At 38.4% G+C, this 288,358-nt stretch overlaps 2 protein-coding genes, 3 long non-coding RNA genes and 2 pseudogenes across 5 annotated transcripts; 2 read left to right on the plus strand and 5 right to left on the minus strand.

The window, feature by feature from the left end:
- Positions 1-33,052: 33,052 nt before the first annotated feature.
- LOC125960477 (uncharacterized) lies at positions 33,053-42,802 on the minus strand. The gene is made up of 4 exons (XR_007470155.1): positions 42,747-42,802; positions 42,224-42,279; positions 37,585-37,627; positions 33,053-33,130 (listed from the first exon to the last, which is right to left on the minus strand). It is a non-coding gene; the product is annotated as an uncharacterized LOC125960477 (long non-coding RNA).
- A 39,333-nt stretch (positions 42,803-82,135) lies between these two features.
- LOC125960448 (uncharacterized) lies at positions 82,136-212,313 on the plus strand. Its single transcript, XM_049694429.1, has 8 exons — positions 82,136-82,199; positions 82,959-83,114; positions 85,792-85,938; positions 86,036-86,350; positions 92,889-92,979; positions 160,147-160,282; positions 161,929-162,028; positions 207,808-212,313. Exons 1-8 carry the CDS (start codon positions 82,136-82,138, stop codon positions 207,969-207,971), a joined length of 1,173 nt encoding a protein of 390 aa, XP_049550386.1. The 3' UTR covers positions 207,972-212,313.
- LOC125960365 (uncharacterized) lies at positions 95,225-159,903 on the plus strand. Its single transcript, XR_007469933.1, has 4 exons — positions 95,225-95,280; positions 95,748-95,803; positions 100,402-100,444; positions 159,692-159,903. It is a non-coding gene; the product is annotated as an uncharacterized LOC125960365 (long non-coding RNA).
- A 15,538-nt stretch (positions 212,314-227,851) lies between the features above and the next one.
- LOC125960449 (casein kinase II subunit beta-like) lies at positions 227,852-235,616 on the minus strand (annotated as a pseudogene).
- Positions 235,617-238,204: 2,588 nt separating this feature from the next.
- LOC125960450 (T-box transcription factor T-like) lies at positions 238,205-240,549 on the minus strand (annotated as a pseudogene).
- Positions 240,550-253,033: 12,484 nt separating this feature from the next.
- LOC125960363 (60S ribosomal protein L22-like) lies at positions 253,034-253,494 on the minus strand. The gene has a single exon (XM_049693834.1). It carries the CDS (start codon positions 253,475-253,477, stop codon positions 253,091-253,093), a length of 387 nt encoding a protein of 128 aa, XP_049549791.1. The 5' UTR covers positions 253,478-253,494; the 3' UTR covers positions 253,034-253,090.
- An 18,282-nt stretch (positions 253,495-271,776) lies between these two features.
- On the minus strand, positions 271,777-277,011 carry LOC125960368 (uncharacterized). Its single transcript, XR_007469936.1, has 3 exons — positions 276,821-277,011; positions 275,698-275,759; positions 271,777-272,977 (listed from the first exon to the last, which is right to left on the minus strand). It is a non-coding gene; the product is annotated as an uncharacterized LOC125960368 (long non-coding RNA).
- Positions 277,012-288,358: the final 11,347 nt, after the last annotated feature.

Raw genomic sequence — 288,358 nt, forward strand, 5'->3', positions numbered from 1 at the left:
GAATAGGAACATACATATCAATAACTACCTTAATGTAAATGAATTAAATGCTCCAACCAAAGGACATAGACTGGCTGAATGGACACAAAAACAAGACCCCTGTATATGCTGTCTACAAAGGAACCACTTCAGACACATACTAGGGACACATACAGACTGAAAGTGAGGGGATGGAAAAAGATATTCCATGCAAATGGATATCAAAAGAAAGCTGGAATAGCAATTCTCATATCAGACAAAATAGACTTTAAAATAAAGACTATTACAAGAGACAAAGAAGGACACTACATAATCATCAAGGGATCGATCCAAGAAGAAGATATAACAATTGTAAATATTTACACACCTAAAATAGGAGCACCTCAATACATAAGGCAAATGCTAACAGCCATAGAAGGGGAAATCAACAGTAACACAATCATAGGAGGGGACTTTAACACCCCACTTTCACCAAAGGACAGATCATCCAAAATGAAAATAAATAAGGAAACACAAGCTTTAAATGACACATTAAACAAGATGGACTTAATTGATATTTATAGAACATTCCATCCATAAAGAACAGAATACGCTTTCTTCTCAAGTGCTCATGGAACATTCTCCAGGATAGATCATATATTGACTTGTCACAAGTCAAGCCCTGGTAAATGTAAGAAAATTAAAATCGTATCAAGTACCTATTCTGACCATAATGCTACAAGACTAGATATCAATTACAGGAAAAAAACTGTAAAACATACAAAAACATGGAGGCTAAACAATATGTTACTAAATTACCAAGAGATCACTGAAGAAATCAAAAAATACCTAGAAACGAATGACAATGAAAACACGATGACGCAAAACCTACAAGATGCTGCAAAAGCAGTTGTAAGAAGGCAGTTTATAGCAACACAAGCCTACCTCAAGAAGGAAGAAACAACTCAAACAATCTAACCTTACACTTAAAGCAAATAGGGAAAGAAGAACAAAAAAAACCCCAAAGTTAGCAGAAGGAAAGAAATCATAAAAATCAGATCAGAAATAAATGAAAAACAAATGAAGGAAACGAGAGCAGAAATCAATAAAACTAAAAGCTGGTTCTTTGAGAAGATAAACAAAATTGATAAACCATTAGCCAGACTCATTAAGAAAAAAAGGAAGAAGACTCAAATCAATAGAATTAGAAATGAAAAAGGAGAAGTAACAATGGACACTGCAGAAATACAATGGATCATGAGAGATCACTACAAGCAACTCTATGCCAATAAAATGGACAACCTGGAAGAAACACACAAATTCTTAGAAATGCACAACCTTCTGAGACTGAACCAGGAAGAAATAGAAAATATAAAGACACCAATCAGAAGCACTGAAATAGAGACTGTGATTAAAAATCTTCCAACAAACAAAAGCCCAGGACCAGATGGTTTCACAGGCGAGTTCTAGCAAACATTTAGAGAAGAGCTAACACCTAACCTTCTCAAACTCGTCCAAAATATAGCAGAGGGAGAAACATTCCCAAACTCATTCTACGAGGCCACCATCATCCTGATACCAAAACCAGACAAAGATGTCACAAAGAAAGAAAACTACAGACCAATATCACTGATGAACATAGATGCAAAAATCCTCAACAAAATACTAGCAAACAGAATCCAACAGCACATTAAAAGGATCCTACACCATGATCAAGTGGGGTTTATCCCAGGAATGAAAGCATTCTTCAATATATGCAAATCAATCAATGTGATAAACCATATTAACAAATAGAAGGAGAAAAACCATATGATCATCTCAATAGATGCAGGAAAAGCTTTCCACAAAATTCAACACCCATTTACGATAAAAACCCTCCAGAAAGTAGGCATAGAGGGAACTTGCCTCAACATAATAAAGGCCATGTATGACAAACCCACAGCCAACACCGTTTTCAATGGTGAAAAACTGAAACCATTTCCTCTAAGATGAGGAACAAGACAAGGTTGTTCACTCTCACCACTATTATTCAACATAGTTTTGGAAGTTCTAGCCACAGAAATCAGAGAAGAAAAAGAAATAAAAGGAATCCGAATTGGAAAGGAAGAAGTAAAGCTGTCACTGTTTGCAGATGACATGATACTATACATAGAGAATCCTAAAGATGCTACCAGAACACTACTAGAACTAATAAATGAATTTGGTTATATAGCAGGATACAAAATAAATGAACAGAAATCTCTTGCATTCCTATACACTAATAATGAAAAATCTGAAACACAAATTAAGGAAACACTCCCATTTACCACTGCAACAAAAAGAATAAAATACCTAGGAATAAACCTACCTAAGGAGACAAAAGACCTTTATGCAGAAAACGGTAAGACACTGAGGAAAGAAATTAAACATGATACAAACAGATGGAGAGATATATCATGTTCTTGGATTGGAAGAATCAACATTGTGAAAATGACAATACTACCCACAGCAATCTACAGATTCAATGCAATACCTATCCAACTACCAACAGCATTTTTCACAGAATTAGAACAAAAAATTTCACAATTTGTATGGAAACACAAAAGACCCTGAATACCAAAAGCAATCTTGAGAAAGAAAAACAGAGCTAGAGGAATTATGCTCCCAGGCTCAGACTATATTACAAAGGTACAGTAACCAAGACAGTATGGTACTGGCACAAAGACAGAAATATACATCAATGGAACAGGATAGAAAGCCCAGAGAGAAACCCACGCACATATGGTCACCTTATTTTTCATAAAGGAGGCAAGAATATACAATGGAGAAAAGACAGCCTCTTCAATAATGGTGCTGGGAAAACTGGACAGCTACATTTAAAAGAATGAAGTTAGAACACTCCCTAACACCATACACAAAAATAAACTCAAAATGGATTAAAGACCTAAATGTAAGACCAGACGCTATAAAACTCTTAGAGGAAAACATAGGCAGAATACTCTATGACATAAATCACAGCAAGATCCTTTTTGACCCACCTCCTAGAGAAATGGAAATAAACACAAAACTAAACAAATGGGACCTAATGAAACTTCAAAGCTTTTGCACAGCAAAGGAAACCATAAACAAGATGAAAAGACAATCCTGAGAATGGGAGAAAATATTTGCAAATGAAGAAACTGACAAAGGATTAATCTCAAAATATACAAGCAGCTCATGCAGCTCAACATCAAAAAAACAAACAAGCCAATCCCAAAATGGGCAGAAGCCCTAAACAGACATTTCTCCAAAGAAAATATACAGATTGACAACAAACCCATGAAAGGATGTTCAACATCACTAATCATTAGAGAAATGCAAATCAAAAGTGCAATGAGGTATCACCTCACACCGGTCAGAATGGCCATCATCAAAAAAATCTACAAACAATAAATGCTGGAGAGGGTGTGGAGAAAAGGGAACACCCTTGTACTGTTGGTGGGAATGTAAATTGATACAGTCACTATGGAGAACCGTATGTCGGGTCCTTAAAAAATTAAAAATAGAACTACCATACGACCCAGCAATCCCACTGCTGGGCATATACCCTGAGAAAATCATCATTCAAAAAGAGACATGTAAAAAAATAAATAAAAAAAAAAATAAAAAAAAAAATAAAAAAAAAAAAAGAGACATGTACCAGAATGTTCTTTGAAGCTCTATTTACAATAGCCAGGACATGGAAGCATCCTAAGTGTCCAGTGACAGATGAATGGATAATGAAGATGTGGCACATATATACAATGGAATATTACTCAGCTGTAAAGAGAAACGAAATTGAGTTATTCATAGTGAGGTGGACTGACCTAGAGTCTGTCATACAAAGTGAAGTAAGTCAGAAAGAGGAAAACAAATCCCATATGCTAACACATATATATGGAATCTAAAAAAAAAAGAAAGAAAGAAAGAAAGAATGGTTCTGAAGAACCTAGGGGCAGGACAGGAATAAATACGCAGACATAGAGAATGGACTTGAGGACATAGGAAGGGGGAAGGGTAAGCTGGGACAAAGAGAGAGTGGCATGGACATATATACACTACCAAATGTAAAATAGACAGCTAGTGGGAAGTAGCCACATAGCACAGAGAGGTCAGCTCCGTGCTTGGTGACCACCTAGAGGGGTGGGACAGGGAGGGTGGGAGGGAGATGCAAGAGGGAGGAGATGTGGGGATATATGTATATGTATAGCTGATTCACTTTGTTATAAAGCAGAAAGTAACACACCATTGTAAAGCAATTATACTCCAATAAAGATATTTTAAAATAATAATAATAAATAAATAAATAAAATGTGAATGACTGTTTTACATGTGATTCATCACAAAATCATAAAAGTGCAATTCTCCATTGTATATGTTTAAAAATATATTCATGATGCTGACTAAGGTCCTCATATGACTGTGGCTTTGGACTTGAAACATGTAGAAATTTTTTCTTGAATTTCTATCAAACACAACTACCCAGCTGCCATTAACAAGTGATGTGCAAAGTCAGAGAGGGTCAACGCTTGTAGGATTTGCGAAAATTTTCTCCATTCTGTGAAGTGTCAAAGTCATTTATTGAACACCCACTAAGTGTAAAACAGGGCAGGACACTAAAATACTGAAAAAATGGACAACATATACTTTAAGTCTTCAAAGAGGTGATACTGACATTAAAGTATGTGAGAAAATAACCAACAAAATGAAGAGTGCTATACTATCATTTTAGATAACAAATATGTGAGTTAAAATACATTTCTATGTGATCAAATATAAACTGTTATTAAGGATTGACAACTATATTTGTATTGAGGAGAACTGTATTGAAGCAGCCTATGAACTTATTAATGGTTTACTGATTGATTGACTTATAGATCTTGGAAAGCAAAAATTTTCTTAAGGTCAAGTTGTAAAGGTAGGAAAGTAAAGACCATGTAGGATTGTGAAGAAGTTGAAAGACTTCCTAGGCAGATGAAATAGGGATATATTGGAATATAAGGAAAAGAACTTGCACTCCAGATAAGTGAATGCAGTTGGGTGAATGGATATTTGCTGTATGAAAGAAGTGGGGAGAACTATTGGAAGTGGATTTTGGTGGATTAGAGTATGAGTATCTTGAATGCCAAGCTAGGGGATTGAGAGTCCATCTGGCAGGCTGTTTTTGAAGGATGGCATGCCCAGGAAGCCAGGGCTGAGTAGTTCATTGCTAGTCATAGTCAGGGACTCAATCATTCAGCCTGGTTGTCTAATTTTTCTACTGCAGGAAATTCATATGAAGAAAGGTTGGGTGGAAGACTGTGACGGGCTGAAGACCACTTATCCTTACCCTTACTACTAAAATCACTAAAATGCTAAACCTTCAATGGAACAGCCTTCTGGCTTGACTAGGAACACTACTTCACAAATAAAGGATGAAACCAAAAGGTTTATCAAACTCAGACCTAGAAGTGGGGAGAATGGTGGGAAGGCTGCAAATAGTCAATCATTTAATACTGAATGGAGAATGAAGGACTCTACAACTAACCTTTGGAGAAAAGTAAGAACAGAAGAGATAAGATTTGGAACACTCATTATTATTCCTGTTTTCATATAACAGGGTTTCTTGTCATCCAACTATTCGTTACCTACATCCTAATTTTAAGGTGTCTATAGATTCCAGCCCTTCTAAGTCAGCAAACTGCTCATCCTGTTTCAGAAAATTACTCACTGATGGATTCATAACATAAACATAATACCTACCGTATAATAGAAATAAAATTCAAATCAACTTTAAAGTGAAATTCTGAATTTTAAAGATATAATATCATGAAGCCACTGTAAATAATACCAGAGATCTGCTGGGTTAAACATACAAAGCCACTGATAAATGAGGATGTGTAGTTAACAATTTAAAACAGAGATACAATAGAAGTAAAAGAAAAAACAATTGAGTATCAAATAATTAAGAGAAGGCCTTGGAAAACTGTTGAATTTTTACCAGAATTAGCCTGTTTGAGCTGCTAACATTGAACATGCAGTGAAGGACAGTTTACTGTCCCATAAACCAGTTTGGCTGAAATAATCACTCGAAACAGAATGTAATTCTTTTTTTAAATTGTAGCACTTGTGCTTAATTAAAATTTAACCTAAATTTTACTGGCTATAAGAGAAAATATACTGGATTCGTTTATATAATAACATATTTTGACATAAATTTCAAATGAAAATTATTTTCAAATGTATTTTCAATTACTCTTCAGTCACTATTTACAGATGATTTTAAGTATATCGATTTTTTTTTTCATGTACAAATCATCCTTGAAAAATAAGGATTCTTTTACTTGAGTAGGACTTATCTTAATCCAGAGATCAGATCTAGGTCCAACAGACAAAATTTTAAAGCTTAAAATTTTCTAATAGTAAAAGGCACTTAAAAAGTTAAAACCTCCTAACAGACCAGCATTCCGACTATAGAATCAGCGGATTTATGGGTAGTGAGCATTTTGTTATCAAAATACTCATCCACAGCTGAGTGAGCCTATAGCATGGATACATGGTAGATTTCTGTACCAGAAATTGGATGAGCTTGTGTGTGGATCTCCTTCCAAACGCTAAGATTTCAAGGGCTTAACTGAGACCAGAACAGCATTTTCCAAAGTTGCTAGAAACAAAGAGTCCTTTAAAATGTTCCACTGACAAAGGGTTGTAGAGCCAAATAAAGTTTAAAAACACTTCAGACCAAACTCTACTTAACAGTGAAATTCACAGAGCACATTATAGCTCATTCCACATCTCAAAAGTCCTCCAGTCACGAAACATGTTTAAATTTACTGAACCCAGGATTTCTCAACTTTATTTTACTACAAAATCCTTTTTCTTACTTTTTTTTCTTTTTTGTTGACTTCACATTCACTAATGTCCCATGGGAGCATAGGTGATATTCAAAATATTTAACAAACTTCAAGTGAAGGCACTAAACAAATCAGAAGACTGTCTGACTAATTAGACTGACCATAAAACTAGTGTTCTTTGGATCACTATTTAGAGGAAAAATCTGGTTTAAAACTGAGATCTTAATTGATAATCTAATGCCATCAATCTGCAAAGTTGCCTTAATTAGTAGGGTTTTTTTTTTTTTCTTTTTTTGGGTTACAGTTGCTGGACTTAAAATGTAGCTGATATAATGTAAATCATTTCAAAAAGGTCAAATGTATGATGTCACATGTTCTCTAGCATCAAATCCATTTCACTAAGTCTAAAATAATCTCTTTCAAGAGACGCAATATTTTTTTAACCCTGGAAGGTTCGGTTCTAACCTTAAAATAACTTAAAGACACTTTTCAAAACTAAACTAAAAATTGAAAAAAATAAATAATAAGTAGAAAAAGGCAAGAGCTGAAGTAAGAGACATTTTCACTGGCCATTAAAAAAATTCTCTTCTTAAATCTGATTTTTAAAAATTAATAAAAAAGACTGGCAATTAACTTATTTTCCCTGGTGACTACTGCCTGTTTGGGGTAATACAAACATTTACCTAGATAACTGTGATTTAGAAGTAATAAGAATTATATTTTTGGTCTCTGTCCCAGTTTCTGCCACAGTTTCTAAAACCCTTGGGATTTCCTAAGTGATGAGATGATAATGGTGTCTTTTGTTACGTTAACAAGGTGATCTTTGGAAAGCACCTAAGGATGGGAGCCGGCAGCCTGTGGAGCCAACCTTGTGATCAGAGGTTGGAACTTTCAGTCCCACCCCCTTGACCTCAGGGCAGGGAAGAGCCACTCAAGATTGAGCTCAATCGCCCATGGTCAATGAGTCATTCAGTCACGCCTGTGTACTGAAGCCTCCATAAACCCCCAACGACAGGGTTCAGGGAGCTTCCCAGTTGGCGAGCACATGGAGATTTGGGGAGAGTGGGCTTCCATGCTTTCTCCCCATACCTCGTCCTATACATGTTTTCTCTCTGGCTGTTGCTGAGTTTTATCATTTTATAATACACCGGTTAATCTAGTTAATAGAATATTTCTGTGAGTTCTATGAGTCACTTGAGCAAATTAATTAACGCTAAGAAGGGGTCGTTGGAACCTCTGATCTGTGGTACAAGGGTCAGAAGCACAGGTGACAACATATACTTGGTGACTGGCACCTGAAGTGTGTGTGTGCATTCCTGCTGGACTGAGCCCTTAACATGTGAGATCTGATGCTATCTACAGGTAGATAGTGCCAGAATTGAGTTGAATTATAGGACACCCAGCCGTTTGAGCACTGCTACGCTCTCTCATTGGAAATGGGGTGCTCAGGACCACTTAATGCTTTCCAGGCTCTGGCGTCTGTGAATTCATGACAACAGTAACCTCTGAAACATACACGTGTCCCTTTGCCACAAAAAACTTCTGATAGACACAAAAGAAATTAATAAAAGTTGCTAAGAAAGGGGGTAAGGGACCTAACGTTGGTTGGATGAGGGGGAAAAATATTCCAGAAGGAATTACTACTACTATTTATCTTTTGATAGTATGTGATTTTTAAATATGTGATCTCATTAGATTTTCCAAATACAAATAAACAAGATAATTATCATTTTTTTTAAAAAAAGCTGAAGAAAATGTAGTTTTATATACTTCAGAAAAAAGAAAATTGAGGGAGGATTTGATTATAGTGTTCAGTAGGCCAAGAAATGTGAATAAAGAAAGAATTACTATAAAGGGGCCAGAAAAATGATTTAGGAGACAAGACTTTAGGAGACACTTTCTGATAAGCATAGCAGTAACTCTTCCCATTTCCTTTGTTTTTGGCCACGAATGGTTAAAGGCTCCTGTGAGAGGGCTACAAGGGGACTAGTGTCCACATCAAGTGGATAGCTTAGATCCTGATACCAACTACTGGAAATTATCCAGGGCCCAGGAAAGAAGTACTGGTAAGCTGCAGTTGCCAGCACGGTGCTTGGTAGATGTAAATATTTGTGGGTCTGCTAAATTAACGGTAAGACTATAATTCATAATATCTTGCACACAAACTAGATTGGTAAGTTTTCAGTGGATGACTTTATTACCATTCAGAACTCAGTTAGATGGAACAGTACTCCTCAATGATTGAGAAATCAATCTTCCTCAATCTTCATGTATCACCATCTGCAAACATTGCTCTCTGTTACAGATTACCTGCCTTTAGCTATGGATGAGACAGTGAGATGCATTTCATTCTCCTCTTCCTGGACACACAGAACAATGACCTTTTCTAACCTCCCTTGGAGCCAGGCAGAGGTCAAGTTTTTGCATTCTTGTTGAAAGGGTATGGGTCTACCACTTTCAGGCCTGGCCAGGAGATACTATGCATGATTGCCCATGTTCCCTTCTGCTGTAGTTTAGGTAGTCATGCATTTAAGACAACACCTCAAGGTGGAGGGGGCATGGGTTCCTGATTCACTACTTGAAAGCAATCTGCTAAGAATGAACCACCTAATTCACACTGGTCTCTGACAAGAGAAATAAACATTTATTAAGTTAAGACACTTGGCTTTCAGGAGTGTTTGTTAGACTACCTAGCATCAATTACCTTGAGTAATTCATTGCTAAACGGGTACACTGGTAATAACCACGGACTAGTGATGAGTCTACTTAATTCCAATCCTCTCCATTTCTCATTGCTGATTTACTCTATACTCACCAGAAATTATTTTTCATAGGACTTCTTGATGACCATGTCAGTCTAGAATTACCCATAGTACCTCTATGTCTATCTCTTCCTCCAATTCAACTTCCCAGTAGGGGACCTGGCATTACCCCTCTGTGTAGATACAACCATGGAGGATCAGGTCCTAATGAGATCGTATCTAGAAGGGCCCTGTTCTGCAAGGTTTATGGTTTATTTTGCTATACCTTGGTTTCATATGTTGGTTTAAAATAAAAAGTGACATGATTTTTGAAGGCTGAAGCTGAGTGGCTGAACCAAATTTCTATAATCAAGTTAACATATATTTTCCCCGAGTCTGTACTAGGTCATTTCTTAAAAATTATTTTTTCTATCCTATGAATCTATATGTTTACATAAGCATTAGCTATTATTCCCAACATCTATGTTACGGATGGAAAATAGGATGCTTCTCGTGTCCCAACTCAAATCAAACAGTAAAGCATTGTTTACATTATACAAGGTTTACATTGCACAGGACTGTTTATATTCTACAAGCATCCTGAGGTCATGTCTAGACCCAATGGGAAAAAATGTCATAATAGATTAGTAAGGACCGTAATGAAGATGGAAGGGGAAAGTGGTGGCATATGTGCTAGGCATTTATTTCCCCAACTGAGGTCATTTCCTTGTCATGTACAGTAAAAAATCACAATGTTACTGTAGTTGCTCATGTGCTGCAATCCACTGCCCACCCATCCACCCATCTAACATTTCTGAGGACTTAATCTGTGCCAAGGACTCTACTCTCTGCCTGAAAGGCAAGTGAAAAATACAACCCAGGTCTTTCCTGAAGGAGCACATAAAGGAAGACTGATCTCTGAATAGTGAGTGACACAAGATAATGGCTGAATGGGTGGTTTCTTTTATCGTGCACTTGCAGGATAGAAAGCTGAGAGAAAAATAGCTCCAAAGAGTTGGACAGTTGTATTATCATTTATTTTCGAGTGACCACCAATTAAAGGGCATGTTTAGCAGCTAGAAATGAGGACCTCATTAGATGACTACAAGAGCCAGACACTTTCAAAACGTTCCCCTAAACTCTCAGTTCCATTTTCTTTTCATGAAGACACAGCTTGGGAAGTCGGAGGTCACGCTCTTGTATGTCCACAACAGGGATGATTTAAGGCACCGGTAAGCTCCTGCTGAGCTGCCACCTAAGGTCATATGACTGTGAATCATGGCCAGATATAATGACTTGAGCAACATTCTTTCCTGTAAATATGTACAAGACGGATGATGAATAGTATTGAAGTATAATATATGGTGCCGATCATGAATTTAAATTCCCTCAGAAATGGAGGAGAAACAATTAGCAAAGGGCATTCTTGACTTCGTTGAGCAGCAATGCCTCTCTGACTCCTGAGACACTCATTTTCAGCAGTCAGGCCACAAGATGTGTCTTCAATTTCTGCAAAATCTAGTTCTAGCTAGATTTTGGGAACTAATGGGAACATGATCTTAATGGATGTCTCATGTTTCTCATGCAGTGTGGCTGTGGAAGTTTAGGGGATGGAGTCAATAAAAAAGACAGGTCCTTTTTTACAGCATTCTTTATATCTGTTCAACCTTGTCACTACCATAGTGTCCTACTAAAAGGACGTTTCAGGGATTGTGTGAGGCCTGGTACAGTGTGTTTTTATAGTGAGAGTGGGTCAGCGGATGGAGAATCACATGAGAGAAAACAAGAGGATGAGGTGCTATTCCTGGCTCCGCCTTCACCTCAGAGAATGACCTTGGCAGAAGCACTTAACCTCACTTTGAATCTTTGAACCTCAGTTTTCTCATCTGTGAAATGAGGAAAGAACATCTGCCCCTTTGCTCCCTCTCAGGATTGTTGGAGGATTAAACAGATCAGGGCTATAACCTGAACTACGGTGAACCCATGAGGAAAAAAATTAGACATCACTTAACTATATAATATTCTTTTTAATCATTACTAATTTCCAAAGGTGAAGAAAACCTTGTTAAAAAAAATATGTAAGCTGATTGTTTTTCTGGAAACAAAATAAAGGCTCAACTAGCAACCCTGCATTAAAAAAGAGAACCTGAAATTCACATTCCAAATCTACTTCGAGACAGAAAGACCCCCAAATTCCTTCCAGTTTCCTAAGATTTTTCCACTATAATTTTTTTTCACTATTGTCTTCTTCATAAAATGTTCGTTATATTTTGGGGTTTTGCTATTGCATAGTTTAGCATATATAAGGAAATCGTCTTTCCAATTCACAAATAAAAAAGGGAGTACAGGAGAGAAGAAGGAAGAGAGGGAAGGAGGAAGGAATAAACAGAGAACAAACCCACGTGGCTAAAAGAAACTGACCTGAGAAGACAAAACAATTCATAATTTAAAATACTATATAATACAAATGAAGTTAAAGATGTGTTTGCCCAGAAGAGGACTGACTTGAAGTAAACTGATATGATTTTCTGGATAACACCCTGTATTTCCCTGCTTTAGTGAAACAGCCAGTCATAGAAGAGCTCTATCTACAGGGAAATTATGAAAGAAACAATCTTCATTTCTCCGTGATTCTTTAAAACCAAATTGGACTTTATTCCTTCTTATTTCTCTCTCAAACTCCACTCCTCGACATAGAAAATAGCATTCTGGAATGACTTAGAATTAGAGATCAGTCAATATTTCATGATTTTAAGGTTCTTCATTAGGAACAATGTGAATTCGGGCCCAATAATCCTAATCCTAGCTTTTTCTTTAGTTCTATAGTTCTATTAGGCCATGTTGTTAGAGCACTGTTTACACTTATTGCCAATAGTCTCTGGATTGGAGGTCAAACTGTTACTTACCTTCTTCAGCATACCCTTCAATGATTAAATGCCCCCAAGGACTTTTAAGAATCATTTTCATCTTGTAAATATTTTTTAATTGACATCTTAACTTTATAGTTGCTTCCCCTGTGAGGGAAAGAGACTAGGGCGATGGAGGGTTTTTGCTTCTTACTTTGTATTTTTTCAAGGACTTATTACTTTTTAAATTAAAATCAAGGAACCAGCACAAGAATGCTAGAAAGGTATAAGTGAGATGTAATGCTTGGTGTGCATAAGGGTTCAATAGTCCACTGTGAGAGTGCAGCCTTTTGAACAACCTCAGCGATAAGTGGGAACCACTTGTCCAAGACTATTTTATTTAAGATGCAATACTCATTTCTATCCCCTTCAATACATTTTAAGTACTCCAAGCTAGAATAATGGGGCTAGAGGTGCAAGAAGAATATTATACCAAACAGGGGCAATATAAAAAAACATTACAATCAAATTTTCCTTATTAAAAATATGTCAAAAACCTAAATACAATATTATTCCACAGAGTTTTAAGGTATATTAAAAACACTGTGATAGGATGTTTCAAAAATTATGGTACAATCCCCTTCTGACACCCTCATTCCTGAGTCACCACTTCAGCAGGACTGGGCTTTGGCATACTCAACCCACATGATGAGACAATAGCAAAAGAGCTTGATGGCTCAGTTGCCAAGGACTAGCCCACTAGGTTCTGAAGTCAAGTAGACCAGGTGCTCCCACTGTCCATGCCAACCACCAAACCTGTGAGCGAGGCTGTCTCAGACAAGCTCTCACTCAGCTGATCCATCAGTTGACTAAAACTGCATGAAGGAGCCCAGATAAAACCAAAAGTAAAACACTACCCAGATGAATCCAGTCCCAAATTGCCAAGTAATTGCTATTTTAAGCCACTAAGTTTTTTGTTGTTGTTGTTTTGTTTTTTATATCTTTATTGGAGTATAATTTCTTTACAATGGTGTGTTAGTTTCTGCTTTATAACAAAGTGAATCAGTTATACATATACATATGTTCCCACATCTCTTCCCTCTTGTGTCTCCCTCCCTCCCACCCTCCCTATCCCACCCCTCTAGGTGGTCACAAAGCACCAAGCTGATCTCCCTAAGCCACTAAGTTTTGAGATGGTTTGTAATACAGCAAAAGCTAATCTATACTATAATACGATTTGGTCAAGTGGGTTTATCCTTGAGAATGCAAGGTTGGTTCAGTATCAGCCAGTCAAATCATGTGATTCACTGTATTAGTTAAATAAAAGGAGAAAATCATATCATCATTCTTTTTAGATAGAAGAGATAAAAAGCATCCCATGAGGTTCAAAATCTATTGGGTAGGGTAAATTTTATAAAACTAGATCCAAATAATAACTATCTTTCCTTGATAAAGGCTATATACCAAAAATACATGGCACATGTATACACTAACAAAAATTATTATACTACTAATTTTTTTAAAAAATTAGCATTTCCTTTAAGGAGAGAATTGAGATAAAGATTTCTAACATTCCTGGTCTATTGGAACTGACCTTTTTGGAGCTGTGTATTGAGAGAAATAGAAAGAGAGAGAAGGTTTAGAAGAATATAGATAAAAATGTCATATTTATAGATTGTTTTGATTATGTATTTCATTGGAAACACAGGAAAATCAATAAGCTATTAAATCTAAGAAAAGAGCTCAACATAGGGGCTAGAAAAAAATTAATACACCAAAATCAATTGTGTTCCTCCATAGCATCAATATCTAGATACAATACAAGATGAATTTACCATAGTAACAAAACCTATAGAGAGTATGGGGTTTCACCTAATAAATTATGCAGAAAATCTTCATAATGAAAACTTTATTAGAGGACACATGAGTAAAAGAAATTTATATCACAGGTATGGATGAGATGACTTACTATAATAATATAAATGTCCTTATATTAATCTATAAAATTAAATGCAACTGTAATAAAAGGCCAAGCTCTTTTTTTTTTTTTGAGGGACAGCATAAAAAAGTGATTCTAAAATGTATCTGGGGGACTTCCCTGGTGGCGCAGTGGTTGAGAATCCGCCTGCCAATGGAGGGAACACGGGTTCAATCCCTGGTCCAGGAAGATCCCACATGCCACGGAGCAACTAAGCTGGTGCGCCACAACTGCTGAGCCTGCACTCTAGAGCCCACGAGCCACAACTACTGAAGCCCACGAGCCTGGAGCCTGTGCTCCACAACAAAGGAAGCCACTGCAATGAGAAGCCTGTGCACCACAACAAAGAGTAGCCTCCTGCCCCACCCCTCGCTGCAACTAGACAAAGCTCACACGCAGCAATGAAGACCCAATGCAGCCCAAAAAAAAAAAAAAAAAAAAAAAGGAAAAAAAAAAAGAGCACATTGCTCTATCTCCTATAAAAAAATTAAAATAAAATAAAGTAAAATAAAATGTACCTGGAAGAATAAAGTTCTCCATACAGCTAAGGTACTTTTGAAAAATAAGCTCAAAATGGAGAATGTGCCCTATACATTAAGATATATTGGGAAGTCATGATAGATAAGAACTGTGTGATGCCCTTGGAAGAAACAGCAAACAAGAAAACAAATCAAACAGGTGGCCTAGAAATAGAGCTGTATACAGATAGAAAGTTGGCACATGAAAGAGATGGAATCATAGTCCAATGGAGGAAGTTGAATTACAGCTTTTGGGGAAACAGTCTCATTTTCAAAAGAGATATGAGACTGGATCTTAACCTAGTGATATCACTTATGTTGTACCCAGTCCTATATAGCTCACCTAATCTTCACAAAAAAATCCACAAGGCATAAACTATTATCCTCATTTTACAGGTGGAAAAACTGAGGTATGAGAGATAAAATGACTAGCCTAAGAAGTACATGGTGGAGCTGGAACTTAAACCCCACAGAAATCATTCTATTAACCATTATGTTATATAATTCCACCTAATGTACAAAACTAAAATACAATAGTTTTAATATTTAAATGTGAAAAATAAAATCTAGAGAGAGTAAAAGAAATTGCTAGGGAATATATTTGTGATTTCAGGGTAAGAGATGAAATAGATCTTTGAAAAATAAAGACGCATACATTGTATGAAGCAAAGGTGATGAATTTAATTATATTAAAATTATAAATTTATTAATATAAAAAATCTGATTTAAAAAAATGGGCAGAAGAGCTGAATAGACATTTTTCCAAAGAAAACATACAGATGGCCAACAGGCATATGAAAAGATGCTCAACTTCACTAGCCATCAGGGAAATGCAAATCAAAACAACAATGAGAGATCACCTCACACATGTCAGAATGGCTATCATAAAAAAGAACAAAACTAACAAGCCTTGGCGAGGATGTGGAGAAAAGGGAACCCTGGTACACTGTTGGTGGGGATGTTAACTGATGTAGCCACTAGAGGGGTGGGGTAGGGAGGGTGCAAGGGAGACACAAGAGGAAGAAGATATGGGGACATATGTATATGTATAGCTGACTCACTTTGTTATAAAGCAGAAACTAACACACCATTGTAAAGCAACTATACTCCAATAAAGATGTTAATAAAAACAAAAACAGGGGCTTCCACGGTGGCGCAGTGGTTGAGAGTCCGCCTGCCGATGCAGGGGACACGGGTTCGTGCCCCGCTCCGGGAGAATCCCACATACCGCGGAGCGGCTGGGCCCGTGAGCCATGGCCGCTGGGCCTGCGCGCCCGGAGCCTGTGCTCCGCAGTGGGAGGGGCCACAACAGTGAGAGGCCCGCGTACCACAAAAAAAAAACACAAAAAACAAAAAACAGAACAACCATATAATCCAGTAATTCCACTCCTGGGTACATATCTGAAAAATACAAAAACACTGATTTGAAAAGATGCATGCACCCACATCCAGTGTTTATAACAGCATTGTTTACAATAGCCAAGATATGGAAGCAACCTAAGTGTCCATCAACAGATGAATGAACAAAGATACGTGCCATGTATACACAATGGAACACTGCTCAGCCATAAAAAATGATTAAATTGTGCCATTTGCAACAACATAGATGGACCTGGAGGGTATTATGCTTAGTGAAATAAGTCAGACAAAGACAAATACTGTAATGATATCACTTATAAGTAGAATCTAAAAAATAAGACAAATGAATGAATACAACAAAACAGAAACAGATTCACAGATATAGAAAACAATCTAGTGGTTACCAGTGGGAAGAGGGAAGCAAGAGGGGCAAGATACAGACTGGGAATTAGGAAGTGCAGACAACTATGTATAAAATAAACGAGATACAAGGATATATTGTAGGGCATGGGGAATATAGCCAATATTTTATAATAACTTTCAATGGAGCATAATCTATAAAAATATTGAATCACCATGTTGTACACCTGAAATTAACATAATATTGTAAATCAATTATACTTTAATAAAAAATTAGAATTTTATGTACAATAAAGGATACCAAAGTCAGACTGAAAAACAGTTGATGGGTAGAGGACATATACATTATCTAAAACCCAATAAAGGACTCAACATCTGAATACAAAAACTTCTACATCTCTAAAGACACAGAATACTCAATAGAAAAATGAGCGAAGGTCATGATAGGCAATTCATAGAATGGAAAACATGAATAGCAAGAAAGTATATGAAGACCTAACTTTTCTAGAATCAGAGCAATGCAGAATTAAAACACCTTACTTCCTATGAATCCACACATGCCAAATTTCCAGAAGTTAAAATGCAAATTATGCTGTGGAGCAACTACGCCTGCGAACCACAACTACTGAGCCTGCGCTCTAGAGCCTGGGAGCCACAACTACTGAGCCCGCGTGCCTAGAGCCTGTGCTCCGCAACAAGAGAAGCCACTGCAATGAGAAGCCTGCGCACCGCAACGAAGAGTAGACCCCTCTCGCTGCAACTAGAGAGAGCCTGAGTGTAGCAACGAAGACCCAATGCAGCCAAAAATAAATTAATTAATTAATTTTTTAAAATGCAGGTTAACAGCGTGTGGTGACAAAGGATATGGCAAGAGAGAAATTCCAAGTATTGCTGGTGAGGGGAAAATGGTACAGCTATTCTGGGGAGGAATCTGTGAAATAAGGCATATATATGACTTCTACCTCAGCCATTCCACGGCTGCACTGTTACTCTGCACTGTTACTCAAGGGGACATGTGGAAAGAGTGTATTAATGCTTTATAGTGGACATAAAGTGTTGAAAATAGCCTAAGTATGTATCACCAGGGTAATGGATAAGCAAAACATGGTATTAACATATGGTGGAATATTAGACAGTGGCCAGAAGCAATCATTTCTATGGAGCAACACAGACAAATTTTAAAACAATAATTTTGTGTAGAAAAAATAAAAGAATAGGATGTGATTTTTAGTCGATACTACTTTTGCAAAAATTAGAAAATACAAAACAATTCGGTATTTCAAATATATACACATGTTTAAAATAACTATGAAAGGTGAGTTGGGAAATTACATATTAAATGGCCCAAATGGTGCTATATAGGGGAAAATAAAGGAAATAAATCTGGCAGAGGAACGTCGGGGCCAAAACCAATCTTAAAAGTATTAGAAAATAGAGTGACCGTACACACTGATGATAGAGTAACGTGAACTGAGGCATATGGTCCCTTTTGAGTAAATGCCTTAAATACAAACTAAAAAAATAATGTCATGAGATTTACAAGCACTATAAAAATATTTAGCATTATTGCAGTAGATAGTAGAAATACATAACCTTTCAACTTAAATAAAAAAGACTGATGAAATATCATCTTTGTTCCCATGTCATCCATGCTAAGGAAGAAATAATAAATCAGCTTTTAAGATAGAATTTTTTACAATGAGATAAAAAAACAAACAAAAAGAAACCCTAACTGTTTATCCCATGAAGGGAGAAAAAAACAATTTGAAAAGTCAGAGTAGAACTCTCTGAGGATACTATTTAACATCAATTTTTTTAAAACAGAATTTTAAGAAGCTGGTTTTGAATTGTTTATAGAGTTTCTAATTAGCATGCTGAGGAAATACAGGGTCCATCTTAATCCAGAAGCAAGTAAAAAGTTCTGACTCTTAAAATTCTAGGCTCTAGAGTAGGTGCGTGCTGGTGTGCTGGTGTGTATGTGTGTGTGTGTGTGCACATTTGCTGTGTGTTTTCAATAAACTCAAGAGTACATAAGGGTGTATGTTATTACATTGTAACACTTCTTGAGCAAGTCTAACTGAAGGTCAGTAGCAAACAAGTAGATGCCGCTTGGGTGGCCCCCCAAACTCTCAGGTAATGCGCAGATCTGGCTTGGCAATCATGTTCTGCTTTTAGATATAATGCATTTTTATGTTCTTGTTAGCATTGAAAGACTAACTTGAATATTTTGCAACTGATGAAATGGACAACAGAGCAGTAACCTAGAGTTTATAAGTATTTGGGGCAGTAAAACTTTAGTTATAGATTTAACTTGGATTTTAGTCCTAATTTAACTTGGACTTTCTACAACGCATTTTTTTTCTATAAACTGGAGGTATATACCACCATAATCCTAAAAAACCTGTGACTTTGGGCTTCAGGGGTCTAAGCCTTCTCTCTAAGTGACTGAAAGGTACAACTGGATATTAGACCTGTCCAAAAATTGTCCTTTTCTGTCCTCATATACAAGGGTTCAGCTTGATTTTTGGATAGCTGTCATTAAAAAAAAAAAAAAAATGTGCAAAGAGCTAATGCCTTTTGCTACAAGACAAAACAATTTCTCCTGGACATGCAGTAATAGGAGGCAATGCCATGTGCTGGAAGCATGCACATATTTTATGATAGATATTAATCTGGAGGTTAACAGCTAGGTGCTCTGGTTGAAGTAGTTTATTTCAAACATACATATAATGTTAACCCACTTTGTAACAAAGCCTTCAACATTTCATATGCAAATTCGTTTTTCTTTCTAGTTTAAGCCCAAGGAAATCCCTATAAGTCTTGTCTCCAAAGAGAAAATATAAAGAATTCGTAAGATTAAAGAGTTCTTATCAATTGTATAAAAAAACTAGAAATGTACTAACTAGACAAAAATGTAGACGTCTAAGAGAACGTCCAACAAATAGAAAAGTAGAGGACTGCACTGAGATTGCAATCCTGAGAAAAATACATTATTTCTAAATGAAAAAGTAAAAGGAGATAGTATAAGTTAAAGCCAGAAGAAAAATTTTAAACCTACAAAAATACGAGTCAATACAAAGTTAAAAACCCATTAATTTTACTATATACCCAAAAGATTCACAAAAGATCTCATGAATATCACAAATTAAAATAAAACAAAAGCCAGAAATATTGTTTTCCCCAAACTGTACTACCACCTGCTTATTGCTTCAGTGGTAAGAAGAAAAATTATCTTCAAATAGTTAAATTGTATACCTACTTATATTTTAACTCTTAGGTGGATCTTGTTATATAATATATATGATCTCTAAAGAAAACTTGTTGATTGTTTATTTTGGCATCTGTTAGGAAATTCCTATTTAATTAGATAAATCTCCTTAGATAACTCTTAAATAAAAATAGATGCAAATATAGTATGTTTCATATCATTCATTTTAGACCTCCAGGAGTTGGAAAAGCTCAACCTGGAGAAGAAACTAGTTTTATTGAGGGAAGAAACTACTTTCCAGTTTAGAAGAGGAGGGATTATCCCATTTCTGTAGAGGAAGCAATCAGGAAGATACAAAAAGAATGATCCTTGCCTAGCGCTAAGGCCAGAACTACTGTGAATATTGTACCAGATCTTGTAAAAACAGCCACTGTGCTGGCACTCACAGGCCCGGGTCATGGTGTGTTCAACAATAAAACTTTGTTCCAAAGGATGGAACTCCTTTGGGCCAAAAAGCTTTCACCTGCATTATTCCATTAACCTCACTGTTTTGTTATGGGAAATGCGTTTATTTTTTGAAATGACATTGAAATATATCCTTAAAAGAACACTTTAGGTCTCAACAAGATTCTCTTCTCTTTCAGCCAACACATTACCTTTTAGAAATCAACAGTCTACTTCTTTCTTTAAATCATCACATTTCAAAGCTGTAGCAGCTAATAAATGTTAATATAATTTTTCCAAAACTGCAATCTCCCTAAATTTCTATGCTGTCTTCTTTATCCTGTCTTTTCAAGGTAAAGGTATCTTTCCAGTTTTCTTAGCATTATCAGGATTATGGATTTTGTTCATTGTTAAAGTTCGTTATTTATGGACATAAGTTAATGTAAATGCAAAAATATCTTGTATTATTCACAAGCTGGCTGACTTAAATCACTCGCTCTTAAAGCAACTTTACTGCTCTCCAATCTGTTCAAATGCACGGAAATATTAATTCAGGATGATGTGGCTTTTCTGCGATGCTTTCTTTTCTGGCTGCAGTCTACATGACAGCGTTATATTTTATCCTTGCTGCTGTTGTTGTTCAATCTATAAAATCTCTCTTGAAGACCCCCAAAACAGCTTGTAATTTACTTTTACTTTTGGTGATTCACTGTTTGCAAATTGCCATCTCTGACCATATCCCTCTTCCAGGGGAATTTATGCAGACTCTGCTTTTTTTTTTTCTTCTACATACTGATTTATGCTAACCTGAGCAATTTACCACTTCTACATCCATGTGGTAGCTCAAATAAAATGAGTTCCTGTGTTAATCCCACAGTAAACCTCGGTAATTCTCACATCACAGGAGTTGTAAACGTTTGTTAACAGAAAAAGAATGTTTTTCCCAAAATAGCTACATAACTCTTAAGACTACTCAAATTCCTAAATAATCCTTTTTACAAGACCCCCGCCAACTTTATTTTGATACATTAAACATGTGAAGCCTATTTTAAAAGGTATGTAACAGTGACTTCATCAAAACAGCTTCCTAGTTGTTCTCATAATGTCTTTTTTCTAAAGTTTTCAAACTGTTTTTAAGCCAACTTGAATAGTGATGAATGTGAGCCGCTACCAAAACGCTTAAGAAGCATTCTGCCAGACAAGATGGGCAAAAATGTTCTAGATCTGCTCAATCTGACATTAGAGGTCATGCAACTTGAAAAAATGAAATAACTATTTCCAACACTCATTGAGCCCTTCATTTTAAAAATAACTTCAGGGCTATTTCCACACTCTACATTTAGTAATACAATTTTTTTAAAAAGGATGTTAGGCTCGGTGAAATCAGAAACTGATCTGCCACTTAAAGCTGGTGAGTCTATTCTTAATGGGCCTCTGGTAGCTTTGGGATACTGACGATAGCAGTTTGATTTAAGAACTTCACTAAAAAGAATGACATCCGAAAAGGACTGCTGGGGAAGACAGGGGAGAGAAGACCGGAGTCTCCTGAGAAGAAAAAGAGAAACGATTTAAATAAAGTCGCTAAGGAGGAAGGAGGTGGTGAGACGCGTAGACAGAAGGGCGAGAAAGAAGATTTAACGAAGAAGTGAAATGGAGCGCAGAGGAAGGCAGAAGCTAATGAGGAAACAGATGGGAAAAGGTAGTGTTTTCAAACGGGCATGCACCAGGAAGGGACGAGTTACCGCCTGGAGTAGCCCCAGTGCTTTCAGGTGAAAGAGATGCTCGCAGAGAACAGGGACAAGCAGTTTACTTCCAGGCTTTGGGGCAAACTAAAATTCCCTGCCCCGAGCCTCTCCCAGCCTCGGCCGAGCGCGGAGGCGGCGGCTGGGGAAGGGGCCTAGCCAGGAGCCAGGCCCGGCGTCCCGCTCCTCTGGGCTCCGCGGCCGAGGGAAAGAGGCGAGGATTAAGCGGGGAGAGGTCCCGGCCGCAGCTCGGCGGCACCCCGAAAACGGTCCGGGGCCTCGGCGGTGCCCGCGAGCCGTTCCCCCTGCGGCGGGGCGCCCAGCGGCCTTACCTGGGGCGAGCGAGGGAGGCGAGGTCTAGGGCGTCCGCTCGCGCCCGCCGCAGAACCCCTCTGCTGCACTCAGCCCAGGCTTCCAAAGGAGGCGCGACCCTGGCTCAGCCGCCGCTTCCCCCTCGGGGTCTTGGCCACCGCCTCCGCCGCCTCCGGGGCTGTTTACACCGTTGGGCCCCGCACGCCGCCGCCGCTGCCGCCTTCTCTCCACCCTAGCGCCGTTGCCGATTCGGTCGCCGCCACCTCCTCTGCCGCAGCCTCGTCTCTCTGGAGCATCTTCCAGCCACCGAACCCTGAGAAACAGAGACTCCAGCCGCGCCGGCAGGAAACTCCCCCGCAACTGCTAGGGGGACGAAGCGGTCAGAACACCGGCGGCTTTTCCGCCATTGAGCAGCAGCCGCTCCGCTCCTTCTGCCTATGCAGACTCTTAACCCATAATTGCTTTACTCTTTACCTCTATTTCTGGGTTCTTAAATTAACTGTTACATCAGTGTTCTTCATTACTCAAATTATTTTTTCTTAGGAACTTTTCCTGGAAGTAAGTTCATGCTATTTTTGACAAGCAAACATTTGACTTCTGAAAGAATTCTTACAGAAATGGGTTTATATCCCAAATGCACCACCAAAAATCTTTGTGACCTTGCATAAACGTCCCTTACCATTTCAGGTGCTATCTTTGCTTGACTCCAAAGTGAACTGATTAAAACTATGAGCATCTAGCTGTTATGTACTTTTGTCTCAGTTTGGTCAATGAAACTCTCAAAAATCCATCAGATTTTCATTATTTTTATCATTAGCCTGTTTGTATAAAATAAGTTACCATTTATGGAGCCAGTGTTCTCCTTTATTCCGGCATCCAATCATTGTAAATATTTCTCATGGACACATTCTTAGAAGGCCTATGAATAACCTGGCCTCTTACTGATTCTCCCTTTTGGAGTCTTCCTAGCCAGACTTCCCCAATAACTTTCAGAGAGACTTTTCCCCCTTTCCGGGTCTTCTTTTTGACTTCTATACACCATAGAACTTTGAAAAGTCATCACACCAATACTAATATTACCACATACCCTCCAAAAAGCTCCAAGCTGTTTATGCCTATTCATTAAGTTAATACTTTATCAAAACTTGTCCAATTGAGTAGTTTTAGCACAGATATTTTACACATTTTAGCACAGACATGCTCTGTTTAAGGCTGACAGATCCATTAGGAATTAACTTTCTGGTACATTTTCCCTCTGACATTTTCCTCACAACTGCGTTTCCTCATAACTGAGCCATCAGTTATCTCTTGCCTATAGAAAGGCAGATAAAAGAAAGCTAAGTGAGAAAAGATATGTAAATAGACTAGCACAATATTGGACACATAATAAGTATTCAATAAATGATAGCAAGTATTCTTACCCTTATCCTCACATTAGTTGATATGTATTAAAAACTGATTACTGGACTCAACTCTTACTTCCATTTCTCATTAGATCCTCACAGAAACCTTGGAGGAAGCGAGGTTTTATCCCCATTTTACAGGTTGGGAGACTGCAGCCTAGAGGGCTTAAGTACCTTAACTGAAGTCATATAGTCAAGAAATAAGCCTGTATTTGTCACAATCACTTGCCCATGCTTTGACGTGACACCACCACCCATCATTTACCCAGCTTCACCAAGGTACTACTAAATTTTTTACTCTTATTCTCCTCTCTTTGCTTCATACTACCATTGCCACCAACCCAGTCAAATTCACTTTTAATTTTCCAATGTTAGTGAAGGGAGTAGAAGGTGAAATTGAGGTTAAAGGAGGAAACTTTAATGTTATTCAAGGATGACTTCATCTTAACTTCCAGCCTTCGTCTACCCATTCTCTGCTCCAGTCACACGCAGAGTATTTGCTATCTCTTCCGTAAGTCTTGACTTTTCTTGTCTTTATGCCACTTTTCTTTTCTCCATTTGCAATGAATCTCCCTTTCCCTTGGTTCTTCACCATTTCTTACTCCATACTCTCCATTAAAATTCAAATCTACCTTTAAAGCCCAACTCATATACCAGTTCTGTCCTGCAGTCTCCTGGATCTGCCAAGTCAGAACTAACCACTTGCTCCTCCGTGCTCCTGCGATGGCAATGATGTTAGAAGGGCGAGTGATTTTACAGCTCGCTCACCACCTGCGGGAAATATGTCCTATTTGCCCTTCCACATCCTTTCTCCACCCAACTCTATATGGATGGCTTGCATGGCCTATCTTAGTAAGTGTCCTTGCTCTGGCTTCTGTTTGGCTCACCAATGAAGAGTACCAATAGAACATTGTAGGGAACGAAGGAGGGGAGTGAAGTTAGGGTATTAATTCTTGCCAAATTGTTGGGAGTTGGCTGCATCCCCCAGCTAACATATAGTGCTTCTCTGTGGGGCGTCACAGCATCTTTGGGGAGGACTCTCTCTCCAGCAAGCCTTCCTTTCTCTTTCATCTCCTATAAAGCAGCCACACTTTTACTGAACCCAGGGCACTACACTATCTCTTGACTCTCTACATTGGGCTCAATTTATCCTTATTGATGTACCCCTGATTTCCTGCTGAGACCCTGTCTGATGAACTTCGTAATATGCTCTTCTAAGCTGTTAATTTTACAAACCACATTATTACACTTATTAGAAGAATGTCTTCAGGATGTGTCAGTAAGCTCTGATTGGTGATAATGGTAAACAGCTAGAATTTATGGAACATAAAGCATGCTTTGGTTACTCTCTTGAGTACACCGTGTGCATTATTCTAATTAATTTAAATCACTATTAGCTAAGCAAGGCACACAGATGCTAAGAGGTTCCCAGAAGTAACTTGCTCATGGTCACTCCAGTGTCTCAGTAGTGTTTAGGACTCAGATCTGTCCAAAGCCTAAACCTTAAGTTCTAGGTCTAAGCAGTGGGTCTCAAACTTGAGTATGCATCAGCATCACCAAGAGACCTTGCTGAAACAGGTAGTGGGCCCCACCCCCAGAGTGTCCGAGTCTGTAGGTCTGGAGCAGGGCCCAAGACTTTCACTTCTAAAAATTCCTACGTGCAGCTGATGTGCTGGTCTGGGTTACCAGACTTTGAGAACCACTAGTCCAGGCATTTTAGGTCCAGAATTTCAGGTGTTAGAATAATTTTCTGGTGATAAATGTCGAAAAAAAAAGCACTGCATTTTCCTGTTTGTAAGGAGGTAATAAATTCAATCTTAAAGAGTCAATAATGGGGCTAAGTATTTAAGAAAGAAGAGTTATTCTCCAGGAAGATGGGAGGAGATGGACATTCTAAGGACAGGAATGCCCTTTCAGGAAACTTGCAAAGGGAACAGAAAAATAACATAGTAAGATTCTGCTATCCAGTGTTCACAGAACATGAGTGGGATACTCTTGACTGTAAAATGGGAAGCCAACTTTTGCTCACCATATACATACCTTACTCAGTACAAATGTTTATTAAGAATCTCCAAAAGCTAGACACTAGGCATCAGGGCTACACTGATAGAGCAGATAAAGTGCCTGGCCTCAGGGAGCTTGTGCTTCAGATGATGTACATCAGCTAGATAGACTGAATGATGGATACTATATTGGGTTCACACTTCGTCTCAAGAAAAAAATATATCCATAGACGTGATCCAGGAGTCAAATGGCAAAAGACCTAGCCTCAAAGTGAGTGTTAATTTCATTAAACGGTAGGTAAAAATTATTTTATATGCCGAGATAGGCTCTGCTTAAAAGACACACTATTCCTCCAAACGTATTATACAAGGCAGCTTATGAACCTGTGACTTTTTCTAGGAGAAATGTTGCCTTCTTTCCCAAGAAGGGAGCGGTAGGGGTCGGGGTGGAAATAGTTTCATCATCAGAGGCACAGTCTCACTACTAGTGCTCAGCTCCAATTCGCAACCTTCTGAATGGTTTCCAGACTAAGTCATTTAGCAAAGTGATGAAGAAAAAATGGCCCATTAATCTTATGATGCGTGTTATAACTTAACTCTGGGTTTAGCATAGGAAAAATATTATTTGCATTGATTAGAAATATGCTTTATGGCTGCATATATTATTCACTCTGAACATTCTAAAATTATTAGCTGGGTTGACATGATGAACTGCACAGGAGTACTTCTAGATGACATCTCAATGTCATCTGTTACTCACATCATATAGGTCTAGGAATCAATATGTATTTTACTCAATATGAGATCTTATTCCAAACACCAAAATATGCCTGTTTTTATTCGATGGTCATCATCATGAAACTACCAGCTAAACATCATTTAGAAAATTCAAAGCAAGTAAATTACTGTATTAACTGTCCAACTATGATTATGACTTTCCTCCACTTAGAGCTGAACCTAATATAATGATCTGGTCAGTCTGACTAGGAGGATTTATTCATTAATTTACTCAAATGTTCTGAGGTATATTTTGAAGGACTTAAATTATGGTCTGCTTTGTAGGATCCAACAGTAAGGGTGCAGGTTTATCTCTGTGACCTTGCCCAAGTGACTTAGCATCTCTGAGCCTCACTTTCCTAATCTGTAAAATGGAAACAATAATAGAACCCAAGTTGTAAAGCTGAAGGAAAAAAAAGTAATATGGTAATGTATTTTGGCACAAAAGAGCAGTTACGCTGATGGTCATTATTTGTGAATACTGTTGCTAAGATTATTGAAAACCTGTTGTGTGTTAGGTGCTGTTCAAGGACTAGAATTTTAAGACTGTTCTTCACCTTTATCCCAGTTTTACCTGCAAAGTTCTGCCATGCACTGGAAAAACATACTGGTATTTCTAGGGAAGGGGACCACTCAGGTGACATTTTTGTTTCACCAGGTATATAAAGTATACAAAGGTTATAGTGTATCTTTTAAGTCCTTTGGACGTCTAGTTACCTTTCACTAGAGTGACTCTAGTAGATCCTGATAGATACCTGAGACAAGGTCAGGTCAGTGATGTTGGTACCTTTTCTGGCTTAAGAGCATAGGGCAGAAACACAGGAAGAGAGGTCTTCCTTTTCCACTCCTGTTACTAAGAACCCTCTCGAATAATGACAATCTGAAACAGATCACTACATTGTTGCATGTTGTAGAATCAAAGCAGTGTACAAAGCAAAGAGCACTGGCCTCCATTATACTTGCATTTCACTCGAGATTCACTTTTCTAGACCGTGGAGAAAGCAGATGTTCCAACACTTTCCAGGTACTGGAATATTACAAGCTGGCAATCTCCACCACTGCATGTTTGATCACACTATTCCCTGCAAATGGAATGCTGTTCCATCAAGGTCAGATTGACCAGTGCAAATACCCGATTTTATCGTACGGTCAGAACCAAATTAACTTACTGAAATTCTGCCCAGCTCAGGGTCTACCTTCTCTGTGAAACCTCCTGTGAGATCCCAAGTTACAAACAACTCTATCTTCTTCAGAAGACATTGTATACTATATAAATAGTAATTTACATATAAATATATGTATATGTGTGTGTATTTCTTTGTTACATTAAGTTATAACTCCTGTGGTTTCTCTTCTTAACTAAACTGGACCCCCTTATCATCACAGTGGCCATGTACATCATTGTATCCTCCAAAAAATCCAGATAATAATATCATGGATTCAGTATATAGTTGTTTAATAGAAAACAATTAACTAACCACTGCAGAATACTAGTGTCTCTCAAGGTGTGTTCAGTGGATCATAAATCCTATGAGACAGTCCATGAAGGAAAAGATTTCAAATAAATTTGGGATCTGTTGTCCACTACATCTCCTTATCAGAGACTCATAATTCACAAGACTCGTAAAAAGCTCTGTAGCAAAGAAACTGTTGACTTAGTTTGACCCAGTATTTCTCTTACAAGAGTATCAGTTCTGGAGGTCAAGGACATTCTCCACCTCTAATACAACATCTCTACTGCCTAGTAGAGTGCCTGGCACTTAGTAGACACCTAATAAATATTTGAATAAGTTTCAACATACATTCCCCTTTTAAGCTATAGAAGAAAAACACAGTATATAGTAGATTTTGATTTACTTGGGGAGAATAATAATATGAATAGATAAATTTACACAAATCATTTTGAAGTATATATATTTGATAATACTTTTTTCCACAAATCTACACAATTGCACATTTAGTGGTGATAGTACACGAACTACATTTGCTTCTGAAAACTTGCTAAGAAGGATGGCTACTAAAAACTACAACTTGAACCCAAAACAATTGATTTAGTTCATTGGTCCCCACTCCTTAGCAGTTTTAATATAGAAGAAAATAGACGCATATATTTCTTTTCTGCCATAATATGACATCGTATAAGGAATGTGATTTTATTAGCTAGAAATAAGATTTGCTCTTGTTATTTTAGTACATTTGATCACGTAAGAATAATTCTAGATTTTTTCCCCTCCTGTGACTCTCATAGCATCCCCATCTAAAATAGGCTTTGGAGATTTAGATCAAATGTCATATCAATTGTCCTAGACTGCTTACTATGTGCTTTCACTATAGATTTTAATGTCAATAGAGAAAGGAGAAGGAAAAGTCAGAGGGAAATGAAACAGGTGTATGCAACACCCCTCTCTACTACCGACATTTCTCAGAATTCTGGGGGAAGTTGCATCTATAAGTGGAAAGTTTTTCACCATGGAACTCACGGTGGTTGAACTTCTCATGAAGAATTTTTTTTTCACTACTGAAGAAAAATATGTTTGATTTTACCATAACTGAGGTTTGCCCTCAAGACTACTGTTTACCTAATGGAAGGGACTCCTATGCATGGAGGAAAAAGTGCACCATTTGAAGGAAAAGCTAAAGGAGTGGTATTCAGGTAGCTCCTCATTCCACCAATGAAAACATACACATAGATTTTCCACTTTACACCTCATTTTCCACCTTATTTTCATGATTTTGAAATGAATATGTAGGGTCTGATGAGTTTGTCAATAGTCTATAATTATTAGTGTTATTAAAATAGAATACAAATGATAAGCCATATGTAAAAATGCTGTGTGAATAAACTGCTATACCCCAAATAATACAAATGAGTGAATGGCAGTAAATGCTAAGAGGGATTAACAACATAAAGGATATTAAAAAAATGATGACCGTATTTCATATTTATGTGTCTTTTTCTCTCTCACTCTTTTTTTTTTTTTTGCGGTCCGCGGGCCTCTCACTGTTGTGGCCTCTCCCGTTGCGGAGCACAGGCTCCGGACGCGCAAGCTCAGTGGCCATGGCTCACGGGCCCAGCCGCTCCGCGGCATGTGGGATCTTCCCGGACCGGGGCACGAACCCGCGTCCCCTGCATCGGCAGGCAGAACACTCAACCACTGCGCCACCAGGGAAGCCCTTCTCTCTCACTCTTACTCAACTCCTAAATAACTAAGAGAATATGCTCACAAATGGTAAGCATGTTTTGGATGTTCGATGTGTGTTTGTGGGAAAGAACAAAAAAAAAACTGCCTCAATTAGGTCAAATATCATACAAGAGATGAATGAGATTAGAGATGGGATTGGGATTTGTGTTAGTTACTCAATAGCTAACCAATCACAGATATGACAGTGTAGTGCAATATGCAAATATACTTTAAACAACTTCTCTTAAGTTATCTACTGTCTGTAAAGACAATCACACTCAACTGCTCTGCACTTAACCCCAGAGCTTCTGAGTTAGAATCTGTTAGAAACAGGTACACGTTTCATTGCTTTGGCAACATTTACATGGCTCTGCATCAGGCAATACAACTGCTAAGATCACACGCTGGGAATTCAGGAAAGGCTAGTGTCCAGTTCTGGTCGTTCTACCACCCAACTGTGATCTAGGGTAAATTCCTGATGAAAAAAAAAAGAAAAAGAAAAACCCTGAAGATGCTGAAACAGTATTTCCTACTTCACAGGGTCGTCATGGGGATAAAAGGTCATTAGGATAAAGTGCCTCTCACCCAGGAAACACTGATAAATGCTACTGATGCTACCATCATCATCATCATGACTGATCAAGAACATATTGCCACATGGAAATTCAACATTCCCTGGGCCATTCACAACTTTCCTTTAAAGGACTCATATTCTATGTGGGGTCTTAACACCTTCAAGTAACAGAAAATACAAGTCTTTACGCCTTTTTTTCTGTAGTTAATTTTGGCATCTTTCACCTCTGTCCACTTAAGTGTTGGTTTAGCATATTCTTGTCACACAAAGAAGCTACTTCCCAAAGAGAGGAACAATGTGTCAAGTGACAAAGACATTGAGTGAAGTCTTTCACATCCTAGATTGTCCACGGTACAGCTCAGCTGGTCTCTGGGTTGGAAGGCCTGGGTCTACTTTGCTCGTCTGTTACAGGGGAAGGGACATGGTCCTTAGCATGTGGTCTGTGAAACAGAGGCAGCTGCGGGTAGAATTATAACACAAGCAGAACTGGCTTCAATTCTTGCTTCTTAGGTCTTTTTCTTCTTGTTCAGCTGTTCAAGGAACTTGCCTGCCCTCTGTCCCTGCCAGGACGATGTTACATCTGCCTGGATAAGTAGGTCACCATTGTATATCAGGAAAGGTCTTATTTGTAATCATCAGGAACCAGATACGGCTAATTTGAGCAGAAAAGGAAACTTTTGGAAGTTTATGGTTAGGTCTCAGTAACTAGAAGCAGACTAAACAACCGAAAGCCAAGGCTATGCTATTGCAATTATAGGATCAGGCCAAAGTGATGTTATAAGTCCTAGCTGGCCTTGCTACCAAGCAGGAACAGGAAACAGGAGGTTGACCCAGCACTGCTGGCCTTGCTTCTTTACATCATTTATTTGTAATTCAAAATCCAAGAGAGGGGTGCAGTTGGCCAACCTGAGGTCGCCCGACTGTTTTCCATCTGTAAGGGAGACTGAGCATGTGAGTAAACAGTGTATCTGACATGTTCAGCTTGTATAACGAGAGGAAGGCTCTGTTTCACACCAAGACCCACAAAGTGGAAAATTCCCCAAAGAGAAAGGAATTTCAGATCAGATGCTTGGAAAGTTAAAAACAACAACAACAAACAAATGCAGATGTGGAATTAAAGACATGGAGTCATTAAGAACCTATATGTGGAGTGATTCAGACCTGAGTTCACATCTGGAGCAAGCTACTCAATCTTGCTGAGCTTCAATTTTCTTTAAAGGAAACAACGTGGAAGATGATATCCACATGTAACCTGTGGTACACATGAAGGAGGGTAGTACAGTATATGATGCCTGGCACATCCTATGCATTTTCTAAAACTACTAGTAGTACTATTATTATTGTTACTTATTATACAATTTATTGTAGAAATTAACAGGGAGAGTATTAATAAATGTTAATACAGTGCTAAGTGTCACATTTATGATCTCAACTAATTATTTGTTGATTCAACAAACATTCCACATATCAGAAAATAACCTGTGTGTGTATATATATATATATATATATATATATTTTTTTAACACAAGAAAAGAAACCCTGAGGCTTAGAAAGTGTAAACAATGTACCAAAAGTCACTCATTTAAGAGGTAATGGAATATTATTCAGCCTTAAAAAAAATGAAGGAGATCCTTTCATTTGTGACAATATAGATGAAACAGGAGTGCATTATGCTGATGAAATAAGCCAGACAGGATAAATACGAATGATATCATTTATATAGGGAATCTAAAAAGAAGAAAAGCCACACTCATAGAAACAGAGTAGAAAACTGGTTGCCAGGGGCTGGGGTGTGGGTGGGGAAAAGGGGGGAAGACTGGGAAAAGGGTACAAACTTTCAGCCGCAGGATGAATAAGGTCTGAGGATCTACTGTATAACATAGTTACTACAGTCAATAATACTGTATTGTATAACTAACATTTTCTGACAGAATAGAACTTAAATGTTCTCACCAAAAAAAGAAAAAAAGGAAAAAGGTGTCATGAGCTGTTAGATGTATTAATTAACGTGATGGGAAGGATCCTTTTACAACAGATATGTATATCAAATCATCATGATATACTCTTTGACTATCTTACAATTTTGTCAATTATACCTCAATAAAACAGAAAAAAAAGAGGTAATAAAGATGAGACTCCAATCCAGGATTATCCAGCTCAAAAAACTACACTCTTAACCATTACAATATAGTATCCATCCATATGTTGTAACTGTAAAATGCTTAACACAAAGGAAACGTTAAATAAATGGTATTTATTCTAACTCTAATGCTTACTAGATATTAGTTATGTGGTATGCTTTACATCTAACTACAAGGGTATACCGTGCAAATTCTTGCTACAGAACATAAAAGCCCCTGTGGTACCCTGTAGGATAAACACAGTACCTGTAAATCTCTCATCTCTCAACCCAGAGTCTCCTCAAGTTGGAGGTCTTTACCCCCTTTATAATGTGGGAATAATGCCTTTCCCACATTTGCACTGGGCATGAAAATCCATACTTCCAGGTGTATACTGAACCTCCACTTAGCTCCTCGTCACCTTGGAATCACCAGACCAAAGATCATTTATTCCATTAATATAAATGATGTAGGGATAGAAGTACAGAATATACAGAGAGTGTTGGAGGAATCCAAACAACAAGTCCTCCACTCTCAAAACAAATTTTAGAGTTCCAAAAGTAAAGAGCAATGTTTGGAAATAAAACTAAAAATGAAACTAACATCTACAATTAGCCAAGTATTTATTATGGGCCAGGCTACTTACTAGGCACTTGATAAACATTACAGCTCATCTTCCTGCAGTCCTTCAAAGTACATAATATTGTTTCTATTTCATAGAGAAGAAAATTGTATCTAAGCAGGTTAGTGATTAGCCCAAGACCACAGGGCTAGGCTGTAAGAAAAGAAGGCCAAGTTTCAGTGGTCAAAATGGTGATGGATGTTATAACTAGAAGATTACGGCTAATCAAATAAAAATATTCAAAACGGTCCTAATGTATTATTAGGATTTCTTTAGAATAACTTGGGTGCCTTAGTGAATACAGTAGTGGTAGGCACTGCAGTCTCTTTAATTTGCTAATCATACAAATCTACTTTAACATTCTTGGTGACAAGGAGCTAACTACCGATAAGACAGCTTCTTCAGTTTTGGGGCTACTCCAGGGTGAAATGCCGGAACGTCTTACTGCCTGCAATGTTACCTAGTTCTACCAGGGGGAATAAAGCAGAACAAGTAGCCACTGTTCTTGACAAATGGATACAGTTTCAGTTTTTCAAAATATGAGTGTCAGATTCATTCATTGTATCAGATAGATCTGTCAAATGGCTTTGCCCATTTACTAATGGATGGCACACTGCAGACACACGTTGGGTCAAAGGACTCAATGTCACCTCATTGATACTGTCATCAATATAATTTGTATTGGCATTTTGTCTCACCCTGACTTTAAGGACTATGTGAGGAGATCCAAGTCTCCAGACCATGGACTGATCACCTCTGCTTGACACAGTATTCTCTGCTCATTTCCAGAGGGGACCAAGGATGAGCTCTTGTACTTCTGAGTCTATTCACCCTACCTGGCAACACATACTACCTGGGCTGATTGGATCAAGCAGGAGCCCCAGAGTTTAAATTTCCAGCTGCATTGGAGGAAACAGAGGCTATGCCCCAATCCCATAACCCCTCACTTCTTACTGCTAGCCTATCCTAGGCTGTTCTTGCTGATAGGAGTACTTCATGCTAAAAATTAATTTTGCTTACCTGATGGCAGTCACACAACCTCAAATGCCATTTTTATAAATAAGGCAACCACCAATGGAGTGTGATTTAGGGTTTTTTCTTCTGTAGACCCTGCCTACCCTATAAAATCTCCCATTACTGCATCATGGAGACTATAATCCCTTTCCGAGGGAATAGATTCTTTCCAACCATAAGATGAAATAAGAACTTACATTTCTGTACTGCCCAAAAGGAAATAAATTGATTACAAAATGCAGGAGAATGACTGATTTTCCACATTTGTTGTGTTCATTAAAGGGTTTTTGAATAGACTTGACAGTATTAAAGAAGTTCAACACACACAAAATAAAAATTAATAAATGAAGAGAAAAAAATTGCATTTACAACAAACAAAATAAACACATTGATATATAAAAGGTTGTTATACATCGATGAAAAATGGATGTCATAAAGTCACAAACTGAAAAGTATTAACAGCCAATAAAGATATGAAAATATGTTCAACCTTGCTATTATTAATCAAAGAAATACAAATAAAATAATTCAGGTGCCATATTTTACTGACTAGAATGACAAAGTTTTAAAAAACTTGATAATACTGGTATTGATATTGATAATACTGGTACTGATGAGTGTGTGTAAGAAACCACACTGGATGTTAAATTCTTGGTAGAAATAAAAAGCATGGTAACCTTTCTGGAAGACAATATGTCAGTATGTACCAGAACTGACAACCAGCCATTCAAGTTCTAGAAGTCCATTCTAAGGAAATAAACAAATGCTCAAAGACATATGAACAAGGATGCTTGTCTCATTGTTTAGCAAAGCAAAACAGGAATAATCTAAATGTTGAACAGTAGGGACTGGTTAAATAAATAATAGAATGCTGTTCAACCATTAAAAATGATGCTGCAGATTTTTATTAGGTGATGAGTAATCATACTTATATTACTAAATAAAAATGTTATAGAACTGTTTTCTAGTTTGATATAATAATTAAAGGTATTTTATACTTGCATTGTATTTATATGCACCCCATCACAAAAAAGTTTCCAAAGATACCCTCAAAAATGTTACAGAGATGATTTATCAGAAATGGGATTTTGAGTTATTTTTCCTTTTTTCTTTAAATCCTTTCAATTTTGGAGTTTCTGCAATGAGCCTGTATTATTTTTACAATTAAAAATATTTAAATTTACAACAAAAGGATCTAAATTCCTCCACTTTTCCATTTATTTTCCACCCTGGCTCAGGGTATTTGTGTAAAAAAAAAAAAAAAATCAGCTTATTTTCTCTTTTGTATCAATCTAAATTTACTTTTCATAAGTTAACTATTTTAGTCTGAAAAAGCTTCACACAGGAAAATTGTTAAGGTCTGAGTATTCTATTACCTTTAAAAGCACTGGAAACTTTGAAATTCTTTCTTTCAGAATTTTCATATAATACTGAAAGGCGAGGGGGAGATAGCAAAATGAAGGGAAATAGATAGTAGTAGTCAACTTCAATTAAGAAAAAGCAACAAGAGGCAGTTTGTACTCTTTTGGTACGGCAGAAGCCCCATGTGTCAACTCATGCTAAAAAATGTATATATACACACACATATATATGTTTGTGTGTATTATATGTATATGTGACACACACACATAATTAATCCACAGTCTTAGGCTAATCACTCATTGTGGCAGAAACAACGAGCTGTTGACTACACTTTAATTAGCTCCTCCAGCCTGTAGAGGCATCACTAGGACCAAGATAGGAACAACATTCTCCATCTCCGCTTGCATCTGGGTATGGTTCTATCCCAAAGAACGTGACCAGAGGTGACCTGAAGAGTTTATGTCTGAAGGAGAACGAGTTGATAATTGTAGCTTGCAGCTTCCTCTCTCCTTTCCTTTTTAGGACAAACGTAGAGCCACTTGATGAAGGTGGTGGGTCCCTGAATAACTGAGCAGAAAACTGACCTTCAGACCACCAAAGTCCATACTACACTCCTGAGTGAGTGAGAAATGAACTGTCCCATGTGTTGCTCCACTGAGGTTTAAGGTTTATTATTTAGTGTTTAACTAACGCATTTTTTCTTTAAACCTCAGTTGCCTTCTCTGTAAAATAAAGTCTTTGAAAAGGATCCACTGGAAGTTTTTTCCATTGCTTATGTTTTTATCTTAGTTTTTAATTCTCAGAAACATTGCGCGCATTTTACCTTTTAAGTTAGTAAGTCTACTTTTTTTCCCACAAAGACGGGTTCTTCAAGTTATGGAGAAGTCATAGCAGACTGTTGCTTCAGTTTAAGATACGCATTCACATATGAGATGAGAAGGGTGAGGACCCAGAGAAACGCCTTTGACAGAGGGGAGTGAGAGCATACTGAAGAATGTTTAGTAATAAAGAATTCAGATGGGAGAAACGGATGGGTTACATCTAACAGATTTGCTCAAAGGAATTCTGGAAAGGCAAATATGTGAAAATGTATAGCAAAGACATGAAATGCCTTTTGGTCCCTAAATGGATTTCATTTCAAAGACGTGCATATTGCAAATACATGTACCATAACACTTCTCTGTCCACTTCTAGAATTTTCTAAAGCCTGACAGAACATCTGCAGAGAGAGGATGTCATTCCAAGATAATCGACTGCGAGTTACTAAATTAAGATAAAAATGTCCTTAACCTTGAACAGTTTTTAAAGAGATTTTAGAAGAAAGGAGCCCTCCAGGGGGTTGTATAACTATATAATTGTACCCTTTCTAAAAGGCTATTTACAGATACATAATGTTTCCCCTCCATTCTTTAAAGTAAAATATAGGATAAAAAAATAGTTCGGGGGTAATATTTGTTTGGAACAGCAGGCACTGCTAATCAGTACCACTCTCTCCTTATTCCTTACTATCAGAGCCCTGGTTTAGGAGACCCCATTATCCTTAAGGCTAAGGTGGCCAGTTTAAAATCCGAGCTGATGAGATCTAAGTGCAAGTCTGCTGACCATCTGTGGTAAAAAATTTGCTCTCTGAGTTAGACACTGCCTTTTTTTTCTTACTTAATTTCTTTTTTTTTTCCTTTTCTTTCTTCCTGCTCAAATTGTTGGAACACTATTGGAGATTCTGGGGTCACTTTGAAGCTATGTGGACGTGCTAGAGATGTGGAAGCTGGAAGAGCGAAGCAACCCAGTCCCCTGGTGATGCCCTTCAGCAGCTGGACTAACGCTAGAGGGACTATCTCCAAACTTCCTGCTACCCGTGGAAAGTAAGGTAAATCACTCATTCACTTTCTGTTACCTACTAACTGATCCAGAACTCTAACCTCAGGGTTCTAGAACCCTTCTCAGTATCCCATAGCCATACTCATGTTCCGGACTCCTGATCATCAGACTTGCTTATAGCAGATGTATGGGGAGGGCGGGCTCTTCTGGAAGCCCTCGTACTTCCTCCCCTACCCCCACCACACACAAATAATGATCTTTATGTCCACTCCTCCTTCTATCTACACTCAGAGGCCAGGGCCCCCAGGAAGGCTTCACTGACAACCCTTTACTCCTCTCTACATGCAGAAAGGGTAGAGGTGTGGGCTCTGGAATCAGACTTCCTAGACCTGAATTCTTAATCTGTTACTTACCAGTTTAGGACGTGGGCAAAGTAGTTACCTTCTCTGGACACCCCTGTAAAAGAGGAACACTAAGTAGCACCTATGTACCTTACTGAAAGGATTAAATGAGCAAATGCAGGTAAAGTTCTTGTAATTTTTTCTTGGGTCAATCAATTCTAGCTGCTATTGTTACCTTTGACTAATTTAGGGCAGAGTCCCTTTGCCCTCCTTTGGTTCTCTGGGCCCGTCTCATTCACAACACACACAACCGCATACTGCAGAGTTTTGAAAGGTGGTTCTCAAAATGTGGTCCCTGGGCCAGCAATATCAGCCACACCTGGGAACTGGTTAGAACTCTGGCACTGGAGCCCAGCAATCTGTGTTTTAACAATATTCTCAGGCAAATCTGATGCACACTAAAGGTTGACGACAACTGAGAACATCTGTCTCAGACTCTCCTGGAGGCATTCACCAAAAATAGTGTTACAGGACCTTACACCTGACCAGCTGGAGAAGGGGTCTAGTAATTGCCCTGGTTATCATGCTTGTCATGATTTTTCAGCACATAAATGTTTGAGAATCACTGCCATTTTGAATGTGTGTTTCACTTGTCTGTTTTTCCAGTGGACTTTACTTCCTTACAAGGAAGGTTTGTGAAGATTTGTTGCTGTTGTTTGCATTATTAGTTTTATTATGCTAATTCTAAAATCTCTGGTGCATAGTGCAATCTCAGGCAGGAAGTAGTGGCTCATTAAAACAGGTATCCCAAAAGTCTTAGTAGAACTTCAAGATTAATTCCTTCAGGAAGAGGTAAAATTGTCATTAGATGCAGATGATATGATACTATATATAGAAAACCCTAAAGACTCTACATGAAAACTACTACAACTGATAAACGAATTCAGCAAGGTAGCAGAATACAAGATTAACATACAGAAATTGGTTGCATTTCTTTATACCAACAATGAAATATCGGAAAGGGAATGTAAAAAAACAATGCCTTTTAAAATCACAACCCCAAAAATAAAATACTTAGGAATAAACCTCACCAAGAAGGCAAAAGACTTATACGCTGAGAACTGTAAGACATTAATAAAGGAAAGTGAAGATGATTCAAAGAAATGGAAAGACATCTCATGTTCTTGGGTTGGAGGAATTAATATTGTTAAAATGCTCATACTACCCAAAGCAATCTACAGATTTAATGCGATCCCTATCAAATTATCCATGACATTTTTCACGCAATTAGAACAAATAATCCTAAAATTCATACAGAACCATAAAAGACCCAGAATTGCCAAAGCAATCCTGAAGAAAAAGAACAACGTTGGAGGCATAGCCACCCCAGACTCAGACAGTACTCCAAAGTCACATAATCAAAACAGCATGGTATTGGCACAAAAACAGACATATGGATCAATGGAACAGAATACAGAGCCCAGAAATAAACCCACACACCTCAGTTAATCTTTGACAATTAATCTTTGACAAAGGAGGCAAGAATATATAATGGGAAAGAGACAGGCTCTTCCGCAAGTGGTGTTGGTAAAGTTGGACAGCCTTATATAAACCAGTGAAGTTAGAACACATCCTTTCACCATACACAAAAATAAACTCAAAATGTCTTAAAGACTTAAACATAAGACATGACACCATAAAACTTCTAGAAGAGAACACAGGCAAAATATTCTCTGACATAAATCATACCAATGTTTTCTTAGGTCAGTCTCTCAAGACAATAGAAATAAAAATGAAAATAAACAAAGGGGACCGAATCAAACTTACAAGCTTTTGCACAGCAAAAGAAACCATAAACAAAATGAAAAGACAACCTACAGAATGGGAGAAAATATTTGCAAATGATGCGACCAGCAAGGGCTTAATTTCCAAAATATACAAACAGCTCATACAACTTGATGACAATAAAAGCAAACAACCCAATCAAAAAAATAGGCAGAAGACTTAAAGAGACATTTCTCCAAAGAAGAAATACAGATGGCCAATAGGCACATGAAAAGATGCTCAACACTGCCAATTATTAAAGAAATGCAGATCAAAACTACCATGAGGTACCACCTCACACCAGTCAGAATGGCCATCATTAAAAAGTCTACAAATAACATATGCTGGAGAGGGTGTGGAGAAAAGGGAACCCTCCTACAACACTGTTGGTGGGAATGTAAGTTGGTGCAGCCACTGTGGAAAACAGTATGGAGGTTCCTCAGAAAACTAAAAATAGACCTACCATATGATCCAGCAATCCCACTCCTGGGCGTATATCCAGACCAAACTATAATTCAAAAAGACACATTCACCCTGATCTTCACAGCAGCAATATTCACAATAGCCAAGACATGGAAACAACCTAAATGTCCATCAACAGATGAATGGATAAAGACGAGGTGGTACCTATATACAATGAAATACTACTCAGCCATAAAAAAAGAATGAAATAATGCCATTTGCAGCAGCAACATGGATGCAACTAGAGATTATCATACTAAGCAAAGTAAGTCAGAAAGAGAAAGACAAATACCATGATACCACTTATATGTGGAATCTAAAATATGACACAAATGAACCTATCTATGAAACAGAAACAGAATCAGAGACATAGAGAATAGACTGGTGGCTGCCAAGGGGGAAGCAGGTGGGAGAGGGATGAACTGGGAGTTTGGGATTAGCAGATGCAAACTGGTATATATAGATTGGCTAAACAACAAGGTCCTACTATATAGCACAGGGAACTACATTCAATATCCTGTGATAAACCATAATGGAAAAGAATACGAAAAAGAATGTATATACATATGTATAACAGAGTCACTTTGCTGTACAGCAGTAATTAACACAACGCTGTAAACCAAGTATACTTCAATAAAAAATAAGTTAATTAAATTTTTAAAAAGATTACTTCCTTCAGAAGAACAAGTACTACACATTCACAAAAAAAGCACCCTTTGAAAGTTTAAATTTTTGAATTTCTTTGCCACTTCCTTAGTTTTGATCATCTTGGACAATATATTTTTAATATTGACTTTTAAAAAGAATTGTGTTTCAGTGTTTGCTATCCTTAGAGAGACAGAAACAGATAAGTACAACTAAATACTTATTTTTCAAAAGTCTCAAAAGTATAAGGGAAATGAAAGTAATTATATCTTCAAATGATTTTGGAGTATGTTTCTAATTCCATACTTCTGATGCGATTAAAGATTAAAACTGTATTGAGACATTTGAGACATGCCGCATTGGTATTAAATGAATTTAATTTTGTGTAAAGTGGTAGAAATATTTTCTTCAGCAAACATACCTGCAGATATAAAATCACAACCATAAATCTACAAAAAAGCAAGCTATTGAATGAAATCTGATTGGTTATTTCCCTGCAGTATGGATCTGCTAATAATTTAATTTACTACTTGCTAACAGAAGCCAAAATTTAAATATACATATATATATATATATATGTGTGTATATATATATCTCAATTTTAAATCATTCATACATATGAACAAGTATACATACACATATATAACAATGGTTCATATATATATATATATATATATATATATATAAAAACAATTTAAATTAAAGAAAGTACATCTGGTGGCCTATTTTTTCCCCCCGATTTCTAAAGAACACCATATTCTATTCTAGGCAGTGGAATGTCAATCCACCTTAAGGGTTGTTCAATGAGCATATCTGAGAAACCACTGGTTTAGCCAATGATGTACTTATTGAGGGAGGCCCTAGTGCCACTGTCAAGAGCTTATCCACAGGAGAGGTAAGAAGGTACTTGTTTGGTTTGTGAAAAGAAGGAGTAGTGAGGAATGGCAGGTAGCTGCAGGCTGATGACACGTGATGTCCATATATATGTAGAACCAACACACCCATAATTGCACCCATTTTCCATAGCCAAATCCAAAGCCTTTATATCATTAATCCCAGGCAAAAATGGTAAGATTCATGTGTGTTACTATCCCACGGCTTCAAGATGCCTATAAACTCATATGAGTATGTCTTAGTTTTATCAGTGGAGGACAAACCAGGCTTCTATCACCAAGCCCCATTCCATAACAGGCAAACCAGTCCAAGACTTCTCTGAGTGCTGCAGGAGAGTCTATGGAAGGGGCGCTCACTCCACTGTGATGCCTAAAATGCCTTTGCACAGAGCAAACATTCAATACATGCTGAGTGAATGAATGAGTGAACTGGTGTCATAAAACAGGCTTATTTCAGGGAAATTCCATTCAACAGGCTGGCATTCCTTCCTACCCATCTTAACTGTTAAGCTTGCCATCAGACAAAAATTTAATTATAAAACGTTAGAGCTGAGGAAATTTTAGAAACTATCTACTCTCCAGAGGTATACAACTTTAATTTAGTGGTAAAAATCACTAGGAGTGACTTAGGAGTCTATCAGACCTGAGTCCAAATTCCACATCTACCATATTTTGGTAAGCAAATAACTACTTCTGAGGCTCTGTTCCATGTATGCATTATGGGATATCATAATAATACATACATTAATTGTATGACTATCAGGGGATGAAATGACACAATCCATTTGCCATGGTCGGCTAAGTAATTTGCACCAAGTAAGCACTCAAGACATTAGCCAATATTAATAGCGGAGAGATGAAAACAAAACTCTGGGACTGATGCCTACCCTAGTGGCCCCAGTGGTCATAATGACTTTCTTCCATTCAGCCTGCTCTCTTCTCACTACGACTAAGGAAGAGAAGATGAACACATTAGGAATAACAATTTGAAAATGGTTTTATACTCCCTGAATGAATGGAATTATAATAAAATGATTCATGAGTTCTGCAGAAATATGATGAGACTTTAGATCTTTATGTTAGTTCTCTACAAAACCAATTTATGGCCCTAAGATGTACCTTCCCACCCAGCCCCATCCTTACCAGGATCAAATATCATTGTAAATGGAAAAGTCAACAACGCATAATCAACAAGCTAAGTTACAAGCCAGTGAAGTCTCGGAGGTTTGATAGAGAAAATTCAGATTTATCATTATATGTAAAAATAAGATGATATGAAGAACTCAATCTAAAAAATATTACCTGGAGATCTATAATCTCTACAATAGTGCTATAAAAAGTAAAGAGCTAGAAATCTATTTAGATGGTTTTCCTTATAAGAAAGCACTTTCTGTATAACTTTTAATGTACTATTGATGAGAACAATTCAACAAAATTCAAATAAATACCTGCAGATGTCCTACAAGAAGAAACGAACAGAGTTAGATGTGACAGGGGATAACTGGACTTCAGGATGAGTAAGACCCTATACTTGACCTCAATAAATTAACGTGAAATACAGTGGATGAGTCATGTACAGAATGTCAGAATTCTAAAAGGCCAAGCTAAGTACCAAAAGGAACATGTGGGGGGCTTCCCTGGTGGCGCAGTGGTTGAGAATCTGCCTGCTAATGCAGGGGACACGGGTTCGAGCCCTGGTCTGGGAGGATCCCACATGCCACGGAGCAACTAGGCCCGTGAGCCACAACTACTTAGCCTGCGCGTCTGGAGCCTGTGCTCCGCAACAAGAGGCCGCAATAGTGAGAGGCCCACGCACCGCAATGAAGAGTGGCCCCCGCTTGCCACAACTAGAGAAAGCCCTGGCACAGAAACGAAGACCCAACACAGCAAAAATAAATTAATTAATTAATAAACTGCTACCCCCAACATCTTAAAAAAAAATTAAAAAAAAAAAAAAAGGAACATGTGGGGACTCTTAAGAAGGAAATAAAATATTGGCTAGTTGATTATGAAAAGGCAGAAGGGAGTAGGTTCCCTTTGGCTGCTCTTTGCAGAGATCACTTCCTTTCCCCCCTAGTCCTGAGGCTAGGGTGGCATGGGCAATAGAGGAATGTGGGGACTGAGAATCATTTCTACTCTCACCAGAGTGGCTGGAAGCAGATTTTCTTACCAGGATGTAGTAGTATGCTAATATTTAAGGGTTCTTGAGGTCAGAGAGAAGGGTTTGAATACTCCGGCTCCATCTCTTGCTGTGGGTCAAGTTTCTTACCTTTCCAACACCTCGGCGTCTTTATCTGAAAATTGGGGATGATGATAATGTCTCCCACCTGAGTGTGAGAACTATATGCTATAGTGCATACGCAGGGCTAAATTTGGTGCCTGGCAAACAGAAAGTGCTCAGTACGGCAGGCCAGTGTAGTGACAATAAGGCAAAGATGATGGGGGTAGTGCCGGTGTTGCTTCTGCCCCCAGAACAGGCTCTGACTGGGAGAGAGTTAAAGCACCTTTGGGTTCATGGGGGTTTATATATAAGCAACGGTTGATCAATGTGAGCTGGTTGTCCAAATGATTATGTGCAATCTAAGAAAAAAATGGGCCTCGGATCTGCTCAGCTACTTAATAATATTAGCAGCGGTAGTAGTCAAAGAAGCTAAATTTTATTAAGTGTTTATATGCCAAACAACGTGCTGAACGTTTTAAAAGGATTTACTCACTTATTACAACGAGGCTATACGCTAGGTCCTGATAATGTTATTCGTCTCTTTCAGATGTTGACTGAGCCTCAAACGGGTTACAAAAGCACCTAAGATCCCGTTGTCAGTACATGATGGAAATGAGTTCAAATCCAGCCTGTCTGACTTGTTCTTAATCACTAAGGTATGAAATTAAGCATGTTGCCCTTTGCCTGATTCTCCTTCTGAGGGCTGAATATTTCACTTAGCTCTCTGAGTGCAGAAGAGAGAAAATTCTCTCTCCTTGACCCAACTTGGCATCAATATCCAACTCCCCTTCTCAAAATGGGTTGCTTCAACGAGCAGCAACGAATGCCGGGTCGTGGACCAGTCACCTTGATGACTAAGAGTCAGACACTAGGGAAAGAAAATGCTCTGTGACAAACCTACCCTTGTACAGAAACAGACAGAAATGGGGGGACAGGGCAGAAGATAACGGAATAAGGCATAGGAAAAATAGCACCTGGCATCGTGATAGTAATAATAATAATAGTAGTAGTAGTAGTAATAGTAATAATAATAGACTTTACTATGCTCTAGGCATTGTATTAAGTGCTTGGTGTAAGTGACTTCATTTTAACATTGAAAACAAGTCTATGGGGATGAAATATTATTAACATCATTTTATAGGCAGGAGTACTGAGGTTCAGGTAATCAGGTAAATTGCCCAAGCTCATATGGTTAGCAAGTGGAAAGCAGAGATTTGAACCAGCACCTACACTCCTAACCATTATGCTATAACCATTATGCTGAAGACATAAGAATTCCAATGGTCTTTCCCCATAACCCACTCCTGCACTCCAGACTTAAATAGTCCAAGACCAAGAGAGAGCAAGCTTGGAGTTGCCACTCTTCAGTGAGTGTCAATCATTTCAAAACAGTGTATTTGATAACAAGATGCAGGTCCTGTGATAATCTTCTCAACCAGGTATCAAGAAACAGGAAGCAACGATTCAAGTAACAGTATGTTCCTACTTACGAGGAAGGTGGGACAGCATAGTTGACACTGGGCTTAACTGTTCTGGAAAACATGGTCCCAGTAGGCATACACGCTGGTACATTTTCCCCACCTACCAAATACAAAAGAAGTATTTCATTTCCATGTTGCTCTTCAAAGTTCCACCTCATTCGTGCCTGTCATTAATCCTCTGGCCTCTTCCTGTCTCCATTTCTGTACAGAAAGGTGCTGAGTCTCTGCTCTTGGATACGAAAAGGGTGTGTTAGGAGAGGGAGCCATGGTACCTCAATGTCTTTTTTTTTTTCATCTTAATTCTATTATGCCAACTCCACTGAACTTAATTAGAGTGAATACAGAATTACACAATTACCCTCTGTTCTATTCTTCAGATGTTATATTTTGATAACATTTACGACATGCTGCTCTCCCCTTGAACACCAGATGAACACTAGAAATGGATGTGTGTTGACATAAACTCTGTTACAATTACAATTAAAGTATAGCTTACATAATGATAGTGTTAACATAAAATTATAGATGTGTAGAGACAACGTGGTCATGCATTTTTTAGTATAAGTACATGCTTAGACCAATATCTGTTAGCGGAATGAAGATGGAAGAGAATTTTGGTTAAGCCACAAAGGCTGTTTAAGGACTTGCAGATAGCTAAGGGGAACTCAAAGACCAGTAAGATAATATTTCCCCTGCCATGTTTTCGATTGCAAAGTGAAGGGAAGATGTGAAAGTAAGTACCCCTATGGAAATTACAAGTACATTTTTTTCCTTGAATACCTGGGTAAATGCTTAAATTCTAATGTATATCAGTGATGCAAATTTTCAACTGAGTTTGATAAATCATAAAATAATAATTATACATATATGTATATAAAACTGCATGGAACTAGACAGTTCAGAATTACTTCTAATTAAAGAGGTACCCTATGACAACTAACTTAAACCTTACAAAATATGGTTCCAAGTACCCTATCAGAGTGAAAAGTAGGAGACTGAAAGGTTTATTGTAAATGTTTGTAGTCATGGTGTCTTAACTAAAACTACTGTGTCACAAATACTATTAAAATAATTGTGACATTTTATTCACTTTTACTGCAAACAACAAAACAAACTATAGGTATTTTTTCATTTCAGGTAATTATTTTAGCTAACAGTTATTAAATGTTTTGAGAAGACAGAGTGCTAATTGCATTACTTCATTTTATCTTTAAAATAGCGCTTCCATGTAATTATTCTTAATATCTCCATTGTATTAAAGTGTATCTCTAGTTTAGACCTTTCTTCAGAACTGCAGACTTGTGTATCCAACTGTGTACTCAGCATCTCTACTTGGACGTCACGAAAACATCTCAAATCTTATACCTCCAAAACTGGTCTTTAATCCCCCAAACATGCTCTACCCCAAACTTTTTCCATCTTAGGTGACAGTAACCACACCTTTCCAGTTCCCCAGGCCCTAAACCTCGAATTCACCCTTGACCCCCTCTTCCTTTCCATTCTTGCATTCAATCTACCACGAAATGCTGTCACAACCTTCCCAATGTGCCACTTCTGAGAATTACCAGCCGCTAGCAGCCTGGTGCAGGCCACCAACATAGACCCCGAGGATCCTGTAGTCGCCTCCCGAGATTCTCCCTGACTCCACTCTCTCCCCACATCCTCAAGGCCACAGATAGAGTTGTGCTTTTCAAACAAGAGACAGTTCATGCCACACCTCGGCTAAAATCCTGCCCCTGGATGGCCTCCCAGGACTTACCCAATCCATCCCATCACATATCCGACCTCCAGCCCTCCTGCCGTCTCTTCCTCCCCACTGACTAAGTCAGCCAGGGTGGCCTCCTTGATATTCCTCCAAGCTGCCCGGCATATTTCTGCCTTAGAGTTTTGGCAGAAAACTCTGGCAGAGATGGAGGATTCTGGTTATTCTTGCTCCCAGGGAGTGGTCTCCCCATCATACATTCTGACAACTCCCTCACTTCAAGTCTTTGCTCAAATGTCAACTTATAAAATCCACCCTGACTACCCTATTTAAAATCAGAACCTACCTGTACACTCCTCCAGCACTCCCAACCCAAGCCTCTTCAGTGAGCTTCACATCCTTCTCCTTATCCCGTAGCGTCCATCAACTTGTGACAAAGCATAGAATTTATTTATAACATACATTTCCACACGAGAGTATAAGGAGGGAGAAAGCGTGCAAGAAGGAGCAAGCAGGCAAAGGCTCTTGTCTGATTTATTCATTGATACGTCCAAGCATAGAGAACAGGAAGATCCTTGATAAACCGTCCTGAAAAAGATACAGATGAGGAAACTAGTAGTAAAGCTCAGAAAGTTTAAGTAACTTCCTCAAGGTTCTAGAGCTAGAAGAGGGTCACAGTAGAATTCACACTTGGGGATGTCTAACTTCAAATCTCTTAGCCTCTCTGCTATCTTTTTTTTCTTCTTTGCGGTACGCGGGCCTCTCACTGTTGCAGCCTCTCCCGTTGCGGAGCACAGGCTCCGGATGCGCAGGCTCAGCAGCCATGGCTCACAGGCCCAGCCGCTCCGCAGCATGTGGGATCTTCCCGGATCGGGTCACGAACTCTCAACCACTGCGCCACCAGGGAAGCCCCTCTCTGCTATCTTAAGTCCATGCAATTCAGGATTTGTTTTAATCAGGGCCATGGAAATTCTCACTCCACTGAATAGGATCACCAAAGTGTTCTCTGTCTAGATTTATATATATATTTTCCATTTAAACAAAGGAAACAGAAGAGGGCAATTCATCATGGGTTATTGCGGTAGTTTTACAGCAATTTTAGCAATAATGACATTTAAGTAATAGTGATATTTAATGATAGCATAATAATAATAAATAATAGCTCTTAAATGTATTGAAGACGAATCGCATGCTAAACTCGGTGCTAAAATATTTCCATGTATATTTTGTGCAAAATCCTTATGAATATTCTATCAGATGAGCTTTATGTGTAACTCCACCAGGCATACTTCTCTTATTCCGCTTTCAAAGATAAGGAAATTGATGAGAAGTGTGGTAACCATTTAATCAAGATGAGACTGGTAATAAGTTGTGAGTATGAATTTAAATTCAGGTCTAACTCCAGAATTTGATTCTCAATCCATACATGAAAATTCTGATAATTCCTTTGATAAGGGTATGGTCTATGTTCTCTCCTGGAAAACATCCCCCATTATGTCTGCCTGTGCTCATACCTTCAGAACACAGTCAAGTTTGAAACATGATAAAAATGTTTAAATAGTGTGCTTTAATAAATGGAAATATCTTCATCTAAACAATAACACAAAAAGGCAGGCTGAGCCCTTTGAAGTGGCTTCGTTGCTATCTTCCATCCAGAACAAGAGAAGGAATCAACAGCTGCAGAGTAAAGAAAGCATGAAACCCAGAGATGGAGGATTCTGTAAATGACCAATTACAAGGCTATGAAGCCACACTTTCATAGCAAGAGGCAAAATATTCCATTAAACTGAAAATTCTTCTACCCCTCACGCCAAGGCCCACACAAACATTAATGTTGCATTTATTAGGATGTATTTCCTGTGCTCTATCAACTTGACTTTCAGCAACTGTATTAATACAGTCCTTTCGCTTTGCACATATATCTGAATGATGGATTCCATTACTGGAGTTTTGTAGAAAGAGTGGAGTGAATGAAGTAAAGTTTGGGAAGAGCCATCATAATCCATAATGATGGGCACTGAATCAGGACAAGAAGAAACCTCTCTTCTCATTTATTTGAATGAAAATTCTACTATATATTTATTGCCTCTGTACAGGGCCATCTGTTGAATAGTGGAAAACAAGCATCTTTCATTTGGAGGTAGGATTTGTGTGCTCAAGTTTCTATGGGCCTGCAGAATTAATCTTGTTTGAGAAATGAAATAAAATGTAATTTCTTACTGTAAGTAGATGTGGTTAAGCAACTGGCAACTTTGATGTCTTTAAATCACTGCAGTTTCAGGGTAGGCAAATCTATAATTATTTCAAGCACTTCTTTATTGGTGCAACAATTGAGCAGTGTACATAGTGGTCAACAACCTGGGCATTGTCAGACGACTCCAAGTTTGAATCTAGACTTTGCCACTCACCAGCTATGTGACTTTCAGCGATGAGAATCACTTTCTTCAGCTTTACAGTGTGGATTATTATATGCCCTTTGCAGAACTACTGTAAGAACTAAATGTATATGGGCACAGTGGCTCATAGTAAGGGCTCAAATTAGTACTGTGGTCACTACTAGTAGCACTTAAAAGAAATTAGAACTTCTATTCTCATAAAGTGGGATATGTGTCCCTTTTCATTGTAATTTCATATCATTTTACTTTTGACCTTATAATTTAATAGCTCGATCCAAGAAACATTTAGCAGTAAATATAATTGAAAGAAGATTACCTGTCAAACATGAAATACTGTAGCATCAAGTGTGCTGGCACAATACTCTTCTCAGATAATTAACCTGTAAAAATATGTTATTGTCTTCTTTTTAATTAAGCACATTGAACATATATATTTACTGTGCCAATTGGCGAAAGGTCCATTAATTAATCAGTCTAACTATATGCTGCATAAACGTCTTCTAAACATAATCGTATATGTATTTTATTTGTTGGGAAAATGTGTTTGAGATTGTTCTTTTCTGCCTATTTAAAGTAAAAGAGGGTGAGAAGTAGAGTTAGGCTTAATGTACTTTGTACTCCATTATGCCATGAAAATGCTTCTGTGCCCTGGAGACAACAACAAAAGATTTGCTTTAATGACAAGAATCAAGTATGTTCTAAAGCTTCCAGGTAGGAGGCATATAGGTTGCAGTTTGTATCAGAAGTCTTTGCTCTCTCTCTCAACTGCGTCTAGATGGGAAAGATGTGGTCACAAATGCTTCAAGGTGACATAGTAAATGTTGGAAAAGAGGGGGGTAGGAGGCAGAGTTTTGAATATCTCAAACCTGAGCTAGAAGGATTTTATTTAAAGAAAATAGCGGATATTATTTTTCACTTAAGGAATGCCACTCAGCAAACCTGACATTAATGTAGGAAATTAGCTCTTTTAGCTACGATGCTTTCAAATGCACATGGCTGAAAACAAATTCAAAATAGTCAAAGGAAATTTAAAAACAAAAACCAAACAACGACAACAACCTCAACAAACAAGTACTAGAAATTCAGGGATGCAGCCATATTCAGATACAGTTGGATCTGGAAGTTCCAGAGTATCAGCAGGGTTCCAGCTCTCTCTCCATCGCCCAGCCCTGCTTACCTCTGCAAGACTTTATTTTACAGAAAGTCTCTTCTTGTGCTGGATAGTAACTGGGAGTCCCAGAGTCATATCTCCCCAGCTTAGAAATTCCAGAGAGAAAAGACAATTCTTCCATGTTTCTCTGAGAGAAAAGTCCTGGGGAGGAGTCTGATAGACTTAGCCGAGGTCAGATGCCTACCCATGAGCCAATCACCTGCTTTACTGGAGTTCAGTCCCTGGGCGACTCATCCCCGGGGCCCGTGAGGAGGCAGGATGGCATTATCTGGCAGTTCTCCAAGAAAAGCCTGCTGTCTTTGTAAGATGAAAGGGGAGAGGACATGGATAATGAAACCTGTATCTGCTTCTGTAAAATCCACAGAATCTTACTCCCTGCCCTGTGTCGATGACCATGCAGTAAGCTGACCCAGGAGGTCATTTTTCCCACAACAGTCTTTATATATATGACTAAGGAACACACTGGTAAAAGAATATGGGAGAAAGTCTGAGTATGACAAGTCAGCTAGACTGATATTAACTAAAAAAGCTGTGTGAAAATATCCTTAAAAAGTTGCCCCCAACTCACTCAAAGTCCAAAGTTGGAGCTGGAAATACAATGTCATGGAGTTTGGATAAGAACAGGTTTTCTCCAAGCTGAACTATGACACAGAGATTAGAGGCTTCTAGAAACTATACTTTTTCAAAGAAAAAACATCACATGAGAAAAATGAGGCCTAGAAAAATTAAATGACTTAAAGTAACATAGCTAATTAATGGCAGGACTGAGACTAGAGTATACTTTGTGTAGTTGGCTATGGTCTTTTTTGTTTGCTTTTGTTATCACTTCAAAACGAGACAAACTTAAAGAAAGGAAACACAACCAAGGCTCAGTGGTTGGAAAAGAGATGGATGTGAACGCCCACTTGTTTCTTACGTATAAAGTTACCCCTCGCAGTGTTTTGGAGGAGAAAACGCTGGCTCTTCCCAACGTTGGTTACATACACAAAGATTCCAAACACAAGACAAGTGCTTTGCAAACAAAGTAACTAGAACCAGCTCAGGCTTCCCCGCGCCGGGTCCTACGTTCCACGGTGAGAACCACCAACTGTATCCCCCCCGGGTAACAAAGTGATTCAGAAAAGCTAGCGTCTTCAGAGAAGGGAGAAAACTTAGCCGGGAAGAGAGTCAGGAGAAAACTTGCTCAGCTTCTTGCTGGGGTCTGAAACGATCCCAACAGAGTCCTTAAACCCCTCAGGTTTCCCCAATCAAGCACCCTCGCCTCCAACCTGGGCCACCCCAGATCTGACTATCAGAGGAAAGAAGTCTGCGGACGCACGGAGAGCTTACCACCCCACGAGAAGGACCCACGCGCGGTCGCACCCACTCACCCGCCGCTCCCCGGGAGACTGGAGACCAGCGCGGGGTCCAGGTCCTGGGCGTGGCAGACTCGTCCCTCTCCGGGCCCAGCTCCAGCTCACCTCGGCGCCGCCCGCCTGGGCGCCGCCATCTTGACCGAAAAGGGGGCCTCGCGCCGGAGGCCCCTGAGCGGGCGCCCTGAGCGGAGCCGGAGCGCCGGGGAACCCCAGGTCGGCGCCCTACGTCCCCCGCGCGCTCGCGCCCCGTCACCGAGCGACGAGAGTCCCGCACGCAGCGCCCTACCCAGGCTTCCGCGGAACCGACGTCCCGCGCAGCCCGCACCACGGCTCAGGCGGCGCCGAGGGCGGCCCGGGCGGAAGAGCGGGCGCGGGGCACGCGCTCGGTAACCTGGCAACGCGGAGCAACCCGGCGTCTCCGGCGAACCCCAGCCCTCCACCACGAGGAAGCACGGACCCCCGCACCCGCCGCCCAGCCCGCGCCGCCCCTCGGTCGTTCCGACCGCCGCTGCCCGCTGGCTATGGTCTTTTAAATCCATGATACAACGTCTGTATGTAACAAATCTGTTAAACCCTAAATGTTTATGATATTCAAGTAATCCATTATCTGAATTATTCTTCAAGATAAAACATCCAAAGACTTCTTAATTGTATGGGTATACATACATAAAATACACGTGGAGGTAACTTCAAATATAGTATGTGCCTGTCTCTAATTCCTTCCCTCTCCGCTCTTGTAAAAAAATGCCCCTTTAAAAATTGCCCACTCACCATCTGTTAGGTAAATTTGCTGAAACACAGTAAATGTGGAGACATAAATTGTTATAGAGACTATTCCAAATGGCACCGACACCTGTATTTATGAAATTTTTAAAAGGGTAAGTTAGAGTTGATTTAAAAAAAAAAAAATCCCACTATAGTAACACCACATCATCCTAGGTGCCCAGTTCTATCCAATTACATAAGATGGAGAAAGAGAGAGAGAGAGAGAGAGAAACAGAGAGAGAGAGGAGAAAGAGAAAGAAGAAAGGAAGAAAACCAAGTACTTATGTATAAAATGTTGCTCCCAAAGTTTGAGATTATACTCAAGCATCAATGAACAGAAGGAAAACACTTACAAATTTACAAATGTATTTCATTTATGGTATGAGGGACACAGGTTTTAGATTTGCAACACGCTCCCACAAGGGTCAAATTGACCACTTTTTTCTATCTAGTTGCTCTTGAGAGAACAAAACAATTGAAACAGATGCCATTCAATTCCAAGTCTATAGCTTAGACCATGTCACTGCACATGAAATATTGTTCATTCAGAGTCAGCACATAGCAAGAGTAATTTATACTCTCAGAGTGTTTGCTCTCAAGTCAATAGCAGAGAAGCCTTGACTAAAAACGTTCCCATTAATTTCCATTGTAATATATCTTACTTATAGCCCATGAAACAGTGGTCAGGGGAGATTTATTCTTTGGACACCATATTATATAATCTCTCCACTTTAAGCCATCCCCCACTCGGCGATTATTTTTTAAATATGTTACTCGTAGTCAATATTAATTTACATTTAATCTTTCTTAGCATTAGGAGAGTATTATTTTGTACAGGCTCAGAAACAAATCTCCCGAAATTCCTCCCTGATGCTCCCTTCAGGCTGAAAATGCATTGCAGGGTGGCTGCAGTGACTTACTTCTAGTTGGCAGAGCCCTGGCCACACACTAATTTCATTAGCCTCAAACTCCTGGATTTGAAAGATCCACTGAATATGATTCCTGTTCTCTGACATGTCACTTACTAACCAATTCAGTGTGCATACAGAGGAGAGAAAGGACTTGCTCAGCTCTGGCCCACCGGCAGGCAGATGAGAATTCCCAGTCAGAGACACTGTTTACATCTGAGCGGTCATTCTTGCCCGGGTCCTCATTTTCAGGAAGGAACTTCAATCCAGGCTTTGCTGGCAGCTGCAGCATTTGTTACATCCATTACTAGCTCCTTGTTCCTTCTTGCCCCCCAGTGCTTAGCATCCCCCATTTCAGTCACTAAGTCTTCCTTCCCCCAGCCTAGAAGCTTACCTCACCATAAATTTTTATCTCAAATGATAGGTTTGGCACATTCCCCACAGCAACCCACAGGGACTGGGGAAAAGAAAACTCAGATCTCTGGAGAGCTAAGAATTCAACCATTTAGAGGAGTTTCTTTTATACAGGACAGTCTTCATTGAGCTGAACCCTGCAATCCCAGAGAAGATTCACCTACCCGTTCTTTTCTTCTTTCCCTAAAGTGACTGTGTCTTTGAACAATGGGTCTGTGTTCCACTATTCTCTCTATTCATTTTTCAGGTTTACAGAGGCTGGGAAACTGGGGACTGGACTTATATGCCAGGAGCTTCTAAGATCACACGCAAAAATAAGGCTACGGGAAGAGATTGTTGGAATCTATCTCTGTATATTTGAACATGGGCAGTGGTTAACCAGGATGCTCACACCAAGCTTATATCCAGCTTGCAGCACAAGCTACAAGTTGGTGCATCCCTCCTACTACCAGCCTCTTCTCAATAAATGCAGGTGAAAACTGGGGGCTCTTTTCCCTCAGCTGTTCAATCCAACATGAATAGCTGCAATTTGCAAATTAGAGGAAAATGACAGTGTTTTCTCTGAATGGTTTTGGTCCCAACCCACACTGCTAATGTTGGCATTCAGTTCCTTTCCTTCCCAGCCCAGGGAACGGGGGAACTAAGCATAAGGCAAGCGTTCTCTTTTCTTGCAAGTGCCTCAGATCCACACACCAGAGAAGGAATCAGCTCCCCCTGGAATCTTTTTCAGCAAACACAATCCTTCAGCCTAGTCGGCAAGCTCTCTCTTGACTTTAAGATTTCACTCTTTTTTCGACAGGCAGGCCCATCTGCAGTACTGCCCAAGCTCCAAGTGAAGGCACCAAAATAATTTTAAAAATGTCAAACAGCAAATGTGCCTTCAACCCCCAGAGCTCCAGTAAAACTACTGTGAGTTGCCCCTGTGGTTCTCAGGTGACCTCTGGCCTCATCCTCCCTGCAGCGCTGCCTCCTCAGGTTCTCTAGTTTAAGCTCAGAGGTAAAGGAAGTGCTTCTGGGTTTTGCTTACAACAACCCAGGCTCTTCCTGAAAGCATTACCTCAAAGTGAAGGCTGCCCAGAAGCACTTTTGGCCTTGCAAACATCTAGAGGTCTCCATGGTGGCATACTCAAGAGGTGCTAGAGATGCTCAGAGGCTCAGAGGGGCCATACCAGGCTGCAGCTTTAGACAGGCACCCCTCCTTCTGGCACAAACACAAGCTTCATACTCCTGGGTGCTGATGTAGTGACAGCTTGAATCACAAGGAGTCCCCTCCAGAAACCCAACGTGCTTCAGGAAAGGCACTTGAGAGGGAGCCAACTTTTTAGCTACGGGGAGCATAAGGGTCAGCCAGAACATCTGGAGAAGGGACTAACTGAGCTTGGGTCCTACCAGGCAGGGAGAGAGCTATGCATTAGGAAAGGATCACTTCAAGACAGAGATGAACAAAAAACTTGGATATAGGGGTAGAGAAGGAAAAGAGAGGCAGAAATTGAAAGGGAGAACATAAAAACAGAGAGACAAAAAAAAAAAAAAAACAGCAGGGAGAAAGAGACACAAGGAGACATACAGGAAGAAAGACAGAGAAACAAGAGAATCCATAGTCACGCAGACCCTGAAACTCAATTTCTTCATCCAGAAGCCATCCATCTATACCCAGGGCGGCACAGGAGCCGTGGGGCCGAGGCTGCGGGAGCAGGCGGTGAGAGAGCACTGCAGCACCGCCCACGGCTCAGCTGGCCCGATCTGCCGTCCTCGCATCTTCCGCCGTTGCCCGCCTGCACCCGGAGCTAGAGGACCGCCCGGCCTTGCTCAGCGCACCCTACTGCCTCCCTCCAGGCGCCTTCTTGTCTGGCTCTGAGAATCGTCCTCAAAACCCAGGACTGGGGTTGGGGGCTGCGTTAGGGAGGTCGTGGGAAAGGATGGGCACAGGGTGGGTGCAGAGAAAGCGATTGTGCTTCGCAGTTAGCATGAGCTCACCTCTGGGCTGTGAGCTGGCAGGAGTAGAAAGCTGATCGCCCGGCTCCTGCCAGTGGCCAGATCGCAAAGGCAGTTTAGACGGTGCAAACAACTGCCCAGAGCAAGTCACCTGGGGGCACGTCTGCGGGTGGCTTCTCCCCGCTTGAGGACAGTCCCCACGCCTTCCGCCCCATGCCCTCGCAGAGACAGGTTACAGGTCGGGAAATCCAACCCGAGCGAAATGGGCAATTCACGTCCAAATGTAGGTGAAGACCTAGCCTTCGGTTTAAGAACTGCCTCCCTAAGCTCTTCTCGAAATTTTCCAAGGCAGCTGCAGCTTGTCGGGCGGCTTGGGGCAGGGAAGCTGGGGAGTTGAGAAATGCCTAGTTTCTAGGCGTCTTCTCATCTTTCCTATTCCTTGCGCCTAGGTGGCTCTCACAGGAGCCCGGCACTTTTACAAGCCTGTTTTGGAACCATATTTCACTCGAATGCAAACCCATTTAAATCATCGCCTTGTTTTTCGGAGACTGTTTCTTCCAAATGGGGCCATAAATCCAGAATGTCAAGCCGGATGGAGTGGAGCGCGGACAGGGGAGAGATGGAAGGGAAATGAATCAAGCAGGGAAAGTACCTCCTCGGGTGAGGTGGGAGGGATTCGGCCGGATCTCCAGGGTGGAAATGAGCGAAGGCTGACCAGACCCCGCACCCCTGGAGTCCAAGCCAGCCTTCAGAATAAAGAGCGCGGGGAGCTACGGCACGCTCTGCCCCGGAGGGAGCGCCCCCCTACCTGGAAAAGCCTCAGGATGTTGGCTACCATGATGGAGACCGAACTCCCCGAAGCCCCAATCACTCCAACTACTTTCTCGGGCTTGACGAAAACCGGAGGCTCGCCGTTGGTGCAGCGCACTTCGGAGGTGTCCTTCTGGATGAGCGCCTGGACGAAAGTGAGCGACTGTTCGAGCGCATAAGTGTCCCTGGAACGAGTGTCCAGGATCCGCGCTCCCAGCGTCACGTTGGGCAGCAGGTTGGGATCGCTGTTGATCTGGTCCAGGGCGTAGGGCATCGCTTCCAGCCTGTGGATCCCGTTCTCCCTCTTGATGTCGCCGCAGGGCACTCCGCTGGGACCCTTCGCGTGCACCGGGAACAGCCCCCCGAGGGTGACGTCCCCCTCGATCCGAATGGAGTGCGGGGCGTACATCTCCTGGCCGCGCGCCGCCGCCGCCAGCGCGCACAGAAGCACCTCCAGCACGCAGCAGGGAAACTTCATCAAAGTCAGGGCGCGGAGCAGCTTCCCCAGCTGGACCGTGCTGCTCCCGCGGCTGCGGCGGTGGCGGCGGCACTGGAGGGGACGGTGGCGGGCCCGCGGGAGTCCTGGCCCCTTGGGGTGAGCTCCTCCGGTGAAGCCCAGGGTCTCCTGCGGGCGAGGAGGGTAGGGGCGCCCGGGGAAGGGCAGCCGGCGAGGGTGGGGGGTCCCGCGGCGCCTGCCAGCTTGGGGCGCCGTGCGCTCTCGGGTTCCCCGGCCAGCGCGCCGCGCTCGAGCTCGCGCTCGGTGGCTTGCAGCTCGAGCTCTCCAACAGCCCAGCACTGGGGAGAGAGCGAGGATGGCTATCGCTTTAAATGCGCGTTCGGCTCCCTCTCCTCCTCCGCCCACTCCCTCCCACCCTCGCTCGCTCTCAGGCTCTCCCCACCCTTCCCAGCGCCCACCCTCCCCACGGTTTTGCAACATCACGCAGGGAGGGGCTGCGTGCTGAGGTAAGGGGGGAGGGAATGGGTGGGCGGCTGTGGGGCGGGGGGAGTACCTCCGATTGGGAGTTTCGAGGTCCCCAGGGAATCTGGGGATTGCAGGTCGCAGGCGAAGGCTGAGCTCCTGCTTCGGTCTCACTGTAGAAGCCGCTCGCTCGCCCGCCTGCACCCACACGCACATTCTAGGCACAGGGTGGCATCAGCTCCGGACAGGGCGGTTCTAGCTGGGGCTGACTGCTTCCAACCCTGAGGTCCGGAGCCGGGGCTGTCAGCGCCGGGAGAATGCGAGGTAGTCGAAGGTGATGCCGCCAAGCATGAAGGGTAGTAGGGAGCCCCCAGTCTCTACTGCTAATTCGTCTGTGCCAGTTTTTCCTAAGAAAAACACACATACACACAGGAGCCTGATTTATGACCTAAAGAACCTTTACGCAGAGACTTCTCCGGGGCCAGGCACTGGGCTAGCCTGTAGGGAAAGACGCCAACAAGAAATGCTGGGAATGGAAATGCATCTTTGGTCTTCAGGGGTTACTGTGGCCGGAGCCGGATGAAGTAACCCTGGTCTCCAGTAAATCTGTGGCGGATTCGCTCCTTTTCTTCCTTTCATCGCAAGAGATGGAACAACTGAGAAGTCTGCAGAGCGCACTTTCTTCTCTGGCGCTGACAGGTGTAAGGCTCCCTCCTACCCATTTCCAGAGATGCTTTTGGGCTGATGTCAGGTTTCCTCGGGCAGGAAATAGCAAGAAAGAGGTGACAGTAGGAGGAGCAGACAGAAATCTCCCCATCGATCCAGTGATCCAGTGATCCATTCTTTTTTTTTTTTTTTTTTTTTTCTGGCTGAAGATTTGGGGGGTTTGGGGAGTGGAATCAGGATGCCAGAGCAGGTAGTAGTGCAGTTAGGAAGCTGTTTTTCAAAGGTGTCCCATCCTGCAGGTCCAGCCCAAACTTGGCCCAGCAACAAGTGGCCCTAGTTCCTACACAAGGAAGGGCAATGTATCTGCCCTTGGTGCCCACGTGTACTGCTTATGGTGGTCTCTACTCTTGCTGAGCCTTTCCGTTGGAGGGCAGCGAAACTGTCTTATACAGAATTGAGGGTGCAGAGAAAACCAAAACAAGACTATACTTTCTGTTGTAATGTTAGTGTACTAAAGAAAAATGTCCTTGCACATAAACAAAACAACACACACACACACACACCTAAAAAGTCAGAAGTTGGGAAGTTGGTTGTCTCTTCCACCAACCACCTGTATGACCTTGGCACTTCTGTTCCTGTGCCTGAGTTTTACTTTGCCCATCTGTAAAATGATGAAATTGAATTGAATGTTTTACAGGTTAACTTTTAACTTTCAAATCCTCTGTTGAAATAGGCCATGCACCTTTGGCCATGGTGTTGTTTTTAGACCAATATCCTTTGTTGCTTTATGTGTAGGGCACCCGTTTTTTGATACCCAAACAACACTTCAAACATTTCCTGGTACAGAGGATATTTTTTTTCTTGTTGACCACCCATTTATCGTCCTTCTAGGGAGAGTCCAGTCCATCATTTTCTTTTCAGACATGCCCCTCCTCCAGGTTTCAATACTTAAGGTTTGAGGAGGAAAAAAAACCTTCTGGCTACAGTGTTCAAGGAAGGGAATAGAGGCTAACAAGAGCTATGCAGGGCTAATCCCTGGAGTTCTGCTGGAGTAACGAGGGTGATGACATAGGGTTACCACTGTCCAATAGACAATCCGTGCCGGAGTTAAAAGAAAAAGGAGCCTCCTTCCTCTAAATGCTTTATGTATATCTTTTGGACAATGTTACACTATTTGATTTGGTAAAAACATACCATTTTACTGCCATCTTCAAGAAAAGTGATGTAAAAGCTATGCGAAGCTACCCCTGTATACAATGTGATCATCCATCACTCATAGATGTGATGCCCCGCTATATAAGTGCACACCTTGTGCAACCTTATGCTGTGATGCGCCCGCCCCTTCCAGCCAGCCCTGGAGCTGCGAGCGTATAAGCCCGCAGCTGTGCCAGAAGCTCCCACATAAACAGGGAAATATTTGAATCCCATAATGAGAGATACCAGAGAGGAGAAAAGGCAGAGAGAAGAAGGGGTGGGGAAGAGAGAAAGGGACCTAGTTAAAACATGTGAACTCCTGGATCCACAAGTGCCTGAAAGATTGCCTCTTTTTTTTCAATTATATAGTATTTTATTTCTGTTGTTTGAAGTCAAAATATCCTCTTGTAACTCACCTATTCTGCTATTCAATACATTGGATCAAAAAGGCTGGAACAAGTGAAATAGATATCCTGTTAAGGCAGCATTAGCTAGTTTGGAAAGGGGGAAAGAAGCAAAGCAATAGAAAGGCATCCTTGGGAACACAAATACTGTGATCCTAGTATGTAGGCATCAGTACCTGAGGCTATATTTGATAGAGACTGTATCCTTATTTAGTTTTTAATTTAAGGCTATTTAGTAGGCACTTGGTGCCACAAAATATATTTGAAGAGCTGTGTTACAAGTGAGAACACTTGATTTTTCACCTGCCCATGTGAGGATCTATGTTCTCCTCTTCCATTTCCAGGTCACAGCTTGCAACTGCTCAACAAATAGTTCTTGGCTGACTGTTGAATGTCGCCTTGTTCTGTGTTCTCTCTTTGCTCTCCTCATTCTCCCCAAACATCTGGCAGCAATCATTATCTTCTTTTTGTTGCAGTCATCTGTGTGCATGTTTTATTTCCCTTGCTAAGCTGGAAGGTCCTTGAGGGTAAGGGGCTAGGTATTATAAGGGGCTAGGTATTATTTATCTTTTTACCTCGGACAATGTTCAGAATGGTGTTTTGTACCTAAGAAGCACTCATGTGTTGAATGAATCAGAATTGGTCAGCCATTCCCCACTGTCTTTATCTCACAATAACAGAAACATAAAGTGGGCAGAGCAGAAACGACGGCAAATAAATTGTCCTCTCAGTCACAGAATGCAGTTTCTAGAACTTAAAGAATAATTAGTAGATTTTGAAATAATTTTGTTTTACAAAAATGTCATAAGATTGAAATACTCTAACCTTAAAGCTCTCGATCAACTCTAAAGGAGGGCTTTAATTGGCTCTTCCTGAGTCAAGTGTTTATTCCTGGGCCGATAACTGGGGCCATTGTCATAATAGAAAGTGTGATTTGTTACCAGAGAAAGAGGAAAGTGACGCTGGGCTTGCAAGATATTTATATCTTCAGCCAGAGTGCATAGGATCTGGAACTTAATTGGTGATGCAGTGTTTGTTTGAGATTATATGAATGAAAAATCTTTGTGTAAGGGTGATTAATCTAAAACTTGGCCAGTCATTGTCCTAGTGTCATATTAAATTGCAGGAGAATCTAGTTTTAGGCACAAAGATCATAAATATAAAATGTGTTCCCAGGCTTGGTTCTGTGTAGTCAGTAATCTATACTCACCCAGTCATTAATAAAAATGAAAGTTAAGGACTCAGTCCTAACTTATATGCTTAGCATTGTATTTTGCTAACAATCTCAGTTTTATTTTCTTTGTTCTCCCCTGCCCGTCATCTTCTGCAGAAAATAATGTCTCCACTTTCAATTCCCTGTCTATTTAAATCCGATTTGTAATTTATGAAGTTGTCCTCCTTAAGGGCTGCTGCTTCTGCCACAGTAATATACTCTGGCCATTATTATACTCTTCCATCTTTCATGTAGGTCTCCATCCATAGGTTTTGTTTTCATAGCTTTTTTTTTTTTGGCGGTACGCGGGCCTCTCACTGTTGTGGCCTCTCCCGACGCGGAGCACAGGCTCCGGACGCGCAGGCTCAGTGGCCATGGCTCACGGGCCCAGCCGCTCCGCGGCATGTGGCATCTTCCCGGACTGGGGCACGAACCCGTATCCCCTGCATCGGCAGGGGGACTTTCAACCACTGCGCCACCAGGGAAGCACTATACTTATGATTTTATATTTGCTTATTCACTTTTGTCTCCCCCCTCAGCTCAAGAGAGACTATATTCATCTGTGTTAATCACTGCTGTATTTCCTGAACATGCCTATAAATCATACTGAAGAATGGTGCCTGAAATTTGGTAAGGGATCAATCAATTTTCTTCGCTGGATGAAGAAATGTGTTCATAAATTAATGAACAGATCTTCGGGGCTTCTGACTTGAGGACTAATGGGAAGAGGATGGCAAATGTTTGGGACAGGGTACTGCAAGAAGTAGTATTTGGAGTACTCTGATAGCTATCCTAACAGATAAGATTGTGTTCATTTAAGTAGTTTTAATGAGAGAGCTGGGAACTAGGGACACACAGCATTAAGGTTTTTATAATGCATTCTGTAGAGTTCTTTTTAAGTCTGTACAAATATCATTGAAAATATATGCATACATATACACCTCTGTTACTTTACTTAGTGCTTTACAAGAGCCCCTCAAGGAAGGGGTAGTAGCAACTCTCAGTATCCTTCCTTTATGATGAGCTTAATTTATTCAAAGTTACATCATAATTTATTTGTAACTGTGAAACTAGACTTAGTTATTGAATAGACCCTCCCTAGAAACGTATGACATTAATAAAACCAACAAAAATTTGTTCAGTTTCCAATGACAGACACACTACAGACTCAATTATGGGCCATCCAGTTTAATGAAGGGAAGAAGTGATTTAACAAATATAGAGCAAACAGAATATGAAGTTTTATCCTCCATTAATATTAGTAACGGATAGTGTGGGCTCCAACGCCTTCAAGATAGCTTGAGACCATCATCTCTATGTCATGGGCAGGGGGATGTTCAGCCAGGATGTCTTTCACTGTCACTGAGAAAAATTTCCATAATATATAATGATACCTACTGAAACTGATATGGGGCATTCGGGTAATAAGGAATCCGTTAGCATATTTTTCCGGAAGCCTTGACTACAAAATGAAGACAGTAGATTTGGACACTTTCAGCCATGAAGAAGTTGTTTGGATATTCATCTTTATGCCTAATGAAATAAGCTTATTTCATCTCTGCAGCTTCCCAGATACCATTTTCCCACCTCTGTTTTATGTTTGGAAAGACTTTTAGAAATTGAAAGTCAAGTTAAAAAGTGAGTGACAACTTAAATGATATATGGAATATTTTGCTGACTTACAAGAGCATGCAGAATTAAATATGACCCAGTTCAAATGTTTATTTTAACGTGTATGTTGAGGTGGAGTTTTCAAGGTGCCAGAAAATGAGAATTCACCTTCCAGTGTGTGTTACCAGCTCTGTTCATTGCACAGAATCATCTTCATAAAACATACTGTTTTCTATGTACCTGGTATATATCTCAATTAGTTTGAAGAATTTCTCAGATACCTCTTAATATGTAATGCTCCAATTCCAATCTTGCCATGTCCTGTACCAGTGACACAGCACACAGGAGTTTTATTTCTCTTTATTTCTCTGGGTTGTTCAGAACCCAATGAAAGAACAATGGAATGGGATCAAAGAGATCAGGGTTCTTGTCCCAGATTTACCATAAAATAATTGTGTCCTCTTGGGAAAATTATAGTCATTCTAGGTCCCTTTTCTTTACTTTGACAGAGCTGCACTAGATGACCCCAAGTAATATAGCACTCTTTCAGTAGTAGCTTAGATGTTATTGGTATTCTGAAACAAATGAAGACAATGACACATGGAGCTGTGCAACATCTCTGTAACTCTGTTGTCTTAGAGTTGCCTCCATTTTACAGATGATAAGATGACTGTGCATAGAAGTAGATGTTTGGAACCAGCGGTTCCAAAGTAAGTGGAGGTAAACCGCAAATTTCCTTCCTTCCTGAAGCTCACTTAGCCAAAACATAGGCTTCTGAATATTAAGCTGTAAAGCATATTATCAGTACATTTTAAAAGAAGCTATTCTTCTAGGATTTCCAATTAATAGCAGGAGGTTTTGAAATTCTTAAAAGATCATCTAATTTTGTGAGATTTACAGCTCTATTTTCCTGTCAAGCAAGTTGTATTAGTGCCAGACAGTCATCTGAGCTTCTGGATGCTTCTCTGAACCTCTTGAAGTTTTCTTCTTGCTATCTGAAATGCATGCCAGATAAGCCTTTTTCTAGAGCGTATGTACAGACTTGTGTATTTTCATATAGGAAAGCGATGCAGTGAGTCAAGTCGTGGGTTAAGCCCTCATTCTCAGAGTGGTATTGAGCTCCTGGTGAAATATAATATCATTTCCTCAGAATCGAAAAGCAGTTATCTCAGGTGTATAATCCCATTAACTATTTATACATTTACGTATGATACATGTATTTATTGTACCTACGAGGTGTGTTCTCTTTGGGAAGTACAAAGCTCTTAGAGACATAGGTTGTTCATTTTTTTGTTTTCCCACAAATACTGTGACCCTTTGAGCAGGAAGGTCTATATTTTACTAACATCTAGAACCAGCAGTTAACACGGTGTCTAAGATGTAGTCAATAATTATGAAATAGATAAATGAACACATTTTTATGTAAGGGCCAGGACATGGACAAATAGAAATTTTTCATTTTCAGTCACAAAGCAACAACAGACATAAAAATGATACCGACAACAAGTGCTATGGTCATTCAAAGAAGGCATAGAATAGATAGAAGGATCTCCTCTATGGCACAGGGAACTATACTCAATATTTTGTAATAACATCTGTATGGGGCACCTGCTCCACACCAGGCCCTATGACAGGTGCTTACATACTTTCCCTCTCCCCCATCCTATGGGGAAAGTACCTCTGCTATAGATTTAACATTTGCCTCCCCCAAAATTCATACGTTGAAATCCTAACCCCCAAAGTGATGGTATCAGGAGGTGTGGCATTTGGGAGGTGATAAGGTCATGAGTGTAGAGCCCTCATGAACAAAATTAGTGCCCTCATAAAGGAGACCCCGCAGAGGTCCCTCGACCTTTCTGCCATGGGAGGTTACAGAGAAAACACGCCAACTGTGACCCAGGAAGAGGATACTCACCGGACTGTGAATTTGCTCGCACCCTGATCTTAGACTGCCAACCTCCAGAACTATGAGAAATAAATTTCTGTTGTTCATAAGCTACCCAGGCTCTGGTATTTTGTTATAGCAGCCCAGATGGATTACGATAACCTCTATCCTTAGGTTTCAGACCCAGAACCTCAACTTTGTAGAGGTTATGAGGACCCTAAAGCCACTCAACCAGGCAGAGGCAGATTTGAAATTTAAATCTCCATTTCCACATGTAAGTCTATCAGACCCTGTCTCCAGACATGATGTCATGAACAAGAGCTAATGCAACAAAGAGTTTACATGCAGCAAAACAATTAGCAAACAAAGTAAGAATATAGTAGACCGACTGTTTTTGTCACCCAATAGCCATTCACCACTCTTCCAGTTGAACAGAAGCCATGCCCCGTGGGCACATTCAGCCCTGCTGTTTTCACTTCCCAGATTTGAGGGGTAGGAAATTATTATCCCTCCTGGCCATCAGCACCCTGACCTCTACCACCCACCGGGCCAGCTTCAAGAACAGCTGGATCCACCTGTTCAAATGAAACAGGTCTGCTCTCTGTGGTGTTGGCTTCTAGTTCAAGCAGCTCTCCCCACATGATAGCAAAGCTGGCTCCCAGCAGTTGCAAGCATGAATCCTACCAGCCTAGCAGTCCCAACAGATACCTTTTAAGTATTTTTTCCCCAAAGCTCCAGTTAAAAGTCCTAGGCTGATTCCAATTTGAACTGCTCTGGACAAACATTTTCTTTAGAACCAAGAAGGCTGCCAGACAAAATACAGGATGCCCGCCTCGTTAAAGCTGAACTTCAGATAAACAGTAATTTTTTTAGTAGAAGTATGTTGCATGCAATGTTGAAGACACCCTAAAAAGTCGTGGTTTTCATCTGCGGTTCAGCTTTAACTGGGCGCCCCGTGTGGGCTTTGCCGGCTGTGGTGGGCGCCGAGCGGGGTCGGCGGGGACGGTGGGGGACTGTGGCCCGAGCCGGGTTGCACACCCAGCCCACAGCGTGCAGGGAGAGAGGGGCAGCCTCGTCTCCGCTGCAGGAGCTGAGACGGGGAGAAGGGGAGCGCCGCAAAAGGAAACCAGCTGTCCCTCCCAGGAGAGAGGAGATGGCTGTTCAGCAGCCAGAAACAGCAGAGGAGCCCGAGCACAGAAGCGGCGGCCTCTGAGGACGCGGCGCACATATTTCTGGTGGGCGAGGGGCACGCGGGCCGGTCCGTGGGAAAGAGGGGAGCCCGCGCCGGCCCCTCCGCCTCCCGAGCCTGTGCGTTTCCCTAAAAGAGCAGCAGCTGTGCAAACTGACGGTTCACAGTTGTGATAAATCGCCTTAGGAAAGCACTTCGATTAAAGTCACATGTAACTAGAACGCAAGAAGTCATCCCTGAACAAATCAATTGCGAGAGGGGCAGCTCTGGGCGCGCACCCACCCCGCTGCTGTTTTGCTTTCCCCGCAGGACGAGGGCCGCTCACCGGGTCGCGGGGACAGCGCGCTGTCTCAGCTGGGGAAGAGGCACTTCCTCAGGACACCTGCAAAACCCAAAGTGTGAAAGGAGGCCTTTATTCCATTCCTTTGGGGGATTTCTTAATGACGTAAAGCCCAACTTGGTTTCAGATCTGCCTGTCGTTTCCGTGACAGAACCTTCCTGGGGGGTCCACCAGCAGCGGGGTGGCCAGGCGCCACAGGGCTGTGCTCCCCTTCCCAAGCCAGTTCATCTCCATCTGTAGCATTTTCAGAGAAACTCTCGGATAGGTTTTCTCCAACAGGTTCTTTTTCCTTCAGTTTATAAAGTCATTCTCCTGCACAAAATGAACGGCCTGAAGACATCACTGAGTCTCTTTTTCTCCCAGGGTCAGGGCCAGCACGGCCCCCAGACCACAGGAGCGCAGGGCCTCACAAGGGGCTTCAGGCCTTCCCCTCCCCTTCCGCCCCTCCCCCCCCCGCCCTACCCCTCCCCTCCTCCCCTGCAGAAATCACATCCCTTCCTCCAGACTCCCCACTTCAGCTTGACTTCCAGCAGATCTTTACCCTGCCAGTTAGTAATTCAGGACTAATTAGGTGATTGCTTTCATTTATGGTAGCAGTTGGGGTGGGGGGGATGAAATGGCTTTGCCCCTATTCTTGTTGGAAAAATAAATTACACCCACTGTCACTTGAGATCTTATTTTCCCCCCAATCAAGCAAATTAGCAGCGTGGTTCATTTTCCCAGCATTCACTCCTGAACAGACGGCAGTGCCCTGGAACGTGGCTTAGAGCTGTGTGGTCAGTGCAATTGTTTGGGGCTGTTTGTGCCGACAATGACAGGAGACGCCTGTCTCCCGAAAGAAGAGTGGCCCTTGTCTTGCTTAGGCCAACGAGCTGCCCGGAGCGCTGCCCGCCTGGCTTCTGAGGAAGATGTACACCGTCATCTAGTGGAGATGGGGGCTCACTGCAGTGTGCTCGTTCTCCCGCCTTTCCTTCTGGCCGGTAAGAACAAGCAATAATGCTTCTTGTAAGTTCCTAAAAATAGGGGAGATCTTATATCACCAGGAGTGAAATGTTTGCCTCAATGTCTGTAATGAAAGTGCAACCCCGTGCTTGCACAACGTCTGTCTTGTCAGTAGCCCTCTTTCATCTCGATGTTTAGGTCCAAGACAGGATCGTCATTGTCTGAGCAATGGGTATCTCTCCGAAGCTGGGTAGTTCTCCCCTGTCCCAAGTAGTGTGGGAGGAGACAGTCAGCACCTTCACAGACGCCTTCATCTCTGCAGCCTCGCCATCACTCCTCATCTCGCCCACAGCAAGCCCGATTCCAAAGTGCACAGGGTAGAGGCGTTCGAAAGCTGGCTTGTTCAACCAGGGGCATTGCCACTTCCCAGAGGGAGCCAGAAACACACCCACATCCTAAGACTCTTTTCAGTCTTGGCGTTGAGGGGGTTCCCACTCTGTCCCCTGACTACACACAAGTCAGTGTCTTTTTCCTTTCCGCTCATTATACCTACATGAAGAGCACGTTGATCTCCCCAGTTTTAACACAGGAACAATGATTTTCCTGGGTTTTGTGTATGCGGGGGGTGGGGGTGGGGGGAGAGAATGGGAGAGAGAGCAAGTACATCCCAATATGGAAGGGCTTGGGGCCGTGGTTCTCAACCAGGGGCAATTTTGCACCCAGGAGACATTTGAAAGTGTCTTGGGACACTTTGGATGGTCACAGCTTAGGGGAGGCTAAAAGTCCTTCCATTACAGGACAGGCCCACAGCAAAGAAGCATCCAACCCCACCCAGCAGTCGTGCTGAGGCTGAGAAAGCCTGGTTTAGGCTCGCAGATATCGCCCTCCAGCAAGCCGGTTAGAACACTGATTGTCCTCAAATGGCCCACACTGCAGAGGCTGTGGATAGATAATGCATCCTCTCCCAAGTCAGTACTGACCGCCGTTTTTCTTCTTTGAGGCTCTTCCATTTTAAACATAATTTAGCTGTCTCTTTTTTTTCTCTCTGCTCTGCTGAGAAGAGAAAGGATTGGAAAGGGGGAGGGGAAGGTGACAGAAAAGGAGGATTAGAGGCCTGACCTGTTTCTCCTGGAGAAGCTGGGCACATTCCTCTCTCACACATGCTTTGTGACCGAGCAGGGTACAATTAAAAGCACAATAATTTGCTTGTTATTCAAGTCAGGCATTAGTCCGGGTAATGGCGTGCTTGGTGTAGAGATGGATTTCCTTTTCGGAGCTAAGCACAGGACTAGCTGAATTCTCCATGGGGAAATCTTGATTTGTTCAGGTCTTTCATGTTTTCTACAGAGAAGGGATTATGTCTTCCTAAAGAGGGGCGTTGCTTAAAAAGCTACAAAGTATAAGAAAAGGATTTAGGGCAGAGGGGCCTGTGGTTACGTAGCTGAGGGGTACAGGGAATTTCAGAGCCAAGGATTATTTAAAGCCATAAAGTTAAAGAAATAATTGCTTTAGGGACTTCCCTGGTGGTGCAGTGGTTAAGAATCCACCTGCCAGTGCAGGGAACACGGGTTCGAGCCCTGGTCCGGGAAGATCCCACATGCCGTGGAGCAACTAAGCCCGTGTGCCACAACTACGGAGCCTGCGTGCCACAACTACTGAAGCCCACGCGCCTAAAGCCCGTGCTCTGCAACAAGAGAAGTCACCCAGTGAGAAGCCCGTGAACCGCAACGAAGAGTAACCCCTGCTCACCACAACTAGAGAAAGCCCACGCGCAGCAACAAAGACCTAATGTAGCCAAAAATAAAAATAAATTTAAAAAAATTTATTAAAAAACATTGCTTTAGCACTACTGCATCAGTGCTGGCGAGTACACTGTAAAGGCAATTAAGCATGAGCTAATATTCATTTTACTTTGGCTAATTACTGCATGGATCCAGGAGAGGGAGGGGAAAGAAAACATGCCCCTTCCCTGGCAATCAGGGAGGACGTTGGTTTTGGTTTCTTTGCCTTATAGGCACGCTTATTAGTTGGGGTGCCCAGAATCCAGCCATCACAAGGGCCTTGTTAGTTAAAACACAGGAAAATTGTTCTCTCAAGGCAGAACAGTGAATGCTCTGCTGTCCCAGTGACCAAGCAGAAGCCACTATTAGTTTTAACTCCATCGATTATTGTTAGCCAGAGAGGACATGACATACACAGTCCTGACTTCACCCATGTGCCTGCTGAGCCTGGGTCAGGGGCTCTCAACCCAGAGCAACTCTGCCCCCCTCCCCCAGCTCCCCGCCCCCCGGACAATTGACAAGTTCAGGAGCCATTTCTGCTGTCACAGCTGGGGAAGGACTGCTGGCGTCCGCTGGGCAGAGCCCAGGGATACTGTAGGAGTATCCCACAATGCCCAGGACAGCCCACAGCAAAGAATTATCGGACACAAAATGTCACCAGTGGCAAAAGTAAGAGGTCCTGGTGTAGACAGAGGCAATTTCCTCTCCTTGAGTAGGTGAAGGTCTTCAGAATCTTCGCTTCCTCAAATACATAATGGACAAGTCATCAGATGACCATATTTCATGCTAACTAACACGCTTTTCTTCCCCCTTTGCTACACTGGGTATTCATTCTCCCACTTCAGGAAATCGAGTGACGCTAAGAAAAACTTGCCCTGGAAGAATGGTCCGCGGGGGCGAATCGAGACCCAAGTCGGTGCCCGCCCTCTCCTTCCCCGATTCACACACACGCACCCAAGAGAGAAGACAGCGAGCTTCTCTGCAATCCCCTGGTTCGGAGTTTTGAGAAGTTTTATTCCCTTCTCTGAGATTACCCATTCTTCCCTGCATGAAGCATGTTCAGCGAAGTCATTTGTCCTGCAGCTTTACAGGAGTTAAGAGCCCGCAGCAGTGAGATATCCATTTCCTCCCTGGAGAATGAGGAGTCCCCCTGAGGGAGGTTAATGCTCAGGACAGGAGCATCCCTGGAGCTGGTGACAGCCAAGGGGCTGTGACTCAGGACTGTCCCAGGCAGGCCATCAACTCTCAAGGATGCACTTAGCCTCCGTTTACAGGAGGTGAGGAGGGCAGAGTGCTGCAGACGGGGAGCGGGGCGCCACTCCCAGACTAGACCCTAGCTGGCACCCTGCAAGAGACAGAAAACCTCTCCCCTCAGGTCCCACCAGCCCTGCTCTCCCCTTCTGTGCACCCCTTTCAAATGCGTTTTTCTGCTTTGCCCCCTCCCATTCAATCCGTTCTAGGTACAGTGGTCACGGTGATCCTGGTAAGTCCCAAGTCAGATCGTGTTGCTCGGAGCTCAAAACCCTTCAGAGGCTCCCATCTGGATTCGAACAAAAGCAGTCTTCTCCCTCTCTCCCCCTCCCCATCCCCCCACCCCGTCTCTCTCTCTCTCTCTCTCTCTCTCTCTCTCTCTCTCTCTCTCTCTCTCTCTCACACACACACACACACACACACACACACACACACCCCGTCCCTCCCCTTCCCTCAAGCTCTTCCAGACACACTGGCACGCTGTCCCTGGCTGTTCCTAGCAGCTCCCTCCCCATAGCCTCCTGCACTTACTATTCTCTCTGCCTAGAATGTTCTTTCTCTCCATATCTACAGGGGCTGCTCTCTCCAGTCCGTCCACATGTCCCCTTCTAATTAGGGTAGCCCTCTTTCCCTTTGATGCTTTATTGTTCCCGTAACCTGCATCATCTGGTAACATGCTAAAAACTTCCATGCTTTCATTTGCGGGTCCTTCCCTACCCCACCTCTCACTCCCAGATTGCAAGGCTCTCTGTATAATGTTTTCACAGCTGTCTATCTCGAGGACCAAGTACAGTGACTGGCTCCAGCAAGCACTCAGATATTCGTTGAAGAAATTAGGAAATGGACCAGGCTACTTAGCTTCAGAAGCTCTTTCATGGAAGTTCCCATCCCCTCCGTACCAGTTCTCAGCTAGTTGACTGAAGACTAGCACCCTGACAATGAGGCAGCGCTAAACTGTGAATGACAAAAATATTTACTGTGTCTCCGAGGGTCACTTGTGTTTGGTGTTTTATTTTTTTAATAGTTTTTTAAAATAATTTTTAAATTAATTAATTAATTTATTTTTGGCTGCGTTGGGTCTTCGTTGCTGTGCGTGGGCTTTCTCTAGTTGCGGCGAGCAGGGGCTACTCCTCGTTGCGGTGTGTGGGCTTCTCACTGTGGTGGCTTCTCTTGCTGCGGAGCACGGGCTCTAGGTGCATGCACTTCAGTAGTTGTGGCACACGGGCTTCAGTAGCTGTGGCTCGCAGGCTCTAGAGTGCAGGCTCAGTAGTTGTGGCGCACGGGCTTAGTTGTTCCGCGGCATGTGGGATCTTCCCGGACCAGGGCTCGAACCCGTGTCTCCTGCATGGGCAGGCGGATTCTTAACCACTGCACCACCAGGGAAGTCCATGTTTGGTTTTTAATTGTAGTGAAATGCACATAAAATTGTATCATCGTATCACTTATGAGTGTAGAGTTTAGAAACGTTCAGGAGATTCACGTTGTGCGGCAGCCAATCTCCAGAACTCTTTTCTTCTGGAAAAACTGGAACTCTCTGCCCTCCAGCAACTGCTACCCCCAGCCCCTGGCACCCACCATTCGAATTTCTGTCTGTATGAACTTGACCACTCTAGGTGCCTCATACAAGTGGAATCGAGAGCATTTGTCTTTCTATGACTGGTAGGTTAGCATCATGTCCTCAAGATTCATCCATGTTGTAGCCTGTGTCAGAACTTCCTCTTTAAGGCTGAATAATATTCTGTTGTGTATACACCCCGTTTTGCTTATCTATTCATCTGTCAGTGGGCAGTTGGGTTGCTTCCACAGTTTAGTTATTGTGAACAATGCTGCTATGAATATAGGTACACAAAGTATCTTGGAAAACCTGCTTTCAGTTGTGTTGGGTATATACCCAGAAGTGGAACTGGACCATATGGTAATCCTACTTTTAATTTTGAGGAACCACCATGATATTTTGCACAATGGCTGTACCATTTTACATTCTCACCAGTAGTGCACAGGGTTCCAATTTCCTACATCCTCATCAACCCTTGTTATTTTTTGTTTTCATAGTAGCCACCCTAATGTGTGTAAGGTGGTGTCTCACTGTAGTCTTGACTTGCATTTTCCTAATGATCAGTGATGCTGAGCATCTTTTGATGTGTTTATGGGCCATTTATGCATCTTCTTAGCAGAAATGTCTAATCAAGTCCTTTGCCCATTCTTTAGCCAGGTTGTTTGCTTTGTGGTTGAGTTTTAGGAGTTCTCTGTACACTCTAGATATTAATCCCTTATCAGATATATGATTTCCAAACATCTCCTCTCATTCTGTGATTGCCCTTTTCCTCTGTTGATAGGGTCTTGATGCACAGAGTTTTAAAAATTTTCATGAAGTCCAATTTCTCTATTTTCCTTTTGTTGCCTGTGCCTTCAGTGTCATATTCAAGAAATCATTGCCAAAATCTAATGCCATTAAACTTTGGGGCACTTGTGCTTTTTAAAAGGACCTTTTAATGACAAGTTCCCCAGTTTGGGGAGTTCAGAGCCCTGAGACCTAACTATAAGTGTTCCCAATGCAGAAAGTACATAAGAACCAGAGTGCTTAATCAACATTTCTGTTGGCAAGCGAGGTCCCAAGGAGCGTGTGGAAGCACAGCAGAAGTAACATGGAGGACTTCTAGGAATGTTCTCTGCCACCTTAGTTTCCTCCCTCTTTCTCCATATATCCCTCCCATTTTTCCTTCCTTCCTTTCAGATAACATGTCTGGGGCAGGATATGGTGAAGAAAATGCTTTTACCTCACTCCCCTATAACAACACTGACTACCCCATGAGCCTTGGAGAAGCAATTTGCCTAATTTGGAGAGAAAAACTCCATTCAAGCCCTGCTGGGATGCAAGTTCAAATCTGCGTGACCACAAAACCCACGTTCATGGACCCACTTGCCTCTATTGCTTTTTTAAGCTATAGGAATGCTGGGTGAGGAATGTTGTCTGTTATTAACTAGAAAAACATGATCCCCCTTTGAGCCTTCATGTCATTACCTATAAGATGAAAATGGACAAACACAGCACATTTCCAGTGTTACTTTTGAAGTTTTCAGTGCTATCTTACATGAAAATAACATGAAGAAACAGAAGCAAACCTGCCTGATTCCCCCTTATGCCTTGACTACTTGGCCTGCAGAGAGACCTCCAAGACCCTCCTTGGATGATCCAGGGTTCAGCCCAGCACTGAGCTAGACGACCACGGGCTCCTCTTCCAGCCCAGTGAGTCTTTGCATGACTGTTTTGGATTTTTTTTTCTAGACTCCCATTTCTTAAAAGTTTGAGAGCCAGTCACAGATCTCCATTTCACCCAAGGGCTGGCATGTCACGAGGTCACCAATATTTGTTTTATGTACTGCTAAGAGATTAAGGGGCAGTATAATTTCAGAGAAAAGTTAGGTTCCCTGGAAGTCAGGAACCCCAGCATCCTGCCCTTAAACACTCGAATGACCTTGAGCAATGAAAGGTCTCCAGACCTTCATTTCTCATCTTCAAATGAGAAGACAAATTGGACAACATCACTGTTTCCTAAAGTGTGGTGTGTACACCGCTGTGGAAAGTAAGCAATAGGTAGAAAAAAGTTAGGTGCTTTTATCTTATGTATATATCTATAAATACTTAAATAGCCTCTCAGCTCTACAGTATCTTAGCTATTATTGCTACAGCAAGGCTGAAGTCGGTGACACACACACACGCAAGACCCAATGCTAGTACATGTGGTGAAGGTATCGCACCTTCAGGAATTGTCCTTTCCACCCAAACTGTCCAGAAAGATTGACACCGATGAAATGGATCGCTATTGTGGATCCTCATATACCAAATTCCCATGAGCTTTGCTGAGAAGACCTCAGCAGTGCATCAAAGCATCCCTTTGATGCAATGTGAATAAGGTTTAAAAAAGTTATTAATGGGGGAGGCAAATGTTAAATCTATAGCAGAGGTACTTTCCCCATAGGATGGGGGAGAGGGAAAGTATGTAAGCACCTGTCATAGGGCCTGGTGTGGAGCAGGTGCCCCATACAGATGTTATTACAAAATATTGAGTATAGTTCCCTGTGCCATAGAGGAGATCCTTCTATCTATTCTATGCCTTCTTTGAATGACCGTAGCACTTGTTGTCGGTATCATTTTTATGTCTGTTGTTGCTTTGTGACTGAAAATGAAAAATTTCTATTTGTCCATGTCCTGGCCCTTACATAAAAATGTGTTCATTTATCTATTTCATAATTATTGACTACATCTTAGACACCGTGTTAACTGCTGGTTCTAGATGTTAGTAAAATATAGACCTTCCTGCTCAAAGGGTCACAGTATTTGTGGGAAAACAAAAAAATGAACAACCTATGTCTCTAAGAGCTTTGTACTTCCCAAAGAGAACACACCTCGTAGGTACAATAAATACATGTATCATACGTAAATGTATAAATAGTTAATGGGATTATACACCTGAGATAACTGCTTTTCGATTCTGAGGAAATGATATTATATTTCACCAGGAGCTCAATACCACTCTGAGAATGAGGGCTTAACCCACGACTTGACTCACTGCATCGCTTTCCTATATGAAAATACACAAGTCTGTACATACGCTCTAGAAAAAGGCTTATCTGGCATGCATTTCAGATAGCAAGAAGAAAACTTCAAGAGGTTCAGAGAAGCATCCAGAAGCTCAGATGACTGTCTGGCACTAATACAACTTGCTTGACAGGAAAATAGAGCTGTAAATCTCACAAAATTAGATGATCTTTTAAGAATTTCAAAACCTCCTGCTATTAATTGGAAATCCTAGAAGAATAGCTTCTTTTAAAATGTACTGATAATATGCTTTACAGCTTAATATTCAGAAGCCTATGTTTTGGCTAAGTGAGCTTCAGGAAGGAAGGAAATTTGCGGTTTACCTCCACTTACTTTGGAACCGCTGGTTCCAAACATCTACTTCTATGCACAGTCATCTTATCATCTGTAAAATGGAGGCAACTCTAAGACAACAGAGTTACAGAGATGTTGCACAGCTCCATGTGTCATTGTCTTCATTTGTTTCAGAATACCAATAACATCTAAGCTACTACTGAAAGAGTGCTATATTACTTGGGGTCATCTAGTGCAGCTCTGTCAAAGTAAAGAAAAGGGACCTAGAATGACTATAATTTTCCCAAGAGGACACAATTATTTTATGGTAAATCTGGGACAAGAACCCTGATCTCTTTGATCCCATTCCATTGTTCTTTCATTGGGTTCTGAACAACCCAGAGAAATAAAGAGAAATAAAACTCCTGTGTGCTGTGTCACTGGTACAGGACATGGCAAGATTGGAATTGGAGCATTACATATTAAGAGGTATCTGAGAAATTCTTCAAACTAATTGAGATATATACCAGGTACATAGAAAACAGTATGTTTTATGAAGATGATTCTGTGCAATGAACAGAGCTGGTAACACACACTGGAAGGTGAATTCTCATTTTCTGGCACCTTGAAAACTCCACCTCAACATACACGTTAAAATAAACATTTGAACTGGGTCATATTTAATTCTGCATGCTCTTGTAAGTCAGCAAAATATTCCATATATCATTTAAGTTGTCACTCACTTTTTAACTTGACTTTCAATTTCTAAAAGTCTTTCCAAACATAAAACAGAGGTGGGAAAATGGTATCTGGGAAGCTGCAGAGATGAAATAAGCTTATTTCATTAGGCATAAAGATGAATATCCAAACAACTTCTTCATGGCTGAAAGTGTCCAAATCTACTGTCTTCATTTTGTAGTCAAGGCTTCCGGAAAAATATGCTAACGGATTCCTTATTACCCGAATGCCCCATATCAGTTTCAGTAGGTATCATTATATATTATGGAAATTTTTCTCAGTGACAGTGAAAGACATCCTGGCTGAACATCCCCCTGCCCATGACATAGAGATGATGGTCTCAAGCTATCTTGAAGGCGTTGGAGCCCACACTATCCGTTACTAATATTAATGGAGGATAAAACTTCATATTCTGTTTGCTCTATATTTGTTAAATCACTTCTTCCCTTCATTAAACTGGATGGCCCATAATTGAGTCTGTAGTGTGTCTGTCATTGGAAACTGAACAAATTTTTGTTGGTTTTATTAATGTCATACGTTTCTAGGGAGGGTCTATTCAATAACTAAGTCTAGTTTCACAGTTACAAATAAATTATGATGTAACTTTGAATAAATTAAGCTCATCATAAAAGAAGGATACTGAGAGTTGCTACTACCCCTTCCTTGAGGGGCTCTTGTAAAGCACTAAGTAAAGTAACAGAGGTGTATATGTATGCATATATTTTCAATGATATTTGTACAGACTTAAAAAGAACTCTACAGAATGCATTATAAAAACCTTAATGCTGTGTGTCCCTAGTTCCCAGCTCTCTCATTAAAACTACTTAAATGAACACAATCTTATCTGTTAGGATAGCTATCAGAGTACTCCAAATACTACTTCTTGCAGTACCCTGTCCCAAACATTTGCCATCCTCTTCCCATTAGTCCTCAAGTCAGAAGCCCCGAAGATCTGTTCATTAATTTATGAACACATTTCTTCATCCAGCGAAGAAAATTGATTGATCCCTTACCAAATTTCAGGCACCATTCTTCAGTATGATTTATAGGCATGTTCAGGAAATACAGCAGTGATTAACACAGATGAATATAGTCTCTCTTGAGCTGAGGGGGGAGACAAAAGTGAATAAGCAAATATAAAATCATAAGTATAGTGCTTCCCTGGTGGCGCAGTGGTTGAAAGTCCCCCTGCCGATGCAGGGGATACGGGTTCGTGCCCCAGTCCGGGAAGATGCCACATGCCGCGGAGCGGCTGGGCCCGTGAGCCATGGCCACTGAGCCTGCGCGTCCGGAGCCTGTGCTCCGCGTCGGGAGAGGCCACAACAGTGAGAGGCCCGCGTACCGCCAAAAAAAAAAAAGCTATGAAAACAAAACCTATGGATGGAGACCTACATGAAAGATGGAAGAGTATAATAATGGCCAGAGTATATTACTGTGGCAGAAGCAGCAGCCCTTAAGGAGGACAACTTCATAAATTACAAATCGGATTTAAATAGACAGGGAATTGAAAGTGGAGACATTATTTTCTGCAGAAGATGACGGGCAGGGGAGAACAAAGAAAATAAAACTGAGATTGTTAGCAAAATACAATGCTAAGCATATAAGTTAGGACTGAGTCCTTAACTTTCATTTTTATTAATGACTGGGTGAGTATAGATTACTGACTACACAGAACCAAGCCTGGGAACACATTTTATATTTATGATCTTTGTGCCTAAAACTAGATTCTCCTGCAATTTAATATGACACTAGGACAATGACTGGCCAAGTTTTAGATTAATCACCCTTACACAAAGATTTTTCATTCATATAATCTCAAACAAACACTGCATCACCAATTAAGTTCCAGATCCTATGCACTCTGGCTGAAGATATAAATATCTTGCAAGCCCAGCGTCACTTTCCTCTTTCTCTGGTAACAAATCACACTTTCTATTATGACAATGGCCCCAGTTATCGGCCCAGGAATAAACACTTGACTCAGGAAGAGCCAATTAAAGCCCTCCTTTAGAGTTGATCGAGAGCTTTAAGGTTAGAGTATTTCAATCTTATGACATTTTTGTAAAACAAAATTATTTCAAAATCTACTAATTATTCTTTAAGTTCTAGAAACTGCATTCTGTGACTGAGAGGACAATTTATTTGCCGTCGTTTCTGCTCTGCCCACTTTATGTTTCTGTTATTGTGAGATAAAGACAGTGGGGAATGGCTGACCAATTCTGATTCATTCAACACATGAGTGCTTCTTAGGTACAAAACACCATTCTGAACATTGTCCGAGGTAAAAAGATAAATAATACCTAGCCCCTTATAGTACCTAGCCCCTTACCCTCAAGGACCTTCCAGCTTAGCAAGGGAAATAAAACATGCACACAGATGACTGCAACAAAAAGAAGATAATGATTGCTGCCAGATGTTTGGGGAGAATGAGGAGAGCAAAGAGAGAACACAGAACAAGGCGACATTCAACAGTCAGCCAAGAACTATTTGTTGAGCAGTTGCAAGCTGTGACCTGGAAATGGAAGAGGAGAACATAGATCCTCACATGGGCAGGTGAAAAATCAAGTGTTCTCACTTGTAACACAGCTCTTCAAATATATGTTTTGGCACCAAGTGCCTACTAAGTAGCCTTAAATTAAAAACTAAATAAGGATACAGTCTCTATCAAATATAGCCTCAGGTACTGATGCCTACATACTAGGATCACAGTATTTGTGTTCCCAAGGATGCCTTTCTATTGCTTTGCTTCTTTCCCCCTTTCCAAACTAGCTAATGCTGCCTTAACAGGATATCTATTTCACTTGTTCCAGCCTTTTTGATCCAATGTATTGAATAGCAGAATAGGTGAGTTACAAGAGGATATTTTGACTTCAAACAACAGAAATAAAATACTATATAATTGAAAAAAAAGAGGCAATCTTTCAGGCACACGTGGATCCAGGAGTTCCCATGTTTTAACCAGGTCCCTTTCTCTCTTCCCCACCCCTTCTTCTCTCTGTCTTTTCTCCTCTCTGGTATCTCTCATTATGGGATTCAAATATTTCCCTGTTTATGTGGGAGCTTCTGGCACAGCTGCGGGCTTATACGCTCGCAGCTCCAGGGCTGGCTGGAAGGGGCGGGCGCATCACAGCATAAGGTTGCACAAGGTGTGCACTTATATAGCGGGGCATCACATCTATGAGTGATGGATGATCACATTGTATACAGGGGTAGCTTCGCATAGCTTTTACATCACTTTTCTTGAAGATGGCAGTAAAATGGTATGTTTTTACCAAATCAAATAGTGTAACATTGTCCAAAAGATATACATAAAGCATTTAGAGGAAGGAGGCTCCTTTTTCTTTTAACTCCGGCACGGATTGTCTATTGGACAGTGGTAACCCTATGTCATCACCCTCGTTACTCCAGCAGAACTCCAGGGATTAGCCCTGCATAGCTCTTGTTAGCCTCTATTCCCTTCCTTGAACACTGTAGCCAGAAGGTTTTTTTTCCTCCTCAAACCTTAAGTATTGAAACCTGGAGGAGGGGCATGTCTGAAAAGAAAATGATGGACTGGACTCTGCCTAGAAGGACGATAAATGGGTGGTCAACAAGAAAAAAAATATCCTCTGTACCAGGAAATGTTTGAAGTGTTGTTTGGGTATCAAAAAACGGGTGCCCTACACATAAAGCAACAAAGGATATTGGTCTAAAAACAACACCATGGCCAAAGGTGCATGGCCTATTTCAACAGAGGATTTGAAAGTTAAAAGTTAACCTGTAAAACATTCAATTCAATTTCATCATTTTACAGATGGGCAAAGTAAAACTCAGGCACAGGAACAGAAGTGCCAAGGTCATACAGGTGGTTGGTGGAAGAGACAACCAACTTCCCAACTTCTGACTTTTTAGGTGTGTGTGTGTGTGTGTTGTTTTGTTTATGTGCAAGGACATTTTTCTTTAGTACACTAACATTACAACAGAAAGTATAGTCTTGTTTTGGTTTTCTCTGCACCCTCAATTCTGTATAAGACAGTTTCGCTGCCCTCCAACGGAAAGGCTCAGCAAGAGTAGAGACCACCATAAGCAGTACACGTGGGCACCAAGGGCAGATACATTGCCCTTCCTTGTGTAGGAACTAGGGCCACTTGTTGCTGGGCCAAGTTTGGGCTGGACCTGCAGGATGGGACACCTTTGAAAAACAGCTTCCTAACTGCACTACTACCTGCTCTGGCATCCTGATTCCACTCCCCAAACCCCCCAAATCTTCAGCCAGAAAAAAAAAAAAAAAAAAAAAAAGAATGGATCACTGGATCACTGGATCGATGGGGAGATTTCTGTCTGCTCCTCCTACTGTCACCTCTTTCTTGCTATTTCCTGCCCGAGGAAACCTGACATCAGCCCAAAAGCATCTCTGGAAATGGGTAGGAGGGAGCCTTACACCTGTCAGCGCCAGAGAAGAAAGTGCGCTCTGCAGACTTCTCAGTTGTTCCATCTCTTGCGATGAAAGGAAGAAAAGGAGCGAATCCGCCACAGATTTACTGGAGACCAGGGTTACTTCATCCGGCTCCGGCCACAGTAACCCCTGAAGACCAAAGATGCATTTCCATTCCCAGCATTTCTTGTTGGCGTCTTTCCCTACAGGCTAGCCCAGTGCCTGGCCCCGGAGAAGTCTCTGCGTAAAGGTTCTTTAGGTCATAAATCAGGCTCCTGTGTGTATGTGTGTTTTTCTTAGGAAAAACTGGCACAGACGAATTAGCAGTAGAGACTGGGGGCTCCCTACTACCCTTCATGCTTGGCGGCATCACCTTCGACTACCTCGCATTCTCCCGGCGCTGACAGCCCCGGCTCCGGACCTCAGGGTTGGAAGCAGTCAGCCCCAGCTAGAACCGCCCTGTCCGGAGCTGATGCCACCCTGTGCCTAGAATGTGCGTGTGGGTGCAGGCGGGCGAGCGAGCGGCTTCTACAGTGAGACCGAAGCAGGAGCTCAGCCTTCGCCTGCGACCTGCAATCCCCAGATTCCCTGGGGACCTCGAAACTCCCAATCGGAGGTACTCCCCCCGCCCCACAGCCGCCCACCCATTCCCTCCCCCCTTACCTCAGCACGCAGCCCCTCCCTGCGTGATGTTGCAAAACCGTGGGGAGGGTGGGCGCTGGGAAGGGTGGGGAGAGCCTGAGAGCGAGCGAGGGTGGGAGGGAGTGGGCGGAGGAGGAGAGGGAGCCGAACGCGCATTTAAAGCGATAGCCATCCTCGCTCTCTCCCCAGTGCTGGGCTGTTGGAGAGCTCGAGCTGCAAGCCACCGAGCGCGAGCTCGAGCGCGGCGCGCTGGCCGGGGAACCCGAGAGCGCACGGCGCCCCAAGCTGGCAGGCGCCGCGGGACCCCCCACCCTCGCCGGCTGCCCTTCCCCGGGCGCCCCTACCCTCCTCGCCCGCAGGAGACCCTGGGCTTCACCGGAGGAGCTCACCCCAAGGGGCCAGGACTCCCGCGGGCCCGCCACCGTCCCCTCCAGTGCCGCCGCCACCGCCGCAGCCGCGGGAGCAGCACGGTCCAGCTGGGGAAGCTGCTCCGCGCCCTGACTTTGATGAAGTTTCCCTGCTGCGTGCTGGAGGTGCTTCTGTGCGCGCTGGCGGCGGCGGCGCGCGGCCAGGAGATGTACGCCCCGCACTCCATTCGGATCGAGGGGGACGTCACCCTCGGGGGGCTGTTCCCGGTGCACGCGAAGGGTCCCAGCGGAGTGCCCTGCGGCGACATCAAGAGGGAGAACGGGATCCACAGGCTGGAAGCGATGCCCTACGCCCTGGACCAGATCAACAGCGATCCCAACCTGCTGCCCAACGTGACGCTGGGAGCGCGGATCCTGGACACTCGTTCCAGGGACACTTATGCGCTCGAACAGTCGCTCACTTTCGTCCAGGCGCTCATCCAGAAGGACACCTCCGAAGTGCGCTGCACCAACGGCGAGCCTCCGGTTTTCGTCAAGCCCGAGAAAGTAGTTGGAGTGATTGGGGCTTCGGGGAGTTCGGTCTCCATCATGGTAGCCAACATCCTGAGGCTTTTCCAGGTAGGGGGGCGCTCCCTCCGGGGCAGAGCGTGCCGTAGCTCCCCGCGCTCTTTATTCTGAAGGCTGGCTTGGACTCCAGGGGTGCGGGGTCTGGTCAGCCTTCGCTCATTTCCACCCTGGAGATCCGGCCGAATCCCTCCCACCTCACCCGAGGAGGTACTTTCCCTGCTTGATTCATTTCCCTTCCATCTCTCCCCTGTCCGCGCTCCACTCCATCCGGCTTGACATTCTGGATTTATGGCCCCATTTGGAAGAAACAGTCTCCGAAAAACAAGGCGATGATTTAAATGGGTTTGCATTCGAGTGAAATATGGTTCCAAAACAGGCTTGTAAAAGTGCCGGGCTCCTGTGAGAGCCACCTAGGCGCAAGGAATAGGAAAGATGAGAAGACGCCTAGAAACTAGGCATTTCTCAACTCCCCAGCTTCCCTGCCCCAAGCCGCCCGACAAGCTGCAGCTGCCTTGGAAAATTTCGAGAAGAGCTTAGGGAGGCAGTTCTTAAACCGAAGGCTAGGTCTTCACCTACATTTGGACGTGAATTGCCCATTTCGCTCGGGTTGGATTTCCCGACCTGTAACCTGTCTCTGCGAGGGCATGGGGCGGAAGGCGTGGGGACTGTCCTCAAGCGGGGAGAAGCCACCCGCAGACGTGCCCCCAGGTGATTTGCTCTGGGCAGTTGTTTGCACCGTCTAAACTGCCTTTGCGATCTGGCCACTGGCAGGAGCCGGGCGATCAGCTTTCTACTCCTGCCAGCTCACAGCCCAGAGGTGAGCTCATGCTAACTGCGAAGCACAATCGCTTTCTCTGCACCCACCCTGTGCCCATCCTTTCCCACGACCTCCCTAACGCAGCCCCCAACCCCAGTCCTGGGTTTTGAGGACGATTCTCAGAGCCAGACAAGAAGGCGCCTGGAGGGAGGCAGTAGGGTGCGCTGAGCAAGGCCGGGCGGTCCTCTAGCTCCGGGTGCAGGCGGGCAACGGCGGAAGATGCGAGGACGGCAGATCGGGCCAGCTGAGCCGTGGGCGGTGCTGCAGTGCTCTCTCACCGCCTGCTCCCGCAGCCTCGGCCCCACGGCTCCTGTGCCGCCCTGGGTATAGATGGATGGCTTCTGGATGAAGAAATTGAGTTTCAGGGTCTGCGTGACTATGGATTCTCTTGTTTCTCTGTCTTTCTTCCTGTATGTCTCCTTGTGTCTCTTTCTCCCTGCTTTTTTTTTTTTTTTTGTCTCTCTGTTTTTATGTTCTCCCTTTCAATTTCTGCCTCTCTTTTCCTTCTCTACCCCTATATCCAAGTTTTTTGTTCATCTCTGTCTTGAAGTGATCCTTTCCTAATGCATAGCTCTCTCCCTGCCTGGTAGGACCCAAGCTCAGTTAGTCCCTTCTCCAGATGTTCTGGCTGACCCTTATGCTCCCCGTAGCTAAAAAGTTGGCTCCCTCTCAAGTGCCTTTCCTGAAGCACGTTGGGTTTCTGGAGGGGACTCCTTGTGATTCAAGCTGTCACTACATCAGCACCCAGGAGTATGAAGCTTGTGTTTGTGCCAGAAGGAGGGGTGCCTGTCTAAAGCTGCAGCCTGGTATGGCCCCTCTGAGCCTCTGAGCATCTCTAGCACCTCTTGAGTATGCCACCATGGAGACCTCTAGATGTTTGCAAGGCCAAAAGTGCTTCTGGGCAGCCTTCACTTTGAGGTAATGCTTTCAGGAAGAGCCTGGGTTGTTGTAAGCAAAACCCAGAAGCACTTCCTTTACCTCTGAGCTTAAACTAGAGAACCTGAGGAGGCAGCGCTGCAGGGAGGATGAGGCCAGAGGTCACCTGAGAACCACAGGGGCAACTCACAGTAGTTTTACTGGAGCTCTGGGGGTTGAAGGCACATTTGCTGTTTGACATTTTTAAAATTATTTTGGTGCCTTCACTTGGAGCTTGGGCAGTACTGCAGATGGGCCTGCCTGTCGAAAAAAGAGTGAAATCTTAAAGTCAAGAGAGAGCTTGCCGACTAGGCTGAAGGATTGTGTTTGCTGAAAAAGATTCCAGGGGGAGCTGATTCCTTCTCTGGTGTGTGGATCTGAGGCACTTGCAAGAAAAGAGAACGCTTGCCTTATGCTTAGTTCCCCCGTTCCCTGGGCTGGGAAGGAAAGGAACTGAATGCCAACATTAGCAGTGTGGGTTGGGACCAAAACCATTCAGAGAAAACACTGTCATTTTCCTCTAATTTGCAAATTGCAGCTATTCATGTTGGATTGAACAGCTGAGGGAAAAGAGCCCCCAGTTTTCACCTGCATTTATTGAGAAGAGGCTGGTAGTAGGAGGGATGCACCAATTTGTAGCTTGTGCTGCAAGCTGGATATAAGCTTGGTGTGAGCATCCTGGTTAACCACTGCCCATGTTCAAATATACAGAGATAGATTCCAACAATCTCTTCCCGTAGCCTTATTTTTGCGTGTGATCTTAGAAGCTCCTGGCATATAAGTCCAGTCCCCAGTTTCCCAGCCTCTGTAAACCTGAAAAATGAATAGAGAGAATAGTGGAACACAGACCCATTGTTCAAAGACACAGTCACTTTAGGGAAAGAAGAAAAGAACGGGTAGGTGAATCTTCTCTGGGATTGCAGGGTTCAGCTCAATGAAGACTGTCCTGTATAAAAGAAACTCCTCTAAATGGTTGAATTCTTAGCTCTCCAGAGATCTGAGTTTTCTTTTCCCCAGTCCCTGTGGGTTGCTGTGGGGAATGTGCCAAACCTATCATTTGAGATAAAAATTTATGGTGAGGTAAGCTTCTAGGCTGGGGGAAGGAAGACTTAGTGACTGAAATGGGGGATGCTAAGCACTGGGGGGCAAGAAGGAACAAGGAGCTAGTAATGGATGTAACAAATGCTGCAGCTGCCAGCAAAGCCTGGATTGAAGTTCCTTCCTGAAAATGAGGACCCGGGCAAGAATGACCGCTCAGATGTAAACAGTGTCTCTGACTGGGAATTCTCATCTGCCTGCCGGTGGGCCAGAGCTGAGCAAGTCCTTTCTCTCCTCTGTATGCACACTGAATTGGTTAGTAAGTGACATGTCAGAGAACAGGAATCATATTCAGTGGATCTTTCAAATCCAGGAGTTTGAGGCTAATGAAATTAGTGTGTGGCCAGGGCTCTGCCAACTAGAAGTAAGTCACTGCAGCCACCCTGCAATGCATTTTCAGCCTGAAGGGAGCATCAGGGAGGAATTTCGGGAGATTTGTTTCTGAGCCTGTACAAAATAATACTCTCCTAATGCTAAGAAAGATTAAATGTAAATTAATATTGACTACGAGTAACATATTTAAAAAATAATCGCCGAGTGGGGGATGGCTTAAAGTGGAGAGATTATATAATATGGTGTCCAAAGAATAAATCTCCCCTGACCACTGTTTCATGGGCTATAAGTAAGATATATTACAATGGAAATTAATGGGAACGTTTTTAGTCAAGGCTTCTCTGCTATTGACTTGAGAGCAAACACTCTGAGAGTATAAATTACTCTTGCTATGTGCTGACTCTGAATGAACAATATTTCATGTGCAGTGACATGGTCTAAGCTATAGACTTGGAATTGAATGGCATCTGTTTCAATTGTTTTGTTCTCTCAAGAGCAACTAGATAGAAAAAAGTGGTCAATTTGACCCTTGTGGGAGCGTGTTGCAAATCTAAAACCTGTGTCCCTCATACCATAAATGAAATACATTTGTAAATTTGTAAGTGTTTTCCTTCTGTTCATTGATGCTTGAGTATAATCTCAAACTTTGGGAGCAACATTTTATACATAAGTACTTGGTTTTCTTCCTTTCTTCTTTCTCTTTCTCCTCTCTCTCTCTGTTTCTCTCTCTCTCTCTCTTTCTCCATCTTATGTAATTGGATAGAACTGGGCACCTAGGATGATGTGGTGTTACTATAGTGGGATTTTTTTTTTTTAAATCAACTCTAACTTACCCTTTTAAAAATTTCATAAATACAGGTGTCGGTGCCATTTGGAATAGTCTCTATAACAATTTATGTCTCCACATTTACTGTGTTTCAGCAAATTTACCTAACAGATGGTGAGTGGGCAATTTTTAAAGGGGCATTTTTTTACAAGAGCGGAGAGGGAAGGAATTAGAGACAGGCACATACTATATTTGAAGTTACCTCCACGTGTATTTTATGTATGTATACCCATACAATTAAGAAGTCTTTGGATGTTTTATCTTGAAGAATAATTCAGATAATGGATTACTTGAATATCATAAACATTTAGGGTTTAACAGATTTGTTACATACAGACGTTGTATCATGGATTTAAAAGACCATAGCCAGCGGGCAGCGGCGGGCGGAACGACCGAGGGGCGGCGCGGGCTGGGCGGCGGGTGCGGGGGTCCGTGCTTCCTCGTGGTGGAGGGCTGGGGTTCGCCGGAGACGCCGGGTTGCTCCGCGTTGCCAGGTTACCGAGCGCGTGCCCCGCGCCCGCTCTTCCGCCCGGGCCGCCCTCGGCGCCGCCTGAGCCGTGGTGCGGGCTGCGCGGGACGTCGGTTCCGCGGAAGCCTGGGTAGGGCGCTGCGTGCGGGACTCTCGTCGCTCGGTGACGGGGCGCGAGCGCGCGGGGGACGTAGGGCGCCGACCTGGGGTTCCCCGGCGCTCCGGCTCCGCTCAGGGCGCCCGCTCAGGGGCCTCCGGCGCGAGGCCCCCTTTTCGGTCAAGATGGCGGCGCCCAGGCGGGCGGCGCCGAGGTGAGCTGGAGCTGGGCCCGGAGAGGGACGAGTCTGCCACGCCCAGGACCTGGACCCCGCGCTGGTCTCCAGTCTCCCGGGGAGCGGCGGGTGAGTGGGTGCGACCGCGCGTGGGTCCTTCTCGTGGGGTGGTAAGCTCTCCGTGCGTCCGCAGACTTCTTTCCTCTGATAGTCAGATCTGGGGTGGCCCAGGTTGGAGGCGAGGGTGCTTGATTGGGGAAACCTGAGGGGTTTAAGGACTCTGTTGGGATCGTTTCAGACCCCAGCAAGAAGCTGAGCAAGTTTTCTCCTGACTCTCTTCCCGGCTAAGTTTTCTCCCTTCTCTGAAGACGCTAGCTTTTCTGAATCACTTTGTTACCCGGGGGGGATACAGTTGGTGGTTCTCACCGTGGAACGTAGGACCCGGCGCGGGGAAGCCTGAGCTGGTTCTAGTTACTTTGTTTGCAAAGCACTTGTCTTGTGTTTGGAATCTTTGTGTATGTAACCAACGTTGGGAAGAGCCAGCGTTTTCTCCTCCAAAACACTGCGAGGGGTAACTTTATACGTAAGAAACAAGTGGGCGTTCACATCCATCTCTTTTCCAACCACTGAGCCTTGGTTGTGTTTCCTTTCTTTAAGTTTGTCTCGTTTTGAAGTGATAACAAAAGCAAACAAAAAAGACCATAGCCAACTACACAAAGTATACTCTAGTCTCAGTCCTGCCATTAATTAGCTATGTTACTTTAAGTCATTTAATTTTTCTAGGCCTCATTTTTCTCATGTGATGTTTTTTCTTTGAAAAAGTATAGTTTCTAGAAGCCTCTAATCTCTGTGTCATAGTTCAGCTTGGAGAAAACCTGTTCTTATCCAAACTCCATGACATTGTATTTCCAGCTCCAACTTTGGACTTTGAGTGAGTTGGGGGCAACTTTTTAAGGATATTTTCACACAGCTTTTTTAGTTAATATCAGTCTAGCTGACTTGTCATACTCAGACTTTCTCCCATATTCTTTTACCAGTGTGTTCCTTAGTCATATATATAAAGACTGTTGTGGGAAAAATGACCTCCTGGGTCAGCTTACTGCATGGTCATCGACACAGGGCAGGGAGTAAGATTCTGTGGATTTTACAGAAGCAGATACAGGTTTCATTATCCATGTCCTCTCCCCTTTCATCTTACAAAGACAGCAGGCTTTTCTTGGAGAACTGCCAGATAATGCCATCCTGCCTCCTCACGGGCCCCGGGGATGAGTCGCCCAGGGACTGAACTCCAGTAAAGCAGGTGATTGGCTCATGGGTAGGCATCTGACCTCGGCTAAGTCTATCAGACTCCTCCCCAGGACTTTTCTCTCAGAGAAACATGGAAGAATTGTCTTTTCTCTCTGGAATTTCTAAGCTGGGGAGATATGACTCTGGGACTCCCAGTTACTATCCAGCACAAGAAGAGACTTTCTGTAAAATAAAGTCTTGCAGAGGTAAGCAGGGCTGGGCGATGGAGAGAGAGCTGGAACCCTGCTGATACTCTGGAACTTCCAGATCCAACTGTATCTGAATATGGCTGCATCCCTGAATTTCTAGTACTTGTTTGTTGAGGTTGTTGTCGTTGTTTGGTTTTTGTTTTTAAATTTCCTTTGACTATTTTGAATTTGTTTTCAGCCATGTGCATTTGAAAGCATCGTAGCTAAAAGAGCTAATTTCCTACATTAATGTCAGGTTTGCTGAGTGGCATTCCTTAAGTGAAAAATAATATCCGCTATTTTCTTTAAATAAAATCCTTCTAGCTCAGGTTTGAGATATTCAAAACTCTGCCTCCTACCCCCCTCTTTTCCAACATTTACTATGTCACCTTGAAGCATTTGTGACCACATCTTTCCCATCTAGACGCAGTTGAGAGAGAGAGCAAAGACTTCTGATACAAACTGCAACCTATATGCCTCCTACCTGGAAGCTTTAGAACATACTTGATTCTTGTCATTAAAGCAAATCTTTTGTTGTTGTCTCCAGGGCACAGAAGCATTTTCATGGCATAATGGAGTACAAAGTACATTAAGCCTAACTCTACTTCTCACCCTCTTTTACTTTAAATAGGCAGAAAAGAACAATCTCAAACACATTTTCCCAACAAATAAAATACATATACGATTATGTTTAGAAGACGTTTATGCGGCATATAGTTAGACTGATTAATTAATGGACCTTTCGCCAATTGGCACAGTAAATATATATGTTCAATGTGCTTAATTAAAAAGAAGACAATAACATATTTTTACAGGTTAATTATCTGAGAAGAGTATTGTGCCAGCACACTTGATGCTACAGTATTTCATGTTTGACAGGTAATCTTCTTTCAATTATATTTACTGCTAAATGTTTCTTGGATCGAGCTATTAAATTATAAGGTCAAAAGTAAAATGATATGAAATTACAATGAAAAGGGACACATATCCCACTTTATGAGAATAGAAGTTCTAATTTCTTTTAAGTGCTACTAGTAGTGACCACAGTACTAATTTGAGCCCTTACTATGAGCCACTGTGCCCATATACATTTAGTTCTTACAGTAGTTCTGCAAAGGGCATATAATAATCCACACTGTAAAGCTGAAGAAAGTGATTCTCATCGCTGAAAGTCACATAGCTGGTGAGTGGCAAAGTCTAGATTCAAACTTGGAGTCGTCTGACAATGCCCAGGTTGTTGACCACTATGTACACTGCTCAATTGTTGCACCAATAAAGAAGTGCTTGAAATAATTATAGATTTGCCTACCCTGAAACTGCAGTGATTTAAAGACATCAAAGTTGCCAGTTGCTTAACCACATCTACTTACAGTAAGAAATTACATTTTATTTCATTTCTCAAACAAGATTAATTCTGCAGGCCCATAGAAACTTGAGCACACAAATCCTACCTCCAAATGAAAGATGCTTGTTTTCCACTATTCAACAGATGGCCCTGTACAGAGGCAATAAATATATAGTAGAATTTTCATTCAAATAAATGAGAAGAGAGGTTTCTTCTTGTCCTGATTCAGTGCCCATCATTATGGATTATGATGGCTCTTCCCAAACTTTACTTCATTCACTCCACTCTTTCTACAAAACTCCAGTAATGGAATCCATCATTCAGATATATGTGCAAAGCGAAAGGACTGTATTAATACAGTTGCTGAAAGTCAAGTTGATAGAGCACAGGAAATACATCCTAATAAATGCAACATTAATGTTTGTGTGGGCCTTGGCGTGAGGGGTAGAAGAATTTTCAGTTTAATGGAATATTTTGCCTCTTGCTATGAAAGTGTGGCTTCATAGCCTTGTAATTGGTCATTTACAGAATCCTCCATCTCTGGGTTTCATGCTTTCTTTACTCTGCAGCTGTTGATTCCTTCTCTTGTTCTGGATGGAAGATAGCAACGAAGCCACTTCAAAGGGCTCAGCCTGCCTTTTTGTGTTATTGTTTAGATGAAGATATTTCCATTTATTAAAGCACACTATTTAAACATTTTTATCATGTTTCAAACTTGACTGTGTTCTGAAGGTATGAGCACAGGCAGACATAATGGGGGATGTTTTCCAGGAGAGAACATAGACCATACCCTTATCAAAGGAATTATCAGAATTTTCATGTATGGATTGAGAATCAAATTCTGGAGTTAGACCTGAATTTAAATTCATACTCACAACTTATTACCAGTCTCATCTTGATTAAATGGTTACCACACTTCTCATCAATTTCCTTATCTTTGAAAGCGGAATAAGAGAAGTATGCCTGGTGGAGTTACACATAAAGCTCATCTGATAGAATATTCATAAGGATTTTGCACAAAATATACATGGAAATATTTTAACACCGAGTTTAGCATGCGATTCGTCTTCAATACATTTAAGAGCTATTATTTATTATTATTATGCTATCATTAAATATCACTATTACTTAAATGTCATTATTGCTAAAATTGCTGTAAAACTACCGCAATAACCCATGATGAATTGCCCTCTTCTGTTTCCTTTGTTTAAATGGAAAATATATATATAAATCTAGACAGAGAACACTTTGGTGATCCTATTCAGTGGAGTGAGAATTTCCATGGCCCTGATTAAAACAAATCCTGAATTGCATGGACTTAAGATAGCAGAGAGGGGCTTCCCTGGTGGCGCAGTGGTTGAGAGTTCGTGACCCGATCCGGGAAGATCCCACATGCTGCGGAGCGGCTGGGCCTGTGAGCCATGGCTGCTGAGCCTGCGCATCCGGAGCCTGTGCTCCGCAACGGGAGAGGCTGCAACAGTGAGAGGCCCGCGTACCGCAAAGAAGAAAAAAAAGATAGCAGAGAGGCTAAGAGATTTGAAGTTAGACATCCCCAAGTGTGAATTCTACTGTGACCCTCTTCTAGCTCTAGAACCTTGAGGAAGTTACTTAAACTTTCTGAGCTTTACTACTAGTTTCCTCATCTGTATCTTTTTCAGGACGGTTTATCAAGGATCTTCCTGTTCTCTATGCTTGGACGTATCAATGAATAAATCAGACAAGAGCCTTTGCCTGCTTGCTCCTTCTTGCACGCTTTCTCCCTCCTTATACTCTCGTGTGGAAATGTATGTTATAAATAAATTCTATGCTTTGTCACAAGTTGATGGACGCTACGGGATAAGGAGAAGGATGTGAAGCTCACTGAAGAGGCTTGGGTTGGGAGTGCTGGAGGAGTGTACAGGTAGGTTCTGATTTTAAATAGGGTAGTCAGGGTGGATTTTATAAGTTGACATTTGAGCAAAGACTTGAAGTGAGGGAGTTGTCAGAATGTATGATGGGGAGACCACTCCCTGGGAGCAAGAATAACCAGAATCCTCCATCTCTGCCAGAGTTTTCTGCCAAAACTCTAAGGCAGAAATATGCCGGGCAGCTTGGAGGAATATCAAGGAGGCCACCCTGGCTGACTTAGTCAGTGGGGAGGAAGAGACGGCAGGAGGGCTGGAGGTCGGATATGTGATGGGATGGATTGGGTAAGTCCTGGGAGGCCATCCAGGGGCAGGATTTTAGCCGAGGTGTGGCATGAACTGTCTCTTGTTTGAAAAGCACAACTCTATCTGTGGCCTTGAGGATGTGGGGAGAGAGTGGAGTCAGGGAGAATCTCGGGAGGCGACTACAGGATCCTCGGGGTCTATGTTGGTGGCCTGCACCAGGCTGCTAGCGGCTGGTAATTCTCAGAAGTGGCACATTGGGAAGGTTGTGACAGCATTTCGTGGTAGATTGAATGCAAGAATGGAAAGGAAGAGGGGGTCAAGGGTGAATTCGAGGTTTAGGGCCTGGGGAACTGGAAAGGTGTGGTTACTGTCACCTAAGATGGAAAAAGTTTGGGGTAGAGCATGTTTGGGGGATTAAAGACCAGTTTTGGAGGTATAAGATTTGAGATGTTTTCGTGACGTCCAAGTAGAGATGCTGAGTACACAGTTGGATACACAAGTCTGCAGTTCTGAAGAAAGGTCTAAACTAGAGATACACTTTAATACAATGGAGATATTAAGAATAATTACATGGAAGCGCTATTTTAAAGATAAAATGAAGTAATGCAATTAGCACTCTGTCTTCTCAAAACATTTAATAACTGTTAGCTAAAATAATTACCTGAAATGAAAAAATACCTATAGTTTGTTTTGTTGTTTGCAGTAAAAGTGAATAAAATGTCACAATTATTTTAGTAGTATTTGTGACACAGTAGTTTTAGTTAAGACACCATGACTACAAACATTTACAATAAACCTTTCAGTCTCCTACTTTTCACTCTGATAGGGTACTTGGAACCATATTTTGTAAGGTTTAAGTTAGTTGTCATAGGGTACCTCTTTAATTAGAAGTAATTCTGAACTGTCTAGTTCCATGCAGTTTTATATACATATATGTATAATTATTATTTTATGATTTATCAAACTCAGTTGAAAATTTGCATCACTGATATACATTAGAATTTAAGCATTTACCCAGGTATTCAAGGAAAAAAATGTACTTGTAATTTCCATAGGGGTACTTACTTTCACATCTTCCCTTCACTTTGCAATCGAAAACATGGCAGGGGAAATATTATCTTACTGGTCTTTGAGTTCCCCTTAGCTATCTGCAAGTCCTTAAACAGCCTTTGTGGCTTAACCAAAATTCTCTTCCATCTTCATTCCGCTAACAGATATTGGTCTAAGCATGTACTTATACTAAAAAATGCATGACCACGTTGTCTCTACACATCTATAATTTTATGTTAACACTATCATTATGTAAGCTATACTTTAATTGTAATTGTAACAGAGTTTATGTCAACACACATCCATTTCTAGTGTTCATCTGGTGTTCAAGGGGAGAGCAGCATGTCGTAAATGTTATCAAAATATAACATCTGAAGAATAGAACAGAGGGTAATTGTGTAATTCTGTATTCACTCTAATTAAGTTCAGTGGAGTTGGCATAATAGAATTAAGATAAAAAAAAAAAGACATTGAGGTACCATGGCTCCCTCTCCTAACACACCCTTTTCGTATCCAAGAGCAGAGACTCAGCACCTTTCTGTACAGAAATGGAGACAGGAAGAGGCCAGAGGAAGAATGACAGGCACGAATGAGGTGGAACTTTGAAGAGCAACATGGAAATGAAATACTTCTTTTGTATTTGGTAGGTGGGGAAAATGTACCAGCGTGTATGCCTACTGGGACCATGTTTTCCAGAACAGTTAAGCCCAGTGTCAACTATGCTGTCCCACCTTCCTCGTAAGTAGGAACATACTGTTACTTGAATCTTTGCTTCCTGTTTCTTGATACCTGGTTGAGAAGATTATCACAGGACCTGCATCTTGTTAGCAAATACACTGTTTTGAAATGATTGACACTCACTGAAGAGTGGCAACTCCAAGCTTGCTCTCTCTTGATCTTGGACTATTTAAGTCTGGAGTGCAGGAGTGGGTTATGGGGAAAGACCATTGGAATTCTTATGTCTTCAGCATAATGGTTATAGCATAATGGTTAGGAGTGTAGGTGCTGGTTCAAATCTCTGCTTTCCACTTGCTAACCATATGAGCTTGGGCAATTTACCTGATTACCTGAACCTCAGTACTCCTGCCTATAAAATGATGTTAATAATATTTCATCCCCATAGACTTGTTTTCAATGTTAAAATGAAGTCACTTACACCAAGCACTTAATACAATGCCTAGAGCATAGTAAAGTCTATTATTATTACTATTACTACTACTACTACTATTATTATTATTACTATCACGATGCCAGGTGCTATTTTTCCTATGCCTTATTCCGTTATCTTCTGCCCTGTCCCCCCATTTCTGTCTGTTTCTGTACAAGGGTAGGTTTGTCACAGAGCATTTTCTTTCCCTAGTGTCTGACTCTTAGTCATCAAGGTGACTGGTCCACGACCCGGCATTCGTTGCTGCTCGTTGAAGCAACCCATTTTGAGAAGGGGAGTTGGATATTGATGCCAAGTTGGGTCAAGGAGAGAGAATTTTCTCTCTTCTGCACTCAGAGAGCTAAGTGAAATATTCAGCCCTCAGAAGGAGAATCAGGCAAAGGGCAACATGCTTAATTTCATACCTTAGTGATTAAGAACAAGTCAGACAGGCTGGATTTGAACTCATTTCCATCATGTACTGACAACGGGATCTTAGGTGCTTTTGTAACCCGTTTGAGGCTCAGTCAACATCTGAAAGAGACGAATAACATTATCAGGACCTAGCGTATAGCCTCGTTGTAATAAGTGAGTAAATCCTTTTAAAACGTTCAGCACGTTGTTTGGCATATAAACACTTAATAAAATTTAGCTTCTTTGACTACTACCGCTGCTAATATTATTAAGTAGCTGAGCAGATCCGAGGCCCATTTTTTTCTTAGATTGCACATAATCATTTGGACAACCAGCTCACATTGATCAACCGTTGCTTATATATAAACCCCCATGAACCCAAAGGTGCTTTAACTCTCTCCCAGTCAGAGCCTGTTCTGGGGGCAGAAGCAACACCGGCACTACCCCCATCATCTTTGCCTTATTGTCACTACACTGGCCTGCCGTACTGAGCACTTTCTGTTTGCCAGGCACCAAATTTAGCCCTGCGTATGCACTATAGCATATAGTTCTCACACTCAGGTGGGAGACATTATCATCATCCCCAATTTTCAGATAAAGACGCCGAGGTGTTGGAAAGGTAAGAAACTTGACCCACAGCAAGAGATGGAGCCGGAGTATTCAAACCCTTCTCTCTGACCTCAAGAACCCTTAAATATTAGCATACTACTACATCCTGGTAAGAAAATCTGCTTCCAGCCACTCTGGTGAGAGTAGAAATGATTCTCAGTCCCCACATTCCTCTATTGCCCATGCCACCCTAGCCTCAGGACTAGGGGGGAAAGGAAGTGATCTCTGCAAAGAGCAGCCAAAGGGAACCTACTCCCTTCTGCCTTTTCATAATCAACTAGCCAATATTTTATTTCCTTCTTAAGAGTCCCCACATGTTCCTTTTTTTTTTTTTTTAATTTTTTTTTAAGATGTTGGGGGTAGCAGTTTATTAATTAATTAATTTATTTTTGCTGTGTTGGGTCTTCGTTTCTGTGCCAGGGCTTTCTCTAGTTGTGGCAAGCGGGGGCCACTCTTCATTGCGGTGCGTGGGCCTCTCACTATTGCGGCCTCTTGTTGCGGAGCACAGGCTCCAGACGCGCAGGCTAAGTAGTTGTGGCTCACGGGCCTAGTTGCTCCGTGGCATGTGGGATCCTCCCAGACCAGGGCTCGAACCCATGTCCCCTGCATTAGCAGGCAGATTCTCAACCACTGCGCCACCAGGGAAGCCCCCCACATGTTCCTTTTGGTACTTAGCTTGGCCTTTTAGAATTCTGACATTCTGTACATGACTCATCCACTGTATTTCACGTTAATTTATTGAGGTCAAGTATAGGGTCTTACTCATCCTGAAGTCCAGTTATCCCCTGTCACATCTAACTCTGTTCGTTTCTTCTTGTAGGACATCTGCAGGTATTTATTTGAATTTTGTTGAATTGTTCTCATCAATAGTACATTAAAAGTTATACAGAAAGTGCTTTCTTATAAGGAAAACCATCTAAATAGATTTCTAGCTCTTTACTTTTTATAGCACTATTGTAGAGATTATAGATCTCCAGGTAATATTTTTTAGATTGAGTTCTTCATATCATCTTATTTTTACATATAATGATAAATCTGAATTTTCTCTATCAAACCTCCGAGACTTCACTGGCTTGTAACTTAGCTTGTTGATTATGCGTTGTTGACTTTTCCATTTACAATGATATTTGATCCTGGTAAGGATGGGGCTGGGTGGGAAGGTACATCTTAGGGCCATAAATTGGTTTTGTAGAGAACTAACATAAAGATCTAAAGTCTCATCATATTTCTGCAGAACTCATGAATCATTTTATTATAATTCCATTCATTCAGGGAGTATAAAACCATTTTCAAATTGTTATTCCTAATGTGTTCATCTTCTCTTCCTTAGTCGTAGTGAGAAGAGAGCAGGCTGAATGGAAGAAAGTCATTATGACCACTGGGGCCACTAGGGTAGGCATCAGTCCCAGAGTTTTGTTTTCATCTCTCCGCTATTAATATTGGCTAATGTCTTGAGTGCTTACTTGGTGCAAATTACTTAGCCGACCATGGCAAATGGATTGTGTCATTTCATCCCCTGATAGTCATACAATTAATGTATGTATTATTATGATATCCCATAATGCATACATGGAACAGAGCCTCAGAAGTAGTTATTTGCTTACCAAAATATGGTAGATGTGGAATTTGGACTCAGGTCTGATAGACTCCTAAGTCACTCCTAGTGATTTTTACCACTAAATTAAAGTTGTATACCTCTGGAGAGTAGATAGTTTCTAAAATTTCCTCAGCTCTAACGTTTTATAATTAAATTTTTGTCTGATGGCAAGCTTAACAGTTAAGATGGGTAGGAAGGAATGCCAGCCTGTTGAATGGAATTTCCCTGAAATAAGCCTGTTTTATGACACCAGTTCACTCATTCATTCACTCAGCATGTATTGAATGTTTGCTCTGTGCAAAGGCATTTTAGGCATCACAGTGGAGTGAGCGCCCCTTCCATAGACTCTCCTGCAGCACTCAGAGAAGTCTTGGACTGGTTTGCCTGTTATGGAATGGGGCTTGGTGATAGAAGCCTGGTTTGTCCTCCACTGATAAAACTAAGACATACTCATATGAGTTTATAGGCATCTTGAAGCCGTGGGATAGTAACACACATGAATCTTACCATTTTTGCCTGGGATTAATGATATAAAGGCTTTGGATTTGGCTATGGAAAATGGGTGCAATTATGGGTGTGTTGGTTCTACATATATATGGACATCACGTGTCATCAGCCTGCAGCTACCTGCCATTCCTCACTACTCCTTCTTTTCACAAACCAAACAAGTACCTTCTTACCTCTCCTGTGGATAAGCTCTTGACAGTGGCACTAGGGCCTCCCTCAATAAGTACATCATTGGCTAAACCAGTGGTTTCTCAGATATGCTCATTGAACAACCCTTAAGGTGGATTGACATTCCACTGCCTAGAATAGAATATGGTGTTCTTTAGAAATCGGGGGGAAAAAATAGGCCACCAGATGTACTTTCTTTAATTTAAATTGTTTTTATATATATATATATATATATATATATATATATGAACCATTGTTATATATGTGTATGTATACTTGTTCATATGTATGAATGATTTAAAATTGAGATATATATATACACACATATATATATATATATATGTATATTTAAATTTTGGCTTCTGTTAGCAAGTAGTAAATTAAATTATTAGCAGATCCATACTGCAGGGAAATAACCAATCAGATTTCATTCAATAGCTTGCTTTTTTGTAGATTTATGGTTGTGATTTTATATCTGCAGGTATGTTTGCTGAAGAAAATATTTCTACCACTTTACACAAAATTAAATTCATTTAATACCAATGCGGCATGTCTCAAATGTCTCAATACAGTTTTAATCTTTAATCGCATCAGAAGTATGGAATTAGAAACATACTCCAAAATCATTTGAAGATATAATTACTTTCATTTCCCTTATACTTTTGAGACTTTTGAAAAATAAGTATTTAGTTGTACTTATCTGTTTCTGTCTCTCTAAGGATAGCAAACACTGAAACACAATTCTTTTTAAAAGTCAATATTAAAAATATATTGTCCAAGATGATCAAAACTAAGGAAGTGGCAAAGAAATTCAAAAATTTAAACTTTCAAAGGGTGCTTTTTTTGTGAATGTGTAGTACTTGTTCTTCTGAAGGAAGTAATCTTTTTAAAAATTTAATTAACTTATTTTTTATTGAAGTATACTTGGTTTACAGCGTTGTGTTAATTACTGCTGTACAGCAAAGTGACTCTGTTATACATATGTATATACATTCTTTTTCGTATTCTTTTCCATTATGGTTTATCACAGGATATTGAATGTAGTTCCCTGTGCTATATAGTAGGACCTTGTTGTTTAGCCAATCTATATATACCAGTTTGCATCTGCTAATCCCAAACTCCCAGTTCATCCCTCTCCCACCTGCTTCCCCCTTGGCAGCCACCAGTCTATTCTCTATGTCTCTGATTCTGTTTCTGTTTCATAGATAGGTTCATTTGTGTCATATTTTAGATTCCACATATAAGTGGTATCATGGTATTTGTCTTTCTCTTTCTGACTTACTTTGCTTAGTATGATAATCTCTAGTTGCATCCATGTTGCTGCTGCAAATGGCATTATTTCATTCTTTTTTTATGGCTGAGTAGTATTTCATTGTATATAGGTACCACCTCGTCTTTATCCATTCATCTGTTGATGGACATTTAGGTTGTTTCCATGTCTTGGCTATTGTGAATATTGCTGCTGTGAAGATCAGGGTGAATGTGTCTTTTTGAATTATAGTTTGGTCTGGATATACGCCCAGGAGTGGGATTGCTGGATCATATGGTAGGTCTATTTTTAGTTTTCTGAGGAACCTCCATACTGTTTTCCACAGTGGCTGCACCAACTTACATTCCCACCAACAGTGTTGTAGGAGGGTTCCCTTTTCTCCACACCCTCTCCAGCATATGTTATTTGTAGACTTTTTAATGATGGCCATTCTGACTGGTGTGAGGTGGTACCTCATGGTAGTTTTGATCTGCATTTCTTTAATAATTGGCAGTGTTGAGCATCTTTTCATGTGCCTATTGGCCATCTGTATTTCTTCTTTGGAGAAATGTCTCTTTAAGTCTTCTGCCTATTTTTTTGATTGGGTTGTTTGCTTTTATTGTCATCAAGTTGTATGAGCTGTTTGTATATTTTGGAAATTAAGCCCTTGCTGGTCGCATCATTTGCAAATATTTTCTCCCATTCTGTAGGTTGTCTTTTCATTTTGTTTATGGTTTCTTTTGCTGTGCAAAAGCTTGTAAGTTTGATTCGGTCCCCTTTGTTTATTTTCATTTTTATTTCTATTGTCTTGAGAGACTGACCTAAGAAAACATTGGTATGATTTATGTCAGAGAATATTTTGCCTGTGTTCTCTTCTAGAAGTTTTATGGTGTCATGTCTTATGTTTAAGTCTTTAAGACATTTTGAGTTTATTTTTGTGTATGGTGAAAGGATGTGTTCTAACTTCACTGGTTTATATAAGGCTGTCCAACTTTACCAACACCACTTGCGGAAGAGCCTGTCTCTTTCCCATTATATATTCTTGCCTCCTTTGTCAAAGATTAATTGTCAAAGATTAACTGAGGTGTGTGGGTTTATTTCTGGGCTCTGTATTCTGTTCCATTGATCCATATGTCTGTTTTTGTGCCAATACCATGCTGTTTTGATTATGTGACTTTGGAGTACTGTCTGAGTCTGGGGTGGCTATGCCTCCAACGTTGTTCTTTTTCTTCAGGATTGCTTTGGCAATTCTGGGTCTTTTATGGTTCTGTATGAATTTTAGGATTATTTGTTCTAATTGCGTGAAAAATGTCATGGATAATTTGATAGGGATCGCATTAAATCTGTAGATTGCTTTGGGTAGTATGAGCATTTTAACAATATTAATTCCTCCAACCCAAGAACATGAGATGTCTTTCCATTTCTTTGAATCATCTTCACTTTCCTTTATTAATGTCTTACAGTTCTCAGCGTATAAGTCTTTTGCCTTCTTGGTGAGGTTTATTCCTAAGTATTTTATTTTTGGGGTTGTGATTTTAAAAGGCATTGTTTTTTTACATTCCCTTTCCGATATTTCATTGTTGGTATAAAGAAATGCAACCAATTTCTGTATGTTAATCTTGTATTCTGCTACCTTGCTGAATTCGTTTATCAGTTGTAGTAGTTTTCATGTAGAGTCTTTAGGGTTTTCTATATATAGTATCATATCATCTGCATCTAATGACAATTTTACCTCTTCCTGAAGGAATTAATCTTGAAGTTCTACTAAGACTTTTGGGATACCTGTTTTAATGAGCCACTACTTCCTGCCTGAGATTGCACTATGCACCAGAGATTTTAGAATTAGCATAATAAAACTAATAATGCAAACAACAGCAACAAATCTTCACAAACCTTCCTTGTAAGGAAGTAAAGTCCACTGGAAAAACAGACAAGTGAAACACACATTCAAAATGGCAGTGATTCTCAAACATTTATGTGCTGAAAAATCATGACAAGCATGATAACCAGGGCAATTACTAGACCCCTTCTCCAGCTGGTCAGGTGTAAGGTCCTGTAACACTATTTTTGGTGAATGCCTCCAGGAGAGTCTGAGACAGATGTTCTCAGTTGTCGTCAACCTTTAGTGTGCATCAGATTTGCCTGAGAATATTGTTAAAACACAGATTGCTGGGCTCCAGTGCCAGAGTTCTAACCAGTTCCCAGGTGTGGCTGATATTGCTGGCCCAGGGACCACATTTTGAGAACCACCTTTCAAAACTCTGCAGTATGCGGTTGTGTGTGTTGTGAATGAGACGGGCCCAGAGAACCAAAGGAGGGCAAAGGGACTCTGCCCTAAATTAGTCAAAGGTAACAATAGCAGCTAGAATTGATTGACCCAAGAAAAAATTACAAGAACTTTACCTGCATTTGCTCATTTAATCCTTTCAGTAAGGTACATAGGTGCTACTTAGTGTTCCTCTTTTACAGGGGTGTCCAGAGAAGGTAACTACTTTGCCCACGTCCTAAACTGGTAAGTAACAGATTAAGAATTCAGGTCTAGGAAGTCTGATTCCAGAGCCCACACCTCTACCCTTTCTGCATGTAGAGAGGAGTAAAGGGTTGTCAGTGAAGCCTTCCTGGGGGCCCTGGCCTCTGAGTGTAGATAGAAGGAGGAGTGGACATAAAGATCATTATTTGTGTGTGGTGGGGGTAGGGGAGGAAGTACGAGGGCTTCCAGAAGAGCCCGCCCTCCCCATACATCTGCTATAAGCAAGTCTGATGATCAGGAGTCCGGAACATGAGTATGGCTATGGGATACTGAGAAGGGTTCTAGAACCCTGAGGTTAGAGTTCTGGATCAGTTAGTAGGTAACAGAAAGTGAATGAGTGATTTACCTTACTTTCCACGGGTAGCAGGAAGTTTGGAGATAGTCCCTCTAGCGTTAGTCCAGCTGCTGAAGGGCATCACCAGGGGACTGGGTTGCTTCGCTCTTCCAGCTTCCACATCTCTAGCACGTCCACATAGCTTCAAAGTGACCCCAGAATCTCCAATAGTGTTCCAACAATTTGAGCAGGAAGAAAGAAAAGGAAAAAAAAAAGAAATTAAGTAAGAAAAAAAAGGCAGTGTCTAACTCAGAGAGCAAATTTTTTACCACAGATGGTCAGCAGACTTGCACTTAGATCTCATCAGCTCGGATTTTAAACTGGCCACCTTAGCCTTAAGGATAATGGGGTCTCCTAAACCAGGGCTCTGATAGTAAGGAATAAGGAGAGAGTGGTACTGATTAGCAGTGCCTGCTGTTCCAAACAAATATTACCCCCGAACTATTTTTTTATCCTATATTTTACTTTAAAGAATGGAGGGGAAACATTATGTATCTGTAAATAGCCTTTTAGAAAGGGTACAATTATATAGTTATACAACCCCCTGGAGGGCTCCTTTCTTCTAAAATCTCTTTAAAAACTGTTCAAGGTTAAGGACATTTTTATCTTAATTTAGTAACTCGCAGTCGATTATCTTGGAATGACATCCTCTCTCTGCAGATGTTCTGTCAGGCTTTAGAAAATTCTAGAAGTGGACAGAGAAGTGTTATGGTACATGTATTTGCAATATGCACGTCTTTGAAATGAAATCCATTTAGGGACCAAAAGGCATTTCATGTCTTTGCTATACATTTTCACATATTTGCCTTTCCAGAATTCCTTTGAGCAAATCTGTTAGATGTAACCCATCCGTTTCTCCCATCTGAATTCTTTATTACTAAACATTCTTCAGTATGCTCTCACTCCCCTCTGTCAAAGGCGTTTCTCTGGGTCCTCACCCTTCTCATCTCATATGTGAATGCGTATCTTAAACTGAAGCAACAGTCTGCTATGACTTCTCCATAACTTGAAGAACCCGTCTTTGTGGGAAAAAAAGTAGACTTACTAACTTAAAAGGTAAAATGCGCGCAATGTTTCTGAGAATTAAAAACTAAGATAAAAACATAAGCAATGGAAAAAACTTCCAGTGGATCCTTTTCAAAGACTTTATTTTACAGAGAAGGCAACTGAGGTTTAAAGAAAAAATGCGTTAGTTAAACACTAAATAATAAACCTTAAACCTCAGTGGAGCAACACATGGGACAGTTCATTTCTCACTCACTCAGGAGTGTAGTATGGACTTTGGTGGTCTGAAGGTCAGTTTTCTGCTCAGTTATTCAGGGACCCACCACCTTCATCAAGTGGCTCTACGTTTGTCCTAAAAAGGAAAGGAGAGAGGAAGCTGCAAGCTACAATTATCAACTCGTTCTCCTTCAGACATAAACTCTTCAGGTCACCTCTGGTCACGTTCTTTGGGATAGAACCATACCCAGATGCAAGCGGAGATGGAGAATGTTGTTCCTATCTTGGTCCTAGTGATGCCTCTACAGGCTGGAGGAGCTAATTAAAGTGTAGTCAACAGCTCGTTGTTTCTGCCACAATGAGTGATTAGCCTAAGACTGTGGATTAATTATGTGTGTGTGTCACATATACATATAATACACACAAACATATATATGTGTGTGTATATATACATTTTTTAGCATGAGTTGACACATGGGGCTTCTGCCGTACCAAAAGAGTACAAACTGCCTCTTGTTGCTTTTTCTTAATTGAAGTTGACTACTACTATCTATTTCCCTTCATTTTGCTATCTCCCCCTCGCCTTTCAGTATTATATGAAAATTCTGAAAGAAAGAATTTCAAAGTTTCCAGTGCTTTTAAAGGTAATAGAATACTCAGACCTTAACAATTTTCCTGTGTGAAGCTTTTTCAGACTAAAATAGTTAACTTATGAAAAGTAAATTTAGATTGATACAAAAGAGAAAATAAGCTGATTTTTTTTTTTTTTTACACAAATACCCTGAGCCAGGGTGGAAAATAAATGGAAAAGTGGAGGAATTTAGATCCTTTTGTTGTAAATTTAAATATTTTTAATTGTAAAAATAATACAGGCTCATTGCAGAAACTCCAAAATTGAAAGGATTTAAAGAAAAAAGGAAAAATAACTCAAAATCCCATTTCTGATAAATCATCTCTGTAACATTTTTGAGGGTATCTTTGGAAACTTTTTTGTGATGGGGTGCATATAAATACAATGCAAGTATAAAATACCTTTAATTATTATATCAAACTAGAAAACAGTTCTATAACATTTTTATTTAGTAATATAAGTATGATTACTCATCACCTAATAAAAATCTGCAGCATCATTTTTAATGGTTGAACAGCATTCTATTATTTATTTAACCAGTCCCTACTGTTCAACATTTAGATTATTCCTGTTTTGCTTTGCTAAACAATGAGACAAGCATCCTTGTTCATATGTCTTTGAGCATTTGTTTATTTCCTTAGAATGGACTTCTAGAACTTGAATGGCTGGTTGTCAGTTCTGGTACATACTGACATATTGTCTTCCAGAAAGGTTACCGTGCTTTTTATTTCTACCAAGAATTTAACATCCAGTGTGGTTTCTTACACACACTCATCAGTACCAGTATTATCAATATCAATACCAGTATTATCAAGTTTTTTAAAACTTTGTCATTCTAGTCAGTAAAATATGGCACCTGAATTATTTTATTTGTATTTCTTTGATTAATAATAGCAAGGTTGAACATATTTTCATATCTTTATTGGCTGTTAATACTTTTCAGTTTGTGACTTTATGACATCCATTTTTCATCGATGTATAACAACCTTTTATATATCAATGTGTTTATTTTGTTTGTTGTAAATGCAATTTTTTTCTCTTCATTTATTAATTTTTATTTTGTGTGTGTTGAACTTCTTTAATACTGTCAAGTCTATTCAAAAACCCTTTAATGAACACAACAAATGTGGAAAATCAGTCATTCTCCTGCATTTTGTAATCAATTTATTTCCTTTTGGGCAGTACAGAAATGTAAGTTCTTATTTCATCTTATGGTTGGAAAGAATCTATTCCCTCGGAAAGGGATTATAGTCTCCATGATGCAGTAATGGGAGATTTTATAGGGTAGGCAGGGTCTACAGAAGAAAAAACCCTAAATCACACTCCATTGGTGGTTGCCTTATTTATAAAAATGGCATTTGAGGTTGTGTGACTGCCATCAGGTAAGCAAAATTAATTTTTAGCATGAAGTACTCCTATCAGCAAGAACAGCCTAGGATAGGCTAGCAGTAAGAAGTGAGGGGTTATGGGATTGGGGCATAGCCTCTGTTTCCTCCAATGCAGCTGGAAATTTAAACTCTGGGGCTCCTGCTTGATCCAATCAGCCCAGGTAGTATGTGTTGCCAGGTAGGGTGAATAGACTCAGAAGTACAAGAGCTCATCCTTGGTCCCCTCTGGAAATGAGCAGAGAATACTGTGTCAAGCAGAGGTGATCAGTCCATGGTCTGGAGACTTGGATCTCCTCACATAGTCCTTAAAGTCAGGGTGAGACAAAATGCCAATACAAATTATATTGATGACAGTATCAATGAGGTGACATTGAGTCCTTTGACCCAACGTGTGTCTGCAGTGTGCCATCCATTAGTAAATGGGCAAAGCCATTTGACAGATCTATCTGATACAATGAATGAATCTGACACTCATATTTTGAAAAACTGAAACTGTATCCATTTGTCAAGAACAGTGGCTACTTGTTCTGCTTTATTCCCCCTGGTAGAACTAGGTAACATTGCAGGCAGTAAGACGTTCCGGCATTTCACCCTGGAGTAGCCCCAAAACTGAAGAAGCTGTCTTATCGGTAGTTAGCTCCTTGTCACCAAGAATGTTAAAGTAGATTTGTATGATTAGCAAATTAAAGAGACTGCAGTGCCTACCACTACTGTATTCACTAAGGCACCCAAGTTATTCTAAAGAAATCCTAATAATACATTAGGACCGTTTTGAATATTTTTATTTGATTAGCCGTAATCTTCTAGTTATAACATCCATCACCATTTTGACCACTGAAACTTGGCCTTCTTTTCTTACAGCCTAACCCTGTGGTCTTGGGCTAATCACTAACCTGCTTAGATACAATTTTCTTCTCTATGAAATAGAAACAATATTATGTACTTTGAAGGACTGCAGGAAGATGAGCTGTAATGTTTATCAAGTGCCTAGTAAGTAGCCTGGCCCATAATAAATACTTGGCTAATTGTAGATGTTAGTTTCATTTTTAGTTTTATTTCCAAACATTGCTCTTTACTTTTGGAACTCTAAAATTTGTTTTGAGAGTGGAGGACTTGTTGTTTGGATTCCTCCAACACTCTCTGTATATTCTGTACTTCTATCCCTACATCATTTATATTAATGGAATAAATGATCTTTGGTCTGGTGATTCCAAGGTGACGAGGAGCTAAGTGGAGGTTCAGTATACACCTGGAAGTATGGATTTTCATGCCCAGTGCAAATGTGGGAAAGGCATTATTCCCACATTATAAAGGGGGTAAAGACCTCCAACTTGAGGAGACTCTGGGTTGAGAGATGAGAGATTTACAGGTACTGTGTTTATCCTACAGGGTACCACAGGGGCTTTTATGTTCTGTAGCAAGAATTTGCACGGTATACCCTTGTAGTTAGATGTAAAGCATACCACATAACTAATATCTAGTAAGCATTAGAGTTAGAATAAATACCATTTATTTAACGTTTCCTTTGTGTTAAGCATTTTACAGTTACAACATATGGATGGATACTATATTGTAATGGTTAAGAGTGTAGTTTTTTGAGCTGGATAATCCTGGATTGGAGTCTCATCTTTATTACCTCTTTTTTTTCTGTTTTATTGAGGTATAATTGACAAAATTGTAAGATAGTCAAAGAGTATATCATGATGATTTGATATACATATCTGTTGTAAAAGGATCCTTCCCATCACGTTAATTAATACATCTAACAGCTCATGACACCTTTTTCCTTTTTTTCTTTTTTTGGTGAGAACATTTAAGTTCTATTCTGTCAGAAAATGTTAGTTATACAATACAGTATTATTGACTGTAGTAACTATGTTATACAGTAGATCCTCAGACCTTATTCATCCTGCGGCTGAAAGTTTGTACCCTTTTCCCAGTCTTCCCCCCTTTTCCCCACCCACACCCCAGCCCCTGACAACCAGTTTTCTACTCTGTTTCTATGAGTGTGGCTTTTCTTCTTTTTAGATTCCCTATATAAATGATATCATTCGTATTTATCCTGTCTGGCTTATTTCATCAGCATAATGCACTCCTGTTTCATCTATATTGTCACAAATGAAAGGATCTCCTTCATTTTTTTTAAGGCTGAATAATATTCCATTACCTCTTAAATGAGTGACTTTTGGTACATTGTTTACACTTTCTAAGCCTCAGGGTTTCTTTTCTTGTGTAAAAAAAAAAAAAATATATATATATATATATACACACACAGGTTATTTTCTGATATGTGGAATGTTTGTTGAATCAACAAATAATTAGTTGAGATCATAAATGTGACACTTAGCACTGTATTAACATTTATTAATACTCTCCCTGTTAATTTCTACAATAAATTGTATAATAAGTAACAATAATAATAGTACTACTAGTAGTTTTAGAAAATGCATAGGATGTGCCAGGCATCATATACTGTACTACCCTCCTTCATGTGTACCACAGGTTACATGTGGATATCATCTTCCACGTTGTTTCCTTTAAAGAAAATTGAAGCTCAGCAAGATTGAGTAGCTTGCTCCAGATGTGAACTCAGGTCTGAATCACTCCACATATAGGTTCTTAATGACTCCATGTCTTTAATTCCACATCTGCATTTGTTTGTTGTTGTTGTTTTTAACTTTCCAAGCATCTGATCTGAAATTCCTTTCTCTTTGGGGAATTTTCCACTTTGTGGGTCTTGGTGTGAAACAGAGCCTTCCTCTCGTTATACAAGCTGAACATGTCAGATACACTGTTTACTCACATGCTCAGTCTCCCTTACAGATGGAAAACAGTCGGGCGACCTCAGGTTGGCCAACTGCACCCCTCTCTTGGATTTTGAATTACAAATAAATGATGTAAAGAAGCAAGGCCAGCAGTGCTGGGTCAACCTCCTGTTTCCTGTTCCTGCTTGGTAGCAAGGCCAGCTAGGACTTATAACATCACTTTGGCCTGATCCTATAATTGCAATAGCATAGCCTTGGCTTTCGGTTGTTTAGTCTGCTTCTAGTTACTGAGACCTAACCATAAACTTCCAAAAGTTTCCTTTTCTGCTCAAATTAGCCGTATCTGGTTCCTGATGATTACAAATAAGACCTTTCCTGATATACAATGGTGACCTACTTATCCAGGCAGATGTAACATCGTCCTGGCAGGGACAGAGGGCAGGCAAGTTCCTTGAACAGCTGAACAAGAAGAAAAAGACCTAAGAAGCAAGAATTGAAGCCAGTTCTGCTTGTGTTATAATTCTACCCGCAGCTGCCTCTGTTTCACAGACCACATGCTAAGGACCATGTCCCTTCCCCTGTAACAGACGAGCAAAGTAGACCCAGGCCTTCCAACCCAGAGACCAGCTGAGCTGTACCGTGGACAATCTAGGATGTGAAAGACTTCACTCAATGTCTTTGTCACTTGACACATTGTTCCTCTCTTTGGGAAGTAGCTTCTTTGTGTGACAAGAATATGCTAAACCAACACTTAAGTGGACAGAGGTGAAAGATGCCAAAATTAACTACAGAAAAAAAGGCGTAAAGACTTGTATTTTCTGTTACTTGAAGGTGTTAAGACCCCACATAGAATATGAGTCCTTTAAAGGAAAGTTGTGAATGGCCCAGGGAATGTTGAATTTCCATGTGGCAATATGTTCTTGATCAGTCATGATGATGATGATGGTAGCATCAGTAGCATTTATCAGTGTTTCCTGGGTGAGAGGCACTTTATCCTAATGACCTTTTATCCCCATGACGACCCTGTGAAGTAGGAAATACTGTTTCAGCATCTTCAGGGTTTTTCTTTTTCTTTTTTTTTTCATCAGGAATTTACCCTAGATCACAGTTGGGTGGTAGAACGACCAGAACTGGACACTAGCCTTTCCTGAATTCCCAGCGTGTGATCTTAGCAGTTGTATTGCCTGATGCAGAGCCATGTAAATGTTGCCAAAGCAATGAAACGTGTACCTGTTTCTAACAGATTCTAACTCAGAAGCTCTGGGGTTAAGTGCAGAGCAGTTGAGTGTGATTGTCTTTACAGACAGTAGATAACTTAAGAGAAGTTGTTTAAAGTATATTTGCATATTGCACTACACTGTCATATCTGTGATTGGTTAGCTATTGAGTAACTAACACAAATCCCAATCCCATCTCTAATCTCATTCATCTCTTGTATGATATTTGACCTAATTGAGGCAGTTTTTTTTTTGTTCTTTCCCACAAACACACATCGAACATCCAAAACATGCTTACCATTTGTGAGCATATTCTCTTAGTTATTTAGGAGTTGAGTAAGAGTGAGAGAGAAGGGCTTCCCTGGTGGCGCAGTGGTTGAGTGTTCTGCCTGCCGATGCAGGGGACGCGGGTTCGTGCCCCGGTCCGGGAAGATCCCACATGCCGCGGAGCGGCTGGGCCCGTGAGCCATGGCCACTGAGCTTGCGCGTCCGGAGCCTGTGCTCCGCAACGGGAGAGGCCACAACAGTGAGAGGCCCGCGGACCGCAAAAAAAAAAAAAAGAGTGAGAGAGAAAAAGACACATAAATATGAAATACGGTCATCATTTTTTTAATATCCTTTATGTTGTTAATCCCTCTTAGCATTTACTGCCATTCACTCATTTGTATTATTTGGGGTATAGCAGTTTATTCACACAGCATTTTTACATATGGCTTATCATTTGTATTCTATTTTAATAACACTAATAATTATAGACTATTGACAAACTCATCAGACCCTACATATTCATTTCAAAATCATGAAAATAAGGTGGAAAATGAGGTGTAAAGTGGAAAATCTATGTGTATGTTTTCATTGGTGGAATGAGGAGCTACCTGAATACCACTCCTTTAGCTTTTCCTTCAAATGGTGCACTTTTTCCTCCATGCATAGGAGTCCCTTCCATTAGGTAAACAGTAGTCTTGAGGGCAAACCTCAGTTATGGTAAAATCAAACATATTTTTCTTCAGTAGTGAAAAAAAAATTCTTCATGAGAAGTTCAACCACCGTGAGTTCCATGGTGAAAAACTTTCCACTTATAGATGCAACTTCCCCCAGAATTCTGAGAAATGTCGGTAGTAGAGAGGGGTGTTGCATACACCTGTTTCATTTCCCTCTGACTTTTCCTTCTCCTTTCTCTATTGACATTAAAATCTATAGTGAAAGCACATAGTAAGCAGTCTAGGACAATTGATATGACATTTGATCTAAATCTCCAAAGCCTATTTTAGATGGGGATGCTATGAGAGTCACAGGAGGGGAAAAAATCTAGAATTATTCTTACGTGATCAAATGTACTAAAATAACAAAAGCAAATCTTATTTCTAGCTAATAAAATCACATTCCTTATACGATGTCATATTATGGCAGAAAAGAAATATATGCGTCTATTTTCTTCTATATTAAAACTGCTAAGGAGTGGGGACCAATGAACTAAATCAATTGTTTTGGGTTCAAGTTGTAGTTTTTAGTAGCCATCCTTCTTAGCAAGTTTTCAGAAGCAAATGTAGTTCGTGTACTATCACCACTAAATGTGCAATTGTGTAGATTTGTGGAAAAAAGTATTATCAAATATATATACTTCAAAATGATTTGTGTAAATTTATCTATTCATATTATTATTCTCCCCAAGTAAATCAAAATCTACTATATACTGTGTTTTTCTTCTATAGCTTAAAAGGGGAATGTATGTTGAAACTTATTCAAATATTTATTAGGTGTCTACTAAGTGCCAGGCACTCTACTAGGCAGTAGAGATGTTGTATTAGAGGTGGAAAATGTCCTTGACCTCCAGAACTGATACTCTTGTAAGAGAAATACTGGGTCAAACTAAGTCAACAGTTTCTTTGCTACAGAGCTTTTTACGAGTCTTGTGAATTATGAGTCTCTGATAAGGAGATGTAGTGGACAACAGATCCCAAATTTATTTGAAATCTTTTCCTTCATGGACTGTCTCATAGGATTTATGATCCACTGAACACACCTTGAGAGACACTAGTATTCTGCAGTGGTTAGTTAATTGTTTTCTATTAAACAACTATATACTGAATCCATGATATTATTATCTGGATTTTTTGGAGGATACAATGATGTACATGGCCACTGTGATGATAAGGGGGTCCAGTTTAGTTAAGAAGAGAAACCACAGGAGTTATAACTTAATGTAACAAAGAAATACACACACATATACATATATTTATATGTAAATTACTATTTATATAGTATACAATGTCTTCTGAAGAAGATAGAGTTGTTTGTAACTTGGGATCTCACAGGAGGTTTCACAGAGAAGGTAGACCCTGAGCTGGGCAGAATTTCAGTAAGTTAATTTGGTTCTGACCGTACGATAAAATCGGGTATTTGCACTGGTCAATCTGACCTTGATGGAACAGCATTCCATTTGCAGGGAATAGTGTGATCAAACATGCAGTGGTGGAGATTGCCAGCTTGTAATATTCCAGTACCTGGAAAGTGTTGGAACATCTGCTTTCTCCACGGTCTAGAAAAGTGAATCTCGAGTGAAATGCAAGTATAATGGAGGCCAGTGCTCTTTGCTTTGTACACTGCTTTGATTCTACAACATGCAACAATGTAGTGATCTGTTTCAGATTGTCATTATTCGAGAGGGTTCTTAGTAACAGGAGTGGAAAAGGAAGACCTCTCTTCCTGTGTTTCTGCCCTATGCTCTTAAGCCAGAAAAGGTACCAACATCACTGACCTGACCTTGTCTCAGGTATCTATCAGGATCTACTAGAGTCACTCTAGTGAAAGGTAACTAGACGTCCAAAGGACTTAAAAGATACACTATAACCTTTGTATACTTTATATACCTGGTGAAACAAAAATGTCACCTGAGTGGTCCCCTTCCCTAGAAATACCAGTATGTTTTTCCAGTGCATGGCAGAACTTTGCAGGTAAAACTGGGATAAAGGTGAAGAACAGTCTTAAAATTCTAGTCCTTGAACAGCACCTAACACACAACAGGTTTTCAATAATCTTAGCAACAGTATTCACAAATAATGACCATCAGCGTAACTGCTCTTTTGTGCCAAAATACATTACCATATTACTTTTTTTTCCTTCAGCTTTACAACTTGGGTTCTATTATTGTTTCCATTTTACAGATTAGGAAAGTGAGGCTCAGAGATGCTAAGTCACTTGGGCAAGGTCACAGAGATAAACCTGCACCCTTACTGTTGGATCCTACAAAGCAGACCATAATTTAAGTCCTTCAAAATATACCTCAGAACATTTGAGTAAATTAATGAATAAATCCTCCTAGTCAGACTGACCAGATCATTATATTAGGTTCAGCTCTAAGTGGAGGAAAGTCATAATCATAGTTGGACAGTTAATACAGTAATTTACTTGCTTTGAATTTTCTAAATGATGTTTAGCTGGTAGTTTCATGATGATGACCATCGAATAAAAACAGGCATATTTTGGTGTTTGGAATAAGATCTCATATTGAGTAAAATACATATTGATTCCTAGACCTATATGATGTGAGTAACAGATGACATTGAGATGTCATCTAGAAGTACTCCTGTGCAGTTCATCATGTCAACCCAGCTAATAATTTTAGAATGTTCAGAGTGAATAATATATGCAGCCATAAAGCATATTTCTAATCAATGCAAATAATATTTTTCCTATGCTAAACCCAGAGTTAAGTTATAACACGCATCATAAGATTAATGGGCCATTTTTTCTTCATCACTTTGCTAAATGACTTAGTCTGGAAACCATTCAGAAGGTTGCGAATTGGAGCTGAGCACTAGTAGTGAGACTGTGCCTCTGATGATGAAACTATTTCCACCCCGACCCCTACCGCTCCCTTCTTGGGAAAGAAGGCAACATTTCTCCTAGAAAAAGTCACAGGTTCATAAGCTGCCTTGTATAATACGTTTGGAGGAATAGTGTGTCTTTTAAGCAGAGCCTATCTCGGCATATAAAATAATTTTTACCTACCGTTTAATGAAATTAACACTCACTTTGAGGCTAGGTCTTTTGCCATTTGACTCCTGGATCACGTCTATGGATATATTTTTTTCTTGAGACGAAGTGTGAACCCAATATAGTATCCATCATTCAGTCTATCTAGCTGATGTACATCATCTGAAGCACAAGCTCCCTGAGGCCAGGCACTTTATCTGCTCTATCAGTGTAGCCCTGATGCCTAGTGTCTAGCTTTTGGAGATTCTTAATAAACATTTGTACTGAGTAAGGTATGTATATGGTGAGCAAAAGTTGGCTTCCCATTTTACAGTCAAGAGTATCCCACTCATGTTCTGTGAACACTGGATAGCAGAATCTTACTATGTTATTTTTCTGTTCCCTTTGCAAGTTTCCTGAAAGGGCATTCCTGTCCTTAGAATGTCCATCTCCTCCCATCTTCCTGGAGAATAACTCTTCTTTCTTAAATACTTAGCCCCATTATTGACTCTTTAAGATTGAATTTATTACCTCCTTACAAACAGGAAAATGCAGTGCTTTTTTTTTCGACATTTATCACCAGAAGATTATTCTAACACCTGAAATTCTGGACCTAAAATGCCTGGACTAGTGGTTCTCAAAGTCTGGTAACCCAGACCAGCACATCAGCTGCACGTAGGAATTTTTAGAAGTGAAAGTCTTGGGCCCTGCTCCAGACCTACAGACTCGGACACTCTGGGGGTGGGGCCCACTACCTGTTTCAGCAAGGTCTCTTGGTGATGCTGATGCATACTCAAGTTTGAGACCCACTGCTTAGACCTAGAACTTAAGGTTTAGGCTTTGGACAGATCTGAGTCCTAAACACTACTGAGACACTGGAGTGACCATGAGCAAGTTACTTCTGGGAACCTCTTAGCATCTGTGTGCCTTGCTTAGCTAATAGTGATTTAAATTAATTAGAATAATGCACACGGTGTACTCAAGAGAGTAACCAAAGCATGCTTTATGTTCCATAAATTCTAGCTGTTTACCATTATCACCAATCAGAGCTTACTGACACATCCTGAAGACATTCTTCTAATAAGTGTAATAATGTGGTTTGTAAAATTAACAGCTTAGAAGAGCATATTACGAAGTTCATCAGACAGGGTCTCAGCAGGAAATCAGGGGTACATCAATAAGGATAAATTGAGCCCAATGTAGAGAGTCAAGAGATAGTGTAGTGCCCTGGGTTCAGTAAAAGTGTGGCTACTTTATAGGAGATGAAAGAGAAAGGAAGGCTTGCTGGAGAGAGAGTCCTCCCCAAAGATGCTGTGACGCCCCACAGAGAAGCACTATATGTTAGCTGGGGGATGCAGCCAACTCCCAACAATTTGGCAAGAATTAATACCCTAACTTCACTCCCCTCCTTCGTTCCCTACAATGTTCTATTGGTACTCTTCATTGGTGAGCCAAACAGAAGCCAGAGCAAGGACACTTACTAAGATAGGCCATGCAAGCCATCCATATAGAGTTGGGTGGAGAAAGGATGTGGAAGGGCAAATAGGACATATTTCCCGCAGGTGGTGAGCGAGCTGTAAAATCACTCGCCCTTCTAACATCATTGCCATCGCAGGAGCACGGAGGAGCAAGTGGTTAGTTCTGACTTGGCAGATCCAGGAGACTGCAGGACAGAACTGGTATATGAGTTGGGCTTTAAAGGTAGATTTGAATTTTAATGGAGAGTATGGAGTAAGAAATGGTGAAGAACCAAGGGAAAGGGAGATTCATTGCAAATGGAGAAAAGAAAAGTGGCATAAAGACAAGAAAAGTCAAGACTTACGGAAGAGATAGCAAATACTCTGCGTGTGACTGGAGCAGAGAATGGGTAGACGAAGGCTGGAAGTTAAGATGAAGTCATCCTTGAATAACATTAAAGTTTCCTCCTTTAACCTCAATTTCACCTTCTACTCCCTTCACTAACATTGGAAAATTAAAAGTGAATTTGACTGGGTTGGTGGCAATGGTAGTATGAAGCAAAGAGAGGAGAATAAGAGTAAAAAATTTAGTAGTACCTTGGTGAAGCTGGGTAAATGATGGGTGGTGGTGTCACGTCAAAGCATGGGCAAGTGATTGTGACAAATACAGGCTTATTTCTTGACTATATGACTTCAGTTAAGGTACTTAAGCCCTCTAGGCTGCAGTCTCCCAACCTGTAAAATGGGGATAAAACCTCGCTTCCTCCAAGGTTTCTGTGAGGATCTAATGAGAAATGGAAGTAAGAGTTGAGTCCAGTAATCAGTTTTTAATACATATCAACTAATGTGAGGATAAGGGTAAGAATACTTGCTATCATTTATTGAATACTTATTATGTGTCCAATATTGTGCTAGTCTATTTACATATCTTTTCTCACTTAGCTTTCTTTTATCTGCCTTTCTATAGGCAAGAGATAACTGATGGCTCAGTTATGAGGAAACGCAGTTGTGAGGAAAATGTCAGAGGGAAAATGTACCAGAAAGTTAATTCCTAATGGATCTGTCAGCCTTAAACAGAGCATGTCTGTGCTAAAATGTGTAAAATATCTGTGCTAAAACTACTCAATTGGACAAGTTTTGATAAAGTATTAACTTAATGAATAGGCATAAACAGCTTGGAGCTTTTTGGAGGGTATGTGGTAATATTAGTATTGGTGTGATGACTTTTCAAAGTTCTATGGTGTATAGAAGTCAAAAAGAAGACCCGGAAAGGGGGAAAAGTCTCTCTGAAAGTTATTGGGGAAGTCTGGCTAGGAAGACTCCAAAAGGGAGAATCAGTAAGAGGCCAGGTTATTCATAGGCCTTCTAAGAATGTGTCCATGAGAAATATTTACAATGATTGGATGCCGGAATAAAGGAGAACACTGGCTCCATAAATGGTAACTTATTTTATACAAACAGGCTAATGATAAAAATAATGAAAATCTGATGGATTTTTGAGAGTTTCATTGACCAAACTGAGACAAAAGTACATAACAGCTAGATGCTCATAGTTTTAATCAGTTCACTTTGGAGTCAAGCAAAGATAGCACCTGAAATGGTAAGGGACGTTTATGCAAGGTCACAAAGATTTTTGGTGGTGCATTTGGGATATAAACCCATTTCTGTAAGAATTCTTTCAGAAGTCAAATGTTTGCTTGTCAAAAATAGCATGAACTTACTTCCAGGAAAAGTTCCTAAGAAAAAATAATTTGAGTAATGAAGAACACTGATGTAACAGTTAATTTAAGAACCCAGAAATAGAGGTAAAGAGTAAAGCAATTATGGGTTAAGAGTCTGCATAGGCAGAAGGAGCGGAGCGGCTGCTGCTCAATGGCGGAAAAGCCGCCGGTGTTCTGACCGCTTCGTCCCCCTAGCAGTTGCGGGGGAGTTTCCTGCCGGCGCGGCTGGAGTCTCTGTTTCTCAGGGTTCGGTGGCTGGAAGATGCTCCAGAGAGACGAGGCTGCGGCAGAGGAGGTGGCGGCGACCGAATCGGCAACGGCGCTAGGGTGGAGAGAAGGCGGCAGCGGCGGCGGCGTGCGGGGCCCAACGGTGTAAACAGCCCCGGAGGCGGCGGAGGCGGTGGCCAAGACCCCGAGGGGGAAGCGGCGGCTGAGCCAGGGTCGCGCCTCCTTTGGAAGCCTGGGCTGAGTGCAGCAGAGGGGTTCTGCGGCGGGCGCGAGCGGACGCCCTAGACCTCGCCTCCCTCGCTCGCCCCAGGTAAGGCCGCTGGGCGCCCCGCCGCAGGGGGAACGGCTCGCGGGCACCGCCGAGGCCCCGGACCGTTTTCGGGGTGCCGCCGAGCTGCGGCCGGGACCTCTCCCCGCTTAATCCTCGCCTCTTTCCCTCGGCCGCGGAGCCCAGAGGAGCGGGACGCCGGGCCTGGCTCCTGGCTAGGCCCCTTCCCCAGCCGCCGCCTCCGCGCTCGGCCGAGGCTGGGAGAGGCTCGGGGCAGGGAATTTTAGTTTGCCCCAAAGCCTGGAAGTAAACTGCTTGTCCCTGTTCTCTGCGAGCATCTCTTTCACCTGAAAGCACTGGGGCTACTCCAGGCGGTAACTCGTCCCTTCCTGGTGCATGCCCGTTTGAAAACACTACCTTTTCCCATCTGTTTACTGATTAGCTTCTGCCTTCCTCTGCGCTCCATTTCACTTCTTCGTTAAATCTTCTTTCTCGCCCTTCTGTCTACGCGTCTCACCACCTCCTTCCTCCTTAGCGACTTTATTTAAATCGTTTCTCTTTTTCTTCTCAGGAGACTCCGGTCTTCTCTCCCCTGTCTTCCCCAGCAGTCCTTTTCGGATGTCATTCTTTTTAGTGAAGTTCTTAAATCAAACTGCTATCGTCAGTATCCCAAAGCTACCAGAGGCCCATTAAGAATAGACTCACCAGCTTTAAGTGGCAGATCAGTTTCTGATTTCACCGAGCCTAACATCCTTTTTAAAAAAATTGTATTACTAAATGTAGAGTGTGGAAATAGCCCTGAAGTTATTTTTAAAATGAAGGGCTCAATGAGTGTTGGAAATAGTTATTTCATTTTTTCAAGTTGCATGACCTCTAATGTCAGATTGAGCAGATCTAGAACATTTTTGCCCATCTTGTCTGGCAGAATGCTTCTTAAGCGTTTTGGTAGCGGCTCACATTCATCACTATTCAAGTTGGCTTAAAAACAGTTTGAAAACTTTAGAAAAAAGACATTATGAGAACAACTAGGAAGCTGTTTTGATGAAGTCACTGTTACATACCTTTTAAAATAGGCTTCACATGTTTAATGTATCAAAATAAAGTTGGCGGGGGTCTTGTAAAAAGGATTATTTAGGAATTTGAGTAGTCTTAAGAGTTATGTAGCTATTTTGGGAAAAACATTCTTTTTCTGTTAACAAACGTTTACAACTCCTGTGATGTGAGAATTACCGAGGTTTACTGTGGGATTAACACAGGAACTCATTTTATTTGAGCTACCACATGGATGTAGAAGTGGTAAATTGCTCAGGTTAGCATAAATCAGTATGTAGAAGAAAAAAAAAAAGCAGAGTCTGCATAAATTCCCCTGGAAGAGGGATATGGTCAGAGATGGCAATTTGCAAACAGTGAATCACCAAAAGTAAAAGTAAATTACAAGCTGTTTTGGGGGTCTTCAAGAGAGATTTTATAGATTGAACAACAACAGCAGCAAGGATAAAATATAACGCTGTCATGTAGACTGCAGCCAGAAAAGAAAGCATCGCAGAAAAGCCACATCATCCTGAATTAATATTTCCGTGCATTTGAACAGATTGGAGAGCAGTAAAGTTGCTTTAAGAGCGAGTGATTTAAGTCAGCCAGCTTGTGAATAATACAAGATATTTTTGCATTTACATTAACTTATGTCCATAAATAACGAACTTTAACAATGAACAAAATCCATAATCCTGATAATGCTAAGAAAACTGGAAAGATACCTTTACCTTGAAAAGACAGGATAAAGAAGACAGCATAGAAATTTAGGGAGATTGCAGTTTTGGAAAAATTATATTAACATTTATTAGCTGCTACAGCTTTGAAATGTGATGATTTAAAGAAAGAAGTAGACTGTTGATTTCTAAAAGGTAATGTGTTGGCTGAAAGAGAAGAGAATCTTGTTGAGACCTAAAGTGTTCTTTTAAGGATATATTTCAATGTCATTTCAAAAAATAAACGCATTTCCCATAACAAAACAGTGAGGTTAATGGAATAATGCAGGTGAAAGCTTTTTGGCCCAAAGGAGTTCCATCCTTTGGAACAAAGTTTTATTGTTGAACACACCATGACCCGGGCCTGTGAGTGCCAGCACAGTGGCTGTTTTTACAAGATCTGGTACAATATTCACAGTAGTTCTGGCCTTAGCGCTAGGCAAGGATCATTCTTTTTGTATCTTCCTGATTGCTTCCTCTACAGAAATGGGATAATCCCTCCTCTTCTAAACTGGAAAGTAGTTTCTTCCCTCAATAAAACTAGTTTCTTCTCCAGGTTGAGCTTTTCCAACTCCTGGAGGTCTAAAATGAATGATATGAAACATACTATATTTGCATCTATTTTTATTTAAGAGTTATCTAAGGAGATTTATCTAATTAAATAGGAATTTCCTAACAGATGCCAAAATAAACAATCAACAAGTTTTCTTTAGAGATCATATATATTATATAACAAGATCCACCTAAGAGTTAAAATATAAGTAGGTATACAATTTAACTATTTGAAGATAATTTTTCTTCTTACCACTGAAGCAATAAGCAGGTGGTAGTACAGTTTGGGGAAAACAATATTTCTGGCTTTTGTTTTATTTTAATTTGTGATATTCATGAGATCTTTTGTGAATCTTTTGGGTATATAGTAAAATTAATGGGTTTTTAACTTTGTATTGACTCGTATTTTTGTAGGTTTAAAATTTTTCTTCTGGCTTTAACTTATACTATCTCCTTTTACTTTTTCATTTAGAAATAATGTATTTTTCTCAGGATTGCAATCTCAGTGCAGTCCTCTACTTTTCTATTTGTTGGACGTTCTCTTAGACGTCTACATTTTTGTCTAGTTAGTACATTTCTAGTTTTTTTATACAATTGATAAGAACTCTTTAATCTTACGAATTCTTTATATTTTCTCTTTGGAGACAAGACTTATAGGGATTTCCTTGGGCTTAAACTAGAAAGAAAAACGAATTTGCATATGAAATGTTGAAGGCTTTGTTACAAAGTGGGTTAACATTATATGTATGTTTGAAATAAACTACTTCAACCAGAGCACCTAGCTGTTAACCTCCAGATTAATATCTATCATAAAATATGTGCATGCTTCCAGCACATGGCATTGCCTCCTATTACTGCATGTCCAGGAGAAATTGTTTTGTCTTGTAGCAAAAGGCATTAGCTCTTTGCACATTTTTTTTTTTTTTTTAATGACAGCTATCCAAAAATCAAGCTGAACCCTTGTATATGAGGACAGAAAAGGACAATTTTTGGACAGGTCTAATATCCAGTTGTACCTTTCAGTCACTTAGAGAGAAGGCTTAGACCCCTGAAGCCCAAAGTCACAGGTTTTTTAGGATTATGGTGGTATATACCTCCAGTTTATAGAAAAAAAATGCGTTGTAGAAAGTCCAAGTTAAATTAGGACTAAAATCCAAGTTAAATCTATAACTAAAGTTTTACTGCCCCAAATACTTATAAACTCTAGGTTACTGCTCTGTTGTCCATTTCATCAGTTGCAAAATATTCAAGTTAGTCTTTCAATGCTAACAAGAACATAAAAATGCATTATATCTAAAAGCAGAACATGATTGCCAAGCCAGATCTGCGCATTACCTGAGAGTTTGGGGGGCCACCCAAGCGGCATCTACTTGTTTGCTACTGACCTTCAGTTAGACTTGCTCAAGAAGTGTTACAATGTAATAACATACACCCTTATGTACTCTTGAGTTTATTGAAAACACACAGCAAATGTGCACACACACACACACATACACACCAGCACACCAGCACGCACCTACTCTAGAGCCTAGAATTTTAAGAGTCAGAACTTTTTACTTGCTTCTGGATTAAGATGGACCCTGTATTTCCTCAGCATGCTAATTAGAAACTCTATAAACAATTCAAAACCAGCTTCTTAAAATTCTGTTTTAAAAAAATTGATGTTAAATAGTATCCTCAGAGAGTTCTACTCTGACTTTTCAAATTGTTTTTTTCTCCCTTCATGGGATAAACAGTTAGGGTTTCTTTTTGTTTGTTTTTTTATCTCATTGTAAAAAATTCTATCTTAAAAGCTGATTTATTATTTCTTCCTTAGCATGGATGACATGGGAACAAAGATGATATTTCATCAGTCTTTTTTATTTAAGTTGAAAGGTTATGTATTTCTACTATCTACTGCAATAATGCTAAATATTTTTATAGTGCTTGTAAATCTCATGACATTATTTTTTTAGTTTGTATTTAAGGCATTTACTCAAAAGGGACCATATGCCTCAGTTCACGTTACTCTATCATCAGTGTGTACGGTCACTCTATTTTCTAATACTTTTAAGATTGGTTTTGGCCCCGACGTTCCTCTGCCAGATTTATTTCCTTTATTTTCCCCTATATAGCACCATTTGGGCCATTTAATATGTAATTTCCCAACTCACCTTTCATAGTTATTTTAAACATGTGTATATATTTGAAATACCGAATTGTTTTGTATTTTCTAATTTTTGCAAAAGTAGTATCGACTAAAAATCACATCCTATTCTTTTATTTTTTCTACACAAAATTATTGTTTTAAAATTTGTCTGTGTTGCTCCATAGAAATGATTGCTTCTGGCCACTGTCTAATATTCCACCATATGTTAATACCATGTTTTGCTTATCCATTACCCTGGTGATACATACTTAGGCTATTTTCAACACTTTATGTCCACTATAAAGCATTAATACACTCTTTCCACATGTCCCCTTGAGTAACAGTGCAGAGTAACAGTGCAGCCGTGGAATGGCTGAGGTAGAAGTCATATATATGCCTTATTTCACAGATTCCTCCCCAGAATAGCTGTACCATTTTCCCCTCACCAGCAATACTTGGAATTTCTCTCTTGCCATATCCTTTGTCACCACACGCTGTTAACCTGCATTTTAAAAAATTAATTAATTAATTTATTTTTGGCTGCATTGGGTCTTCGTTGCTACACTCAGGCTCTCTCTAGTTGCAGCGAGAGGGGTCTACTCTTCGTTGCGGTGCGCAGGCTTCTCATTGCAGTGGCTTCTCTTGTTGCGGAGCACAGGCTCTAGGCACGCGGGCTCAGTAGTTGTGGCTCCCAGGCTCTAGAGCGCAGGCTCAGTAGTTGTGGTTCGCAGGCGTAGTTGCTCCACAGCATAATTTGCATTTTAACTTCTGGAAATTTGGCATGTGTGGATTCATAGGAAGTAAGGTGTTTTAATTCTGCATTGCTCTGATTCTAGAAAAGTTAGGTCTTCATATACTTTCTTGCTATTCATGTTTTCCATTCTATGAATTGCCTATCATGACCTTCGCTCATTTTTCTATTGAGTATTCTGTGTCTTTAGAGATGTAGAAGTTTTTGTATTCAGATGTTGAGTCCTTTATTGGGTTTTAGATAATGTATATGTCCTCTACCCATCAACTGTTTTTCAGTCTGACTTTGGTATCCTTTATTGTACATAAAATTCTAATTTTTTATTAAAGTATAATTGATTTACAATATTATGTTAATTTCAGGTGTACAACATGGTGATTCAATATTTTTATAGATTATGCTCCATTGAAAGTTATTATAAAATATTGGCTATATTCCCCATGCCCTACAATATATCCTTGTATCTCGTTTATTTTATACATAGTTGTCTGCACTTCCTAATTCCCAGTCTGTATCTTGCCCCTCTTGCTTCCCTCTTCCCACTGGTAACCACTAGATTGTTTTCTATATCTGTGAATCTGTTTCTGTTTTGTTGTATTCATTCATTTGTCTTATTTTTTAGATTCTACTTATAAGTGATATCATTACAGTATTTGTCTTTGTCTGACTTATTTCACTAAGCATAATACCCTCCAGGTCCATCTATGTTGTTGCAAATGGCACAATTTAATCATTTTTTATGGCTGAGCAGTGTTCCATTGTGTATACATGGCACGTATCTTTGTTCATTCATCTGTTGATGGACACTTAGGTTGCTTCCATATCTTGGCTATTGTAAACAATGCTGTTATAAACACTGGATGTGGGTGCATGCATCTTTTCAAATCAGTGTTTTTGTATTTTTCAGATATGTACCCAGGAGTGGAATTACTGGATTATATGGTTGTTCTGTTTTTTGTTTTTTGTGTTTTTTTTTTGTGGTACGCGGGCCTCTCACTGTTGTGGCCCCTCCCACTGCGGAGCACAGGCTCCGGGCGCGCAGGCCCAGCGGCCATGGCTCACGGGCCCAGCCGCTCCGCGGTATGTGGGATTCTCCCGGAGCGGGGCACGAACCCGTGTCCCCTGCATCGGCAGGCGGACTCTCAACCACTGCGCCACCGTGGAAGCCCCTGTTTTTGTTTTTATTAACATCTTTATTGGAGTATAGTTGCTTTACAATGGTGTGTTAGTTTCTGCTTTATAACAAAGTGAGTCAGCTATACATATACATATGTCCCCATATCTTCTTCCTCTTGTGTCTCCCTTGCACCCTCCCTACCCCACCCCTCTAGTGGCTACATCAGTTAACATCCCCACCAACAGTGTACCAGGGTTCCCTTTTCTCCACATCCTCGCCAAGGCTTGTTAGTTTTGTTCTTTTTTATGATAGCCATTCTGACATGTGTGAGGTGATCTCTCATTGTTGTTTTGATTTGCATTTCCCTGATGGCTAGTGAAGTTGAGCATCTTTTCATATGCCTGTTGGCCATCTGTATGTTTTCTTTGGAAAAATGTCTATTCAGCTCTTCTGCCCATTTTTTTAAATCAGATTTTTTATATTAATAAATTTATAATTTTAATATAATTAAATTCATCACCTTTGCTTCATACAATGTATGCGTCTTTATTTTTCAAAGATCTATTTCATCTCTTACCCTGAAATCACAAATATATTCCCTAGCAATTTCTTTTACTCTCTCTAGATTTTATTTTTCACATTTAAATATTAAAACTATTGTATTTTAGTTTTGTACATTAGGTGGAATTATATAACATAATGGTTAATAGAATGATTTCTGTGGGGTTTAAGTTCCAGCTCCACCATGTACTTCTTAGGCTAGTCATTTTATCTCTCATACCTCAGTTTTTCCACCTGTAAAATGAGGATAATAGTTTATGCCTTGTGGATTTTTTTGTGAAGATTAGGTGAGCTATATAGGACTGGGTACAACATAAGTGATATCACTAGGTTAAGATCCAGTCTCATATCTCTTTTGAAAATGAGACTGTTTCCCCAAAAGCTGTAATTCAACTTCCTCCATTGGACTATGATTCCATCTCTTTCATGTGCCAACTTTCTATCTGTATACAGCTCTATTTCTAGGCCACCTGTTTGATTTGTTTTCTTGTTTGCTGTTTCTTCCAAGGGCATCACACAGTTCTTATCTATCATGACTTACCAATATATCTTAATGTATAGGGCACATTCTCCATTTTGAGCTTATTTTTCAAAAGTACCTTAGCTGTATGGAGAACTTTATTCTTCCAGGTACATTTTATTTTACTTTATTTTATTTTAATTTTTTTATAGGAGATAGAGCAATGTGCTCTTTTTTTTTTTCCTTTTTTTTTTTTTTTTTTTTTTTGGGCTGCATTGGGTCTTCATTGCTGCGTGTGAGCTTTGTCTAGTTGCAGCGAGGGGTGGGGCAGGAGGCTACTCTTTGTTGTGGTGCACAGGCTTCTCATTGCAGTGGCTTCCTTTGTTGTGGAGCACAGGCTCCAGGCTCGTGGGCTTCAGTAGTTGTGGCTCGTGGGCTCTAGAGTGCAGGCTCAGCAGTTGTGGCGCACCAGCTTAGTTGCTCCGTGGCATGTGGGATCTTCCTGGACCAGGGATTGAACCCGTGTTCCCTCCATTGGCAGGCGGATTCTCAACCACTGCGCCACCAGGGAAGTCCCCCAGATACATTTTAGAATCACTTTTTTATGCTGTCCCTCAAAAAAAAAAAAAGAGCTTGGCCTTTTATTACAGTTGCATTTAATTTTATAGATTAATATAAGGACATTTATATTATTATAGTAAGTCATCTCATCCATACCTGTGATATAAATTTCTTTTACTCATGTGTCCTCTAATAAAGTTTTCATTATGAAGATTTTCTGCATAATTTATTAGGTGAAACCCCATACTCTCTATAGGTTTTGTTACTATGGTAAATTCATCTTGTATTGTATCTAGATATTGATGCTATGGAGGAACACAATTGATTTTGGTGTATTAATTTTTTTCTAGCCCCTATGTTGAGCTCTTTTCTTAGATTTAATAGCTTATTGATTTTCCTGTGTTTCCAATGAAATACATAATCAAAACAATCTATAAATATGACATTTTTATCTATATTCTTCTAAACCTTCTCTCTCTTTCTATTTCTCTCAATACACAGCTCCAAAAAGGTCAGTTCCAATAGACCAGGAATGTTAGAAATCTTTATCTCAATTCTCTCCTTAAAGGAAATGCTAATTTTTTAAAAAAATTAGTAGTATAATAATTTTTGTTAGTGTATACATGTGCCATGTATTTTTGGTATATAGCCTTTATCAAGGAAAGATAGTTATTATTTGGATCTAGTTTTATAAAATTTACCCTACCCAATAGATTTTGAACCTCATGGGATGCTTTTTATCTCTTCTATCTAAAAAGAATGATGATATGATTTTCTCCTTTTATTTAACTAATACAGTGAATCACATGATTTGACTGGCTGATACTGAACCAACCTTGCATTCTCAAGGATAAACCCACTTGACCAAATCGTATTATAGTATAGATTAGCTTTTGCTGTATTACAAACCATCTCAAAACTTAGTGGCTTAGGGAGATCAGCTTGGTGCTTTGTGACCACCTAGAGGGGTGGGATAGGGAGGGTGGGAGGGAGGGAGACACAAGAGGGAAGAGATGTGGGAACATATGTATATGTATAACTGATTCACTTTGTTATAAAGCAGAAACTAACACACCATTGTAAAGAAATTATACTCCAATAAAGATATAAAAAACAAAACAACAACAACAAAAAACTTAGTGGCTTAAAATAGCAATTACTTGGCAATTTGGGACTGGATTCATCTGGGTAGTGTTTTACTTTTGGTTTTATCTGGGCTCCTTCATGCAGTTTTAGTCAACTGATGGATCAGCTGAGTGAGAGCTTGTCTGAGACAGCCTCGCTCACAGGTTTGGTGGTTGGCATGGACAGTGGGAGCACCTGGTCTACTTGTCTTCAGAACCTAGTGGGCTAGTCCTTGGCAACTGAGCCATCAAGCTCTTTTGCTATTGTCTCATCATGTGGGTTGAGTATGCCAAAGCCCAGTCCTGCTGAAGTGGTGACTCAGGAATGAGGGTGTCAGAAGGGGATTGTACCATAATTTTTGAAACATCCTATCACAGTGTTTTTAATATACCTTAAAACTCTGTGGAATAATATTGTATTTAGGTTTTTGACATATTTTTAATAAGGAAAATTTGATTGTAATGTTTTTTTATATTGCCCCTGTTTGGTATAATATTCTTCTTGCACCTCTAGCCCCATTATTCTAGCTTGGAGTACTTAAAATGTATTGAAGGGGATAGAAATGAGTATTGCATCTTAAATAAAATAGTCTTGGACAAGTGGTTCCCACTTATCGCTGAGGTTGTTCAAAAGGCTGCACTCTCACAGTGGACTATTGAACCCTTATGCACACCAAGCATTACATCTCACTTATACCTTTCTAGCATTCTTGTGCTGGTTCCTTGATTTTAATTTAAAAAGTAATAAGTCCTTGAAAAAATACAAAGTAAGAAGCAAAAACCCTCCATCGCCCTAGTCTCTTTCCCTCACAGGGGAAGCAACTATAAAGTTAAGATGTCAATTAAAAAATATTTACAAGATGAAAATGATTCTTAAAAGTCCTTGGGGGCATTTAATCATTGAAGGGTATGCTGAAGAAGGTAAGTAACAGTTTGACCTCCAATCCAGAGACTATTGGCAATAAGTGTAAACAGTGCTCTAACAACATGGCCTAATAGAACTATAGAACTAAAGAAAAAGCTAGGATTAGGATTATTGGGCCCGAATTCACATTGTTCCTAATGAAGAACCTTAAAATCATGAAATATTGACTGATCTCTAATTCTAAGTCATTCCAGAATGCTATTTTCTATGTCGAGGAGTGGAGTTTGAGAGAGAAATAAGAAGGAATAAAGTCCAATTTGGTTTTAAAGAATCACGGAGAAATGAAGATTGTTTCTTTCATAATTTCCCTGTAGATAGAGCTCTTCTATGACTGGCTGTTTCACTAAAGCAGGGAAATACAGGGTGTTATCCAGAAAATCATATCAGTTTACTTCAAGTCAGTCCTCTTCTGGGCAAACACATCTTTAACTTCATTTGTATTATATAGTATTTTAAATTATGAATTGTTTTGTCTTCTCAGGTCAGTTTCTTTTAGCCACGTGGGTTTGTTCTCTGTTTATTCCTTCCTCCTTCCCTCTCTTCCTTCTTCTCTCCTGTACTCCCTTTTTTATTTGTGAATTGGAAAGACGATTTCCTTATATATGCTAAACTATGCAATAGCAAAACCCCAAAATATAACGAACATTTTATGAAGAAGACAATAGTGAAAAAAAATTATAGTGGAAAAATCTTAGGAAACTGGAAGGAATTTGGGGGTCTTTCTGTCTCAAAGTAGATTTGGAATGTGAATTTCAGGTTCTCTTTTTTAATGCAGGGTTGCTAGTTGAGCCTTTATTTTGTTTCCAGAAAAACAATCAGCTTACATATTTTTTTTAACAAGGTTTTCTTCACCTTTGGAAATTAGTAATGATTAAAAAGAATATTATATAGTTAAGTGATGTCTAATTTTTTTCCTCATGGGTTCACCGTAGTTCAGGTTATAGCCCTGATCTGTTTAATCCTCCAACAATCCTGAGAGGGAGCAAAGGGGCAGATGTTCTTTCCTCATTTCACAGATGAGAAAACTGAGGTTCAAAGATTCAAAGTGAGGTTAAGTGCTTCTGCCAAGGTCATTCTCTGAGGTGAAGGCGGAGCCAGGAATAGCACCTCATCCTCTTGTTTTCTCTCATGTGATTCTCCATCCGCTGACCCACTCTCACTATAAAAACACACTGTACCAGGCCTCACACAATCCCTGAAACGTCCTTTTAGTAGGACACTATGGTAGTGACAAGGTTGAACAGATATAAAGAATGCTGTAAAAAAGGACCTGTCTTTTTTATTGACTCCATCCCCTAAACTTCCACAGCCACACTGCATGAGAAACATGAGACATCCATTAAGATCATGTTCCCATTAGTTCCCAAAATCTAGCTAGAACTAGATTTTGCAGAAATTGAAGACACATCTTGTGGCCTGACTGCTGAAAATGAGTGTCTCAGGAGTCAGAGAGGCATTGCTGCTCAACGAAGTCAAGAATGCCCTTTGCTAATTGTTTCTCCTCCATTTCTGAGGGAATTTAAATTCATGATCGGCACCATATATTATACTTCAATACTATTCATCATCCGTCTTGTACATATTTACAGGAAAGAATGTTGCTCAAGTCATTATATCTGGCCATGATTCACAGTCATATGACCTTAGGTGGCAGCTCAGCAGGAGCTTACCGGTGCCTTAAATCATCCCTGTTGTGGACATACAAGAGCGTGACCTCCGACTTCCCAAGCTGTGTCTTCATGAAAAGAAAATGGAACTGAGAGTTTAGGGGAACGTTTTGAAAGTGTCTGGCTCTTGTAGTCATCTAATGAGGTCCTCATTTCTAGCTGCTAAACATGCCCTTTAATTGGTGGTCACTCGAAAATAAATGATAATACAACTGTCCAACTCTTTGGAGCTATTTTTCTCTCAGCTTTCTATCCTGCAAGTGCACGATAAAAGAAACCACCCATTCAGCCATTATCTTGTGTCACTCACTATTCAGAGATCAGTCTTCCTTTATGTGCTCCTTCAGGAAAGACCTGGGTTGTATTTTTCACTTGCCTTTCAGGCAGAGAGTAGAGTCCTTGGCACAGATTAAGTCCTCAGAAATGTTAGATGGGTGGATGGGTGGGCAGTGGATTGCAGCACATGAGCAACTACAGTAACATTGTGATTTTTTACTGTACATGACAAGGAAATGACCTCAGTTGGGGAAATAAATGCCTAGCACATATGCCACCACTTTCCCCTTCCATCTTCATTACGGTCCTTACTAATCTATTATGACATTTTTTCCCATTGGGTCTAGACATGACCTCAGGATGCTTGTAGAATATAAACAGTCCTGTGCAATGTAAACCTTGTATAATGTAAACAATGCTTTACTGTTTGATTTGAGTTGGGACACGAGAAGCATCCTATTTTCCATCCGTAACATAGATGTTGGGAATAATAGCTAATGCTTATGTAAACATATAGATTCATAGGATAGAAAAAATAATTTTTAAGAAATGACCTAGTACAGACTCGGGGAAAATATATGTTAACTTGATTATAGAAATTTGGTTCAGCCACTCAGCTTCAGCCTTCAAAAATCATGTCACTTTTTATTTTAAACCAACATATGAAACCAAGGTATAGCAAAATAAACCATAAACCTTGCAGAACAGGGCCCTTCTAGATACGATCTCATTAGGACCTGATCCTCCATGGTTGTATCTACACAGAGGGGTAATGCCAGGTCCCCTACTGGGAAGTTGAATTGGAGGAAGAGATAGACATAGAGGTACTATGGGTAATTCTAGACTGACATGGTCATCAAGAAGTCCTATGAAAAATAATTTCTGGTGAGTATAGAGTAAATCAGCAATGAGAAATGGAGAGGATTGGAATTAAGTAGACTCATCACTAGTCCGTGGTTATTACCAGTGTACCCGTTTAGCAATGAATTACTCAAGGTAATTGATGCTAGGTAGTCTAACAAACACTCCTGAAAGCCAAGTGTCTTAACTTAATAAATGTTTATTTCTCTTGTCAGAGACCAGTGTGAATTAGGTGGTTCATTCTTAGCAGATTGCTTTCAAGTAGTGAATCAGGAACCCATGCCCCCTCCACCTTGAGGTGTTGTCTTAAATGCATGACTACCTAAACTACAGCAGAAGGGAACATGGGCAATCATGCATAGTATCTCCTGGCCAGGCCTGAAAGTGGTAGACCCATACCCTTTCAACAAGAATGCAAAAACTTGACCTCTGCCTGGCTCCAAGGGAGGTTAGAAAAGGTCATTGTTCTGTGTGTCCAGGAAGAGGAGAATGAAATGCATCTCACTGTCTCATCCATAGCTAAAGGCAGGTAATCTGTAACAGAGAGCAATGTTTGCAGATGGTGATACATGAAGATTGAGGAAGATTGATTTCTCAATCATTGAGGAGTACTGTTCCATCTAACTGAGTTCTGAATGGTAATAAAGTCATCCACTGAAAACTTACCAATCTAGTTTGTGTGCAAGATATTATGAATTATAGTCTTACCGTTAATTTAGCAGACCCACAAATATTTACATCTACCAAGCACCGTGCTGGCAACTGCAGCTTACCAGTACTTCTTTCCTGGGCCCTGGATAATTTCCAGTAGTTGGTATCAGGATCTAAGCTATCCACTTGATGTGGACACTAGTCCCCTTGTAGCCCTCTCACAGGAGCCTTTAACCATTCGTGGCCAAAAACAAAGGAAATGGGAAGAGTTACTGCTATGCTTATCAGAAAGTGTCTCCTAAAGTCTTGTCTCCTAAATCATTTTTCTGGCCCCTTTATAGTAATTCTTTCTTTATTCACATTTCTTGGCCTACTGAACACTATAATCAAATCCTCCCTCAATTTTCTTTTTTCTGAAGTATATAAAACTACATTTTCTTAAGCTTTTTTTAAAAAAAATGATAATTATCTTGTTTATTTGTATTTGGAAAATCTAATGAGATCACATATTTAAAAATCACATACTATCAAAAGATAAATAGTAGTAGTAATTCCTTCTGGAATATTTTTCCCCCTCATCCAACCAACGTTAGGTCCCTTACCCCCTTTCTTAGCAACTTTTATTAATTTCTTTTGTGTCTATCAGAAGTTTTTTGTGGCAAAGGGACACGTGTATGTTTCAGAGGTTACTGTTGTCATGAATTCACAGACGCCAGAGCCTGGAAAGCATTAAGTGGTCCTGAGCACCCCATTTCCAATGAGAGAGCGTAGCAGTGCTCAAACGGCTGGGTGTCCTATAATTCAACTCAATTCTGGCACTATCTACCTGTAGATAGCATCAGATCTCACATGTTAAGGGCTCAGTCCAGCAGGAATGCACACACACACTTCAGGTGCCAGTCACCAAGTATATGTTGTCACCTGTGCTTCTGACCCTTGTACCACAGATCAGAGGTTCCAACGACCCCTTCTTAGCGTTAATTAATTTGCTCAAGTGACTCATAGAACTCACAGAAATATTCTATTAACTAGATTAACCGGTGTATTATAAAATGATAAAACTCAGCAACAGCCAGAGAGAAAACATGTATAGGACGAGGTATGGGGAGAAAGCATGGAAGCCCACTCTCCCCAAATCTCCATGTGCTCGCCAACTGGGAAGCTCCCTGAACCCTGTCGTTGGGGGTTTATGGAGGCTTCAGTACACAGGCGTGACTGAATGACTCATTGACCATGGGCGATTGAGCTCAATCTTGAGTGGCTCTTCCCTGCCCTGAGGTCAAGGGGGTGGGACTGAAAGTTCCAACCTCTAATCACAAGGTTGGCTCCACAGGCTGCCGGCTCCCATCCTTAGGTGCTTTCCAAAGATCACCTTGTTAACGTAACAAAAGACACCATTATCATCTCATCACTTAGGAAATCCCAAGGGTTTTAGAAACTGTGGCAGAAACTGGGACAGAGACCAAAAATATAATTCTTATTACTTCTAAATCACAGTTATCTAGGTAAATGTTTGTATTACCCCAAACAGGCAGTAGTCACCAGGGAAAATAAGTTAATTGCCAGTCTTTTTTATTAATTTTTAAAAATCAGATTTAAGAAGAGAATTTTTTTAATGGCCAGTGAAAATGTCTCTTACTTCAGCTCTTGCCTTTTTCTACTTATTATTTATTTTTTTCAATTTTTAGTTTAGTTTTGAAAAGTGTCTTTAAGTTATTTTAAGGTTAGAACCGAACCTTCCAGGGTTAAAAAAATATTGCGTCTCTTGAAAGAGATTATTTTAGACTTAGTGAAATGGATTTGATGCTAGAGAACATGTGACATCATACATTTGACCTTTTTGAAATGATTTACATTATATCAGCTACATTTTAAGTCCAGCAACTGTAACCCAAAAAAAGAAAAAAAAAAAAACCCTACTAATTAAGGCAACTTTGCAGATTGATGGCATTAGATTATCAATTAAGATCTCAGTTTTAAACCAGATTTTTCCTCTAAATAGTGATCCAAAGAACACTAGTTTTATGGTCAGTCTAATTAGTCAGACAGTCTTCTGATTTGTTTAGTGCCTTCACTTGAAGTTTGTTAAATATTTTGAATATCACCTATGCTCCCATGGGACATTAGTGAATGTGAAGTCAACAAAAAAGAAAAAAAAGTAAGAAAAAGGATTTTGTAGTAAAATAAAGTTGAGAAATCCTGGGTTCAGTAAATTTAAACATGTTTCGTGACTGGAGGACTTTTGAGATGTGGAATGAGCTATAATGTGCTCTGTGAATTTCACTGTTAAGTAGAGTTTGGTCTGAAGTGTTTTTAAACTTTATTTGGCTCTACAACCCTTTGTCAGTGGAACATTTTAAAGGACTCTTTGTTTCTAGCAACTTTGGAAAATGCTGTTCTGGTCTCAGTTAAGCCCTTGAAATCTTAGCGTTTGGAAGGAGATCCACACACAAGCTCATCCAATTTCTGGTACAGAAATCTACCATGTATCCATGCTATAGGCTCACTCAGCTGTGGATGAGTATTTTGATAACAAAATGCTCACTACCCATAAATCCGCTGATTCTATAGTCGGAATGCTGGTCTGTTAGGAGGTTTTAACTTTTTAAGTGCCTTTTACTATTAGAAAATTTTAAGCTTTAAAATTTTGTCTGTTGGACCTAGATCTGATCTCTGGATTAAGATAAGTCCTACTCAAGTAAAAGAATCCTTATTTTTCAAGGATGATTTGTACATGAAAAAAAAAATCGATATACTTAAAATCATCTGTAAATAGTGACTGAAGAGTAATTGAAAATACATTTGAAAATAATTTTCATTTGAAATTTATGTCAAAATATGTTATTATATAAACGAATCCAGTATATTTTCTCTTATAGCCAGTAAAATTTAGGTTAAATTTTAATTAAGCACAAGTGCTACAATTTAAAAAAAGAATTACATTCTGTTTCGAGTGATTATTTCAGCCAAACTGGTTTATGGGACAGTAAACTGTCCTTCACTGCATGTTCAATGTTAGCAGCTCAAACAGGCTAATTCTGGTAAAAATTCAACAGTTTTCCAAGGCCTTCTCTTAATTATTTGATACTCAATTGTTTTTTCTTTTACTTCTATTGTATCTCTGTTTTAAATTGTTAACTACACATCCTCATTTATCAGTGGCTTTGTATGTTTAACCCAGCAGATCTCTGGTATTATTTACAGTGGCTTCATGATATTATATCTTTAAAATTCAGAATTTCACTTTAAAGTTGATTTGAATTTTATTTCTATTATACGGTAGGTATTATGTTTATGTTATGAATCCATCAGTGAGTAATTTTCTGAAACAGGATGAGCAGTTTGCTGACTTAGAAGGGCTGGAATCTATAGACACCTTAAAATTAGGATGTAGGTAACGAATAGTTGGATGACAAGAAACCCTGTTATATGAAAACAGGAATAATAATGAGTGTTCCAAATCTTATCTCTTCTGTTCTTACTTTTCTCCAAAGGTTAGTTGTAGAGTCCTTCATTCTCCATTCAGTATTAAATGATTGACTATTTGCAGCCTTCCCACCATTCTCCCCACTTCTAGGTCTGAGTTTGATAAACCTTTTGGTTTCATCCTTTATTTGTGAAGTAGTGTTCCTAGTCAAGCCAGAAGGCTGTTCCATTGAAGGTTTAGCATTTTAGTGATTTTAGTAGTAAGGGTAAGGATAAGTGGTCTTCAGCCCGTCACAGTCTTCCACCCAACCTTTCTTCATATGAATTTCCTGCAGTAGAAAAATTAGACAACCAGGCTGAATGATTGAGTCCCTGACTATGACTAGCAATGAACTACTCAGCCCTGGCTTCCTGGGCATGCCATCCTTCAAAAACAGCCTGCCAGATGGACTCTCAATCCCCTAGCTTGGCATTCAAGATACTCATACTCTAATCCACCAAAATCCACTTCCAGTAGTTCTCCCCACTTCTTTCATACAGCAAATATCCATTCACCCAACTGCATTCACTTATCTGGAGTGCAAGTTCTTTTCCTTATATTCCAATATATCCCTATTTCATCTGCCTAGGAAGTCTTTCAACTTCTTCACAATCCTACATGGTCTTTACTTTCCTACCTTTACAACTTGACCTTAAGAAAATTTTTGCTTTCCAAGATCTATAAGTCAATCAGTAAACCATTAATAAGTTCATAGGCTGCTTCAATACAGTTCTCCTCAATACAAATATAGTTGTCAATCCTTAATAACAGTTTATATTTGATCACATAGAAATGTATTTTAACTCACATATTTGTTATCTAAAATGATAGTATAGCACTCTTCATTTTGTTGGTTATTTTCTCACATACTTTAATGTCAGTATCACCTCTTTGAAGACTTAAAGTATATGTTGTCCATTTTTTCAGTATTTTAGTGTCCTGCCCTGTTTTACACTTAGTGGGTGTTCAATAAATGACTTTGACACTTCACAGAATGGAGAAAATTTTCGCAAATCCTACAAGCGTTGACCCTCTCTGACTTTGCACATCACTTGTTAATGGCAGCTGGGTAGTTGTGTTTGATAGAAATTCAAGAAAAAATTTCTACATGTTTCAAGTCCAAAGCCACAGTCATATGAGGACCTTAGTCAGCATCATGAATATATTTTTAAACATATACAATGGAGAATTGCACTTTTATGATTTTGTGATGAATCACATGTAAAACAGTCATTCACATTTTATTTATTTATTTATTTATTATTATTTTAAAATATCTTTATTGGAGTATAATTGCTTTACAATGGTGTGTTACTTTCTGCTTTATAACAAAGTGAATCAGCTATACATATACATATATCACCACATCTCCTCCCTCTTGCATCTCCCTCCCACCCTCCCTGTCCCACCCCTCTAGGCGGTCACCAAGCACGGAGCTGATCTCTCTGTGCTATGTGGCTACTTCCCACTAGCTGTCTATTTTACATTTGGTAGTGTATATATGTCCATGCCACTCTCTCTTTGTCCCAGCTTACCCTTCCCCCTTCCTATGTCCTCAAGTCCATTCTCTATGTCTGCGTATTTATTCCTGTCCTGCCCCTAGGTTCTTCAGAACCATTCTTTCTTTCTTTCTTTCTTTTTTTTTTAGATTCCATATATATGTGTTAGCATATGGGATTTGTTTTCCTCTTTCTGACTTACTTCACTTTGTATGACAGACTCTAGGTCAGTCCACCTCACTATGAATAACTCAATTTCGTTTCTCTTTACAGCTGAGTAATATTCCATTGTATATATGTGCCACATCTTCATTATCCATTCATCTGTCACTGGACACTTAGGATGCTTCCATGTCCTGGCTATTGTAAATAGAGCTTCAAAGAACATTCTGGTACATGTCTCTTTTTTTTTTTTATTTTTTTTTTTATTTTTTTTTTTATTTATTTTTTTACATGTCTCTTTTTGAATGATGATTTTCTCAGGGTATATGCCCAGCAGTGGGATTGCTGGGTCGTATGGTAGTTCTATTTTTAATTTTTTAAGGACCCGACATACGGTTCTCCATAGTGACTGTATCAATTTACATTCCCACCAACAGTACAAGGGTGTTCCCTTTTCTCCACACCCTCTCCAGCATTTATTGTTTGTAGATTTTTTTGATGATGGCCATTCTGACCGGTGTGAGGTGATACCTCATTGCACTTTTGATTTGCATTTCTCTAATGATTAGTGATGTTGAACATCCTTTCATGGGTTTGTTGTCAATCTGTATATTTTCTTTGGAGAAATGTCTGTTTAGGGCTTCTGCCCATTTTGGGATTGGCTTGTTTGTTTTTTTGATGTTGAGCTGCATGAGCTGCTTGTATATTTTGAGATTAATCCTTTGTCAGTTTCTTCATTTGCAAATATTTTCTCCCATTCTCAGGATTGTCTTTTCATCTTGTTTATGGTTTCCTTTGCTGTGCAAAAGCTTTGAAGTTTCATTAGGTCCCATTTGTTTAGTTTTGTGTTTATTTCCATTTCTCTAGGAGGTGGGTCAAAAAGGATCTTGCTGTGATTTATGTCATAGAGTATTCTGCCTATGTTTTCCTCTAAGAGTTTTATAGCGTCTGGTCTTACATTTAGGTCTTTAATCCATTTTGAGTTTATTTTTGTGTATGGTGTTAGGGAGTGTTCTAACTTCATTCTTTTAAATGTAGCTGTCCAGTTTTCCCAGCACCATTATTGAAGAGGCTGTCTTTTCTCCATTGTATATTCTTGCCTCCTTTATGAAAAATAAGGTGACCATATGTGCGTGGGTTTCTCTCTGGGCTTTCTATCCTGTTCCATTGATGTATATTTCTGTCTTTGTGCCAGTACCATACTGTCTTGGTTACTGTACCTTTGTAATATAGTCTGAGCCTGGGAGCATAATTCCTCTAGCTCTGTTTTTCTTTCTCAAGATTGCTTTTGGTATTCAGGGTCTTTTGTGTTTCCATACAAATTGTGAAATTTTTTGTTCTAATTCTGTGAAAAATGCTGTTGGTAGTTGGATAGGTATTGCATTGAATCTGTAGATTGCTGTGGGTAGTATTGTCATTTTCACAATGTTGATTCTTCCAATCCAAGAACATGGTATATCTCTCCATCTGTTTGTATCATGTTTAATTTCTTTCCTCAGTGTCTTACCGTTTTCTGCATAAAGGTCTTTTGTCTCCTTAGGTAGGTTTATTCCTAGGTATTTTATTCTTTTTGTTGCAGTGGTAAATGGGAGTGTTTCCTTAATTTGTGTTTCAGATTTTTCATTATTAGTGTATAGGAATGCAAGAGATTTCTGTTCATTTATTTTGTATCCTGCTATATAACCAAATTCATTTATTAGTTCTAGTAGTGTTCTGGTAGCATCTTTAGGATTCTCTATGTATAGTATCATGTCATCTGCAAACAGTGACAGCTTTACTTCTTCCTTTCCAATTCGGATTCCTTTTATTTCTTTTTCTTCTCTGATTTCTGTGGCTAGAACTTCCAAAACTATGTTGAATAATAGTGGTGAGAGTGAACAACCTTGTCTTGTTCCTCATCTTAGAGGAAATGGTTTCAGTTTTTCACCATTGAAAACGGTGTTGGCTGTGGGTTTGTCATACATGGCCTTTATTATGTTGAGGCAAGTTCCCTCTATGCCTACTTTCTGGAGGGTTTTTATCGTAAATGGGTGTTGAATTTTGTGGAAAGCTTTTCCTGCATCTATTGAGATGATCATATGGTTTTTCTCCTTCTATTTGTTAATATGGTTTATCACATTGATTGATTTGCATATATTGAAGAATGCTTTCATTCCTGGGATAAACCCCACTTGATCATGGTGTAGGATCCTTTTAATGTGCTGTTGGATTCTGTTTGCTAGTATTTTGTTGAGGATTTTTGCATCTATGTTCATCAGTGATATTGGTCTGTAGTTTTCTTTCTTTGTGACATCTTTGTCTGGTTTTGGTATCAGGATGATGGTGGCCTCGTAGAATGAGTTTGGGAATGTTTCTCCCTCTGCTATATTTTGGACGAGTTTGAGAAGGTTAGGTGTTAGCTCTTCTCTAAATGTTTGCTAGAACTCGCCTGTGAAACCATCTGGTCCTGGGCTTTTGTTTGTTGGAAGATTTTTAATCACAGTCTCTATTTCAGTGCTTCTGATTGGTGTCTTTATATTTTCTATTTCTTCCTGGTTCAGTCTCAGAAGGTTGTGCATTTCTAAGAATTTGTGTGTTTCTTCCAGGTTGTCCATTTTATTGGCATAGAGTTGCTTGTAGTGATCTCTCATGATCCATTGTATTTCTGCAGTGTCCATTGTTACTTCTCCTTTTTCATTTCTAATTCTATTGATTTGAGTCTTCTTCCTTTTTTTCTTAATGAGTCTGGCTAATGGTTTATCAATTTTGTTTATCTTCTCAAAGAACCAGCTTTTAGTTTTATTGATTTCTGCTCTCGTTTCCTTCATTTGTTTTTCATTTATTTCTGATCTGATTTTTATGATTTCTTTCCTTCTGCTAACTTTGGGGTTTTTTTTGTTCTTCTTTCCCTATTTGCTTTAAGTGTAAGGTTAGATTGTTTGAGTTGTTTCTTCCTTCTTGAGGTAGGCTTGTGTTGCTATAAACTGCCTTCTTACAACTGCTTTTGCAGCATCTTGTAGGTTTTGCGTCATCGTGTTTTCATTGTCATTCGTTTCTAGGTATTTTTTGATTTCTTCAGTGATCTCTTGGTAATTTAGTAACATATTGTTTAGCCTCCATGTTTTTGTATGTTTTACAGTTTTTTTCCTGTAATTGATATCTAGTCTTGTAGCATTATGGTCAGAATAGGTACTTGATACGATTTTAATTTTCTTACATTTACCAGGGCTTGACTTGTGACAAGTCAATATATGATCTATCCTGGAGAATGTTCCATGAGCACTTGAGAAGAAAGCGTATTCTGTTCTTTATGGATGGAATGTTCTATAAATATCAATTAAGTCCATCTTGTTTAATGTGTCATTTAAAGCTTGTGTTTCCTTATTTATTTTCATTTTGGATGATCTGTCCTTTGGTGAAAGTGGGGTGTTAAAGTCCCCTCCTATGATTGTGTTACTGTTGATTTCCCCTTCTATGGCTGTTAGCATTTGCCTTATGTATTGAGGTGCTCCTATTTTAGGTGTGTAAATATTTACAATTGTTATATCTTCTTCTTGGATCGATCCCTTGATGATTATGTAGTGTCCTTCTTTGTCTCTTGTAATAGTCTTTATTTTAAAGTCTATTTTGTCTGATATGAGAATTGCTATTCCAGCTTTCTTTTGATATCCATTTGCATGGAATATCTTTTTCCATCCCCTCACTTTCAGTCTGTATGTGTCCCTAGTATGTGTCTGAAGTGGTTCCTTTGTAGACAGCATATACAGGGGTCTTGTTTTTGTGTCCATTCAGCCAGTCTATGTCCTTTGGTTGGAGCATTTAATTCATTTACATTAAGGTAGTTATTGATATGTATGTTCCTATTCCCATTTTCTTAATTCTTTTGGGTTTGTTATTGGAGGTTTTTTCCTTCTCTTGTGTTTCCTATCTAGAGAATTTCCTTTAGCATTTGTAGTAAAGCTGGTTTTGTGGTGCTGAATTCTCTTAGCCTTGGCTTGTCTGTAAAGGTTTTAATTTCTCCGTCAAATCTGAATGAGATCCTTGCTGGGTAGAATTATCTTGGTTGTAGGTTTTTCCCTTTCATCACCTTGAATATGTCTTGCCACTCCCATCTGGCTTGCAGAGTTTCTGCTGAAAGGTCAGTTGTGAACCTTATGGGGATTCCCTTGTATGTTATTTGTTGTTTTCCCTTGCTGCTTTTAATATTTTTCTTTGTATTTAATTTTTGATAGTTTGATTAATATGTGTCTTGGCATGTTTCTCCTTGGATATTTCCTGTATGGCACTGTCTGCGCTTCCTGGACTTGATTGCCTATTTCCTTTCCCATATAAGGGAAGTTTCCAACTGTATTCTCCTCAAATATTTTCTCAGTCCCTTTCTTTTTCTCTTCTTCTTCTGCGAGCCCTATAATTCGAATGTTGGTGTGTTTAATGTTGTCCCAGAGGTCTCTGAGACTGTCCTCAATTCTTTTTATTCTTTTTTCTTTATTCTGCTCTGCAGTAGTTATTTCTACTATTTTATCTTCCAGGTCACTTTTCTGTTCTTCTGCCTCAGTTATTCTGCTGTTGATTCCTTACAGAGAATTTTTAATTTCATTTATCGTGTTCTTCATCATTGTTTGTTTGCTCCTTAGTTCTTTTAGGTCCTTGTTAAACGTTTATTGTATTTTCTCCATTCTATTTCCAAGCTTTTGGCTCATGTTTACTATGATTACTCTGAGTTCTTTTTCAGGTGGACTGCCTATTTCCTCCTCATTTGTTTGGTCTGGTGGGTTTTTTCCTTGTTCCTTCATCTGCTGTGTATTTCTCTGTATTCTCATTTTGCTTAACTTACTGTGTTTGGGGTCTCCTCTTTGCAGGCTGCAGGTTCGTAGTTCCTGCTGTTTCTGGTGTCTGCCCCCAATGGCTAAGGTAGTTTCAGTGGGTTGTGTAGGCTTCCTGGTGGATGGGAGTGGTGCCTGTGTTCTGGTGGATGAGGCTGCATCTTGTCTTTCAGGTGGGCAGGACCGCATCCTGTGGTGTGTTTTGGGGTGTCTGTGACCTTATTATGATTTTAGGCAGCCTGTGTGCTAATGGGTGGGGTTATGTTCCTCTCTTGCTAGTTGTTTGGCATAGGGTTTCCAGCACTGTAGCTTGCTGGTCGTTGAGTGGAGCTGGGTGTTAGCGTTTAGATGGAGATCTCTGGGAGAGCTTTCACCTTTTGATATTACGTGGTGCCGGGGGGGTCTTTCGTGGACCAATGTCCTGAACTTGGCTCTCCTGCCTCAGAGGCACAGGCCTGACACCCTTCAGAGCACCAAGACCCTGTCAGCCACACGGCTCAGAACAAAAGGGAGAAAAAAAGAAAGAAAGAAAGTAAAAAATAAGTAAAATAAAGTTATTAAAATAAAAAATATTAAAAATTTAAAAAAATTAAAAAGTAATTTAAAAAAAGAAAGAAAGAAGAGAGCAACCAAACCAAAAAAAAAATCCACCAATGATAACAAGCCCTATAAACTATACTAAAAAGCAAAAAAACAAAAGACGTACAGACAGAACCATAGGACAAATGGTATAAGCAAAGCTATACAGACAAAATCACAGAAAGTCCACCGCCTGGATTTTGGGATGATTCATTGTCTATTCAGGTATTCCACTGCTGGGATAGATTTCCCTTTTTCTTCTTTGTTCGCACAGCTCCTGGGGCTCAGCTTTGGATTTGGCCCCGCCTCTGCGTGTAGGTCACCTGAGGGCGTCTTTTCTTCACCCAGACAGGAGCAGCTGCTTCGGGGGCTCTGGCTCACTCAGGCCGGGGGGAGGGTGGGGTACGGAGTGCAGGGCGAGCCTGCCGCAGCAGAGGCCAGCGTGATGTTGCACCAGTCTGAGGCGCGCCGTGCGTTCTCCCGCGGAAGTTGTCCCTGGAATTCGGGACCCTGGCAATGGCGGGCTGCAAAAGCTCCCGGGAGGGGAAGTGTGGACAGTGGCTTGTGCTTTCACACAGGATTCTTGGTGGCTGCAGCAGCAGCCTTAGCATCTTATGCCTGTTTCTGGGGTCCGCGCTGATAGCCGCGGCTCGCGCCCATCTCTGGAGCTCGTTTCGGCAGTGCTTTATTAATCCCTTCTCCTTGTGCACCCTGAAACAGTGGTGTCTTGCCTCTTAGGCAGATCCAGACATTTTCCTGGACTCCCTCCCAGCTAGCTGTGGCACACTAGCCCCCTTCAGGCTGTGTTCACGCAGCCAACCCCAGTCCTCTACCTGGGATCTCACCTCTGAAGCCCGAGCCTCAGCTCCCAGCCCCCACCTGCCCTGGCAGGTGAGCAGAGAAGCCTCTGAGGCTGCACCGATCTGTGCGGGATGCTCTCCGCTTTGCCTTTCGCACCCCTGTTGCTGTGCTCCCTTCCGTGTCTCCAAAGCTTCCCCCCACCCACTGCTCCCTGTCTCTACCAGTGAAGGGGCTTCATAGTGTGTGGAAACTTTTCCTCCTTCACAGCTCCCTCCCAAAGGTGCAGGTCCCATCCCTATTCTTTTGTCTCTGTGTTTTCTTTTTTCTTTTGCCCTACCCAAGTACGTGGGGAGTTTCTTGCCTTTTGGGAAGTCTGAGGTCTTCTGCCAGTGTTCAGTAGGTGTTCTGTAGTTGTTCCACATGTAGATGTATTTCTGATGTATTTGTGGAGAGGAAGGTGATCTCCACGTCTTACTCCTCTGCCATCTTGAAGGTTCATTGATATTTTAAATACTCTTCAGAGCACAATTTTTAAACTTCTATTTCTCTAAACATAATTATTTAATAATTAAGAGGTGTCAAAATATTACAGTTGGTTTTTCTTGTCATTCTGTTTGTTTGTTTGATCCCATATTGTATCTTGGAGATTTGGGGGCACCTTATATTCTGTAGCAGTATACAGTATATATGCACAATGTTTTAAAAATCTGATGTATAAATATTGAGTTTTACTGTCACCTAGATGGCAGATATGCAAAAAATAAATTCATTAAAATATTTCTAATGTCCTGGTTTTAAAATAGGGAGCACTTTCTCAATGTTCATCTCCTCGCATAGTCATAAAGTTTCCTACTTTAACAAAAGTCACTTGGTTCTCTGCGCGCCAATGAACTTGAATGTTAAATTTACAAGTTCATGCTAATGTGTTCTCTGCTAAATTTGGGAAAGTTTCTTTCTGTGTATCCATTGATATTTCACTATTTATCATGGTGGTGTAAATGCTTGGGTTAGCTTGACCTAAAGGCATCCAAATTCATGGAAATGAATGTGGAAATGGGACGATATAATTAAATATCACAATTAATGGGCTTGATGCTCCTATTTCATTCTTCACACAAACATATTAAAAGTAGATTTTTTTTTATTACGTAAGACTTGGTTCTATATATAGTTCAGCCAGAAGTAAAATTATTCCTAAATCACCCTGTCTCTCAACCTAATGCATCAGCTTCAGCCTGTACACATAATGACAGTCAGACCTTGACTGGCTTTTTTCTCTTCCAACTGGTGGTGTAGACAGCAAACAGGAACCCTGTCTGAGAAGAGTTTGTGTATAGACGCAGAGAAAAATTTTAACATGGCATAACATGATTATGTTATGATCAACCAAATTTATTGATCCAGTCATTTATTTATTTGTTCTTACACAGTCCTGTGTTCATCCATCCAGCACATTTCCTGAATACTTACCATGCACCAAATACTGAAACTACAGTAATAAGCAAAACAGACATAGCCCACGTAGTCCCGGATTTCATAATTTGGAAAGCACAGCTGGACTAGAGTTACCCTTAGGAAAAATACGTTCAAATATAATTAATCACACAAATATGTGAAATGAATAATAAACATATGATGCTGTAAAAGCAACGAGACCCAGTATTTTCAGGAGGTCAAAGAAAGGCTTTGTTGTGTCAGTGCCATTTGAACTGAGATGGGAAGGACGCATTAACTAAACAATGGCGGTGATGGGAAAGTAATCACTAGCTATCTGACCTCAGACAGGTTACTTAACCCGTTTATGCATCAGTTTTCTCATCTATCAAATAACAAGGTTAATAGTACCTACTTTATAGGGTCTGGTGAGGATTTGGTAAGAGTTTAGGACTATGTTCACTACGTGGGCTCTATGTAAGTATTACATATTGTTGTTACATGGCATTTTTACCCATAGTTTGCTAAGTTAGAAACATACTGAAGAAAATAAAAATAATTAAATAATACTGAATGTTGATTTCAGATTTATTCAAAGTAAGATGCAAGTGATAAATAAAACTTTCCATACAAAAAGTCACAGTTCAGGTAGGGAGACAACATGGAAAATGTTGAAAGCGATGAAAATGATGATGTGAACTGCTTACAATATATGCATTATGAAATGACACCTAGGAAAACTGGAAATCAATGAAGTTGTGTTAATTGCTATTTTTTCTGGAAAGGGAAGATGGATGCTTGCAATAAACTTAAATGAAAGATTTTTAGAAATGGTGCCCTGGGAACAGAGAGGCACAAAAGTATGCTCATAATTTTGTGGCTTGGGCTGAAGCATTTCTCAAATGTCCTTGAAAGTTTCCAAAGACAGTCTTTCCTCAGGAAAGTATTTCTCCTGTGAGTAAATAATGTTCTTGCCTAGAAATGAAATGCAGTAATATATTACATTGCAAGTGAACTGTTAGCAAGACTGGCAGCAGAAGTTCAGAAACAAATGTCGTATTGCAATCTAGAGTTTGAGGCTCTGTATCTGAACTTCCATAACTTCTAAAGGGATGCCCTTTGTATGAAATCAAAGTAGTCCAGAGAAGAATTTTGACTTCTCTTTACTTAACTATTAGAAGGATTTATTTGGAATTATTATTGTGTCATGCATGTTCTGCCTTAAATTTTCTGTGGTTGAGTTGCACAATTGATAAGCTAAGGTTTCTTTTCACCATAAAAAGGCTCCTTTTAAGGAGTCCTATAATAATGACATTTAAAATACGTGCTTGCTTTTGAAGAAAGCTTCATGCTTGGGCTTCCCTGGTGGTGCAGTGGTTGAGAGTCCGCCTGCCGATGCAGGGGACACAGGGTCGTGCCCCGGTCTGGGAAGATCCCACATGCCGCGGAGCGGCTGGGCCCGTGAGCCATGGCTGCTGAGCCTGCGCATCCGGAGCCTGTGCTCCGCAACAGGAGAGGCCACAACAGTGAGAGGCCCACGTACCGGAAAAAAAAAAAAAAAAGAAAGCTTCATGCTTTCCAAAGTGCTTTATAAACGCATTTCTATGAGGCAGGTGGAACATGTCCTTTCAACAGTATTTTACAGAAAAGAAAATGGAGGCTGTAAAGGAAAGCTGCTTGGTCAAGGTCATTCAGTGCGTTAGGCGAGTTTTCATCACAGGAGTACTCACAGTTGAGCAGGGAATCCAGCAGGGAAAGCTTAAGGCTTTAGTCTATCTTTACACACGTATTTTTGCATAAATGAAAAATTTACCCAAAATGAAGTGCATTAGGTACCTAGTACTGCCTTCTTGTTCCTTAGAGTCTAGTGAGGGATATAGACTGAGCATATTCTATCCCAATGAAGATAACTTAGATTATTCTGAGGATGATCACTTGGGCTTCAGAATCTGAATTCCAGCTTGACCCCTTACATGAAGGAAGTTACTTAATCTTTCAGAGCCTGTTTCTCCATCCCTTAAATGGCAATTTGAATGCTCTCTTATATGTTTATTAACTCATTCACTTAACAAAGCACCTGCTAGATCTCAAGTACTCTGCTAAGAATGGTGAAGCTTTTCTAGGAAGCCAGAAGGCATCCTTCAGTGGATAGCGGAGGTCAAGAGAGGTTAGAGTTAACACTTGAAGTTGACAGTGGGAGAAGATGAAAGGTTCACATGGCAAGGAAAAGAGAAAAAGACTATTATACAGGTTAAAGAGCTAGACCTGGAGATATTTGGAGTGACAAAATTTCTGAATTTTGATGTACCACACTTCCTGCCTCAGTTTCCACATCTTGGAAATGGGCATAATGATTAAACATGTTTCACAGTATTCATTTGGTAGAGATTAAATGAGGATTAAATAAGCATGGAAAGTGGCATAGGACAAATTTGATAAATTATTATGTATGAAAGTGTGTATAAATAAAATCAACTGCCATGACCCCTCTTTGTACCGAGTGATCACAGCACGCTTTAATTTTCTAGCTGAGTCTGGATATGGATTCGTAACTTTATTCAAACAGTGTATCAGGCACCACTTAACCTTTGGATTGGCTGGAAATTTTTGCTTCTCTGCTCTAATACAATTTAATTTTAATTTTGGTTTTTAAGGTACATGGGTATAAATAAGAAGAGTGTTAAGGAAATGTATTTCAGATTTTAAATTAAAAAATGTAGAAAAACTTTCTTTTACTATTTTTCATTTTACCTTTGGGTGCACGGATCAGCTACGTTTTCTTCTGCACCCAGGCAAAAGGGATTCTGAAGAAAACACTTAAAAATTTTGATTTCATATATAAGATAGTGGGAGCCTCTGCCTGCTTGATTTACATTTGTGCTCACCTTCCACTTTATGTGGGAAGGGGCATACGAGTAAAGGAAATTTTTATATGATTTCAAGTTATTTAATTCCTGATATTATATTTAGCCATGATAGAGTGTTATGATTTGCCTACAACATCCATCCTTCCTTTTCTGGTACCTTACCTTGTTCAGAGAGGACTTGTGCCTGTTCTGCTTTGAATTTCTCAACCAGTTCAGCTGCTAAAATCACAGGTGAAGCTTAGTTTCTGCTGATTTAATCCACCCAATCGAGATAGAGTTTCTCATTTTATTCAGCAAATATTTACTATGCCTTAAAAAAAGATTTTAAAAAAATGCATGGTCTTATTTGCTAATGCTGCTGAGAATTAATTAATTAAGTTTTAGGTTCACAGTAAAATTGAGCACAAGGTACAGAGATTTCCCACACATTCCTCTGGTGGGAATGTAATAAATTGGTACAGCCACTGTGGAAAACAGTACGGAGGTCCCTCAAAAGCTAAAAATAGAATTACCATATGATCCAGCAATCCCACTCCTGGGCATATATCCAGACAAAACTGTAATTCAAAAAGATACATGCACCCCAGTGTTCGCAGCATCATAGAGGCGTTATTTACGATTGCCAAGACGTGGAAACAACCTGAGTGTCCATCAACAGATCAATGGATAAAGAAGATTATATATATATATATATATAAAATTTAAATTTATATATTTGCATACATATATATATAAATACTACTCAGCCATAAAAAAGAATGAAATTAATTTTGCCATTTGCAGCAACATGGATGGACTTGGAGGGCATTATTCTAAGAGAAACAAGTCAGACAGAGAAAGATAAATACTGTATGATATCGCTTATATGTGGAATCTAAGAAATAAAACAAACTAGTGAATATAACATAAAAGAAGCAGACTCACAGATATAGAGAAGAAACTAGTAATTGCCAGTGGGGGAGGGGGGAAAGGCAATTTAAGAGTTGGAATTGGGAAGTGGGAAGTACAAACTATTTGGTGTAAAGTAGGCTCCAGGATGTATTATACAACAGGGGGAATATAGCCAATATTTTGTAATAAATGGAAAGTAGTCTTTAAAATTGTATAAAAATATTTTCTTTTTTAAAAAAGATACTTCTTAGCTGATAGAAGCTTTAGAAGTCTACAGAGGCAGATAATTTTTAAATTGCAGCATATAACTTCTGGAGCCTGGCTGACATTCTCATAGGAAGCCGCATGAAAATTACTTTCAAAGGCATTCATCACCTTAGCTTGCAGGAGTCTGTTCCTTCAGTGTGTATTAGTCCATGGTGCATCCTTACTTTGACTTATCTGTGAGGTTCACTTCTCGCCCCCAGGAGCAAAGCCTGCAGAGGGGCAACTTGTTTGGCTTGGGAGCCTGCCCAATATGAAAAGTTTGCAGGCAGAATCAGAAAGAACAGCTGCAGGAGGAGAGATGAGGGTTGCCGACAGCTAATGATTTAGAAAGCAATTTGCATGAGAGCCTTCTGCTTAACAGGAGGCAGCATGTGTTGGGCAATGGTTTACCATCCACTGCCAAGCTGGTTTCTACACCCTGAGTCCTCATTCCATCAAAACACGTGTCCTGAGGGAACGCCCAGCCACCAGCTTCCACTTACCTGAGTTAGCATGACCTGCCATCTAGAATTTCAGAGAGCTTTTCATTTATTAACTCACATGAATCTACTTTATCCTGAGGCTCTGGATACTAGTCCCATGCAAACTGACTTAATAACAAACATTTAAGTGCAAATCCAAGGTCATCTAGATAATATTCTTTGACAGCTTATTGCATATGAGGCACTGCACTGTGCACTTTTTATACCATATCGGACTTCATAACAGACCTCTGAAGTGGGTGGTTAAGTTTCCTCCCAAGGGATCCATACACAAGAAATGATAATCAGAAAAGACCAAAGTATTATTAATTACTAGTGAGCTAGCCGCTGTTACTTCATTTTGGAATTCTAATTGAGGCTTTCCTTCTCTCTTTCTCTTGCCCCCAAATCACAGATGACTAGGTCATGGGACAAGCTTAAGCTAACATGCCTTATTCTGTGAATCATAAGCTGAGCTACTGGGACAGAACCATGTGACACGTTTGTCACTTTCAAATGTAATAATTCTACCCATTGCTCCATAGATGTTCTGGTTACTGACCCATAACATTAACAATTCCTCTTCCAAGAATAGGATGGAGGGGAAAGGCACTGGATCTCCTATGCCTCCCAAACATGTGAAGGCCGAAGCATGGTGGGAGGAGAAGCATATCTCTTTGTAATATGTTTTATTCCCTGTTTTATAGATGTGCATATGGAAGATTAGAAAGGCTGGGTAACTTGTCCATGTCATGTAGCCCATGCTTTTAACTTTTTTATTATATCACTTATCCTTCTCACCTATCAGTTTGCCTTTTATACTGATGTCCTGAGAAACAGACCACTGTATGGTATAGAAATGAACAACCATAAATAAGCTGGAAATGCATTTCTATTTACATTAACTAAGATAGTCACTTGTTTCTTTTAAGTGAGGTCCTCCACCTTTTTAGGGACCTGAGTAAACTAATGATGTGCTTCCATTGATTAAACAAGAATTCTCCAGTATTCCATAGAAGAATCATACATTTCTCTAAGCCCTGTGTATGCTTCTAGGGTTTAGATTCTAAATCAAATAGGTTTCTGTTTTTCATTAAAAAAAACGAACACAGGACTTCACTTGTAAATTTATTAACTTTTTTTTTTCTGTCTAGCAACAAGCAGTGACTATTGTTGGGTTGGTGGACATAATAAAGATGGCCATTCAGAAAATCACAAATTTTAGGAACTCTAGCATTCATGTAGCTCAGAACTGTAAGAAGAGACCAGAGGAAGATCAACATGCTTTAAAGTATATTACAAATCAGTATTGAAATAGAGCTTAACATATAATTCATCTGGAAAGAAGCTCAGAACATGATTGCCAGTTATTTAATATTCTGGTCAAAGACAATGGAAGCACTATTAAAGTATGGCATTTTGACTGCCATTGGAAAGGTCAGGTTTCAAACAGCAGTGCACTAGTTGTGCTCAAAATGACTAAAGAATGATGAATAATTAAGTGAAGAGGAAATGGGAGACCTGCATTCTAATCTTGTTTTGGCCACTGATGGGAATCATGTGGACTGTAAGCCCATCACACAGTCATTTACCAGCTTGGTTTTCTCACCTGTAAAATGAGGGCGTGACTATAGTTCTTTAATAATCCTTGATGATCTTTAGCGCTATGATTCTAGAAGCATCTTGATTTAATACAGTTTGAGGATTTATGTCTAAACTCTAGCAAGCAGAAAAATGTTCTTTTATTTCTAAAATGGACTTGACATTGTGTTAACAGAGCAAATGAAATCTTTTGAAGATTGTTCAAAGAATCACCAACTTAAAATTCATCTCCATTGTTGGTTTTTATTGTCTGTTTAACTCTTACTAGATCTATAATAGTTTTATTTATTTTCCTTTGCACCTGGACTGGCAGCCTGTGTGGTTGGAGAAACACATCACCATTTATTTTAGATACTTTGTTATCAGAGCCAACTCTGTAATCTTTGCTCTGCCCGTGAATTATTTATTTAATTTGATGTGTTTTTTCCTGGATTCATAGTACATGTGTAAATGTACATAGTACATTTCCTTTTGTCATGATGCTTCTTTCCATTTATGGGACTGTAAATACAGCTGACTAAACCTCTCTAGTGGCCGAATACATATCAGGTCTTTTGTGTGAAGGATGCTAGCTAATCTTCCCGTTCATAGGCTGACTACATTTTTATTCACTTGCTTTTTTTCTACTCACCCCTGACAGTAGTATCTGTGGAATAAATAAAATAATGATACCTACTACTTATTTAACTCAGATCAGAAAACTTGACCTTTTCCTAATTTTTTACATTTGCTACTAGCTTTGTGGCAATATGCACCCCTATTTTTCTCTGAATCTCAGTTCACCCTCTACATGGGAATAATTATGCCTACCATACAACGTGGTGATCATAAAAGAAATTCTACCCATCTACTACCATATTGGGGAAAAATATTTGGATTGACTTTGACCAGACTTGGAGGCACATGTTTGCAGTGGCCTGTTTGAAAATACTGACTACATGGGGTACAGTGGGATACTCTGAAGGCACCTTACAGAGGTAGATAATATCTCTCCCAGGGCATCAACGCTAAAAGTGAGAAGCATTTTGATTTCTCATCAAGAAAGAAATGTTCTATGATGTTAATGGTTCTTAACTTTTGGTGATTCATTGAAATCTCCTAGGGAGCTTTTGATACTCTTAAAGCCCAGCCTGTAATTTATACCAATTAAATATGAATTTCTGGGGGTTGGACTGAGGCATTGGTATATTTTAAGGTTTGCAGAATGTAATGGTTAATTTTAAGTGTCAACTCTCAACTATATCCTGAGATACACAGATATTTTGCTAAACATTATTTCTGGGTGGGTCTGTGAGGGTGTTCCCAGATGAGATTAGCGTTTGAATTGGTAGATGGAGTAAAGCAGATTCCCCTCTCCAGTGTAGGTGGGCCTCATCCAATCTCTTGAGGGCCCCAAAAGAATAAAAAGTCAGAGGAAAGGAGAATTTGCTCTCTCTGCCTGAGTGTTTGATCTGATCCCCTGCCCTCTGACTGTGGCTTACGTCAGTTCCGAAAACTACACCCCTGGATTTCCTAGTTTCCAGCTTATATTTAATATACAATATATTTAATATGTTTAATATCAATTACATATGTTAAAGCAATTACATATATTACATTATATTTATTATATATCTCCAATTGGTTCTGTTTCTCTGGAGTACCCTGACTAACATGGTGCTTCCAATACACTGTAAATATTGAGAACTACTATATATGTTAAAATACTATGGCTAAGGTATTACAAAAGTGGATGCCCTGACAGTGCAGTTCTGCTTCTTAAATGGGCAACTCAATGAGGATAAGTAGCAATGTAAATTATTTTTTTCATTTTAAATGGTGGCCAGTCATATATATATAAACACTTTGGGAGGCTATAAGACACTAATTAAAAGAACTTATAGGATATAAGCACTAAAACCACATCGACTCGCCACTCAGTAGAAGGAATTCTAGGCCCCAGATATAGAAACCTCCATACCTGAATCATTGGAAAAGATGTAGAAAAGACTCTAAAACGATTGAAATTTTCAGAGATCCCTTGTGACCCTTTTGGAGGTCATGATATCAGGACTCACTGTCCCCTGAGTCTTGTTTTGTAATACAGAGAGGGACCCACAGTTATAGTAAATTGACACCTGAGACTTGTTGTTTTTTCAGCTAGAAGTGGAAAGGAGAAATATCTTTCACTGAAGCAGAGAGTAGAGGTATAAGTGGGGAAGACAAGGTAAAGAAAGAGAAAAGAAAAGAATCCATTTAGAGAAGACTTGCTCTTGGGGCAAGCCCTGGACATACAGTCATTTATATATCCTATTTCAGGATACATTGCATGCTTTACTGTAAGTAAGCATTTAATGATTTGTCTTCCACATACTTTGCTTCATTAAAGAGATTCACTTCTGCTGGCATTTTGTTTCATGGGATCCCAGGCCCTTAGCATAGTCCCTTAGTAAAGTATCTGTGGAATGAATCAGTCAATATGTCCTCAAACTCAGTACCCTTCTCAAATCAGTTACCTGCTTTATACCATAACTGAGATTATATTATCATAGTGTTAGGACTCAAAGGGAAATATGATCTCGATTTTAGAAGTTGACGTCATCTGTTTTATCACCTCATCCAATGTAAGAATTCATGCTATAAAAGTACTGGTAATCTGGCCTCTGTTTGAGCACTCCTCGTATCTTGAATGCTCTACTTGGTGAGTTAAGTCATCCAGCATACGAACAGCTATAATTTCTACAAAGTACTTCCTTATAGTTGCCTTCCTGAAGCATGTCACCCATTGGTCTTAGCTTGACCTGATGGAACTACAGAGAAAAACATTTGAGTTTCAAATACCCATGTTTGCACTTCACATCTTTGTAGTCCATTATCACACAACTGAAGTCTACTTTTCTTCAGGAAAACATCTAATGTTTTTTCCTAAAAATCCTGTGAAAGTATGTCTAGGCCCTTCCCCATCTTGTTTATTGATGTTTGTACTTGCTTTTGTTTTCTAAAATACTCCCAAAAAGGCAATGCTCAGAACTGGATCTAGTGCTTCTGACATGGTCCTTTTGAGACAGAATGAGACAACATATGCAAAAAAGGAAATCTATATTTCTATTAAGTATAATTGTCTAATTCTTATATCATAAAATCTGCATGTGTTTGTTTCCAAAATAAAAATACAGAATAGTATAAATATACAATATTTTATATAATAGAATACAGATATAGAGTAGTATGGAAAAAACCCCCTGAAGTCATTCAAAATAACCCATTACCCAAAGAAAAGTACTTTCAGATCCATTCATCTCTGCTTTTTATCTCCCTATATTGTGTGTATGTTCATTTGTGTGAACATCACACAAACATACTAATATATACACAGTTTAACGTAAATAAAAACATAATGTTTTAAACCCGTTTTAAAATTTAATGTAAGCATTGGACATTATTACATAGTTATAAATTTAATTCTGCATCAAAGTTTGCAAACTCTTGGCTGACTAGTTAAATTCAGCCCGTAGACATTTTATTTCCCACCCCCCAGTCCCACCCCCGGGCCTGCACAACATCTGAAAAGCCTAGGCATGTTGCAGCTTCTCCTGAAAAGTGGACAGTCTGGTGATACTTGGTGTGCAGCCTTACCTGGATGTGGGGGAAGTTGAAGCGCAGGTACATCTGATGCCCTGGGAGGTGTTCTCCAACGAGAGCTTCATCGTCAGCGTTTCCTCTTTGATGTAAACAGCCTGCAAGGACAGCCCCTCCTGGGTGAATTTGTGTTCCCGGAACATGATCATTTTAATAGCTGTAGCTCTAGGCAGTGGTTGTATACCACCATTCATTTCATAAATCCCCTTTCGGTAGACCTTAATGTTGGTTCCTTGTTTCTCCTATTATAAATAGTGTTGCAGCAAATATCTTTTTCACCCAGTTGCTTGATAGTCTTATGATGAGCTCCCAGACTAGATGTGGAATTGTGTGGCCAAAGTAGACTTCGAGGTCTCAGAACTTGTTTTAGTCTTTTACACATCATGAGAACCACAAAAACAGCCTTTATTTTTCACTTGCACTCTGTTAAGCAAACACGTGACCACTCTATATGTAAAAACAATTTTAAAAAATACAGTTGTTCAAAAATACATAGTAATTAAATTAATATTTTATGGTAGAAAAATTATAAAATACAGAAAAATGTAAAGGAAAAATATAAATACACTTGCAGAACTCTGAGATAAATATTATCTTTTGCATTTTCCCACTTATATATGCATATATATTTATATAAACATATATATTTACATATATTTTATACATACATTATTTAATAAGGATAAGCTATACTGTTTATATAATTTTTATTTCTAGTACCTTTTCACCTAATGTTATCATGACAATTTCCCACATGAGCTAATATTCCTCATTTAGAAAATTTAAAACTTATTTAATATTTCAACATATGATATCACTTATTTAAACAATACCCTATTGTTGGAAACAAATTATTTCCAAGTTTTTCTTTTTTACAAATAGTATTCCAGTTAATGCCATGGTACCTAGATTTCTGTGAAATCCTTAGAATAAATTTCTACACATGTACTCACTAGGTCAAATATCCAACTCGTGCAGACAATTTTTAAAAAATCTATATTCAGACCTTGACATTCACAACTATATTAAGTATATTGATTTCATTTGTTTTGCTCTTTTGTTTTCACCCTGTTGATAGGTAGGCAGAGAGAGAGATAGGCATTTCTTTTAATTTAATACGTCTCTCATTGATCTTGTTGCCTCATGTCTCTGCCTCTTCTAAATATTTTTGCACAGTTTTGGCGTTAACTGGGTGTTTCGCCAAAAAGTCAGTTCAGTGTTCCTCAGATAGTTGTTCAATACTGCCCACCTCTTCAGGTGCTGAAAAAGGAAATTCTAATGATTTGTTAACACTTGTTAATATAGATAAGATTAAGGCCCCAATTTTCTTATGAAAGCTTACTACTTGGGGCTGGTTTCACAGAAATATCATAACATTATATGCAGTCAAGTTGCACTGATATTCCATATGAGGAAACAAAATCTGTGAAAGGATTTAAATATGAAAATAATTATGTAAATGATAAGTATTATTTATTATTAAGTATAATTAGTAGTTGTCAAGCAGATCCTTTTCTCCCAAAGAGCCACAAATCTTTGAAAATGAATGCTTGCAATTAATAATATTTAGATAGGGGAAAAATGAGTTTTTCTCAGCTTTTCCATCATAGCCTAGATACTGCCAGGCAAACAACTTGATAGAATCAGTGGAAGCTTAAACAGGTGATAATCTCCTCTTGCTCTCCAATTTATCACTAAATGGCTTTTCTGTGGATTGCAATCATTGAAAGGTTGTAATTGTAGCCTTCTGCTATATTTACCATTAGAAAATTTCTTTTTACATGGAGCGTGCTGTTCTAATAAGCAGTGGGTTTTTCACAAACTGGTTTATCATTCACAATGATTAGGTTCCCCCTTATTTGAAGGGGGGTGCATAAAATGCCACTTATGTTTTTTTTAAATTTAATTTTATTTATTATTTTATGCAGCAGGTTCTCATTAGTTATCCATTTTATACATATTAGTGTATATATGTCAATCCCAATCTCCCAATTCATCCCACCACCACCCTCCCCTCGCCACTTTCCCCCCTTGGTGTCCATACATTTGTTCTCTACATCTGTGTTCTCTACATCATGTTTTTAAATGATTTTTTCTCTTTGCCTTTCCTGTTAGTGTAACCGGAGGTGGGGTCTAGCTGCTCGCCGCTCAAAAGCAAGTAAAGAGGCAAGGTTGGTGGAAAGGAAAGTTTACTTTGTTTTGGGTGCCGGCGACCAGGGGGTGTGGGAGGGAGGACGCCTGTCCGAAGGCCAACTCCCCGCACCCACCCAATGAGGGGGCAAGAGCTTTTATAGACGGAGGGAGGGGGGCTACACGCAGAAACAGCACAGTCAGCTCTGACCGTCATCTTGAAATTGGTCATCGGTGGTCTGACCAGTGTCATCTTGATTGTTTTAAGTACAGTTAGTCTTCAGTTCCAGGGTCGGTTCGTTCTCATTTCTTTGAGGCCAGTTCTCAGAATTGTGAATTGTGGCAGCTTATGTCATGCCTACAGTCTGGTCATCATGTACTTAACTTCTTCACCTAGTGGGGTTTCACACAGCTCACAGGATATGGCTCAGAATATTATCTATAGCCATTGAGGAGGAACTAAAGGTCCTTAACTTTGCTTACTGATAAATTATTATTGTTTTGTCCTGTTTGACTGCTTTTATTTTTTGCTTCTGCATTTTCTCACTTCTCTGATTAAACTTAATTTTGGGCTAAAGTTTTTCCACAGACAAAAAGCAGGCAGAGGACATGGTTAGGGGAAAGGATCATAGGGTCCTGCTCTGTCTCATTAGGAGTCTCATTTAGGTGCATAGTTAATGTCTGCATCGCTTGGCCTCTGCTAGAAGAGGAGTGAGGTGCACAGGACGCCCACGGCCTGCTCAGAAAGCCTACAAACATTGGAAGGGGATGGCGGTATCTGCCACACTGTCAACCTGTTCTACTCGGTGTGCTACTGCTGTTATAGCACATGCTGAGCTGTCAGTAAAAGTCAGTCAAAGCATTCTGTGTAGCGTAGGGAGGTGTGGGAAAAGGGGTCATTCCAGTTGCATAAAGATGATGCATCTGGTTGGCAAGAGGGCCCATATTCATGTTTAATCATGTATGGAGCCTCTGTCCTCCTTCCTGGTCCCCGTTACTCATCTGTTCAGGTCTCCCTGCCTCCCTGACCGCCTCCCCCATCTTCCCAGCTGCTCATCTCTGTACTTGATTCAGAGTATCTATGAGAGTCGGCCCTGAGCTGCAGGGCCCGATCTCTGCAAAAATGGATTGGTCTGTAGTGAGCCGCACAAAACAAAACGAAAATCAGGAAACGAGTGAAAGCATCTGTGAGCTAAAGTGGAATAATTATACCTCGGTACCCTGTTTATAAAGATACATAGCAGACTTCCTGCCATATTATCACCCAGTAAGCGTACTTTTTTTTTTTTCCTTTTAGTGAAGAGAGAATGCTCTTATGTCAATCTATTCATGCTTAAGACTCACAGTGCCTATTGTCTATAACTGTGAGATACAACTCGGGAAGGATATAGATGGAGTATTTGGCTTCAATAAAGTGGGTGGAGCAGGAAATGGGCCCTACACCTGGCCCTGTTTACAACGAGTGACTTGTTAAAAATGAGCATCTATACCAGGAAAAATTAATCAGCATATGTAACCATAAGGAAGGTGGAAAGTGCTGATCACATACATTGCTCAGGTGCTGTCAGAGAGTTTCCGGGGCTGATGGAGGCTATACAAGCCCTAGCATCAGATGGGAACAACTCTCTCCCCCACAAGCTAGCCCGCTTTCCCCCTTCCTAAAGGCAGGCCCTTACAAATGTGGTGTCTGGGGTGGTCCTCTAATTTTCCTAATCTGTGTGTGGCTGTGGAATGAGATAGAGCTAACGTGCAAACAAAGGGTAGTGAAAATGACATGAGCTCTGGAGTGAGACAGAACTGCATCCAGATCCCATCCCTATCATGGATTTAGTTACGTAAATTGAACAAGTTCCTTAAATTCTCTGAACTGCAGTTGCCTTGTCTGTGAGGTAGAAATCAGGTCAGTCTTTACTGGGTTATTGTATGCATTATAAATAATATATATAAAAGGCCTAGCACGGCACTGACATAAAACAGACACTCAAAGTGGTAACTGTTACTATAACTCAGGAAAACTACTCTGCCCAACATAGGCAGTTCTAAAGTGAAACAATATATAATAAAATCTTATTCAGAAGAACTTACAAGTAGGCAGTGGATTGGGTAGCTGTATCCTATGGCTAGGTCTCAGTGCATCAATTCATATCCAAGGAGATTCTCAACATGTAGTAGATGCAACGTATTTCCAATTAATATCATCATAAGAACTAAACCTCTGTATTTCTTTGGTTTCTAAGAAAGTTTCAACCTTAATAATATGTTAGAGTACTTCTGGGTTTAGCTCTTACTAAATTATAAATAAATGCTATCATTTTATACCTAAGATGCATGGTTCACTCAGTGCAGGTGGGGGAAAACTGAATGTTTTAGACTGGCTAACTCTGGCTTGCTGAAGTTCTGGTACACGGGCTAAGTGGTGAAGTCAGTAAAGCTGATGAGGTTTCATTTCTAAATGTACTAGGACTAGGTCAAGATGCTAGTTTCCAACTGCATATATCCTTTCTGATGATGATCTTTTTTTTTTTTTTTTTTTTTGCTTGAGTGTAAAGATACTCTTTTCTCTGTATTTTTGAGAAAATGTTAGCTTGGCTGTCCCAAGCTAACATATGACGTTATGTTAGCTAAAAACTATGACGTTATGAAAGAGTGACTTCAGTGACTCAGTGCTTCCCACTTGGTAATTTCTCTCACCCTCAGGAGTAGCCTCAAATGCTAGCTCCCATCAATTACTGGATGCTCCATATTTTCCCAGCATCATTATAATCACTCCTATCAGTTCAGCACCCGTAATGAGCCAGGCTGCTTATCCATTTACAACCTTCACTGCTTTATATATATTAGCTCAGTTTGCTACCTCTTGTCCCCCTCAAGCCAATATCAAATGTTTATTAATTAGGTAAAAATGGTATTAACCGCTTACATCAGGAAGGGCAAAAGGGTATCATCTTGAGTGCCCATTTTGAATGAGTGGTAATGGTTGGCAGAAGCACTGAATTAAGAAACAAATTTAAGCTCTGTCCAGCCTTAGGGGGGAAGAATGCCGTGATTGATTAGCAATGTCTGCCTTGGTTAAAAGAAAAAAGAATAGAAATAGGTTGAGTGACTTGCAGGACGGAAAGGATGGGGATTCTCGGGCTCAATTTCCTTGCTGTTTATAAGCTTCTTAGAGACACAGGTAATGTTTCAACTTTCCATCATGTTGCCACAGTGTTCATTTCCAAATCATTTATTTCTTCACTCCTCCATTTATTCCTGCTGAATTCTCCTGGACTCAGAAACTTCACACACTCTATTCCCTTATGTTGAGCCTCACATACTTCCAAGTGGCTTCCAAGTGGCCTCCAAGGGTGGCCTTGTCCTGTTTATCCCGAGAAATTCCCCCAGGTTAATATGTGTCGCAACGTCCTTCTCTTTTATACTGTAGAACTTGTATGAATTTGTAATTATTTGTTAGAATGTTTTCTTGTTAATTTACTGTTTCCCTCACTGAACTCTAAATTCCATGAGCCCAAGGACCGCATCTCTTTTTTTGACAAGCCACCTTATTTATACCCGGCACACACATCTGGGAAAGAGTAGACATTTAATAAATATTTGTTGAAACAGCAAATCCACTAAACTTTGGAGATTCAAACTTAATAAAACATGGATCCTGGCTTCACAGAACTCATATTGCAGTGAAGCAGAAAGTTGATTAAGTAAATGATTATGATGCAATGTGATAAAAGAAACATAGACGTAAGGAAATATCACTGCCTGCCTGGATCAGGGGGCAGGTGTTGGGGACGCATTCTAAAAGTGATGTCAAGATTGAAGAGTAAGGAGTAAAAATGGGCCTTTTAAGAAAAATCAGGCGCTGCAACTTGTGCGATTTGAATTTGATATGTTCCACCATTAAAGTTTTTTTTAAATCAAGCAGGGTATATTAACATGCATCTGTAGTATTGCCCTAAAAGCATTTTAAAAGAAATATGGATGTCTTACCTACAGAGGCACACAATTAGGCTTTTCCCTCAAGGTATTCTTAGTGTTAACCCTTTATATTGCTTTTTACTTGATGTACCCACTAATTGTTCTGATCCAGTCACCTTGATGAAATTTTTGGTCATTTGCAACAGTGTCAGTGGGGATTATGTGAGCACGAGTCTTTCAGAATTTTAAGTAGAAAATGGCTCAAGCATCTCCTACAGTTAGGGTACATGTGGTTACAGTAGAATAATTTAGAGAAGTGAAATTGGGTTTGTCTCTTTAGGTTTAAATATATGACTTGGGGATAATAAAGGAAAATCATTACTAGCACAACAAGGGATATTTAAAAGAAAAGATGGTTTTAGGTACACCACTAACTTTCTTACAGCATCAATGATAAATTGTTAGGTATTATATTGATGGTAGCAGGCGGTAACATGTCCCTTTGTAGTTGAAGCTTTTTTTAAAGCTTATTTTTATTTTTTTAACACCTTTATTGGAGTATAATTGCTTTACAATGGTGTGTTAGTTTCTGCTTTATAACAAAGTGAATCAGCTATACACATACATATATCCCCATATCTCCTCCCTCTTGCGTCTCCCTCCCTCCCACCCTCCCTATCCCACCCCTCTAAGTGGTCACAAAGCACCGAGCTGATCTCCCTGTGCTATGCAGCTGCTTCCCACTAGCTATCTATTTTACATTTGGTAGTGTATATATGTCCATGCCACTCTCTCACTACGTCCCAGCTTACCCTTCCCCCTCCCCGTGTCCTCAAGTCCATTCTCTACATCTGCGTCTTTATTCCTGTCCTGCCCCTAGGTTCTTCAGAGCCTTTTTTTTTTTTTTAGATTCCATATATATGTGTTAGCATACAGTATTTGTTTTTCTCTTTCTGACTTACTTCACTCTGTATGACAGACTCTAGGTCCATCCACCTCACTACAAATAACGCAATTTCATTTCTTTTTATGGCTGAGTAATATTCCATTGCATATATGTGCCACACCTTTATCCATTCATCCGTCAATGGACACTTAGGTTGCTAGTTGAAGCTTTTTTGTACAAATAAGCTGGAGGGGGGTTTTTTTGGCTCGATTATATATTTATTCTTTATATATTTATTCTCTGCCTTATTCTAAGGCAGAGAGGAAGAAAGGGAGGGATAGACTAAGAAAGTATGGAGCAAAACATTTCCTTAAATCACATTTAAAATAAGGTAGAGTGTAGTAAAATACAGGAAGGTAGACTGAAAGGCAACAGTAAATTTTTTTTAAAGAACTTTTATAATTATATTACATCACTTGACAGAGCTGTAGTGCTTTGTGTAGGCCTTTAAAACTTCCCCCAAACATGTTCATTCACCTTGATTCAGTCATGTGCACAGAAGTTCCTTGTTGGGTTGGTAAAGCAGAATCATATCCAGGCTCTAGCTAGATCCAAACACTATTGCAGTTCTGTACAAACCTGTGTGGTATGTACAGATAGAAACAATAATATGTAAACCTGTTCCCCTTTGGTACATTGATCATTTCCTAAACTTATTTCACCTGTACCCACCACCCCTCCCCCCCACACACACAAAGCACTAATACCCCTGTAAGATATATTAAATGTGTTGATTTGGATAACTAGAATTTGATGGACAGAATTCCTCCAGCAAGAGGGAGTTTTAGGTAGAATGGAAGAGAAACTCATGGAAACGCTTGAATGGTCCTTTCCTTGATTCCACAAAATGAGTAAGACTGATCGAGTCCCTTTAATATGCAGCATCCATATTGCATTTGTTCTTACATTTTATGCTGTAATTAAATAGAGTAAAAGTTATTGAGTGAATATTAAGTTTATTGGGTAGCTGAGTTGATAATTGTATTTTATTTTTGTGCATTGGAAATCTATGTACATTTATATTGTAGGAATATGGCAATGCTCCAAGAAAAATGAGAAATTCACTGGTAATTTCCCACCCAAAGAGAGCCATTGTTAACGTTTTAATATTATACTCTTTGTGTCAGTTTGTGTTTTAGTCAAAAATGGCATCTTATTGCTTGAATTTGCATTTCACCGATTATGTGATAAAAACTCCTTTTTAGGGCTTCCCTGGTGGCGCAGTGGTTGAGAGTCTGCCTGCCGATGCAGGGGACGCGGATTCGTGCCCCGGTCCGGGAAGATCCCACATGCCGCGGAGCGGCTGGGCCCGCGAGCCATGGCCGCTGAGCCTGCGCGTCCGGAGCCTGTGCTCCGCAACGGGAGAGGCCACAACAGTGAGAGGCCCGTGTACCGGAAAAAAAAAAACAAAACAAAACTCCGTTTTAATTTAATTTTTCTTAAGGTAACATTGGTTACCGCCTCTCAGCTCGAAATTCACTCTTTTGTTACTTGCTCTGTGAAAAGTGCTATGGGTCCTTTAAATAGTTTTTCCTTGGCCAGCTCGTGTGATGTTAGGCTTTCCTAATTGATGGCACCTGAGGAAGGTGTTGCTTCGTGATGCCCCGGTGCTTGCTGGGAAGGCTCTTGGTGGCGTCTTCAGCACCCACTCACTCTGCAGCTCCGAGGGCGTCGTCAGCCCTGCTCCCGGGGCTCACAACGTCTCCGGTAGTCGGCTTCAGCAGTGCGCAGAGAGAGCAGTGGACGACAGCTTCCGTCGGCATCTTCTATCAAGCAGTTTTGGAGTAGCGCCTCAGGTGAGAAATCTCCCCGTGCATAGTTTTACTGGAACCCTAGAATGTGGATTTCCAGCAACTTACAGAGGGCATATTTCCAGAAAGTTCCACCATGAGACACCACAGCAGCTTCTTTACCATCCAGTGAGCCACAGTCATGCTCTTTTCAACCGGGTCTGGACCTCAGTCCTGTGGGCAGGGAGGAGGAGGTCTTCTTTTCAACTGGAGGGTTAGCGGCTCTCCTTATTTCTGCTAACTGTGTGTTTTGGCGTTCTCTTTACTTGTCGCTGGCCATTCCTTCCTTACTCTAATCCTCTTTCATAATTAATAGTTTTTTCATTACACTTTCCATGCTCAAATTACTGTTTGTTTTTCTTCTGGTTGGACCCAGAATAATAACTAAATAATCTAATATTAGTGTGTTATTGTTTTATTTTAAAACCCATTTTTCACATTTTTTTGTTTCTACATCATTATTTTAATGGTTTCATAGTAGTCCATGTAGTAGTAAATACTTCATGCCTATTGTTATACAGTTTATAATATATGTTTTCATTTTCACAATTGTAGACAATGCTTTAGTGAACATCTTGGTACACATCCTTTGCTCCTATCCATAATGATTTTCATTAGTTCTCAGTCATTTGGACATTTTAGTCAGAGGCAAATGATGAACACACCACGTAAAGTGCTTTATATATATCCAGGGGAATACTGAACATATTATTTAGTGCCATAGCAAAACATCAGAAAAAAGTGAGGAAATCATGATTTTTATTGTGTTCTGCCAAACTCTCATAGCAAGAATCTGAAAAATCTCTGGTGAAGCACAACTGAAACTAGATTTGAGATTGAGCCATTAAATCCCAGTTATCACCAATCACTCTGGCTGCTTCTGATTAAACACTTTCTTTGTGTTTACGATTGGGGAATCCACCTCATGAAAAGAATGGCAAATGGGAAAGAAGTAAATGATTCAGAATATCTTGGTCGTTCCTGGGAGAGAGTGCTCTGACAAAGCAAACGGTTTACCTGAATGTCTTAAGCAAACTGAGCTTGGCTGATTTCCTGTGCTTACAGAAAAGAACCGCTGTAGCTTCAGCTGGAAACCCTAAGCCAGTGGCTCAGTGGTGGTTTTTTTGACGTGCCTGCGTCACAGGTATAAACAATCTGCGATGTTGAGCTAAACATACCTAAACTGCTGAGGATCTTTCAGGTTAATTTAAACCAACAGGGAATGATCCTGACTGGCAACAATAGAAGATTCTCTCCCAGCAGGAAGTGTATGGGGGCATCCCTTCTAGATCAGACATGCTTCAGAGACTGCTTCTGGAAGCGGTCGTCTTAATTGAATGTTTGTGTCTGAATGTTTGTTGCTCACAGATGTTTCTCACCAATACTGTTGAGCCTTTTGGTGGTTTCTAAAAGAGGCTATGTTAATCTCAGAACAAGGAGATACAACATATATGACGTGTAATCACACTATAATGATAAAAATAGACACATGCCATCATTGTTGTCATGGGCATTATCAACAAGACAACACAATCACTGTAACTTATTGGGCACCTGTTATGTAGACAACGTGTCTCTTGTCCATGGATTAGTGTAGTTAATCCTCACAAAGCTCTTAAGAAGTAAGTACCAATAATATCCCCATTTTACAGATGAAGACACTGAGGAAGAGAAAAGTTAAGAATTTGCCTATGATCAGTTATCCATCTGTTCAGCCAGTGCACAAATTACACTGCCCAACTCCAAGATCAGGTGAGTACAATGGCCTGAACACCATGCATTACTGCTTCCCACATATTTAGGAGCTAAAAGAAATCAAGTAGTGGACCTTAAAGAAAATCTTCCTCTACCTTCGTTCAACTCTTTTCGCTTTCATTGTGGTGGAGTCTGTGAGAGACTTAATGTATCATGTAGAATTATCAAGTTAAATGACTGCATTTTTCCCCTTAATTGACCATTTTGAATTGAATTGCTTGGATTTATCAGATTGTTTGTAATGCAGTGTGGTCTACAATAGCTATTACCAGCCTCTTTCCCACCATCACTACACCTGAAAGGTAAAGTTCACACATATGACATTCTATCATGTGCTTATCCAGAATTAATGCACAAAGCTGCATAAGTAAAAATCTGTGGTTTATGCACAGTTTCTTCCAGGCCAGCTGCTGTGTCTCCCAGTCACCCTAGGGTCTGCAGTTAAGGACCTGCAAGTCTAGAGAAACTGAGAGAGACGTGTTGGCTTGGCCAATAGATCTTGAGCACCTATAAAGTGCAAGGAGCTGCTGGATCACTGTGGTGGACTTGTCGGGGATTTAAAAATAATAAGACAGCCTAGGAGACAGGCTTTGACACCACTGACAAAAATACACTTCAATTACCAGGCAGTGAGAAAAGGAGGGATGTGGGTAGAGGAACATGTCAGCAGGGTGTGCTGCGTGTGGCCCATCTTCAAGTCTCAGTTGAATCCTACTGTTCAAATGTGGGCCACTTGTGGGAAATTCTGTACCATGAGGGTTTTGCTTAATGTTTAAAAAGTCTTACAAAAAGATGAATAGGAGACATAGCAGGTGGCAAATCAGAAAGTTGTGTCTTGTAAACAGGGGGAGGTCAATCCAACCTCCAAATCCCAAAATATATCAATATCCCATAATAGAGAATCACTATCAGGGAACTTGCTGTTTGTTTATTAGTGGCAGCATGGCATAAAATCAGGATAATTCAGCGTTTAAAATCCCTACTTTGTTTGAATTTATAACTAGTATAAATACTTCTGAGATTATATACATTTAAATTTTTTCTGCAACAAGTTAGACAGGATCACAAATTCACATGATGCTCAAAAGAACACTCAGAAATATTTAATGAAAACCTTCATTCTAGTGATGAGGAAACTCTAGCTCAAATAAGAAGCAAAAAACCATACTCAAGCAAACAAATCTGTAAAAGAGTTGTAATCAGAAATATCCAGTTGTCCTACCTCCTAATTTTGTGATCCATCTGCTTCACCATCAGTCAAAAAATCTGATTCTTCGAAGAAAGAACTTCGGCTTGGCTTTAGAGAGTAAGATTAAAAAAAAAAAAGAAAAAACCAAACACTTAGGCAAAGGAACAAACAGCCAAAATTAAGTAAATGTGGGATTTTTTTTAAACCAGCGTTGTCTGCATTGTTATTTTGGGCTCAGAGCGATAGCTTGATGCCAAATTTAAATGGAAAGCATTATCTACTCCATATTTATAAATCTTTAGATTCTGCATGTGTCATGAAAAATGTAAGTAAATTTTATAATAGTAAGGTGTGTGGGATTAATTTGTATTCTATGTTGAAAAGCTCCAGGGTAGGCAATTAATTCATGAAACACCAGCGATTGCTGCCTTAAGGGCTACATTGCTAGATAAAATTACAGACCTCAAATCTTATTATTACACTGGTATCTATTCTTTGTGTGGTCTAGGGAATATATCATCTTAAATTGAATATTTACCTAATCAGTAGGCTAAGGGTATCTTCTGGGTTCTGCCCCCTTCGACTCTAGAACACATTGTCTAGTTGTGAATATTAATATGCTGCTTATATAGGTAGGTACTACTGCTTACTGTTTTCACTTCATGGCACACTTATTAAATGATACTTGTATGCTATACTAGAATAAACTAGAGGGGATCTAAATGGAGCTTGGTAAAAATTGTATAGCCTTTATATTAAACAATGATAAAGTAAAACAACTAATGTAAATAAAAATTTAAAATAACAAGCCATAATAAAGTATAAAGTATTGGGAAAGATATCAAATACTTAATTTACATAATTTTCAAGTAATGCTTTTCAGGATTTTTACTGAGAAACTTGTAGTTGCTTCCACAAACATAAGTGTTTTTTGGTTTTTTTGTTTGTTTTGTTTTGTTTACCAGGTCTTACTCTTGAAGTTGTGACTGTAATTCTAATCAATGTTTTAATAACATCTCTCTATTTTTGATTGTCACATTAGACAAGAAAATTTTAATCATTTTTACGATCAAAAATTTTCAAGCCAGTGTTTTTCAAAGAATCTAGTTTCTTCTTTCTTTGGCACACAAAAACTCATTGCAGTATCATCTGATGATGTGTAGGAGACTGATTTCGTTCCAAGTTGGTGGTTGCTTTTGTAAGGTATGTCCCAATAATGATGGTAGAAGGCACAGACTGTGGTAGAGCCTTCACATCCACTAGGCGGTCATATCATCTTTACATGAAGACAGAGATGGGCGGGTAACCACCTAAACCCATGCTGACAAGGTCTCCTGGGACTCCCGCCCCTGACCTGCTGTATCTTTGCTCTGGATCATTAGTTCTTGTAGCAATCCTAGCAATCTCTTGTTCACCATCAGCACTGGCATACTCGCCGCTGGCTGTTGCACAAGCTGATGCCCACTGGTTGAATGGCGAGAGAACTTTGATGGACCCACGGGTGTGGTGTTTCTCACTGTGTCTGCCATCCGAGACCACTTTTGACCTTTTGTCTGACTCTCTCTCTCTCTCTCTCTCTCTCTCGGGTAACCTTCCTGGGAGACCCTAGAGAGGCTATTTGTGGCTGAATGTGAATAGTTGCAGGGTTCTGGGTAACCCAGGCTGTACCAGGCAGCCCCAAGGGTTGAGGGGATCATTATCTCATGTCCCACTTACAAACATTAGATTCAGAACTGTATACCTAAGCAGACTGCTTGGTACCCTCTGATTCAGGTATGTGACTTAAAACAGCCTTGAAGAACTTTGAAAGTCATATAAAAAATGGCAAACTTCTCTATTTTACCCTTTCTTTACCTAGACTAAACCTGCAGCCTCACAGGAGCTGAGAACATATTTATTCTTTATCTTTTACTTAAGACACTCAGCAGGAAGGTAACACACTTTGAATGAAAAAGGACAATTCAAGTTAGGTTGGTGCTTTGCCTAAGCCAGAAAGGTTTAGGGAGAGAAATTGAGGATGAAGAACAAAAGAGACAAGCTTTTTTCTTTTCTTTTTTTTAACCTCTCATGGTTTGACTTAATTCTATTATTTGAATGATTTTGAATTCATTTGGACACACCCACATTTAAATATAAGTTCCAAAATGCATTCTAAAGTCAAATGGAAAGTAATTTGTGTGGTCTTGTTATGAAAATAATTGTTTTATTCTCTGTATACTCCAGTCTCTTCACTCATTTATTCATACTTGTATCCATCTATTTACACATCATTCATATATTCACAAAATATTTGTTACTGTGGATACTATACCTGGTATTGATCTAGGTGCTGAGCTGGAAAGGTGAAAAAGTCATTATCATTACCTTGGAGGGTCTCCCAGTCTTGAGGGGAGTCATAGAGGTTAACACATAATTATTGTACAGTTGGACAAGTATCATTATAGTCTTATGAACAGAATATCAGGAGAAAAATATTTTATTTAGTCTTATTATGTATTTGAGTATTCACCTGCCCAAGATGGAAATCTATCTAATAGAGTTTGTGCTTTTAAGGACATAATCCAACATGATATTTTTTATTTGCTGAGATCTTTTCTCCATGAAGTGAATTAGGAGCCCAGGCTTCTTCTGTGTCCTGACTCTATTTCCTAGGGCCTCAAAGCCTTTGGAATGTAGTTGGAAGACAGAGGAGAAAAGGGTGTAGAGGCTCTGCTCTTAATCACTCCATCCCAGAAGTGACATTCATTACCTTTGCTCACATTCCATTGACAGGGTATACATGCAGGAGGTGCTGGGTCCTGCAGCCCTGGCAAGTTAACGTCTAGCAATAGTTTTACACAGACGAAGGCTAGGAGCTCTTTGCTGAATTGCTCACATTCTCTGGACAAAAGTAAGGAAGTCTGTGGCTGTTTATCCCCTTCTCAAATATATGCTTCAAAAAAATATATATATATTTTTCCATCCCTCTAACTCTAATCATGGGCAGCAATATTTCTTCAATATTTTATCCACTCACACTGTCCAGGGAGGTTTCTTCGGCACAACAAGCAAGGCACACTGGGTTTATTTTTATAGCACATTTCCCACAGTCGTATCAGATAAAATGCTTTACATCTCACCAGGTGACTGCTGAATAATCTCACAACTGTGGCTTCCATGTGAAAGGCAGAGATGATTAGCTTCCAAGGTGTTTGTGGGCCAGAATTGCTCTGCTTCCCTTAACTAGGTAGGTTAGCACCTGTTCGAGTTCTTTGAGCTTTGTATACTGTTCCCTTGATTCACAGGAAGAAATCATAGACTTAATAGTCTGGTTGTGAGGATTAAATGAGATATTTTATATAAATTGCTAAGCATGGCTTTAGGCACATATAGAAAGCAATCCATAATTGAGGCTCTTGTCATTGCTAATTAAGGATAGGATATTAAGCGAAAATGGAAGTGTCCTTTTTGTGGAGGAGGATGATATACTGAAACATTTAAACGTATTATTTCCTGTAACTAATTTCTAATGAGATTTCAATGTGTGCTTGCTGTCTGATTCCCCAAGAGAATGGATTTTCTCCCTCACTTTATCACATAGATATTGCCTGAATAAGGTCCTAATACCTGTAACTGAATTCACTTTTAGGATTGCACTATCCTTTAAGAGGCAGCAAAATATATTAATAAAGAGTGTTAGTTCTAAACTCAGATTTCAAGTTCTAGCTGGGTTACTTATCAGCTGTGTGACCTTGATCAACCTGTTTCTGAATCTGTGAATGTTAGCCAGTGATATTCCTTTCTAGGGACATTATGCTGGGAATGAGATGATTTATATAAAACACTTAGCAGAGAAGATGGCATAGAGCAAGTACCTAATACATGTTACTTTAATCATGATGATTACACAGAATATTGGGATTGGGGTCAGATGACCTGAGTTTATATCTGTGTTCTGTTGCTTTTAATCTTACTGAGCCTCGGTCTCCTCATCCATAAAATTGGGCTAATAATATTCTCTTCACACAGTTGTTATGGTGATTTTAACGTATGTGAAAGTTCATAGAATATTGCCTAGAACCTGTAAAATATTAAATACGTGTTAAAATTATTTTCTTTTATTTGCGGTATCTGTGGCCCTAGGCAAGTTGATCTGCCTCTCATATTGGTTATGCCTCCTACTTGGCCTGTTATAGTTAACATCAAAAAAAAAAAAAACAGGGTTTCCCTGGTGGCGCAGTGGTTGAGAGTCCGCCTGCCGATGCAGGGGACATGGGTTCGTGCCCCGGTCCGGGAAGATCCCACATGCCGTGGAGCGGCTGGGCCCGTGAGCCATGGCCGCTGAGCCTGTGCGTCCGGAGCCTGTGTTCCGCAATGGGAGAGGCCACGACAGTGAGAGGCCCGCGTAACGCAAAAAAAAAAAAAAACCAAGAAAACAAACCCTCAAGCAACTCTAAAAATAGTACTATATCTAACATTATTATTTCAGAAGAGGATGGCATTCTGTTCCTGAAGGATTTGGCCATTGGAATTGTGGAGGAAGACCATCTTGGGATTTGTGTGGTGACATTTCTTAAATGCATGGTATAGCATGGGTTGCTTTCATCACACAGTAGGGAAATACTAATATCTATAATTTTATAATCCCTAACCCAGATTAACTTTAAAGCCATTAGTAAAGACAAATTCCATTTTGATACTTAGTACCCTGCTAGAGTATCTCTCACTACAGAAGTTTAACATAAGCATTAAAATCCAGAAACAGATAAAACTAGCCTGTGCTGTGGAACACCATATTCGCAGGCAGTCCAATCTGAGGTCCACAGTCAAAAAAGATTTTAATCTATGAACTATGTGTAGTACAGTGGGTGTTGATGGGAGACAATGAGAAATTGACGCCTTTTTACCCTCCCTCTGTCCTGAGGTGGTTTCTATTTCAGGTTCGATCATTACACCATTATAGAGAAGCCCTGCCTATGCTAATATTTTTCTTAGACTTTGAACAAACTCAGACACCATAAGATTTTTTTTTTTTTTTTTTTAACAAGGAGGGAAACCTGAGCGCTTTCTGTGGTATCTCTCTTGTACTCCTCCTGTTCTCCTATGTGGATGCCCTTCTCTATCTTATATCACTTCCCCAGTTCAAGAATCCTTCAAGAGTAGCCTCAAAGCCCATCTCTTCTTTGCAAAGTTACTTGTTCCATATTGCTTACATAGATCTCTCTTCTTCCAACCCCCTTGAAACACTGTTCTTATCTTTCAGTTGAGTGTTGAATCACAGAATTTCTATCATATTATTTAAGTATTATTTAAGTAGCGCAGAGAGAGGCTAATCCTTGAAATCAGGAAATAATTATATCTTAAATTATAATTTACAGCTCCGTGGCAGTGAACACAGTGGCTAAATAAATAAAAGTTTAATTAAAATGGTATGCAATGAGGGCCTTACAAAAATGCCGTTAAGAATAACATCGTTTGCATAAAACTGAATATCTAAAAACAGCTAGATAACTATCTAACTTTCCATTTGTATGTATAGATAAAGCACAAGGATTTGCCCATTAGGATTTTATTTTCCATGGTAGGTCATTTCAGATGCTTTAAGTGACCCTACAGGCATCTTTTTAAGTTTACCTTTGGACCCTGGTTGTTCATCTTGGGACTGCCGCCGTGTACAATCCTAAAATGTTCCATAAAGGCTCAATCTTGCTTTTATTTCATGAGCCGTTTCCATTTAGTTAAAATTAAACTCTCAGCTACAGGAATATCTCCCAGGACTCAAAGCTTTCCCTTCTCAGTTAAAGCGTCTAACCTGCTAACTTCCTGAGGGCAGTGAGCTCAGAGTGAAGCTGAATGACAGTGAAACCCCAAAGTGACGTGACATCGCTTCATTCCAGAATGGCTGTTCCCTGACGGCTGCATCTAACATACGCACAAAATCTCCCTCTCGATTTGCACTTCCAACACCATTCCTGAAATGTAAGCATTGTTCTTTGGTGTCTCATAGGTAGCATAAATTAAATGGGATAGTTTTTATATTGTGTTCCACCTCCACGTAGATTTTTCTTTACTGGTTTCTACATGTGTCTCAAGTTAAAGCATTGTTTCCTAACTATCTCACTCCCTCTCCTGTTTACCCTCCTGTCCCTCACTTGCATATGAGAGCACCGTAAGCAGACACCTTTCCTAGTATCCACCATTGATCCATCCCCTATTGCCCTGTCCTCGTAGGACCTGATTTGATAGGAAAAGGTGTTCATTCTCAGATATTTACCAGCATGAGTGAGACTACCAATGCTTCATCCTTTCATTCACTGTGTTAGGTTTGTAAGAGACACATGGAACAAAAGGGGCTTAATCTCTTTTGGCGCCCAGCTGGAAATCCACAGGGAGAGAAGGAGCAAACAGGTGTGCTGCTAATTATCAAACAGGTTGTTATGATGGGACATAGAACAGGGAATGAGAGCTCACCTGGTTGGAAGCAGGTGATCGGGGGGTTGACTTTTTAATAACTTTATTGAGGTACAATTTACACACAATACATTGTTCATATTTAAAGTATACTAAATACTGTGAGTTTCAATATATGCGTAGACCCACAAACCCATCATCCCAATCAAAATACCAAATATGTTATAATTCCCAGTGTTTTCTTGTGCAGCTTTGCAATTCTTTCTTCTCTCTATGCTTTACTCACTATATATTAGTTTACATTTTCTAGAATTTTATAAAAATGGCATTATGCTTTTTTTTTTCTTGGTCTGAGTTATTTTACTCAGCATAATGATTTTGAGATTCATTCATGTCGTTGAACGTATCAATAGCTTACTCCATTTATTCACTTACTTATTTATGGCTGAATAGTGTTCCACTACAAGGATATACCACAGTTTAACTTTGCACTCCCTGATGGGCATTTGGGTTGTTTCCAGTCTTGTCTTTTATAACTAAATCTGTTAGGAATATTTGTCTACAAGTCTTTGTGTGGATGATATACTTTCATTTCCTCTTGGTAAAAATTTAGAAGTGGCCTTGTTGGGACATACTATCAGGACTTTTGACTGATGGAACAGCGTAAGAGGTTGGAATACACACAGTAATGGGCACATTTTGGTCCCTTCCCAGGGGATAAGTATATACTTCAAAGGTACCTCAAATTTGCCAAGTTTTGAGTCTCAGTTCTCGACCTTCTTTTTCAAGTGTGGTCCCTTGTCAGTATTCCTTTGTTCAGTAAATTGTACCACCATCTGTGAAGTTGGGCAACACAAAGTCAGCCTTGACACCTACCTCTCTTTCATTCCCTTTATTCTATTGGTCTTCAAGTCCTACTGTTTCTCCCTCGTGAAAATCCCTACCATTTGTACTGCCCATGCTCTAGTGTGGATCACTGCAGTCTCCCCCCCACCCCGGACCACTGGGCAGCATGCTCACCGTCCCCCATCCCTTGACTTGTACTCTCCATCCATTATCTGTGGTTAACATAAAATGACCTTTGAAACATGATATACTCAGCATAAGCCTGAGTATATCACTTCACAGATTAAACCTTTAAACAACCCTTCATAATCCTTGGAAAAAAGCCCAAAATCTTTACCATGGTTTACACAGTCTGCATATCCGTGTCCCTGCTTAATGTACGTACTCAGCGTTACAACTCAGTATTATCCTCCGGTTCCATTTTATGTTTCGTCTACAGTGAGCTTTATTCAGGTCATCAACTTTTCCAAGTTCTTTATTACCTCTGGACTTTTACACTTCCAATGTCCCTGCCTTTCTCTTCACTTATTTGTCTGACTCTTACTTAACCAAGTTAAATATCATTTCCCCTAGAAAACTCAGGTCTAGGTAAAATAACTTAAGCCTGATCCTCCGTACCAATCTTAAGATATTACAATGGCGAAGATTCTGGTCAGCCTCCCTAATTAAAAGTAGGGCCTAGCTCATCACTTTTGCATTCCTAATACCTAGTACAGCAGCACATCTTGAACATATTAAGTGCTCTAATGCATTTGATCATGAAATAAAAGGCTATGACAGTGATCTAGACTTTATATAACAGTTGCCTGACAAATATTTGAAAAGTTGAGATGAATTCAAGAAATGTTTCTCAATAACCAATGTGGATGTCACCAATTTCATACACTAATATCCATGACTTTGCTTATGACAGAGGCCCTCTGGCTCTCATTCAAAATTAATTTTATACTTAGTCTACACAGTCCTAGTAAATTCAGGTATCAAGTTTGTTATACCAGAATATATTAGAAACAGAAAATCCAGTGGTTGAAGAGAAAAATTAATGCAGTTGTGTATAGGCACACACACTGCAGCAAAGAGTGAAGATACTGAAAAACATGGAACTGGAATTCAAAACCTCAGTAGTCTAGGGTCATTTTGTCGAGGGTCATATGATCTGATGCCATCATTTGATTGGAGTGGAGGCAGATTTTGATGTTACTAATTAAGGTGCTGATCTGATGAGGCTACTGATAATCATAGGTACCCTTGATTGTGTTCTGTGTGACAGAAATGGAGCTAAGCTCTCTTTGCATTATCTCATTAAATTCTCATAATGACCCTATAAAATTGGTATTGACTTTATAGAAGAGAAAAGGAAAGTTGAGAGAAGTTAAATATCTTGGCCTTGGCTACCTAGCTTTCAGATATGACTCTAGCCTGCTTAGTCTAAGTAGTCAAGAAAGGATTAAATTATGTTCTTTTACCGTATTTAAAGAAACAACAAATTGTAAAAGAAGTTCATTGAAAACAGATTTTTTTCTTTAAATTTTGGATTCTCCAGGGGGATGTGTGAGTTATCTAAAATAATAAGGTAGGAACATTTATTTCCCAATCATGCCAAATAAATGAAGTTTTCCTGTAAATGCTTTCCCATGATTAATTACACTTCATGATTATCTGTAAAATTACGAAAAGACTCTAGCGAACAGTGCTTCCTGAAAAGTGGCAATAGCATGATGCTAATACTAGACAATGTATTACCCTATACGGGCTCATTAAGGGGCCTGGTTTTCAGCTTTAATTGCAAAGAACATATATCCCTGAAGTGAGTTTGTAGTCATTTTAATAAGAAGTACCAGAAGTGTGAATAGAATCTATCACCAGATCCACTTAGAACCCATTTATCTTTATGACTATATGTGTTATGGATCATCAGCCCAGGATCATACAGACCCCCATCAACACTCATCTTCCTTATGGCAAGTGTAAAATGCAGTGTCTCTACTGGGAGATGAAATTTTTTTCCACACTTGTGAGTGATAGACTCCTATGTTCCTAAACATATTTTACCTCAACTAATTAATTCCAGCGCTGCATTAGGTAAACCTCTACTCCCCAGCTCTGTCTTTTAAGGAGTGCTCACCACCAGGTAATGACTCAGGGACAGCCCAGCCCCAATCAATTCCTCCTCTCTCCCCAACTTCTTCACATTGTCTGATTCCCGACCTCCACTGTTTTTGATATATTTTACTCTCTTGGATTTAATAAATCGCCACCCCCCGAAATTCTGTTGTCCAAGTCGATATAGACTTCCCCTTCCCTAGCCAGAACCCCACCTCCATTTAGCATTTTGAAAGCCCACCAGTATGGTGTATAACCAGTACTCCCCACCAGTGTAGTCAGCGTGTCTCCATATCTCTGTTTTCACCACTTACCTTCCCCCAGAAGACCAGCAGGATTAATCTCATCATGCTTTTATTCCCATTTTACTCTGTAACTACCAAAAGTCCAAGCATTCAGGATATTTAAATACTAATTTTTATCCCCATAACCTTTTTTTTTTTTTAAACATCTTTATTGGGGTATAATTGCTTTACAATGGTGTGTTAGTTTCTGCTTTATAACAAAGTGAATCAGTTATACATATACATATGTTCCCATATGTCTTCCCTCTCGCGTCTCCCTCCCGCCCACCCTCCCTATCCCACCCCTCCAGGCTGTCACAAAGCACCGAGCCAATATCCCTGTGCCATGCGGCTGCTTCCCACTAGCTATCTACCTTACTACGTTTGTTAGTGTGTATATGTCCATGACTCTCTCTCGCCCTGTCACAGCTCACCCTTCCCCCTCCCCATAACCTCAAGTCCGTTCTCTAGGAGGTCTGCATCTTTATTCCTGCCTTACCCCTAGGTTCTTCATGACATTTTTTTTTCTTAAATTCCATATATATGTGTTAGCATACGGTATTTGTCTTTTTCTTTCTGACTTACTTCACTCTGTATGACAGACTCTAGGTCTATCCACCTCATTACAAATAGCTCAATTTTGTTTCTTTTTATGGCTGAGTAATATTCCATTGTATATATGTGCCACATCTTCTTTATCCATTCATCCGATGATGGGCACTTAGGTTGTTTCCATCTCCGGGCTATTGTAAATAGAGCTGCAATGAACATTTTGGTACATGACTCTTTTTGAATTTCGGTTTTCTCAGGGTATATGCCCAGTAGTGGGATTGCTGGGTCATATGGTAGTTCTATGTGTAGTTTTTTAAGGAACCTCCATACTGTTCTCCATAGTGGCTGAACCAATTCACATTCCCACCAGCAGTGCAAGAGTGTTCCCTTTTCTCCACACCCTCTCCAGCATTTATTGTTTCTAGATTTTTTGATGATGGCCATTCTGACTGGTGTGAGATGATATCTCATTGTAGTTTTGATTTGCATTTCTCTAATGATTAATGATGTTGAGCATTCTTTCATGTGTTTGTTGGCAGTCTGTATATCTTCTTTGGAGAAATGTCTATTTAGGTCTTCTGCCCATTTTTGGATTGGGTTGTTTGTTTTTTTGTTATTGAGCTGTATGAGCTGCTTGTAAATTTTGGAGATTAATCCTTTGTCGGTTGCTTCATTTGCAAATATTTTCTCCCATTCTGAGGGTTGTCTTTTGGTCTTGTTTATGGTTTCCTTTGCTGTGCAAAAGCTTTGAAGTTTCATTAGGTCCCATTTGTTTATTTTTGGTTTTATTTCCATTACTCTAGGAGGTGGGTCAGAAAGGATCTTGCTGTGATTTATGTCATAGAGTGTTCTGCCTATGTTTTCCTCTAAGAGTTTGATAGTTTCTGGCCTTATATTTAGGTCTTTAATCCATTTTGAGCTTATTTTTGTGTATGGTGTTAGGGAGTGATCTAATCTCATACTTTTATATGTAGCTGTCCAGTTTTCCCAGCACCACTTATTGAAGAGGCTGTCCTTTCTCCACTGTACATTGCTGCCACCTTTATCAAAGATAAGGTGTCCATATGTGCATGGGTTTATCTCTGGGCTTTCTATCCTGTTCCATTGATCTATCTTTCTGTTTTTGTGCCAGTACCATACCGTCTTGATAACTGTAGCTTTGTAGTATAGTCTGAAGTCAGGGAGCCTGATTCCTCCAGTTCCTTTTTTCGTTCTCATGATTGCTTTGGCTATTCGGGGTCTTTTGTGTTTCCATACAAATTGCAAAATTTTTTGTTCTAGTTCTGTGAAAAATGCCAGTGGTAGTTTGATAGGGATTGCATTGAATCTATAGATTGCTTTGGGTAGTAGAGTCATTTTCACAATGTTGATTCTTCCAATCCAAGAACATGGTATATCTCACCATCTATTTGTATCATCTTTAATTTCTTTCATCAGTGTCTTATAATTTTCTGCATACAGGTCTTTTGTCTCCTTAGGTAGGTTTATTCCTAGATATTTTATTCTTTTTGTTGCAATGGTAAATGGGAGTGTTTTCTTGATTTCACTTTCAGATTTTTCATCATTAGTATATAGGAATGCCAGAGATTTCTGTGCATTAATTTTGCATCCTGCCACTTTACCAAATTCATTGATTAGCTCTAGTAGTTTTCTGGTAGCATCTTTAGGATTCTCTATGTATAGGATCATGTCATCTGCCAACAGTGACAGCTTTACTTCTTCTTTTCCGATTTGGATTCCTTTTATTTCCTTTTCTTCTCTGATTGCTGTGGCTAAAACTTCCAAAACTATGTTGAATAAGAGTGGTGAGAGTGGGCAACCTTGTCTTGTTCCTGATCTTAGTGGAAATGCTTTCAGTTTTTCACCATTGAGGATGATGTTTGCTGTGGGCTTGTCATATATGGCCTTTATTATGTTGAGGAAAGTTCCCTCTATGCCTACTTTCTGCAGGGTTTTTATCATAAATGGGTGTTGAATTTTGTCAGAAGCTTTCTCTGCATCTATTGAGATGATCATATGGTTTTTCTCCTTCAGTTTGTTAATATGGTTTATCACATTGATAGATTTGCGTATATTGAAGAATCCTTGCATTCCTGGAATAAACCCCACTTGATCATGGTGTATGATCCTTTTAATGTGCTGTTGGATTCTGTTTGCTAGTATTTTGTTGAGGATTTTTGCATCTATGTTCATCAGTGATATTGGCCTGTAGTTTTCTTTCTTTGTGACATCCTTGTCTGGTTTTGGTATCAAGGTGATGGTGGCCTCGTAGAAGGAGTTTGGGAGTGTTCCTCCCTCTGCTATATTTTGGAAGAGTTTGAGAAGGATAGGTGTTAGCCCTTCTCTAAATGTTTGATAGAATTTGCCTGTGAAGCCATCTGGTCCTGGGCTTTTGTTTGTTGGAAGATTTTTAATCACAGTTTCAATTTTAGTGCTTGTGATTGGTCTGTTCATATTTTCTATTTCTTCCTGATTCAGTCTTAGCAGGTTGTGCATTTCTAAGAATTTGTCCATTTCTTCCAGATTGTCCATTTTATTGGCATAGAGTTGCTTGTAGTAATCTCTCATGATCTCTTTTATTTCTGCAGTGTCAGTTGTTACCTCTCCTTTTTCATTTCTAATTCTATTGATTTGAGTCTTCTTCCTTTTTTTCTTGATGAGTCTGGCTAGTGGTTTATCTATATTGTTTATCTTCCCAAAGAACCAGCTTTTAGTTTTATTGATCTTTGCTATTGTTTCCTTCATTTCTTTTTCATTTATTTCTGATCTGATTTTTATGATTTCTTTCCTTCTGCTAGCTTTGGGGTTTTTTTGTTCTTCTTTCTCTAATTGCTTGAGGTGCAAGGTTAGGTTGTTTATTCGAGATGTTTCCTGCTTCTTAAGGTGGGCTTGTATTGCTATAAACTTCCCCCTTAGAACTGCTTTTGCTGCATCCCACAAGTTTTGGGTCGTTGTGTCTCCATTGTCATTTGTTTCTAGGTATTTTTTGATTTCCTCTTTGATTTCTTCAGTGATCACTTCATTATTAAGTAGTGTATTGTTTAGCCTCCATGTGTTTGTATTTTTTACAGATCTTTTCCTGTAATTGATATCTAGTCTCATGGCGTTGTGGTCAGAAAAGATACTTGATACAATTTCAATTTTCTTAAATTTACCAAGGCTTGATTTGTGACCCAAGATATGATCTATCCTGGAGAATATTCCATGAGCACTTGAGAAAAATGTGTATTCTGTTGTTTTTGGATGGAGTGTCCTATAAATATCAATTAAGTCCATCTTGTTTAATGTATCATTTAAAGCTTGTGTTTCCTTATTTATTTTCATTTTGGATGATCTGTCCATGGGTGAAAGTGGAGTGTTTAAGTCCCCTACTATGAATGTGTTACTGTCGATTTCCCCTTTTATGGCTGTCAGTATTTGCCTTATGTATTGAGGCGCTCCTATGTTGGGTGCATAAATATTTACAATTGTTATATCTTCTTCTTGGATCGATCCCTTGATCATTATGTAGTGTCCTTCTTTGTCTCTTTTAATAGTCCTTATTTTAAAGTCTATTTTGTCTGATATGAGAATTGCTACTCCAGCTTTCTTTTGGTTTCCATTTGCATGGAATATCTTTTTCCATCCCCTTACTTTCAGTCTGTATGTGTCTCTAGGTCTGAAGTGGGTCTCTTGTAGACAGCATATATAAGGGTCTTGTTTTTGTATCCATTCAGCTAATCTGTGTCTTTTGGTGGGAGCATTTAGTCCATTTACATTTAAGGTAATTATCGATATGTGTGTTCCTGTTCCCATTTTCTAAATTGTTTTGGGTTCGTTATTATAGGTCTTTTCCTTCTCTTGTGTTTCTTGCCTAGAGAAGATCCTTTAGCATTTGTTGTAAAGCTGGTTTGGTGGTGCTGAACTCTCTCAGCTTTTGCTTGTCTGTAAAGGTTTTAATTTCTCCATCAAATCTGAATGAGATCCTTGCTGGGTAGAGTAGTCTTGGCTGCAGGTTTTTCTCCTTCATCACTTTCAGTATGTCCTGCCACTCCCTTCTGGCTTGTAGGGTTTCTGCTGAGAGATCAGCTGTTAACCTTATGGGGATTCCCTTATGTGTTATTTGTTGTTTTTCCCTTGCTGCTTTTAATATGCTTTCTTTGTATTTAATTTTTGACAGTTTGATTAATATGTGTCTTGGCGTATTTCTCCTTGTATTTATCCTGTATGGGACTCTCTGTGCTTCCTGGACTTGATTAACTATTTCCTTTCCCATATTAGGGAAGTTTTCAACTATAATCTCTTCAAATATTTTCTCAGTCCCTTTCTTTTTCTCTTCTTCTTCTGGAACCCCTATAATTCGAATGTTGGTGCGTTTAATGTTGTCCCAGAGGTCTCTGAGACTGTCCTCAGTTCTTTTCATTCTTTTTTCTTTATTCTGCTCTGCAGTAGTTATTTCCACTATTTTATCTTCCAGGTCACTTATCCGTTCTTCTGCCTCAGTTATTCTGCTATTGATCCCATCTAGAGTACTTTTAATTTCATTTATTGTGGTGTTCATCGTTGCTTGTTTCATCTTTAGTTCTTCTAGGTCCTTGTTAACTGATTCTTGCATTTTGTCCATTCTATCTCCAAGATTTCGGATCATCCTTACTATCATTATTCTGAATTCTTTTTCAGGTAGACTGCCTATTTCCTCTTCATTTGTTAGGTCTGGTGGGTTTTTATCTTGCTCCTTCATCTGCTGTGTGTTTTTCTGTCTTCTCATTTTGCTTATCTTACTGTGTTTGGGGTCTCCTTTTTGCAGGCTGCAGGTTCGTAGTTTCTGCTGTTTTTGATGTCTGTCTCCAGTGGCTAAGGTTGGTTCAGTGGGTTGTGTAGGTTTCCTGGTGGAGGGGACTAGTGCCTGTGTTGTGGTGGATGAGGCTGGATCTTGTCTCTCTAGTGGGCAGGTTCACGTCTGGTGCTGTGTTTTGGGGTTTCTGTGGCCTTATTATGATTTTAGGCAGCCTCTCTGCTAATGGGTGGGGTTGTGTTCCTGTTTTGCTAGTTGTTTGGCATAGGTTGTCCAGCACTGTGGCTTGCTGGTCGTTGAGTGAAGCTGGGTGCTGGTGTTAAGATGGAGGTCTCTGGGAGATTTTCGCCGTTTGATATTATGTGGAGCTGGGAGGTCTCTTGTTGACCAGTGTCCTGAAGTTGGCTCTCCTACCTCAGAGGCAGAGCCCTGACTCCTGGCTGGAGCACCAAGAGCTTTTCATCCACACGGCTCAGAATAAAAGGGAGAAAAAGTAGAGGGAATTAGTAGAAGTGTGAGGAAAGAAAGAAGGAAAGGAGGGAAGGAAGGAAGGAAGAAAGAAAGGAAGAAGCAAAGAAGGCAAGAAGGCAAGAAGGAAAGAAAGGAGGGAGGGAGGGAGGAAGGAAGGAAGGAGGGAAAGAAGGAAAAAAGACAGAAAGAAGACACAGTAAAAATAAAATAAAGTATAATAAAGTTATTGAATTAAAAAATTCTTATTTAGGAAAAAAAAAAGGGACGGATAGAACCTTAGGACAAATGTTGGAAGCAAAGCTATACAGACAAAATCTTACACAGAAGCATACACATACACCCTCACTAAAAGAGGTAAATGGGGAAAAATCATAAATCTTGCTGTCAGAGACCACCTCCTCAATTTGGGATGATTCGTTGTCTAAAGGAGGGAAGGAAGGAAGGAAAGAAAGAAAGAAAAAGAAAGAACGAAGGTAAAGTATAATAACGTTATTAAAATTAAAATTGATTATTAAGAAAAAATTTTAAAAAAAAACCATGGACGGATAGAACCCTAGGACAAATGGTGGAAGCAAGACTATACAGACAAGATCTCACACAGAAGCATACACATATACATTCACAAAAAGAGGAAAAGGGAAAAAAATCATAGATCTTGCTCCTAAAGTCCACTTCCTTAATTTGGGATGATTGGTTGTCTATTCAGGTATTCCACAGATGCAGGGTATATCAAGTTGATTGTGGAGCTTTAATCCGCTGCTTCTGAGGCTGCTGGGAGAGATTTCCCTTTCTCTTCTTTGTTCTCACAGCTCCCAGTGGCTCAGCTTTGGATTTGGCCCTGCCACTTCGTGTAGGTCGCTGGAGGGCGTCTGTTTTTTGCTCAGACAGGACGGGGTTAAAAGAGCCGCTGATTCGGGGGCTCTGGCGCACTCAGGCCGGCGGGGAGGGAGGGGCCCGGAGTGCGGGGCGGGCCTGCGGCGGCAAAGGCCGGCATGACTTTGCACCAGCCTGAGGCGCGCTGTGCGTTCTCCCGGGGAAGTTGTCCCTGGATCCCGGGAACCTGGCAGTGGCGGGCTGCACAGGCTCCGCGGAAGAGGGGTGTGGAGAGTGACCTGTGCTCGCACACAGGCCCCTCGGTGGCGGCAGCAGCAGCCTTAGCGTCTCCCGCCCGTCTCTGGGGTCCGCGCTTTCAGCCGCGGCTCGCGCCCGTCTCCGGAGTTCCCTCAAGCAGTGTTCTTAAACCCCTCTCCTCACGCACTCCTCCGCGGCTGCGAAGCTCCCCCCTCCGCCCCCCGCAGTCTCCGCCCGCGAAGGGGCTTCCTAGTGTGTGAAACTCCCACTGGTACAGGTGCCGTACCTATTCTTTTGTCTCTGTTTTTTCTTTTGCCCTACTCAGGTACGTGGGGAGTTTCTTGCCTTTTGGGAGGTCTGAGGTCTTCTGCCAGCGTTCAGTAGGTGTTCTGTAGGAGTTGTTCCACGTGTAGATGTATTTCTGGTGTATCTGTGGGGAGGAAGGTGATCTCCGCGTCTTACTCTTCCGCCATCTTCAAGGTCCCCCCCCCATAACGTCTTACATCTCTTGATCTGATCTAATCTCCCGTCTCTTTCCAATCCCTCACTCCCCAAATAGTTTCTGTGTATCCTTTAGAATATATAGTCTGTCATTACCAAAATTCCCAATCTTCAGTATTTTCCTTTAATGTTTCCTTTATCTTCTGACTTGAATAAAAAACTGATTTCCGACCTTCCCTGGTGGCGCAGTGATTGAGAGTCCGCCTGCCGATGCAGGGGACACGGGTTTGTGCCCTGGTCCGGGAAGATCCCACATGCCGCGGAGCGGCTGGGCCCGTGAGCCATGGCCACTGAGCCTGCGCATCCGGAGCCTGTGCTCCGCAACGGGAGAGGCCACAACAGTGAGAGGCCCGCGTACCGCAAAAAAAAAAAAAAAAAAAAACTGACTTCCCCTGATGACACAGCTTTCCTTACTGTCTCCTCAGAGAAGGACAACTCTCTGTTGTAGAGCTTAGAGACTAGATTGTCATTCTCTCCCCCCCCCCACAGTGCTACTTCTAAGACATTTCTCCTAATTAAAAAAAACAAAAACAAAACAACAACAAAAAAACCAAAGCCTCAGCTTGTATGAAGTATGTGCCAACAAACTGTACTATCCTGGCTGTCATAATCATCTATTAAATCTCATTCATTTCTCCTCATTTCCTGAATGTTTTTGCTTGCAGCCTCCTATTTTTCTGTCACTATTCTTGTCACTATTTTTGGAGATTTGAAAAGTCCCATAGCTCATCTGCCCGAATCCCAATTAGGGAAAAAATCTGCTTTATGGTGATAAATCCCTCTTGATCATAATGACTTTTTAAAAATACGTTGCTGGAATCTATTTGCTAATATGAGGTAGAACTTAAGATCTTAAAAGAAATGTGCTTCTAGTTACTTTTGGGTAAATTTTCCATATCTGATTTTTGTATTAGGACTCTTCTAATTTTTTAATACATTGGAAAATAACTGATGTCTTTCTAAGGTGTATATCTTTGTTTATATTTTCTATTTTCATAAAGCTACTTGTATTCTCTACTCAAAACAGGAGTAAATAATGGCTGCACATAACTAATCAATAATCAGTCATTTTGTCCAGATTTTCAAATGTGTTGGTATAAAGCTACCATGGTATTCTTTTGTAATTAAAAAAAAAAAACTCTGTTTTATAGCTAGTCCCATCACTATCATATTTGCCAAATATTGCTTATTTTATTGGTCTTTCTAAAGAACAAGCTTTTGGTTTTATTTGTCAAGTTTACTGCTTTTCTTCTCTATTTTTGACTTTTCTCTTGATTAATTTTGTCCTTCCACTCTTTGGGATTTACCTTGTTCTTTTTCTATGTCTACTGTTCATTTCCTGTAGCTTCAAGAGCCATTTTCAACAACTCAACGAGCTCTGCCGGCTGTGTCATGGCCACTTCATCATATGCCATTAAAACTTAATCTCATACACTGGGTGAAGACTCAGCAGTCTTATTTTGCTTTCAAAATTGTTCTATGGCCTTGGATCCTTCTTCTTCTCCTAAATTAGCACTATCATCAGGGAAGATTCTAGTGGGCCTAGAATTCTAGGTTTGCCTTTCCTGCAGTTTCATAATAAAAGAAAAAACATTTCCACCCTGTTTTTGATGTTGATCGAATATTTAGCAACACTTCTTTGCACTATATTCAAATCCCAAAATATAAGCAAGCCTTCATGCACACAGGCTCACTGAAATGTCATAATTTTAAACTATGTATGACCTTGAACAATGACCTTTCCAAATACTCCACACTCTGCCTAGGTGTTCAGACTTTTTCATTCCTACAACATCTTTTACACATGGTCGATTTGTGTCATAAGTTCTTCCTCACTCCCACTTCTGAGTATATATCCAAAGGAAACATCATCATTATTAGAAGAGATATCTGTACTCCCATGTTCATTGTAGCGTTATTCACAAGAGCCAAGGTATGGAAACAACCTAAGTGTCCATAGTAGATTAATGGATAAAGGAAATATGGTATGTATATACACAATGGAATATTATTCAACCTTAAAAAAGAAGAAAATCCTGTCATTTAAGTCAACATGGATAAAACTGGAGGACACTATGCTAAGTGAAATAAGACAAAGACAAATAGTGCATGATGTCACTTATATGTGGACTCTAAAAAAATAATGAAATAAATCAACTCTTCCCTCCCTGGACATTTTCCTCAGCAGAATCTAGCAGCCTCTACTATGAGTCTTATCTTTTTTTTTTTAGTGTTTGTACCAGATCACAACCCCAGGGAACCTATGTATTTACCGATGTATATCTAGATTATACTTTACCATTGTTCTTTTTCTTTGCAATTCATTCCATCCACTTCTGGCATCAGAACCTCATTTTTCCTTTGGAGAAGTCCTTGTGATTCAGGTAGGCTGTGTGTCTCCTCCCTAGGCTGTGTGACTTGGGGCTGGCTAGACACAGTGTTTTATATATACTCTATATGTCTTAAGTACTCATTTCTGTTTTCCGTCATTTTCCCTCCACATTTTAGTGTAGTTATTTTTTAATTGACATTTGTAATCCTTTCTTTTGTTTGACTAAAGTACTGTTCAACCGATCTTCTGAGTGCTTAATTTCAGCATTTTTAATTCTAGAAGTTTCTTTTGGTTGCATTTCACAGACAATTTTTGCTTAAATTGTACATGTTGTCCTTTTTTTAATACATTAATCATAATTTTAAATAATAGTTTCATTGAGATATAATTTACTTTCCATATTATTTAAAGTGTACAATTTAATGTGTTATGCATCTACCACCACAATCAATTTTAGAACTTTCATCCACACCCACAAAAGAAAAAGAATCTATTATAGGTCACTCACTCCCCCATTTCTCCAAACCCTAGGCAGCCACTAATATACTTTGTCTCTACAGATTTGTCTAGACTGGACATTGCATACAAATGGAATCATACAATTACTTAGCATGTTTTCAAGGTTCATCCATGTTGTAGCATGCATCAGTACTTGATTTCTTTTTATGGCTGAATAATATTCCATGGTGTAGATATTACTATGTTTCATCTATCCATTCACAGTAAATGGCCATTTGGGGTATTTCCACTTTGGGGCTCTTATGAATAATGCTGCTGTGGTTGGATTTACGTGCAAGTTTTGTATGCAGGTCTAGATTTGTTTTTTAAATTAACAGACTATTTTGGAGCCGTTTCTGGTTTACAGAAAAATTAAGCAGAAAGGACAGAGTTCTCATACCTCCTTACCTCTCTACCCAGTTTCCCCTATTATTAATATCTTACATTAGCGTAATACATTTGTTATAGTTAATGAACCAATATTGACACATTATTACTAACTAATGTCCATGGTTTACTTTAGACTTCACTCTTTGTTTTGTACATTATATGATTTTTGACAAATGTGCAAGAGCCTGTATCCACCATTACAGAACCATACACAGGAGTTTCTCTGCCTTTAAAATTCCGGGCTTCACCCATCCTTTTCTCCCTCCCCACAACCTCTGGCAACCACTGATCTTTTGACTGTCTCCACACTTCTGCCTTTTCCTAAATTTCATATAGCTGCAATCATATAATATGCATGTAGCCTTTGCAGATTGGCTTTTTTTCACTTAGCAATATGCATTTAAGCTTCTTCCATGTCTTTTCATGGCTACATAGCCTTTTCTCTTTATTGCTGAACGCTATTCCTTTGTACCGATATACCATAGTTCGTTTATCCATTCACCTATTGAAAAACATCTTGGTTGATTTCAAGTTTTGGCAATTATGAAAGAAGCTGTTATAAACATCCACGTGCAGGTTTTTATGTGGATGTAACTTTTCAGTTCCTATGGGTAAATACCAAATAGCATGATTACTAGATCACTGTATGGTAAAAGTATGTTTAGTTTTGTAAGAAATTGCCAAGTATCCTCTTAGCAACAAATGAGAGTTCCAGTTGTTCTGCATCGTCAACAACTTTGGTATTTCAGTATTTGGATTTTAGACATTTGAATAGGTGTGTAGTGGTATCTCATTATTGTTCTAATTTAAAATTCCCTGATGACGTGGAATGTGTAGCATCTTTTCATATGCTTATTTGCCGTGTGTCTATTTTCTTTGTTTAATCATAGTTGTTTTGTTTTTTAACCAAGGCCTACTCACTCTTGTCCTCCTGTGTCTATTTAAATTTTCTTTTTTCCTTCTTTCTTTTTTTTTTTTATCTTTTGATCATTTAGTCTTTTTCCTGGTATGTCCAATTATTTTTATATTAAAATTGGGCTTAACTTATTTTAGGAAACTATAAAGATACCTCCACATTCAGGATGTTGTTATCGTTCTCTTGAAAAGATTTCCTTTTGCCCATGGCAGACAGTTACTATAGGGACTGGAAATCTTAGTCCATTCTCAGTTTGAGCTCATTCAAAGCCGTTTTTCACTCTGTGTGAAGGTTGCTCTATTTCTGTCTTGTCCTTCCTCTACGGGTGTTGCCCTTTGGGATTACCATGTGAACGTTTAGATTCTCCCTATTCCCAACTACCCTTGTATTTGTTAGGCTTTAAATGTAATGATTCCCCCAGCCCTGTGAGACTAAGGATACGTGTAGCTTGTCATTCCATTAGTTGTTGCCTTTAGCTTGAGCTCTTGCCGTTTGGCTTCTGTGGTTAGAGTCTTTTGAACTCCTTGGCTTTTCAGCTCCTAGGCTGTATGAGTTGAATCAGCAAATGCCCCAAGGAGAAAAGCTGCACCAAATGTCAAGCTTGCGTCTGTGTTTCCCTTCTCTCCAGAACTTGGCCCACATGTCTCGGTGTGTGTCTAACATTCGGATGCTGGCGAAGAGATGTTTTCTTACTTTATCTGGGTTTTCTAAAATTTCTTTAGACTTCACCTGATCTTATGTTATTATTGAAGTATCATCTCAATTATCCCTAGGAAGAAAATTTACAATTTTATGTTTTAGTTTTTTATTTTCTATATTACCTCAGTTTCTGTAGAGACCTTTTACCTGATTCTTCAGTCTATTTCCTGTGTTACCAGTAAGATGGAGATAGGTGGAGGCTAAGAATATTGGGGGGGAAATCACTGATGAATGATATGTCTCGCTCTTTTTGTTTTTCCTCTCCTTATTTACTCTGGCAGCCTACATTTGCCCTTCTTGATTTGACCCAGTTGCCCAAATACGCAACCCACTCTGGCAAAGACCTGACTTTACTCTCATAAATGTCTGCATGTTAGGATTAGCTAGATGATGAACACCATGCCAAAGTTTTTTGTGTGACCAGTCAGAATGGCCATCATTAAAAAATCTACAAACAATAAATGCTAGAGAGGGTGTGGAGAAAAGGGAACCCTCTTGCACTGTTGGTGGGAATGTACATTGATACAGCCACTATGGAGTACAGTATGGAGGTTCCCTAAAAAACTAAAAATAAAACTACCATACGACCCAGCAATCCCACTACTGGGCATATACCCTAAAAAAACCATAATTCGAAAAGAGACATGTACCACCATGTTCACTGCAGCACTATTTACAATCGCCAGGACATGGAAGCAACCTAAGTGTCCATCGACAGATGAATGATGAAGAAGATGTGGCACATATATACAATGGAATATTACTCAGCCATAAAAAGAAATGAAATTGAGTTATTTGCAGTGAGGTGGATGGGCCTAGAGACTGTCATACAGAGTGAAATAAGACAGAAAGAGAAAAACAAATACCGTATGCTAACGCATATATATGGAATCTAAAAAAAAAAAAATTGTTCTGAAGAACCTAGGGGCAGGACAGGAATAAAGACGCAGACATAGAGAACGGACTTGAGGACACGGGGAGGGGGAAGGGTAAGCTGGGATGAAGTGACAGAGTGGCTTGGACATATATACACTACCAAATGTAAAATAGATACTAGTGGGAAGCAGCCACATAGCACAGGGAGATCAGCTCCATGCTCTGTGACCACCTAGAGGGGTGGGGTAGGGAGGGTGGGAGGGAGGGAGACGCAAGAGGGAAGAGATATGGGGATATATGTATATGTATAGCTGATTCACTTTGTTATAAGCAGAAACTAACACAGCACTGTAAAGCAATTATACTCCAATAAAGATGTTAAAAAACCAAAAAGTTAGTAAAAAATTCAAAAGAATTGCCCACACTCCTCCAACAGATTCTCTAACATATAGCAGAACAGAACTCACACTGAATCTGGTTTATGAGTAAAAGACAAGTCAACTTTAAAGTGGTTCACAGATGACAACATTTCTTTTCCATGTGCCTGCTTTGGAGCCATATTTCTGCTGACCACTCAAAACTTTCCTCTTGAGTATTCTGTGATATATTAGAACCAGGAATAAGGGATGTTAGTGCTGGAAGGGTCAGCCAGTGGTCTGGGATTTAATTCACATATCCTTTCTGCACCAGGCTCTTTAAGATCATTGGGTTAGCCTAAGAATTTTGAAGCTGTAGAATTCAAGACAGTGCATTACAATATGCCAATATTACTATTCTCCTGCTCTGACATTCTCCACTGGTGGACAGATGAAGGAGAAGGAAGGGCAGTCACCAGTAACTGAGAGTAAATGAAACTGGAATATTATAATTCAGTATCATTTGAGTGACTGAATTGGCTGGCAGAGTGTTCTGCAGTTAAGGGTGAGGAAAGATTAATTCTGCACATGACACCACTACTGTATTTATACAAGTCTACTGGGACAGTTGTTTACCTTGAATTGTTTTCTTCATTCATTTCAGTCAGACAGTTGTGTTGACTGATTTTCCTTTTTGATGTATGAAATGACTGACTGAATTTACCATTTAATTTCCACTAATGCACTGTAAAAACAATACATTACTTAAATTGGATTGGAAGGTATGAAAATGTTTACCCCAGAACTAGAAAGGCCAGATAAATCATACGAAACATTTGACTGTGAGTGTTAGAAAGCTACTGAGGTAGCCATGACCTAGAAAAGTAAAATACAGAAAGAAACTCACTGAAGTGAGAACAATATTCTGCACATGCGTTTCTAGCCCAGTCATTTAGAAACTACTGATGAAGAGCAAAAGTCTGAGAAACCAAATGTGACTCCTAAGAGGTAGAAAAGCCAGTAGATCTTAGGACAGTGTCATAGGACTAAGGAAACCAGAGTTGGAATTGAGAAATAACAAGGCAGCTAGAATTTTAAGGACCAAAATCACAGAGAGAGTAAAGATTCAGAGAACGGAGCTGGATTCAGCAACAGTGTTTCCTTGCAGTATTTTCCATGTATAATAGGTAGACAAGACAAGATGCTAAGAAGTCAAACAAAAGCTAACTGAAGTCAAAGCAAAGACTTAGTTGGCTCATAATGCTGAAGAGACAAAATTGGGGTTCAGAACCTATGAAAGATTTGTGGCCCAATGGAAAACTAATGATATGAATTAGGACATTGGAAGTCTCTACATATGTGTGTGTGTGTGTGTGTGTGTGTGTGTGTGTGTGTGTCTGTGTCTATGTGTTAGGAAGGTTGATGCAACATCTACATTGAACCTCATAAAGAAGGAAAATGAGTATGAAGTTGGTCCAGTGACTGAGGTGATCTTCCCCTCTGCTCCCTACCTAAGAATAGGAAATTCTCTCCTCAAGAAAATACAGTTGACCCTGGAACAATGTAGGGGTTAGAGACGCTGACTCCCTGTGCAGTCAAAAATCCCCATATAACTTTATGGTCGGCCCTTCTTATCTGTGGTTCTGAATCTGAGGATTCAACCAACCACAGATCGTGTAGTACTGTATTACTTATTGAAAAAAAATCCATGCATAAGTGGACCTGTGCAGTTCAAACCCAGGTTGTTCAAAGGACAACTGTAATGTCATTCAGATTCTCTACAACTTGTCATATCCCAAGTCTGGTATTCACTGAAGAACCACCAAGACTACCAAGAAAAGGAGAATTAGAATAAAAAACAAAAAAGAATCAGAATCATAGATGACCTAAACGTTCAAGTTCATACATGTTTTGGTAAATATTATCAAGTTCAAGAAAATAGATGACAAGGTGAAGAATTTAACTTGACAACTAGAAACTATAAACTGATTGAAGTTGAACTGATAGAATTAAAAATTATACGAAATTTAAAACTCGGTAGTGGATTGGACACAGGTAAACAGAGGTAAGTGAACTGGAAGATAGAGTAGTAACAATATTAAGACTAAAGCATGGGAAACGAAAAGAATAAAAAGTACACAAAAGCGCATTTGAGACATATGGGCCACAATAAACATTTTTATCATATGTGTAAACTGGAGTCCAAAGAAAAAAGGAGAGAGAGATTGGGATGAAAACAATATTAACAGCTGAGAGTTCTCTAAAACTAAAAAGAATATATGGAGCCTTAAATTCAATAAGCACTAAAAAAAAAGCAACAAGAACAAATACAAAGAAAACCACACCTAAGATCACCACAGTACAATTCATGAACAGCAAAGAAAAACATGACATCTTAAAAGCAGCCCGAGGAAAAAGAGAGAGATTACTCTCAAAGGAACAATAGGATTGAGATTACAGCTTACTTCTCAGCGAAACTGACTGGATACTAGAAAATAATGGAATGACATTTTTAAGTGCTAAAGAAAAGAACTGCGCATTGGGAATTCTAGAGGCAGAGAAAATGTTGTTTGGAAGGAAAGATGAAATAAGGAAATTTGCAGACAAACAAAATTTAGAAAATATGTTCTCATCAGAACTGACTGAATTAAATTCTAAAGGGAGACCTGCAGGCAGAAGGAAGATTATCACAGATGAAAATAAGGACTTTATAAAGAATTATGTATAACAGAAAGGATAAATAAGTGGATAAACCTAAATAAAATCTAACAGCAAAAAAGAGTAATAATAAAATATATCAAACATTAGAATGCATTACAACAAAAGGAAGAGGAAAAAGTAGTAAAAGAAATTTAAGATCTCAGCATTGCTTGAGAAGAAGTAAAAGAGCTAATAAGTCATGGTACATGTGTAACTGCTACTTATGTAAAAATAACAAGCTAATACAAGGGAAAATGGGATTTGAAGAAATCTCAAAGGAAGAAAGAAGAGCTAAAGGAACATAACAAGGTGGGACAAATAGTAAGCAAGGAGTAAACGGTCTATAAGAAAATACATTAACTGTAAATACTGAAATTAAAGGACAAGGATTATTGAAACAAACCAAAAACCTAATTCTATGCCACCTACAAGAGACAAGAGTCAGATTGAAAATGAAAGGATTCAAAAATTATGTCATAACAACAATAAGTAAAATTGCAGAAGATTTTTTAATGTTAACATAGATTTGAAAGCAAAAAGTATCACTGGCGATAAGGCAGGATAATAAAACCCACTGTTACTTTACAAGGAATATATTATAAGTCTAAACTTCAATGCAATATATGAAGGGAAATTCCAAAAATCTAAGTAGAAATAGAAAAATCTAAATTACCTAGATCAGTAACATAGAACCACAACAACAAATCAGCAGATTATAGAAGATCTGAATACCATCATTAAAAACTTTGGCCTAAATTTACATAAAACACTGCACCGACAATGATGGAATATATATATTATGCAGAAATTTTTAGGTGCACATGGCACATTTATAAAATTGACTATATTCTGGTTATAAAACAAGGCTCTGAATAAGCAAGAAATTTAAACCTGTATAACCAATATTTTACCAAATAGTTGGATATTAAAAACATACTTCTGATCATTATGTAGGTCAAAGATAAAGTCGCAATGGGAATTAGAATTTTATTAATTGAATGATAATGAAAATATGCCATAACAAAACCTGTGGGTTGCAAATAAAGCTGTGGTCACAGAGAAGTTTATGTATTCCAATTATACTCTCTAAATGTAAAACGGAAAGGAATAAAGCAACTAGAAGATAACCTATCACCCTGAGGTAGGCAGCTCCTGAACTGTACCTGGTGGGGAAGGCAGGGCAGAACTTCAGGAGGCCAGCTGAGAGCACGGTGAACACCATGTCAGGAGCAGTCTCCAAGAAAGAGAATTTAATGTACAAAGGGATGACTAAAATATATTTAAGAGCTAGCACCCTGACCCCTCTTAAGGATGACTTATGTTGCTGGGGAAAAAATAAGAAGTGCTCGATGTAGAAGGTGAATAGCTTTATAATTCCCAGGAGAATCTTGGTACCAGGACCACACAATGAAGAACTTGGAGTCCCCGTGGCTAGTCCAGCAGAGAGAAAAGGAGAAACAGAGATGCGAGAGAAAATAAAGGGAACTCTTGGTGCAATTTGGTGCTGCTGCAGGCCCAAGTCCAGGTATGTGCTCTCTATCTCCACATCTTAAATAAAAGCCACCATGTTCCTCAGTCTTTCAGGTACTTAGAATTTCTCTTTAGAACCTGAAAATGGGGTCAGGTCTCCTGTCTGCATTGCTACAGTACAAAATAGAGGCAGGATGTTTGAAATAGTTCTCCATCTGGCAGAGGAGGCCTTGAAGCTGTGAGCCACTCGCTGCAAACCAGCAGGACATGAAGGATTCTTGAGCAGATCTGAAGCTACTGGGAGGCCTTTGAGGAGTTAAATCCCATAGTAAATAGTGTACCTTCAATGGCCCCTTCTCCCTCTCTGTCCAGTCTTCCTCCACTCCCGTGGGGGCCCAAAGGGGTTAAATGAGCACTCTGATGTAATCAATATAGCAAATTACTGGTATCTTCTATGGATTATTGAGATCATAAATGCCCTATATACAGTATTATGTAGAAAGCAAGAGAGTTGATATAATACTTATATAAAACCGTGAAGGTGGAACTATCGTCCTTGGTCCTTACCATATAAACACACACACATAGACACACACACACTTAATGGAGATTGAAAATTTACTTATTTATTATTTTCCAAACCAATAGATGCACACCTAAATCTCCAATGGTAATGTCTATGATAAGCTTTTTTAGTCAGGGTATCATATGTAGACATAGCAGTTTCAATTCAAAATCAGGCTACCACCTGTTAAATATACAGGAGTCCATGTTTATGTGCCATGATCCATCACTGTTGTGCTAAAGCCATGTAAGCAAATTAAATGGGGATATCTAGGAATCACAACTACTACATTTTCCATATCTTTGACAGTAATACACATCTCTTCAATAATTCCAGAAATGCAGTATTGCTGTTGATTTCAAGCTTGTTGGAATGGGAGACAAGTTCAGTTCAGTTTCATTTGACTTTCCTACACAAATTTGAAAAGCAAGACAAGGGGTGTTCTATCACTAACTGTGTTTTTTCCACTTATATATCAGGAACGGGATAAATATCCACAAATTTCATTATGAACCAGTGAGCACACTGTGAGTTGGGCTTGGGTCAGAACTCAGCTTATCACCTGGCCTCCATATCTCTCATGCTAACAACTTGAGAGGGTATCATTTCTGTTTAATAGATGGTATTGATACCTCAGACCACTTATCTAGATGTTTTTGAAGTGTCTGAATGTTACCCCAGGTCAGTGTCAGATTCAATAATTCAGTTGCTGATTCAAGACTCTTATAAGATACACATATGCATGTGCATGTGCACACACACACACATCCATTCATTCATCTATCTGTCATCTACCTATCTATATCTATAAATATTTTTTGACATAGCATTAAGTGAAAGAAGTGTGAGAACATTTCCCAGTTTGTGGATTTTCAATTTTCCCTTGTGAAGACTGAGTTGCTATATTTATAGAAGCTTGAGAAGCTGGAGTTACTAGGTCTTAATGATTCATACATTTTATCATAGTAAATATCTTTTAATCCCTGAAAGTATTTTTGACTTCTTTTTCTGATATTATTATAACTAAATCCATTTCTTTTTGATCAGTATTCTCCCCTTAGATTCTTTGTCACTCATACTTCAGACTTTCTATGTCCTGTTAAATTGGGTATGTCATAAATAAATAATAATTGTCTATTTAGCTAAATTAAATCTTACGTTTAATGTATTTATTGTTGTTTTAATAGCCCTTCAAATTCTTGGGTTTCGCGTCTGTGGATTCAATCAACTTGGATTGAAATTTCCATTCATTTTACTACTACATTTTATATGAGGGACTTGAGCATCAGCAGATTTTGGTATATGCAGGGGCTCCTGGGACCAATCCCCCTCAGGTACCAAGGGATGACTGTAATCTTCTGCTGTTGGATAAGTACTTTATAAATGTCAATGAGATACAGTTGATAATGATGGTGGTTCAGTTCAACTGTATGCTCACTGATTTTCTGTAAGCAGAATCTGTCAATTACTGATAGAGGTCTGTTGAGGTCTCCAACTATAATAATAGAGCTGTTTATTTCATCTTGCCATTCTATCTGTTTTTGCCTCACTTATTTTGGTACTTTGCTGTTATGCACATACACATTAAGGATTAAGTCTTCTTAGAAAATTGACCCCCTTTTCGTTATGTAATGCTCTCTCTATCCCTGATAATTTTCCTTGTTTGAAGTCTGCTTTGCCTGACATTAATATAGCTACTCCAGCTTTCCCTTCATTAGTGTTAGTGTGGTATAGTTTTCTTCATCACTTTACTTATAATCTATGTCTTTCTTTTTAAAGTGGGTTTCTTGCAGACAACATATAGTCAGTTGTTTTTTTTATCCCCTCTGTCATTTTCTGTTTTTAATTTTTATAGCTGCATTTAATCCATTCACATTTAAAGTGATTATGAGTATAGTTGGATTAATCTCTCCCCTTTCTGTACTGTTCTCTATTCATTGCACTTCTTATTTTTTAATATTCTACCCTTTTCTGCCTTATCTGGTTTAATTAGGCATTTTATATGATTCTGTTTTCTCTCATTTCTTAACAAATCAGTTATACTTCTTTTTAAAAAATGATTTTAGTGGTTGCCCTAAGGATGGCAACATGTATTTACAACATGTATTTACAAGTCCACTTCTAAATAGGTCTATATTATTTTATGAGTGTGTAGGTACCTTAAAATATTTCGTATTCATCCCTTCTAACATTGATGTCACTCATTTCACTTATCAATAAGCTATACTCATCCAATATATTGTTGCTGTTGTTAGTTTGAACACTTATATTAAATCAAGTAAGAAAAAGAAAAGTAAAAGGGTTTATTTTACCTTTATGTGTTCCCTCTCTAATGCCCTTCATTTCTTTACATAGATCTCAGTTTCTAACCTGCATCATTTTCTTTCTCTAAACTTTAAAAAAATTAAACTTCTTTAAACATTTTTTGAAAGGCAGATCTACTGGTGAAAAATTCCTCATTTTTGTTCATTTGAGAAAGTCTTTATTTCTCCTTCATTTTTGAGGAACAATTTTCCTTAATACAGAATTCTAGCTTGGTGATTCCTTTATTTCAACATTTTAAATATTTCTCTCCACTCTCTTTTTGCTTGCATTGTTGATGACAAGAAGTCTGCTATAAATCTTATACTTCTTTCTTCATAGGTAAGGTGTTGTTTTTCTGTGTGTGTGTTTCAAGATTTTTTCTTTGATTTTCTGTAGTTTGAACACAACATGCCAGGTGAAAGTTTTTTTATTATTTATCCCACTTGGACTCCTCTGAGTCCTTGATCTATGGTTTGGTGTCTGTCATTATTTTTGAAAAATTCTTAGCTATTTTCACCTCACAAATTATATCAGTATTGTGAACTGAAATCCCATGTTTTTTATTACCAATTCATACTCTCCTCTAATAAGCCATTCATCATAGAAGACCTGCCACCTTACACTTCCTCTAGATCCACCTCTGCTGAGACCATTGCATCAAAATGAGAACTAATCTCGAACTGATATTTCCAATTTTCTCTTTGCACAGTGCTGAGTAGTGGGAACTTTAATTGTAACTGATCGATTTTTGTATTTTAGGTAGTGTGCAGAAAGTTTATTTGCACAAAACATAAATAACGTGTGTATATATATGTGCATGTATATGTTATATGTGTGTGTGTGTGTGTGTGTGTGTGTATGTGTGTGTATATATATATATATATATATATATATATATAAATGTTATGATTCCTTGCTTGGAAGGATGGAATCTAGGGCAACAAGAAAGGGGGGAGTGATACATGGTCTTCCTCTTAACTTTACCTTTTTTTCTCTCCTTTTCTTTTTTTACCTAAGTTATTTATTTAATTCATCTCCTGCTACAAGAAAAGTGATGCAAAATCAGTCTACTGGTCATCATTTGATACAAATAACAAACATGGGCTTAAGGTCCTATACATTTTACTGGTCCATGTGCAAGAATAGTCCAAATCTGAGCTGTGGTCCATGATGTAGAACAATGGTCCAGGTTTTCTTTATTCATCTTCATTGCAGGTCAGAAGTGGCTTCAAATGAGGGTTATAGAATAAAGAATGGTTACCATATCTCTAGGAAAAGGGCTTGGACCTGACGCAGAGATGGGGATAGACAAAAACTTGGGTTCTTATGTTTTCTCTGGTGCAAACAGGAAGGCGTTCAGCAAGCTGACTCCCACCCTGGGGAACATGACAAAGTAAATAGGGGCCTTCCAAGTGTGAGCTAAGCCCTCCTTGCTTGAGGCACCTCTAGACATGGGAAGCCCCAGATGTGGTTGGGACATACCTAGAACCCCAGAAACCCAGAGTCTAACCACCACTCCATTTTCGACCTGATTCAAAGCTATCATTGCCTCTTTATTATTCTAGAGATTTATAAAGAAATTATTATTCCTGATTAAAAACAGAATTATCAAATTTAAAATCATTGTGATAGCAGTAAGCAGCAAGTTATATTCCTTAGAAAATCAATGCAATGAAATACATACTCGGCATACATACATACTCAATTTTTCTCAGAATTCAGAAGAAAATAATAGAAACTAGGTGTGATGAGAAAAGAGTTAAGTGAAAGAAGGTGGAAAATAAAATCCAATCTACAGAAAATTGTAACTTCATGAAACAGTCACTTTTACAAATTACAAGATTTTTTTTAATCCAGAAAGTGACATAGTTATTTATCAGTTACTAGTTTCAGATTCCTTTCAACATTTCTGAAGACACAAGTCAAGATGAAGCTGATAATTGCCCAATATTTGATCTGATAAAAACATAATGCTGCAAACGAACGAGAACTTTCCTCTGGTGAATGGTGGACTGAGGGGGGGGAAAATGAAGCACGTTTTCACCTCGTGGAACTGAGAATGCATGAAGAAACGTTGATAAAATATTTGATTAACTTAACCACAGATGTTCACAAACTGAGTTTTAAATAGATATTTATGGTTTTCCAAAGCAACCGAAGCAGCAGCCCATCTTCATGGGATCAGCTAGTGAGTATCAAAATTATTTAATACACTCTATCCCCTACTGTCAAAAGTGAATACACTCAAGTGCTTGGCCTTCTGTAGAATAGTGGTTAAGGAGAAACTTGAAATGTGTTTTCTCTTGTCCAGCAAGTTAACATTTTCTGTTAGGTTTCTGTTTTCTCTCAAAGGACCTACTCTTCTCTTGATGGTAAGTTATTCTCTTTAAGGACACGCTGTCCCCCTGCCCGTCCCCTCAACTACAGTAGTATGCTTTATCCAGAGATTTCTGTAGGGCACAAATATCATGATATGATAATGCAAAATACATATGTACATTTTAGTTAGCAGATGGTTGGTCTCCTTATATAGATTTTAAAATACAAATCAAAATAAAATTCAGATGGAATAAGGACTTAAATATATAGAGCATAAAATTACTGAAATAATACAGGAGATAATAAACTCTGAGCTGTAAAAGCAGACATAATGATTTGGTTAAACACCAAAAGCTTCAAAAAGTTTAAACAAATCTCAAAATAGAGAAATAACTTCTGCAATGCAAAATAATCAATATAGGGGCAAGAGATTTCATTAAAAAATAAAGGTAAATATTATATTGAATAAATGCCAGGAAGAAGAAATTCAGGAAAGCAAATGTAAAAAATGTGATAAATACAATGAAATGCTCAAACTAACCAGTGTTCAACAAAACAAAATTTAAAATAAAAATAATATGAATGTTTTGTCTATATGTTTAATTCATGAAATTTGTTAAATGTAAACTATTCAAATTGATGGAAATATAAACATTGGACTAATCTGTATTGTTTTGGATTTTGCTTTCTATTTGATGGTAAGATTTAGAGACTTTTTCATGTCTGTTTATAGATTTATAACTTTTTCAAAATACCTTCATAGCACATATTCTGGATTCTTCATAATTTATTTGTCATTCTTATGGGGATTTCAAGTTGTCCTCACTTGGTTGCTATGCCAGCAATTCTATACGAGAAAACCTTATCCATACAATTTGGTTTCGATGTGTTTTCTTAGCACTCATTAATTCTCCTGAAGAAACCTGCTCCTTTTCCCAGACTTTAATTCAGGAAACACAAGGATGGTCACCTAATTTTAGAACTTTGTTTTGTGTTATTGAGATCTGTATTGTTAATCGTACGATCTCACGGTTCTTCCTCAGTTTGGTCATATTTCCTTATGCTAACAAAATCTTCTTTTGAGAGGTAAAAAAAATATTTTTTATTCTTACTGAAGATGCACTTAAAATATTTTTCATTAATTTTTACTTTTGTTGTTGGCACCAAATTACTGAGTAAAGGGCAAAAGAAACAACTTTATTCAGCCATGTATAATTACAAATCAGTTTGTTGATATTTAGTAATATTGGTTCTTATTATCCATTATCCTAAATTAAAATTTAGTATATTTACAGACGCTCAGAAACACTAGGAAGTTAAAATTACATATTATTTCTTTGCTCTTGAAATTACATTTGATAAGCTTTTGTATTTTCTTAAGGAACAATCTGTGTCTTCAGCACTTTTTGATGTAGCGTTACATGAAGAACATTTTCCATGTTATTAAATATTTTTTGAAAGCATGTTAATACCTACAAAACATTCCATCTTATGCAAGTACCACATAATTTATCTGTGCCTTTATTACTTGATATTAAATGTGTTTCTATCCCCAAACATTCTATAAAAGCATTCTTGCACATTAATCCTTGTTAATTGCTTTTTTTCTTTAAAATAATTCTTATAATACTATAAAGTATGCTGTGGGCATTCAAAACCATAGAGAAAACAGTACATCTAAATGTATTAGTGTTTAAGAATCATAACACATCGAGGGGGATTTTAAGTGAATGAACCTAGTGATTAATTTTAAGAACATAAAACTTGAGACAACCAGATATTATGTGCTCCCTAATGTGAAGAAATAAGAAGTGTAGCACATCAACTATGAAGAACTCTTACCAATCAAATCTGAATCAAAACTGTAGTTCCCAATCACTAATTTGTTAAAAAAGAAAAACATGAAAATCGGAGAAATATGTTAAAAATAAAACAGGAATACACACAGAAAAATGCAAAATTTTGTTAACTCTACAAGGCAAATGACCACCCACAAGGAAGAATAAACGTCATGGAAAAAAGAGAGAGGGACAACCTATAGATTTAAAGACAAGAGAATAATCAACCAAGCTGTCAATATTCTGAGCCCTGTTGGGATTCTGATTTCAATAAAACAACTTTGGAAATAAATTATGATACATCATGCCGATATATACACTGACTAGATTTTTTAATATTAAGGGTTTATTGTTAAATTTGTGGGTGGATAGCTGGAAAAGCTTTTGTCTTATTTTGTATTTTTTTAGTCCTTATGCTATTTTTTCCCCGATGAAATGTTATGCTTAGGATTTTCATCTATACTATTCAGGGGTTAAAGTAACTCTGAAGTAATCCTAAAGTAACCTTAAAGTAATCGTGTTTTGGGCAGAGCCAAAACACGATTGGACATATGTTGATAATTATTGATCTTCTCTATATTTACATATTTTTTGAGAATTTAAAATGCCACAAAAGGGAGCAACAGGAAATGAGTTTACTATTTTGGTGGGGAATAGATAATACAGTCTTGTTATATATATATATATGGTTTATCCTGAAGAGATTTGGGAAAGGAAGTGATATGATGGGATTCACAAGTGAGAGTGCACTCTTATGAACATGGACATGAATTCATCCAGGAGCAAGGAGACCATTAGACCATTAATACCTTCCTCAATTTCTGTAATTCCAGTCCCCTCTCTGTCACACTCTTATGGGCTATAATTTCTCTACAGAATGATAATAGAATGATAAAGAAAATAAGAATGAATTAAAAATGAGATGTGAAAGCCAAAGGGACTCCTTGGTAGAGGCAAAGAAGCCCTCGTTTTGCAGCAGGAGTGCAGAGAAAGCCAAACGTGAGGCCTGAGATTTATTAGTCTGTGCGACTAACTTCAAAGGAGGTTAAACTTGGCAGATTTGTTATACCAAGGGCATTGCCCCCATTGGGAAAATCTGAAGCTTTAACACACAGAATCTAGACATGCGGATGATTGCTTCTGAAGATTTTGATTCTTTTGATTCCTCTGACTCTTCTAAGCCTGCAGAAGTGTTCCATTCCTTTTTGCTAAGAGCAGTCATCTCAATAATCCTGCAAGGCAGCAGATATACCACTCAAGATCTGCCCTCACTTTCCCTCCTGGCCACTTGGCTTATACCTAGGTTTTAAGTCAGAATATCAAGCAACTGAGGATGCACTTGGCTTCATAAACAAAGTACTGTAATTTAAAGATGCTGCAAATCTATCTGACATGTATCAGTAGCCATCTGGGATGTATGAGTGGCACTGTGTTAGAAGATTCTTTATCAAAGGGACTGGAACATAGAATTGGAAAGGGAAGAATTTATTTACCTGAGAATATTCTTTGGAGATAAAGGATTTAGTGTCCTGGAAAGAACCTCAGGACATTGTACAAACTAATAAGGTGGCTCCCAGTACATGGCATGGTACACACAGTGGCCAAGCTGAGCAAAACTGAAATGCATGAACTGCAATGTCAGATGATGGATAAAGAAATTAAAAAGTTCAGAGAAGTAGACGTGCTAGAATGGATGTAATATGTACAGTCAGAAGATAAGCATGATGGTTATGTTCCTTGGGAAGGCCCAAGGACACAAAATTTATCAAGGCCATATGAATGGCCTGGTGAGACAGGAAGCAGCATCATTAAAAAGTTCAGGGGCTTCCCTGGTGGCACAGTGGTTGAGAGTCCGCCTGCCGATGCAGGGGACGCGGGTTCGTGCCCCGGTCCGGGAGGATCCCACATGCCGCGGAGCAGCTGGGCCCGTGAGCCATGGCCGCTGGGCCTGTGCGTCCAGAGCCTGTGCTCCGCAACGGGAGAGGCCACAACAGTGAGAGGCCCGTTTACAGGAAAAAAAATAAATAAATTCAGTAGTGTCTCTACTTTTCATTTTAGGGCTGGAGATAGAAAATACTGTTACAGAATTTATCTAGCTGAAAACAATGTCCATGAATGGACTTTAAAATAGTAGAGTCTAGGTGGCAGCAGTTAACTGTCAGTAACCAGGTGGTACTTAACCACATATGTTGTGATCACTAGCAAAGTTGGAGTAATAGCCCTGGGAACCAGATACACAGGGACTTACAAGGATGGTTAATAGAATATGACCTCCCTAGGGGCAAAATAGATTGGTGTCTGACAAAGTCACTACTCAGCTTGAACCAGCAGAAGAAATCAAGGTTTGGTGATTGGGCGTCTGAGGATAGCCACCCTAATAAATATGTCATGATTCCTTGCATAGGTTTCAGACTGGGGACCATTGTTCAGAATCAGAGCCCACTAAACAGTGGTTCCAAGTGGAACAATTGCAGTACCATAGCATGTATACAAAGCAATGATTTGCTGCATTTTTCCTCAAGAAAATTATGGCCATTTACTCACTTGACTATAAATTGCGAGATGGGGATTACTCATATTTTTAGCACTGTTGGTATAGGTTATAGGGTTTCTGTGATATTGAACTACGAATACTTTGAAACATTATTGTGGCCTTCCTATATGTATGGGGGCATATGGGAGACAGGTAATAAATCACTTACATAGACCACCTGATGGTCATTTCCCTGGACCCTGAATGTTTAATTGGTATTAACATACTTGGAAGTTAGTACAACTTCCAGATCGGGTCCTTGGTTGTAGATAACTACCAAAATAGGGAAAGCCACATGGAAGCCTCTGAAACTGTTCCTGTCATGAGAAAGTAAGTGAAAATATATAAATAAAAAATTGTATCATATATGTATTATATAGAGTTTAGGAGATTTATATCAGCTATGAGTTTCTAACAGAAGCAAGGATGGTGGTCCTTATCACATCCCCAGTTAAGTTACCTAGCAATGATCTTGCAAAAACCAGATGGATCCTGGAAGGTGACCGTAGACCGCTGCAAGCTCAACCCAGTAGTTGCCCTGATTGAAGTTGCCATGATGGATGTGGTAACTTTGTTAGAACAGATAGAGCCTCAGGTTCTGGTATATGGACATTGTTTTGGCATATGCATTCTTTTCTATTTCAGTAAGAAAAGAGGATCAGGGAGAGTTTTTGCTCACTTCAAATGTGTAATAAACACTTGCAAATTTTGCTGTTGAGCTGTAATTCCTTTTCCTCTGCTATAATGTAGTCCAAAGGGATCTCGGACTATCTAAACATTGCAGAGCGCAGCACATGAATCCATTGTTTTCAGGATAGCATGTTAATCTCTTCAAATAGTACTATGAAGGCCTTCATGAGACACTGTTTAGAGGATGGAGTGGTCATGATGGCAGAGAGAGAGACCAACAGCATGGATTCCCACTAACTAAGGCTAATCTAGCTACTGCTACTGCCAAATGTCCAACCTGTAAGAAAAAGAGACCAAAACCAAGCTCCAAAATTACATAATTTCTTGAGATTTACTATCTACCTGGTAACAAGTTAACTATTTTGAATAGCTTCCATCCTGAGAATATCACTGGTCTTGTCACTAGAATAAATTATTATTATATATTTCTGCCAGTGTATATGGGTTTCAAAAACATTCCTGTTCTGCTAATTGTTTTTCAAAGAGATGAGTTTTATGGAAGGTGTGATGGTTTATTTTATGCCTCAACTTGACTGGGCCACAGGGTGGCCAGATATTTGGTCAAACATTACTCTGGGTGTATCTGTGAGGATGTTTCTTTTGTTTGTTTGTTTTTTTCTTTTTAACATCTTTATTGGAGTATAATTGCTTACAAAGGTGTGTTAGTTTCTCCTTTATAACAAAGTGAATCAGCTATACATATACATTTATCCCCATATCTCCTCCTCCTTGAGTCTCCTTCGCACCCTCCCTATCCCAGCCCTCTAGGTGGACACAAAGCACCGAGCTGATGTCCCTGTGCTATGCAGCTGCTTTCCCCACTAGCTATCTATTTTATATTTGGTGGTGTATATATGTCCATGCCACTCTCACTTCGTCCCAACTTACCCTTTCCCCCTCCCCATGTCCTCAAGTCCATTATCTACGTTTGCGTCTTTATTCCTGTCCTGCCCCTAAGTTCTTCAGAACCATATTTTTTTTTAGATTCCATATAAATGTGTTAGCATATGGTATTTGTTTTTCTCTTTCTGACTTACTTCACTCTGTATGACAGTCTCTAGGTCCATCCACCTCACTACAAATAACTCAATTTTGTTTCTTTTTATGGCTGAGTAATATTCCATTGTATATATGTGCCACATCTTCTTTATCCATTCATCTGCTGATGGACACTTAGGTTGCTTCCGTGTCCTGGCTATTGTAAATAGAGATGCAGTGAACATTGTGGTACATGACTCTTTCTGAATTATGGTTTTCTCAGGGTATATGCCCAGTAGTGGGATTGCTGGGTCGTATGGTAGTTCCAGTTTTACTTTTTTAAGGAAGCTACATATTGTTCCCCATAGTGGCTGTATCAATTTACATTCCCACCAACAGTGCAAGAGGGTTCCCTTTTCTCCACACCCTTTCCAGCATTTGTTGTTTGTAGATTTTTTGATGATGGCCATTCTGACCAGTGTGAAGTGATACCTCATTGTAGTTTTGATTTGCATTTCTCTAATGATTAGTGATGTTGAGCATCCTTTCATATGTTTATTGGAAATCTGTATATTTTCTTTGGAGAAATGTCTCTTTAGGTCTTCTGCCCATTTTGGGGTTGGGTTGTTTGTTTAATTGGTATTGAGCTGCATGAGCTGCTTGTAAATTTTGGAGATTACTCCTTTGTCAGTTGCTTCAATTGCACATATTTTCTCCCATTCTCAGGGTTGTCTTTTCATCTTCTTTATGGTTTCTTTTGCTGTGCAAAATATTTTAAGTTTCATTAGATCCCATTTGTTTATTTTTCTTTTTATTTCCATTACTCTAGGAGGTGGGTCTGAAAGGATCTTGCTGTGATTTATGTCATAGACTGTTCTCCCTATGTTTACCTCTAAGGGTTTTATAGTGTCTGGCCTTACATTTAGGTCTTTAATCCATTTTGAGTTTATTTTTGTGTATGGTTTAAGGTAGTTTTCTAATTTCATTCTTTTACATGTAGCTGTCCAGTTTTCCCAGCACTACTTATTGAAGAGGCTGTCTTTTCTCCATTGTGTATCCTTGCCTCCTTTATCAGAAATAAGGTGACCATATGTGCGTGGGTCACCTCTGGGCTTTCTATCCTGTTCCATTGATCTTGATTTCTGTTTTTGTGCCAGTACCATACTGTCTTGACTACTGTAACTTTGAGTGTAGTCTGAAGAAGGGAGCCTGATTCCTCCAGCTCCATTTTTCTTTCTCAAGGTTGCTTTGGCTATTTGGGGTCTTTTGTGTTTCCATATAAATTGTGAAATTTTTTGTTCTAGTTCTGTGAAAAATACCATTGGTAGTTTGATAGGGATTGCATTGAATCTGTAGATTGCTTTGGGTAGTAGAGTCATTTTTGCAATGTTGATTCTTCCAATCTAAGAACATGGTTTATCTCTCCAACAGTTTGTATCATCTTTAATTTCTTTCATCAGTGTCTTATAGTTTTCTGCATACAACTCTTTTGTTTCCTTAGGTTTTTTCCTAGGTATTTTATTCTTTTTGTTGCAATGGTAAATGGGAGTGTTTCCTTCATTTCACTTTCAGATTTTATATCATTAGTGTATAGGAATGCAAGAGATTTCTGAGCATTAATTTTGTATCCTGCTACTTTACCAAATTCATTGATTAGCTCTAGTAGTTTTCTGGTAGCATCTTTAGGATTCTCTGTGTATAGTGTAATGTCATCTGCAAACAGTGACAGTTTTACTGCCTCTTTTCCAATTTGGATTCCTTTTAGTTCTTTTTCTTCTTAGATTGCTCTGGTTAAAACTTCCAAAACTATGTTGAATAATAGTGGTGAGAGTGGGCAACCTTGTCTTTTTCCTGATCTTAGTGGAAATGATTTCAGTTTTTCACCATTGAGAACGATGTTGGCTGTGGGTTTTTCATATATGGCCTTTATTATGTTGAGGTAAGTTCCCTCTATGCCTACTTTCTGCCGGGTTTTTTTCATAAATGGGTGTTGAATTTTGCCAAAGCCTTTTCTGCATCTATTGAGATGATCCTACGGTTTTTCTCCTTCATTTTGTTAATATGATTTATCACATTGATTGATTTGCGTATATTGAAGAATCCTTGCACCCCACTCGATCATGCTTTATGATCCTTTTAGTATGCTGTTGGATTCTGATTGCTAGTATTTTGTTGAGGATTTTTGCATCTAAATTTCTTAGTGGTATTGGCCTGTAGTTTTCTTTTTTTGTGAAATCTTTGTCTGGTTTTGGTATCAGGGTGATGGTGGCCTCATAGAATGAGTTTAGGAGTGTTCCTCCTTCTGCTATATTTTGGAAGAGTTTGAGAAAGACAGGTGTTAATTCTTCTCTAAATGTTTGATAGAATTCGCCTCTGAAGCCATCTGGTCTTGGGCTTTTGTTTGTTGGAAGATTTTTAATCACAGTTTCAATTTCAGTATTTGTGATTGGTCTGTTTATATTTTCTATTTCTTCCTGGTTCAGTCTCGGAAGGTTGTGCTTTTCTAAGAATTTGTCCATTTCTTCCAGGTTGTCCATTTTATTGGCATAGAGTAGCTTCTAGTAATCTCTCATGATCCTTTATATTTCTGCAGTGTCAGTTGTTACTTCTCCTTTTTCATTTCTAATTCTATATTTTGAATCTTTTCCCTTTTTTTCTTCATGAGTCTGGCTATTGTTTATCAATTTTATCTTCACAAAGAACAAGGTTTTCGTTTTATTGATCTTTGCTATTGTTTCCTTCATTTTTTTTTCATTTATTTCTGATTTGATCTTTATGATTTCTTTCCTTCTGCTAACTTTGGGGTTTTTTTGGTTCTTTGTCTAATTTCTTTAGGTGTAAGGTTAGGTTTCTTATTTGAGATGTTTCTTCTTTCTTGTGGTAGGATTGTATCGCTATATACTTCCCTCTTAGAGCTGCTTTTGCTACATCCCATAGGTTTTGGGTCATCGTGTTTTCATTGTCATTTGTTTCTAGGTATTTTTTGATTTCCTCTTTGATTTCTTCAGTGATCTATTGGTTATTTAGTAGTGTATTGTTTAGCCTCCATGTGTTTGTATTTTTTATAGATTTTTTTCCTGTAATTGATATCTAGTCTCATAGCATTGTGGTTAGAAAAGATACTTGATATGATTTCAATTTTCTTAAATTTACAAATGCTTGATTTGTGACCCAAGATATAATCTATCCTGGAGAATGTTCCATGAGCATTTGAGAAGAAAGTGTATTCTGTGGTTTCTGGATGGAATGTCCTATAAATATCAATTAAGTCCATCTTGTTTAATGTATCATTTAAGGCTTGTGTTTCCTTCATTATTTATTTTCATTTTGGATCATCTGTCCATTTGTAAAAGTGGGGTGTTAAAGTGCTACTATTATTGTGTTACTGTCGATTTTCCCTTTTATGGCTGTTTGCATTTGCCTTATGTATTGAGGTGTTCCTATGTTGGGTGCATAAATATTTACAATTTTTATATCTTCCTGTTAGATTCATCCCTTGCTCATTTGTAGTGTCCTTCTTTCTCTCTTGTAATAGTCTTTATTTTAAAGTCTATTTTGTCTGATACGAGAATTGCTACTCCAGCTTTCTTTTGATTTCCATTTGCATGGAATATCTTTTTCCATCCCCTCACTTTCAGTCTGTATGTGTCCCTCAGTCTGAAGTGGGTCTCTTGTAGACAGCATATATGGGTCCTGTTTTTGTATACATTCAGCCAGTCTAAGTCTTTTGGTTGGAGCATCTAAACCATTTACATTTAAGGTAGTTATCGATATGTATGTTCCTATTACCAGTTTCTTAATTGTTTGGGGTTTGTTATTGTAGGTATTTTCCTTCTCTTGTGTTTCTTGCCTAGAGAAGTTCCTTTCGCATTTTTTGTAAAGCTGGTTTGTTGTTGCTGAATTCTCTTAGCTTTTGGTTGTCTGTAAAGGTTTTAATTTCTCTATCAAATCTGAATGAGATCCTTGCTGGGTAGAGTAATCTTCGTTGTATGTTTTTCCCTTTCATCACTTTAAATGTCATACCATTCCCATCTGGCCTGCAGAGTTTCTGCTGAAAGATCAGCTGTTAACCTTTTGGGGATTCCCTTGTATTTATTTGTTGCTTTTCCCTTCCTGCTTTTAATATATTTTCTTTGTATTTAATTTTTGATAGTTTGATTAATATGTGTCTTGGTGTGTTTCTCTGATAGTATCCTATTGGACTCTCTGTGCTTCCTGGACTTGATTGACTCTCTGTGGAATCAGGAGGTGTTGCTTTCCTGGTATCCTTGTGCGACAGTACCCTAAGGTTTCAGCACTATGAACCAGGGAAGCTCACCCCAGTATTCAGCTTCAGTATTCAGTCGCTACTGGGGTTCCACTTGCCCCCTGGTTGATCTCAGTCTCCATTTCAAGTGATATTGTATGACCCAAAGCCCTACTCTGTATCACATTGTTGGTCTTTCTATCCTGGTCAACCCCTACCTTAATCTGGTGTGGTCAGACCCCTATACAAAGATGCTCCTGTCAGGCATGACCTTCCAAAGGATATATCTCCCTGAGAGCAAAGGCAAAGGCCAGACCTCTTTAGGGTAAAGTTAAATTCCCTACAAGTACATTTATCAAAGTCACATTTATGCTATCATTTTAAGGATTTGCAATAGTGATTCCAAAGTTCAGACAACATTGTAAAGTTTCTTGTCCTTTTATTCTGTTGAAATAATGACACCTGCTTACTAGGAATATGAAAAAGCTCCAACCAAGGTGACACTTGGACACAATTTCACTTATATGCCAGCTCTAAGATGTCACTTGCCTGTTCACTATCCTTAATTTATCACAGAGTTAATTAAATTTTATGCTCTTCTTGTATAATCATTTGTACACCTTCTATGATTAACCTTACACAGTCATTTTTCCACAATAATTTAAACAAAATTTTAGTGTATTTAGCTCATTTTTATTGTATGTGTTCTGTGATATTAGGAAAATGTCACTTAATTTACGAAATTAAATCTAAATATTTTTATTATCCATAAATCTTATATTTATTTAGTATAGGTCTTGCCATCATGGAATGTTTTTCTATTAGAAACTTTGATAAATGTGTTGTAACCATAGGAATGATTTGCAAGACAGCAGGAGTAGTCAAAATAGACTAAATTAATGTGTTAGGTTTAGTGTTCACACAGCATGCTTTACTTTAATTGATTACTCTATAGCCAAACTTAAATTACTAGTATCAGTGCTGATAGAAGAAAATGAATATTTAATAAAACACCCTTTGTATCATAGTAGCAGATTAATCTAAGTAAAAAAGCTATCATTTGTAATAAGTTTTTAAGGCTACTTTGATATCTTGAGTACATGCAATATTAAAGAGCTTATAAATACAAAGAGCAAGATAAGTTGGGATAATTTAACAAAAAGTCTCTGCAATTAACTTTGAATTATGATGCATTTGGATTTAAAAATTAAGTAATACACTTACATTGAGAAGAAGTGGCAATACATTTTTTCTAGCTTTGAAATTGCAACAGATTCATTTATCAATAGAATTATATCAACAAAAATAACATAATGAGTAAACGGTAAATGATTAATTTATGAACTTCATAACTAACTCTTAGAGTCATTGATGTTTACATATAGATAATCTTAAGACAAATAATTCATGGATAAAGTACATTTTATTCCCCCATCATCAATCACCATCATTGTCATCAATACAACAGAGTTTTTGGAATAAAACTCAAATGAATAACAATAAGGAATATCACATTACTAAAATGTAAAAAATTATATAACTAAGAAAAAACCTTGTAAGTTAATATTGAGAGTAAAAATAGAATAAAATTACAGATAAGGATAAAAGGCAAATTTTATGCATTCTTAAATATATTCTTTAAATCCCAAACATAATTTTGACTTAAATTATTTAAATTCCTTAATCTGGAGATGCGTTACAAAAAATAATCCTGTATACACTATAAAATCAGAAGTATATAATACCTTAGTGGTTTATTATGACTGCTGAACTTCAACTGTGTCTTTAGCTCCATGGATTTTATTCCATTCTATGTTAAAATTGAAAATCAGTGATTGCAAGAAAAAAATTAATTCCTGTTTTTTCCCCCATGTTTCTCCCAAAGTGGCTGAAGTAGGAGATGGAAACATTACCATTGAAAAAGAAGGTACAAGAAGAGCCAGATTTATGGGCATGCACCTAGTGCATCCACTCAGACCCAGACAGAAGGACTACACACTTGGTTTAATGCTCTATTGTTGCCATCTTGAAATTCTGAAGAATTTTTGAATAAGCAGCACTGCATTTTCATTTTTCACTGAGTATGCATAGCCATAAATAAAGTCAAACCTGTTGGTGATGTCAATCTGGAAAACTCCTATCTGGGTCAAGGAGAGACTGACTGGGCATGGCTGCCAGGCATGTGCTTAAATGAATACTTGGAGAGACCATATATAAAATAGATAAACAACAAAGATTTACTGTCTAGCATAGGGAAATATATTCAGTATCACATAATAACCTATAATGGAAAAGAACTGAGAAAAAAATATATATTAATTTATTCATACAAATGTATAACGGAATCACTTTGCTGTACACCTGAAACTAACACAATATTGTAAATCAAATATACTTCAATTAAAGAAAAGAATACTTGGAGAGAACATGACTATTCTCTGATACTTGGAATAAGCCTATGACCCTGGGTTTTATTCCTTTCCAGTACAGCTTGTCTGTTCTGAAGAGATTTTGACTGGCAAATAGTGAAGAGACCCTTCTTTACTTGATAAAAGCAAACAAATAAATACCAACAATAACCAGAAAAAAGGAGGATGGGCAATATCAATATTAAAATGGACAAATTCATGATCCACAAAGAATATATAATAATATGAATAGCAAACACTTTTAGAATAATGAGAAGATGATTAATATTGGTCTTATAATGTAAGTGGAAATCTTTAACTCATCTCTCAAAATGATTTTAAGCAAGTCCATAGAAAACTTTAAAAATGATATCGATTTTGAAGAGTATAAGTACAAGTCTGAATTAATAGGTTTATACTGAAATTTAAAATTAGACTAAATAGACATGCAAAGAGCTCCCAAATATCTGAAAAACGTTCAAAATTTATGTTCTCAAAGCAATAAACTTTAATCAGTTATTAAAAATAGAAAAAAACCAGTTTCTGGCCTCAGTGCAATAACTTGAGAAATTAATAAGTTTAATAACACAATAACAAGTAGGAAATTATAATATAGAACTCATTTAAATAGCTCTAATTACTCTGAAAGAAAGCAAAATTACAATGCCTATTTAGAAATTAAGTACTTACAGAACCAAACATAACAAAGTATATAAAATATACTAAACCTTTACTCAAAGAGAACATGAAAAGCTATAAATCCTTTCATTATTAAGAAGAGAGTGTATATATATATATATATATATATATATATAACATAATTATTAAATTTCAGTGGATTTATTGTGAAAATGGACATGAAATTAGATGAAGCTAGAAACAGATAACACTCCATGAGAGCTTAATATATGACAAGACTTTTCTATAAATATTGCTGGGATTATCAATCTCAGTCTTGAATGATACTATTATGAGCCTTATTTCACCTATGAAGAAACTCAGGCACAGAGATGTTAAGTAACCTTTCCAAGTAACTTGCCCAAGGTCACACAGATGTGTAAATGGAAGAGCTAGTTTATGAATAAAGTCAGTGTAGAACCATAACCTGGGCTCTTAACCTCTATGCTCCACCCCTTTGTATAATAAAATAGCTCATACTGACATATGATTACTACTCACCAAGCCCTACTCTGAGTGTTTTACATGTTTTAATGAAAGATAAAATAGGTCAAAAAAATATGAAATCAAAGTGCATTTGACTGTTATGCTGTACCCACATGGACAGAAATTCTGTTCTTTTTATCTTAATTTCACTCTTTGGGGACATAAACTATTGTTCAATAAGTTTTATTTTAAGCTGTGAAGGACATTTGAGCTGTTCTTTCTGACCCTAGCTGTGTGTGTTTGTTTGTTTGTGTTTTGGCAGGTGGGAGAGGGAGATACATTAGGAGTAGATATAAATTAAAGCCTCATAGAATCAATGAGAGACAGCAATACTGAAATTATAACAAGGCACATGTCCATGGATGCTGGAAAGCAGAAATTAAGGGTAAGGACATGCAACAGCTTTATACTATTCAAGATGTCACCAGCAGTCCCTCTGCCAAGATCACAGGTGCCATGCTAGAGCTACCAGGGCAATTACTGCTGTCATGATAGTAATGACACAACAAAACAAAACTCTCCCAATTCTTGAGCCAAATGTCCCACTTTGAAAAGCCACATAGAAAGGGTGAATGTGCATTTGGTTAAGCTTGAGTCACATGTCTGACCATAGCCCGCAAAGAAGGATCTGCCCTCTCTACTTCATATGAGGCACTAAGGTGAGAAATATATAATGGGCATGGGAATCCTCCTCTGTCAGCACCACAAACAGGGTAATAGAGGACTGTCTGGCAAGCAGGCCATCCTGACAGCACACATACAAAAAAAACTCACATTCACATGATTGCTTGTTTGCTTCTCTTGCTTTTCCATGAGTTTCACAAAAGTAGAAACTATTCCACAGTTTTCATCATCTGTTACCTAAATCATTTCTTTCTTGAATTTATTAGGCATTTAATATAAGCACTTTGACAGAATTGATGAGTATTTAAAAGAATGAATGAATGAATGAATAATCAAAAGTATGTTTCTTTCTAGAAGTTTAGAGTCTACCTCTACCAAACAAACAAGGCACAGCAATTAGAGATACCAAAGCATAACAACATATACAATTTAATACATATCTTCTTCTTTACAACCCATAGTTGACCAGAACAATGTATAGTTTGCCTTGACTGTCATCAAAATTAAGAGAAAAATCTATTCACGCCGAAAGACAGCAAAACATGTTAATATATTGCTCATGTGTTGTTTACATCATGAACCATGTCCTGCAAAATGAAGAATGACAAATTACAAATTACATGACCTTTGAAATACACTATCATTTATGGCAAGCCTTCCTTCAAGGATTTTAAATAGTAGGATAAATAGGTTGTCAAAAAAAGAAAGAAGCGACTTACAAAACTGTCATCTAGTTGAGTGGCAGGTTTTTGTATGAACACTTTTTTGAATAAGAATGCTGAGTTTCATATATATATATATATACAACATACAAATATATATATTTTTTGTATATATATACAAAATTTGTATATATATATACACACACATATATATATATATATTTTTTAATGATCATGGGTGCTAACTCTAAATCCTTACAGAGAAAAAAACCATGCAGAAAAGATTATCTGTTTTGAAAATGTGAAGTTAGTTCATATCTTGCTTCATGTTGTAAATATATTGAGCTTGAATTTGCACAAGGACTGGATTTGAAAGGAAAAGTTTAAGATTATCATGCCATTTCTTAGAATCAAATCAAGAGAAAGAAATTTTTTCTTTGTACAGTTGGGAGTGGGAGGTGCATGAATGAATTCTTTCTAAATTCCTTTTAAAATAATTTTTCAATAAAATTTATGTAAAATTCACACTCAGGGAAAAAACAAACAGTGAAACTGTGTGGAAAAATTAAATAAAATGGGAAATATGGAAACCACGATTTCAAAGTTCTTTAGTGACACTGTATAGAAAGTGTATATAAACAAATAATGTGTAATGCTTTGTACTAGTATATAGCTCTAGGAGTATTTTGATCCAAAAAAAGTCCTTGTTTTATAGAAATCCATGAAATTTGAGTTCTGCTTTAAGGAATTTACAGTGAAAACCTTGAAATTGCCTTGAGGATGAATTAAATTAATTCATTATGTCAAAATTTGAGGAAGAGATTTCATAAATGGAACAGGAGAATTCATTTTACTTATTTTACTGGCTCAGAAGAACACACACATGAATTTTGAAAATTTGAATGACAAGAAAAATTGTTTCTTTGAGAACTCACTTGACATCCTCTTTCTTTTTGATTACTTTGGAGACCTAATATAAATTCACAGACATATTTTCAACCATAAAATCTATCTTTTGATAGATTTCTTAAAGTGGCTTCCAGTTTATAATGAATAATTTGTGCCTTAAAATGTAATGTGTGGGCTTCCCTGGTGGCGCAGTGGTTGAGAGTCCGCCTGTCGGTGCAGGAGACATGGGTTCGTGCCCCGGTCTGGGAGGATACCACATGCCGCGGAGTGGCTGGGCCCGTGAGCCATGGCCGCTGAGCCTGCACGTCCAGAGCCTGTGCTCCACAACGGGAGAGGCCGCAACGGTGAGAGGCCCGCGTACCGCAAAAAAAAAAAAAAAAAAAAAATGTAATATGTTAAGAGACAGTTTTTGCCCCACGAAGGGCAGTGGAATTGGTTGGTAGACTTAGGGATGAACGGTGCGGAAAGATCTTGAAAGCTGTTGGTTGTCAAGTAAATGCACACGTGGCCTCAACACCAGAGCATCACGTGCCTTGGTGATCCCTGACCCCTGGAACTGGAGCTGGTGTTTCAACCATTTTACTCTAATTCAATATTAATAAATTTCTTCTTCTGTTAGTTTGATTTTTATGGAGTTGTGATTTTTTTTCATGCAGGACAGATTGATCAAGTAGCTATGAGAGAAGGGTGGAGTCAAGATGGTGTACTAGGAGGACACAAAATTTGCATCTCCTCACAACTAGGGTACCTACCAGGCAATGGTGGGGGCCACGGACACCTAAGGGGATGGGAGGAACCCCCAGTGACTGGGTAGGATGTGGGGCATGGGGGGAGCGAGGGAGGAGGAGAAGTGGAGGCGAGTCAGGACTGGCCCCCCTGAGGGGTGGCTGGGGGAGGGGAAGGGATCCCATGCCAGAAGGGGGAAATTGGAGGACCACTGGGAGGGAAGAAGATCAAAAGGGAGCATGGCCAGGTTTCCCCTGCCCACCACCTGGGCCCCTCCAGCCACGCATGTCCTGAGGGAGTGGGAGGGAGGGAAGGGTGATCAAAAGTAAAGGCCAGACCTCTGGGACTGGCACCCCTGAGGGGCGGCTGGTGGAGGGGAGGAGTTCCTACACCCAGCGAGACCCACTCACAGATAGGGGTCCAGCAGCGATGGGGGGAGACCATGGGGGAGGGTCACGAAGGAAGGGAAGGGAACACGGCTGGTGCTTTCCCTGTACACTTAAGCACCAGGAAGCCTGTTGGGCTCCCAGGCCTAATGCTCTGCATTCGGAGCCTCCCTCCTGCAGCACAGAGCCCAAGCCCCGCCCCTACACCCCCACCCAGGGCCATACCTCTACACTCAGAGACCCCCTCCAATGAGCTTGGCCTAAACCCCACCCACACACCCTCACGCAGGGTCCTACCTCCAAACTCCGGAAGCCCACAGTCCAGAGGCCCTCCTTTCCACGTGCTGCCTCTCCCCTTCTGCTCAGGTCCTAAGCAGAGGCCCCACCCCGCACTTGAAAGTCACCCCCCACCCACGCACCTAGGCCCCGTCCCACACTTGGAGATCGCCCCATGTAGGTCCCGCCCCACACTCAAAAGTCACCCACCCACCCTAAACACCGCCCCAGCCTAAGTTCCCCCCCCAAACTCCACCCACATAGCCAAGGCTGTTTTTCTTTTATTTTCTTCTATTTCTTTTTGCTCTGTCAGATTGGGGTTATGTTTTACCTTGTTGATTCATTATTGTTGATTCTTTTATATTTTTATTTTTCATAATAAATCTTTTATTTTTCTAATTTTATTTTATTCTTTATATTTTGTTAGTGATTTTTCCTTTTGGCTTGTTCCCCCCCCCCAATTTTTTTTTCTTTTTTCTGTTGTGTATTTATTTTACCTTGTTGCAGTTGTTTCAATTATAGTTTTATTTATCCTAATAGATTTTTTATCTTTCTAATTTTATTTTGTTTTTTATTCTTTGATATTGTACTGCTCCTTATTTTCTTTCTTCCTTTTTTTTTTTTTTTTTTTTTTACTGTTCCATGAAGCTTCCAGAGAACCCCAGAGCCCAGGGAATATCAATCGGAGTGAGGCCTCCCGGAAGTCCTCATCTCAGCACCAAGACCCAGCTCTATCCAAGTGCCTACAAACTCCAGTGTTGGATGACTCATGACAAACAACCTGTAAGACAGGAATACAAAAGCACCCCCCCAAAAAAAGGAAACAAAAAAATATGTTGTTGAAGGAGCAAGGTAAAAACCTACAAGACCAAATAAATGAAGATGAAATAGGCAACCTACCTGAAAAGAATTCAGAGTAATGATAGTAAAGGTGATCCAAAATCCAGGAAACAGAAGGGAGAAAATACAAGAAACATATAATGAGGACCTAGAAGAACTAAAGAGCAAACAAACACTGATGATCAACACAGTTACTGAAATTACAAATACTCTAGAAGGAATCAATAACAGAATAACCGAGGCAGAAGATGGAAAAGTGAGCTGGAAGATAAAATGGTGGAAATAACTGCCACAGAGCAGGATAAAGAAAAAAGAATGAAAAGAATTGAGGACAGTCTCAGAGACCTCTGGGACAACATTAAACAGACCGAATTATATGGGTCCCAGAAGAAGAAGAGAGAAAAGGAAAGGGTCTGAGAAACACTTTGAAGAAATTATAGTCGAAACTTCCCTAACATGGGAAAGGAAATAGTCAATTAAATCGAGGAAGCAGAGAGTACCATACAGGATAAACCCAAAGAGAAACACAGCAAGACATATATTAATCAAACTATCAAAACTTAAATACAAAGAAAAAATATTAAAAGCAAGGGAAAAGCAACAAATTTTCAGCAGAAACAAAGAAATTTTTCAACAGAAACAACAAATTTTTCAGCAGAAACTCTGCAAACCAGGAGGAAGTGGCAGGACATATTTAAAGTGATGAAAGGGGAAAACCTACAACCAAGATTACTCTATGCAGCAAGGATCTCATTCAGATTCTATGGAGAAATAAAAATCTTTACAGATAAGCAAAAGTTAATAGAATTCAGCAACACCAAACCAGCTTTACAACAAATGTTAAAGGAACTTCTCTAGGCAGGAAACACTAGAAAAAGTAAAGACCCACAAAAACAAAAACAAAACAATTAAGAAAAGGGTAATAGGAACATACATATTGACAATAACAAATAAATGGATTACATGCTCCAACCTAAAGACCTATACTGGCTGAAGGGTTACAAAAACAAGGCCTGTACATATGCTATCTACAAGAGACCCACCTCAGACCTAGGGAAACATACAGACTGAAAGTGAGGGGATGGAAAAAGATATTCCATGCAAATGGAATTCAAAAGAAAGCTGGAGTAGCAATTCTCATATCACACAAAATAGACTTTAAAATAAAGACTATTACAAGAGACAAAGAAGGACACTACATAATGATCAAGGGATCAATCCAATACATAAGGCACATGCTAACAGCCATAAAACAGGAAATTGACAGTAACACAAAAATAGTTGGGGACTTTAACACCCCACTTTCACCAATGAACAGGTCATCCAAAATGAAAATAAATAAGGAAACACAAGCTTTAAAGGACACATTAGACAAGATAGACTCAGTTGATATTTATTGGACATTCCATCCCAAAACAACAGAACACACTTTCTTCTCAAGTGCTCATGGAACATTCTCCAGAATAGACCATATCATGAGTGACAACTCAAATGTTGCTAAATTTAAGAGAATTGAAATCATATCAAGTATTTTTTCCTACCACAACCCTATAAGACAATATATCAATTACAGTAGAAAAACTGTAAAAAATACAAGCACATGGAGACTAAACAATACGCTACTAAATAACCAAGGGATCACTGAAGATATCAAAGAGGAAATCAAAAAATACCTAGAAACAAATGACAATGAAAACACGATGACCCAAAACCTATGGGATGCAGCAAAAGCAGTTCTATGAGGAAAGTTTATAGCAATAGAGTCCTACCTCAGGAAACAAGAAAAATCTCAAGTAAACAACCTAACCTTACACGTAAAGCAATTAGAGAAAGAAGAACACACACACACAAAAAGTCCCAAAGTTAGCAGAAAGAAAGAAATCATACAGATCAGATCAGAAATAAATGAAAAAGAAATGAAGGAAACAATAGCAAAGATCAATAAAACTAAAAGCTTGTTGTTTGAGAAGATAAACAAATTGATAAACCATTAGCCAGACTCATCAAGGAAAAAGGAAGAGGACCCAAATCAATAGAATTAGAAATGAAAAAGAAGAAGTAACAAATGACACTGCAGAAATACAAAGGATCATGAGAGATTACTACAAGCAACGATATGCCAATAAAATGGACAACCTGGAAGAAGTGGACAAATTCTTAAAAAAAGCACAACCTTCTGAGACTGAACCAGGAAGAAATAGAAAATATAAACAGACAAATCACAAGCACTGAAATTGAAACTGTGATTTAAAATCTTCCAACAAACAAAATCTCAGTACCAGATGGCTGCGGAGATGAATTCTACCAAATAATTAGAGAAGAGTTAACACCTATCCTTCTCAAACTCTTCCAAAATATAGCAGAGGGAATAACACTCCCAAACTGATTCTATGAGGCCACCATCACCCTGATACCAAAACCAGACAAAGATGTTACAAAAAAAGAAAACTACAGGCCAATATCACTGATGAACATAGATGCAAAAATCTTCAACAAAATACTAGCAAACAGAATCCAACGGCACATTAAAAGTATCATACACCATGATCCCATGGGATTTATCCCAGGAATTCAAGGATTCTTCAATATACGCAAATCAATCAATGTGATAAACCATGTTACTAAATTGAGTGATAAAAACCACATGATCATCTCAGTAGATGCAGACAAAGGTTTTGACAAAATTCAACACCTATTTATGATAAAAAATCTCCATAGGGCTTCCCTGGTGGCGCAGTGATTGGGAGTCTGCCTGCCGATGCAGGGGACACGGGTTCGTGCCCCGGTCCGGGAAGATCCCACATGCCACAGAGCGGCTGGGCCCGTGAGCCATGGCCGCTGAGCCTGCCTGTCCGGAGGCTGTGCTCTGCAACGGGAGAGGCCACAGCAGTGACAGGCCCATGTACAGCAAAAAAAAAAAAAAAAAAAATCTTCATAAAGTGGGCATAGAGGGAACCTACCTCAAAATAATAAAGGCCAAATATGAAAAACCCACAGCCAACATCATTCTCAATGGTGAAAAACTGAAACCATTTCCACTAAGATCAGGAGCAAGACAAGGTTGCCCACTCTCACCACTATTATTCAACATAGTTTTAGAAGTTTTAGCCACAGCAATCAGAGAAAAAAAAATAAAAGGAATCCAAATTGGAAAAGAAGAAATAAAGCTGTCACTATTTGCAGATGACATGATACTATGCATAGAGAATCCTAAAGATGCTACCAGAAAACTACTAGAGCTAATCAATGAATTTGGTAGAGTAGTAGGATATAAAATAAATGCACAGAAATCTCTTGCATTCCTATACACTAATGATGAAAAATCGAGAGATAAATTAAGGAAACACTCCCATTACCACTGCAACAAAAAGAATAAAATACCTATGAATAAAGCTACCTAAGGAGACAAAGGACCTGTATGCAGAAAACTATAAGACACTGATGAAAGAAAGATGATACAAACAGATGGAGAGATATACCATGTTCTTGGATTGGAAGAATCAACATTGTGAAAATGACTATACTATCCAAAGCAATCTACAGATTCAATGCAATCCCTATGAAAGTACCAGTGGCATTCTTCACAGAACTAGAACAAAAAATTCACAATTTGTATGGAAACACAAAAGACCCCGAATAGCAAAAGCAATCTTGAGAAAGATAAATGGAGCTGGAGGAATCAGGCTTCCTGACTTCAGACTATACTACAAAGCTGCAGTAATGAAGACAGTATGGTACTGGCACAAAAACAGAAATATAGATCAATGGAACAAGATAGAAAGCCCTGAGACAAACCCACGCACCTATGATCACCTTATCTTTGATAAAGGAGGCAAGAATATGCAATGGAGAAAAGAGAGCCTCTTCAATAAGTGGTGCTGGGAAAACTGGACAGCTACATGTAAAAGAATGAAATTAGAACACTCCCAAACACCATACACAAAAATAAACTCTAAATGGATTAAAGACATAAATGTAAGGCCAGGCACTATAAAACTCTTAAAGGAAAACATAGGAAGAACACTCTATGACATAAATCACAGCAAGATCCTTTTTGACCCACCTCCTAGAGAAATGGAAATAAAAACAAAACTAAACAAATGAGACCTAATGAAACTTCAAAGCTTTTGAACAGCAAAGGAAACCATAAACAAGATGAAAAGACAACCCTCAGAATGGGAGAAAATATATGCCAATGAAGCAACTGACAAAGGATTAATCTCCAAAATATACAAGCAACTCATGTAGCTGAATATCAAAAAAACAAACAACTGAATCCAAAAATGGGCAGAAGACCTAAACAAACATTTCTCCAAAGAAGTTATACAGATTGCCAACAAACACATGAAAGGATGCTCAACATCACTAATCATCAGAGAAATGCAAGTCAAAACTACAGTGAGGTATCACCCCACCCTGGTCAGAATGGCCATTGTCAAAATATCTACAAACATAAATGCTGGAGAGGGTGTGGAGAAAAGGGAACCCTCTTGCACTGTTGGTGGGAATGTGAATTGATACAGCCACTATGGAGAACACTGTGGAGGTTCCTTAAAAAGCTAAAAATAGAACTCATATGACCCAGCAATCCCACTACTGGGCATATACCCTGAGAAAACCATAATTCAAAAAGAGTCATGTACCACAATGTTCATTGCAGCACTATTTACAATAGCCAGGACGTGGAAGCAACCTAAGTGTCCATAGACAGATGAATGGATAAAAAAGATGTGGCACATATTTACAATGGAATATTACTCAGCCATAAAAAGAAACAAAATAGGGTTATTTGTAGTGAGGTGGATGGACCTAGAGTCTGTCATACAGAGCGAAGTAAGTCAGAAAGAGAAAAACAAGGACCATATGCTAACACATATATATGGAATCTAAAAAAAAAAAAGGTTCTGATGAACCTAGGGGCAGACCAGGAATCAAGACACAGACGTAGAGTATGGTCTTGAGGACATGGTGTGGGGGAATGGTAAACTGGGACGAAGTGAGAGAGTAGCACTGACATATATACACTACCAAATGTAAAATAGATAGCTAGTGTGAAGCAGCTGCATGGCACAGGCAGATCAGCTTGGTGCTTTGCGACCACCTAGAGAAGTGGAATAAGGAGGTTGGGAGGGAGACGCAAGAGGGGATATATGTATGTATATAGCTGATTCACTTTGTTATACAGCAGAAACTAACACAACACTGTAAACAATTATACTCTAGTAAAGATGTTAAAAAAGACAAACATTAAAAAAAAGTAAATTCAAAAACTGCCTTTAAGGTAGGGATTAACATATACACACTACTATATATAAAATGGATAATCAACAAGGACCTACTGTATTGCACAGGGAACTCTACTCAATATTCTCTAATAAGCTATATGGGAAAAGAATATGAAAAATAGTAGATATGTGTATATGTATAACTGAATCACTTTGCTGTATACCTGAAACTAAACTGACACAATATTGTAAATCAACTATACTCCAAAAAAAAAAAGAAAAAACTACCTTTATGCCTAACTGTTGCAATGATTTGTATAATTAGTTTAGTAAGATAATTTTGTTTCTTCCTCTTTAGAAGCTTAGTCATTAGATCCAAAGTCACATTTTTTTCACTCTCTTCTCAAATGAGGAAGGTTTCATTTACAGTTTTTTCATGTTACCCTGTGTCTCACATTTGACCTAAATATTACCCTTACATTTTACCAGTTGGATTCTTTCAATCTGTCTTCTTCTGTAAATAATGCTGATTTTTCAGTCATGGTTCAGTCAGGAGATAAACCATGCGGTACGTGGAATGGGTGCAGTTTATCAAAAGAATTCATACCTAGTAACAGGTGAATGGAGTAAAGAATGCAGTAATACCTAATAGAGAAAGCAGCCACTACTCTTAGGGGTGATATCAGTGCAAAAGTTCCTCCCTCACTCCCACCCCCAAAACACCACTCCCCACCTCAAACTGAGGCTCAGAACCCCCTGGTGGCACATGGCTGTAGCCCAGCAGATAGTGGAGAAGTTCACTGAAGTTCCACAGGAGGATGCCAGCAAGCAGAGAACTGCCTCCTATATGTAGAGGAAACTCATGGGGAGCTACATTTGGGGTAGGTGGAGTGGGTCCTGAACTCGCAGGGAAGCGGCTGGAACACCCATTGGGATGTTGCTTAACTGAGGTCCACAGTACTTGCTGGGAAACTGCCTGCAGGATGCACTAAGGCTCACTCCAACTTTATTATTTAAAAATTTCTGATTACAAATGCAATATGAGGTCAATATTGGAAAAATGTGGAATCAGAATAGGATAAAATAGGGAAAACCACAGCTCTCAAAAGCATTTAAAAGCAACTTTTACAGAGTATATATATCCTACATGTACATTGTATAGATTGTACAAAAATTGTATTTTAGAGGATGGTAACACGATATGTGTTTATATTCAATAATGTAACTCTTTCCATTTTTTTCTGTTTAATAAGGTAGTCTTGGCTATGTTCACCTACTTGATTTTTAATATAAATATTATATTCTACTTGTCAGTTTTCATACATACCAACACACAAACACAACTGGATTTTGAAATGTCTGGCACTTTTTGGTCATTTAACATTAAAGGAAATACTTTTGATGGACTTTGTTTTTTTACACACTCCTTATATATTACTTTAATAGCATTAGAATAATATACTTTGCGAAATAAAAAATTACTAATTCTTAGTTTTGAAATTCTGTTTCCATGTTTTCATTTTGTAGAACTATGATGAACAGTTCTATGCATAAAGGTGATCTGAACTGTTTTTAAGATTCTTCAATATAGTGTCTATAAAGTTGAACTGAGAGGCAAAAGTCATGCATTATCAAAGCTCATAGAAAATTGCTGTCTTGTGTATCATTTAAAAATATTTTCCATTTTAACCATCAGTATGTGTGAGTATACCACAGACTATCTCTGAGAGTATGCTTTAGCATTGTTTTCTTTTTTGTTGTTTCAAAACATCATGTAAGTATAATTTTTCAGACTTTGAGTAGAAAAGATATTGCAGTTGTGTGTGTGTGTGTGTGTGTGTGTTTTCTGTGCTTGTGAGAGCAAGAGAGACAGAGACAAAGACAGAGAGATACTAAGGATTGTAAAGGTGGCACAACTATCTCATTTTCAGTTTTTAGCTATATAAAGAATCAAAGTACTAATTATATTCTGAAAAATCAAAATTATGCCCTAAATGATACAAATTATAATTCATAAACTTAATATAATTTATTATTTTTATTGTTCTCAATTCACTCAGATAATGCACATATAATTATAGGGCTACTATGCAAGGTTCTTTTCAGAACAGCAAGGACTAGATGATTTCATAGCAACTAATTGTAATGCAATAATTCGGGAAGTTTTCTGAAAGCACAAATTTGAGTATGTTAAAATAGTTTCAAATTTTATTTTCCTTGGACAAAAGCTTCTTTTACAGTGCAAATGTATTTTAATTATAAATCTACACTTAAAAATCATATTAAAGGGAAACTATTTTTACTGATACATGCCAGGGGGTAAATAATATTAATGCTAAATGCATACCTTTTAAGAAAAGAATAAAATGGACTATGATATGTCTTTGTTTAAGCACAAAGTTCCAAAGCTCTCCAATTGTCCTTTGGATGAAAGTTGAATCACAGTTTCTTTACTATAGAATCAAATCTGAGCATTTCAAGAGGTAAACAGTGATTCTTTGATGCCTTACTTCAAAGCATTCAGAGGAAATTAATCAAATTAATCCATCCTTCTTTCCACTGGTAACAAAAATTATTCACTGCTTTGGACTCAGGGCATTTCACAAGACCCTAATGAGTATTGGGAAGGAAAAAAAAAGTATTAAATGGTGGCATTAAGAAGGAGACTGTAAAGCACTGAATATTCTTTTTTTTAATGCCAGATTGGAAATGTAATTGAGTGAAGCAGGCCCCGGGTGGTTGGAAGCATTGCAAAGTGCATGGCCCGCCTAAAGGTGGCAGCTGCTACCCAGCAACCATGGATCATTGCCACATTGGAATTCAGAACCAGGTTTGGCAGATATTCCAGTGTTTGTGGAAAAGAAAGAAATTCATATTTTAATGTGAGCTCTCTAAATTTTTGAGTGTTGATGTTAACCAAAAAAAGTCCTTGTGAGCTGAATCAAATAAGTCAGGAAGTTCCTCCTTGTTAAATGAAAAAGCATTATGTACTTGACCTTGGTCTTGCCCCTCCCCAATTTTAATCAAAGTCCTTAAAAGCATTTAGAAAATATTTAAGTGACAATTATTTCTTATGTCAATTTTTCCTTGAGGAGCATCAAGAGAAAAATGTATTTCCTTCCAAAAGCCATTGGTTGAAGACCAAGCAACTCTAATCATTTGGCTAATATGATTGTTTATATATTTCCCAATAATCAAATAATTGTTCTCAGTTGATAAAGGGGAAGAGTATTTAAAAGGTTATTTTTAAATTACAGCAATACAGGTATTTTTTGAAACAAAGGGATATTGCTTTCAATACATTTTTTGCCTAAAATAGATGGTCTCTTTCCATATCTCTTCCAAATCTCTGAACGAATTCTCACGTTTTTTCAAAATTGTTGCTGTAAGCATGGTTAAATTATATCACGTCTATAAGCCAGACTCTCATATTCTGAATCCAGTTCTGATGTTGCTAGCTACTTCACCTTGTGTGTCTTACCCAAATTTCTTGAGTCCCAGGTTCCTCATCTAGAAAATAATGGTCATTTTGGGATCAACTTCAGAGGCTTACTATGAGGATTTTGTAAGGAAATCTTTAAAGCTATCAGTGATAGAAAGTGTTCCATACATCTTAGTTATCATTATGTCCTTTGAAGTCATTCTTTTTTCCTGGTTTACATGGAAATACTGCTGCAGATGTCAGAAGACACATTTTTCTCCCACCTGAAACATTGCACATTTGTAGCAACCATCTTCATAGAGGAAAACAGAATTCTTATTCACTGCTGCATATATTTAATGTATTTGTGAGATCACTCTACCCCGTTTCTGGTCTTTATAAAGTTATCATAAAATTATAAGTGTCTTTGACAATTATCTAGTTACTAGACACAAAAGTATGAATACATGGGAACTCAGAGAGACTGAGTGATTTGCCTGGGATAAATAAATAAGAAGGTGGCAGAACCGGGACTAAAATTGTGTTTCTTTGTTTTGCTTTCATTATATATTTCTATCTAAATATATTTAAGTTGAAATTATAAATATTAAAAAAATTTGAATGCCTTAATTCATAGACTTTCTCCATTAAATTGGAAAGAAAAGGCTACATTAACAAGAGAAAACCATTATTTTTATAGGGAAATTTTGTCAATTAAGCTGCAGTATGCCAAACATCTGTGTACCTGTCAACCAATTCTACATGATTGACATAGTTTGCATTCATATACAGATATTCCTGCATTTTGAGATCTAGTTTTACACATTGACATTTTAATATAAATGATCAATAGAAAATCATATTCCATGGGCATCATGAATGAGTCAACAAATTTATTTGGCTTACTCTAAATAAATATTTCTTAAATGTCACATTTGCACAGCATTAAAAGTTTTAAGCAAATACTCATGAAGCATGCCCCGTGACACTGATGATTGAATATATTATCTTGTCTCTTTCTAATGAAGAAAACAGTGTAGTTGCCAACTTTATATGAACTAAGGGAAGTTCTCTGACCACATGAGATGTCATTTCAAAATAGATTTCCTTTGGAAGGATGATATTATGCTAAAATAATATGAGATTTATTTTTATTGCCCACTAAAGAACTAAGGAAAATACAATGCCATGGAAATTGTTATTTTAATGCTGTATTCAAAAGAATAAAAGTTAAATATAGAACTTTGAATTGCTTTTCTTCTCTCCTCACTGGTAGTATATGTTCGTATTCTGGAGATTGGGAAATTCAACTTCACACAACACATCCAGCTAATGAGATTGCAGAAACATTGTGCTCTCCATCATTTCCTTATCAGTGACAGTCCATTAAAAGCTCTAACCCCATGAAGTGAATTTCAGTTTTAAACTTTTGCATTCTGAAAACGGTCTTCCCAAGACCATTAATAGATAAGATGGATGCCACATTTGTTGACAGTTCAAGATACTTTTACCCTACTAGAACTGTTTTGAAACCAACAACAGATCTATTATCTTCTTTTACACAGAAATTTTATAGTGCTATTTTAGTGAATTGCAAAACTCTGAAGGAAATTTTACTTTTATTTACCTGTGTTTTTGTTTCCTTACACAATGCAGTAAAATATGTACAATGTGTGTTTGTAGTCTACATGTGAATTGCATCCTTTCAGAAAAATTGAATAGGTCTACTAAAAACAATTTTCCTTTCAAGTGTGGCATGCTTTGTCCTTCTGAGAACAGAAAGATGATGATTTATTCCTGGATTCTTAATAGTTTTTGTTGCAATAAGTTAGTCATGATCACAATTGAATGTCAGGATTGTAAAATAATCAAAACAGCCTTTCCAAACTTAGTGTGGAGAAACTGAACAAATGCAAGCACAAAGATATGACTTCACCTCCTGACAAAGAAGGAGGAGGAGATTCCTGCCCAGACTGATGTCCCAAAGAAACAACCATGATTGTGAGGCATGGCATCCAGGGGGAGTTAAAGTCTTACTATTTTAGGTAATTTTTAAAATTGAAAATGTGTACAAGTTTCCTTCCATGAATGTAGTTAGAACATGTCAAAAAAGAACGGAATTCAACTCTCTGAATTCAGTCTCAGAGGTTTCAGAAAATAGTAGGGATAGTCACCTGAAGCAATTAGGCTTTTGAGAAGAATGCATATGGGCCACTGCTCTAGCTGTCCCTGAATGGGGACTGGAGACAAGGGCACAAATCTAGGTTTCTGGAGCTGTCCAATCAATAACTAGTGCCTTTGAAATATAAAATTCAGGAAACAATCAATGTATACTTAGGATTATTTGGTGATACAAAAAGTGCAGAAATAAATATGCCTGGAGATGGAGATAAAGCTACTGATCTACAGTGCACAGAAAACTGGATACACTGAGTAGAGTGACAAATACATGGTGTGCTGAAGAGAAGAGCTGTGTTGTCCTGTCAGGTACTGAGATTAAAATCTGTTTACAAAAAATAAATAAATAAATAAGAAAAAAAAACTGTTTACAACATTCAGCAAAAGAGGGTTGGCTCCCTTTGGAAATTTATTTGTACTTCAAAGGATGCTAAATAGAAACAGGATCGAAGATATGTTTGAAAGAAATATGCTGTATTTGAAGTGAAATCATCTCCCATCTTTAGTGAAAATAGCTCCATAATATCCCAGAAGCCAGGAGCACTATAGAGAGATTGTTTGGGTGGAATTACCAAATACACTTACTTACATTAAATTAATATCAGTAATAGTCAATACACTTTGATCATTTTCTATGTATAGTAGTATACTTTATGTGGCTTATGTTATTTAATCTCTTCAATTAATCTATGAGGAGTCACTCAATGTTTGTCAACGTCACAGATTAATAAATTGAGTTTAATACAGATTAGGTATGTTTTCTCAAGATTATGAAACTAGAAAGCATCAGAATAAGAGTTTTCAAACCCTTATTTAGCAAGGCAGTATATACTTCCTAATGCATATGATTAAGAAACAAGTTATCTCATACTTTATGTATATGTTATTTGATACTAAGAGACTCAGCCAATCCTTCTGAGGGTACAGGTAACGGTAAACGCTTTTTCTTTCCACCCAAAAGCTTCAGATAAAATGTTTTTAAGTGAATTGACTGTAAATAAAATTTTAATTTTATCTTAACAATATGCTAGAAAGATAGTTTTAAAAGTTTTTCATAATTCAAGATGATTTATATAATTTATATAATGTTCACATTAATTAAAACATGGTAACTGGGGTACACGTATGGATAATTAGAGTAAGTTGGTAAGCTAAATATTCTGTCTAACATAGATTATAAATTTGAGTAGACAAGAAAAATATGTTGCAATATCCATTTGAGCAACAGCAGCTTCTTATTACAAACACCATGCTTAATATAACTATCCCTAGATATAAGTGAAAAATATCGATTATCACAGTTTTGCTTTTTGCTTTTTTTAGTAAACAAAAGAGATATTAAGTTTCAGAATGATGAGCTCAACTTTCTTATTCCATGTGTCATTAGGATGTGGTATATAAATATTCTCCAACTTTGCTCTATATCTTCACAACAAAGTGCAATGATAAACTAATGCTTTGCAATCTGAAAATTACATTTGTCACTTTTTTCCTCTAAGGGTGTCAGATTGAAAAACCCTTCTCATTTATGATCTGTGCTTCAATTACAGTTGAATTCAAGACTACATGAAAGAACTTGGTGCTGACAGTATTCAGTTTTCACATGGATATGGTTTTCCAAGACACCATAGTTTTCTGCTCCTTGTCCTTACTCATCTGTCTACTTGCCTCTTAGATTAAATATTTTCAACAAATATGCCTATTTGAAAGGGTCTTGTTTGAATTTTAATGTTATTATTTTGCTGCCCCATTTATACCTTATACTTAAATAAATTGCTTCTCCCCACTGCTGTAGCTTGTTACAAAGTCTCCATTGTGGATGACAAAAATGTTTCATAATATCTGACCCTGAGGTGGCTAACATGATTCCAACACAGTATCTACAGGATAAATCCAAGCACCTCAAGGATAGATAGGTGTAGAAAGATCAAGTTAACAAAAACTAACACTTATAATATGAAAAAAAAAACTAGAACAACATGCAGTGCTTAACAAAATAATATACTGAGAAGAATATGAATATTACAATGTCTATATTTGTTGTCACTCACATAGAAGTATGGTGTTATCATTAGTCATTGAATTAGCCTAACTAGATTTTGATGGCTAAGAACACTCTCCAAATAGGCATCTTGATTTTTTCCACTGAGATGGGATTGGAATTTCAGTTCTCCAACTAAGAGATGTTTTATATCAACCCAACTTGACATAATTAGCCAATTCTCAATTTAATGTGTCATCCAATCTCTCCCCACTGATGTTCATAAATTTTGTATACACTCTGATTTCATTGGATTATTCATTATTTTTGACTTGACTCTCTATTCCAAGGGAAAAATAAAAGGTTTTATAGTACATTATAGTAGTTGCTAGATCATATACCTAAATTTTAGCTTCTTTTCACATTTATAATCATAAATCTATTAAATTAATTTCCAGAACATTTTGAAATATAGGTGGATTGAGATACACATTCTTGTCATGTTTAGATACGTCTGTTGGTACTTATGCTTTCTTTGAATTTTATTAAACATTGAATTTATTTTACCAAGTATAAAAATATATTCTCTCTTAAGATTTAATTGCTATTTACTAGTGATATTTGAGATTTGCTTTTTTTAAAATAATGCGAGTCAGTCTGTGGTTTGACACAGCAAAGTCCATTTCAACTTATAGCCCAGAACTATTTAAATAATATGAGAATTAGTTGATTTTAGGTATATGAAAATTTCCTTTCTAAAGACCTGTGATTTTTGTACCTTTCAACATGGTAGTTCTTGTAGATCTTTTTAAAAATTTCTTCATTATTATGGTACTATTCAGTATTCTTCTCATATATTAATCAATGATGCTAATGTATCTTAATATAAATAATGAATTTTATTTAGTAATTAAATAAATTACCATAGAATTATTTTCAAAATACCTTATGATTTTACAACATTTATATTAGGAGTCATCAAGCTCTAAAATATTTTTCCTGAAGAGATCTGGCAAGATTTTATATAAATTTTTAGTAAATGCTTATTTTTGCCTTTTTTCTACTTTATTTCATATTCACATCACAATAATGACTCTTCTAATTTAAAATATAAACCATAGAGATTTCCTTAAAGGTGGCAGGGGAGGACTGGAACTGTCAAAGACAGAGTGACAGGTGGGGTTGGGAATAAGTGAACGGTCTTGACAGACTCAAAGTTGCTGGCAGCTTGGAACTGCACCTGGTAGGACAGTGGATGGATCTTGCAACTGTACACTTTGGACATAAACTGGTTAGTGGGCTGCTTGGGCCGGCATTCAGCATGCACCATGAAGAGCAATGTGAGGGAAACTGGTACCCAAGTAGGGGCCTTCTGTGTGGTGCTGCCTCGATGGTGTCTTAGGTGTGGAATTGTCCATGCACTTGGGGCAGTAGAGCTTCACCAGGGCCTCACCTGGGGTGTCAGAAAGGCTATTGGAAAGCATTGGCTTGTTCTCACAGTGCACGTGGGGCAGTAGCCGAACTCTCCCTGCTGGTACTTTTCCAACATCTGGGCGGTGCCATGGTTTGTGAGGATATAGGTGGTCCGGGTGAACCCATACAGCATCTTGGCTGACTGCTTAATCAGGGTTCTCTGGTTGGGGTTGTCTTCCAGCTCTTCATCAGGCTCCAGGTCCAAGATCATGTCTAGAGCTTGTCTACAGTGAGGCACCTGCTCATTGAGTTGACTGAGATTAAATTTGCCCTGGATGGAGTCTTCATCCACTTCACAGAAGAATTCATAGTCATGGAGCCCACAGAACCAGTATAAATAACACTTCCTGATGTTTAAATCATTTTTTTAAATTTGTCATTTATTTTTCCTTACTGATTTCCTGATGCTTCTTTGTCTCTGTAATTTTGCTTTCTTGAGTGATCATAAAAGTCTTTGAAAGTTAGGGGTCTTTTTTTCCTTTTGTTTTGCAAAGCATGTCATGATTAAAATGACATTATTTTAATGAATTAATAAATAAAAATATAATGGGAATGATATTTTTAATTTCTATGTACTTTTAAGTGTTTATTGAACATAGTATCGGTAAAGACTAGTAACCACATCAAAAGAGTTCAGCTCAATGGATTGATTTCACATGTCAGAAGATACCTGCTTAGTCAGACTCAGATCAAAAACAGAATACCAATAACCTAGCACATTCTCATCTCAGTAAAAATTGTTCCACTTAACTGCTCTCATGACTTCTAAAACCAGAGATTCGTCCTTTTTTTGTACTTAGTATTGATAAATTATGCATTATGCACATTATAGATGATCAATTCCCATTGTGTGAGTATTCCACAATTTTTACGGCTTCTCCTATGAGTGGATATTTATGTGGATAGCACCCAGTTTGGGCTTACAAATAATGCTATAATGAATATTCTAGTGCATGCCTTTCAGTGAACTTATGAATGCACTCCTGTTGGGTTTAGGTATATATATAGGAGTGGAGCTGATTATCTTTGGAACTGTGTATCTTCAGCTTTTGTAAATACTGCAGTTTTTCAAACTGTCCTTATGCTTGAGGTTTTTTTTCTATTGATACCATTTTTTTTTAGTACATCTCTATTGGAGTATAATTGCTTCACAATACCATATTAGTTTCTGTTGCACAACAAAGCAAATCAGCCGTATGCATACACATGTCCCCATATCCCCTCCCTCTTAAGCCTCCCTCCCATCCTCCCTATCCCACCCTTCTAGGTCACCTCAAAGCACCGAGCTGATCTCCCTGTGCTATGCTGCTTCTTCCCACCAGCCAACTATTTTACATTCGGGAGTGTATATACATCAATGTTACTCTCACTTTGCCCCAGCTTCCCCCTCCCACCCCATGTCATCAAGTCCATTTTCTATGTCTACCTCTTTATTCCTGCCCTGCAACTAGGTTCATCAGTACCATTTTTTTTAGATTCCATATATATGCATTAACATATGGTGACATACTTCACTCTGTATGACAGACTCTAGGTCCACCCACCTCACTACAAATAACTCAGTTTAGTTCCTTTTTATGGCTGAGTAATATTCCATTGTATATATGTGCCACATCTTCTTTATCCATTCCTCTGTCGATGGACACTTAGGTTGGTTCCATGTCCTGGTTATTGTAAATAGTGCTGCAATGAACATTGGGGTGCATGTCTCTTTTTGAATTATGGTTCTCTCAGAGTATATGCCCAGTAGTGGGGTTGCTAGGTCATATGGTAGTTCTTTTTTTAGTTCTTTAAGGACCCTCCATACTGTTTTCCATAGTGGTTGGATCAATTTACATTCCCACCAACAGTGCAGGAGGGCTCCCTTTTCACCACACCCTTTCCAGCATTTATTGTTTCTAGATTTTTTGATAATGGCCATTCTGACTGGCGTGAGGTGATACCTCATTGTAGTTTTGATTTGCATTTCTCTAATAATTAGTGATGTTGAGCATCTTTTCATGTGCCTTTTGGCCAACTGTATGTCTTCCTTGGTGAAATGTCTATTTAGGTCTTCTGCCCACTTTTTAACTGAATTGTTTGTTTGTTTGATATGGAGCTGCATGAGCTATTTGTATATTTTGGAGATTAATCCTTTGTCTGTTGTTTTATTTGCAAATATTTTCTCCCATTCAGAGGGTTGTCTTTTTGTCTTGTTTATGGTTTCCTTTGTTGTGCAAAAGCTTTTAAGTTTAATTAAGTCCCATTTGTTTATTTTTGTTTTTATTTCTGTTACTCTAGGAGGTGGGTCAAAAAAGTTCTTCCTGTGGTTTACGTCAGAGTGTTTTTCCTATGTTTTCCTCCAAAAGTTTTATAGTGTCTGGTCTTACATTTAAGTCATTAATCCATTTGGAGTTTATTTTTGTGTATGGTGTTAGGTAGTGTTCTAATTTCATTCTTTTACATGTAGTTCTCCAGTTTTCCCAGCACCACTTTTTGAAGAGGGTGTCTTTTCTCCATTGTATGTTCTTGCCTCCTTTGTCATAAAACAGGTGTCCATATGTGCATGGATTTATCTCTGGTCATTCTGTCCTGTACCATTGATCTATATTTGTTTTTGTTCCAGTACCTTGCTGTCTTGATTACTGTAGCTTTGTGGTATAGTTTGAAGTCGGGGAGGCTAATTCCTCCAACTCCATTTTTTTTTCTCAAGATTGCTTTGGCTATTCAGGATCTTTTGTGTTTCCATATGAATTGTAAGATTTTTTGTTCCATTTCTGTGAAGAATGCCATTGGTAGTTTGATAGGGATTACACTGAATCTGTAGATTGCTTTAGGCTATATAGTCATTTTCACAATATTGATTCTTCCAATCCAAGAACATGGTATATTTCTCCATCTGTTTTTTGTCATCTTTGGTTTCTTTCATCAGTGTTTTATAGTTTTCTGAGTACAAGTCTTTTGCCTCCTTAGGCAGGTTTATTCCTAGGTATTTTATTCTTTTTGCTGCAATGGTAAATGGGAGTGTTTCCTTAATTTCTCTTTCTGATTTTTTGTTGGTGGTGTGTAGGAATGCCAGAGATTTCTGTGCATTAATTTTGTATCCTGCAACTTTATCAAACTCATTGATTAGTTCTAGTAGTTTCCTGGTGGTATCTTTAGGATTTTCTATGTATAGCATCATGTCATCAGCAAATAGTGATGGTTTTAATCCTTATTTTTCCAATTTGTATTCCTTTTATTTCTTTTTTTTCTCTGATTGCCATGGCTAAGACTTCCAAAACTATGTTGAATAAGAGTGGCGAGAGTGGACATCCTTCTCTTGTTCTTGATCCTAGTGGAAATGCTTTCAGTTTTTCACCATTGAGTATGATGCTTGCTGTGGGTTTGTCATATATGGACTTTATTATGTTGAGGTAGGTTCCCTCTATGCCCACTTTCTTGAGGGTTTTTATAATAAATTGGTGTTGAATTTTGTCAGAAGTTTTTTCTGCATCTACTGAGATGATCATATTGTTTTTATTCCTTAAATTGTTAATGTGGTGTATCACATTGATTGATTTGCATATATTGAAGAATCCTTGCATCCCTGGGATAAATTCCACTTGATCATGGTGTGTGATCCTTTTAATGTGCTGTTGGATTCTGTTTGCTAGTGTTTTGTTCAGGATTTTTACATCTCTGTTCATCAGTGATATTGGCCTGTAGTTTTCATTTTTTGTGATACCTTTTTCTGGTTTTGGTATCAGGGTGTTGGTGGCTTTGTATAATGAATTTGGGAGTGTTTCTCCCTCAGCAATTTTTTAGAAGAGTTTGAGAAGGATTGGTGTTTGCTCTTCTCTAAATGTGCTCTTCTCTAAATGTTTGATAGAATTCGCGTGAGAAGCCATCTTGTCCTGGACATTTTTTTGTTGGAAGACTTTTAATTATGGTTTCCATTTCATTACTTGTGATAGGTCTGTTCATATTTTCTAATTCTTCCTGGTTCAGTCTTGGAAAATTGTACCTTTCAAAGAATTTGTCCATTTCTTCATGGTTGTCCATTTTATTGGCATATGGTTGTTTGTAGTAGTCTCTTATAATCCTTTGTATTTCTGCAGTGTCTGTTGTGATTTCTCCTTTTTCATTTCTAATTTTATTGATTTGTGTCCTCTCCTTCTTTTTCTTGATGTCTAAGGGTTTATCAATTTTGCTTATCTTCTCAAAGAACCAGCTTTTAGTTTTATTGATCTTTGCTATTGTTTTCTTCATTTCTATTTCATTTATTTCTGCTCTGATCTTTATGATTTCTTTCCTTCCTCTGACTTTGGGTTTTCTTTGCTCTTCTTTCTTTAGTTGTCTTAAAAGTAACATTAGATTGTTTATGTGAGATTTTTCTTGTTTCTTGAGGTGAGATTGAATTGCTGTAAACTTCCCTCTTAGAACTGCTTTTGCTGTGATGCATAGGTTTTGGGTCATTGTGTGTTCATTGTCATTTGTTTCTATGTATTTTTTATTTCTTCTTTGATTTCTTCAGTGATCTCTTGGTTATTTAGGAGAGCACTGTTTAACTTCCATGTTTTTTTGTGTTTTTTACAGGTTTTTTCCTGTAATTGATTTCCAATCTCATAGTGTTGTGGTCAGAAAAAAGGCTTAATAGGTTTCAATTTTCTTAAATTTACCGAGGCTTGATTTGTGACCCAAGATGTGATCTATCCTGGAGAATGTTCCATGAGTACTTGAGAATAAAGTGTATTCCATCACTCTTGGGTGGAATGTTCTATAAATATCAATTAGATCTATGTGGTCTATGATGTCATTTAAAGTTTGTGTTTCCTTATTAATTTTCTGTCTGGATAATCTGTCCATTGGTGTAAGTGAGGTGTTAAAGTTCCCTACTATTCTTTTGTTACTGTCGATTTTTCCTTTCATGGTTGTTAGCATTTGCCTTATGTATTGAAGTGCTCCTATGTTGGGTGCATAAACATTTATAATTGTTATATCTTCTTTTTGGACTGATCCTTTGATTATTATGTAATGTCCCTCCTTATCTCTTGTAAAAGTCTTTATTTTAAAGTCTATTTTATCTGATACAAGTATTGCTACTCCAGCTTTCTTTTGATTTCCATTTACATGGAATATCTATTTCCATCCCTTCACTTTCAGTCTGTATGTGTCCCTAGGACTGAATTAGGTCTCTTGTAGACAGCATATATATGGGTCTTTTTTTGTATCCATTCAGCCAGTCTGTGTCATTTGGTTGCGGCATTTAGTTTATTTACTTTCAAGGTTATTATCGATATGTATGTTCCTATTACCATTTTCTTAATTGTTTTCGGTTTGTTTTTGTGGGTCTTTTTCTTCTCTTTGTGTTTCCTGCTTAGGGAAGTTTCTTTAGCATTTGTTGTAAACTGTTTTCATGGTGCTGAATTCTCTTAGCTTTGGTTTGTCTGAAAAGTTTTTGACTTCTCCATCAAACCTGAATTAAATCCTTGCTGGGTACAGTAATCTTGGTTGTAGGTTTTTTTCTTTCATCACTTTAAGTATATCCTGCCACTCCCTTCTAGCTTGCAGGGTTTCCACTGAAAAATCAGCTGATACCCTTACGGGAATTTCTTTGTATATTATATTTTTGTTTTTCTCTTGCTGTTTTTAATATTTTTCTTTGCATTTAATTTTTGTTAATTTGATGAATATGTGTACTGGTGTATTTTTCCTAGGTTTTATCCTGTATTGGGACTCTCTGTGCTTCCCGGATTTGGGTGACTCTTTCCTTTCCCATGTTAAGGAAGTTTTCCACTATAATCTCTTCAAATATTTTCTCAGACCATTTGTTTTTCTCTTCTTCTGGGACGCCTATAATTTGAATGTTGGTGCATTTAGTATTGTCCCAGTGGCCTCTGAGATTGTCTTCAATTCTTTTCATTCTTTTTTTCTTTATTTTTCTCCTCAGCAGTTATTTCCACCATTTTGCCTTCCAGCTCACTTATTCGTTCTTCTGCTTCCGCTATTCTTTTACTGATTCCTTCTAGTGTATTTTTCATTTCAGTTATTGTGTTGTTCATCTCTGTTTGTTCTTTAGTTCTTCTAGGTCTTTGTTAAACACTTCTTGTATTTTCTCAATCCGTGCTTCCATTCTATTTCTGAGATTCTGAATCATCTTTGCTATCATTACTCTGAATTCTTTTTCAGGTAGATTGCCTATTTCCTTTTCATTTACTTGGTCTTGTAGGTTTTTACCTTGCTCCTTCAACTGTGACATATTTTTTTGCCATCTCATTTTTTTTTTTTTTTAATGAGTAGGTTGTGTTCCTGTTTTACTGGTTGTTTGGCCCGAGGCTTCCAACACTAGAGTTTGTAGACTATTGAGTAGAGATGGTCTTTGTGCTGAGATGAGGAACCTCTGGGAGACCTCACTCTGAAGAATATTCCCTGGAGTCTGAGGTTCTCTGTTAGTCCAGTGGTTCAGACTCAGAGCTCCCATTGCAAGAGCTTCCGCCCGACCCCGAGGTCATGAATCAAGATCCCACAAGCCATGTGGGGCAGCAAAAAAAAGAGAAAAAAAAAGAACAGTAACAAAGTAAAAATAAAATTAGACTAGGAAACTAACAGACTTATTAGAAAGAATGTAAAAATAAAAAGATATATGAATCAACAACTGGAGTGTACATCAGTACCCTATAGTAAAAAAGAGGAGGAGGGAAAAGGAAAAAAAAAGGTGAGGGAGGGAAGGCCTTGACTGTGGAGAGCGAGACCTAAGCAAGGGTGAGGTTTGGGTGGTGTATGGGGCCGATGCTCAGGACCCACAAGGCTGGAAAATGTCCTGAGGGCTGTGGGGGATGGGGCTTATACTCAAGGAACAGTAGGAACCCAGGCGTGCCACCCATCCCTGGTCTCAGAGGGTAGGGGACCTCACCTGGGAGCCCAGCAGGGGCAGAGCAAATGCCCTCCTCTCCTCTCCTGCTCCTCTGGTCTGGGGTCTGGGAGGGTCCCTCCTGCCTGCCTCTCTGATCTCCCAGGCCTCTCTCCTATGTCCCCAGGACCAATATGGTAGGGGGAAAAGGGGGCCTTGGAGGGCAGGGGACCAGCCTGGGAGCTCAGCAGGCTCCCTGTGCCCAAGTGAGTAGGGTAATCACCCTCTGCTCCTCTCCTGATCCTCGTGGATGGCCCCTCCTTTCTGCCACTCCTGATCTCCCCAGCCTCCCTCCTATGTCCCCAGGACCCAGGCAGCCTGGATGGGGCTTTGAGGGGAGGGGGAATTGGCTTGGGAACTCAGCAAGCTCCCCAGCACAAGGGACACCAATGCTGTCTGGGCTACACTTCTCCCCCATCAGTCTGCCTACATCCTACTCGTTCACTCTGAGGTTCCTCCTGTCTCCTTGGGGGTCAGAGTCCCCTACCAGTGGCTGACAGGCACCCTAGTTGTGGGGAGAAGCTAACTCTGTGTGTTCCCACACCGCCATCTTGACTCCTCCCTTGTGCTTGAGTTTTGAGGTACATAATTTACTTTGATATTTATAAGAAATCTAAAAACTCAGCTTTTATTTTCCTATTTACACAAACTTTCAGAAATGTGTGTTTTAACTTCAAAATATTTTATCACATTTTGTTATAATTACTAGTTTTATAACATTGTGGTAAGAAAATGTGATGTAAACCCTTATAATTTATCTGTTTTCAAGTGTGTTGCAATTTATTTTAAAATGTCCAAAGTATGTTGGAAAAATAGGAGACAGAAAGTGGATAGAGTGAGAACATAGTTACATAGAAAGAACAGTCTACAGTTTAGTAGTTAAATGACCTCAATTTCCTTTTTCTATTATCTTCTTGTTATGTTGAAATTTTTTCCTTTTTCATACTATCATTGATTTCTTATTAACTTCTTTTTTACCTTCTTATCATTTTTTTCTAACACTCAATGGTTTCAGACTAATCATATCCCTAATTTAGACTGGTATATTTGTAAATGTCAATTGACATTTCTTTCATTCTTCATCACTTTTTAAATAGTTTTTGTATATAATTTTTTTTTCATTTTTATCAAACATTTGGGTAATTTGTTTCTCTCTGTGTACATGTAGTTATTGCATCTTTAAAACTCAGACTTTATACTTTTGCTTTTGATACAGGAATTTAACCAAAAAAAGGATTATTGCTGTGACATTTATAATCATATTAATGTTTCTTGTTGTCTTAGGGCCTCTAGTGTGGCTGTAATTTTTAGATTTTGTTTTTTGCTTTCCTAGCAGTATTTTTTAATCTCACCTAAACCCATTTTTGCCTCATTATTCCTTTCTCATTCCAGCCTGTTCTTCCCATCTAATTAGTTATTGCTGTTTTATAGACATTATGTATTTTTATGTGATTATGACAACAAAAGTTTTCCTGAAATTCCTCCTAGGTCATTGAGTGTTTTTTTGACACATGTGTACTGGGCTCCTATTTTCCAAAAATGATTCTAGGTCTTGGGGACTGATCAACTAGCAAGAAAAACTTGAGTTCTTACACTTGAGGAACTTGAATTCTGACAGGGGCAAGGGGGGCAATCAATAAAATATTTGGAAAATAAAAGAATAAACATAGTAGATAAAAATTCGTGTTATGAAAAAAATCTAACAGACCAAGAGTTTTCATAGTACATTGGGGCAGTTGATGTGGAGTGGTCAGGTGTGGCCTCTGTGAGGAATGAAATTGAAGGAGTAAGCCAGGCGATTACGTGGGGAAAGCCATTTCCAGACAAAAAAATATCCTGTGCAAAAGACTTAAGTCAGGTCTAGTATAAAATACATCTTCTCACCATTGGAAAAATATTACTTTCATGTACATTTGCATCTTTACACTGTCAAAGTATCATTATTTAGTTTAATACAGTCTTTGCTCCAATTATCACAAACAAATGTAGAAATGCATTACCTCTTCTTTGGATGAACTTAATCTGGATACTTTATCACAATATTTTAAGGTATATCATGAACTACAATTTGTTAATATAAAACTTAAAGAGCCAGTTAAAAAATATGAAGTTGATTTTTTATCATTAATTTAGAACAATTTTACATGCTTCCAATTAATTTAGAGATTACCAAAAAAGGGGCATTTAAAAAGCATTGATCTTCAGAAAACCTTTACTAAGTAATTATAAGCTCTTAAGATCACTTTCCTTTAGGGCTTCCCTGGTGGCACAGTGGTTGAGAGTCCGCCTGCCGATGCAGGGAACACGGGTTCGTGCCACGGTCCGGGAAGATCCCACATGCCGCGGAGTGGCTAGGCCCATGAGCCATGGCCGCTGAGCCTGCGTGTCCAGAGCCTGTGCTCCACAACGGGAGAAGCTGCAACAGTGAGAGGCCTGCGTACCGCCAAAAAAAAAAAAAAAAAAAAAATCACTCTCCTTTGGAAAGGAAAGCATGTGTTCTTTTGTGTAATCCATCTTAAACTTTAAAGTTTTTCATTCTGGGCAAAAGAAGTTTGCTCAATATTTTCCAAAATAAATATTTCTAGATGCACAGTAAGTTAGCAAAAGACGAGAATTTAAGCTATGTAAATTTTGAAAATTTTAGTGGATTATGTTTGTCACTAATTTCTAGTACTGAATCCTCTCACTAGATCTTTTTAGAACTGTATTTAGTTTTTTGCTGTTGTTGTTTCTTTTTTTTTTTTTTTTTTGCATATTGCCTTTATTTTGCAGAAAATGTTTTGCTCATTGTCTTTGGCTATTTTTTTCAGAAGAAAAATATTGCCATTGTATGTTTAACAATACAAGAGGCAATTACATATGCTCAAAATAAACACATTCTATTGGGCAGAACAGTGAAATTTCCATTGCAGTTAAAGTCTGTTGTCCTCAACTATGAATTTATTATTTTGTCCCTAACAGCTTAACTATAAGTATGATAGCTGTCACAAAAGGGACCTGAAAACTACTCTGAAGAAACAAGGAATGCAATTGAAAGTATGCTTTTTATTTCACTAAATAAGACGAGTTGAGTTTATTAATTCTAGTGTGTCAAATCTTCTATATTCTGTAAGAGACACAAAAAAATAAGTTTCTGGATCTTAGGAAACAAAATTTTATTATGATCAAGTAATGGTGATTTAACAGTCCAACTGAGTTTTGTTTCCATACTTAAATTCATCTGTAGCATATAAACACAACATAGGACTACACTTGTGTTGCAGATGATGGGTGGGGTTATTTTTTCGATGAACAACAGGACATATATTCCTTTTCATATTTTAAAGTGAAGTTAATAAGATTTGTTTTCTTTCTTGACCTATGAGACTGTCATTTTGTACCTAGATCAAATCCTGAGTAAAACTGGTAGACATAAAAAAAAATAGTGTATATTTTAAGAAAAGGCTTTGGTTTACATGGAAGGTGGTGACAGGGATATCCATGAGGTTATGAGGCCAAGGTGTGATATTGGCTGTCAGGAATATCTGTGGCCACGACATGGTTCTTATAGAGTGAGAATCCTGAGGAGAAGGGACCTGAGATTATTTGGGTAAGATAGTGTTCACTGGGAAGGTCTGGACTCCCAGCCCATTAGGTAGCTATGCTGTCTGAGACCCTGGTGTGAAGGTGCTCTGCTAGCTGACCACAGGTTGGGGTACTGATGCAGTCCTGTTGTGCTCAGAAGTAACATGATAGTATGTACACACATGCTGAGGCTGGGCTAAGTTCATGGGATCAGATCATGGACAACTTGCAAATGAATTGTCAGAATAGGTTGGAGAATTTTTCCAATGAGTGTATGGGCTAAGTATGAGCTTGTCCAAGTGGGGAGGAGTCCTAGGCACAGCTTTGAGGACAGGGACAGGGATGTGTGAACTGTGGTTCCTCAGTATAGAGCATTTTTCACAGCCATGGGTGGAGAAAAGTGAGACAGGACCTCCAAACTGAGGATGGGGGTTGACAGCAGGTAGAAGGAACTGAGTCCAGGGATAAGCTACTTCCATTAGTAATACCCAGGTTGCTGTTTGTCTCTGGGTTCTTCCATCTTATCTTTGTGATCCCTGCTTCTTTTTGCATCACAGCAAGCCCTTGCAAATCAGTTTTATTTAGTTTTAAGAGCTGTAATCTCTTTCTGGTAAGCCTTGACAGATATGCATCGAGTCTTGAGAATGCCGTGGCTGGTAGTCATCCCCTGTAGACCCTCAACTCATACTATATGAATTTAGAGTTTTTATTTATGTAAGGAGTTCAATATGCACATATGAATTGGACTGACCCCCCAGGCACCCACTCTCTGTTCACACACTTCCAGAAGTGGTTGCTCTCCATCACAAAATCCAAGATAAAACAACACATGGTGTTCGGGTCCAGGCCAGACATACTCAATTTCAGCACTGGGAACATCCTCCTGCTGTTATTGGTGACCATCACCTGGTTGGTGAGCTCTCTGAAGTGCAGCCATATCTAACTTTTCTTGGTTGACACTGGGGTCACCCTTCTCCCTGCCAGCCTGTAGCTCTCACTTCAAGGAGCTCAGCTGGTGGTCCACTCTATTGCAGGCTATTCTACAAGTTCCGGACACCAAGGGAGATTGTCCTCTTGCTGACCCTTCTTCATGGCCCTCCAACCCAGACTTACTTACTACCCAAGAGCCATATTTAACTCCTTTCAACAGCCACTCTTCCAAGAAAAGGAGCAGCAAAGGTCCACAGTTCCCAGGCAGAGACCTGTGAGGAGAAGACTTGAAGGTAGGGGAGGGGCAGAGGGGTGAAGATAGAGGGTATTCCCCTTGAACTCCTGCAAGGCATGACTAAAGTAGCTCTTTGTGGCATTGGATTTGCTTTAAACAATTAAAAATCAGACTATTGACTAACACACAAATATTTATAAAATATACAAATAAAACTATTGATATCTTTGAAGCCCATTTTTAAACAAAAGGAACATTTTTAAATGTGCCAGGATATAAATTATGGGTACCTCAGGATTATTATAACTTTTCTATAACATTTTATTAGATCTTTATTGTGTTTTTAAAAATGTTGGCCACTGATATTTGAAATTTGATAGGTATTTATAAAGTTTCCTCAAAGGATTCTTATGACAGCTAAAATTTTTGCCTATTTAGACAGACACTTTTGGCTGGCTACTCGGTAAAGTACCACATGCTGTGATTATTACTTTTTGTGCTTTCCAAGTCAACACCCAGATGCCTGTGAACCTGACCTGCACAGAGTAGTTATTTTGGCTCTTTAAACTGCCTGCCAAACTGTTGCAGTATCTTTTTCATATGGGCGGATGGCCACTTCAGAACAAATCAAAATATAATATTTGGTCTCTGAACTTACTTTTGAATTCAAATCTTTGAATATGAATGCTAACTCAGATTGAATTTTGGGTTTGACTAATTGTTTTGATGTTCTTAGGCAGTTTTCATGAAACATATTTGATCAAATAACTTAACATGGACTTCACTTCTTATTAGTTGTATAATGTCCCTTCTGGTGTGTTAAATGCAATAAAAATTTGAGCATATATACTAATATGTAGCTCCTACCCAGCATATGATGAACAAAATATGTATTAACAAGAGACATCAATCCATTTCTGAGGTTATGCACGTAGTTTACTGCTGAAATGCGGTAAAACTTTAAAATTTGTAATTTCTGGTCAGAGTTTATGAGAAACATGAATATGAGCAAAATAGGTAAATTTAGTGTTTTTTTAACAAGGTAGGTATGGCACAGACTTCAAACTATAACACAGATTTCAAGCAAACAAGGGTAATTACATTGATTTAAGCAGTTCTTTCCCATTTATTCATATATTTTTTTGTCTTAATTCAGACCTAGCTTAATTCACCCCTCCCTCCCTCCCTCCCTCCCTCCTTTCCTCCCTCTCTCCCTTCCTTCCTTCCTTCCTTCCTTCCTTCCATCTTTCCTTCCCTTTCTTCTGTTCTGCCTTTCTTTCTCCTATCTCTTTAAACTGCAGTCCTGAGTAAAATGGATGGTTTCAGATTAACCTAATTAATTACAACTAAATAGCCACTTATGTCATTAACCCAGGATATGTCCCTGGGCTACTCAGATCCAAATGTAGATTTCATATTTTCAATGGAACAATGTTTGTTAGAAAATATATTTCATATTATAATCTTTATAATGAGAAAAATGCTAATTAAAACCAAAACCATTAGTCACCTGTAAGATTTGAAATATATGAAAAGTTTGATAACACTCTGTTGGTGAGGCTAAGGAGGAAAAAGCAGTCTAATATTTTGTTTTTCAAAATGTAAAATGGGACAACATCCATGGAGAAGATTTTATCAATATCTAACAAAATCATAGCTGTATTTGGCCTTTGATCTATCAATCCCTCTTCCAGGAATCTGTTCCAAAGATCCAAAAGTACACTGACATTAGTTTGAAATGACATGTATCAAATGTTCTTCAATGTAACATTATTGGTACTAGTAACAAAATTGAAATCACCCCCAAAATCCAAAATTCTAACACCAAAATCCAACAGTTATATAAACTGCAATATATCTACACAGTGGATTACTATGTACTTGTGCAAAGCAGTTGGGAAGATCTCTACAAAATGGATTAAATGGATTATATATTGTATATTTTGGAGTATAAATTGTTAAGTGATAAAAGGAAGTTGCAGAAAACTGTGTATAGTATGTCACCTTTTGTGTAAGAAACCCTCCCTTCCTTCCTTCCTTCTTTCCATCCTTCCTTCCACCCCTTTCTCTCTCTTTCATCTCTGTTTCTTTTCTTTATTATTTCACAGTTTGTGCTTTTTTTTTTATATTTGCAAAAATAAATAAGGGAAGGAGAGAAGAAAAACTCATAAAAATTGTTCCCTATAAGGTAACTGTCTCTCCATCCTGAAAAGTGAGACGTTGAAATCATCTACTATTATTGCACTTCTGTCTACTTTTCTAGTCAATTCTGTCAGTGTTTGTTTTATATATTTAGGTGCTCTGATGTTGCATGAATATATATTTGTAATTGTTATATCTTCCTAGTGATTTGACCTTTTATCATTATATAATGTCCTACTTTGTTTTTGTGATAGGTTTTTGTTCAAATTGACAATAAATTTTAAGCATAATTAACTGTCATTAGCACAAATTCATGAACTGTATCTTCGTTTTTCTCATTTTTTGAAACCTTATATTTATAATCATAGTTATTTATATTTGATAAATAAAATTATTTATAAAGAATTCAAGTTATAAGTAAATGGAAATGTATCATTCAATTTTTGTTTTCTTGCTAGTGGAGGACATTAAGCAAAACTAAGATTTTTAATTCATAAATATGGTAATAAAATTGAACATGTATTTAAAGTATTGAAATAGTATAACTGAAGAATAAAGGAAACATTATAATAAATGCTTTATTATCATTAATGTTAAATTCTTTTGATTACTGATTTTAATTGAAGATTTTAAAAATACACTATAAAAAATAAAAATACATTATAAATATATTTGCATTATAAATCTATATTTAAAACTTATAAATGTTGATAGAACTAATTGTCCTGTTGAATAATGGAACAGAGTTCCTCGTCTAATTATTTAATTTTTATGATCCTTGTGAAATAACAGTTAACTATTTGAAATGTGTTATTCATGTTTGTATGTGTTTTACAGAAAGAAATTGTATTCTGTCATAGCTTACATTTCTAAATTCAAAAAGGCAAATATTTCAAGACCTTTATTATCTTGATCATTTTGACACATTTAAAAATCATCCAATTTTAACAAAGATGTCCTTACCAGGAAATGGTAAGTTCTACTGACAAGTTAAAACAAATGATCAATTATTATTTTTAATTATATTTGTTGCTGGGAAAAAGAAATTGTAGAAAAGTAGTCAGAGAAGAAGGATTATATCCTTTAATTTGTAATAAATTTATTTGTAAAGATGGGTGATGTGATGCCTAGCTGTGAAAATAAGTAACATGACAAGTAAATATTAAAGCCATGGAAGTGATCTAAAAATACCTGGATAATTATTGCAGATTATATAAATGTGGGTTTCTGGGGTAGGATTGGAGGTACCAGCCACTTTCCACTGGAAACAAAGCTTCAGTGACTTATATTCTATTGCCAGAAGAACTGGGGAATTTAAACATAGAAATAGAGTAATTGGATGATTTATTTCATAAGCATACATTTTTAAATGTTGCTGATGACTTTTCTTGAAAGTAAAGCCAGAAGGATTTTAAGATTCTTAACTGTAAATATTAGAAATGATTATTATAATACTTTCCATGATAAAATTATTTGAAACTTACTCGTATATTCCCAATGAAAGGTGATTCTTATTTTTTATTGTGGCTAATTTAATGAAATAATATTTTATACAAAACACAATTTTCCTAACTTGGAAATTATAATTAATTAAATTAAGAACACATTTGAGTTTTGAGTGTTGTCATTTAGACTGTGGGCATTATCAGGGCACAATAATCCACTTGGTGAAAATTTAGTCTAGTTGAAGGCCAATTATTTTACTTCCTTGTAATTCACATGATATGTCCTTGCAAATAGAAGCAGCCGCTAGCCAAGTAACTAGGGAGAAACAAAGAGCCTTGGGTGGGTGATATTTCAAATTCAACAGTATAAAGCAAAGAAAAATAACACATTTTAACACATAAAAAATGCTAGAAAAAATGTTTACATGCATGATTCTAGTTTGGTAATTGCTTCTATTCTAAATTTTTCATATCAATTCAACAATAAGCACCTTCCTATCATATAAATCACTATCACCTATAAGTAAGTAGGGTTGTAGTTTTAAAGTATTTGGTTTTATCAAGTAATATATGCTCATTAAAAAAATCACATGTTAAAGAATGTTTTATATTAAATATCAACAGAGTCAGATCACTTCTTCACTTCTAAGTCTACTCTCCAGACAAGTTCTTCACAATTGCTTATATTTTGGTTATTTCCCTTCTCAAACAATATATATTTTCTGAATTTATTAATATCAGATAACATTTATTATTCCCCCAATATCAAATATAAATATTTAACTCACTCAGGTCCTCTTCTCCAACTGTTTTAGTCAATTATGTTATTGTTTTGGTTTTTCTGTCAATTATCTTTAGTATAAACAATGTAATTAAACTCAATCATTTTTCTATAGTCCTTTAATTCAGTTTTCATACTTTATATGACAATTTTAATACCCTTGTTTCTCTACCCAATTTTCTTCACAATCTGCTTTGTGTAAGTTACATTTTTATCATAGCTCTTGGATTTTCATTCCATCCTTAAACATAGCATCTTCTTTCCGTGGCCTGAAGATCGACTCAGAATTGAAAGTAAATAAACAATATTTTCATCATTATGGTTGCAAACATATTGAGCAATAAAATACCAATTATCTTCCCATCTTTAGGAGTTCAAATCCAAATGCCCCTTGAGGGAGAATGTTAGGCTGAAAGAATTTCCTCAGTTGGTAAAAAATCATTTAAAATTATATTTGGAAAATAATTTCCATCCTCAGTTTCTGTCATTTTTGGAGGTTATATTGGCCATTTAAAAATTGCATGTACTGCTTTTATTCTCAATATTTTTCAGTTCTAAATCATGCTTATCATTATGTTCTACTACCTTTATTTCTTAAAAGTACCTGTAATGATCTCCACTGGAATTTTATTGCCTTCTCTGTTGGGTTTTCTCTTTGTTTTTCTTTTATTATAACTTTCTTTTGCTTAATTTACGTATTAGTTTCTTTTCTTCCCTTAAGCTCATAATGAAAGATCTTCATAAACTGTGAAGTTAGCAGATAACATTTCTGAGTCCTAAGCACTATAGTGTTATTTTAAGCTTAGGAATTTCTTTAATCTCCTAAAAATGAAATATATACATATATATAGACAGTATGTGTTCCCCCAGCTGATTGGTAAATAGGACTGTCTTCTATTTAGGTCTGTACTCAAGTGGGGTATTATAGGATGAGAGGCTACACACAGTAATCTCTTTTTTTCACCTGATCATAGCAGTCTGCCTTGCTGTTGATAGCACAAGCACCAAACTGACAAAGGCTTTACTATGAATCAACATTCAGACTATTGGTCTTATTTAGGATTTAAATGTTTTATTTAAATGTTTTAAAAAGTTTCATTTTGAAGTAATTGTAGGTTCATTAGCAGTAATAAGAAATACTGCAGAGGGGTCTCATGTACTCATTTCCCAGTTTCTCTCAATGGCGACATCTTAGATTATAGTACAATATCACAACCAGAATATTAATTTTTATGTAAGATGTGTGACAAGTCAAGGCCCAGTTTTTTTGTTTTTTTTTTTTTTACGGTGTGCAGGCCTCTCACTGTTGTGGCCTCTCCCGTTGCGGAGCACAGGCTCCGGACGCTCAGGCTCAGCAGCCATGGCGCACGGGCTCAGCCGCTCCGCGGCAAGTGGGATCTTCCCGGACCGGAACACGAACCCTTGTCCCCTGCATCAGCAGGCGGACTCTCAACCACTGCGCCACCAGGGAAGCCCAGTCAAGGCCCCGTTTTTTTTAACCTATCAGATTGCTCTAGTACCATTGGTTTAAAAGGCTATCTTTTCTCCATTGAATTCTTCCTTTCACTTTTGTCAAAAATCATTTGGGCATATTTGTGAGTTTATTTCTGAATTTTCTGTTCTCTTTATTGCCCTATGTGTCTATTCCTCCACTCACACCACACAGTCTTGATTACTAAAGATAGTATAAGGATGAATTGGGAGATTGGAATTGACATATATACACTATTGATACTACGTATAAAATGGATAACTAATGAGAACCTACTGTATAGCACAGGGAGCTCTACTCAGTGCTCTGTGGTGACCTAAATGGGAAGGAAATCCAAAAAAGAGAGGATATATGTATACGTATAGCTGATTCACTTTGCTGTACAGTAGAAACTAACAAAATATTGTAAAGTGACTATACTCCAAAATAAATAAATAAAGCAGTAATAAAAAAAGATAAAGAAAAAAATAAGGCTTAAAATTGGGTAGACTGGCTTCTTCTACTATATTCTTCATTTTCCAAATTCTTTTTGTTCTTCTAGTTCCTTTGTTCTTTTCCATATATATTTTTAAATAATCTGGTCTATACAAAAATTCTTGCTGATGTCTTGATGAGAATAGTTTTAAAATTATATATCAATTTTGGCATAATTGAAATCCTTACTGTTATGAGCTAAATTGACTCTCCCCAAAATTTATGTGTAGAAGTCTTAACACCCCAGACTTAACAATATGATAATGTGACTATATTTGGGATATGGTCTTTAAAGAGGTATTTAAATTAAAATGAGGTAATTAAGATGGGCTCTAATCTAACCTGATTTGCAATTAGGACAGACACACATAGAGGAAGACTCTGAAGGTACAGAGAAGAGATGGCCATTTAGGAGCAGAGAAGAGAAGCCTTAGGCAAAATAAAACCCTGCTGACATCTTGATCGTTGACTTTAATAAGCCTCCAGGATTGTGAGAAAATATATTTATTTCATTTATGCTACCCAGCCTTTGATATTTTGTCATGATGGCCCTTGCAAAACTAACGGTTACCAAGCTGAAGCTTCCAATCTATAAACACTGAATGTCTTCCATTTATTTAGAACCTCTTTGATTTTTTTCATGAGCATTTTATAGTCTTTTGATGACAAGTCTTGTAAATACTTGATTATTTGGATATATTTCTATATTTCATTTTTGAGTGATTATAAAAATCTCACTGCCCATAGTTAATTCCTAGCAAATAGGTTTACAATTAATATTTTATGTTTGTTTTATATCCTGTATCCTTGCTTAACTTATTAATTCTAAAAGGGTATTTTTTTGAGTATATGTGTATTCCTAGACTTCAGTTTGTATACAATCATATCATCTGCAAATAGAGACAAGTTTATTTCTTTCTTACCTACATATCTGTCTTTTAATTATTTTTCTTGCCTTACTGAACTTGCTAGAACACCTCATACTATGTTAAATGAGTGTGGTGAGAGTGAATATCCTTGCCTTGTTCCTGATCTTGAGGAGGGAAATAATTCAGTCTTTCATCATTAAGTATAATGTTAACTTTGGGATTTTTGGTTTTGGTTTTCTTTTTGTTTTTGATTTCCATAGATGCTGTTTATCAAGTGGAAGAAGTTATTCTCTATTCCTATTTTTCTGAGAGCTTTTTGTTGTTTGTTGTTTTTACAACATGAATGGTTGTGAAATTTGTCAAACCCTTTTTCTGCATTGAATTATATGACCATGCAATTTTTTTTTCTTTAGGATTGGGTCAATTACGTTGATAATTCTTGAATATTGAACTGGCTTTACATGCTGAGAATGAATATCAATTGGTAATGGTGTATAATTATTTTTATATATTGCTAATTCTATTTATTAATATTTTGCTAAGGATTTCTACATTTATTTTATGATGGAAATTGGTGTGTAGTCTTCTTTTTGTGTATTGTCTTTTTCTTGTTTTGGTATTACTATAATAACACCGTCATAGCAATAGAAATAAAAATCCAGTATTTTACTTCAAAAACTGTGATCCTCATGAACAAGATCTGTGATTTCTGTCATTAAAGATGTGGGGATAGGGAACTAACAAGCCATTATTTTTAAGTTTAACACTTGTAATTTATTCTCTGGAATCATATGATCATTTATCATATGTGATTGCCAATAGGTGAATTTTACAACTACAGTAAGGGGTGGTGGGGAAGTACAAAGAGATTCTTCTAATACCAGACACAAAACTGAATTTCTGTGTAATTTAGAACAAATTGATTTAACCTAATGGAATTGAAATTTCTATGCTGTAAAATGGGAATTATGATGCCAACTATTAACAGTATTGGGGAAATCAAATGAAATAATATAAGTAACAGCTTGTAAGAACATAGATTTTTTAATAAGCTTGGTGAGAAATTAACTGTATCTCTATTCTCTATCTATCATCTATAGAAATAGAAAAAAATAGAAAGATAGATGTGGGCTGGGGATAAACAGGATTTCCACTTCCAACATCCATCATGTCCTTAAAAGAGAATGTAGACTAGGCTTTGGTGGGTTTGACAGGAAAGTCAGAATCCAAGTTGTTCATAAATATTTCACAGGAAGGACATAGATGCTGCTTAAAGTTCTTTCTGAATGGTGTTAGGTGACTTGATTCTGAAAAAGCTTTGAGCTTAGAAAAAATGAGCTTTGCGTATTGACAAGAGTCCTCACATGGGAACAGAGTCAAAATTAACAGACTCTGCAACCCAAAGGAGGCTGGCTGAATATTCCTGCTACCTTTGCTCTGATCATGTGACCATCTCACGCTTCTGTCACTTTCATTAAATAAAAATTAATCTTAACATATTTGGGCAGGAGTGGGGGTGGGTTGGCATGGGTGTCTACTCTGTCAAGGATAAAAAATATCCTTTAGTTCTCATCACCTAATCAGTTGATTTCAGCTCCATTTTCTCCCTTTTCTTTCTTTATCACTGCCTAACCTTGTCCCCTAGGAGTTTCAGACCTTGTTATTCATAAATGGCATAACTTCGTGCACCCTTTTCCTTTTTACTCAAAAGTTTTCTCTAAAATCAAAGGATTACTTGGCTGATTATAAAATTCTTGCATCACATATTCTTCCTCTCAGTATATTTTAGATACTGATCAAACTGTCTCCTTGCATGAATATTACTGTGAAGATGTCGAATCCATCTTGATATTTCACACTAGTAGGGGGCATGATTTTTTCCCCTCCTACTCCTAGGATTCTTTCTTTGTACCTGAATTTTAACATCCTTACCAGAATATGCTTTGATTTGGAATGGTAGGTATGAATGTTAGGTTTCATTATTTCTTGGAAATCTATGAGCCCCTTCAGTCTACACATTCAACTTGTTTTTATTTCAGAAAAAATGTTGAAAAAATTATACTTTAGACTCTTTCTATATTTTCATTTGCTTAGTTCTTCTTAAAAATATCAATAATGCATGTTAGATATACCTTTTTAAAGTCTAGCGTTCCTTCTGTGATCATGTTTACATTCCCCTTTCTCTCTCCCTGCTCCACCTCCCTCCCTCCCTCTCTTTCTTTCTCTCTGAGTCACCCTCATAACTACTTATAAACATCTAACTTTTTCCACCTATAACGGGCATTATTCTCTACACTGGCTTTTCATTTTTTGTCATATTGTGACATTTTGCAACTCAATTCTATATTCTTTGGACATCCTATAAAGTCTCTTTGGAATACTTTTTTCTCATTGTTCAAATTTCACTTATTACTTATAAAGATGATATTATCTATAAATTCTGTGAGAATAATGAGAAGCATTTCTTTCATTCCTTTGTTTTACTGTAACCATCTTTTTATCAGAAATGACCGTTTACTGATTTAAAGAAAAATGTTTTGCGCATAGAGCACATATCATTTCCTTTCTAAGTATGATCCATCTTTGAATTATTTTTGCTGCTTGCCAGAGATGTTGACAACTATGGTAACTGGGACTATCTGGGGCGTGGATTCAGAGGTGTTGACTCCAAACTCTTGCTCAACAAATTGCTTGGGTGACAGAAAAATCTTCTTTGGTATTCAGCGTACATTTGGCAGATGTGAAAACCATTCAGTATTTAAGGATGGGGAAATTTATAGCTGATCACGGGTGACTAGAGTGATGGAATGGCTAAAGGCGTTAAGGGAAGAGGAGGGTTGTTCTTCATAGATCAAGAAACTGTCACTGCCTTAGACTACAGCTCATGTGACCATTTTCGCCCCAGAGCTGCTGACAGTATGAGGGGTAAGCTCTCTGTCTGTGTCTGCTACTGTTAGAAATGTATTTTGCTATTAAGCAAAAACCAGGAGCCCACTCTACCATTGCTGCTAAATTACTCTCAAAGTTGCTGACATTCACTGCTGCCTAAAATCACCTTTAAAAAAATGGCTTTATAAAATATAGGTTAAATATTATAAAATTCACCCATTTCACGAGCATTTAATTCAATAAATTTTTGTATATTGTAGAGCTGGTCTGCCTTTCTTTGCCTCCACCCCTGCATGCTCTTCTCCTAGAATGGAGGTTCCATGCCAAGAAGACCATGAGCAAGATGCCTTCTTTTGTCGTTATGGTCCTGCAACTGTCACAGCTCCTAGGTGCTGAAAGAAACTGAAATAGCAAAGTAATATTCTGTTTCTTCTTTCTTCCTTCTAAATTCCATCTAGTGCCTCCAATTGGCAGAAACCAAGAGAAATTCAGAAAGCTAGGTTGTCTGAAATATGTGGCTTGCATGTTTATCCCTCAAAAGTACAGAAGAAAGTGCAGAAAGGAAAGTGTAATATTGAGAGCCCATCATATTGAAAGCTAGAGTATCCAGAGCACCCCTCAACTTATAAAATCATGGATTGCCTCCCCTATTCCTGTCTTAGCCCATTCAGGCAGCTATAACAAATTACCGTAGACTGTGTGACTTATAAACAACAGAAACTTATTTCTCACCCTTCTGGAGGCTGGGAAATTCAAGATCAGGTGCCAGCAGGTTTGGTGTCATTCATTCATGAGGGATCTGCCCTTATGACCTGATCACCAACCAAAGGCCCCACCTCCAAATGACATCCCACTGTAAATTAAGTTTTAACATATGAATGGGGGCACTAACATTTAGTCTATGGCAATGCTTTTCCTTCTCTCCTCTATTCAGCTCTCAGTGAAGTAACTTTCAGGCTAGGAAAGAAAGTGTACAGATGGTTTTATTTATTTTTATTATTTATTTGTTTTTTATTTGCCAGGTATCTGCTTTTCTGTCGCAAATATCTGGGTCCCAACAGGATATATTCCACAGTACCCAGAGCCTTCCTATAACTCTTGATGTCTTAACTGTCATTTTGTAGAGGTTCTGCAGAATAAGATACTTAATTTGTTTTTGGAAATGTACAAATATCTTGGAGACTGAGGAAGTTTGTGAAAATAAATATCATGCACTCTTGTTTAGGTTAATATTTCACATTTTTTGGCTAGTATAATTCTATTTGTATATTGAAGGTTTTTTTTCTATTATATTAAATCTTGAATTTTCTACTATTCTTTTTTTTTTTTTTAATGAAGTCCAAGGTCATTGTTGGTACAGCAATTCATCAGTGAGGACAAACAACCAATTTATTGTTGCTAAACAGATTAGCATGCCAATCCTTTAAAAAAAAAAAAGCCTTGTACAATAATAGTAGCCATGCGTTAGCCACTTTAATATAAAATGTGATCAAAAGTCAAAATACAAGAGTTCAAAAGGCATAGAAAAACCAAAAAGTTTCAATTTTATTACAAGTTTTAGATTCTGGAAATAGTTTAAAAAAAAAAACTTATATGCTAATTTCAGCCCAGGGCTAATTTTTTTACAACCAAACTAAGAATTACTACAAGGGAACATCAATGCAACAAACAAGTAAAATTTGCAAACCCAAGTCACAAACTTGCTAACAAAGTTAATAATCATGGTAATGGACAGCACCAAAGAGCAACTGATGCCTCAGTTAACTTTGAAAGAAACAATGCCTTCTCTAGGGCAGAGAAACATGCAAACAATTCTGCTTCAAGAAATTTGCATAGAAATAGAAAATGCTAGAGCCTTTACCACAAATGAAATTACAAAGCCTCAACATGTTAAATTCAACCCAAGGAGCACCAAATGTTAAACTGGAGCCAAGGTATGACTCAAAACATTTAATTTCCAGCTATGCAACTAGCAAGATCACAAGAATTTCAGGTGTGGAAAGGCACCCTAGGCAAGCTCTTGAAAGACATGAATTTGATACAACGTAACCTTAAATCAATGCAGACATTCCTGTAAAATTTAAATTTTAGAGGGCACCATAAGGCATCAGGATCTCTTCTCAAAGTCACTCTTGATATTGTCAGCAACAATCACATCTTTATGATCTCATTAATGACCTTTCACAGATCTCTAGCCTGTACACGTACAGCAGAACCCCCAATATCGTGGGAAGCCCTTTCAGTTTGGCCCTGCTTAACGTGTTTGTAGAATGACTTTTAAGCCCAGCCGTGGCCTAAATGGTGTGAAAGGGACTACTCCCTGGGCATCTCAAGACTTCTCTTCAGCCTGAGCTGTCTCCCAGGCCCCTCTCTTCCACACCTGCCCCCGGGGTAAGACTCCAGAACTCTGGGATTCTGAGCCTGACCCCAGGCAACCTCACCGACACCCACCTTTGGAAGCTCCACTATTCCTCATCTCCAGCTCCCTCTGGTGGGGTTCAAAGTGACAGTTTGGTGCAAGGACTTGTAGAAACAATGTTTATTTACAAATTCGTATTTTGTAGACCTTTCCTTAATTGAACACCTGTGACTTTTACAGTCGCTCTCCAGACCCTTTCCAGAGGTGTAGTAGAATATGCGAAGCAAAAGGACATTTTATTTCTACAGGAAGAAAAAGGATTAACATACATAGTAATAACTGTGTCCATCAAGAGTAATTTGTAATCAGAAAATGAAGACAAATGCCCCAGAAGCCTGCATTTTATCGACACTGCCACTTTCCCAAAAAAAGAACCTCAGAAACAAGTCACTGGATCTGCTTTCAGTGAATCAGGAGTTCCCACATTTGTATTCCTCAATCTTTGAGAAAAGTACCACATGAAACTGACCCACCCCTTTTTGTGTAAAATAGTAACTAACTGAACTCACATCTCCACGCCCTCATCCACCTGTTCAATGACAAACAGTAGTCAGTTCCCTTGAAGGAGACTTACACATTTTGGTATTTCTACCAAAAGAATTGAAATTTTCAAGCAGAAAAAAAGTTTAATTACAAGTAAGTGAGTGGCAGCCCAAGTGAAGCCCTTTTACTATGATTTCCAGTTTTCTGTTCAATCCGCACTGCAGAGATACAAGGAAAGCCACCATTTTGTTTCCTAAATTTTATTTAAGAATTCATACAAAATACTCCAGATAACTGAGTTTCAATCCTCATCTTCCTCCTCTTCTTCATCTTGATTAATCTGGAAGTAACGTAATTCGTAACTTTCTTTGCTGTTAGCAACTACGCGTAACCAATCACGGAGATTATTCTTCTTCAAATATTTTTTGGTGAGATATTTCAAATACCTTTTGGAAAAAGGCACCTCGGAAGTTACAGTGATCTTGCTTTTGCTTCTTTCGATTGTTACAACACCTCCTCCGAGATTCCCAGCTTTTCCATTCACTTTGATTCTTTCCTGAAGAAACTGCTCAAAATTGGCCGCATCCATGATTCCATCTTCTACAGGATGGGTACAGTCAAGAGTAAACTTCAGGACCTGCTTCTTTTTTTTGCCCCCCTTCACCACAAGCTTTTTCACTGGCACCATCGCCACAGCGGAGGCAGAAAAGCTCTACTATTCTTTTGTTCTTTTAGGCATTTGCCAGGGGTCGAAAAGATGAGATTGAAATAAAATGCTTTTATTCCACTGATTTTTAACAGAAAATTTGCATTCTCTACTTCCAGCCTGTCTGAAACCAATTTCTAATTGTCTCTCAGGAGAAACAATACTGTTCTTTCACCCAGTACTTTTTGTTTGTTGTTGTTGTTCCAAAGTTCATATCATGGGTCTGTCACAGAAGCAAAATTATAAATTGCAAGTCATTAAGGTATGGTGAATGCCCATCTGTGTAAGAACATGTCAAAGAAATGTTTACCCAGTTGGAATATCACTGGCCAATCTACTATCTACTACTGTATATAGTATGTGTATTAATATCCTAGTGGTGCTATAGCAAAATACTACAAGTATATGACTTAAAGCAACAGAAATTTATTTTCTCACAGTTCTGGTGGCTAGAAGTCTGGAATTGATGTGTCAGCAGTGCCAGGCTCCCTCTGGAGACTCTCGGGAAGAATCCTTCATTGCCTCTCCCTAACTTCTGATGATCATTGGCAAATACTTGGCGTGCCTTGACTCGAAGTTTCATCCCTCCAATCTCTGTCTCCACCATCATATGGCCCTTTACCCTGCGTGTCTACCTCTCTGTGTCTCTTTCTCCTTATAAGGCCACTAGTCATTGGACTTAGGGCCCACCTCAATCCAATATGACCTTACCTTAAATTGGTTAAATCACAGAGACCCCGTTTCCAAATAAGGTCACATTCACAGGTGCCTGGGTTCAGGACTTCAATATATCTTTTGGGGGGACACAATTCAGCTCACAACAGTAGTAGATATTATTAGTAGCATGGAGCTGGAAGATCTGGTAGATTTTTAGACCAATGGCAGCCAACATATAGTATATTGATATTTATATCAAACTGACTAAAATTACCTAAAAATTTCCAAAAATGAATAAATCTTCAACTTTGAAACTACTCACCTGCTTATTCCATTTTCTATTCAAAATAAATATACAAAGTATGATGTGTGTGTGCACGTGCTATATGTATCTACATGGATTTATGTGTAGGACTTTTCAAAATCCTCATTTCTAATTTACAACTGTAAAACTGAATTCTGAAGCTTAGACTAGACAGAAATCAGGGCTTCACGTTGAGGTGGTAAAGTTACACATACATCAATTCTGATAACTAAATTATTCAACCAATTACTTTTTTTTCTTTTTTAAATTGAGATACTATTGACATATAACACTGTGTAATTTTAAGGTGTACAATGTGTTGATTTGATGCATTTATATATTGCAATATGATTACAACCATAGTGTTACCTAATACCTTTAATGTGTCATATAATTATCACTTCTTTCTTTGTGATGAGAACAATGAAGATCTAGTCTCTTGGTAAATTTGAAGTTCATAATACAGTATTGGTGACTATAATTACTATGCTCTACATTAGAACTTCAGGATTTATTTATCTACTAGTTTTAAGTTTGTATCCTTAAATAACATCTCCCCAATCCCCCAACCTTCAGCCCCTGATAATCACTATTCTACTCTCTGTTTTTACAAGTTTATCTTTGTTAAAATCCACAAATAAGTAATATCATACAGCATTTAATCTTCCTCTGTCTGACTTAGCTCATTTAGCGTAATAAATCAGGGTCCATCCATGTTGTTGTAAATGGCAGAATTTCATTTTTTTCATGGCTGAATTATATATATATATATTATAATATTAATTATAATATAATATAAATATATATATATACATACATATATATTTTACATCTTATTTATTCATCCATTGATGGACACTTCAGTTTTTTCATATCTTGGTTGTTCTGAGTAAAGTTGCAATAATGACAGAAGTGCTGATACCTCTTTGATACCTTATTTTGCTGGGAAAAGAATACTCTCTTCGACAAATGGTGTCTGGAAAACTGGATAACCACATGGAGAAAAATGAAATTGTACCTCTATCTTATACTCCTCATAAAAATTAACTCAAAATGGATTAAACACTTCAACATATGACCTGATACTATAAAACGTCTGGAAGAAAACATGTAGGGAAAGCTCCTTAACATTGATCTTGGCAATGATTTTTTGGATTTGACACCAAAAACACAAGCAACAAAAGCAGAAATCAACAAGTGGGACTATATCAAACTAAAAAGCTTCTTCACAGCTAAAGAAACAATCAACAAAATGAAAAGGCTACCTACAGAATGGGAGAAAATTTTTGCAAACCATATACAGAGTAAAGGGTTAATGTCCAAAATATATAAGGAACTCATACAACTCAATACAAAATAATCCAACTAAAAAATGGGTAGAAGAACTAAGTAGACATTTTCCTAAGAAGACACTCAAGTGGCCAACAGGTACATGAAAAGATGCTCAACATTCAATCTGGAACAATTCTTGAGTGTACAAATCCTTCACCTCCTTGATCAAACTTATTACCAAGTATTTTATTCTTTTTAATGCAATTGTAAATGAGATAATTTTCTTAATTTCTCTTTCTGATAGGTATTATTAGTGTATAGAAACACAACTGACCTTTGTATATTGATTTTGTATCTTGCAACTTTACTGAAACTGTTTATTAGTTATAACAGTCTTTTGGTGAAGTCTATTATAAATATTATATCATATCATCTGCAGAGACAATTTAAATTATTATTTTCTGATTTGAATGCTTTTTATTTCTTTTTCTTGACTAATTGCTCTGACTAGGACTGCCAGTACTGTGTTAAATAATATTGAGAACAGGCATTCTTGTCATGTTCCTGATCTTAGAGCAATAGCTTTCAGCTTTTCATCACTGATTATGATGTTAGCTGTGGGCTTGTTATATAGGGCCTTTATTATGTTGAGATAAATTTCTTCTATATCCACTTTGTTAAGAGTTTTTTATTAGGAAAAGATGTTGAATTTGTCAAATGCTTTTTCTGCATCTATTAAGATAATCACAGGATTTTATCCTTTATTTTGTAATGTGGTGAATCACATTGATTAATTTGCAAGTGTTGACCCATCCTTGCATCCCAGAAGCAAAGCCCACTTGATCATGGTGTATGATCCTTTTACTGTACTGTTGAATTTGATTTACTAATATTTTATTGGGTAATTTTGCATTTATGTTCATCACATATATTGACCTGTAATTTAATTTTTTTGTATATCCTTGTCTGGCTTTTGTATCAGGTAATGATGGCCTTGTAAGATGAATTTCAAAGTGTTCTTTCCTCATCTATGTTTTGGAGAAGTTTGAGAGGGAATGGTATGACTTCTTATAATATTTGGTAGAATTCACCAGTGAAACCATCTGGTCCTATAACCAAAGATAGGAAATCTGAGAGGAATGAAATATTATGATAAAACATCATAGCCTAATTGAAGTTGGGGGACAAAGTCTTGGTTGCTGTGACAGTAAATTACTCTTAGTTTGAGTAAGAGCTTCTCACATACCACTATGTTCTATTTAAACATGACTAGGATTTCGGGTGATCCTATGACCAGAGCTACTCATCATCAACTGGGCATAATCATATCATTAAGCCATAAAGTCAAGGCGGCACAGCAGAAGTTGACTATATAATGAAAATGATACATTCAGGATTAGGCCAGACAGTTTGAATTTGACTTCCTATCTTCTAACTGTATTTTTTTTTCTTTTCTGTCATTATCCAAGATAATTTTCTTTCTCATGAGTAGTCCTAAATGGTTTCTTTACAAATCTATCATGGTAGTTTTGATATTAATTTGGGGGATGGAAATAGCAATAATAATAAATGTATGTAGGGCATTCCAGTGACTTCTGGAGAGACATGTTCTCCTGATTTGAAAGGCAACAGGAAAAGGAGAGAGGGCACAGCCTCTGAATGTTTTTATGTTTTTGCAGAAATGCTGTTACCATAGAAATTCAATGCAGAGTCATGTTAAGGGGTTAAAATATACAAGCAACCCATCTTAAACATACTACATAAGGAAAAATCTGAATTTTGTTATATCTAGTGTAACACATTTAAATTAACATTACTATCAAACACTCAGTAATTTGGCATTGTAAATCTCTTAAACACAAAATTATCATAAACTTCAAACAAATAAGTCTCTCACAGCTTAAAAACAAACAAACAAAAAATGGGGCCTCAGGTTAGGATTCAATGTGACTTTTTTCAATTTTGAAAAACTTATGAGTTTAATAGGAGTTAAGAAGAGGAAGGACAGGGGAGAGATTGCTAAAGGATTTCTTCCTGGGGTGATGCAAATATTCCAAAATGAGATAGTGGTGATGCTTGCAGAACTCTGTGAATACACCAAACAATGAACACTTAACCACTAATGCTAAACATTGCACACTTTAAAGTGGTAAAATGTATGGTAAGTAAACTATATTTCCATAAAGCTGTTATTTTGAGAAAAAACAGCTTATGATAGGCAGTCTCTTCCTGGGTGCTGGCATTGTATATAACGATCATATATTACCTAGTTCCTGAAATGTGACCACTTTTCTCTCTAATCAAACTCAGGAGTATATTTTTTCTCTTTGAGTAAAATTAAAACAAAATTTTTAAAAGTAAATGATTCAAAACACAATTTAATTTATACCAGAACATGAATTTTATTAATTTGTAATTAATTTTAAAAACTGATGAAGACTGTAACTCTTAAATTTTTACCTATATTTACTTATTCTGTTTCCTTATCCATAAAATGGGGGCATTTATCATATAATAAAAAAAAGTAAAGCAATTAGAACTTTTCCTAGTGCCTAGAAGGTGCTTTGTAAATATTTATTATTATTAATAAGCAATGCACAGGCCATATTCACTTCTCCAATAGAATATTTTTATACTTTACCAAATAAATTTCTTATTTTCCAGTAAGTATTATTTTTTCCTCAATTTTTTTCACAAGCTGTCCACTCGAGAACACAAGAATTTTAAACACCAATCTTCAGCTCAATTAGTTTATAAAGTAGGTGTGAAGTCACAAAACTTCAAGATATTGTTTATTTTTTCAGAAGTCACAGGTCTTTTCAGGAATTAGGAGGTTCCCATCACATATGAAAATAAAGTAACATTGTTAAAAGAATACCATTCAACTGGCATAAACATTGAAACATTCTTCAGTTTTATAATTTAGTGAATTCTAAGCTCCTATTTACCATTTCCACACCTAAAATCATGATATTAATCCAATTCCTCATGCTCAGTTCAGTAATGATTATGCATTCTCATTATGAAATTTGGAACTTACCCAGTTGTACCTGTGAGTGGATGGATGCAGCAACCCCAGCCAGACAGAGGGGTGATTACCACGGTCTCAGTCCCTTTAGAAATTTAAGTTTGGGCCACAACAGGGCCAGATTCATGGGCATTTGACCTGGGCAGTCCCACAGGTCAAATGAAGAGCCCCATACTTAAAAGAACCTCATGCTTGGTCTATTGCTCTGCTGTCACTGTTTTGAAATTCTTAGTAATTTTTTTTTTTTTTTTTTTTTGCGGTACGCGGGCGTTTCACTGTTGTGGCCTCTCCCGCTGCGGAGCACAGGCTCCAGACGCGCAGGCTCAGCAGCCATGGCTCACGGGCCCAGCCGCTCCGCGGCATGTGGGATCTTCCCGGACCGGGCACGAACCCGTGTCCCCTGCATCGGCAGGCGGACTCTCAACCACTGCGCCACCAGGGAAGCCCCTTAGTAATTTTTGAACAAGGAGTCCTACATTTCATTTTGCACTGAACACAGAAAATTATATAGCTAATCCTGGGTCATAAAGCCAGGTAAGCTACCAAATCCTGTGGTAATAATTAAGGGTAGGAGGAAATTAGTATAGGTGTTTGAGGAGGGAGAGGATGAGTATTAATGGTACCCTGAACCTACCTGCAGCGATGGTGTCTGTACCTCTTCCCACTAACCTCTCATAAGTTTCTCCTCAGAAACACGGACAAGGACTACGGAGGAGGGACTTCCCTGGTGGCACAGTGGTTAAGAATCCGCCAGCCAATGCAGGGTACACGGGTTTGAGCCCTGGTCCGGAAAGATCCCACATGCCGCGGAGCAACTAAGCCCGTGTGCCACAACTACTGAGCCTGCACTCTAGAGCCCGTGAGCGACAGCTACTGAGCCCTCATGCCTCAACTACTGAAGCCCGCGTGCCTAGAATCTGTGCTCCACAACAAGAGAAGCCACTGCAATGAGAAGCCCGCTCATCACAATGAAGAGCAGCCCCCACTCGCCGCATCTAGAGAAAGCCTACACACAGCAACAAAGACTGGACATGGCCAAAAATTTTTTTAAAAATTAAATAAAAAAATGATTCTGGTTCAAAAGAAAAATGCATATACAAAGCTTAAAAAAAAAATGATGGGGCTTCCCTGGTGGCGCAGTGGTTGGGAGTCTGCCTGCTAATGCAGGGGACACGGGTTCGAGCCCTGGTCTGGGAAGATCCCACATGCCGCGGAGCAACTGGGCCCGTGAGCCATGGCCGCTGAGCCTGCGCGTCTGGAGTCTGTGCTCCGCAACAAGAGAGGCCGCGATAGTGAGAGGCCCACGCACCGCGATGAAGAGTGGCCCCCGCTCGCCACAATTAGAGAAAGTCCTTGCATAGAAACCAAGACCCAACACAGCCAAAAAAAATAAATTAATTAATTTTAAAAAAAGAAAAAAAAAATGATGAAGGAGCTGTTTTCCAAACCTCATGCACAGAGAAGAGAATCTGTATGAAGCAAGGGATGGATGGGAGGTGTCTTGCTTACATCTCTATTCAAGGAAGACTTCTGCAGGAAGGATAGCTGGTTGACAGCCTCCAGCTGCCCCAAGATTGGCCAATGTGTTCTTGCCAGACTGCTTCCCCAGTGACTAAGCACTATGACGTACTAGAATCACTATATTCCTGCCCACCCCTAGATTCCTAGAATCCCTGTAATGGTAGACTTTGCTTAGGGAGTCTGATTACTAGTCAGTTAGCTAGCATCCTCTCTCTCTCTCTCTTTCAAATATATATATAATCGCTATTGGGATCATGGGTAAATATTTGTTTCTTTCACCCTGCTTTGCTTATGTGTATTTTTTTTTTCTGCAAATACATGTGCTACTTCAAGGACTTATAATATTGTTGGAAATCATCAAGAATAACACATTTTGTGATCTGTTTGAAAGGAATAAATGATTTCACCCACCTACATTTACTGACTACTCATGAAATGCAAAGCTTCACCTTACTTTACCCTATCATCAGAAAAATGATTCCAGTTTTGGTACAAAAGGATACTTCCAAGTATCCTTTCTGCAAGATTGTAGAAAAGCAATCTCATGTATATTACATGATAGCTTTTACATGAATTACTGCTGCTGCAAATCACTGGGCAATGTATGTGGACAAATACTCAATGTTTTAATGTTTTTTTAAGTATAGGTTGCACTTTTGCATTTCATGGTGCCTTTTAGAATTAACTATATCTTTTTTATTTTTTCTTTAATGTCACGAACTATGTTTTGAAATATTCAAACACATGAGAAAAAGGCTTATTGAAGTAAATATTCTGCAATTAGTATTTCTCATGCCACTTATACCATGATTACATGAAATGTAAAATCACTGCTTTTGAGTATTAGGAAAAAAATAGAAGGAATCATAATTATAGGCAAGTTTTATTAGGAAATGTTTAGGTTAACTCTGAAATTCAAGTATAAATAAGATTTTTTTAAATCTCAGTTTATAGTTATCACAAGTATGTGTGATAAGTTAAGTTTTGCTAACCAGTAAATTGGGGTGGTCCTTGAATCTTCCTTTGGCAGTTCCTCCCCTTCATTTCAAATCAATCAGAAAGTCTTACAGACTCTACGTCCTAAACCTTTCTTGAAGCCCTCTCCTCCACCCTATTTCTGCTGGCATTGGGCTCATGCTCATTTTTTCTTCATTTGAGTGCCCACGTTCTGGCCTCCCTTCTGACTCTCCACATTGTTGCCAGTGTGATTGTTCTGAAATGGAAATATGGTCATTCCTCTGCAATTCACATCTGTCATTGAGTTCCCAGAGCCTAGCTTGAAGTCAAATACTTGTTGGCAATATATTTGAGAACTTTTTTGATCTTACTCCTGCTTGCTTCTCAGACTCATCCCTGTCTGCCTACAAAACCTCTCTGCTCTGGCTCTGAACTCCCTGTCATCATTCAAAAGTTCCATGAGTTTTCACAGCCCTGCAAGCTGCATCTTCCGTTGCCACTGCCTGGAGTATATTCCCCTCAGCCCAATCCTGAAAAATGTAACTCATTTCTCTTTTTTCACCTATATTTTTTCTTAAGTTCATGATTAACATTGCCATTTTAAAAAACATCAATGCAAAAAATTTAATTTGCACACCATAAAATAATTTAATATTTCTGTATAAAGTATTCTTTTATTTCCCATTTCAGAATAACTAAGCCATAATATCACATGACAGTTTTTCTCAGCTGATTTCACTGATTTTCCCTCAGCAGATAAACAACTTACCTTGAGTTAAACACTTCCTCCTCTGCCCTTTGCTGCATGCCGAATAAAGCTCTAATAAACATCTTCAGGTATTGCATGTGGCAAACATTCTAACATGTCCAGGAAATTCTTAAAGCCAGAGACTCTCTTTGTTCGTTTCCATTCCCTAAATGTCTTGGATACTTGCTACATGGCAAGTACTCATGTAATATTTGTTTAGAGAATGAAAGATAGCAAATAATTGAGAACAAAACTTGACTTTTTAGTGTTATTTTGAAATTTTTTATCAAAATGACACAACATAGCTATTCAGTTATACATTTATCCTTGGTCATGTTCTTGCTTAAATCGTGTAACTATTAACATACAGTTCACTCCAACAGCATTTTTATGTTCCTACGGATTAGGTATTTTGTTGTTTGCTTGGGAAACTCAGATAAATACAACACTGACTCTTTATTCAATGTTTTCTTATTATAAGTGATTGATGAAATAATAGTTGGTACTATTCACTGTACTCTGTGCCACCTACTATTTAATCACCTAATAAGATACTTCGAGGTGAAATTTAATCATCAGCAGTCTTATTTTGTATATGTGTGTAAAATAATTTAAATGCATTCAAAATATGCATTGTGTTGTGGCAATATAGGTAAATTTATGTATAAAAATCATTGGATATAATGGTTATTCAATTAATATTTTGGATTGATTGAATATATCACTAATATGAATAATTCATACTACTATAATCCTTTCATTTCAGTTGAGCTCTCTCTATTTTCTTCTTTTTTGAAGAGAATGGCACTTCAGTATAATCACAAAGAGTGAATAGATGGGACTGCATAGTCTCAATCAACCTACTTTTTACATGCAAAAAATTGAAAAACACATAATTATAAATTTCCTATATTTCACAGTAAACATTATTGTTCAAACCTTAGAGTTACAACAATATAAAATGTTAGTAAAATCAATGTTTTGTTGAAATTATAGTAATTCATGCAAGATTTTTTAGAAATTGACACTAGTGAAAACTCTGAAGTAGTGTAGTTTTTTGGCATTTATTTTTCAAACTTCCAATTGGAAACTCAATCACAAAGGCCCATCCACAGAGCCACACACTATCTACCCTGATTGCATCTCATGATCCTTACTTCCCTGCCTCCACTCAAACACTGAGTTCTTAGTAGTAATTTTTCAGGGTTTTGATCTCTGATCTGTGCCTTATAATTTGATGAAAGTAATTTTTGAAAGGTTAATATGTCAGGACATTTTTTGCAAATGTCCTAAACAGGTTCTCTTGTATTACTATGAGTATTAGTTTCATAATGTTGCCATAACAAATTGCCACAAATTCAGAGACTTAACACAGGCATTATCTCACAGTGCCTTCACAGTCTGAAGTCTAGCTTCCTTGGGTCTCAGAAGGCTAAAATCAACGTGTCTACATGGCTGTGTTCCTTTCTTGATGCTTTAAGGCAGAATCCACATCCTGGCTTGTGTGAGTGATTGGTAGGATTCACTTCCTTGTGGTTGTAGGGCTAAGGTCCCTGTTTTCTTGCTGGTATTACCAGTTGGCTAGACATCAGGGATCTTTCTCAGCTTCTAGAGGCTGCTAGCCTTCCTTGGCTCCTGGCCCCATTCCTCCATCTTCAAACCAACAAGAGTGGGTCAAGTCCCTTAAGCTTCATCTCTTTGACTGATGATTCTGTCTTCCTCTTTAGCTTTTAAGGGCTCATATGATTACATTAAGTCCACTCAGGTAATCCAGGATAACCTTCCTAATATAAAGCAATTGATTAGTAACCTTAATTCCATGTGAAAGACTCTTCTCAGCAGTACCCGTATCAGTGCTTTACTGAACAGCTAGGAAACAAAAAATCTTGGGGAGATATTTTTACAATTCTGTCAACCACTTCATGTAATGATTTTTTTTTTCTTCTGGAAAGCATATTGAATAAGTTAACTAAGTAAATATTGAGCATTTTTTTAGCACTTTATCCTATGATGGTTTTCTTTTTCAAAGAAAGAGTACAAACAAGGAAGAAAAACATAAAAGAACATTCTTCATTCTAAGTCTCTCTCTCTCTCTCATTCTCTCTCAACCTCCTCTTCTCTCTTAGTTGTTTTGTTGCTGTTATAAGTTTTTCTTAAACATGCAGCTTCTGACCAATGCCATTGAAGCCCCAGGTACATTCTATCTTCCTGCTTCACCATTTTTAGCATGTGGATTCCATTCTCCCATTCATAGTATGGTTGATAATCTTCTAACAACCTGCCATTATTCCAAGCATAAATAAGAAGAAAGGGTGGAAAAAACATAAAGTGCCTAAGGGCAAAAGCATAACTGCCTGCCTATGGAGCCTCACCATTCTTCAAAACATTCCCAAAAGCTCAACTCAGTGACTTGTTTCCATCTAATGGTTGGAACCATGCTACATTGCTTTCCTTAGATGAAAGAAGACTAGGAAAACAGTGGGGCTGAATAGATTGGGTTGATGAACACCATTGTATCTGACACACTATCATCAGACAGAAGATAGCATGGTTTATATTTGAATATTTCTTGTCTAACATTGAACAGAGAAAATAAGGAAATTTGTGCTCATCTGACTGAACTGTGCCTTGGTGTCCTGAAATTAATTTTATGTGGATTGAAGAAATCAATAATCACTAAATTTCAGAATGGAATTTCAATTTTCATTTAGTAAATCCTAAACCATATGTAATATTTGTTTAAATTGTTAATCTTTCTCAAAAAATATTGAAGTTTTTAATGTTAACTTTATGGGATTAAGCCAAAGATATCAAGAGTGTTAGAAATTCCATGCCCTATATATTGTGAAGTGTGGAATGGTATGAATATATGATCTTTTGTCTTATCACAAATTATAATAAATAAGCTTTTAACTTGACTATCTGTTAAGTTCTGTAGCTTTTCTAAAATTAGGATTCAGTTAAATTTGAGCTAATATATTCTAATCCATGTAAAATTTACATATCTGGTTTTGTGACTTTTTGTGACTATCCTTCAAATCAGCATTTCTATAGCAGAGCCTATCTACCAGAAACAACAAAATTTAAGGCATGTTATTTTGTACTTTCAGTGATCTTAGTTCTTGCACTTAAAAAAACTCCATATCAATATATGTTAATGGGAAGACTTTGTAATGTAACAAAAAAATCAACAATGTGTTTTTACTTCACTGTTCTCTTGTCTGGGTGGCATAGTGTAGATGATGGGTAATAAAAAAAAAATGAGATTCAGGACTTCCCTGGTGGCTTCCCTGGTGGTTGAGAGTCCGCCTGCCGATGCAGGGGACACAGGTTCGTGCCCCGGTCCGGGAAGATCCCACATGCCGCGGAGCAGCTATGCCCGTGAGCCATGGCCGCTGAGCCTGCGCGTCCGGAGCCTGTGCTCCGCAACGGGAGAGGCCGCAACAGTGAGAGGCCCGCGTACCGCCACAAAAAAAAAAAAAAAAAAAAAAATGAGATTCAAAGCAATTATTTTCCAAACTGCTGGCATTGAAAAAATTGTAGTCATTTGGAAACATTTAGGGCTCTGAACCAAATGAACTTACTATTATATAAAATGCAAGAATCAAAATACATAACAGTAATTCCTGAATTTCAAGGGCAAATCACTTAGCTATAATAATTTTAAGTCCTTGAGCATTTATTATAAAGCATACTGACAATGTGAATATACACCTGGCTATATATCTCCCAATAACACATTGATTTTCAGCTATTTCAATAATGGTATAGATCTCAACATAGGACTGTTCTATGATAGAAGCAATCATTCTAAGTAAGGTATGTATTTAAGGTTATGTCAAGTTGTGAGAAACTTACTAAGTACTTCTGTTTAAAAAGTTCCCTGTTTAATATGTTAAAACTTTGTTTACAATATTCCAAGGGTATTTTATTCCAAAGGTCTTTCATCATAAAATATTTTCAGTGTAACATTTACTATTATGTGACAATTCAAGCAGGTAATACATACTTAAGAATTTACAGTTTGTCAGAGTCAGATGTGAAGTTGTCTTTCTTAGAAAGTGACATCTAAGAGAAGACTAATGTTCCAAATAATACAATAGTACTGCTATATACAGAAAAAGACACATTCTTAAAACAACACACAACAAAACAAAATTGGTAGGATGCTAGAAGAGCAGATACTTGAAGAAGGATGATTGCAGGCTGGCAATGCCATGTGAAACAACACTGCACTGAAGAAACTGGAGGAGTCTGCATGCCCTGAAGGACTCTTTCTTCATGAACCCCATTGGCCTCTCACAGCAAAGGGTCTGAAAAATCAACTAAGAAGTGCCTATGGTGATACAGACTGGAGAGGGGAACACAGTCATGTGGGTGGGACAAGTATATGCATCCTGATGCTTCCTCTTTATTTCCACAAGACAAAAGCTTTAATCAGAAAGAACAGTGACACTACTGGCCTTAGGGTATATTAAGGCCAATTTTAACGAGCTTATATGATAGGTGAAACAATCATTTGAGGGTAGAACCTGATTAATTAAAGGTATATTCATTAAAAATATAACAAGGTATATTTTAAATTAGCAGAAAATTACTACAAACTTTATAAGAGATGTATAAGTAATAAGTCAATAGTGGAGGTAAAATGATATACTATATAATGTTTATTTAATGCAAAAGAAGGCAGAGCAAGAGTATATAATAAATTAAATAAATACAAAACAGCTAGCAATTTAGTGAAGGTTTTATCCAATGACATCCATAATCACGTTACTTATGAATGGCTTAAATATAACTTTCTTAAGAATGCAATTGTCAGATTGGATCAGACAGCAAGATCCAATTCTACTGTGTCTATTAGAAATGCAGTTAATATATACTGATAAAGATAAGTTAAAAGTAAAAAGATGGAGAAAGATATGCCATGAAAATATCCCCCAAAACCTTGAATAGCTATGTTAATATCAGAAAAAGCCAGCTTCGGAACAAGGAATACTATCCAGAATAAAATGGGACAGTATATCATCATTAAGGGTCAATTCTCCAATAAGACATAATGACCATAAATACAAATATATATATATATTACTGATAACAGAGCATCAAAATAAATGAGACAAAAATGGAAGTTAGTAAAACAAATTGGCAGTTCTAAAATTATAATTGAGACATCAAAAATCCTTTCCCAGTAATTGATAGAACAAATAGGCAGAAATACAGTAAGAGTATAGAAGATTTGAACACTATCAACCAAATAGTCCTAATTGACATTTATAGAACAATTCACCCAACAGTAGAATACACACTATTTTCAAAGACATATGAATATTCAACAAGATAGACCATATAATAAGCCAATAAAAATATCTCAAACAATTTAAAAGAGTAGAAATCATAGCTACATTTTAATAGCATAATAGAATTTAGCTATAAGTCAAACAGGAATAAATCTAAAAAATTCTCAAATCTTTAGATATTAAACATCCCCTTTCTAAATAACCCAGGGTTAAAGGGGAAGTCTAAAACCAATGAAAAAATAGTCTGTATGAAATACAGATAAAAATACAACACATCAAAATATGAGGGATACAGTTATAGCAGTGCTTTCAGGGTCATTTATAGTATTGAATACTTATATTAGGAAAGAAGAAATGACTCAGATCAATAATTTAATTTTTCATCTTAAGAAATTTTGTGTGTGTGTGTGTGTGGTACGCGGCCCTCTCACTGTTGTGGCCTCTCCCGTTGCGGAGCACAGGCTCTGGGCACGCAGGCTCAGTGGCCATGGGTCACGGGACCAGCCGCTCCGCGGCATGTGGGATCTTCCCGGACCAGGGCACGAACCCGTGTCCCCTGCATCGGCAGGCAGACTCTCAACCACTGCGCCACCAGGGAAGCCCCATCTTAAGAAATTTTTAAAGAAAAATAGAGCAAACTAAACCCAAAGCAAGTAGAAAGAAGTAATAAAGAATGGAGAAGAAATTAATGAAATTGAAAATAGAAAAATAAAAAAAAATCAATGCAAATAAAAGCATATTCTTTGAAAAGTTCAATAAAATTGACAAACTTCTAGTTACAGTGACCAAGAAAAAAGGGAGAAGAGCTTCCTATAAGAATGAAAAATTTCAATATCAAGAATGGAAAATAAAGGGACATTGTTACTGGCAACATCGGCTCTAAGAGGAGTCCCATAGATAGCCTGTGACCTCAGTGTTATCACAGAGCTGGATTTCAGAGTGGTGGATTTGGAGCCCTTAGTCAAGTTCATTCCTGGTATTTGGAAGTAAGTGAAGAAAATTCCCAGTCACAACTGTGAAAACGTTGTTATAAAAATAAAAGGAATATGGGTTGTTCTAGATGACCAGAAAATTCAATATGCGATCTTTTATTAGATCTTGGATCAGAACTAAGAAATAAAAACAACTAGAAAAATATTCAGTGGCATATTTGGGGAAAATTGTTATATTGAACACATGACATAAATATTAAAGAACATTTTGTATATCAGGCTTAAATTTTCTGGATGTGATCATTACAATTAGATAAAATATCTTTTAAAAAAAATGAAATACAAGCTAAAATATTTGTGTGAAGTATCAGAAACTTAGTTTTAAATAATTGATAAATATGTAATCAAAGTGTGTATTGTTGTGAGTGTATGTTTAGGTAGACCGAGGGTGAGAGATAAAAGATATATAGCAAATAATGAAACCTGGAAACTCTAGGTAAGGGATATAGGAATGCAAACTTCTAATTTTTGAAGGTCACATATTTTTATACTAAAATTTGGGTTAAAAATAACAACGGTTTACAGTGCATTCTTATGGTTAGCAGTTTATAAAAAGCCAACCCACTTCACAGTTCTTATAATTATTTTTTGCTGTCATACTGTGCCTTAGCCATTATAAATCTGAACTCTTCACCTTCCACCTATACCTCATCCAAATGACACATAAAATCTTTAGTGATTGTGCTGTTACATGGTGTTCTTATTGCTTTCAGTTGAGGGTAAAATTCAGTTCTGAAATTCCACCCTGAAGATTAGCATTCTAAGTACAAACTGGTAGCTTAGTCTTTCCAGAAAGCTGAGCCTGAGGCAGAGGAGTTATGTTCATTTCTAGGGAGAAGTGAAAGACAAAGTGGCAAGGAGGAAGGGAGAGATGACACAAGTATAGATTATTGAACTGCCTACCACTAAGTAAGACAAATTACAGAATACCATGATCACTCTCAAAAATCCATACTAGCTTCATTTGGGGTCCTTCTATTGCAAGGGATAAATAGGACTGAATTTACCAACAAATTACTGAATCCTACTGTTCAAAGTTTATCCCTTGGGAGATTAACTCCCACATACTTTCAGGTTGTGCAAAGGAACGTGCCAAAAGAGGTCCTGTAACGGCTCAAACAAAGAAGTCGTCAGACAGGGAGTAAGAGGGGCACAGTATGGGCGTTTTGCAAAGCACTATCAGCTTGTGCGTACGTGAAGATTTTTATGGTTCAGCCACAGCTTATGGTCACCCTGGGAACAGAAACAATAGACAGTGAGATGGAGAAGATTGGAAGGATGGAGTGTGCATGTGTGTGTGTGGTGGTGTGGGTCATGGAGGGAGGGGCTGTGGGTGGTGGAGGCTGGACTTATGGAGTCCTTTGTAACATAGAATAGCAGAAGGGGTGACTTGTCATTTCCAAGATTAGACTGTAAAAAGACTGGCTTCCCTTTTGGCTGCTTTCTCTCACGCTTTCTTGGATTTGATCACCATGTTAGGCCACCTTGTCGAGCAGCCCTGTAGGAGGCTCATGTGTCGAGGGACAGAGACTTACCAACAACCACATGAATGGACTTGTAACTGGATTTATCCCTCCTCACTTTGAGTCTATAGGTGTGACCAGAGCCCCAGGTGGCCTACAGACTCTAATTTCAGTATTGATGTTAGACAAAGGCACTTAACTAAGTCACACTCTGATCCCTGACTCCCAAAAACTGTTAGAAAATACATTTTTATTGTTAGAAACCATTAAAATTAGGTAATTTCTTACACAGCAGTAGATAATACACTCTCGTATCTCATTCCCCTTTGTGGTCTCTGCCTCAGTCACCAGGCCCTAGGCTCTCCATTGTGCCCTGTTTTCCCTCATGCCTGGAGCTTTCAAATAGTGCCACCCATGTAAAATAATATTCCGTAACACTTCTAGTTAACTGCAGCATTTCTCTAAAATCTGAACTGCTAATCACATGCCCGTGGCATACATTAAAAGATTTCTGTATTTTCTTGGGCTTCCCTGGTGGCGCAGTGGTTAAGAGTCTGCCTGCCAATACAGGGGACACGGGTTTGAGCCCTGGTTCGGGAAGATCCTACATGCGGAGCAAATAAACCTGTGGACCACAACTACTGAGCCTGCGTTCTAGAGCCCGCAAGCCACAACTACTGAAGCCCGCGTTCCTAGAGCCAGTGCTCCACAACAAGAGAAGCCGCTGCAATGAGAAGCCCTCGCACCGCAACAAAGAGTAGTCCCCGCTCGCCACAACTACAGAAAGCCTGCGTGCAACTAGCGAAAGCCTGTGTGCAGCAACGAATACCCAATGCAGCCAAAACTAAATAAATAAAATAATAAATTTATTGAAAAAAAAACTTTCTGTATTTTCTTAATGGAACCTATCCAATTTGGAATTATATTTCTGTATGATTATTTGGCAAATGCCTGAGATTACCAGTAAATTGTAAGTTTAATGAGGCAAGGTTTTGCTTTTTGTTTTTTTCACTCCAACACTCAATGCAGTGCTTGACACAGTTCTTGATTAATATGCATTTTTTCAATTATCATATGATTATATGAGAGGCATAAGTGGTATAAAATTTTAACAATTTACAGATACATTACCTAGAAAATTTTAGTAATGTAACAAAAAATTAAAATAAGCAATGTGTTAAATTGGTGATCTAATCATCTACCAAAATTACTTCTCCTAATAAAAATTGATAAGAAACATCATAGAAAGAAAAAAAAAAAAACTCTGTTACAATAGAACAAAAATTTACATATTTAGAAATAACTCATTCAATACATTTTAGAAATTCAATAGATAAAATAGTGAAGCATTATGGAGAGTCTTCAAAAAAGATATGACTAATGGAAGTAAATACCTTGTTCTTGTATGGGAAGAATCAACATCAGAAAGGTGTCTTTCTATTAGTCATGTGATACATTAACATGGTACATAGTAATTATATAAATATATGTTGTTTTCAACTTGCACTATTAAAATTATGATTTTAAATAGAAGTGCCTAGCAGGGAGGATTATGGGAGAAGTCTCTGCTGTGAGAGAGTGCTGATGCTTGCTACTTATAGGACATAGACAAATAGCTTCTCTTTTCTTAGACTAAATTCTTTATCAGAAGTATAAACTTAATTTGTAGGAACTCAGATTTTTATAAGGATTGGTAGAAACCATTAAAAGAAAGTTCATAGCAGACTGACAACTATAAAGCTATTAATTTGTTTGCTCTTGTAATTGTAATTATTACTATTACTCTCATAGTTAGCATTGCTGCAGCATTATCAAATCTGATTAACTATTTCTGTTGAGCTCTTTTATTGAGTGGTAAAATGAGTACATACTCTCTTGGAACAGTGTCTCTCATTAGAATTACCTGGGGATTCTTGTTAGGAATTTAGTTTCTTGTGAATCTCATTAGGATATTTGGAAATGAGGACCAGGAATGCACACTTTAAAAAGAAACCGAGGGCTTCCCTGGTGGCGCAGTGGTTGAGAGCCTGCCTGCCGATGCAGGGGACACAGGTTCGTGCCCCGGTCCAGGAAGATCCCACATGCCGCGGAGCGGCTGGGCCCGTGAGCCATGGCCGCCGAGTCTGCGCGTCCAGAGCCTGTGCTCCGCAACGGGAGAGGCCACAAGAGTGAGAGGCCCGTGTACCGCAAAAAAAGAACAAAAACAAAAAAAGAAACTGAAGTGATTTTCCACCCACACTCAAGTTATGATTTGTAAAATTCACTGTATTACCTTTTGAATTAAAGTTACATTCTCTGTGGGATTTCTATTCTACACCCAATTTAAATCTAGGATATGTCTAATTATTTCAAACCAATTAACTTTCCTTATTTAGTAATAAAATACACATTTACTTTATTAGTGTATTTTTTTCTTGCTTAATTTTTAAAAACACTTTTAATGTGGATGTATTAATCATACCTTTCATTTTAATTAATGATAAACTGGATTCCAGAAAACTGTATGTAATTTTATTAAAATTAATCATAATGAAGTTAAAATAATCACATTTAAGAATGTGCATTTCCTTCTAATAGGGATTAGATTTCAACTGCTGTTTATATGTCCATGTATAACTCATAGAACCGTACTCTGTATTAAAATCTGATTGGTATTAACTGTTTTTTCTGTTCCCTCACTGTGATAATATTACCTAAAAAAAAAGAGAGACTTGGGGTTTCAAAATGGCTGACTAAGGGCATGTTTTAATCTCTTCTTCCTTCAAAAATCCCACTGAGATTATAGAAGTCACAAAATATAGTAAATAAACAGTTAAAGACTTGGAGGTCCTAAAAAACCAAGAGAAGTCCCTAGTAAATCAATTATTCAGTTATTTCTGAAGGATACAGAGCCAATAAGATCAGATGCCTTGAGAGGATAAACCTAATCTGAAACTTCCACAACCCAATATAAGCAAAATTAAGACACTTCAAAATAATGTGATTTCAAACGTCCTTAAATACATCAGGTCAAGAAATATATGGGAAACTAGAGAAGACTGTCTTGTAGCCAAGTATGAAAGCTGTTAATTCTGTGCCAGTTACCTCTTAACATTTTCTGTATCTAGACGATTTGTCCCAGAATACCTCTCCAAAGAGATCAAGTATGGCAGGTTCCCAGAGTGTTGAAGCTGGAAGGAGAAGCTGAGAGGTGTGCTGAGGAAAACTTCTGGTCATCACCATAGAAAAGGCTATTTCTTCCTGTTCAACAGAAAAACCAGACCAGACTCAAGTTCATAATTACAATCACAGCTAGAAATCACATAAAGTAAAAGTGCATCTGCTGTTTGGAAAAGAAAAATATTTAGTGTTGTGCTGAGTGAATAAAAAGAAGCCACTTAAACAACTACTATTGATCAATGCTAACTACTGTTATAAATTTACACAGAAAAATCCATAATGACCAAATATCTGAGGGGAACATAGAAGAGGAACACTGGCTGGAGCTAATGAAAGAACTATCTATTAAGGAAAGAAATTAATGGAAAAATAAACACAAATAACTTAATAAATATGCTTAGTAATGTTTGAGAAGATAGCATTCCTGCAAAATATGAATATGAAACTTTTCTTTAAGGGAGCTTAGGAATTTAAAATAAATGCATATGCAACCTCAGTAACATATATCCTACTAAGGGATAGAGAGAATATAAGAGAAAAAGGTATTTAGATAAATAAATAGTACAACATATCACTGAATTAAAAACAACCCCCCAAAACCCTGTTAAGATTGATGATGCTTTCATCTGAAACATTCAGACAAAATTAATGAACAAACAAAATAATAATAAATTGCTACAAACTCCTAGAGAAAAGGAATATTTACACTTTAAAACAGTCCCATTTTCTTTATTATCTGATGAGGTAATAAAACATGTATTGAGAGATGACCCCATTCTCCAAAACAATATAGCGACGTGTGCAAGTGTGGTCAAAAAAAGATATTGCAAAAACAACTCTGTAACTAATTATGCAATTATAAAAATACAAATATATTGAAGAAATATAAAAATTAAAAGTACATACTTTTTTTTCAGAAAAAGAAAATTAATCACATAGAAAAGGTCAGTAAAACTGATAATAAATTTATATATAAAAAAACTATATATGTATGTACATATATATGTAAATAGCAAAACACAGCTTATGCTAAATTGTGATAGACAATTTTATGTGTCAACTTGTTTGACTGGGCTGAGGGATGCCCAGATACCTTGTGAAACATTATTTCTGGGTATGTCTGTGAGGGTGTTTCTGGAAGAGATTAGCATCTGAATCAGTAGACTGAGTCAAGAAGATGGCCCTCACCAATGGAGGGGGGCATCACGCAATCCACTGAGGGCCTGAATAGAACAAGAAGGCAGAGGAAGGGTGAATTTACTCTCTGTTGGAGCCAGGAGGTCCCTCTTCTGCCCTTAGATATCAATGATTTCGGTTCTCAGGCCTTCAGACTCAGACTGGGACCTACACCACTGGCTCCCCTCCACTTAGCCTTTGGGTTTGAAGAGGAACTACGTCACCAGTGTTCTGGGCCTCCAGCAAGCCAACTGCAGATCGCGGAACTTCTCAGCCTCCATAATCACGTCACCTTCATAAAAAAATTCTCTCTGCATATCTTTATATCTGCTGCAGCTCTGTTTTTCTGGAGAAAACTGACTAAAACATAAATACTTTTTGACAACACTACTTTGGAATGTAATGCAATTTAAGTACTAAATATTTGTATTGCAAAATAATACAAGTTCAATGCAATCACAGAAATAAAACATTTTCTAGCTCCTTCAAGCAATGAGGTTTTTTTTTTATGTATAACTTATTACATCTTTCCTCATGAATTTAAAAAGATACTGAAACCCAGCAGGACCCTATGGGGCTCCTGGGCACAAAAGCCTTTCTGTATCCCCTTCTCTGAGTTCCAAAGGCCAGGTTCAAACAGTTGCTAATCAGGAGAAGGGGGCGGATGCAGAGACAAGGGAGGAGCAGTCTAGAAACAATAGTACAGCCTTGAGGGCAGGGTCCTGGTCCCCCCCCACCCCCACCCCCCACAAAGGATATTCATAACAATATCTTTGAGCTCTTCTGCAGAACTAAAACCCTCACCAAATGGAAGATGTTAACTACTTGATGAAGCACTCTTCATTCCAGATAAGGTAACAGTTTGCCCATCACCACCTGATGCCAGATGATATTTGGATTGAAGGAATGCACAGCCTGATCCTTATCAGCAACCCTGCCCCCTTGACTATAAGACTCTTCACAACCCCCCCTCCCTTTTTGGACACACAGTTTTGCGGACATTATACCGCTGTGTCCCCCTTTGCCTGGCAAAGTAATAAAGCTATTCTTTTCTACTTCACCCAAAACTCTGTCTCTGAGATTCAATTCGGTGTCAGGGTACAGAGGCTGGATTCGGCTTCAATACCACGCACCCATACAAAAACATACATACACACAAACACATATGTAGATGTGTTTGCTGTTTACTTCTATAAAGAATGGAAGCAAACTATGCACAGTACTCTGAAACCCACATTTCCCACTTAAACATCAATCAAGATATCATGTGAGGACAGACATACAAGTCACATATAAAAACGGTAATATTTCTGTATTTATATGTACTATCATTTATTCAGCATTTTTACCATTTAAGAACGTTCATGTTGTTTGCTGTTTTTGTTTGTATATATAAAAACTTATAAACAAGAAGAGATATTTTAGATGGCAGGACCAACCCTTGGGTTTAGAGGTAGGGAGGGGAGAAAGATCAAGAAATTCCATGCAAAATGTATTGCTATGTTATAGGAGAAGTTATGCATAGTGATATTTTTGTTATTTGTTTGTTTTACCAGGGATATATACATAGATGTTTATGCTGCAGTTAAAGTTGTTTTACATTTAGATACGGTCATTTCAGTTACCTGTGATGTCGAAAGCTCAGCTTCTCTGTACACCAGTGCTGAATCGAACCTCGGAGACAGAGCTTTGGATGAGATAGAAGAGGATAGCTTTATAACTTTGCCAGGCAAAGGGGGACACAGGGGGCTTCTGCCTCAAAAAACTGTGTGTCCCCACCCAGGAGGATCTGATAAGGAGTTTTATAACAATGCTTCCCAAGGGTGGGGTTGCTGACAAGATTAGGGTGTGTGCAGGGTCTCAGTGGCGGGTCTCCTAACCTAGATGAGCTTCTCTGCTCCCTTTAATCTTGCCTCAAGTGGTTTTTTGGCTCCTCCTCCCTTGATTAGCAACTGTTTGAATCTGCCCTTTGGAACTCAGGGAAGGTCAAGGAGGCTGGAATCTCGCCGACAAGAAATAGGGGACAAAAAAGAGACCTCCGTGCCTGGGAGCCTCAAAAGGGCCCTGCTCGGTTTCACATGTACCATTTATAAAGAGAGGATAGACATTTTTAAGTATTAGAGAAAAATAAGAACCATAAATATAAAATACAAACTATTTCTAGAAAAGTTTTTAAATTGGAATACAAGAAAATGCAGAAACAAGGGAAAAAGCAAAAGAATTTCATTGAAAACCAGATATAAGATGAAGTATATTATGGATCATAATAATTGTGAATTGATATAAAGCTTGCATTAAAAGACAAATTTTCCTAGACGGACTACTTAAAATTCTATCACTATATTATTTATAGTAGACAAATCAAAACCAAAATTTAAGACATTTAAAAGTATCTCCATTTATAGACCTGGAAATTTTAAGCAAGATTAAAACAAGATTTTCAATGTAAATCTCAGTCAAAATAGAATTTACGGTAAAAATGCTTTAAAAATCAAGGGGTTTGCTTTATATCAGTAAAAATTATGATAAACAAGAACAGAGAAACATCACAAGTGTGTAAAACTTGCACAATATAACACACATGTGAATGAGGGAAATACTCTAAAAAGTGGAATAAGAAATAGAAAATTCTAGCAGTTAAGACATACTTAAGAATTTACAATTTGTTAGAGTCAGATGTGACGCTGTCTTTCTTAGAGAATGACATCTAAGAGGTAACTAATGTTCCAAATAATGCAATAGTGTTACCGAGTCCAAGCTCGCTCTGCTCGCCGCACGGCAGGCCAATAAATCGGGACAGGAAGTGGTGAGGCAAGGAAGAGCGATTTCATTCAGAAAGCCGGCAGACCGAGAAGATGTTCCCCAAAAACCATCTTATCGGGGTCTGGATGCCAGTTTCTTTTACAGAACAGAGAGGGAGAGAAGGTGAAGAAGTAAAGTACAAAAGGCCATTTATCTTGCAAAATAGGAGATGTGTTAATTTCTTCTTAACTGCAGCCATTCACAAGCGGGCAGGGTCAGATCGGCTCCCTGTGAGCTGAACAAAGGCAGTTTAGTTTAACATTCAGGCAGAGGGGGCAGTGTTCCTTGAGGCAGGCCATTATGTATGATATAATAAGAAAAGCAACGAAAAGCAAAGGTTAAATTCAAAGAAACAGATCTAACCTGGAGTCCAATTTAGCTCTTCACTGTTACAATAGTACTGTTACATACAGATAAAACAAGTTCTTAAAACAACACAAAAGTAAACAAAATTGGTAGACACAGCAGGAAGCTGGGAAGAAGAATTTAGTTAGAAGGACAGACATTTGAGGAAGGTTAATTGCAGGCTGGGAATGCCATGTGAAACAACCCTGCACTGAAGAAACTGGGGGAGTCTGCATGCCCTGGAGGACTCTTTCTTCATTAAATCCATTGGTCTCTCACAGTAAAGGTCTGAAAGATCAACTAGAAATGCTTATTAGTGATGCAGACTGGAGAGGGGAACACAGCCATGTGGGTGGGACAAGTATATGCATCCTGATGCTTCCCCTTTATTTCCACCACAAGACAAAAGTCTTTAGCTAAAAAAACTGTGACAATGTTGGCCTTAGGGCATTTTAAGGCCAGTTTTAAAGACCTTATATGACAGGTGAAACAACATATCACCTATAGGTAGAAACTGGTTAACTAAAGGTCTATTAATTAAAGATATAACAATGTATATTTTAAATTCACAGGAAATCATTACAAACTGTATGACATGTGTAAGTAATAAGTCAATAGAAAACAGTTTTGTTCAAATATAGCAAAGCAAGCAAAAAACTAAGAGGAGAAAACAAAGAAGGAATTATATCATAATAAAACTTGGTTTTACTTGATATTAAAAAGTATCTATCCATACCCCTCTATATATTAACCTATAATATATGTGTCTACGATATGAATAACATTCAATCGATTCAAACATCTATAATGTTTTACAGACATAGAATATGGGCACTAAGAAAAATCTCACTAAATTTGCTTAAATGGCAACCATATGGATTATGGGCTGATGAATATATAATATGATAAAAATAGTTCTCAGAAAGACATTGATGTTTCAAGAATTAACTAAAAACCAAGAAATAAATTAGCTAAGCCCTCAATCAAGAAGATAACATAAGAATAATTTTTCCAAGTCATAAAAAGTTTCTGTAACAATTCAGCAGATACTTGGCTTAAAACAAGCAAAATGTGTCCCATTTATTCTCTCACAGTTCTGTCAGTATTACTTAATCTGAGTCATAGTGGTGGCAGGGCCATGGCCCCCCCAGAGGCTCTATAGGAGAATTTTTTCCTTGACTTTTCCAGTTTCTGGTGGCTGCAGGCATCCTGTCAAATGTGGCCCCATCATTCCAGTGTCTTTAAGTATCTCTCTGCTCCATCTTCACGTTGCCTTCTCCCCCATCTGTGTAAAATCTGAGTCCCTTTTATAGGGATACATGTGATGGCATTTAGGATAATCCAACATAATTTTCTATCTTAAGATCTCAATTTAATCACATCTGCAAATACCCCTGTTTTTTGCAATATAAGGTAACATTCACAGGTTCCAGGGATTAGGTTGTGAATATTTTGGGGGAAGACATTTTTCAGCTTACTACGATGCAATTACAATATTAATAGATACACAGAGATATCATACTTTAATTTTAACTGGTATTGAAAATATTTAATATTTACTTTCAAAATATTTTTAATGACCATAGGAAAGGATTAGAAAAATGTTTCCTTCAACTGAGAATGTGTATTTATAGAAACCATCACCATCATTCTTCACTCAGGCACTGTGATAAGACAGATAATGCAAATAAATGAACTCTAAATCTCTGAACAAATAATAAATGTTGCTAAAAATCTACTGATTCTACTAGAGAGTCAAGGATGTCAAAATATCATCAGGATAGTATCGGTCATATTTTAAAGTCTACACGTTACCCTGAATCAGGCCTAAGGAACTAGAATTCACTGGTTATGGAGCAGAATTCCATGAGTAGTGGTCATAAATAAGTAAACAAATAAGTTTTTCAAATATCAAACTAAGCTTTCATACTGTTCATTAATCTCACTGAACTAGCCCCTGATCCTCAGAGAAATGGTCTCAATCTCATTAAGTTGAGGCAGCTGCCATTCCAAAGAAAACAAACAGAGAGGAAGAATATATTCTATCTATAGGAGTATTTTAAAAGAATGCCCATCAGAAGCTCTGTGGTTTGAACAAGTACAAAAATACATCTATTACAGTTAACTGGAATAGGGCAGAGTGAATCAGTTTCCCAGTTCTGAAATGTTAAAGGGCAGACATTTCATTTTATTTCTTCCTGGCTTCTCTACATTAAAAAAAAGATTCCATTCTTGACAGACGGCAGCAGTAGAAGGCCTTGTTACAATGCACGGTCATTCTGGTGAATGACTTTGATTACCCCGGGTCCTGGTGCTGTGAAAATCCGGTAAACATATAAGAATAGTTTCTTTTTAGTAAAAAAAGGAAAATGCCAGGAAATTCTCTCTTAAAAGAAGAAATATCCCTTCCTATGGAAGTGAGAGAAAAAGCTGAAGCATCCTTATTTTACACAAGGTAAATGCTTTAATGAGAAATGGATAATTTTGTTTTTGAAATTTGAAAGATATACTTTCTCTCTCTTGTTTTTTTTCTTAACTTAAATCAACCTGAAATTTTATATGAGTATATAATTTATCTTTAATTCTTTGAATTGAGTCTGTTTTAGAAACAACAACAAAAGTTCTTTACAAAAGACTTTTTAATATAATTAAGATTTATAGGACTGAGCTCCATGAGTTTAGGACTCATGTCTTTTGGAAACTTACAGAAATTCCATAGCTTGGAGAAGGACCTGCCCCTAAATCAGTGCTCCATAAATATTGTTGAATGAATTAATGATAATTTATATTTAGTTTGGACTAAATGACCCTTGAGTAAATGAAAATTAATAAAATAGGTTGTTTTATTGCTAGCTCAAGTCTGTTTCACAGTGAGCCCAGTGAATATTAGATAATATATATTCTGCAACTATTGTGATGCATTTCTAAGTGGTATCCTATTTCTCAATAAAGGATGTCCTTGTGGTTAAGTGGCTTTCATTGCTTGAAACAACAAAATCCAGTATGTGAAAATGATTGGTGTTGAATTAGTTCACGGTACACCATTATTAGAAACATTTGGGCTTCCCTGGTGGCGCAGTGGTTAAGAATCTTCCTGCCAATGCAGGGGACACGGGTTCATGCCCTGGTCCGGGAAGATCCCACATGCCGTGGAGGAACTAAGCCCATGGCCACAACTACTGAGCCTGCGCTCTAGAGACCGCGAGCCACAACTACTGAAGCTTGCGTGCCTAGAGCCTGTGCTCCGCAACAAGAGAAGCCACCACAATGAGAAGCCCTCGCACCACAAGGAAGAGTAGTCCCCGCTCCTCACAACTGGAGAAAGCCTGCGCACAGTAACGAAGACCCAATGCAGCCAAAAATAAATAAATTAAATAAATAAAATTTAAAAAAAAAAAGAAAGAAACATTCAAAAATATGCTGAAGTTCATAGGCTAAAAACCTAACCTGGAAAATAAAAAGTTAGATTGTTTCAGGAAATATATCAGGACTAACATTTATTTGGTGAAGGGAAATTCTTCTTTCAAAACTGCAGTACTGGCAGTACTTTGAGCTATCGGCTATTCACTTAAAAGTGAATGCATGTTATATTTTGTTTATTAACAAAATGCACATAAAATATTTCCCCCCACACCTAATCACTTATTAATAAGATTTTATTATGATCGATTCTAAAATATTAATTTTATTGATTGTGGTTTTTGAATATGTCTGTTACCCAGTGGAATAATTTTCAAGTCACTGCTAATGTGAAAATGGGCCCAGTCTCACAGTTATCCAAAAATAAGCCCCCAAATCCTTAAAGTATAACACCAGTGACCTTAATTCTTGCATTCAGACTGAAGTATACAAAAGTCTGAAAAATGAGACCCATATTAGAGAGACACATCACACCATTTTAATTTTTTCCAAATAAAAATCTAAAACTTTTTCAAATACACACACATATACAGATGGGGGTGGGGATAAGGTGGTACCAGAGAACCTCTTTAAAGGGATAGATCATGAGATTGAAATCATTTCATTGAAATTTTTCTATAAATAAAGAAGACTCACATTGAACTCGCTGCTTCTTTTACATTTTTACTATATATAATATTCCCATCTTTTTCCATAAAATGAGGCATATGATTATATGTATGTTGAAAATGGTATAAGTAAATATATAAGATTTTTTGATAGTTGCTGATTTTAAGAATTTCTTTTTCTCTTTCATTTCATGTATACCTATTTCTTACATCTTATAGTTGCAGTTATTTTGACTTTCTCTTGAGATTAACTTAGAAATAAATAACTATATTTCAAATTTTAAAAAATCCTATAAGATTTTTTAAGATAAAATCATTAAAAAACATTTGTGTATGAGAATCTCCTCCACTGAATATCAGAATGTATGAAAAACCCACTCTGGTACAATTATTTGGAAAAACAGAAAGTAACTTCTTAAAAATAAAATAAAGAAAAAAGGCATAAAAGGCAAAAATTTTCAGCCCCAAAGTAACATATTTGTTAGCAAAATTATTGCACAAAACAAAAAAGTATAAGGAGAAATAATCACATGTAATAGCACTAGAAATAGTCAGTGTTAAGCTTTTGTTTGCCGTCAAATAGATGCATTAGTAAAGTTCTTAAATTGTGTGATAAATAGTAGGAACTATAGGAATGTTTGTCTTTGCTATTGTTTTTGTTATTATGTATTTTATCTCAATTATAAGGTTTTTTAGATTTATCTTGTGTTTAAGGCCCAAAGATTTAGAATATATCATATAGTTATATAATTAGAGAGGTCTTACTAATTTGTATGACATTTTTATTATTCACTATTATCCATTTTCAGAAGGTTTGTAAATTATTCAAATAGAAAACTAATTGGACAGTATACTTCTTGAAATATATTCTTGTTAACAAACTAAGTTACAGCAACTTAGTCGTATTAATGCAATACCCAATGTTTGTAATATTATGGATGAGCACTATGTGAGAAAAATACATTTTAAAATATTGTAAAACCACTAGTAAATACAGAGGAAAAGTACTACCTTTTCTTAAAGTTAAAATTAGAAATCAGAGGAAAGGCAAATGTTTATATAGATACCCACAAATAAAAATATTTGGAAAATAATTGATTCTTAATTCTAACTATACATTACATAAGGTATTACATATACATATAAAGTATTAAGTTACATTGAATATTCTAAAGTCATTAGTTTTATAACTTAAAAATTACCTATGAAATAACAAAGAAAAAGCTCAAGTGATACATGTGATGGAGAATGATTCAATTCAAAGCTCATAGATAAGTTATTTAAGATCTGGATGAGGATGAAAAAAAGTCAAAGCAGAATGCAATCTTTGCTACAACCGAGGTGATAATTATTATGGGACTTAAGATGGAGAGATGATCATTTATATCAGGGGATTTAGTTGGGCTTTAGGATGAAGGAGGGAATGTCTGAAATGAAATTTGAGAGGACAATATCATCAGGGAGAAATTTCGGTAAAGTAGGTTAAACAGCTATAGAATGTAGATCAATCAAGGGGGAAACACATACATACGGAAAGCATGTTGCAGAAGTGAAAATAATTGTGTTGAGAACTTTTTTGTTTTTATTGTGGTTTCTAGTTGTTATAAAATGCCCCTAGGAAATTAAATGTGAAATGAAAATTTTTATCACTGGATAGGAAAATAGACTAAATGTAATCACTAACACACAGTACTTTAATGTAGATAAGGCTGCATTCGAAGTGTTTCTCGTGTATTTATTTATTCTTGACAACAGATATGAATATATTATCTCCATTTTACAGATGAGGAACAAAGACCCAGAGACATTAAATAGCTTGCTCAAGTAAACACAGCCAATAAAAGGCAGATGTATTTATTTTACCCAAATAGTCTGACCTCAAATCTGTGCTCTTAACAATTACACTAAATACTGTTTCTCAAATTTTTAAGAGCAATGTCCTTGAACAAATATAACAACATTTCAAATTCTCATTGTTCTTCCACTTATGAATTCAAGCTATGCCATTTGGTATAAAAATTTATTTTTCCAAGAGTATCATACTTACTAGAAATCTTATAAATATTCTTAAATATTTATTCTCAGTACCCTCTCTGTTGTGTTCTTAAACCTGAATACATAACATGAGTGGAAAAATGACAAACTCCTTTCTTTGAAGAGTAGGGAACATGCAGATAAATAAGATTATATTTAGAAATTCATCATTCCTTCTCCTATTAAATGGAAAATAATTATTGATAAAGAGCAGAGTGGTTGTTGCAAGAATTCAGTGAAATAAAATAAAACAAAATATATGAATAAGAATAAACAATCTGAACTATATATACTATACATGCCAGGTACTAAAGAATATATGGATTTGATTCAAATCATGCTTTATTCTTTCTATTTTTATCTTGGACTATTTTTGTTCATTTACATTGAAAATAAATAATTTTCCAATTATTTGTTGAAAAAGTACATGAGTGTACTTGGCAGACAAATTCAGAAAACTTGACAAAATCTGTAAACATTGATTTAAATAAAAATATCACCCAAGAGTTCTTTGAAGAGAGTCACAACAAATGTTTGGGTTCTGAGTCAGCCTTTGGTATTTGTTTTCTTTGACCACCCTGAGATCACTGATTTTAACTATCTTCTGAGGTCTGGAGAGTGAATATTTCTCAGCTGCCCAATTTGTTCTGAAAATGTTAGCTCTCAGGAGAAAGCTTCATCTTTCAGACCTCTTTTTCACATTACCCTCTAGCTGCCAATGCCACGGTATATACACTCCTAAGAGATGACCCAAAGTTTCTAAGATGTCTTCTAAGTAGCTAGAAGGGAATATCAGAGATAGCCTCTCTCTCTCAATCACACACACACACACACACACACACACACACACACAATTTGGAAATGTAACATAAAATATCGTCTTTTAGAGCAATCTAATAAGGAAAGATACATTCATATCAAATTAAACAAACTAAAAGATTAGGCCAGCAGAAGAAGTCATCACTTTCATAGGGAAAAAATAAGCATGTATAGATGAAAAGGGATAAGTAAGAGGAATATTGCAATTGTAGTTCTCATTATAATGTGGGAGCTGTAGGCAAGAAATATTTCATAGAAACAATGAGCTTCCTGGATTACATACTATGAGTTAACTTTGTCATAGCACAATAGTTTAAAAATCCTAATTCAAACTCATAATCTTTTGATAGTGTTGAAAATTCATTTGGTGGGAGTATGGATAAATTGACTTTCAATTAATGAAATTACTATGACAATTCCTTTATAAATACTTAAGAGATTTAAGTGTATCCTAGCATTTTTGCTTATTTGGTACTGCTTATAATTTTGCATTTATCCATTATTAATACATGGAACGCATGAGTCAGAAAACACCCATACTCATTAAAGTTAGAGGTAACGTACATAGGCAGGGTTCCAAATTTTATTCTACCGGTAAGTTTGAAACTTTGCTTTTGCCATTTTTCTTTTCTTTTGTAATTGTAATTGGACTTACCTCAGTAGGAAAATGTTTTAAACTTGACTGCAGTTTCCATATTCTCTTAATTTTTCTTTGCATTTTATTTGATACATTTTTCTCAAAAAACATAGTAATGGTTTAAATGTAAATAATTACATATACCATTCATTCTTGTTAAACATGTTTGGGAATTAAAAATGACTGTGCCCATTGGCTCCTGTTTTCTGTTAGTGGCTGGTGTAGGAATCAGGCTCTGCATGACTATGCAGATTGAGACTGGGAAATGTGAAAGGCCAACAGAAGAAATAGGAGTTAGCAAAGAACATTAATTGTCTTTAATGACGTGCTCTGTTTAGGTTAGAGTGGGCCTAAGTTACAGTTTGTCATTTTTATAAGAGTAAAGCAGTTCACTGATATCACATTAGATTATTTTATTTATATTACAGGGCTCCTTACGAGTTGGTAACCCCTGAATATTGTCTGGCTCATCTATTTCCGTATCACACTCTAACATGGCCAAGAGTTCAAACTGAGTTGCCCCTACCTACCTTTCCATCCAGAAAAGACTTAACACCACATATCTCATTGATTCCAGGTCTTTTACCCCAAAGTCTATAAGGCTATTTCTTAAAAATTCCCTGACTCACTGGTTAAAATATCTATGAATTGAGTCAACTATGCTAGAGACAGGACTGTGGGTTGGAACAAGGCTTTAATTCTGAAATTGGGGACTTCCCTGGTTGTCTAGTGGTTGAGACTCCACACTTCTACTACAGGGGGCACGCGTTTGATTCCTGGTTGGGGAAGATCCCATATGCTACGCGGTGTGGCAAAAAAAAAAAAAATTCTGAAGTTTAAGAGGCTGGGAGCAGAAAGTTATAAGCACCCTTTACATCGTTGCACAATTCCTTTACCTTCCAGAAGTAACTGGCTACTTGATCAAGAGCCTTGAACCTGGTGCGACATAAAGGAGGTTTAGTAGCTCAAACAGGTGGCTTTGGAGCCTCTATCCTTGTCAGAGAACTTGAGGGAAACATGTCTGGAGTTTTAGCATAGATATACAGGTATCCAGTTGCTGACTATGTGTAATGCAGGTATTCTCTTGAAAGAGAGATCATTTTGGTGATCCTCTGCTAAAGCATTAACAAGAAAGAGTCTCTGATATACATCTATTCTTTAATTTAGCATAAAAGAACCTCTTTTATTGCCCCTTTTCATTAGTACTGGTACATAAACTTCAATGTAATATAAGGTTGCCTTTAAGTAGGCATGAACTTTTCACTGTTTCATATATTTTTCATTATAACACTGTCTTCTTCACATTCATTCTAACAGTAGTACAGGCCTCTTGAAGTTAGGTCTGCATGTTGCCGAACATTGTGTAAAAACCTAGTTTACATACAGACGAGAGCAGCAAGATTCTCACACACATGTTTCTTTTCTGGATGTGAAAAATAATTAATTGTCCATTAAACACTCTCAGTGTCCATTACTCCTGGTATGTGATTGTACTGAACAACTCTGTATTTTTCTGCTTATTGTTTTATCAATTCTCACGGGTGGGTAGGGTTGAAATACAATTTATGTGCAGCTATACTTTATGACTTTTTCACCATTATGAGATTAAAAGGTCAATATCATTCTAAAGGTCATAACTGACAGGTTATTTGCAATATTTTTATAGATTTACAAGAAGAAAAATTAATTTGTTGCATCTGTTCACACTAGAAAAACTGTTTTTGGAAAACATAATTGTAAAAGTCTTTCCTGTAGTAAAGACTCATAGTTCTGCTGTTTTAGGTATGGCCTATAGTCTCAATAATATTGTGGGGCTTGGAATGCAAGTGCAACTAAAGGCACAAATTCTGTGCCTCAGATAATCATAGAATTATAAAATGCTTAAATAGTTTCTACTTTGCCCTCAATTTTATCTTACCTACCTGTCTGATAAGCATCATGTCTTAGCCTTGGTTTCCTAGAAATCAGAACATGAGGAAAATCTTACATATTCAATTATTGTTGGAGGAGTGGTAATCAACTGAAAGCAAAAGTGTAGAAAAAGAGGCATAGGAAATAAAATGTCATGTTTTATCAAACTGAACATAGTTTCAAAAAAACAAGTACGATTGCTCAGTTATGGAACATCTCCATGAGATTACACAGCACCACATAGAGCAGTTCCTTGAAGGAAGAAAGGAAAGACATTTCTGTTAGTTGCTTTCCACCTCCTGTCTCTTGTAATCAAAAATCTTTGTGAGGCATTAATTCACCTAAACTGGGCCACTAGGAAGGCAGGAATTTTCAGTTGGACATGAGTCCAGCTCAGGTGGACTGGATGCTGGAGCTGCTGTAGCTCATGCCTTGGAGGGCACACAGGTGGTCATGTCTAATATCCATCCCTGGTCCTTTGGCACCCTGGGACAACTTACGGTGTTCAGAGATGAGAGGCAGTCACTGGAGCCAGGATTTTAAAATCATTGCCTTCACTCTGGAAGTGAGGGAAATGAATGAGACCCAAGTAACTATGAGTGGTGTATTGACTCGGTCTGTAACAGTTTACCCTTCATGCCAATTAAATAGCATACACTCTTATGATATACAGATCTGTTATTAGTAAAAGAAGCCCTGAATTCTATCTCAAGAAAGAAGGAGCAACTACAATCCCTCAGAGTAGAGGTCAATGTCAATATCCTTCAATATATTCCTTGATGTTACAGGTGATCCTAGAATCAAAGTTGATATTTATCTTATACTTCCTTTACCATTCATTCTAGATTTCAGTCACCTTTGGACAACATTTTTATTCTCACTCATTTGTCTGATGGAGTGATGAGAATTTCATCTCTTGAGGCATAAGACTGTTGATAAGAATTTTCCTACTTCTTCCACTCAGTTTTCAAACCTTTAACTTTCACCAGACCCTGTTAAGTCTCTTGCTCTGTAGTTCACTAGGACCTAGACCATTTTGATGTTCCAGAAAACAACATGCTGATTCACTATATTAGTGATATACTCATTAGACCAGGGAAGCAGTAAGTAGCATGTAGTCTTATCTACTAAGACACAGGCAAACCAGAGGGTGAGAGATAAAATTTCAAAGATTCATCCATCTGCAGTTATTTGTGACGTTTTTGTGAGTCTAGTGCTCTGTGACATTAGAGGAAATTCTCCTAATTTATGATACTTGTTATACTTTGAACTTCCAGCCTATAAAAAATGAGGTGTGGTTTTTAGTGGACCACTTGAATTTTAGAGGGCTTGTGATTACTGTTCTGGTGTTTTTATGTGGTATTTTAGAAGATAATTTGATTTGAGTGAAGCATAGAGAGGGTGCTACATGATATTGCAGCCTACCACTTAGGTATACAATCCAGCAGATCTGATGGTAATAAATATATCTGAGGTAGGTAAGGATGCTAGGTAGAGTTTTAAGGGATTCTCTACAACCAGAAGTTGTATAGATAGAGGTGGAAAAGACAAAGGCCTGGTTGAAAGTTTGGCATGGTCTAGCACCACTATGGAAAATTAACTAATATCTCATTGCAGTGCCCCCTCTCTCCCTGGGATGACCAGGGTTTTGGTGATGGGAAATACTCCTAGTAGGCAAAGATACAAGCAATACACTTAGATATCCAATAT

This window comes from Orcinus orca, chromosome 11 (assembly GCF_937001465.1).
Source record: "Orcinus orca chromosome 11, mOrcOrc1.1, whole genome shotgun sequence".
Classification (NCBI taxonomy): Eukaryota; Metazoa; Chordata; class Mammalia; order Artiodactyla; family Delphinidae; genus Orcinus; species Orcinus orca.

Coding starts and splice junctions, on each gene's coding strand:
- LOC125960448 (XM_049694429.1), top strand. CDS start 82,136: ATGGGGCGGAAGGCGTGGGGACTGTCCTCAAGCGGGGAGAAGCCACCC. Junction 83,115..85,791: donor CTGTCTAAAGCTGCAGCCTG/GTATGGCCCCTC, acceptor ATAAACATTTAG/GGTTTAACAGATTTGTTACA. Junction 160,283..161,928: donor GTTTTGGAGTAGCGCCTCAG/GTGAGAAATCTC, acceptor CCCATTTTACAG/ATGAAGACACTGAGGAAGAG.
- LOC125960363 (XM_049693834.1), bottom strand. CDS start 253,477: ATGGTGCCAGTGAAAAAGCTTGTGGTGAAGGGGGGCAAAAAAAAGAAG.